The sequence below is a fragment of the Coregonus clupeaformis genome, chromosome 3 (assembly GCF_020615455.1).
Source record: "Coregonus clupeaformis isolate EN_2021a chromosome 3, ASM2061545v1, whole genome shotgun sequence".
Classification (NCBI taxonomy): domain Eukaryota; kingdom Metazoa; phylum Chordata; class Actinopteri; order Salmoniformes; family Salmonidae; genus Coregonus; species Coregonus clupeaformis.
The window spans coordinates 2,049,898-2,338,255 of record NC_059194.1 but is presented as its reverse complement, the minus strand read 5'-3'; the positions used below and the strand labels follow the sequence as shown (position 1 = coordinate 2,338,255).

Below are 288,358 nucleotides of genomic sequence, written 5' to 3'. Positions count from 1 at the left end.
GCACCTCAGGTGTTTGTGGTATATGGCCAAAATACCAAGGCTAAGGGCTGCATCCAGGAACTCCACGTTGCGTTGTGCATAAGAACATCCCTTAGCCGTGGTATATTGGCCATATACCACACCCCCTCTGGCCTTATTGATTAAGTGTATAACTGTATAGTCTCTATAGAACTGGATCTTGCAGCAACAGATGGCTGGTCCTATGGTCTACCTGGTCTGTGTCATCACTGCTGTGGTCGCCCTGTACATAGTAATGTACATTAAACTGTACATTACTATATAATTACTTTAGCATCTATAGCTGTATTTAGATAGAAACCCTGAAAGGAGCTAGACTGTAGAAGGAAGTCGTACCAATCTGCACCATCAGTTCCGTGTGTTCCTGCTACCTGCCTAGCAGACAGTTATGTTGGGATTCTAGCTATGGGTTTATTTATTTACAAATTCATTTTGTCACAGGATCCTCCCTGGCCTCCCTAAACTAGTGATGGCTGAGAGAGAGACAGAATTGGCCTGAGATTAAATTAAATGATCATCAGATTAACTGAGTTGATCATAAAGAGAGATACAGTGCATTCTGAAAGTATTCAGACGACTTGACTTTTTCCACATTTTGTTACGTTACAGCCTTATTCTAAAATAGATTTTTTTTAAATAATCTCATCAATCTACACACAATAACCCATAATGACAAAAAGCAAAAACAGGTTTTTAGAAATGTTAGCAAATGTATTAAATATAAAAAACAGAAATACCTTATTTACATAAGTATTCAGACCCTTTGCTATGAGACTTGAAATTGAGCTCAGGTGCATCCTGTTTCCATTGATCTTCCTTGATATGTTTCTACAACTTGATTGGAGTCCCCCTGTGGTAAATTCAATTGATTGGACATGATTTGGAAAGACACACACCTGTCTATATAAGGTCCCACAGTGGACAGTGCATGTCAGAGCAAAAACCAAGCCATGAGGTCGAAGGAATTGTCCATATAGCTCCAAGACAGGTTTGTGTCGAGGCACATATCTGGGGAAGGGTACCAAAAAATGTCTGCAGCATTGAAGGTCCCCAAGAACACAGTGGTCTCCATAATTCTTAAATGGAAGAAGTTTGGAACCACCAAGACTCTTCCTAGAGCTGGCCGCCCGGCCAAACTGAGAAATCGGGGAAGAAGGGCCTTGGTCAGGGAGGTGACCAAGAACCCGATGGTCACTCTGACAGAGCTCCAGAGTTCCTCTGTGGAGATGGGAGAACCTTCCAGAAGGACAACCATCTCTGCAGCACTCCACCAATCAGGCCTTTATGGTAGAGTGGCCAGACGGAAGCCACACCTCAGTAAAAGGCACATGACAGCCCGCTTGGAGTTTGCCAAAAGGCACCTAAAGGACTCTCAGACCATGAGAAACAAGATGCTCTGGTCTGATGTAACCAAGATTGAACTCTTTGGCCTGAATGCCAAGCGTCACGTCTGAAGGAAACCTGGCACCATCCCTACGGTGACGCATGATGGTGGCAGCATCATGCTGTGGGATGTTTATCAGCGGCAGGGACTGAGAGACTAGTCAGGATCGAGGGAAAGATGAACGGCGCAAAGTACAGAGAGATCCTTGATGAAAACCTGCTCCAGAGCCCTCAGGACTTCAGACTGGGGCGAAGGTTCACCTTCCAACAGGACAACGACCCTAAGCACACAGCCAAGACAACGCAGGAGTGGCTTCGGGACAAGTCTCTGAATGTCCTTGAGTGGCCCAGACAGAGCCCGGACTTGAACCCAATCGAACATCTCTGGAGAGACCTAAAATAGCTGTGCAGTGACGCTCCCCATCCAACCTGACAGAGCTTGAGAGTATCTGCAGAGAAGAATGGGGGAAACTCCCCAAATACAGGTGTGCCAAGCTTGTAGCATCATACCCAAGAAGACTCGAGGCTATAATCACTGCCAAAGGTGCTTCAACAAAGTACTGAGTAAAGGGTCTGAATACTTATGTAAGTGTGATATTTCAGTTTTTCTTTAAAAAAATCTATAAACCTGTTTTTGCTTTGTCATTATGGGGTATTGTGTGTAGATTGATGAGGGGAAAAAACAATTTAATCAATTTTAGAATAAGGCTGTAACGTAACAAAATGTGGAAAAAGTCAAGGGGTCTGAATACTTTCCCAATGCACTGTATACAGGGCACTGAGCCCTTAATAACAGTAATTCAGGGCCTAATTTCATTAGTTACATTAGAATATGGATATGTCTACATTTCTCTGTGCAGATGCTGAAAAGATCAGGGGTGTGTTGGGGCTCAGTCAGCCTCTCTTCTCTCTCTGAGTCGAGTCCATGCCCCTGAACGAGCTTCATATTCACAGTCTTGACACACACACACACTAGCGCGCATGCACACGCAAGTGCACGTACTCAGGCACGCACACACAGAGCTCAGAACACACAAAGCTCAGAACACACAGAGCTCAGAACACACAGAGCTCAGAACACACAGAGCTCAGAACACACAGAGCTCAGAACACACAGAGCTCAGAACACACAGAGCTCAGAACACACAGAGCTCAGAACACACAGAGCTCAGAACACACAGAGCTCAGAACACACAAAGCTCAGAACACACAGAGTTCAGAACACACAGAGCTCAGAACACACAGAGCTCAGAACACACAGAGCTCAGAACACACAGAGCTCAGAACACACAGAGCTCAGAACACACAGAGCTCAGAACACACAGAGCTCAGAACACACAGAGCTCAGAACACACAGAGCTCAGAACACACAGAGCTCAGACACACAGAGCTCAGAACACACAGAGTTCAGAACACACAGAGCTCAGAACACACAGAGCTCAGAACACACAGAGCTCAGAACACACAGAGCTCAGAACACACAGAGCTCAGAACACACAGAGCTCAGAACACACAGAGCTCAGAACACACAGAGCTCAGAACGAGCGTCATATTCACAGTGCTCACAACGCTCTGATTTACATCAAAGGAGTGCATATTTTATACTGGCCTACTTTCCCTCGCCACCATCCCCACCATAACCATACACTCTCTCTCTCTCTCTCCCAGGTACACATACCGTCTGCTGAGCAACACAGTAGCCCCCTCCCCCCTCATACGGGCCAGGCATCTGGGGTGGGGGTGGTGTGCCCAGGAACAGACCCAGGAACAGGAACCTTCTCTGGGCAATCAGAGTCACCCCTGCCCTCACCACTGCCCACCTTGGAACCCTTTTCCTCAGAGCACGTTCCGGCTTCAACTCCAACAACGACGAATTGTGACATCACAGAAAGTGACATTACGATGAACGTCATCACCAAGAGATCTCTGAACCCCTTTCTATCTTGAGAACCTGGGGTATCCTGGGGGATCCTGGGGGATCCTGGGGGATCCATCAGTACAAAACACGCACAGGAGCAATGAAGAATGAATTATATTTATTACAATGCCACTGTACTGTCTTTATTACAACTGGCTCATATCTGGATATGTGTTCCAGTGTGCAGTAACGATGATGAATGAAGTAATGTCCAAAAAGCTATATTTTTCTAACGACGCAAAGTATCACTGCTTGCCTCTGTCTTCTGGTGTCACATGTTGTGTAAAGTTTCCTTTGTAATGGAATACTAAAGTATGGCGCAGGCAGAGAGGTGCCACTCTCCTCTCTCCACTTCCTCTCGGAACAAGCCTCCGTAGGAAACACACTAGCCTGTTACTCTACTGATGGTTTTCAGAGCACACTGGTAACCCAATCAGTTTCAGCCTTCCTTCCCCACCCTGCACCGCCCACCCCATCCTTCCGCCCCTCTCCAATAAAACAGCCTCTGCTTTTCCAGAACAAAGCACTTAGTATGTTTTATTTAAAATTCCCCCTGCCTCACCTAGGCTGTGTCATTAATGGCACCCTATTCCCTATATAGTGCTATGGTCACCGGTCAAAAGTAGTGCACTTTATAGGGAATAGGGTGCCATTTGGAACGCAAGCCAGACCTAGACACCTGAGAGTAATTTGCTCAATGGTTGGATGCTCCAAATCCCATCACCTCTCGCTCTGTGGCCTCTGAAGCACACAGACACACCGTACCATAACTCATGTGTCCCCGTCCAACTCCCAAACTACCCATCGTGACGTAGTTTGGTACACTGCAGATGGTGCATCATGTAGTGGCGTTTTCAGTTCATGGACTTTGTTCCAAATGGCGCCCTACTCCTTACATACTGCACTACTTTTGACCAAGGCCTACTCTGGTCAGAAGTGGTGCACTATGTAGGGAATAGGGTGCCATTTGGGACTCAGTTCATGTGTCTAGATTCAGAACATTGAGAGCAGTTATGTATGAAGGTGTCAGGATGAGGACACAAAATGGAGATCGTAATAAGACTGGCCTGTCTGAGATTCCTGTATATTTTCCTCAATAAACGTGTCTCTTTTTGAATTGTTCAATGTCAATAAATTAATATATTTTTATTAATTTAATAGCAGTGGTAGATTCTCTTATAATATTACAATAATAGACCCACATATATACACAGATAGAATAAATAGACAGGTTTACATTTGAGATTTGTAAATGGGATGTGATCACCTGTATATGTATAAATCAAACAGAGAGAAACGTCATGGGAAGGAACAGATAAATGATCCAGTTCATGTTCAGCATTTGTGTAATTCAAGTGTGTTCTCAATAGGCTTCTGGTGCGACGGTCTAGCTGTGATTCCATTGGTCAAATGCATTTTATAGTGCCTGTTTATATAACGTCCTAGCGTACTCTACCGCTTCCTTCTTAGAACATCTCTGCTCTCTAGTGGCCGATGTAGGAACTGCAATAAGGTCATTTGAGAATTAGGACAATGTCATGGGGGATAAAACATCCCATGTTTTACTGATGAGGTTGATACAGCAGGTAGCCCACAAACAACACACACCATGATTCATTCATTAACAGGGTTGTGCATGGAGACAGTTGGCACGGTAAAACTGACAAACATGAAATCTCTGATCAGAGTGTATTTGGTGCCATGGGTCTAGTACAGTAGTCTTTGTGAAGAATAGGTCAAATGCTTACAATGTCTTAGAATTGCAATTAAACAGTAAACATAACAGTTCCCACTGCAAGAATTACAGGTCCCATAGTAAATGGGAAATATTTCATGCATTTTTCATACAATCTTGAAAAGGTGAAATCGCCAGAAAGTGCAATGTGAGTTAAACTAAGCCACATATAGTAAGTAGTATTGTATGGTTAAGCCAGACCATCCCATACCTTTATAATCGTACATAAAACGCAGCTGCCCATGAGGGCTACTTGCTGCTGTTGTTTTACATTTTCACAAAGAATCAACAGATGTCAGGCCTAGGATCCCTTTCTATTCAATGTGTGGCACACCTTAACATTGGATACAGTTGGTAATACAGCCATAATATAATACAATACACCTAAATAGTTGATAAAGCCTCATCCCCTCCTCCAGATCATTACCAGGCTGGCTGGCCTCACCCCCTCCTCCCAGATCATTACCAGGCTGGCTGGCCTCACCCCCTCCTCCAGATCATTACCAGGCTGGCTGGCCTCACCCCCTCCTCCCAGATCATTGCCAGGCTGGCCTCACCCCCTCCTCCCAGATCATTACCAGGCTGGCTGGCCTCACCCCCTCCTCCCAGATCATTACCAGGCTGACTGGCCTCACCCCCTCCTCCAGATCATTACCAGGCTGACTGGCCTCACCCCCTCCTCCCAGATCATTACAAGACTGGCTGGCCTCACCCCCTCCTCCCAGATCATTGCCAGGCTGACTGGCCTCACCCCCTCCCTCCCAGATCATTACAAGACTGGCTGGCCTCACCCCCTCCTCCAGATCATTACCAGGCTGGCTGGCCTCACCCCCTCCTCCAGATCATTACCAGGCTGGCTGGCCTCACCCCCTCCTCCAGATCATTACCAGGCTGGCTGGCCTCACCCCCTCCTCCCAGATCATTACCAGGCTGGCTGGCCTCACCCCCTCCTCCCAGATCATTACCAGGCTGGCTGGCCTCACCCCCTCCTCCAGATCATTACCAGGCTGACTGGCCTCACCCCCTCCTCCAGATCATTACCAGGCTGGCTGGCCTCACCCCCTCCTCCCAGATCATTACCAGGCTGGCTGGCCTCACCCCCTCCTCCCAGATCACCCCCTCCTACCAGATCATTACCAGGCTGGCTGGCCTCACCCCCTCCTCCCAGATCATTACCAGGCTGACTGGCCTCACCCCCTCCTCCCAGATCATTACCAGGCTGGCTGGCCTCACCCCCTCCTCCCAGATCATTACCAGGCTGACTGGCCTCACCCCCTCCTCCCAGATCATTACAAGACTGGCTGGCCTCACCCCCTCCTCCCAGATCATTACAAGACTGGCTGGCCTCACCCCTTCCTCCAGATCATTACCAGGCTGGCCTCACCCCCTCCTCCAGATCATTACCAGGCTGGCCTCACCCCCTCCTCCAGATCATTACCAGGCTGGCCTCACCCCCTCCTCCCAGATCATTACCAGGCTGACTGGCCTCACCCCCTCCTCCCAGATCATTACCAGGCTGGCTGGCCTCACCCCCTCCTCCCAGATCATTACCAGGCTGGCTGGCCTCACCCCCTTCTCCAGATCATTACCAGGCTGGCTGGCCTCACCCCCTCCTCCCAGATCATTACCAGAGTGGCTGGCCTCACCCCCTCCTCCCAGATCATTACCAGGCTGGCTGGCCTCACCCCCTTCTCCAGATCATTACCAGGCTGGCTGGCCTCACCCCCTTCTCCAGATCATTACCAGGCTGGCTGGCCTCACCCCCTCCTCCCAGATCATTACCAGGGTGGCTGGCCTCACCCCCTCCTCCCAGATCATTACCAGGCTGACTGGCCTCACCCCCTCCTCCCAGATCATTACCAGGCACTAGAGAGGTCATAAAGCAGAGACTGGAGAACATGTGTTGTGCTGTGACACTGACCTACATACTGCAGTATTCCTGAAACCCAGACTGCAGGACACATAACAGGGAGAAGTTGTTCTACACCAACCTCTCTTTGAGGCTGTATTAATGTGAATTGGGGTGATATTGAAGGGGACTTTTCAAGACATTTTCCAGTCATAAACAGGAACAACACAATCATTGGAAAGTAAACAACCTGTTTTTGTTTAATAACATTTAGGATAAACTACTTTCATTCCTTTTCCCGTTCCTGTCATTTCTCCTGGAATGATGACACAAAGTTCATCACAGAATCCACAGAGGGAAAAACTAATAACATTGTGTGTTTACAGTTAGAGACAAGGGGCTCTATTCAATCTGTAACGCTGAAGCGTTACAGATTCCGCGCAATAGAAATGTAAAGGTACTTTCCGATTGAGCCGACATATGCAGTGTTTACCGTGAATGCAGTCTCCGCTAAAGAAGGAACATTGCCTTTGAATTTCAATCACGTTGTAAAGCTGAACTTGCGCGATGCGGATTGAATCGAGTCCAAGTTTGCACTGGGTATAGAAAGTCACCACCCACTATCAAAATGTTCACCTTTTGTTGCCTTACAGACTGAGATGAAAACACATAAAATAAGACTTTAACCAGCTTTATTTACACACAGTAACCCACAATATCCAAGTGGAAAAAATTTGCAAAAAAAACAGTAAAATACCCTATTTGGATAAATAAACACCCCCTTCTTAGAATTGTAATTGCAAACTTGCTGAGGTATAACCAATCACCTTCCAGATCAAAATTATAGTTAATTGGCTTCCATCTGTGATCAATTGTAGTGAATTTGATTCGTTCAGAATAAAAGCAGTTGTTCATAGAGGACTCCACTGCTTAGCAGTGCAATTCAAAGCAAAGAATCCACTATGGGCGGGAAGGTACTTTCAAAAGATCTAGGAGATAAAGTTGTGGAAAGGCACAAGTCAGTGGGTGGATATAAACTATCTCAAAGGCTCTGTCTATCCCTCGAAGCACAGTTAAGACCATTATTAAGAAGTGGAAGTACTATGGCACCACCCAGAGCCTGCATAGATCAGGCCGTCCCTCCAAACTGGATTTTTCTTTATATTTAACCTTTATTTAATTAGGCAAGTCAGTTATGAACAAATTCTTCTTTAAAATGACGGCCTACCCCGGCCAAACCCGACCTATGCTGGGCCAATTGTGCGCCGCCCTATGGGACTCCCAATCACAGCCGGATTGTGATACAGCCTGGAATCAAACCAGGGTCTGTAGTGACACCTCTAGCACTGAGATGCAGTGCCTTAGACCGCTGCGCCACTCGGGAGCAGGGCAAGGAGGAGACTGATCAGAGAGGCTACCAAGAAGCCAATGGCGACTTTGAAGGAGCTTCAGGCCTTTATGGCAAAGACTGGTCAATGTGTGCATGTGACCACAATATCACAAGCACTCCACAAATCTGGCCTCTATGGGAGGGTGGCAAGAAAAAAAACCACTCTTCAAAAAAGGCATCATCAAGTCTCGTTTGAGCTTTGCCAAAAAGCACATTGTAGATTCCGAGGCCAAGTGGCAAAAGGTACTATGGTCAGATGAGACCAAAATTGAACTTTTTGGCCTGAACGCAAAACGATATGTCTGGCGAAAACCCAATACATCTTTCCACCCAAAGAACACCATGCCTACAGTAAAGCACGGCGGTGGCAGCATCCTGTTGTGGGGGTGTTGTCAGGATAGAAGGGAAAATGGACAGTGCAAAATACCCACAGCTTCTTGAGGAGAACCTGCAGCCCTCTGCCAGGAAGTTGAAAATAGGAAGATGGTTCACGTTTCAACATGACAATGACCCAAAGCACATCGCCAAAGCAAACATACAGTGGCTGAAGGACAAGAAGGTGAATGTCCTTGAGTGGCCTAGTCAGAGCCCCGACCTAAATCCCATCGAGAATCTGTGGAATGACTTGAAGAGTGCAGTCCATGAGCGGTCACCATGCAATTTGACTGAGCTTGAACAATTCTGCAAGGAAGAATGGGCAAATATTGCACAGTCTAGGTGTGCAAAGTTAGTAGAGACATATTCAAAGAGACTCATGGCTGTAATTTAAGCAAAAGGTGGTTCCACCAAGTATTAACTCAGAGGGGTGTTCACTTATCCAAATAGGGTATTTTACTGTTTTAAGTTTAATTAATTTTCAGTTTTTTTTCCAGTTTTTTTCTCACTTGGATATTGTGAGTTACTGTGTGTAAATAAAGCCGGAAAAAGTCTGATTTGATGTGTTTTCATTTCAGGCTGTAAGGCAACAAAAGGTGAACATTTTGGAAAGGGGGTGGTGACTTTCTATACCCACTGTATATCCTGGAACAGACAGACCCGGCACAGTTCAGTTAAAGGACTCCCTCTTCTGATAGCCTTGAACATCTCTCTCTCTCTCTCTGTCGTCTCTATGACAGCATTATATCAGGACCCATACAATAACTGTGATGTCACGAGAGGCTGTGTCCTGGAGGGACGTTACATCCCCCTGAGATGGCTGCAAACCCAGACAGCTATGGCTCCATCTGCTGGTATGGTCGGGAACTCCACCCCTCTATGGCCAATCTTCCCACGCAGCTGAAACAAATCAGGAGCTGATGAGCTGAAGGTTTGGGAAGGGAAGAGACACACTGAGGGAGTGTGTGGGGGGTGAAGAGACACAGTCTCCAACCTGGGCTCTCTGGAGGACAAGAGTGCTGCACGTCCACTTCCATGAGGAATATAAGGATTTGGAGATACTTACCTTTGGGAAATACTCACCTTTGGATATATGCACCTGTGGAAATACGTGAGAGACATTTGGAAGGACTTTTTGCTGGGTTGGCCACTAGCTGCAACGTGGACTACAGTAAGGCTGGGGAAAAGTTATCTGAGCGAGTGAGAATTATGACTTTGGATGTGGAAGAGACATCCCTGAACTGTTAACCCTTAAAGAGCCACAAGAGAACAGAATTTTGTTATATTTTCGTTAATTTCCCAAGACCTATAATAAAATCCTTGTTTTGTTTGAACCTTGTCTCCTTGCACTACTTGAGCAATCCCGCTGAAAGCTGTGTAGCCTCTCGTGACGTCACAGATGGTGGAGAATACGGGCACGCTCAAGCGTTAATAGTGCATGTCAGAGGAGGATACCGAAGGTTTGATCACCCAGTTTTCCAAGTTGGCCGTAGGCTCCCGCCGACTGAAATGGAGGACATATTGAAAGCCCCTTGTTGCTGGCCAGCAAGCCCAGATGCAAGCAAACGTGGCTCTCTTGGAGGAGCAAAAGAAAGCCAACCTTCTGAAGGCAGAGGAATTGCAGTTGCAGAGACAGAGGTGGTCCAAAATACCCGCCCAATAAAGGCAAGTGACTTTATATCTAAGATGGGAGCTACCGATGACATTGAGGCATACCTGCATGCATTTGAGGCCACGGCCACTAGGGAAGCCTGGCCCAAGCAACAGTGGGTTGGTCTGTTAGCCCCCTTTCTAACCGGGGAATCGCTGAATGCTGCCCGGGACCTGGGCCCTGACCAGGTTACTGACTATGATGCCCTGAAGTCTGAGATCCTCAGCAGATATGGACTCACAAAGTTTGGTATGGCCCAGCGCTTTCACGGCTGGACCTTCCAACCAGACCAACCTCCTCGGGCGCAGATGCATGAACTTGTCCGAATCGCATGGAAATGGCTGGATCCGCAGAGGAATACAGCAGCGGCGGTGGTGGAGGCCGTTGTGGTGGATCGTTACCTACGCGCCCTGCCTTATGAGGCAAAACGGTTCATCAGTCAACAGGCCTTGACCACGGCTGATCTGACCGTGGAAGCTGTGGAAAAGTACCAGGCCACAGCGGAGATGCTGAATGCTTCCCGAAAAAGACCCCAGGAGTGCGGCCCCACCACAAATGGGAAGAACCCGTCCCAAAGGACCCCAAGGTCTCGAACCCAGCCACGCCAGGACTTATCCCGGCTCCAGGGGGAGCCAGAAACCAGGCGGGTCCAAGAAGAGTACACCAGGAGGGGGAAACTCGACAGTGTTACCGGTGTGGGGAGATGGGACATATCTCCTGGCAGTGTGGGAAACCAGCCGATGAACCTATGCCCATTGCGGAGTCCTCCAGCTCAGCACCCACACACCGTTTTGCCTCGCTCTTGGGAGTCGTAGATGGCGGCCCAGATCGACCCCCCACCTGCCCGGTAACTGTGAATCACCATGATGTGGAGGCCTTACTGGATTCTGGTAGCCGGGCCACCCTGGTGCGTATGGATTTGGTGGGCCCAACGTGTCTGACCCCCGGGGAAAGTCCTCCCAGTTTCCTGTGTCCATGGGGACACCAGAGAATACCCCATTACTGAACTTACAATGACCAGCACACGGGGAACCATACACACGACGGCGGGGGGTGGTTGATTCCCTCCCCGTCCCTGTCCTAATTGGACGAGACTGCCCAGCCTTTTACCCACTCTGGAGAGAGTCTCAGGAGAGGATAACCCCGAGTACCTCGGAAACGGAGAGGCAAGACTCATCCTGGGAAGGCTCCGGTGCAATCCTCCGAGTTACTCACTCCCGCCCGGGCTCTGATAGGGATGGCAGGTGCCCAGACCGACACCGAGACTGGTCCGGATACGGGAGAAGAGAACGCAGCCCAGGAAAGTGCTCCGTTCTCCAGTGAAGAAGACGTCCCAGGCACCCAAGAGCTTCCCCTCTCACAGGCCAGTATGGGAGGCCCAGCAGAGCAGTCACAGGAATCGTGCTAGCAGCTCCATGCTGGCGTCCCTTCGCGAGACAGAGGAGAGTGAGAGCCGAGAGACCCCCGGAGACCGGCACTGTACAACACAGCACCAACTCACTGGATGGAGTGGAAACAGCCGAGGGCTGGCAAGCACCACGGCAATGCGGACGCCCTCTCCCGGCGTGATGCCTTCTTCGCAGCCTTTACCCCCGACGAGGACGTCGGTCCCGAGGAGGGGGATGTGTGATGTCACGAGAGGCTGTGTCCTGGAGGGACGTTACATCCCCCTGAGATGGCTGCAAACCCAGACAGCTATGGCTCCATCTGCTGGTATGGTCGGGAACTCCACCCCTCTATGGCCAATCTTCCCACGCAGCTGAAACAAATCAGGAGCTGATGAGCTGAAGGTTTGGGAAGGGAAGAGACACACTGAGGGGAGTGTGTGGGGGGTGAAGAGACACAGTCTCCAACCTGGGCTCTCTGGAGGACAAGAGTGCTGCACGTCCACTTCCATGAGGAATATAAGGATTTGGAGATACTTACCTTTGGGAAATACTCACCTTTGGATATATGCACCTGTGGAAATACGTGAGAGACATTTGGAAGGACTTTTTGCTGGGTTGGCCACTAGCTGCAACGTGGACTACAGTAAGGCTGGGGAAAAGTTATCTGAGCGAGTGAGAATTATGACTTTGGATGTGGAAGAGACATCCCTGAACTGTTAACCCTTAAAGAGCCACAAGAGAACAGAATTTTGTTATATTTTCGTTAATTTCCCAAGACCTATAATAAAATCCTTGTTTTGTTTGAACCTTGTCTCCTTGCACTACTTGAGCAATCCCGCTGAAAGCTGTGTAGCCTCTCGTGACGTCACATAACATATAGAGGTTCTGTGGGTCTCTGCATCCTATCAGGGTACCACATGCGTCCCAGGTGCTTGGACACCTCTGTGTGTATCTGTTCCATGTTACTATAACCATCACAAGGCACCAGAACCTCCTCCATGATGGACAGCTGAGCACCAGAACCTCCTCCATGATGGACAGCTGAGCACCAGAACCTCCTCCATGATGGACAGCTGAGCACCAGAACCTCCTCCATGATGGACAGCTGAGCACCAGAACCTCCTCCACGATGGACAGCTGAGCACCAGAACCTCCTCCATGATGGACAGCTGAGCACCAGAACCTCCTCCATGATGGACAGCTGAGCACCAGAACCTCCTCCACGATGGACAGCTGAGCACCAGAACCTCCTCCATGATGGACAGCTGAGCACCAGAACCTCCTCCATGATGGACAGCTGAGCCAGTCTCTTCCCACACATATTTTTATTTTCTTATTTATCATTTAATTATTTTTGTGTAATTTTTATTTATTTTGCGGGTTTTTTTTACCCACTTTCTCGTGATATCCAATTGGTAGTTAAAGCCTTGTCCCATCGCTGCAACTCCCGTACAGACTCGGGAGAGGCGACTGTCGAGAGCCATGCGTCCTCCGAAACACAACCCTGCCAAGCCGCACTGCTTCTTGACACACTGCTCGCTTACCTCCGGAAGACAGCCGCTTCCGTACAACTGGCGACCGTGTCAAGTCGCTAGAGCACAATGGGTCAAGGACCCATCCCCGGACGACGCTGGGTCAATTGTGCGCTGCCTCATGGGCCTCCGTGACCGGCTGTGACACAGCTGCGCCACTCGGGAGGCCCTTCCCACACATCTTCACAAACTCCACAAAGCCTCTACATGTGACCTCACACTCCCTGAGGCCAATGGCTGACAGGCTCTTACAGGGCTCCCTGAGGCCAATGACTGCAGCCCGTTGGCATAGACCACCAGCTCCTCTGGATGGGGGCAGTGAAGCCCGATGCGACCCAAGCATCGCTGTGAATTGAATGAATAAATTATATGAGCTAAAATGCCAGAGGATATAACTTGAAACCGGCAGGGATTCAATCCGATCGCAAAGATCGCATTCACCGTAAACGTTGCATACGTCAGCTTAAATATACAACTTTTCCCAAAGTCGGAAAAACAAATAACATTTAATTGTTAAAAGTCCAATGCAGCCGTTTTTAATCTCAATGTCAAATCGTTTATGGGTAAGTACCTTACTGGGGTTGTTTTCAGATAAAATTGTCAAAAAGAACAGCCTGGTCTCAGAGCAAAATGTCTTAACTCCTATTAGTATGATATGTTACTTTATGTTAGGCAACATTACATTGGCCTACGTAAACCGGGACTCTCAAATTACTATGCTATGTTAAATTTTCATAAATACTTCATAAACGAAAGGAGGGTGGGCGTATAACACAAACATTTAGCAACCCAAAGGAACGCCTGTTCAAATCTCATCACAGACAACTTTAGTATTTTAGCTAATTAGCAACTTTGAAACTACTTAGCATGTTAACTAACCCTTCCCCTAACCCGAATCTTAACCTTTTAACTTAACTCCTAAACCTAACCTTAACCCTAACCTTAACCATAACCATAACCTTAACCCCTAACCTAACAAAACCTATCATACTAAAGCAGTTGAACATATTATATCATACTAAAGCAGTCGAACATAATATATAATTCACGGGGGCCAGTATGAAAAAATGTATGCACTCACTAACTGTAAGTCGCTCTGGATAAGAGCGTCTGCTAAATGACTAAAATGTAAATGTAATTCGCATACCGCCCCAACAGATCCACATAAGACGCAATCTCTATTGCACTCCACACTGCACTTTCCCGCTTGGACAAAAGGAACACCTACGTGAGAATGCTGTTCATTGACTACAGCTCAACTTTCAACACCATAGTGCCCACTAAGCTCATCACTAAGCTAAGGACCCTGGGGCTAAACACCTCCTTCTGTAACTGGATCCTGGACTTCCTGACGGGCCGCCCCCAGGTGGTAAGGGGAAGGCAACAACACATCCTGACATTCTGATCTTCAACACGGGGGCCCCTCAGGGGGTGCGTGCTCAGTCCTCCTGTACTCCCTGTTCACCCATGACTGCATGGCCAGGCACGACTCCAACACCATCATTAAGACGGTGGTAGGCCTGATCACCGACAAAGATGAGACAGCCTATAGGGTGGAGGTCAGAGACCTGGCAGTGTGGTGCCAGGACAACAACCTCTCCCTCAATGTGAGCAAGACAAAGGAACTGATCGTGGACTACAGGAAAAGGAGGGCCGAGCACGCCTCCATTCACATCGACAGGGCTGTAGTGGAGCAGGTCGAGAGCTTCAAGTTCCTTGGTGTCCACATCACCAACAAACTATCATGGTCCAAACACACCAAGACAGTTGTGAAGAGGGCACGACAAAGCCTATTCCCCCTCAGGAGAATGAAAAGATTTGGCATGGGTCCTCAGATCCTCAAAAAGTTATACAGCTGCACCATCGAAAGCATCCTGACCAGTTGCATCGCCGCCTGGTATGGTTACTGCTCGGCGTCCGACCCCAAGGTGCTACAGAGGGTATTGTGTAAGGCCCAGTACATCACTGGGGCCAAGCTTCCTGCCATCCAGGACCTCTATACCAGGGGGTGTCAGAGGAAGGCCCTACACATTTTCAAAGATTCCAGCCACCCTAGTCATAGACTGTTCTCTCTGCTACCGCACAGCAAGCGGTACCGGAGCACCAAGTCTAGGTCCAAAAGGCTCCTTAACAGCTTCCACCCCCAAGCCATAAGACTGCTGAACAGTTAATCAAATGGCTACCCAAACTATTTGCGTTTACCCCCACGTTTTTTTACGCTGCTGCTACGCTGTCACTTTACTCCTACCTACATCTACAAATTACCTCGACTAACCAGCACATTGACTCGGTACCTGTACCCCCTGTATATAGCCTCGTTATTGTTATTTTATTGTGTTACTTTCTTTTTACTTTAGGTTATTTAGTAAATATTTTCTTAACTCTTATTTTTCAGAAAAACTGCATTGTTGGTGAAGGGCTTGTAAGTAAGCATTTCACGGTAAGGTGACGGTCTACACCTGATGACACATAGGCTCCCGGGTGGCGCAGTGGTCTAAGGCACTACATCTCAGTGCTAGAGGCGTCACTACAGACCCTGGTTCAATTCCAGGCTGTGTCACAAACCGGGGCTGTGATTGGAGTCCCATAGGGTGGTGTACAATTGGCCTGGTGTCGTCCGGTTTAGCTGGGGTAGGCGGCCATTGAATTTGTTTTTAACTGACGTGCCTAGTTCAATAAATAAAAATGTGACAAATAAATGTCATTTGATTTGTAGGGAATGGGTCGTTTCCGGAACAGATTAAGCTTAGTCTAGTACTAATGTACTGTTCTTAGTCCAAGACTATAGGCTTAATCTGTGTCCGGGAAACTGGCCAATAAAGTTTGATTGATTGATTGAATGACCTTGGGTGAGTGTCTGACCAGGGCATCCCAGCTGCTCTTCTTGATGGACTGGAAGAGTGTCTGACCAGGGTTCTCACTGACTGCGACGATGCACAGGTGTTCCAGGTTGATATGATTCTTTCTTTTTTTATTTTAACCAGGTAAAGCCCATTGAGACCCAGAGTCTCTTTTTCAAGGGAGACCTGTCCAAGAAGGCAGCAACAATCAATACATTACAGAATTAACAACATACAACAACACAATACAATACAACAACATGATCCAGCCTAAAAAAAAAGCATTTACACTCCTCTGTAACAGAGTCTCCCATCAACATTTTAAATTAATTCAGTGGCACTAACATATCTAGATGAAGCCTGGATTGTCGACTATTCCAGGCCTCTGGTGCACAAGACGAGACGGCAGTCTTCCCTAATACTGTAAATGCCCTGGGGACTTTAAGTAGCAACCACCTAGCAGACCAGGTCTGGTACCTGCTGGTGGTGAAGGACACCAGACTACAGTAGCAACCACCTAGCAGACCGGGTCTGGTACCTGCTGGTGGTGAAGGAGACCAGACTACAGTAGCAACCACCTAGCAGACCGGGTCTGGTACCTGGTGGCGAAGGAGACCAGACTACAGTAGCAACCACCTAGCAGACCAGGTCTGGTACCTGCTGGTGGTGAAGGAGACCAGACTACAGTAGCAACCACCTAGCAGACCGGGTCTGGTACCTGCTGGTGGTGAAGGAGACCAGACTACAGTAGCAACCACCTAGCAGACCAGGTCTGGTACCTGGTGGTGAAGGAGACCAGACTACAGTAGCAACCACCCTAGCAGACCGGGTCTGGTACCTGCTGGTGGTGAAGGAGACCAGACTACAGTAGCAACCACCTAGCAGACCGGGATGGTACCTGCTGGTGGTGAAGGAGACCAGACTACAGTAGCAACCACCCAGCAGACCGGACATGGTACCTGCTGGTGGTGAAGGAGACCAGACTACAGTAGCAACCACCTAGCAGACCAGGTCTGGTACCTGGTGGTGAAGGAGACCAGACTACAGTAGCAACCACCTAGCAGACCGGGTATGGTACCTGGTGGTGAAGGAGACCAGACTACAGTAGCAACCACCTAGCAGACCAGGTATGGTACCTGCTGGTGGTGAAGGAGACCAGACTACAGTAGCAACCACCTAGCAGACCAGGTCTGGTAACCGCTGGTGGTGAAGGAGACCAGACTACAGTAGCAACCACCTAGCAGACCAGGTCTGGTAATGAAGGAGACCAGACTACAGTAGCAACCACCTAGCAGACCGGGTCTGGTACCTGCTGGTGGTGAAGGAGACCAGACTACAGTAGCAACCACCTAGCAGACCGGGTATGGTACCTGCTGGGTGGTGAAGGAGACCAGACTACAGTAGCAACCACCCTAGCAGACCAGGTATGGTACCTGCTGGTGGTGAAGGAGACCAGACTAAGTAGCAACCACCTAGCAGACCGGCTATGGTACCTGCTGGGTGGTGAAGGAGACCAGACTACAGTAGCAACCACCTAGCAGACCGGGTATGGTACCTGCTGGTGGTGAAGGAGACCAGACTACAGTAGCAACCACCTAGCAGACCGGGTCTGGTACCTGCTGGTGTGAAGGAGACCAGACTACAGTAGCAACCACCTAGCAGACCGGGTCTGGTACTGCTGGTGGTGAAGGAGACCAGACTACAGTAGCAACCACCCTAGCAGACCGGGTCTGGTACCTGCTGGTGGTCGAAGGAGACCAGACTACAGTAGCAACCACCTAGCAGACCAGGTCTGGCACCTGCTGGTGGTGAAGGAGACCAGACTACAGTAGCAACCACCTAGCAGACTCCAGGTCTGGTACCTGCTGGTGGTGAAGGAGACCAGACTACAGTAGCAACCACCTAGCAGACCAGGTCTGGTACCTGCTGGTGGTGAAGGAGACCAGACTACAGTAGCAACCACCTAGCAGACCAGGTCGGTACCTGCTGGTGGTGAAGGAGACCAGACTACAGTAGCAACCACCTAGCAGACCGGGTATGGTAACCGCTGGTGGTGAAGGAGACCAGACTACAGTAGCAACCACCTAGCAGACCAGGTCTGGTACCTGCTGGTGGTGAAGGAGACCAGACTACAGTAGCAACCACCTAGCAGACCAGGTCTGGTACCTGCTGGTGGTGAAGGAGACCAGACTACAGTAGCAACCACCTAGCAGACCGGTCTGGTACCTGCTGGTGGTGAAGGAGACCAGACTACAGTAGCAACCACCTAGCAGACCAGGTCTGGTACCCCTGCTGGTGGTGAAGGAGACCAGACTACAGTAGCAACCACCTAGCAGACCAGGTCTGGTAACCGCTGGTGGTGAAGGAGACCAGACTACAGTAGCAACCACCTAGCAGACCAGGTCTGGTACCTGCTGTAGTGAAGGAGACCAGACTACAGTAGCAACCACCTAGCAGACCAGGTCTGGTACCTGCTGGTGAAGGAGACCAGACTACAGTAGCAACCACCTAGCAGACCAGGTCTGGTAACTGCTGGTGGTGAAGGAGACCAGACTACAGTAGCAACCACCTAGCAGACCAGGTCTGGTACCTGCTGGTGGTGAAGGAGACCAGACTACAGTAGCAAACCACCTAGCAGACCGGGTCTGGCAACTGCTGGTGGTGAAGGAGACCAGACTACAGTAGCAACCACCTAGCAGACCAGGTCTGTACCTGCTGGTGGTGAAGGAGACCAGACTACAGTAGCAACCACCTAGCAGACCAGGTCTGGTACCCTGTTGAAGGAGACCAGACTACAGTAGCAACCACCTAGCAGACCGGGTATGGTACCTGCTGGTGGTGAAGGAGACCAGACTACAGTAGAACAACCACCTAGCAGACCAGGTCTGGTACCTGCTGGTGGTGAAGGAGACCAGACTACAGTAGCAACCGCCTAGCAGACCAGGTCTGGTACCTGCTGTTGGTGAAGGAGACCAGACTACAGTAGCAACCACCTAGCAGACCAGGTCTGGTACCCGCTGGTGGTGAAGGAGACCAGACTACAGTAGCAACCACCTAGCAGACCAGGTCTGGTACCTGCTGGTGGTGAAGGAGACCAGACTACAGAGGTGAAGAGGGAGTTTACCCAAAAGGTCTTTGTAGATAAACACATACAAATGTCTCTTTCTGCGCATATAAAGTGAGGTCCATTTGGTACAAGGTGCAATGATGGGTGAGTGACTTGGCATTTGTAATAAAGCACAAGGATGCATGATAAACAGAGTGCAGTCTCTGTAGGACAGAGGAGGCTGCATGCGAATACAACAAGTCAACATAATCAACTACAGAGAGAAAAGTGGCCTGAACAAGCTTCTTTCTAGCCATAAGTGGGAAGCAGGCATTATTACAAAAATAAAAACCCAATTTCAATTTAAGCTTCCTTACAAGATTATCCTTATGAACTTTAAAGGACAACTTTGTCATCCAACCATGTACCTGGGTATTTGTAGGATGACACTTTTTCAATGGATAAGTCACCAGATGTGACAATGCTAACCTCTCTGGGCTGAGTGCGGAGCTCTGGTAAAGGTCATGAATTTAGTTTTGTACATTCAAGACCAGTTTGAGACCATAAAGGAAGGCCTGCAGTGACTGAAAAGCAGTCTGGAGCTCTTCAACACCTGAACCAGAGAAGGAGCACATTAATATCTGACTGTATCATCTGTATATAGATGCAACTTTTCTGGTTGCATCCCATTTCCAAATCATTCATAAAAATTGAGAACAACACAGGAGCTAAAATGGAACCCTGGGGACACCTCTATTAATCTCAAGAAAGCTAGACTTGTGATTGTCAGCATATACACAGTGTTCTGTCAGAGAGATAGTTCCTAAACCAATCTACGCCCTTCACTGAGGCCTATCAGTGAAGCCCCCTGCTGGGGCGACAGGTAGCTTAGTGGTTAAGGCGTTGTGCCAGTAACCGAAAGTCGATGGTTCTAATCCCTGAGCCCACTAGGTGAAAAATCTGTCGTATGTGCCCTTGAGCAAGGCACTTCACCTAATTGCTCCTGTAAGTCGCTCTGGATAAGATCGTCTTACAAATGACGTAAATGTAAAATACCTACAGTGGGGGAAAAAAGTAATTTTAGTCAGCCACCAATGTGCAAAGTTCTCCCACTTAAAAAAGATGAGAGAGGCCTGTAATTTTCATCATAGGTACATGTCAACTATGACAGACAAAATGAGGAAAGAAAATCCAGAAAATCACATTGTAGGATTTTAATGAATTTATTTGCAAATTATGGTGGAAAATAAGTATTTGGTCAATAACAAAAGTTTCTCAATACTTTGTTATATACCCTTTGTTGGCAATGACACAGGTCAAACGTTTTCTGTAAGTCTTCACAAGGTTTTCAAGCACACTGTTGCTGGTATTTTGGCCCATTCCTCCATGCAGATCTCCTCTAGAGCAGTGATGTTTTGGGGGCTGTCGCTGAGCATACAGACTTTCAACTCCCTCCAAAGATTTTCTATGGGGTTGAGATCTGGAGACTGGCTAGGCCACTCCAGGACCTTGAAATGCTTCTTCGAAAGCCACTCTGTGCCCGGGCGGTGTGTTTGGGATCATTGTGCATGCTGAAAGACCCAGCCACGTTTCATCTTCAATGCCCTTGCTGATGGAAGGAGGTTTTCACTCAAAATCTCCGATACATGGCCCCATTCATTCTTTCCTTTACACGGATCAGCGTCCTGGTCCCTTTGCAGAAAAACAGCCCCAACGCAGATGTTTCCACCCCCATGCTTCACAGTAGGTATGGTGTTCTTTGGATGCAACTCAGCATTCTTTGTCCTCCAAAACACGACGAGTTGAGTTTTTACCAAAAAGTTATATTTTGGTTCATCTGACCAATATGACATTCTCCCAATCCTCTTCTGGATCATCCAAATGCACTCTAGCAAACTTCAGACGGGCCTGGACATGACTGGCTTAAGCAGGGGGACACGTCTAGCACTGCAGGATTTGAGTCCTTGGCGGCATAGTGTGTTACTGATGGTAGGCTTTGTTACTTTGGTCCCAGCTCTGCAGGTCATTCACTAGGTCCCCCCCCGTGTGGTTCTGGGATTTTTGCTCACCGTTCTTGTGATCATTTTGACCCCACGGGTGAGATCCAGATCGAGGAGATTATCAGTGGTCTTGTATGTCTTCCATTTCCTAATAATTGCTCCCCACAGTTGATTTCTTCAAACCAAGCTGCTTACTATTGCAGAATTCAGTCTTCCCAGCCTGGTGCAGGTCTACAATTTTGTTTCTGGTGTCCTTTGACAGCTCTTTGGTCTTGGCCATAGTGGAGTTTGGAGTGTGACTGTTTGAGGTTGTGGACAGGTGTCTTTTATACTGATAACAAGTTCAAACAGGTGCCATAGGTTCATTAATAATACCAGCTGTTATCTTTGAGAGGGATCCAGGTGATCCACAGGTTCAGTAATAATACCAGCTGCTATCTTTAAGAGGTAGGGATCCAGGTGATTCACAGGTTCAGTAATAATACCAGCTGCTATCTTTAAGAGGGATCCAGGTGAGCCACAGGTTCAGTAATAATACCAGCTGTTATCTTTAAGAGGGATCCAGGTGATTCGGTTCAGTAATATACCAGCTGCTATCTTTAAGAGGTAGGGATCCAGGTGATCCACAGGTTCAGTAATAATACCAGCTGCTATCTTTAAGAAGGAGGGATCCAGGTGATCCACAGGTTCAGTAATAATACCAGCTGTTATCTTTAAGAGGTAGGGATCCAGGTGATCCACAGGTTCAGTAATAATACCAGCTGCTATCTTTAAGAGGTAGGGATCCAGGTGATTCACAGGTTCAGTAATAATACCAGCTGCTATCTTTAAGAGGTATGGATCCAGGTGAGCCACAAGTTCAGTAATAATACCAGCTGCTATCTTTAAGAGGGATCCAGGTGATCCACAGGTTCAGTAATAATACCAGCTGCTATCTTTAAGAGGTAGGGATCCAGGTGATCCACAGGTTCAGTAATAATACCAGCTGCTATCTTTAAGAGGTAGGGATCCAGGTGAGCCACAGGTTCAGTAATAATACCAGCTGCTATCTTTAAGAGGTAGGGATCCAGGTTGTCTGGACCTGCAGACTTTTTAGTGTCTATTGCCTTCAGTGCTTTATAGACCTCAGCATAAGAAACAGGCTCAAAGTTAAAATGGTTCACATGAGGGCCTATATGATAGTTTACTGTAACAGAGCTTACATTAGAGGCCAGGGCCCCACCATTATCAAAAACTGAACCAGCAGATATGAAGTGCTTGTAAAAACAAAACTACAGTATCAGCTTTATCCTTCACTTCTTTAGAATCCATCATGAAATGGTCAGGAAGACCAGAGGATACTTTAGAACCTGACACTGATTTGATTAGCTTCCAGAACATGGTAGGGTTTAGGTTCTCTGCATTTAGATAGAAATCTGATTTGGACTTCCTGATCAATCCTGTACATTTGTTTCTTAGAGCTCTGAAGGAGGCCCAGTCAACAGGAGCATTTGTATGTCTCGTTCCTTTCTAATTAATTCTGCCAAGTTATCTGATACCCAGGGATTGTCCCTACCACTGTTTCTAAATTTCTTCACAGGGGCATGCTTATCACAAATTGACACACATTTCGTATAAAAATAGTCCAAGGTGTTACAGGAGAGGGGTCGCAGTTCCGGAGCGACCCACTAGGTGTCATCCTCCGAAAACCATAGTCACCTCCTCACTCACAGTCGGGACTAATCATCTTCCTATTGGTGTCACCTGTGTCTATCTGATTCACCTGTGTATTTATGCCCTTACTTCCCTGTGTTCCCTTGCTCAGTTTTCTCTGCTAGTTCCTTTATGTCAAGCAGTACGTATCAGTGTCGGAGCACGTGACGGAGTTACAGGTACTCGAGAAGTGTTCTCCCTGTGTCATTGTGGTTTTCTAGTCAGAGTTAGTATTTCGTATTGTTTGTTGTCAGCCTGTTTTTTGGAGACCTGTGTGCTCCTCATTTGTTTTCGTGTATTGTTTTGTATCCTGGCTTCGGGACCACCAGTAAAGATCCTTGTTTCACCATCTCTGCCTACTGCCTACTGTCTATCCTGCACCGCACCTGGGTCACACCTCACACCAACCCTTACACCAAGGCAGTGTCAACATCGGGAATCAGACTTTCCCTGTCAATATTATGGTACAGATCATGTAAGAACGCTTGGCTCATCAAACTGTCTAAAATGTATTTTTAAAAATATAACGGGGTTTGGCTTTGGTCATTTTTTAATTTCTACCACAAGCAGTTGCACAGTGATCACTGACAGAGAAGAGGGCCAATAGCAGCTCATCGCTCAGCAGGTGGTAGTTCAAGGCTAGTACCCTGAGGCCGCGGCACTGGTCCGCCATGCTCAGGATACCCAAACAGAGGAAAACAAGGAAGGTCAGAATGTGATTAGGATGCTTGGCTAAATGGATTTAATGGGACACAACTTTCCAAGAAAGAAGCACATCCTTCATTTTGACTTGAGACCCGTGCTCTTTTCCAATATACACACTAGCATACCATGTACGCTTAGAATGAAGTATTGTATGCTAGAATGGATATTGGAACTTGATACCCTTGAGGCTCTATCACCCACCTGCTGGGGAGACGTGAGGGCAGCTGCTCATCTTTAGCAGTTTCAGGGTATCATTGTTGTTGGCTACCAGGACTTTGAGTGACGGGTCATCCACTGGTGTGTCATCTATCTTAATGGAGGACAGGGACTTGGAGTTGACAAACACCACTGTCAACGCTGACGCAAAGTGGGACTGAGGAGAGACACACAAAACATGCAATTAAGTTAAATGCACATCAAGGTAACACTTTGCATGTAACTGTCTCTATGTTAGGACACTAGACAGCTGTGAAAAATAACTGTCTCTATGTTAGGACACTAGACAGCTGTGAAAAATAACTGTCTCTATGTTAGGACACTAGACAGCTGTGAAAAATAACTGTCTAACTGTCTCTATGTTAGGACACTAGACAGCTGTGAAAAATAACTGTCTAACTGTCTCTATGTTAGGACACTAGACAGCTGTGAAAGATAACTGTCTCTATGTTAGGACACTAGACAGCTGTGAAAGATAACTGTCTCTATGTTAGGACACTAGACAGCTGTGAAAGATAACTGTCTCTATGTTAGGACACTAGACAGCTGTGAAAGATAACTGTCTCTATGTTAGGACACTAGACAGCTGTGAAAAATAACTGTCTCTATGTTGTTGTTTTTTTTTTTTTTTTTTTGGGGGGGGGGATGGATCAGCTTAATATTGCAGATAGATTGTATCTTCTATCAATGTAATTGTCTGCATCACTTCCAATCCCCCATGTTTATTTTTATTTTTTATATATATATTCCCCTTTATTACTTTTCAACCCCACCATCCTTTCCCTACTTGGAGTAAATTAGTGAACAACAACGGCCAGGCCTCTACTTCCGGTCTATACTTACTATCTACACCTTATGGACAGAGTTAATTTTACAATAATTCTATATCTATATCTATATATATATATACATTTATTTATTTTTTTGCTACTGAACTTCTTCTACTCTCAACCTCTCCGATCATTTTCATGATCCATCCGGTTTGCTTCTAAATGCCATATCTTTCTAACTGTGCTCTTTCCCAAAAGCTCCCAACATACAACCTATATACTTATTATGGACACAGTATGCTTACATTATTAGCTATCTTTGTGATTATTTGTTGTTATTTGTTATTAGTCCCATCCTTCAACTCTATTCAAAACCTCCCATCTATCTCTGCTAACACCATCCATATGGATTTCTATTTGCCATATATATTTCAACCGTACTGTGATGTTTTTACAAAAAGTTCTGAACCTTTCTATTCTCATTGCTTCTACAGATTGTGAATTAAAAATAAACATTTTTGCTAAAAGTATTATTATATTATTGATTGATTGACTATGACTTTTCAGATCACCCAGTAATGCTATCTGCAAGGTTAGTTCCAGGTAAATATTGCAATCCTTTAGCCATTCCTGGACCTGTGTCCAAAAACAAGCTACAAATGGACAGAACCAAAACAAATGATCTAATGATTCTATCTCTTCACAGCAAAAATCTGCAGAGCTGGGAAGATTGTATCCCCCATATAAATAACATTCTATTGGTAGCAAGAATTTTATATAATAATTTAAATTGAAAGATTCTAATTTTGAATCCGGTGTCGTTTTGCGTGTCAGTTCATAAACACTATGCCATGGGATCGGTCGTCCAAAGATCTCTTCCCAACTATTTTGCAATCTATATGGGACGGCTGTCAATCCTTTGGTCCTTAAGTGAAACTGATATACTTTTTTATTTATCACAGTTTTCCTTAACCAATTATGTTCTTAATGCAAGGCCGACAGACAAGTTCCTTACTTTCTCCCCCTTCAACTTTCCTCTTCCACTTTTCGCGTGTAAGGCTGCAATTATTTGGTTGTAATTTTGGGTAGAGCAGACATTTCCATATGTTTTTGTTAGCTGCATGTGCGACATAACTCCTACCAGTCCTACAGATGATATCATTTACGAAGATTATACCTTTTTTAAACATTCTGTCAAAAATTAAGGTTTTTTTGTCAATTAGTATATTTGAATTTAACCACAATATTTGTTGCATTATTTGTTCTGTCGTTTCTGGAGGATTAAATTGAAATTGCAACCAACTTTCTATGGCTTGTTTTAGAAATAGTGACATTTGGGAGATTATTTTTCAAATAACTGAAAGTGAGAGGTTGTAATCTGAATAAAGGGAAAAAGGCCTTTCTTGAACAGTGGGTGAGACAATCTTACTAATTTGCTTGAGAACCAGTTCGGATTTAAGTATAACTTTTGGATGACTGAAGATTTTAGTGATAGGTCTAATGCTTTAATATTTAATAATTTCTGTCCTCCGAATTCATATTCATTATATAAATATGCTCTTTTAATTTTGTCTGGCTTTTGCCCAAATAAAATTGAATATTTTTTTCTCATATAATTTAAAAAACTGTTTGCTAGGCGTAGGCAAGACCATAAGCAAATAGGTAAACTGGGGATAATACTAAAGAGTTAATCAGGGTGATTTTTCCACAAATTGACAGGTATTTTCCTTTCCATGGTAGTAAGATCTTATCTATTTTTGCTAACTTTCTATTAAAATTTATTGAAGTGAGATCATTTATTTCCTTTGGGATAGGTATTCAGTATATCTACATCACCATCAGACCATCTTATTGGTAAACTACATGGTAATGTAAAAATTGTATTTTTTAGTGATCCAATACGTACATATAGTACATTTGTCATAATTTGGTTTTAATCCAGAGAGGTTAGAAAATGTATCTAGATCCTCTATGAGGCTGTGGAGGGATTCTAGTTGTGGATCTAAAAGAAAACATGAATCATCTGCGTACAATGACACCTTTGTTTTTAAGCCCTGTATTTCTAATCCTCTGATATTATTATTGGATCTGATTTTAATAGCTAACATCTCGATGGCCACAATAAATAGATATGCCGATAGTGGACAACCTTGCTTCACTCCTCTTGACAGTTTAAAACTTTCTGAGAAATAGCCATTATTTACTATACATGATTTTGACCCATTTTATAAGAGATTCTCCAAAATTGAAATGCTCCAGGCATTTATATATAAATTCCAGTCGAACTTTATCAAATGCCTTTTCGAAGTCTGCTATGAATAGCAGGCCTGGTTTCCCATATTTTCCATAGTGTTCTATTGTTTCCAATACTTGCCTTATATTATCTCCAATGTATCTTCCATGTAAAAAACCTGTCTGATTAGAATGAATAATATCCGACAATACCTTTTTAATTCTATGCGCTATACATTTTGCTAGGATTTTTGCATCACAACACTGAAGTGTAAGTGGCCTCCAATTTTGTAAATGGACTGGATCTTTATATTTTCCACTCTCTATGTTAGGACACTAGACAGCTGTGAAAAATAACTGTCTCTATGTTAGGACACTAGACAGCTGTGAAAAATAACTGTCTCTATGTTAGGACACTAGACAGCTGTGAAAAATAACTGTCTAACTGTCTCTATGTTTGGACACTAGACAGTTGTGAAAAATAACTGTCTCTATGTTAGGACACTAGACAGCTGTGAAAATAACTGTCTAACTGTCTCTACATTAGTGTCTGAATCCTGCTTCCTGAGTCTGTTTCTGCCTGTGTTGCCGGTTTTCTGTCCTGGAGTCTGTTTCCTGAGGTTCCTGAACGCACCTCGTCTGGTTGCCGGGCGAGAAGCTAGGCGGGAGATCTCTCTATTACCCGCACCTGCATCTCATCAGCTATCTGCACACCTGGTCCTGATCATCACCTCTCCACTTCATAAGCTCCGACCTGACATCCATTCCCTGCCGGATCGTTAGCCATGAACAGTATGTTGTGTCAGCGTATCAGCCTCAAGTTTGCTAGAGTTAGTTTTGTTGTTTTGTACTTTTTGCTTGCCGTGTACTCACCTCCGTTTACTCTGTCTACAGTTATTCTCCCGGAACATTCACCCCACCCTTGCCTGGTCGTCGGTGGGTTCGGTAACATCATTGGATCTGCCTATTCACTTCCACCAACTCACCTCCGCTGCCCGCTCCGTCTCCTGAATTATCCTACTTCCACATTTGAGTCGTTAAATAAATACTCCCCTTCTGTCTCCTCACCTTGTCCTGGTCTGCTTCTGGGTTCTGCTTTAGAGAATCGTGACAATTAGGACACTAGACAGCTGTGAAAGCTAACTGTCACTTTGTTCGGACACTAGATAGCTGTGAAAGCTAACTGTCTAACTGTCTCTATGTTAGGACACTAGACAGCTGTGAAAGCTAACTGTCTCTATGTTAGGACACTACACAGCTGTGAAAGCTAACTGTCTCTATGTTAGGACACTAGACAGCTGTGAAAAAAAGTTGTCCAGATTCAGATGTGCGTATGACACCAAACACACCACCACCTGTCCTGGTGTGTGTGCGCGCCCGAACATGCCTGCCTGCCTGTGTTTATGTGTGTGTGTGTGACCCAGTGGGGTGTAAATCCCTGGCTGTGATGTAGGGTGTAATTCCCTGGCTGTGATGTAGTGTGTAATTCCCTGGCTGTGATGTAGGGTGTAATTCCCTGGCTGTGACGTAGGGTGTAATTCCCTGGCTGTGACGTGGGGTGTAATTCCCTGGCTGTGACGTAGGGTGTAATTCCCTGGCTGTGATGTGGGGTGTAATTATCTGGCTGTGACGTGGGTGTAATTTTCTAGCTGTGATGTTGAGTGTAATTCCCTGGCTGTGACGTAGGGTGTAATTCCCCTGGCTGTGACGTGGGGGTGTAATTCTCCTAGCTGTGATGTTGAGTGTAATTCTCTGGCTGTGATGTGGGGTGTAATTCCCTGGCTGTGACGTGGGGTGTAATTCTCTAGCTGTGATGTTGAGTGTAATTCCCTGGCTGTGATGTGGGGTGTTATTCCCTGGCTGTGACGTGGGGTGTAATTCCCTGGCTGTGACGTGGGTGTAATTCCCTGGCTGTGACGTGGGGTGTAATTCCCTGGCTGTGACGTAGGGTGTAATTCCTGGCTGTGACATAGGGTGTCATTCCCTGGCTGTGATGTTCAGTGTTATTCCTAGATATGATGTTGAGTGTAATTCCCTGGCTGTGACGTGGGGGTGTAATTCCCCTGGCTGTGACGTGGGGTGTAATTCCCCTGGCTGTGACGTAGGGTGTAATTCCCTGGCTGTGACGTAGGGTGTAATTCCCTGGCTGTGACGTGGGGTGTAATTCCCTGGCTGTGACGTAGGGTGTAATTCCCTGGCTGTGACGTGGGAGTGTAAATTCCCTGGCTGTGACGTGGGGTGTAATTCCCTGGCTGTGACGTGGGGTGTAATTCCCTGGCTGTGATGTGGGGGTGTAATTCCCTGGCTGTGATGTTCAGTGTAATTCCCTGGCTGTGACGTGGGGTGTAATTCCCTGGCTGTGACGTGGGGTGTAATTCCCTGGCTGTGACGTGGGGTGTAATTCCCGGCTGTGAAGTGGGGTGTAATTCCCTGGCTGTGACGTAGGTGTAATTCCTGGCTGTGATGTAGGGTGTAATTCCCTGGCTGTGACGTGGGGTGTAATTCCCTGGCTGTGATGTGGGGTGTAATTCCCTGGCTGTGACGTGGGGTGTAATTCCCTGGCTGTGACGTGGGGTGTAATTCCCTGGCTGTGACGTGGGTACCTGGGAGACGTCCATGAAGCTGGGTCTGGCTGTGACGTGGGTACCTGGGACACGTCCATGAAGCTGGGTCTGGCTGTGACGTGGGTACCTGGGAGACGTCCATGAAGCTGGGTCTGGCTGTGGAGATGAGCCCCAGGGTCTTAATGGGACAGTTGACCAGCTGGGACAGGATTTCACAGGCTGCCTCCGCCGACTATGTACAGCTGTCCACCTGCAGGAGAGGAGGAGGAGGAGGAGGGAGGAGGATGAGAGGAAGTAGAGGAGGAGGAGTAAGAAGGAGGAGGAGGAGGAGGAGGAGGAGGAGGGATGAGGAGGAGAGGAAGGAGGGTTAAGGAGAGCAGGAGGAGGAGGAGGAGATTAGGGTGGAATAGGGGGAGGAGGAGGAGGAGGAGGATGAGGGATGAGGAGGAGGAGGAAGGAGAGGAGGAGGAGGAGGAGAAGGAGGAGGAGTAGGAGAGCAGGAGTAGGAGGAGGAGTAGGAGGGAGGAGTAGGAGGGAAGGAGTAGGAGGAGGGAGGGAGTAGGAGGGAGGAGAGGAGAAGGAGAAGGAGTAAGGAGGAGGGAGGAGTAGGAGGAGGGAGGAGTAGAGGAGGAGAGGAGGGTAGGAGAAGGAGTAGAGGAGGGAGGAGTAGGAGGAGAGGAGTAGGAGGAGAGAGGAGTAGGAGGAAGGAGTAGGAGGGAGGAGTAGGAGGAAGGAGTAGGAGGAGGGAGGAGTGGAGAGGGAGAAGGAGTAGGAGGAGGAGGGAGGAGGGAGGAGTAGGAGAAGGAGGAGAGAGGAGTAGGAGGAAGGAGTAGGGAGGAGGAGTAGGAGGGAGGAGTAGGAGAAGGAGTAGGAGGAGGGAGGAGTAGGAGGGAGGAGTAGGAGAAGGAGGAGGAGGAGGGAGGAGTAGGAGAAGGAGTAGGAGGGAGGAGTAGGAGAAGGAGGGAGGAGTAGGAGGAGGAGTAGGAGGAGGAGAGGCAGGGATTATTATTTTTGGAACATGAACAATACTCCCAACAGTCAACAGACAAACACTGGTTGTATCCGAAATCGCACCCTATTCACTATAGTGCACTACATTCTTAGAACAAAAGGTGTTATCTAGAACCTTAAAGGCTTCTTCGGTTGTCCCCATAGGAGAACCCTTTGAATAACAGTTTTTGGTTCCAGGTAGAACCCTTTGTACAGAGGGTTCTACATGGAACCCAAAAGGGTTCTACCTAGAACCAAAAAGGGTTTTTACCTATAACCAAAAAGGGTTATCCTATGGGGACAGCCAAAGAACCCTTTGGGAACAATTTTTTCTAAAAGTGTATGGGTAATTATGGGCCCTGGTCAAAAGTAGTGCACTACATTGGGAATAGGGTGCCATTTTAGACGTAGGCACTGTTTGCATAAATTAACTAAGCCAATTTATTCCATCCAATTCAGTTCAAATAGAATTTGAAATAATTGTAAATACTTTAGCTGGATTTGATTGAGCTTCCATGGTACAATGGAACCAAAGAAATAGTCCTAAAAGTGCAAATCCCACCTTATACACTAAAGGCTGGCTCAAGCAAACGCACAAAGTATTTAAAATACTATTTGAACCCAGGTCTGACACACACACAGTCTCCTAGCCTCAGTCAGTGTGTTAAGTAGGCTACATTAGCTCCAAGGAGCGATGAGTCATGATGGTTGCTGTAGACAGATGGCCAGAATTAAGGAGGTCACACATTGTTTACGGCAGACAGCCATCTCTCTCTCTCGCCCTCTCTCTCTCTCTCTGTCTCTCTCTCTGTCTCTCTCTGTCTCTCTCTCTCTCTCTCTCTCTGTCTCTCTCTCTCTCTCTCTCTCTCTCTCTCTCTCTCTCTCTCTCTCTCTCTCTCTCTCTCTCTCTCTCTCTCTCTCTCTCTCTCTCTCTCTCTCTCTGTCTCTCTCTCTCGCCTCTCTCTCTCTCTGCTCTCTCTGTCTCTCTCTGTCTCTCTCTCTCCTCTCTCTCTCTCTCTCTCTCTCTCTCTCTCTCTCTCTCTCTCTCTCTCTCTCTGTCTGTCTGTCTGTCTGTCGTGGGCGTTCTGCTGCACACCTCTGCCTCCAGGGCTTGGCTGGGGCCGAGTGTCGGTTAATGAAGGGGAGAGGGAAGGGTGGATAGAAAGGGGTGGATAGAAAGGGGTGGATAGAAAGGGGTGGGGCAGTTGGGGAAGAAGGTCAGTGCTGGTGTCCCAGTAGGAAAATCCACATAGACACTTATCTAAGAACAGTTTTACGCTTTTCACCCTAATGTTTACAGTTACAATTTAGGGTTAGGTAAGCTGATCCTAGATATGTAGCTCAAGGAGCAACTTCTACTACGATCTGCATCCCAAATGGCACCTTATTCCCTATATAGTGCACTATTTTTATTTACAGATCTTTACCTTAAAGCTGACATACTTCAGATGGTTGGAGTGCCTCTTGATGAGCAGCTGTATGAGGTCTGGGTGTGTGGACCGCAGGTCGGACGTGGCAGGCTGGTTCAGTTCAAACTCAAAGTGTCTCCAGAGGTCAGGGATGTGGAAGACTTCGTTCCAGTGCCGGCACATGGACGAGGCCCGGGCCCGGTCCACCAGGGAGAGGTGCTAGAAGACCTGAAGCACCATGTGGTGGGGGAGGTTGCCCCAGTCCTGGTTACCCCAGCCCTCCTCTGACTGGTTTGGAGGTGACACTTTACCCCAGTCCTCCTCTGACTGGTGTGGAGGTGACACTTTACCCCAGTCCTCCTCTGACTGGTTTGGAGGTGACACTTTACCCCAGTCCTCCTCTGACTGGTGTGGAGGTGACACTTACCCCAGTCCTCCTCTGACTGGTGTGGAGGTGACACTTTACCCCAGTCCTCCTCTGACTGGTTTGGAGGTGACACTTTACCCCAGTCCTCCTCTGACTGGTGTGGGGGTGACACATTATCAAAGTCCTCCCCTGACTGGTGTGGAGGTGACACTTTACCCCAGTCCTCCTCTGACTGGTGTGGGGGTGACACATTACCCCAGTCCTCCTCTGACTGGTGTGGGAGGTGATACATTACCCCAGTCCTCCTCTGACTGGTGTGAAGGTGACACTTTACCCCAGTCCTCCTCTGACTGGTGTGAAGGTGTCACATCACCAAAGTCCTCCCCTGACTGGTGTGGAGGTGACACATTACCCCAGTCCTCCTCTGACTGGTGTGGAGGTGACGTTTTACCCCAGTCCTCCTCTGACTGGTGTGGGGGTGACACTTTACCCCAGTCCTCCTCTGACTGGTGTGGAGGTGACACATTACCCCAGTCCTCCTCTGACTGGTGTGGAGGTGACGTTTTACCCCAGTCCTCCTCTGACTGGTGTGAGGTGACACTTTACCCCAGTCCTCCTCTGACTGGTGTGGAGGTGACACTTTACCCCAGTCCTCCTCTGACTGGTGTGGAGGTGACGTTTTACCCCAGTCCTCCTCTGACTGGTGTGGGGGTGACACATTACCAAAGTCCTCCCCTGACTGGTGTTTGGGATGACAGTTTGACCCAGTCCTCCACAGATCTGTGTGGGTGTGCTGGGTAAGGGGCACCTTGAGGCACATCATCCCAGCCTTCAACAGACCCCAGGTCTCTATAGTCCTCCTCAGACCTGTGTGGGTGTGGGTGTGCAGGGTGAGGGGAAATCTGGGTTGAACTGGTCACCATATCCCTCTTGGCTCGAGGTTGTGCAGGGTTTGGCTTTCTGACGTGATGTCTTCGCTTCATCCTGAAAAGTGGGAAAGATGGATACGTCAGCTGTGTCTCACACCTCACTTACAGAATATTATATAATTGATTAGAAATACAAGCAATGAAATAAACAACTGCCTGCCTCTTCACTATATTCAATGCACATAAATGTGTGTGTACGCATGTTATAATGTGTCTGTGTAATCATGGAGATTGTAGTTTATATGCATTATAATAACTATATTATTACTATATAACAACATTGTAATAACAACAACTGCATGGCCAATTGCAAAGTGGTATTACAATCACACACTTTAGTGCACATCATAATGTTACTTGTTCACTCGGGATTTACATTAGCAACATAAAACGGTGGAGCAGATTGCAGCTTAGAAGAACCCGGCTCTAGCCAATTTATTACAGTGAGTCAGTGGGCTGTGGGCTCCAGACATAATAAAACATGCATTTCTAATAATACGCCTGTTGCTACTATATCTGCTGCTGGCTGCGACGCTGAAATAACGGATGAACAGTAAACCAATGATAAAGTTGAACCAATAAGTTTGGTTATAATAATACAATAATACAGTAAGAAGAAAGAACAGCAAACGTACGTTTTTCTTTAGCTGCAAAAACGAGAATATTCCTTCAATTTGTCTGAGAAACGCCTTCATGAAGACAAGCCATAGGGACTGAGTGTAGAACATTGGAGAATTGCCGCTCTGTCGTTGATAATATATGCCAGGGACTTCCGTAATAAGCCTTTTGATACGCACGCATATGCACCTTGCAGGAAGCAGCTAGTGCAATTGCAGACAGGGAAAACACGTTTGCCCCTCAGCTAAAAGTCTGAGAAACAGAACATAATAGCAGCCCAATTCATAAGCCTACACTACAAATTAAAAACAACTTTTAACACATCTGGTTAGTAGGCTATATAATCAGTTCAATGTCAATAACATAGGCTAATATTTCCAATCTGATTACATTGATAAAATCACCAATGTCTCTATTATATTAGTTTGTATATTTATTTGTGTGTTGATTGAGGAAAAACAGCTTGCAATCAAAAGAAAATGTTGCGCTGAAAAAGATAATGAAAATAGAAGTTTCAGGGATGAATAGACAGAGAAATAGGCATTCATACCATATTTCTCCAATGTCAAACCAGAGTGTCTTGTTTGCAATGATGTCTGCAAATAATTAAATCTTAGACATCCTTATGAATCTAAGCACTTGTCAGAGAAGGGCGTAGGTGTGGTGTGGAATCAAATGCAGGATGCAGATGCAAGTCCAAAATACTTTAATAAAGTCCACAGAAATGAACGGCTATAAACAGAGCCGGAAGAACAAGGACAATAACGCACTCAGCGTAAAAATACAACAAACGCACAACAGTGCGGACTCTCTATAAACATAGAGCACAAACTGACTGGCAACACCTGCTGACATAGAACAACTACACACAACCACAAGACAGAAACAACGAGAACTTAAAGGACACATAATCAAGAAACAATGAGAAACAGCTGTACCAAAACAGACCAAACCAAACACACACAGAAACAACGAACGGTGGCAGCTAGTACTCCGGGGACGACGACCGCCGAAGCCTGCCCGAACAAGGAGAAGGAGCAGCCTCGGCAGAAACCGTGACAGCACTGCACTTTCAAAAGTTACCTTTCCACCCAGACAGAAAAATATAAGCTTCAACTGCTGGCTACTCCTCCGTTGCATAACCCAACAACAGAAGTGCTTCCTGCGGTTGTGAGGCCGGTTGGACATACTGCCAAATTCTCTAAAATGACGTTGGAGGCGGCTTTTGGTAGAGAAATTAAGATTGAATTATCTGGCAACAGCTCTGGTGGACATTCCTGCAGTCAGCATGCCAATTGCATGCTCCCTCAAAACTTAAGACATCTGTGGCATTGTGTTGTGTGACAAAACTGCACATTTTAGAGTGGCCTTTTATTGTCCCCAGCACAAGGTGCACCTATGTAATGATCATGCTGTTTAATCAGCTTTTTGATATGCCACACCTGTCAGGTGGATGGATTATCTTGGCAAAGGAGAAATGCTCACTTACAGGGATGTAAACAAATTTGTGCACAAAACATGATAGAAAAGCTTTTTGTGCATATGGAACATTTCAGGGATATTTTATTTCAGCTCATGAAACATGGGACCCAACACTTTACATGTTGCAAGTCAAGCACTGCACATGATCCAGGCAAATTGCTGACAATCTTTGAATTAGTAGAGAGTTATGTTATTACTTTCTTAAATCACATCTATGTGGGGGCAGTAAATATCAGAAAACTCTTAGTTTTAAGAGGGTAAAAAATGTACGTGCACACATTTAGAATGACAAACTGTCTGTGATATTATTATCAGTTTACATTGAGGGATAAAGGCATACACAGCAAGCTGAGGAGAGGCATGCACTTCACATTTGAGTGGAAAATTAGGCAAAACACGTTCATCTTTTATTTTCCAGCATCATGGGTCCAGGTTTAAATGCTTGTTTGAGTATCGATGCCATTGTTAGTCCTATGTATGAACCTGCATTACTGGTCCAATTGCTAGGCCTGGTATAATAGCCTTGGCCCTACTCACATTGCATTACAGGTTGGGTAGGTAGGACCATAAATCAACACTACTGAGTGTCGGAATAGAAAATAATAGAATGGAATAGAAAATCGACATTTCTAAGCCTAATCGATACAATGTAATTTCCCTTTGTACAGCTTTGAACAACGTAGGCTACAAAATATGAACTGTGCAAAAGGTATTCACAGATCAGCGCAAATGAAGGGAAGGAGCCGAGGATAGGGAACCAATGGAGGAAACCAGTTTAGAATATTTAGATGCACCCCCAGGTTCCGCACACGTCACCTCCCCCAGCTCCTCCTCATTTCTCCTGCGCAGATCCGACGCAATTTGAACCGTGTGAAGTCAGCATGAAAAACCACACATCGACATCCTAAACAAAGAATGTCAGTATTCTTGTATTTTAGCTACAGGCTGTAGAACAGCACTTGTTGCAGCGATAAGGAGATCGCTAGCTAGCAAGGCAAGTTTCTCCCCCCCTAAACAACTCCGAATATCGTTTTTTCAACGTCAACACCCTCCTCAACGTTCCAGCTTAGCTAGCTACATGGTTATCTTCTTGTTAAACAGGTAAATATCTCAAAATGGTTTGTCTTGGAAATAGCGTTTGCTTTAGCTAACGTTAGCTAGCTAGGTTCAGTAGTTAGTTTGTTGGTGCTTGATTGGAAAGCAGTCAAATTCGTTTGTATAAAAGCTAGCTAGCCGTTGATCATGACTATCAGTTCCATTACACTACACGAGTCATTGGACGAAGTCGTCTTCTGTATGAGGGAGTTTATCTCCGACGAAAAATACTGTCGGCTGAAACTGTTAAAACTGTGTATTTTGCATTTGTGAAAATATTTTGATGTGATATGAAAGTAGAGGGATTTAGCTATGTTTCAATACATTTTGAATCGATTCACGTTTAGATGGAGTCTTTGGCGGTTTTGGCTTCCAAAGCCAATGCACCCTTAAAATGAACATGTAACGTTAGCTAGCTAAGGTCCTTGCACATAAGGAGTAACTTAAGGCTCCGTTAGTCCATTATTGGGCTAGCTAGCTATGCTAATATAATATAGTTATGATTAAAATACAGATTGTACCTTATACGAAAATAAGTTACTGAACATTTGCTGTGGTGTCATAGTTACAGTATTTATTAAGGGAATTTATTCATCGCGTTAATGTTATTAGTGCGCATCCAATACATACGTTTAGCTATGTGACGCGAGGCTAACCAAAGGACTGTCATGCCATGGCTAGCTAACCTAGAGGAGAACTATGATGTAAGTAACTTGTTTTCTGAGGTCGATTTAGCTAGTCCTGACAGCCCTAGTGTCCAAATTGTGCTTACAGTGACCCTCCTTTCCTATCAGTGTCACTCATGATCATCTATTATGGCTTTGGGGTACCCATGAAAGGATTCCATTCACTATACAAACATCCTTTATGTCGTTACAAGAAATGTAAGAAGAACTAGGTTTGATCCTAGTAGCTGCTTTTAGCAACGCTAGGATTTACAGTGCCTTTAGAAAGTATTCATACCCCTTGACTTATTCCACATTTTGTTGTGTTACAGCCTGAATTCAAAATTGATTAAATATTTTTCTCACCCATAATGACAAAGTGAAAACATGTTTTTAGAATATTTTGCAAATCTATTGCAAATTGAAATACAGAAATATCTAATTTAAGCACCTTTAGCAGCAACTACAGTTGTAAGTCTTTCTGGGTAAGTCCATAAGAGCTTTCCACACCTGGATTGTGCAACATTTGCCCATTATTATTTTCAAAATTCTTCAAGCTCTGTCAAATTGGTTGTTGATCATTGCTAGACAACCATTTTCAGGTCTTCCCATAGATTTTCAAGTAGATTTAAGTCAAAACTGTAACTCGGCCACCCAGGAACATTAACTGTCTTCTTGGTAAGCAACTCCAGTGTAGGTTTGGCCTTGTGTTTTAGGTTATTGTCCTGCTGAAAGGTGACTTCATCTCCCAGTGTCTTGTGGAAAGCAGACTGAACCAGGTTTTCCTCTAGGATTTTACCTGTGCTTAGGTCCATTTTGTTAATTTTTTATCCTGAAAAACGATTAACGATTACAACCATACCCACAACATGATGCAGCCACCACTATGCTTGAAAATATGTAGAGTGGTACTCGTGTTGTATTGGATTTGTCCCAAACATAACACTTTGTATTCAGGACAAAAAGTTAATTGCTTTGCCAAATGTTTTGCAATATGACTTTAGTGCCTTGTTGCAAACAGGATGCATGTTTTGGAATGTTTTATATTCTGTAAAGGCTTCCTTCTTTTCACTCAGTCAATTTGGTTAGTATTGTTGAGTAACTACAACGTTGTTGATCCATCCTCAGTTTTCTCCTATCACAGCCATGAAACTTTAACTGTTTTAAAGTCACCATTGGCCTAAAGTCACCAATCCTGTGCGGTTTCCTTCCTCTCCGGCAACTGAGTTAGGAAGGACGCCTGTATCTTTGTAGTGACTGGATCTATTGATACACCATCCATCCAAATATATATTTACATTTTAGTCATTTAGCAGACGCTCTTATCCAGAGCGACATACAGTTAGTGAGTGCATACATTTTTCATACTAGTGTGTGTATATGTATATATATATATACATACACATACATACATACATACATACATACATACATACATACATACAGTTGACAGCTCAGCATTCAACACCATAGTGCCCTCTAAGCTCATCACTAAGCTAAGGATCCTGGGACTAAACACCTCCCTCTGCAACTGGATCCTGGACTTCCTGACGGGCCGCCCCCAGGTGGTAAGGGTAGGTAACAACACATCTGCCACACTGATCCTCAACACGGGGGCCCCTCAGGGGTGCGTGCTCAGTCCCCTCCTGTACTCTCTGTTCACCCATGACTGCATGGCCAGGCACGACTCCAACACCATCATTAAGTTTGCCGACGACACAACAGTGGTAGGCCTGATCACCGACAACGATGAGACAGCCTATAGGGGAGGAGGTCAGAGATCTGGCCGTGTGGTGCCAGGACAACAACCTCTCCCCTCAACGTGACCAAGACAAAGGAGATGATTGTGGACTACAGGAAAAAAAAGAGGACTGAGCACGCCCCATTCTCATCGACGGGGCTGTAGTGGAACAGGTTGAGAGCTTCAAGTTCCTTGGTGTCCACATCACCAACGAACTATCATGGTCCAAACACACCAAGACAGTCGTGAAGAGGGCACGACAAAGCCTATTCCCCCTCAGGAGACTAAAAAGATTTGTCATGGGTCCTCAGATCCTCAAAAAATTCTACAGCTGCACCATCGAGAGCATCCTGACTGGTTGCATCACCGCCTGGTATGGCAACTGCTTGGCCTCTGACCGCAAGGCACTACAGAGGGTAGTGCGTACGGCCCAGTACATCACTGGGGCAAAGCTCCCTGCCATCCAGGACCTCTATACCAGGCGGTGTCAGAGGAAGGCCCTCAAAATTGTCAAAGACTCCAGCCACCCTAGTCATAGACTGTTCTCTCTGCTACCGCACGGCAAGCGGTACCGGAGTGCCAAGTCTAGGTCCAAAAGACTTCTCAACAGCTTCTACCCCCAAGCCATAAGACTCCTGAACAGCTAATCATGGCTACCCGGACTATTTGCACTGCCCCCCCACCCCATCCTCTTTACGCTGCTGCTACTCTGTTAAGTATTTATGCATAGTCACTTTAACTCTACCCACATGTACATATTACCTCAACTACCTCAACTAGCCGGTGCCCCCGCACATTGACTCTGCAACGGTACCCCCCTGTATATATAGCCTCCCTACTGTCACTTTATTTTACTGTATATATAGCCTCCCTACTGTCACTTTATTTTACTTCTGCTCTTTTTTTCTCAACACTTTTTTGTTGTTGTTTTATTCTTACTTTTTTTTGTTTAAAATAAATGCACTGTTGGTTAAGGGCTGTAAGTAAGCATTTCACTGCAATGTCTGCACCTGTTGTATTCGGCGCATGTGACCAATAAAATTTTATTTGATTTGAAGTCGGAAGTTTACATACACCTTAGCCAAATACATTTAAACTCAGTTTTTCACAATTCCTGTCATTTAATCCTAGTAAAAATTCCCTGTCTTAGGTCTGTTAGGACCACCACTTTATTTTAAGAATGTGAAATGTCAGAATAATAGTAGAGAGAATGATTTATTTCAGCTTTTATTTATTTCATCACATTCCCAGTGGGTCAGAAGTTTACATACACTCAACTAGTATTTGGTAGCATTGCCTTTAAATTGTTTAACTTGGGTCAAACGTTTCGGGTAGCCTTCCACAAGCTTCCCACAATAAGTTGGGTGAATTTTGGCCCATTCCTCCTGACAGAGCTGGTGTAACTGAGTCAGGTTTGTAGGCCTCCTTGCTCGCACACGCTTTTTCAGTTCTGCCCACACATTTTCTATAGGATTGAGGTCAGGGCTTTGTGATGGCCACTCCAATACCTTGATTTTGTTGTCCTTAAGCCATTTTGCCACAACTGTGGAAGTATGCTTGGGGTCATTGTCCATTTGGAAGACCCATTTGCGACCAAGCTTTAACTACCTGACTGATGTCTTGAGATGTTGCTTCAATATATCCACATAATTTTCCTTCCTCAGGATGCCATCAATTTTTTAAAGTGCACCAGTCCCTCCTGCAGCAAAGCACCCCCACAGCATGATGTTGCCACCCCCGTGCTTCACGGTTGGGATGGTGTTTTCCTCAGCTTGCAAGCGACCCCCTTTTTCCTCCAAACATAACAATGGTCATTATGGCCAAACAGTTATATTTTTGTTTCATCAGACCAGAGGACATTTCTCCAAAAAGTATGATCGTTGTCCCCATGTGCAGTTGCAAACCGTAGTCTGGCTTTTTTATGGTGGTTTTGGAGCAGTGGCTTCTTCCTTGCTGGGCGGCCTTTCAGGTTATGTCGATATAGGACTGATGGTACCACAGATGAACGTGGTACCATCAGGCATTTGGAAATTGCTCCCAAGGATGAACCAGACTTGTGGAGGTCTACAATTTTTTTTCTGAGGTCTTGGCTGATTTCTTTTGATTTTCCCATGATGTCAAGCAAAGAGGCACTGAGTTTGAAGGTAGGCCTTGAAATACATCCACAGGTACACCTCCAATTGACTCAAATGATGTCAATTAGCCTATCAGAAGCTTTTAAAGCAGTGACATCATTTTCTGGAATTTTCCAAGATGTTTAAAGGCACAGTTAACTTAGTGTATGTAAACTTCTGACCCACTGGAATTGTGATACAGTGAATTATAAGTGAAATAATCTGTCTGTAAACAATTGTTGGAAAAATTACTTGTGTCATGCACAAAGTAGATGTCCTAACCGACTTGCCAAAACTATAGTTTGTTAACAAGACATTTGTGGAGTGGTTGAAAAACGAGTTTTAATGACTCCAACCTAAGTGTATGTAAATTTCCGACTTCAACAATCTATATATATATATATATATATATATATATATATATATATATATACACACACACACTACCGGTCAAAAGTTATAGAACACCTACTCATTCAAGGGTTTTTCTTTATTTTTACTATTTTCTACATTGTAGAATAATAGTGAAGACATCAAGACTATGAAATAACACATATGGAATCATGTAGTAATCAAAAAAGTGTTAAACAAATCAAAATATATTTTATATTTGAGATTCTTCAAATAGCCACCCTTTACCTTGATGACACGGGGGGCCAGTATGAAAATGTATGCACTCACAAACTGTAAGTCGCTCTGGATAAGAGCGTCTGCTAAATGACTAAAATGTAAATGTAAATTACATCTTTGCACACTCTTGGCATTTGTGGGGGATATGTGGGTGGCCTTTAAACGTTTTAGTGGATTCCTCGTCTTACTCATTGTTAGGAAGAATTATGGTCCAAATCGGATGTTAGGTCATATATTTATTGAAGATTATATGAATCCTATAAATGTATAATGCCAATTTGGGTGCAATCAGTTAGCTTCATTTCTCAGAGATCAAATTATATTTCAGCAAAATAATGTTTCAGGAATGATTTATCTTTCTAACTACAGAAATTATTTCAGAACAATCTGAGATGGTGGGTGTCACGGCTTGCTGAAATTACATGGAATGACCCTCCCCTGCAGAAGGACCAACCCTACGAACAATCGGCAGAGTAAGATGAAATTGAATTTGATTTAACTTCTGGCTTCCGGCGGACTATTCTCCTTTTTTGGTTCCTTGAAGTCATTCATGGCAAGTGGAGGGGCAGGGGCATCATCAAATCAGATCCCCTGCCACACTGATGCAGCCAGGAGCCCTTTCCTGTCTACTGTCAAAGCAAGGAAAGGTTCCTACCCTTCTACTGTCACTGTCAGTTGCTCTTGAGCAGGGATAAGCAAGATTTTTTTGAGATCCTTGTGTTTGGTCTGGTATTCGGTAGCTACAATATGGATTGATCCTCAAAACAGCAGTAGTGCAGATTTATTTTCATATATATATATATATATACGAAGCTGATAGGTAAGTAGCCGTGACAAACGTATGTATCAGATAGATTTTTGTTCATAAAATAATGTGTTTTCCGAACAGCTTTTCAGAGTATGATGGAGATATGTGTGATGTTAGGTAGGAAGGAGGGGAACGGGTCTCTGAGTGACATGTAGGACATAGAGCTAACGTTTTAGCTTTGGACCTAATGATGTATTAAGATAGGGGCTACTGCACATCAGCCCCTTGACCAATCCTTATCTTGGATTGTACGACAGCAATGTCATATTTACTGGCCTGTTTTCTTTCTGTTTACTCTCATGCCGTGGGAAACGAGATCCTTGTCATGCGCTCAAATAGTCTAGCTTCTGACCTTCTTGTTTGCTTTCTGGAAGGGAACTATTTTCTTTGTTTAACCACGCTATCTCCTTGTTGGTTCCCAGACTAAGGACTCACCATGACGCTGAAGGTCAAGCTGAGCTTTGTTTAACCACGCTATCTCCTTGTTGGTTCCCAGACTAAGGACTCACCATGACGCTGAAGGTCAAGCTGAGCTTTGTTTAACCACGCTATCTCCTTGTTGGTTCCCAGACTAAGGACTCCCCATGACGCTGAAGGTCAAGCTGAGCTTTGTTTAACCACGCTATCGCCTTGTTGGTTCCCAGACTAAGGACTCCCCATGACGCTGAAGGTCAAGCTGAGCTTTGTTTAACCACGCTATCGCCTTGTTGGTTCCCAGACTAAGGACTCACCATGACGCTGAAGGTCAAGCTGAGCTTTGTTTAACCACGCTATCTCCTTGTTGGTTCCCAGACTAAGGACTCACCATGACGCCGAAGGTCAAGCTGAGCTTTGTTTAACCACGCTATCTCCTTGTTGGTTCCCAGACTAAGGACTCACCATGACGCCGAAGGTCAAGCTGAGCTTTGTTTAACCATGCTATCGCCTTGTTGGTTCCCAGACTAAGGACTCCCCATGACGCTGAAGGCCAAGCTGAGCTCAGTATGTCTGGGTGTGGAGGGGATGACCTGTGGTTCCTGTGTTCAGTCTATAGAGCAGCGCATTGGGGGTCTGCCTGGAGTCGTACACATCAAGGTGGGTCCGGGACACATATAGAGGTGGTTTTTCCCAGATTAAGCCGAGTCCTGGACTCCAGTCAGCGTGATTTGTAGTCCAGGACTAGGCGTGGTCTGGGAAACTGGCCCAATATGTTTAACAGGTGTAGAACAACTTTATAGGATAGGCCTATACATCCAACTGATTTTTAAAGGATCTGAATGATGTTTTCACCCTTAAACCTTTGTGTCCATCAATGTCATCTTTGAACTTTCCAACAGAATGTCTTCAAACTGCCAAGGATGCATTTCCACCGTAGACTTGACACCATTGCACAATTTCCAGAGATTTAAAATAGCTGAGTTTGCTTAAAATGTGAAACTAACTAGCTAGAATTGAGAAAGCAGCAATCACGCTTCCCGTTTATCTGTTACCAACTCATTTTTATTTCATTTTCACAAATGTCACCCAACTCAATATCCCATAGCATCAGATTTCCAGGCTGCGTCTCAAATCGCAACCTATTGTCTACATAGTGCACTACTTTTGACCAAGGAACCAGGGAATAGGGTGCCATTTTGGATGCAACCCCAGCCTCCTCCTCCTCTCCCCAGCCTCCTCCTCTCCCCAGCCTCCTCCTCTCCCCAGCCTCCTCCTCTCCCCAGCCTCCTCCTCTCCCCAGCCTCCTCCTCCTCTCCCCTCAGGGGGTGGCTGGTTTATATAGCTTCATTGAAGATAAACAGCGATCCGTAATTCCGTGTAGCAGCTTTAGGAAGGTCCTAGATGACAGTAAATGTGGCCTTCTCTCTGTGTGTTTACCCCTCTGGCGCAGGTTAAATGAGGATGTAATGTAATGGTGGTGTTCCTGACAGAGAGCTGGTCTTTACAGGACTGTCATTGGTCATTGTGGGTCGATAACTGGCTGAACGCTGGAGGGTAGCAGACGGCGGATGGGAAATGTCATTAATTCCTTTAAAGGGTCTGGGGACGTTAATGTGTGTTATTGTAAAGAACAGTACAATGGCCTTTAAGTGAGGAGTGAATTGATTTTTGTTGCACTTGGATGGTAGGCCTATGGGATCGTTTTTTTTTTTTTTTTTTTTTACTACTGTCAAAGTTAAAAACAGTAGGAGACTATATGAGGAAAGGACAGTCTCTCTCTCTTTCGCTCTCGCTCTCCCTGACACAGACACTCACACACACACACACACTTAGGAAAACATAGATAATCTCTGGCACGTGCACACACACTTCCCTCGTGTGTTTTTATCTTGCATTTCAGTCGGGGCTGAGTGGTCAGGTGATGGCGTCAGTTAATCACAAGTGTTCCTGTGTGTATGTGTTAGAGAGACAGGGTGACAGAGAGAGCAATGAGTTCATTGAGTTGCTGCCAGAACATGCTGGAAGCTTCCGAGGTCAATGCACTCCTCTCCTGTTTTATATACATTGTACAACGTCATTGATCGGATAATAAGCCCGTTGTGTAAGCTGAGGTGTATGTCCGTGTGTCTCTGTCAGGCCGCTCTTTCCTGGAACGCTATGCCTGGAGTTCTTCCTGATCATGTGACCTGACCATGAAAAAAACGGCCCCTGGTTGTGGGCTATAGCCTGAGGTCTGGAGTTTGGCCCTGTTCATTGTGTGCAGAAGGATTATCTTCAGACTACTTGTTTATGTGGAATAGATTTCATGTCCTATTGATCGTTGCTTAGTAACTGTTTAGTAACCCTCTCAGTGTATGTGATTACTGCCCATGTCATGAATCTCAGAATCATGCTGATTTACATAGTAACCATGACATGACAATTTTATGGCTATGAATGACTGCACGTCTCCATGGCATAGTTTTATAACAGCCGCATAATTCTGTTTAGTTTCAAGGCCTAGTTTTAGAAACTGCATTACTGTACATTGGAATTACACTGTCACTTCTTCTGTTGATACAGTATAAAGTGTTTTAATTATTCAGTTTGTTTGATATAACATTTTTTATGGTAGGTGTCTCTGGAGCTGAAGAATGCCAACATCATCTTCGACCACAGCCATCACACCCCAGAGTCCCTGGCGGAGGCCATCGGGGACATGGGGTTTGACTCCATCCTCTCAGACTCTACCACAGCGTCCGCGGTCCCCACGGACACCCAGCTGGTCCCCACCCCAGCCCTTCTCACCCCCGAGGCCCAACAGGAGGCTCTGGCCAGGCTAGCTCAGCTCCAGGGGGTCCTGGGGGTCCAGGAGAACAAGGACCAGAGGGGGTTGTCCGTCACCTTCATCCCTTCCCTAATCGGTGCAGTGCAGCTGGGGGAGGTGGTTAGTAGCTTGGCCCCCCTCCTGGAGGTCCCTACATCCAGTAGCCCTACAGAGGAAGCCTCAGTCCCAGCCCCAGCCACAGTCACAGTCACAGTGTCAGCCCCGGCCACATCCTCACAGCCTCAGCTGGTGAAGATGCGCATCGAGGGCATGGTCTGTCTGTCCTGCACCACCACCATCGAAGGGAAGATTGGCAAACTCAAAGGAGTTGAGAAAATCAAAGGTGACTTAGTTGCCTTGTATTGCGTAGTAGTCACAGGTTTTACACTGAAGGTCATCATCATTTGATCGTGACTTAATGAGTTCTGACCAAGTGTAGTGCCGACCTTTCTGAAGGTCCAATACAGCTGTTTTTATCTCCATATCAAATCATTTCTTGGTAACAATTAAGTACCTTAGTGTGATTGTTTTAAATTAAAATGGTCAAAAATAAACGAAAATAGCTTCTTAGCAAAGAGCAATTTCTTATGCAAGATTTTTGCTAGGACTGTCTGGGAGTGGTCTGAGTGGGGAGTGGAAAACTAGCTGTTATTGGCAGAGAGGTTTGGAACTCTCTTTCTTATTGGTCTATTAACTATACTGAACAAAAATATAAACGCAACATGTAAAGTGTTGGTCCCATGTTTCATGAGCTGAAATAAAAGATAAGCTGAGGACAATAAAAGGCCACTCTAAAATGGGGGAGGGGGGGGTGTTGAGGAGGATTTCTGTCTGTAATAAAGCCCTTTTGTAGGGCTGTGCCCCTGCCCAGTCGTGAAATCCAGAGATTAGGGCCTAATGAATTTATTTGAACAGACTGATTTCCTGATATGAACTGTAACTCAGTAAAATCTTTGAAACTGTTGCATGTTGTGTTTCTGTTTTTATTCAGTATAATTTACCGCCTGGTGATCTCACCAGTCAGGCCAAAACAGGCTGAAACTTTAGGTGGTCTTTTCAAACATCTGTTTTTACAATTTCACAGTATTATTCCAACCTCATAGTGTGGAAATATATATAAAACACAGGAAAATCACATTTTTGACTGTACTGGATTCTTGGAGATTACAATTTGTAAATGTTTCCCCTGAGCGTCTGCTAAATGACTTAAATGTAAATGTGTGTTCTCCCCCCCAGTGGTTCTAGACTCCCAGGAGGCCACAGTTCTCTACCTGCCGTACCTCATCACCATCGATGACATCATCACCCAGATCGCCAAGGCCGGCTTCAAGGCCACACCCAAGTCCAAGCCCCGCCCCCTGCAGCTGTCCGTCAGCGAGATGGAGCGTTTGCTAAGCGCTGCCCTATCACCCCCAGCGCCGGTGGAATCTTCCACCGAGGATTCTGAGGTGTCTACAGACTCGTCCCAGACTACCCTCAGGGTGACGGGCATGCACTGCCGCTCCTGTGTGGTAAACATCCAGGATAACATCTCCAAGCTGGCTGGGGTGACCTCCATAGAGGTATTGTTGGAGAGGGAAATCGCCTCCATCCACTACGACCCAGGGAGGGTGACTGTGTCAGGACTACAGCAAGCCATCGAGGCCCTGCCACCGGGGACGTTTAAAACCCAACCCTGGGACTCTACCTCTGGAGGTCTTAACCCTACATCCACCACACCTATACCTTCACCATCCCCACCACCACCATCGTCCCAGTCCCAGGCCGGCCTCTCCTCCCCCCAGCCCTGCTACAGCCAGCCCCTGTCGGCCACGGCCCTAATCCATATAGAGGGGATGACCTGTGGGTCCTGTGTTCAGTCCATCGAGGGGATGCTGTCTCAGAGGAAGGGGGTGCGGTCAGCCAAGGTGTCGTTGGCCAATCACAGAGGGACGTTTGAGTACGACCCTCTCCTCACCCAACCAGAGGAGCTCAGGGAGGCCATAGAGGACATGGGATTTGATGCCTTCCTGCCTGGTGAGTTGATGGGCGGATTGTGTTATTTTATCCTCCTAGCTAGGGTTTTAAAATTCCCAGGTTTTTCAGAGATCCTAGTTGGAGGATTCCCTCCCTCCTGATTCTAGGAATCATACAGTGAGGGGGAAAAAAGTATTTGATTTTGCCCACTGACAAAGAAATGATCAGTCTATAATTTTAATGGTAGGTTTATTTGAACAGTGAGAGACAGAATAACAACAACAAAAAACAGAAAAACACATGTCAGAAATGTTATAAATTGATTTGCATTTTAATGAGGGAAATAAGTATTTGACCCCCTCTCAATCAGAAAGATTTCTTGTTCCCAGGTGTCTTTTATACAGGTAACGAGCTGAGATTAGGAGCACACTCTTAAAGGGAGTGCTCCTAATCTCAGCTTGTTACCTGTATAAAAGACACCTGTCCACAGAAGCAATCAATCAATCAGATTCCAAACTCTCCACCATGGCCAAGACCAAAGAGCTCTCCAAGGATGTCAGGGACAAGATTGTAGACTTACACAAGGCTGGAATGGGCTACAAGACCATCGCCACGCAGCTTGGTGAGAAGGTGACAACAGTTGGTGCGATTATTCGCAAATGGAAGAAACACAAAATAACTGTCAATCTCCCTCGGCCTGGGGCTCCATGCAATATCTCACCTTGTGGAGTTGCAATGATCATGAGAACGGTGAGGAATCAGCCCAGAACTACACGGGAGGATCTTGTCAATGATCTCAAGGCAGCTGGGACCATAGTCACCAAGAAAACAATTGGTAACACACTACGCCGTGAAGGACTGAAATCCTGCAGCGCCCGCAAGGTCCCCCTGCTCAAGAAAGCACATATACATGCCCGTCTGAAGTTTGCCAATGAACATCTGAATGATTCAGAGGAGAACTGGGTGAAAGTGTTGTGGTCAGATGAGACCAAAATCGAGCTCTTTGGCATCAACTCAACTCGCCGTGTTTGGAGGAGGAGGAATCCTTCCTATGACCCCAAGAACACCATCCCCACCGTCAAACATGGAGGTGGAAACATTATGCTTTGGGGGTGTTTTTCTGCTAAGGGGACAGGACAACTTCACCGCATCAAAGGGACGATGGACGGGGCCATGTACCGTCAAATCTTGGGTGAGAACCTCCTTCCCTCAGCCAGGGCATTGAAAATGGGTCGTGGATGGGTATTCCAGCATGACAATGACCCAAAACACATGGCCAAGGCAACAAAGGAGTGGCTCAAGAAGAAGCACATTAAGGTCCTGGAGTGGCCTAGCCAGTCTCCAGATCTTAATCCCATAGAAAATCTGTGGAGGGAGCTGGAGGTTCGAGTTGCCAAACGTCAGCCTCGAAACCTTAATGACTTGGAGAAGATCTGCAAAGAGGAGTGGGACAAAATCCCTCCTGAGATGTGTGCAAACCTGGTGGCCAACTACAAGAAACGTCTGACCTCTGTGATTGCCACCAAGTATGTAAGTCATGTTTTGCAGAGGGGTCAAATACTTATTTCCCTCATTAAAATGCAAATCAATTTCTAACATTTTTGACATGCGTTTTTCTGGATTTTTTTGTTGTTATTCTGTCTCTCACTGCTCAAATAACCACCATTTTAAAATTATAGACTGATCATTTCTTTGTCAGTGGGCAAACGTACAAAATCAGCAGGGGATCAAATACTTTTTTCCCTCACTGTACAACAGGAATTTCTGTCTTTGGGGAAGTTTCTGGAAATGTGCAACCCCACCCATAATAATATTTCTAGCATAAAAGCTGTGCTGTGAAGCAAAACAAATGAATTTCTCTCTATTTGTAACTCATGTAAACTTCCCAGAACAATAGCTGGAGAGCAGCCATAGAAGCAGAATGAGAAACCGACATGAAATGGATATGAAACTCATTGTTGCTATGTTGTCCTTTTAGAAACCAACTCCCTGGTGACCGTCCCAGTTATCAGTCCCCCCTCGTCCCCCTCCATGTCCCCTTCCCCCGCCCCTGTCAAGGAGAAGGAGCTGGACAGTGACCCAGAGAGGGGCACAGGTCAAGGGGTTAAGGGGGCCCCAAACACCCTCGCTAAATGCTTCATCCAGATTGGTGGAATGACCTGTGCGTCCTGTGTGGCCAACATTGAGAGGAACCTGAAGAATGAACACGGTGAGGGGAGATGTGAGAATCAGGGTTATGTTCATTAGGGCATGCGATTTTACGATTTACTCCCTGTTTCAGTCCATTTTCTTTCGTAATGAACACAACCCGGTAGTAACTGCTGATGGGAACTATGGTGTAGTTTTAGTAGGAACACTATGACATGGAGCCCGTTCTTTAAATCAAATCAAAATAAAATTTTAATGGTCCACATTAGATGGAATACTGTTCTATTTATTGAATTTCAAATGTGTGCCATTCAACGGACTTCACCTCGAAATGAAATACAAGGTGGAAACATTACTTTCCTTTTTCTATCTATAAATAATGAAGGAATAATAATTGTGAAAATTCCCCATTTCGGCTCACAGGAAACTGACCACTCAGAGAATACTGCAGTTCCACCAGAGGTTCAAATCAAATCAAATTGGTCACATACACATATTCAGCAGATGTTATTGCGGGTGTAGCGAAATGCTTGTGTTCCTAGCTCCAACAGTGCAGTAGTATCTAACAATTCACAACAATACACACAAATCTAAAAGTAAAAGAATGCAATTAAGAAATATATAAATATTAGGACGAGCAATGTCGGCGTGGCATTGACTAAAATACAGTAGAATAGAATACAGTATATACATATGAGATGAGTAAAGCAGTGTGTAAACATTATTAAAGTGACTAGTGTTCCATTATTAAAGTGGCCAGTGATTCCATGTCTATGTACATAGGGCAGCAGCCTCTAAGGTGCAGGGTTGAGTAGCCGGGTGGTAGCCGGCTAGTGATGGCTATTTAACAGTCTGATGGCCTTGAGATAGAAGCTGTTTTTCAGTCTCTCGGTCCCAGCTTTGATGGACCTGTACTGACCTCGCCTTCTGGATGATAGCGGGGTGAACAGGCCGTGGCTCAAGTGGTTGATGTCCCTGATGATCTTTTTGGCCTTTACAGTAGCTAGCTGTCGTATCTGTGACGGAAAAGTGTCATAAACAGTTGTAAACCGTGTCAGTTTAAGATTTACGATGGCGGTTTTTAAGTAACCTGGGAGCAACGTGGAGGATGTTATAAAGGCTGTGGACTTTTACCTGGTCAGGAAACTCCTGGCTTTTAGTGAAGGCATTCATCACTTGAGCATCAAACTCCTCTATCAGTTTGATAGGAAGGTGATTCAAATGGATATGCTGCATTAGTCTAACATTATCCTGCGTTGTTCTGTGCAGGTATCTACTCTGTGCTGGTGGCCCTGATGGCTAGCAAGGCTGAGGTGCGTTATAACCCTGAGGTGATGGACCCTCTGAAGATAGCAGAGTATGTCAGAGAGTTGGGCTTCACTGCTTCTGTCATGGAGAACTATGAGGGTTCTGATGGAAGCCTGGAACTGGTGGTGAGTGTTCTGATTCCCATCACCACACTATAATGGTGTGATCTGCTGTTTTGGTGTTCTGATTCCCATCACCACACTATAATGGTGTGATCTGCTGTTTGGTGTTCTGATTCCCATCACCACACTATAATGGTGTGATCTGCTGTTTTGGTGTTCTGATTCCCATCACCACACTATAATGGTGTGATCTGCTGTTTTGGTGTTCTGATTCCCATCACCACACTATAATGGTGTGATCTGCTGTTTTGGTGTTCTGATTCCCATCACCACACCATAATGGTGTGATCTGCTGTTTTGGTGTTCTGATTCCCATCACCACACTATAATGGTGTGATCTGCTGTTTTGGTGTTCTGATTCCCATCACCACACTATAATGGTGTGATCTGCTGTTTTGGTGTTCTGATTCCCATCACCACACTATAATGGTGTGATCTGCTGTTTTGGTGTTCTGATTCCCATCACCACACTATAATGGTGTGATCTGCTGTTTGGTGTTCTGATTCCCATCACCACACTATAATGGTGTGATCTGCTGTTTTGGTGTTCTGATTCCCATCACCACACTATAATGGTGTGATCTGCTGTTTTGGTGTTCTGATTCCCATCACCACACTATAATGGTGTGATCTGCTGTTTGGTGTTCTGATTCCCATCACCACACCATAATGGTGTGATCTGCTGTTTTGGTGTTATGGATGAATCTCACAATCATGATGTTTATAGGGCCAGTGTCATAACCACTTCCTCTGCTACCTCTTCAATAATCACAGATCTCTCTGTGTGTCTACACCTCCCTAACTGGACCTATTTAATAGCACATTCTCCCCTCCACCTCTTTCCAGGTCAGGGGAATGACGTGTGCCTCCTGCGTTCACAAAATTGAGTCCAGCCTGATGAAAGAGAAGGGTATCGTCTACGCCTCTGTTGCCCTGGCAACCAACAAAGCCCACATCAAGTACGACCCAGAGGTGACGGGACCGAGAGACGTCATCAAACTCATAAAGGTACTTCATTTTTTTTTTTTTTCAATCATTCATTCATTCATTTGTTCATCCCAACTGGGTCATCCAACCCCTCTCCTCTGCCCTTCAACTCTTTCCCAGGTTGTTGCTTTAAATGACAATGTGATATCAGTTAGTTTACCTAGTAAAAGAAGGGGTTCGATTTATTCATTGATTTTTGTCTGTTTATCAGAACCTGGGCTTCGAGGCATCTCTGGTGAAGAGGGATCGCACAGGCAGTCACCTGGACCACAGCAGAGAGATCACACAGTAATGGGAGGGGATGGGAGGTGTGGGATAACGGGCTGTTTGGGTTATGGAAGGGGATGGGAGGTGTGGGATAACGGGCTGTGTGGGTTATGGAAGGGGATGGGAGGTGTGGGATAACGGGCTGTTTGGGTTATGGAAGGGGATGGGAGGTGTGGGATAACGGACTGTTTGGGTTATGGAAGGGGATGGGAGGTGTGGGATAACGGGCTGTTTGGGTTATGGAAGGGGATGGGAGGTGTGGGATAACGGGCTGTGTGGCTAATATAGACATTTCTTCATCTCTTCTCTAAACACATATGGACCCAGAACTTAATCAAGCAGCTGACCAGTTACGTAACACTGTAGTTCTGGGTTAACCGAGATTACTCTGTCTGTCTCTGTCTTCGTACCTCATTCTCTCTCCCCTCTCTTCTCCCAGATGGAGGAAGTCGTTCCTGGTCAGCCTGTTCTTCTGCGTCCCAGTCATGGGGATGATGACCTACATGATCATAGTAGACCACCAGATCAGCACGTCTCACCAGCACAACGCCACCGCACAGGACCGTGAACACTACCACTCCACCATGTTCCTGGAGAGACAGCTGCTCCCAGGCCTCTCCATCATGAACCTGATCTCATTCCTCTTCTGTGTCCCTGTACAGGTAGGAGAAAGAGAGAGAGAGGGAGGGAGGGAGGGAGGGAGGGATAGATGGAGATGGAGAGAGAGGTGCTCCCAGGCCCCACCTTCATGAACCTCCTCTCCTTCCTCTTCTGTGCCCCTGTCGAGGGAGGGAGGGAGGGAGGGAGGGAGGGAGGGAGGGAGCAAGCTAGCAGACACTTGGGGCATATTCAAAAGAGTGCAAGGTTATAGAACATTCAGATATAAATATATTATGTAGAACAAACAAGACTATTGAATATAATAGATCATATCAGACTGAATAAGCCCCTGATTTAAAACAAGACTTAAACTATATATACAAAAGTATGTGGACACCCCTTCAAATAAGTGGATTCGGCTATTTCAACCACACCCGTTGCTGACAGGTGTCTAAAATCGAGCACACAGCCATGCAATCTCCATAGACAAACATTGGCAGTAGAATGGCCTTACTGAAGAGCTCAGTGACTTTCAACGTGGCACCGTCATAGGATACCACCTCTCCAACAAGTCAGTCAGTTCGTTACATTTCTGCCCTGCTAGAGCTGCCCCGGTCCACTGTAAGTGCTGTTATTGCGAAGTGGAAACGTCTAGGAGCAACAACGACTCAGCCGCGAAGTGGTAGGCCACACAAGCTCACAGAACGGGACCGCCGAGTGCTGAAGCACGTGGCGCGTAAAAATCGTCAGTTGCAACACTCACTAGCAAGTTCCAAACTGCCTCTGGAAGCAACGTCAGCAGAATAACTGTTCGTCGGGAGCTTCGTGAAATGAGTTTCTATGGCCTAAGATCACCATTCACAATGCCAAGCGTCGGCTGGAGTGGTGTAAAGCTCGCTGCCATTGGACTCTGGAGTAGTGGAAACGCATACTCTAGGAAATCTTAACGTTACAGCATACAATGACATTCCAGACGATTCTGTGCTTCCAACTTTGTGGCAACAGTTTGGAGAAGGCCCTTTCCTGTTTCAGCATGACAATGCCCCCGTGCACAAAATGAGGTCCATACAGAAATAGTTTGTCAAGATCGGTGTGGAAGAACTTGACTGGCCTGCACAGAGCCCTGACCTCAACCCCATCAAACACCTTTAGGATGAATTGGAATGCCGACTGCGAGCCAGGCCTAATCACCCAACATCAGTGCCTGACCTCACTAATGCTCTTGTGGCTAAATGGAAGCAAATCCCCGCAGCAATGTTCCAACATCTAGTGGAAAGCCTTCCCAGAAGAGTGGAGGCTGTTATAACAGCAAAGGGGGGACGAACTCCATATTAATGCCCATGATTTTGGAATGAGATGTTCGATGAGCAGGTGTCCACATACTTTTGGTCATGTAGTGTATCTTTCTAAGTAACACAATACTTAACTTAGATAATAATCACCATTTGTGACCCAAGTGTGAAAGCCGTTTTCAAATCAAACCTGAAATGAATATTTTTCCTGATCTAACATTTACTCTTGTCCCATTCCTCTCTTTAGTTTATTGGCGGGCGTTACTTCTACACCCAGGCCTACAAGGCCCTGAAACACAGAACAGCCAACATGGACGTGCTCATCGTGCTGGCCACCTCCATAGCCTTCACCTACTCCGTGGTCATCCTCATGGTCGCCATGATAGAGAGGGCAAAGGTCAACCCCATCACCTTCTTTGACACGCCCCCCATGCTGTTTGTCTTCATCTCCCTGGGACGCTGGCTGGAGCAGATTGCCAAGGTATTGGACCTATGTGTCTTCTACAACGGGGCTGCCCAACCCTCTTCCTGCAGATCTACCATCCTGTGGGTTTTCAGTCCAACCCTAATTTTAAAACACCTGATTCTACTTATTAGCTGCTCAACAAGACCTTAACTAGCTGAATCAGATACGCTAAATTAGGGTTGGACTGAAAATCTACAGGACAGACAGTAGCTCTCCAGGAAGAGAGTTGGGCAGCCCTGATCTAGAAGATATGCTTCTACATCTTTATATCAACATACAGTAGTAACTCCGAAGCATGGTGCTATTTCTGTAGCCAGAGTACGTCTCTTTTTAATGATAAGTTATCCGTTTGTGTCATAGCTAAAGTACAGTGGGGGGGAAAAAGTATTTAGTCAGCCACCAATTGTGCAAGTTCTCCCACTTAAAAAGATGAGAGAGGCCTGTAATTTTCATCATAGGTACACGTCAACTATGACAGACAAAATTAGAAAAAAAAATCCAGAAAATCACATTGTAGGATTTTTAATGAATTTATTTGCAAATTATGGTGGAAAATAATTATTTGGTCAATAACAAAAGTTTCTCAATACTTTGTTATATACGCTTTGTTGGCAATGACACAGGTCAAACTCTTTCTGTAAGTCTTCACAAGGTTTTCACACACTGTTGCTGGTATTTTGGCCCATTCCTCCATGCAGATCTCCTCTAGAGCAGTGATGTTTTGGGGCTGTCGCTGGGCAACACGGACTTTCAACTCCCTCCAAAGATTTTCTATGGGGTTGAGATCTGGAGACTGGCTAGGCCACTCCAGGACCTTGAAATGCTTCTTACGAAGCCACTCCTTCGTTACCCGGGCGGTGTGTTTGGGATCATTGTCATGCTGAAAGACCCAGCCACATTTCATCTTCAATGCCCTTGCTGATGGAAGGAGGTTTTCACTCAAAATCTCACGATACATGGCCCCATTCATTTTTTCCTTTACACGGATCAGTCGTCCTGGTCCCTTTGCAGAAAAACAGCCCCAAAGCATGATGTTTCCAACCCCATGCTTCACAGTAGGTATGGTGTTCTTTGGATGCAACTCAGCATTCTTTGTCCTCCAAACACGACGAGTTGAGTTTTTACCAAAAAGTTCTATTTTGGTTTCATCTGACCATATGACATTCTCCCAATCCTCTTCTGGATCATCCAAATGCACTCTAGCAAACTTCAGACGGGCCTGGACATGTACTGGCTTAAGCAGGGGGACACGTCTAGCACTGCAGGATTTGAGTCCCTGGCGGCGTAGTGTGTTACTGATGGTAGGCTTTGTTACTTTGGTCCCAGCTCTCTGCAGGTCATTCACTAGGTCCCCCTGTGTGGTTCTGGGATTTTTGCTCACCGTTCTTGTGATCATTTTGACCCCACGGGGTGAGATCTTGCGTGGAGCCCCAGATCGAGGGAGATTATCAGTGGTCTTGTATGTCTTCCATTTCCTAATAATTGCTCCCACAGTTGATTTCTTCAAACCAAGCTGCTCACCTATTGCAGATTCAGTCTTCCCAGCCTGGTGCAGGTCTACAATTTTGTTTCTGGTGTCCTTTGACAGCTCTTTGGTCTTGGCCATAGTGGAGTTTGGAGTGTGACTGTTTGAGGTTGTGGACAGGTGTCTTTTATACTGATAACAAGTTCAAACAGGTGCCATTAATACAGGTAACGAGTGGAGGACAGAGGAGCCTCTTAAAGAAGAATTACAGGTCTGTGAGAGCCAGAAATCTTGCTTGTTTGTAGGTGACCAAATACTTATTTTCCACCATAATTTGCAAATAAATTCATAAAAAATCCTACAATGTGATTTTCTGGAATTTTTTTTCTCAATTTGTCTGTCATAGTTGATGTGTACCTATGATGAAAATTACAGGCCTCTCATCTTTTTAAGTGGGAGAACTTGCACAATTGGTGGCTGACTAAATACTTTTTTTCCCCACTGTATGTAACCGTACACTCCTGACCTGCTCCGTCTCCCCTCCAGAGTAAGACGTCAGAAGCTCTGTCCAAGCTGATGTCCCTTCAGGCCAGCGAGGCTACGGTGGTCACTCTCAACACGGACATGTCTGTACTCAGGTACTTCACTGAAGATCTCCTGTTTCTAGACCTGGAATTGGATAGCCTAAGGTGTTTCTGCTTTTAACCGAAACAGTTTCTGGCACTGAGATTAGGAATTGGATAAGGCAGGCTGTAGATATTTTGACACTATTTCAAGTGTTTTAAGTTTCATTTCAATGTTTAATCAGAACTGACTGCAGGCTGACATTGAACAGCAAACCCTTTTGGGACTTGGATATGGCATAGAACCAGTGTATTATAAATCCGACTACATGCGTATCTCTCTGTCCATGTCAGTGAGGAGCAGGTAGATGTGGAGCTGGTCCAGAGAGGAGACGTGGTCAGGGTGGTTCCTGGAGGGAAGTTCCCCGTAGATGGGAGGGTCATCGAGGGACACAGCATGGCTGACGAGTCTCTCATCACAGGTGGGTTACAGTGGAGGATCAACTCTGAGGATGCTGGAGAAGATGCATCTCAAGTCTGAAGCTTCTGAAGCTTCCTTTCCTTGTTTCCTTGTTTCCTTAACACTACTTTGAAATGACTGTTTCTCCAAGCACGGTTACTATTTCTCTGAGGAACGGCATTATTTATGTTGTGTTCCTGGCTAGTGCCTCATCTCGGATGTGTTTTGTGTCCCAGGTGAGGCCATGCCAGTGACCAAGAAGCCAGGCAGCTCAGTGATAGCTGGCTCTATCAACCAGAACGGCTCTCTGCTCATCACTGCTACACACGTAGGCCTGGACACGACCCTGTCTCAGATAGTCAAACTAGTGGAGGAGGCTCAGACATCTAAGGTGAGGGTGGTGGTGGTAATATGATAGCTTTTGTGTAAATGATATCCTGTTTCCTGGCGTCTGAGTTGGATAAGATATGTAGATATTTGTCAATATTTGCTTTTGACAGAACTGACCTTGGGCAACACATGGAGGATTCGTCTCAGAATTAATTTTTAAGTAGTTCTGAGCTGGAAGAGCTTTACCTCTGTGACTTATGCTTTAACCTTTTACCTCTGTCACCTCTGACCTCTCATCTGCAGGCTCCCATCCAGCAGTTTGCAGATAAGATCAGTGGTTACTTTGTCCCGTTCATTGTTGGGGTCTCTCTTCTCACTCTGTTCGCCTGGATCCTCATTGGCTTTGTCAACTTTCCACTGGTGGAAAAATACTTCCCTGTGAGTAGCCTTGATTATACTGATATCTATGTAAAACCTTTACTATGCTGATATCTATATAAAACCTTTACTATGCTGATATCTATATAAAACCTTTACTATGCTGATATCTACAGTGCATTCGGAAAGTATTCAGACGCCTTGACCTTTTCCACATTTTGTTACATTACAGCCTTATTCTAAAATGGATTAAATAAATAAAAATACTCATCAATCTACACACAATACCCCATAATGACAAAGCGAAAACTGGTAAGTATTCAGACCTTTGAGACTTGAAATTGAGCTCAGGTGCATCCTGTTTCCATTGATCATCCTTGAGATGTTTTTACAACTTGATTGGACGCCAACTGTGGTAAATTCAATTGATTGGACATGATTTGGAAAGGCACACACCTGTCTATATAAGGTCCCACAGTTGACAGACCAAACTGAGCAATCGGGGGAGACGGGTCTTGGTCAGAGAGGTGTCCAAGAACCCGGTGGTCACTGACAGAGCTCTAGCGTTCCTCTATGGAGATGGGAGAACCTTCCAGAAGGACAACCATCTCTGCAGCACTCCACCAATCAGGCCTTTATGGTAGAATGACCAGACGGAAGCCACTCCTCAGTAAAAGGCACATGACAGCCCGCTTGGAGTTTGCCAAAAGGCACCCAAAGACTCTTAACACCATGAGAAACAAAATTCTCTGGTCTGATGAAACCAAGATTGAACTCTTTGGCCTTTATGCCAAGCATCACGTCTGGAGGAAACCTGGCACCATCCCTACGGTGAAGCATGGTGGTGGCAGCATCATGCTGTGGGGATGTTTTTCAGTGGCAGGGACTGGGAGACTAGTCAGGATCGAGGCAAAGATGAACAGAGCAAAGTACAGAGAGATCCTTGATGAAAACCTGCTCCAGAGCGCTCAGGACCTCAGACTGGGGCGAAGGTTCACCTTCCAACAGGACAACGACCCTAAGCACACAGTCAAGACAACGCAGGAGTGGCTTCGGGACAAGTCTCTGAATGTCCTTGAGTGGCCCAGCCAGAGCCCGGACTTGAACCTGATCGAACATCTCTGGAGAGACCTGAAAATAGCTGTGCAGCAACGCTCCCCATCCAACCTGACAGAGCTTGAGAGGATCTGCAGAGAAGAATGGGGGAAACTCCCCAAATACAGGTGTGCCAAGCTTGTAGCGTCATACCCAAGAAGACTCAAGGCTGTAATCGCTGCCAAAGGTGCTTCAACAAAGTACTGAGTAAAGGGTCTGAATACTAATTTAAATGTGATATTTCTGCTTTCTTTATTGATAAATTAGCAAAAATGTCTAAACCTGTTTTTGTTTTGTCATTATGGGGTATTGTGTGTAGATTGAAAAATATTAAGTCAATTTTAGAATAAGGCTGTAACCTAACAAAATGTGGAAAATGTGCAGGGGTCTGAGTACTTTCCGAAGGCACTGTATGTAAAACCTTTACTATGCTGATAGCTATGTAAAATCTTTACTAAGGGTGTATTTAGCTAAATCATTCCACTTAAATCTGGTATTTAAATCATTTAAATGTAAATCCCGTCTCCTCTTTGTGAGCGCAGTATGGGAAAGCCCTAGTGGGGAATCATGTGTAACCTGTCCACTTCCTGTTTAAACAGTGGAGACTGATCAAGTGGGGAATCTGCTGTCACCTGTCCACTTCCTGTTTAAACAGTGCAGACTGATCAAGTGGGGAATCTGCTGTCACCTGTCCACTTCCTGTTTAAACAGTGGAGACTGATCAAGGGAAAGAGAGGTCAACATTAGAAAAAAAAATGTAACTCAGACTGTTCCCCTGTTTCACTCTCTCTCACTCTCTACAGGGCTATGATAAGACCATCTCCAAGGTGTAGACTACCCTGTCTAAAGTCTCTCTGTCTCCTTCTACAGGGAGGGCAATGATCAGAGCATCTCCAAGGTGTAGACTATCCTGTCTAAAGTCTCTCTGTCTCCCTCTACAGGGCTATGATCAGAGCATCTCCAAGGCAGAAGCCGTGATCAGGTTTGCCTTCCAGGCCTCCATCACGGTGCTGTGTATCGCCTGCCCCTGCTCTCTGGGCCTGGCGACCCCGACAGCTGTGATGGTGGGCACGGGGGTGGGCGCACAGAACGGCATCCTCATCAAGGGAGGGGAACCACTAGAGATGGCACACAAGGTGAGTGTGAAGAAGATGCTATCAACCAATCAATAGTCGGTCACTAATTACATCATATTGATAGTAAAAATAATTTGTTAGGTTTGATATGTTATGCCTCATGTTTGTAGTCAGAATCTAATTATATGCAACTGTTGCAGTAACTGGGGTATGTTATTAAATTGTCTGAGAATCGCTATACAATTGCTTCCCTTATTCCTAACTTGTTACAAAAACGGTCTATTTTGCAGATCCAGACAGTGGTGTTTGATAAGACTGGGACCATCACCTACGGAGCTCCTGAAGTAATACAGCTGAAGATTTTAGTGGAGGGGAACAGGATGCCTCGCTCCCGCCTGCTGGCCATTGTAGGGACTGCAGAGAACAACAGTGAACACCCACTGGGAGCTGCCATCACCAAATACTGTAAACAGGTGAGTCTGATTCCATCACCAAGTACTGTAAACAGGTGAGTCCACCTGAACCTCAGTCCTACAGCTGATGGGTAGGAGACTGGTTGTGAGTTGATACAAGTGTCTGGATGACCTCATATTTGGGCCCTATCTGTCATTGTGGGTCCAGATGAAGTGTACTAATCTGTTTCTCTGTCTCAGGAGCTGGGTACAAAGTCCCTGGGTGGGTGGACAGACTTCCAGGCCATATGATAAACTAAACCTCTGTGTGTTTCTGTCTCTCTGTCTCAGGAGCTGGGTACAGAGTCCCTGGGTGCGTGTACTGACTTCCAGGCTGTACCAGGCTGTGGTATACGATGCCAGGTCAGTAACACCGAGACCCTGCTCAGACATCATCATGAGGACAGTGACGGCTGTATAATTAACTAAACCTGTGTCTGTTTGTTAGGTCAGTAATACAGAAACCCTGCTGAGACAACATCAGGAAGACGGTGACAGTGAAGACAACCAGAGAAACAGTATTCTGGTCCAGATCAGTGACTCCAGGACCAGGCCAGGCTCACACCCGCTCATCATGGACCCACAGCCTCTCAGTACGTACTGGGATATGTAGTCCAAAATAGGACCAATATTTTAAAAAGCGGAATGGAAATACATTCCTAAATTACCCCTTATTGTCAATGATTATTCAGCATCAGGCCTAAAGATTCCCCTGTTCTGTTTCTGCTGCATCGATCAAATGCATGCTATACATTCTGCGTACATTCTAGGCTACGTTCTAGTCTAACCCATATTCCCCCTCTCTGTTCCTCTATAACCCTGGTGCAGTAGTCTAACCCATATTCCTCTCTGTTCCTCTATAACCCTGGTGCAGTAGTCTAACCCATATTCCTCTCTGTTCCTCTATAACCCTGGTGCAGTAGTCTAACCCATATTCCTCTCTGTTCCTCTATAACCCTGGTGCAGTAGTCTAACCCATATTCCTCTCTGTTCCTCTATAACCCTGGTGCAGTAGTCTAACCCATATTCCTCTCTGTTCCTCTATAACCCTGGTGCAGTAGTCTAACCCATATTCCTCTCTGTTCCTCTATAACCCTGGTGCAGTAGGCTAACCCATATTCCTCTCTGTTCCTCTATAACCCTGGTGCAGTAGTCTAACCCATATTCCTCTCTGTTCCTCTATAACCCTGGTGCAGTAGGCTAACCCATATTCCTCTGTTCCTCTATAACCCTGGTGCAGTAGTCTAACCCATATTCCTCTCTGTTCCTCTATAACCCTGGTGCAGTAGGCTAACCCATATTCCTCTCTGTTCCTCTATAACCCTGGTGCAGTAGGCTAACCCATATTCCCTCTCTGTTCCTCTATAACCCTGGTGCAGTAGTCTAACCCATATTCCTCTCTGTTCCTCTATAACCCTGGTGCAGTAGTCTAACCCATATTCCTCTCTGTTCCTCTATAACCCTGGTGCAGTAGTCTAACCCATATTCCTCTGTTCCTCTATAACCCTGGTGCAGTAGTCTAACCCATATTCCTCTCTGTTCCTCTATAACCCTGGTGCAGTAGGCTAACCCATATTCCTCTCTGTTCCTCTATAACCCTGGTGCAGTAGGCTAACCCATATTCCCTCTCTGTTCCTCTATAACCCTGGTGCAGTAGTCTAACCCATATTCCTCTCTGTTCCTCTATAACCCTGGTGCAGTAGTCTAACCCATATTCCTCTGTTCCTCTATAACCCTGGTGCAGTAGGCTAACCCATATTCCTCTCTGTTCCTCTATAACCCTGGTGCAGTAGTCTAACCCATATTCCTCTCTGTTCCTCTATAACCCTGGTGCAGTAGTCTAACCCATATTCCTCTGTTCCTCTATAACCCTGGTGCAGTAGTCTAACCCATATTCCCCCTCTCTGTTCCTCTATAACCCTGGTGCAGTAGTCTAACCCATATTCCCCCTCTCTGTTCCTCTATAACCCTGGTGCAGTAGTCTAACCCATATTCCTCTCTGTTCCTCTATAACCCTGGTGCAGTAGTCTAACCCATATTCCTCTGTTCCTCTATAACCCTGGTGCAGTAGTCTAACCCATATTCCTCTCTGTTCCTCTATAACCCTGGTGCAGTAGTCTAACCCATATTCCTCTCTGTTCCTCTATAACCCTGGTGCAGTAGTCTAACCCATATTCCTCTCTGTTCCTCTATAACCCTGGTGCAGTAGTCTAACCCATATTCCTCTCTGTTCCTCTATAACCCTGGTGCAGTAGTCTAACCCATATTCCTCTCTGTTCCTCTATAACCCTGGTGCAGTAGTCTAACCCATATTCCTCTCTGTTCCTCTATAACCCTGGTGCAGTAGTCTAACCCATATTCCTCTCTGTTCCTCTATAACCCTGGTGCAGTAGGCTAACCCATATTCCTCTCTGTTCCTCTATAACCCTGGTGCAGTAGTCTAACCCATATTCCTCTCTGTTCCTCTATAACCCTGGTGCAGTAGGCTAACCCATATTCCTCTCTGTTCCTCTATAACCCTGGTGCAGTAGGCTAACCCATATTCCTCTCTGTTCCTCTATAACCCTGGTGCAGTAGGCTAACCCATATTCCTCTCTGTTCCTCTATAACCCTGGTGCAGTAGGCTAACCCATATTCCCTCTCTGTTCCTCTATAACCCTGGTGCAGTAGTCTAACCCATATTCCTCTCTGTTCCTCTATAACCCTGGTGCAGTAGTCTAACCCATATTCCTCTCTGTTCCTCTATAACCCTGGTGCAGTAGGCTAACCCATATTCCCCTCTCTGTTCCTCTATAACCCTGGTGCAGTAGGCTAACCCATATTCCTCTCTGTGCCTCTATAACCCTGGTGCAGTAGGCTAACCCATATTCCTCTCTGTTCCTCTATAACCCTGGTGCAGTAGGCTAACCCATATTCCTCTCTGTTCCTCTATAGCCCTGGTGCAGACAGGATCCTACGTGGTGTTGATAGGGAACAGGGAGTGGATGAGGAGGAACGGACTCCAGATCAGACCTGATGTCGACGAGACCATGACTGAACATGAAAGCAGGGGACGCACTGCTGTACTGGTGGCTGTCGACAGTGAGTTCTGAATAGCCTTCGGAGTTTCCAACCATTTCATCCATTGTGTTGCTGAGTCTATAACCACTCTCTCTCTGTCTCTCTGTCTCTCTGTCTCTCTCTCTGTCTCTCTCTCTGTCTCTGTCTCTCTCTCTCTCTCTCTCTCTCTGTCTCTCTCTCTCTGTCTCTCTCTCTCTCTCTCTCTCTCTCTCTCTCTCTCTCTCTCTCTCTGTCTCTGTCTCTGTCTCTCTCTCTCTGTCTCTCTCTCTGTCTCTGTCTCTCTCTCTCTCTCTCTCTCTCTCGTCTCTCTCTCTCTGTCTCTCTCTCTCTCTCTCTCTCTCTCTCTCTCTCTCTCTCTGTCTCTCTCTCTCTGTCTCTCTCTCTGTCTCTGTCTCTCTGTGTGTGTGTGTGTAGGTCTGCTTTGTGCCATGATAGCCATAGCAGACACAGTGAAGCCAGAGGCAGAGTTGGCGGTTCACACCCTGCAGGCCATGGGTCTGGAGGTTATTCTGATGACTGGAGACAACAGCAAGACGGCACGGGCCATCGCTGCTCAGGTAGGGGACAGGACTGGACTGGCTGGGTGGTGTTGACGTAGGTCACGGGATCCATGTACCCATTTCATCTTCCCAACTCATAGGTTAGTCAAGCCACCAACAAGCTGTGTTTAGGAGACTACGTAGTCTACTACATGCAAATATAATGGCTTGGGATTTTGATGAATGTATGCACTAAAAACCAGAACATTCTTTGCAGATGAAAAGGAATGTCGTTTTGTAAGTCACTCTGGATAAGAGCGTCTGCTAAAGAACCCACATGTAGTTTTCTAGTGGCTTGTGAACTGTAATTTAGCTGTCTCTGTCTCTCCTCCAGGTGGGTATCAGGAAGGTGTTTGCGGAGGTGCTGCCATCCCACAAGGTGGCCAAGGTAGAGCAGCTGCAGCAGGCAGGGAAGAGGGTGGCCATGGTGGGTGACGGGGTCAACGACTCGCCCGCTCTGGCCATGGCAGATGTTGGCATCGCCATAGGAACTGGCACTGACGTGGCCATAGAGGCAGCTGACGTGGTGCTGATCAGGGTGAGGAGAAGAGGGCAAGACTGTGAGTGTATGGATGGATGGATGTTTACCTGTCTGGCTGATAATCTCTACATGTTAATATGTCTGGCTGATAATCTCTACATGTTAATATGTCTGGCTGATAATCTCTACATGTTAATATGTCTGGCTGATAATCTCTACATGTTAATATGTCTGGCTGATAATCTCTACATGTTAATATGTCTGTCTGTCTGATAATCTCTACATGTTAATATGTCTGTCTGTCTGATAATCTCTACATGTTAATATGTCTGGCTGATAATCTCTACATGTTAATATGTCTGGCTGATAATCTCTACATGTTAATATGTCTGGCTGATAATCTCTACATGTTAATATGTCTGGCTGATAATCTCTACATGTTAATATGTCTGGCTGATAATCTCTACATGTTAATATGTCTGGCTGATAATCTCTACATGTTAATATGTCTGGCTGATAATCTCTACATGTTAATATGTCTGTCTGGCTGATAATCTCTACATGTTAATATGTCTGTCTGGCTGATAATCTCTACATGTTAATATGTCTGTCTGGCTGATAATCTCTACATGTTAATATGTCTGTCTGGCTGATAATCTCTACATGTTAATATGTCTGTCTGATAATCTCCATGTTAATATGTCTGTCTGATAATCTCTACATGTTAATATGTCTGTCTGATAATCTCTACATGTTAATATGTCTGGCTGATAATCTCTACATGTTAATATGTCTGTCTGTCTGATAATCTCTACATGTTAATATGTCTGGCTGATAATCTCTACATGTTAATATGTCTGGTTGATAATCTCTACATGTTAATATGTCTGTCTGTCTGATAATCTCTACATGTTACAGTTTTTCTCAGTCGCTTTGGTGCATTTTTCACATCATCCCTAACATGTGCAAAATAATAAGTGCATTTCTCAGAACAATTTGTACAAACTGCAATATACAATAGATATGTTTCTAAAGCTAGTCAGTCACTAAAAATCCTTAGTACATCTCTCAAAAGTAAATATTCATGCCAATGATCATGTCAGTGTCATTAGAATGATAAGTCATTGAGTCATTGTTCACGAACAAGGTTGTCAAAATGTTTAGGCATGTTGTCAATGGAACTGTGTACTTTGACAGTATTACCTGATGTAAACTTAGGCTACAGTTTGGATGACAGTTACTGTATTGAAAATGCACAAGGCTGCACTTCTATGGCATATATCAATTTCAACAGTACTATTTACATATTACTGTATGTGGGTTATTGATTGAAAGAGACTGGACAACCCAAGGGGCACAAAGGAAAAAAAACTAAATTAGAAAGAAACACAGGAAACCACCCCTAAGGCACAACTTTGCCCACAGCACTGTTCTAGTGCTGTCTCTACACATCCAGACGTTCCTGTCTGTCAGCCCACATATTCTCATCCACATCACACCGGATATTTTCCCTTCCAATGCAACGTGGAAAGAATCTTTTGGAATGCCTTATCCATCCTCTGCAGGCGTCTACTGTGGTGTCCTCACATGCTGCATCCATTGCAGCCAGCAGGGTCATCTGTGTGTGTGGCTGACGATCGTACACCTTCCACCTCCATGCTGAAAAGAACTCCTCAATTGGGTTAAGGAATGGTGAATAAGGTGGGAGGAATTCTATGAGCATCCTCGGGTGGGTCACAAACCATTGCCTTATGATGTTTGATCGATGGAAACTCACATTATCACAAATGACCACATACTTTGGCAAATCCTCTCTAAACAGACCCCTCTCATCATCAGGGATGAGAGCCCTGTAGAGAGTCTCTAAAAAGTTGAGTAGATGCTGGGTGTTGTATGGCCCTAAAAGGGGGATATGGGTTAGGACACCATGCTCCGAAATAGCAGCACACATGGTGATATTTCCTCCCCGTTGGCCTGGCAAATCCACAGTAGCTCTGTGACCGATGATATTCCGACCCCGCCTTCTGCATTTGGTCAGGTTGAAGCCAGCCTCATCCACGTATACAAAGTTGTGAGAGGGTTCACTTGATTCCAACTCCATTATACGCTATATCCCAGAACACACAGTTGAATTTGTTTTGGTAAGGAAGAGTGACATAAAATGTACATATATTGCATGTTCCTTCCACAGCAATGGAAATGTGTGCAGTTTATGCTTACTGTACTATGTAACACTATAAAATGTTGCTGTAAAGTAGTTACATAGATATATGTTTTACCTGTACATACTGGTACCGTAGCTCCTTAACTCTGTCCTCATCTCAACCTACAGCTGTTTCATACTCATCTGGTTTCTATGCAGCACCCTGTCGATGGTTGAGATGCTAACCGTATGGATGTTTTCAAAGACATCGTTGTCTTCTATAATGGTCCTTTGTATTTCCCTGAGTCTCATGGCATTGTTTGCTCGGACCATGGTGCAAATAGCCTCCTCCTGTTGAGGTGTGAAAAGGCGTCCTCTGCCACCGGTTTGAGGTAATCTTGCAGTCCTATGTGTGGAAAAATGCAGTGATGCATCGCACACTTTCACATAGACAAAAACTATGCGAACACACATTTTACTGTAAAACATACAGGTGGGTGCATGTAAGGTGCAGTATGTATCTGTATAGAGTATATTTCTGTATGCTGTGAAATACAAGTGGACTACTGTAATATGAAGCATTGTAGGAAGTATACAGTATACTGCTTATATACAGTAACAGTGCACTGTACATTGGTGGACATACCTGTTCTCTCTTAGAAACGTTTGTACTATTGAGGACACGGTTGATCTCCCAATATTCGGCTGCACCCTTCGACCCGCCTCAGCCATTGTAAGGCCATGATTGACAACATGGTCTACAATAGTGGCCCTTATGTCATCAGATATGCGCCTATGTCCTCTTCTGCCTCTTCCTCTGTTTTGCCTTCCACCACGCATCCTTGCTCCTCTTCTTCCTCCTCTTGGCTGTTGACCCTGTTCGTTTCCTGGTCCATCCATTATTGGAAAATTGCAACTCTGTGTTGTGGTCTGTCTATATATGCTTGCCAATTGATTCTTCATGAGATGCACCTTTGAGCAATTTAGACAACTGGTTGATTGTTGGTTGAACTAACACTTTACATTCCTTCATGAGTGAGGGTTAATTTCACCTGCACGATTCAGCAATTTACGTTTTTGTACAAAAGGTCTAATAGAAATGTGTAAAACTATGCTTGACAGTTTATGACAAATAGTTCAACAATTTTGCATGTAATGGCTTATGCAAGGAACTAATGCCTAGATGTTTTGAGGGGTAAGACTATTCAACAGAGAACCATCTACTATATTTTGATCAACATGACATGAGCAATTGAAAATGTGGAAAAAAGCTGACACTTGTACATTATCAATTGCAATATGTACAAAAGCAATTGCAATTTGTTCAAAGGAATAAGAAATTGCTTTAATGATGTGCACAAGTGACTAGATGATTTGGAATTTGTACAAGTAGTATCAAGAATTGCACTTTTGATCTAAGAAATGCACCAAAGCGACTGAGAAAAACTGTAATATGTCTGTCTGTCTGATAATCTCTACATGTTAATATGTCTGGCTGATAATCTCTACATGTTAATATGTCTGTCTGTCTGATCATCTCTACATGTTAATATGTCTGTCTGATAATCTCTACATGTTAATATGTCTGTCTGATAATCTCTTGTCCATTTTGTTGTCTGATAATTCTACATGTTAATATGTCTGTCTGATAATCTCTACATGTTAATATGTCTGTCTGTCTGATAATCTCTACATGTTAATATGTCTGTCTGTCTGATAATCTCTACATGTTTGTCTGTCTGTCTGTCTGATAATCTCTACATGTTAATATGTCTGTCTGATAATCTCTACATGTTAATATGTCTGTCTGTCTGATAATCTCTACATGTTAATATGTCTGTCTGTCTGTCTGATAATCTCTACATGTTTGTCTGTCTGTCTGTCTGATAATCTCTACATGTTAATATGTCTGTCTGTCTGTCTGATAATCTCTACATGTTAATATGTCTGTCTGATAATCTCTACATGTTAATATGTCTGTCTGATAATCTCTACATGTTAATATGTCTGTCTGTCTGATAATCTCTACATGTTTGTTTGTCTGTCTGTCTGTCTGTCTGATAATCTCTACATGTTAATATGTCTGTCTGATAATCTCTACATGTTAATATGTCTGTCTGTCTGATAATCTCTACATGTTGTCTGTCTGTCTGTCTGATAATCTCTACATGTTAGTATGTCTGTCTGTCTGGATAATCTCTACATGTTAATCTGTCTGTCTGTCTGATAATCTCTACATGTTAATATGTCTGTCTGTCTGTCTGTCTGATAATCTCTACATGTTAATATGTCTGTCTGATAATCTCTACATGTTAATATGTCTGTCTGATAATCTCTACATGTTAATATGTCTGTCTGATAATCTCTACATGTTAATATGTCTGTCTGGATAATCTCTACATGTTAATATGTCTGTCTGTCTGATAATCTCTACATGTTAATATGTCTGTCTGTCTGATAATCTCTACATGTTAATATGTCTGTCTCTCCCCATCTCGCTCTCTGTCTCTCCCCATCTCTCTCTCTCCCCCCATCTCTCTCTGTCTCTCCCCATCTCTCTCTCTGTCTCTCCCCCATCTCTCTATCTTCCCTATCTCTCTCTCTCCCCATCTCTCTCTTCCCCATCTCTCTCTCTTCCCATCTCTCGCTCTCTCTCTCCCCCATCTCTCGCTCTCTCTCTCCCCCCTCTCTCGCTCTCTCTCTCCCCCCTCTCTTGCTCTCTCACCCATCTCTCTCTCTCTCACCCATCTCTTGCTCTCTCCCTCCCATTTCTCTCTCTCCTTGTCCAGAATGACCTGCTGGATGTGGTCGGGAGTATTGACCTGTCCAAGAAGACCGTGAAGAGAATCAGGATCAACTTTGTGTTTGCTCTCATCTATAACCTGGTGGGGATCCCTATCGCTGCTGGTGTGTTCATGCCTGTTGGTCTGGTTCTCCAGCCATGGATGGGTTCTGCTGCCATGGCCCTCTCCTCTGTCTCTGTGGTGCTGTCCTCTCTACTACTCAAATGGTGAGTTAGCAGACTGGCCCGTTTCCCATCAAGCTGTGGTATTTGAGTGTGTGTGTGTGTGTGTTAGCTCTCCTCGGCACCTTAGTTACTCTAAATCCAGCACTGAACTACAACTTGTAGTGCCTTATTGTTTCTGTATCTAACTCTCCTCTCTGATTGTAGCTACACTAACTCTCCTCTCTCTGATTGTAGCTACACTAACTCTCCTCTCTGTTTTAGCTACACTAACTCTCCTCTCTGTTGTAGCTACACTAACTCTCCTCTCTGTTGTAGCTACACTAACTCTCCTCTCTCTGTTTTAGCTACACTAACTCTCCTCTCTGTTTGTAGCTACACTAACTCTCCTCTCTCTGTTTTAGCTACACTAACTCTCCTCTCTGTTGTAGCTACACTAACTCTCCTCTCTCTGTTTGTAGCTACACTAACTCTCCTCTCTCTGTTTGTAGCTACACTAACTCTCCTCTCTCTGTTTGTAGCTACACTAACTCTCCTCTCTCTGATTGTAGCTACACTAACTCTCCTCTCTCTGTTTGTAGCTACACTAACTCTCCTCTCTGTTTGTAGCTACACTAACTCTCCTCTCTGTTGTAGCTACACTAACTCTCCTCTCTCTGTTTTAGCTACACTAACTCTCCTCTCTGTTGTAGCTACACTAACTCTCCTCTCTGTTTGTAGCTACACTAACTCTCCTCTCTGTTGTAGCTACACTAACTCTCCTCTCTGTTGTAGCTACACTAACTCTCCTCTCTCTGTTTTAGCTACACTAACTCTCCTCTCTGTTGTAGCTACACTAACTCTCCTCTCTCTGTTTTAGCTACACTAACTCTCCTCTCTGTAGCTACACTAACTCTCCTCTCTCTGTTTGTAGCTACACTAACTCTCCTCTCTGTTGTAGCTACACTAACTCTCCTCTCTGTTTGTAGCTACACTAACTCTCCTCTCTCTGTTTGTAGCTACACTAACTCTCCTCTCTGTTTGTAGCTACACTAACTCTCCTCTCTCTGTTTGTAGCTACACTAACTCTCCTCTCTCTGTTTGTAGCTACACTAACTCTCCTCTCTGTTTGTAGCTACACTAACTCTCCTCTCTGTTTGTAGCTACACTAACTCTCCTCTCTGTTTGTAGCTACACTAACTCTCCTCTCTGTTTGTAGCTACACTAACTCTCCTCTCTCTGTTTGTAGCTACACTAACTCTCCTCTCTCTGTTTGTAGCTACACTAACTCTCCTCTCTGTTTGTAGCTACACTAACTCTCCTCTCTCTGTTTGTAGCTACACTAACTCTCCTCTCTCTGTTTGTAGCTACACTAACTCTCCTCTTTCTGATTGTAGCTACACTAACTCTCCTCTCTGTTTGTAGCTACACTAACTCTCCTCTCTGTTTGTAGCTACACTAACTCTCCTCTCTGTTGTAGCTACACTAACTCTCCTCTCTCTGTTTGTAGCTACACTAACTCTCCTCTCTCTGTTTTAGCTACACTAACTCTCCTCTCTCTGTTTGTAGCTACACTAACTCTCCTCTCTGTTTGTAGCTACACTAACTCTCCTCTCTGTTTGTAGCTACACTAACTCTCCTCTCTCTGTTGTAGCTACACTAACTCTCCTCTCTCTGTTTTAGCTACACTAACTCTCCTCTCTCTGTTTGTAGCTACACTAACTCTCCTCTCTGTTTGTAGCTACACTAACTCTCCTCTCTCTGTTTGTAGCTACACTAACTCTCCTCTCTGTTTTAGCTACACTAACTCTCCTCTCTCTGTTTGTAGCTACACTAACTCTCCTCTCTCTGTTTGTAGCTACACTAACTCTCCTCTCTCTGTTTGTAGCTACACTAACTCTCCTCTCTCTCTGTTTGTAGCTACACTAACTCTCCTCTCTCTGTTTGTAGCTACACTAACTCTCCTCTCTCTGTTTGTAGCTACACTAACTCTCCTCTCTCTGTTTGTAGCTACACTAACTCTCCTCTCTCTGTTTGTAGCTACACTAACTCTCCTCTCTCTGTTTGTAGCTACACTAACTCTCCTCTCTCTGTTTGTAGCTACACTAACTCTCCTCTCTCTGTTTGTAGCTACACTAACTCTCCTCTCTCTGTTTGTAGCTACACTAACTCTCCTCTCTCTGTTTGTAGCTACACTAACTCTCCTCTCTCTGTTTGTAGCTACACTAACTCTCCTCTCTGTTTGTAGCTACACTAACTCTCCTCTCTCTGTTTGTAGCTACACTAACTCTCCTCTCTCTGTTTGTAGCTACACTAACTCTCCTCTCTCTGTTTGTAGCTACACTAACTCTCCTCTCTCTGTTTGTAGCTACACTAACTCTCCTCTCTCTGTTTGTAGCTACACTAACTCTCCTCTCTCTTGTTTGTAGCTACACTAACTCTCCTCTCTGTTTGTAGCTACACTAACTCTCCTCTCTCTGTTTGTAGCTACACTAACTCTCCTCTCTCTGTTTGTAGCTACACTAACTCTCCTCTCTCGTTTGTAGCTACACTAACTCTCCTCTCTCTGTTTGTAGCTACACTAACTCTCCTCTCTCTGTTTGTAGCTACACTAACTCTCCTCTCTCTGTTTGTAGCTACACTAACTCTCCTCTCTCTGTTTGTAGCTACACTAACTCTCCTCTCTCTGTTTGTAGCTACACTAACTCTCCTCTCTCTGTTTGTAGCTACACTAACTCTCCTCTCTCTGTTTGTAGCTACACTAACTCTCCTCTCTCTGTTTGTAGCTACACTAACTCTCCTCTCTCTGTTTGTAGCTACACTAACTCTCCTCTCTCTGTTTGTAGCTACACTAACTCTCCTCTCTCTGTTTGTAGCTACACTAACTCTCCTCTCTCTGTTTGTAGCTACACTAACTCTCCTCTCTCTGTTTGTAGCTACACTAACTCTCCTCCTCTCTGTTTGTAGCTACACTAACTCTCCTCTCTCTGTTTTAGCTACACTAACTCTCCTCTCTGTTTGTAGCTACACTAACTCTCCTCTCTCTGTTTGTAGCTACACTAACTCTCCTCTCTCTGTTTGTAGCTACACTAACTCTCCTCTCTCTGTTTTAGCTACACTAACTCTCCTCTCTCTGTTTGTAGCTACACTAACTCTCCTCTCTCTGTTTGTAGCTACACTAACTCTCCTCTCTCTGTTTTAGCTACACTAACTCTCCTCTCTCTGTTTGTAGCTACACTAACTCTCCTCTCTGTTTGTAGCTACACTAACTCTCCTCTCTCTGTTTGTAGCTACACTAACTCTCCTCTCTGTTTTAGCTACACTAACTCTCCTCTCTCTGTTTGTAGCTACACTAACTCTCCTCTCTCTGTTTGTAGCTACACTAACTCTCCTCTCTGTTTGTAGCTACACTAACTCTCCTCTCTCTGTTTTAGCTACACTAACTCTCCTCTCTCTGTTTGTAGCTACACTAACTCTCCTCTCTCTGTTTGTAGCTACACTAACTCTCCTCTCTCTGTTTGTAGCTACACTAACTCTCCTCTCTGTTTGTAGCTACACTAACTCTCCTCTCTCTGTTTGTAGCTACACTAACTCTCCTCTCTCTGTTTGTAGCTACACTAACTCTCCTCTCTGTTGTAGCTACACTAACTCTCCTCTCTGTTGTAGCTACACTAACTCTCCTCTCTGTTGTAGCTACACTAACTCTCCTCTCTCTGTTGTAGCTACACTAACTCTCCTCTCTCTGTTTGTAGCTACACTAACTCTCCTCTCTCTGATTGTAGCTACACTAACTCTCCTCTCTCTGATTTGTAGCTACACTAACTCTCCTCTCTCTGTTGTAGCTACACTAACTCTCCTCTCTGTTTGTAGCTACACTAACTCTCCTCTCTGTTTGTAGCTACACTAACTCTCCTCTCTCTGTTTGTAGCTACACTAACTCTCCTCTCTGTAGCTACACTAACTCTCCTCTCTCTGTTTGTAGCTACACTAACTCTCCTCTCTGTTTGTAGCTACACTAACTCTCCTCTCTGTTTGTAGCTACACTAACTCTCCTCTCTGTTGTAGCTACACTAACTCTCCTCTCTGTTTGTAGCTACACTAACTCTCCTCTCTCTGTTTGTAGCTACACTAACTCTCCTCTCTCTGTTTTAGCTACACTAACTCTCCTCTCTGTTTGTAGCTACACTAACTCTCCTCTCTCTGTTTGTAGCTACACTAACTCTCCTCTCTCTGTTTGTAGCTACACTAACTCTCCTCTCTCTGTTTGTAGCTACACTAACTCTCCCTCTCTGTTTGTAGCTACACTAACTCTCCTCTCTGTTTGTAGCTACACTAACTCTCCTCTCTCTGTTTGTAGCTACACTAACTCTCCTCTCTCTGTTGTAGCTACACTAACTCTCCTCTCTGTTTTAGCTACACTAACTCTCCTTCTCTGTTTGTAGCTACACTAAGCCCAGCGCTGAGCTGCTGGAGTCTCGTCTGGGCAGTCAGAAGAGACACGCTGCAAGCCTATCAGACGTCAGCGTCCACATCGGCATGGGCGAGCTGCGCCGCCCCTCCCCCAAGCTGAGCCTATTGGACCGCGTCGTCAACTTCAGCCGCGCCTCCATCAACTCCCTCCAATCAAAGCACTCCCTCAACAGCATGGCCCTCAGCGACCCCGACAAACACTCATTGCTTGTGGGGGAGGCCCGCTGCGAGGAGGAGTTTGTCTGAGGCTAGGTTATGCTAAGCTATGCTAGTCTATGCTAATTTAAGCTTGGTTTAGCCATTATATGCTAGGCTAGGCTAAGCTAAGCTAGGCTACGCTACGCTAAGCTAACTTAAGGTAGCGAAGGCTAACCCATGCTAAGCTAAGTGGGTTACATAGGTTAATTGCCCCATCCATCTACACAGGTGCCCCCAGGGCAGCATCTTTTGACTTGAAAAAGCCTTTCTGTAGCCCTTCACCCTCTGACTGACTGACTGACAGTGTTCACTCCAATGGATGCCTGGGAGGGCTTCATGTTCACTCTACCGCTGCCAGTGTCTTTTGTCAATGGCCACTTGTACCCTCAGGGGACGGGGTCTTACACTAGGGTTTAGAGGAGCTCTGACTCTTTGTCCAGGGGGTTAAGAGCTTCTGCTGAAAGATGACGCGGGGTTCATTAGGAAGACTGCAGTGCTATCTTTTTCTATGTGCTTATAATATGAAGGTTTGCAGAGACAATCTTTGACATCTATCCAAAGACACTCTAAAATGGTGCCCCATGTAAAAGTGTACTTAATATGAGTGAAGAAATAAAATAAAAAATCCTTCTGAGAGAGCAGAAGTGTATTAATTATGCTGTTGTATAATATGATTGTATAATTAAGCAATAAGGCCCAGGGGGTGTGGTATATGGCCAATATACCACGGCTAAGGGCTGTTCTTATGCGCAACGCGGAGTGCCTGGATACAGCCCTTAGCCGTGGTATATTGGCCATATATCACAAACCCCCTAGGAGCCTTATTGCTATTATAAACTGGTTACCAACGTAATTAGAACAGTAAAATGAAATGTTTTGTCATACCCATGGTATACAGTCTGATATACCATGGCTTTCAGCCAATCAGCATTCAGGGCTCAAACCACCCAGTTTATAAGAGTATTTATATTAGCCTTATTTAAAAACTAAAACAATGTCACAGTACTTATTTGTACTTTGTCATATATTTTCCTTGGAAAACAAAGGAATGTTGTTGAGTATATACCAATGTAATTTGTCATCCATGTTTCCAACATAAACATTATTTTCTCGAATCAGGAAATATATACTGTATGTGAGCAATCATTTTAAGAATGTACAGGATGAAGTATAAACTCTAAGGATCCCTTACTACAGAACGCTCATGGAACCATTTGTACCAGTAAACGTTACTATACCCTCTGTAGCTCAGCTGGTAGAGCACGGCGCTTGTAACGCCAAGGTAGTGGGTTCGATCCCCGGGACCACCCATACACAAAAATGTATGCACGCATGACTGTAAGTCGCTTTGGATAAAAGCGTCTGCTAAATGGCTATTATTATTATTATTATTATTATTACCCTCTCAAAGTTCAACACATTCCAAAGATAACACCATGCTGAGCAGGAGTCTTCAGGGGGACCATGGTTCTTTGAACTGAATGTGTACGGTGATAAGGACACTGATTGGGATACTACTATGCTGAAGTGGTCCAAATGCTGCCTATACAATCACCTGACAGTCTGCTATACCAGTGCTGATCTAGGGTCAGGTCCCCCCCCCCTGTCCATATCTGATTCATTATCATCTAAAAGGGTAAACTGATCCTAGATCACCACTCCGACTCAGACTTGTGTAGCTGATTGACAAGTCTGCTTTACCACAGTACATTTTATTGACCGAGTTTCTCATGGAACAGCAATGAAGAAGAATCGGAATTAGAATTGCAGTTTAATTACGAAATTGACTGGCTTATTAGTAACACAGGCTGAGTAAAACAGCCAGTGGTCAGTTATTGAATGTCAGAATGATTCACTGTGAATGAAACAACCGATGTTACATGGTGGAAGTAATGTGTGATTGGGACATTTTTGAAAACTTGTGCATTGTCAAATAAGATGTAAGGGTGGAGAAAAGATTCTGCAGAGCCGTTCTCCTTGTCTGGAGCATATTTCCTGCAATCCTTCCTTCCTCTCTCTGTTATTTCCATGCGATGGATGTCATTGGTACTTGATTTAACCCTGGGTCTCAGAGAGCACCAGGAAGACTTGGGTCAGTAACAACTGGGTCTCAGAGGGCACCAGGAAGACTTGGGTCCGTAACAACTGAGTTTTTGGTAGATGCACCACACAAGGATGACTGAAATAAAGTTTTAAGTTGCTTTCCAAATGTCATTCAAGACTTGTATATTGCGTGAGAGACTATGAAACACCCAATGTGAAGTTAGCAGGACTAAAAGGTAGAAGGATAGTAGATTGTGAGTCCTCTTCATTCATATTGAAGGCATCTGCTTGTTAGTTGAACTGTCAAGTAGTGGCTTGTCATTTGGATTACATGCATCTGCATTGCTGTGCTGTCACCGTGACTATTATGAATGATGCAATCATGCAACACAACGTAGTCACCTACCGGTTCCTCCACATTAAATGCCAGATTCATTGTGCTCTTATAGGCATACCATAGTGTCAGTCAGGAACATGCATCTAGCCATTCAGGAGGGGGTTGTGTGTGTGGAAGGCAGTAGTATTTGTATTTATATAGGTTGTCTGTATAATTCTTCTTGGAATAAACTGCTTCGACATTGTTCTTCTGTTTTATTTTAAGTTGAAACACACAGGATTATTCTGGCACATCAAATCCACTTGATTAGCTTTTTAAATGGTTAAAACATTCCTTATGCAGTAGAATGCACTGTTGGAAAAGGCCTCTGCTATGTCCAACCTTTACCAGTAGACGGCAGTAGGCAACCAGTGGTTCTGCCTGTCTGGGTTTGAACGTAAGCAATGATGAAAACGTTATATTTATAGACTTTTTCATATTTTGTTACATGGAGACTGAATAAACCATGTGACCTGACCAGGGGAAACTCTAGTAAGGCTCCAGTCCTGCCCTCCAGGACATCTACAGGCCCCGGTGTCACAGGAAGGCCGAGATCAAGGGCCACAGCCTGTTCACCCCACCACCATCTAGATGGTGGAGACAGTACAGGTGCACCGTAGCTGGGCTCGAGAGACTGATGAACAGCTTCTATCTCAAGGCCATCAGACTGTCAAACAGTCACCACTAGCCGGCCTCCGCCCAGTACCCTGCCCTGAACCTTAGTCACTGTAACTAGCCGGCTACCACCCGGTACTCTACCCTGCACCTTACAGACTGCTGCCCTGTGTACAGAGTCATGGAACACTGGTCACTTTAATGTTTACATACTGGTTACCCACTTTATATATACACTGAGTGTACAAAACATTATGAACACCTGCTCTTTCCATGACAGATTGACCAGGTGAAAACTATGATCCCTTATTGATGTTACTTAAATCCACTTCAATCAGTGCAGATGAAGGGGAGGAGACAGGTTAAAGAAGGATTTTTAAGCCTTGAGACAATTGACACATGGATTGTGTATGTGTGCCATTCAGAGGGTGAATGGGCAAGACAAAATATTTAAGTGCCTTTGAACGGGGTATGGTAGTAGGTGCCAGGTGCACCGGTTTGTGTCAAGAACTGCAACACTGCTGGGTTTTTCACGCTTAACAGTTTCCCGTGTGTATCAAGAATGGTCCACCACCCAAAGGACATTCAGCTAACTTGACACAACTGTGGGAAGCATTAGAGTCAACATGGGCCAGCATCCCTGTGGAACTCTTTCGACACCTTGTAAAGTCCATGCCCCGAAGAATTGAGGCTGTTCTGAGGGATTTTATCGCACCTGCGATAAAATCTGCAAATCTGTGTACGCGACCAATCTTTGATTTGATTTATTAGTAAAAACAAAAACAGTACAACCCTTTGAGACTTCATTATTTTTTTATTTCATCCAGTTAGTCTAGACATTACAACATCCCAAATTTACTGCAAAAAAAAAACATTATTCCAGAATACCCTTTCTTAAAAATACCCATTTCATTTAGATTACTGTAAACTGTAATGACTTATTCCTCTTGAGTGGATTTGTATCACTTTGGCTAGATTGACATTGCGGCGGATTGATTTGGCAGATAGACTGAAGGCCTGTGAAACATTTATTGTTATTTACCTAATACTTTTCTTTTGTAAAGACTTTTAATTTGTAGTAATTAAGGTTTGTTCGGGCAGGTTTGTGTGGCATTTCTTGGGGTTTACTACATCAAGTTAAAGACTAAGGTAAAGAGACACTCATACATTGTCTGCTGGTTGACAAATATTCAGTTATTTGAATCCGTTGTGCTTATCTCTCACTAATTGTTGCTTTTCAAAGTTACATTAATTAATTAAGTTACAAATATAGCATTCACAGTTTGCCATATGAAAAACATCAAACAATGAACAGATGCTCAGACCGTGATTCAATCGGTTTATAGAGCAGCACACTTTAAGGTCATTTCCACTTGAGCCAACATCTGCAGCGTTTACCGTCAGCGTTTACCATTTGAACGTCAGAGAAATGTCCTTTAAAAGGTGCATTGTCTGTCCCAATGCACTGCTCTATAACACGCCTTGGATTGAATCCCTGCCTCAGTTTGAATTAGACCTGCCGATGCTACATTCAACTACTGAAATACACTGAAACATTATCCATTGCTCAAAGCCTCTTCATACCATCTTTAAGAACAACTTCTATAGCAGGATTATCTGAAAGTACTTATATAGAACCATATAAGTCAATACTGTAGATATATTTTTCATACTTAAACATTTAAACACCTTACAAAAATCACATAATGCGATGAAAAAGGAGGATACTATTATCAACCAAACGGAATGTTCACAATAATTATTTAAAACGTTTTATTTTCAGACATAAACTCTGGAATAAACAAGAATTGAAACTATCCACTTCTCTATTGTTTCTCTGTATGCGTGGCTTTTTAAGGTACTGGTAATGCTATTATCTAGAGTTATTTTTGTCTGACAGTACTGCACCAGTAGCCTACCTGTAGCTTTAACTGATGTTTCTGTAGTCCCTTGTTTAACACCATGACAATGCATTTGAGTGAATCTTTCAGCAGGAAATCATTCACTATTCCTCAAATTCATTGTCATATAGATTTTAAATTAGGGGATTGACAAACATGTACAAGACATGCTGCGCTTTTGTCTAGCCTGAGAGATGTTCTAGCTTGCCTGACAGCAGCAGACCAGCACAATAAACTAACATACTATCAGCTCTTTGGCACATGGGTCAGCAAGGTCTGTGGGCGTCTCATGACTGGGTTGCATTCAGGACCGCAAGGTTTTGCTCTTAACAAGGAACACCACTCTGAACACTTCTTAACACCTTGAAATAGATCACTACTTTCATTTCAAGGCAAGACGGCATGGCGGATTCTGCTTTAAGGGGAGATTTGGCACCCCAGATCCTGTACCAAACCATGCGTTTGATGTATTTGATCCCACTCCACTGATTCCGCTCCAGTCATTAACACGAGCCCGTCCTCCCCAATTAAGGTGACACCAACCTCCTGTGCCTGAATGTAGCCCTGAAGTGACTACACAGACAGACTACCTGACTCTGTCTGAAACACACCTGTAACCAATCATATGCCATACTATCAGACTTATGAGGAGTGGTTTGTTCATGCATGGTTTGGGAAGCAGAATAAATAGTCAGTAATAAACATCAATGATATGAAGATATTGCATCAAAAGCACCAGTAACATACGGAACAATGGTTATTGTAGACCATTATAAGATCTCACATTGTTAGGGGGAGTAAGCCCTGGTCATGGATCCATTGTAGACACCATCCCAAATGGCCATCCCTATTCTCTATATAGTGCACTACTTTTGACCAGAGCCCTATGGGAATAGGGTGCCATTTGGGACGTAACCCTGGCGAAGTTCACTCATTTGGCAAATATGAATTCATTCAAATGCACTGGATGTCATATTGTTATTCTCTGAAATGGCACTGATATATTACTATTAAGAGGTTGTGTATTGTTGAGAGGTCTCACAAACCGTTGTTGAGATTTGGCAAATAATTTAACTTAATATTGGAGTAGGCATCGTTGTTAGATTAATACTGATTACTGCTATTGTTACAAATACAGACACAGAGACCCTGTTATTTTGCCTGGTTCTCCACTGAACACAAACAACTGTTTTGAATATGAAAATGTTTTGGCAGAAAAATACAATTGACAGAAAAGTAACTGATAAAAAAACTGCATGGGAATACAAATAAACAAATGTCTTAGAAGCAGCTTCTCTTACTTGAGACCCAAACCACCATCATCACAGCGCCACAATAACAATGAGACAATTTCTTTCTGCAATTAAAAATAAATCAAACATAACAGCAACAAAGCAAACATCTCATTACAAAAAAAGACTGAAGGAGACGGAGAGAGGGTGATGGGAGGAGGGAGACGGAGAGAGGGTGAGGGGAGGAGGGAGACAGAGAGAGGGTGAGGGGAGGAGGGAGACAGAGAGAGGGTGAGGGGAGGGAGAGAGTGGAGAGAGGGTGAGGGGAGGGAGAGAGGGTGAGGGGAGGGAGAGAGATGGAGAGAGGGTGAGGGGAGGAGGGAGACAGAGAGAGGGTGAGGGGAGGAGTGAGACGGAGAGAGGGTGAGGGGAGGGGAGGAGGGAGACAGAGAGAGGGTGAGGGGAGGTGGGAGACAGAGAGAGGGTGAGGGGAGGAGTGAGACGGAGAGAGGGTGAGGGGAGGGGAGGAGGGAGACAGAGAGAGGGTGAGGGGAGGGAGAGAGATGGAGAGGGGTGAGGGAGGAGGGAGACAGAGAGAGGGTGAGGGGAGGGAGAGAGATGGAGAGAGGGTGAGGGGAGGAGGGAGACAGAGAGAGGGTGAGGGGAGGAGGGAGACGGAGAGAGGGTGAGGGGAGGGAGAGAGATGGAGAGAGGGTGAGGGGAGGAGGGAGACAGAGAGAGGGTGAGGGGAAGAGGGAGACAGAGAGAGGGTGAGGGGAGGAGGGAGATGGAGAGAGGGTGAGGGGAGGAGGGAGACAGAGAGAGGGTGAGGGGAGGAGGGAGACAGAGAGAGGGTGAGGGGAGGAGGGAGACGGAGAGAGGGTGAGGGGAGGAGGGAGACGGAGAGAGGGTGAGGGGAGGAGGGAGACGGAGAGAGGGTGAGGGGAGGAGGGAAACAAAGTAGAGAAAAGAGGAGAGTTGAGGATGAGAAGCGAAACTTAACTTTGGCACACAGAATGAGGATACTTGGGGTGGTGTCTGCTGTGAGGGCAGTATGGCAGTGCAAGGAGGCTCCTGTTGGGCTGGACACTCATAGTCCTTTATTGAAGTAGACCCTCTCCACCCCGGGGTGGCTCACACGGATCTTCTCCTGAAGCTCTGGCTCCAATCGGCTTACTGACATAGAGCTAAAAGAGAGAGAGAGAGAGAGAGACGGGGAACAAGGGACAGGGAGATGGAGATGGAAAAACAATCCAACGTTATACACCATTCCATCTCTTCACTCTGAGAAATACAAATCATATATTACTGTTGTGAAAAAACTGGATACGTGTCGTATTCTGTATCCAGACTGATCAACACAGCTAGCAATGATGAGTCACTTACCTCTTCTGGGGGAACAGTGCACAGCACAGTGGAGTGGCGAACACCAGGCTAAAAGACAAGGAAACACATAAAAAGGTCAGCAGCACATCTACTAAATAGATCTAGACAGTAGATTAGATACTATAGCTATAATGTGTATCCCTTTAAGATGAAATGTTACTTTAAAACAGTTGTTGTGATATCTAAACGACACTGTGCTCATGTTTACTTGTCACGGGTTCTTCACAGCGTTGACAGTATGCTGTACGTCACGGGTTCTTCACAGCGTTGACAGTATGCTGTACGTCACGGGTTCTTCACAGCGTTGACAGTATACTGTACGTCACGGGTTCTTCACAGCGTTGACAGTATACTGTACGTCACGGGGTCTTCACAGCGTTGACAGTATACTGTACGTCACGGGTTCTTCACAGCGTTGACAGTATACTGTACGTCACGGGGTCTTCACAGCGTTGACAGTATACTGTACGTCACGGGTTCTTCATAGCGTTGACAGTATACTGTACGTTCACGGGTTCTTCACAGCGTTGACAGTATACTGTACGTCACGGGTTCTTCCGCGGCGTGACAGTATGCTGTACGTCACGGGTTCTTCAGCGTTGACAGTATGCTGTACGTCACGGGTTCTTCACAGCGTTGACAGTATACTGTACGTCACGGGTTCTTCACAGCGTTGACAGTATACTGTACGTCACGGGTTCTTCACAGCGTTGACAGTATACTGCACGTCACGGGTTCTTCACAGCGTTGACAGTATACTGCACGTCACGGGTTCTTCACAGCGTTGACAGTATACTGTACGTCACGGGTTCTTCACAGCGTTGACAGTATACTGTATGTCACGGGTTCTTCACAGCGTTGACAGTATACTGCACGTCACGGGTTCTTCACAGCGTTGACAGTATGCTGTACGTCACGGGTTCTTCACAGCGTTGACAGTATGCTGTACGTCACGGGTTCTTCACAGCGTTGACAGTATGCTGTACGTCACGGGTTCTTCACAGCGTTGACAGTATACTGTACGTCACGGGTTCTTCACAGCGTTGACAGTATACTGTACGTCACGGGTTCTTCACAGCGTTGACAGTATGCTGTATCGTCCACGGGTTCTTCACAGCGTTGACAGTATACTGTACGTCACGGGTTCTTCACAGCGTTGACAGTATACTGTACGTCACGGGTTCTTCACAGCGTTGACAGTATACTGTACGTCACGGGTTCTTCACAGCGTTGACAGTATACTGCACGTCACGGGTTCTTCACAGCGTTGACAGTATACTGTACGTCACGGGTTCTTCACAGCGTTGACAGTATACTGTACGTCACGGGTTCTTCACAGCGTTGACAGTATACTGTACGTCACGGGTTCTTCACAGCGTTGACAGTATACTGTACGTCACGGGTTCTTCACAGCGTTGACAGTATACTGTACGTCACGGGTTCTTCACAGCGTTGACAGTATACTGTACGCCACGGGTTCTTCACAGCGTTGACAGTATACTGTACGTCACGGGTTCTTCACAGCGTTGACAGTATACCATGCGTCACGGGTTCTTCATAGCGTTGACAGTATACTGTACGTCACGGGTTCTTCACAGCGTTGACAGTATACTGTACGTCACGGGTTCTTCACAGCGTTGACAGTATACTGTACGTCACGGGTTCTTCACAGCGTTGACAGTATACTGTACGTCACGGGTTCTTCACAGCGTTGACAGTATACTGTACGTCACGGGTTCTTCGCAGCGTTGACAGTATACTGTACGTCACGGGTTCTTCACAGCGTTGACAGTATACTGTACGTCACGGGTTCTTCACAGCGTTGACAGTATACTGTACGTCACGGGTTCTTCACAGCGTTGACAGTATACTGTACGTCACGGGTTCTTCAGGCGTTGACAGTATACTGTACGTCACGGGTTCTTCACAGCGTTGACAGTATACTGTACGTCACGGGTTCTTCACAGCGTTGACAGTATACTGCACGTCACGGGTTCTTCACAGCGTTGACAGTATACTGCACGTCACGGGTTCTTCACAGCGTTGACAGTATACTGTACGTCACGGGTTCTTCACAGCGTTGACAGTATGCTGTACGCCACGGGTTCTTCACAGACGTTGACAGTATACTGTACGTCACGGGTTCTTCACAGCGTTGACAGTATGCTGTACGTCACGGGTTCTTCACAGCGTTGACAGTATACTGTACGTCACGGGTTCTTCACAGCGTTGACAGTATACTGCACGTCACGGGTTCTTCACAGCGTTGACAGTATACTGTACGTCACGGGTTCTTCACAGCGTTGACAGTATACTGTACGTCACGGGTTCTTCACAGCGTTGACAGTATACTGTACGTCACGGGTTCTTCACAGCGTTGACAGTATACTGTACGTCACGGGTTCTTCACAGCGTTGACAGTATACTGTACGTCACGGGTTCTTCACAGCGTTGACAGTATACTGCACGTCACGGGTTCTTCACAGCGTTGACAGTATACTGTACGTCACGGGTTCTTCACAGCGTTGACAGTATACTGACGTCACGGGTTCTTCACAGCGTTGACAGTATACTGTACGTCACGGGTTCTTCACAGCGTTGACAGTATACTGTACGTCACGGGTTCTTCACAGCGTTGACAGTATACTGTACGTCACGGGTTCTTCACAGCGTTGACAGTATACTGTACGTCACGGGTTCTTCACAGCGTTGACAGTATACTGTATCGTCACGGGTTCTTCACAGCGTTGACAGTATACTGTACGTCACGGGTTCTTCACAGCGTTGACAGTATACTGTACGTCACGGGTTCTTCTCAGCGTTGACAGTATACTGTACGTCACGGGTTCTTCACAGCGTTGACAGTATACTGTACGTCACGGGTTCTTCACAGCGTTGACAGTATACTGTACGTCACGGGTTCTTCACAGCGTTGACAGTATACTGTACGTCACGGGTTCTTCACAGCGTTGACAGTATGCTGTACGTCCGCGGGTTCTTCACAGCGTTGACAGTATACTGTACGTCACGGGTTCTTCACAGCGTTGACAGTATACTGTACGTCACGGGTCTTTCACAGCGTTGACAGTATACTGTATGTCACAGGTTCTTCACAGCGTTGACAGTATATGTCATGTGTTCTTCACAGTGTTGACAGTATATGTCATGTGTGTTTCACAGCATTGACAGTATATGTCACGTGTCCTTCACAGCGTTTATGTCCTAACTGATATACTGTAATAGGGTTGCAAATGGTGGTTTATCAGCAGTCCATTGCTGGCCACTTACCAGAATCCCACCAAGACCACTTGAATAGGTGCACTCATCCATGGGAACTTCTGAAAAGACCAGAAAACAATAAGACAAACAAAGGAAGGGATACATTCCACTACTCTGAAATGGCTTCCTCGGTTTTGTCCTATTTCCTCACACTCACTGATCACTGAAAGGGCTGGAGTGGTATAGGCAATATGGGTGAGGGCTATTGCTTAGTAAGCACCATTTTGTTTCTACCTATTTAGTAGGGTTTGAATCAGGATGAGGAAATAGGACACATAGGACAGGAAATGACTTCAGAGCATTTGGATTTAGCCGCTGACTGTGTCTACAAGACTGCTACGGAGGACCATGTGAATGCTGGAGTCCCTCGATGGCGTGCTCACACCACACAGTGACAAGCCATTATATATACTGTCTCTACTATAACCACTTATCAAAAGGCTTAGTGCTATCATAGATATGAGAAAGTAATAGATATCGTCATAGATATGAGAAAGTAATAGATATCGTCATAGATATGAGAAAGTAATAGATATCGTCATAGATATTAGAAAGTAATAGATATCGTCATAGATATGAGAAAGTAAGTGAATTTGCAATATTTTTTTTTGTCATTTCAGCAGACGCTCTTATCCAGAGCGACTTACAGTTAGTGAGTGCATACATTTTTCATATATATGTGATCATACATGAACAAATAAAGTGATAAATCGTGTGAATACTACCTTCAGGAAGGCTTTCTTTTCCAAGGTGTTCATTAAAAATGGAGGGATAGCTGAAAAACAGAATGGTGAAATAAAATTGTAATGCTTTATAAATGTCTATTCATACATCATAATCAACCTATACAAACATTATATTTCACCTGATAACATGGTTGATTTCAAGCTTTTATAATTTCCAGTGTATCATATCGAGTTAGCAGGTTGGAGTCGCAGATTACATAGGTTGCCAGGTTGGAGCCATCCCATTGGGTTGCCAGATTGGGTCTCCTAAAGCCTATTACATAACACATACCCATTCCAGGAGAGGCCATGAGGATCCTAGACACCACCACCTGGGAGATAGCCTGCTTAGCGGCGGTGGTTGACTCTCCTAACCGGTTATCGTTCTCGTCTGTTATCGGAATGCCGTGTTTCAGTTCCCTGGAAAATAGAGGAAGAAGGAAGTAAACATCTATTATAGGAACTGGCTTTGATGATAAAGACGAGTTCTGTTGAAAGACCTTGTCCAAGTTGTGGAAATAATAATGTAAATGTCAATAAGTGATGTGTGACCTACAGTGAGGGAAAAAAGTATTTGATCCCCTGCTGATTTTGTACGTTTGCCCACTGACAAAGACATGATCAGTCTATAATTTTAATGGTAGGTTTATTTGAACAGTGAGAGACAGAATAACAACAAAAAAAAACAGAAAAACGCATGTCAGAAATGTTATAAATTGATTTGCATTTTAATGAGGGAAATAAGTATTTGACCCCTCTGCAAAACATGACTTAGTACTTGGTGGCAAAACCCTTGTTGGCAATCACAGAGGTCAGATGTTTCTTGTAGTTGGCCACCAGGTTTGCACACATCTCAGGAGGGATTTTGTCCCATCTTCTCCAAGTCATTAAGGTTTCGAGGCTGACGTTTGGCAACTCGAACCTTCAGCTCCCTCCACAGATTTTCTATGGGATTAAGGTCTGGAGACTGGCTAGGCCACTCCAGGACCTTCATGTGCTTCTTCTTGAGCCACTCCTTTGTTGCCTTGGCCGTGTGTTTTGGGTCATTGTCATGCTGGAATACCCATCCACAACCCATTTTCAATGCCCTGGCTGAGGGAAGGAGGTTCTCACCCAAGATTTGACGGTACATGGCCCCGTCCATCGTCCCTTTGATGCGGTGAAGTTGTCCTCTCCCCTTAGCAGAAAAACACCCCCAAAGCACAATGTTTCCACCTCCATGTTTGACGGTGGGGATGGTGTTCTTGGGGTCATAGGCAGCATTCCTCCTCCTCCAAACACGGCGAGTTGAATTGATGCCAAAGACCTCGATTTTGGTCTCTGACCACAACACTTTCACCCAGTTCTCCTCTGAATCATTCAGATGTTCATTGGCAAACTTCAGACGGGCCTGTATATGTGCTTTCTTGAGCAGGGGGACCTTGCGGGCGCTGCAGGATTTCAGTCCTTCACGGCGTAGCGTGTTACCAATTGTTTGCTTGGTGACTATGGTCCCAGCTGCCTTGAGATCATTGACAAGATCCTCCCGTGTAGTTCTGGGCTGATTCCTCACCGTTCTCATGATCATTGCAACTCCACGAGGTGAGATCTTGCATGGAGCCCCAGGCAGAGGGAGATTGACAGTTCTTTTGTGTTTCTTCCATTTGCGAATAATCGCACCAACTGTTGTCACCTTCTCACCAAGCTGCTTGGCGATGGTCTTGTAGCCCATTCCAGCCTTGTGTAGGTCTACAATCTTGTCCCTGACATCCTTGGAGAGCTCTTTGGTCTTGGCCATGGTGGAGAGTTTGGAATCTGATTGATTGATTGATCTGTGGACAGGTGTCTTTTATACAGGTAACAAACTGAGATTAGGAGCACTCCCTTTAAGAGTGTGCTCCTAATCTCAGCTTGTTACCTGTATAAAAGACACCTGGGAGCCAGAAATCTTTCTGATTGAGAGGGGGTCAAATACTTATTTCCCTCATTAAAATGCAAATCAATTTATAACATTTTTGACATGCGTTTTTCTGGATTTTTTTGTTGTTATTCTGTCTCTCACTGTTCAAATAAACCTACCATTAAAATTATAGACTGATTATTTCTTTGTCAGAGGGCAAACGTACAAAATCAGCAGGTGATCAAATACTTTTTTCCCTCACTGTACACACCGCTTTTACCAGTTTTTTATCTGGACTGTTTTGTCTTTCACTTCTTTTCTTTGGTGCGAATAAATAAAACCTAAATAAAACCTAACATTTAACACTACATTTTAGTAAAGAACTTAGAATGAAAAACTCAAAATACTGCATATTTGCAAAGCCATATCTTCAAACAGGAGGAGCTACAGACTAGTTGGTCTTACCGTTGCCTCATGAGAGGGATGTTGATACAGTTAGCAGCAGCAACAGCAGCGAAGGGAACTAACCTCCCTACGAGGGGAGATATGTGCTGGACAACAACACAGGTTGGAGTAAACAGATAGACAGGGGTGAAATGTATCTATACAGTCTAACATCATTATTTGGCATCGCTTATTTTTCCAAAGCTCTTTGTGCATGTCATGATGGTTATTATGAGTGACATTTGGTTCCACAATGGGAATACTTTATGAAATGCACAACACATTGACTAACCAGCAAAGCAGGCAGCAGGGAAAATATGTAGACTTCTTCTAGTCATGGTTACTATTCACTTCTAGTCATGGTTACTCTTCACTTCTATTCATGGTTACTCTTCACTTCTATTCATGGTTACTATTCACTTCTAGTCATGGTTACTATTCACTTCTATTCATGGTTACTATTCACTTCTATTCATGGTTACTATTCACTTCTATTCATGGTTACTATTCACTTCTATTCATGGTTACTATTCACTTCTATTCATGGTTACTATTCACTTCTATTCATGGTTACTATTCACTTCTATTCATGGTTACTATTCACTTCTATTCATGGTTACTATTCACTTCTATTCATGGTTACTATTCACTTCTAGTCATGGTTACTATTCACTTCTAGTCATGGTTACTATTCACTTCTATTCATGGTTACTATTCACTTCTATTCATGGTTACTATTCACTTCTATTCATGGTTACTATTCACTTCTATTCATGGTTACTATTCACTTCTAGTCATGGTTACTATTCACTTCTATTCATGGTTACTATTCACTTCTAGTCATGGTTACTATTCACTTCTATTCATGGTTACTACTCACTTCTAGTCATGGTTACTATTCACTTCTATTCATGGTTACTATTCACTTCTATTCATGGTTACTATTCACTTCTAGTCATGGTTACTATTCACTTCTATTCATGGTTACTATTCACTTCTATTCATGGTTACTATTCACTTCTATTCATGGTTACTATTCACTTCTATTCATGGTTACTATTCACTTCTATTCATGGTTACTATTCACTTCTATTCATGGTTACTATTCACTTCTATTCATGGTTACTATTCACTTCTATTCATGGTTACTATTCACTTCTATTCATGGTTACTATTCACTTCTAGTCATGGTTACTATTCACTTCTATTCATGGTTACTATTCACTTCTATTCATGGTTACTATTCACTTCTATTCATGGTTACTATTCACTTCTATTCATGGTTACTATTCACTTCTATTCATGGTTACTATTCACTTCTAGTCATGGTTACTATTCACTTCTATTCATGGTTACTATTCACTTCTAGTCATGGTTACTATTCACTTCTATTCATGGTTACTATTCACTTCTATTCATGGTTACTATTCACTTCTATTCATGGTTACTATTCACTTCTATTCATGGTTACTATTCACTTCTATTCATGGTTACTATTCACTTCTATTCATGGTTACTATTCACTTCTATTCATGGTTACTATTCACTTCTATTCATGGTTACTATTCACTTCTATTCATGGTTACTATTCACTTCTATTCATGGTTACTATTCACTTCTATTCATGGTTACTATTCACTTCTATTCATGGTTACTATTCACTTCTATTCATGGTTACTATTCACTTCTATTCATGGTTACTATTCACTTCTATTCATGGTTACTATTCACTTCTATTCATGGTTACTATTCACTTCTATTCATGGTTACTATTCACTTCTATTCATGGTTACTATTCACTTCTATTCATGGTTACTATTCACTTATAGTCATGGTTACTATTCACTTCTAGTCATGGTTACTATTCACTTCTAGTCATGGTTACTATTCACTTCTATTCATGGTTACTATTCACTTCTATTCATGGTTACTATTCACTTCTAGTCATGGTTACTATTCACTTCTATTCATGGTTACTATTCACTTCTATTCATGGTTACTATTCACTTCTAGTCATGGTTACTATTCACTTCTAGTCATGGTTACTATTCACTTCTATTCATGGTTACTATTCACTTCTAGTCATGGTTACTATTCACTTCTATTCATGGTTACTATTCACTTCTATTCATGGTTACTATTCACTTATAGTCATGGTTACTATTCACTTCTATTCATGGTTACTATTCACTTCTATTCATGGTTACTATTCACTTCTAGTCATGGTTACTATTCACTTCTATTCATGGTTACTATTCACTTCTATTCATGGTTACTATTCACTTCTAGTCATGGTTACTATTCACTTCTAGTCATGGTTACTATTCACTTCTATTCATGATAACTATTCTGGACATGATAACTATTCTGGACATGATAACTATTTTGGACATGATAACTATTCTGGACATGATAACTATTCTGGACATGATAACTATTCTAAACATGATAACTATTCTGGACATGATAACTATTCTGGACATGATAACCACTCATGATAACTATTCTGGACATGTTAACCACTCATGATAACTATTCTGGACATGATAACTATTCTAAACATGATAACTATTCTGGACATGATAACTATTCTGGACATGATAACCACTCATGATAACTATTCTGGACATGATAACCACTCATGATAACTATTCTGGACATGATAACTATTCTGGACATGATAACTACTCATGATAACTATTCTGGACATGTTAACCACTCATGATAACTATTCTGGACATGATAACCACTCATGATAACTATTCTGGACATGATAACTATTCTGGACATGATAACTACTCATGATAACTATTCTGGACATGATAACTATTCTGGACATGATAACTACTCATGATAACTATTCTGGACATGATAACTATTCTGGACATGATAACTACTCATGATAACTATTCTGGACATGATAACTATTCTGGACATGTTAACTACTCATGATAACTATTCTGGACATGATAACTATTCTGGACATGATAACTATTCTGGACATGATAACTATTCTGGACATGATAACTACTCATGATAACTATTCTGGACATGTTAACCACTCATGATAACTATTCTGGACATGATAACCACTCATGATAACTATTCTGGACATGATAACTATTCTGGACATGATAACTACTCATGATAACTATTCTGGACATGATAACTATTCTGGACATGATAACCACTCATGATAACTATTCTGGACATGTTAACCACTCATGATAACTATTCTGGACATGATAACTACTCATGATAACTATTCTGGACATGATAACTATTCTGGACATGATAACTACTCATGATAACTATTCTGGACATGATAACTATTCTGGACATGATAACCACTCATGATAACTATTCTGGACATGATAACCACTCATGATAACTATTCTGGACATGATAACTAGTCTGGACATGTTAACCACTCATGATAACTATTCTGGACATGATAACTATTCTGGACATGATAACCACTCATGATAACTATTCTGGACATGTTAACTACTCATGATAACTATTCTGGACATGATAACTATTCTGGACATGATAACTACTCATGATAACTATTCTGGACATGATAACTATTCTGGACATGTTAACCACTCATGATAACTATTCTGGACATGATAACTACTCATGATAACTATTATGGACATGATAACTATTCTGAACATGATAACTACTCATGATAACTATTCTGGACATGATAACTATTCTGGACATGATAACTACTCATGATAACTATTCTGGACATGATAACTATTCTGGACATGATAACTACTCATGATAACTATTCTGGACATGATAACTATTCTGGACATGATAACTACTCATGATAACTATTCTGGACATGATAACTATTCTGGACATGATAACTATTCTGGACATGATAACTATTCTGGACATGATAACTATTCTGGACATGATAACCACTCATGATAACTATTCTGGAAATGATAACTACTCATGATAACTATTCTGGACATGATAACTATTCTGGACATGATAACCACTCATGATATGACTTGTGAGTAGCTAGGTTTGATAACACTGCCATGTGATGTGGTTGATGGTAAATGAATGAATGGGAACAGGGTTTATATGGGTTAATACCTTTGTTAGTGCATTTAGTCCAAGAGCAGTGGCTACTGCCCCTGTGGTAGCTGAAACATAGGCTGTACCAAGCTGACTGCGAATGAGAGATACATTCATCAATTCACATATTCATACTCATTCACATATTATCCAAACCACAAAACATTAAAGGGTTAATAGGTAACAGAAACACACCAGACAAAAAATGACAAGCCAACATCAACTGAAACTACAAGCCAACATCAACTGAAACTACAAGCCAACATCAACAAAAACTACAGGCCAACATCAACAAACAAAAAATTTCAAGACAAAACAACAAAGAGACATGTCCAGAGTCACTAAACAGCTGGATTCAAGGGATAATATGTAACCAAAAACAAAGGTAGAAGATACAGGACAGGGCTATTCAACTGGCGGCCCGTGGGCCAGTTCCGGACAGTTTATTAATTTAGACTGGCCCTTTGATCAGTTCTGAACTTTAATAAAAGATCTGCAACGAAATCCCCGCCAAAATCCGACGTTCAGTGACAAAACGTTTCTAGCGCCTATGTGGCATGTTGATTATGTTTTCTTCATATGGATTTGGCTCTAGTGTTTGAACGGTTTAAGATACAAACTATTCTGACCCCATTCCTGAAAGGAACATGTACCTGCCTTCTGTTTTCCTGTCTGATGCTCACAATGTCTGGTTAGAAGGGAGTTTAACAAAACTAAAACTAAAATGACTGTGGGAATTTAATTCAAAGCATACTTCCTTCAGACTGGAATTTGGCATTACCTGATTTGACATATCTTTGTATTATTTATTGAGTTACTTAGTTTTCAGATTATTTTAAAATTACCTAATTACTTTTAAGAAGCTTTTAATAGTTGTTTAATAAAAAAATTAAAATGGCGAGCAGGCGTTGTGCCTTTTCCTTTTCAATGCTTTTTATACAGTTCTTCCGAAGAATAATCACACATAGAAAATGTCCGGCCCCCCTGCAATCAACCATTTTTACATCTGGCCCCTGTAAGAATATAGTTGAATAGCCCTGATATAGAAACTATAACACCAACTTACTTAACGGAGAGAGGAGCATCTCCACTCCTATTGGTGTAGTTGACTATTGCATTGAAGGACTGATTGATCCACTGCCATAAGACTACAGCTGGTGTTGTCCTGAGGAGAGAGAGAGAGGAGAGAGAGAGGGGGAGAGAGAGAGAGAGGGAGAGAGAGAGAGAGAGAGAGAGAGAGAGAGAGAGAGAGAGAGAGAGAGAGAGAGAGAGAGAGAGAGAGAGAGAGAGAGAGAGAGGAGAGAGAGAGAGAGAGAGGGAGAGAGAGGGAGAGGGAGAGAGAGAGAGAGAGAGAGAGAGAGAGAGAGAGAGAGAGAGAGAGAGAGAGAGAGAGAGAGAGAGAGAGAGAGAGAGAGAGAGAGAGAGAGAGAGAGACAGAGAGACAGAGAGAGAGAGAGAGAGAGAGAGAGAGAGAGAGAGAGAGAGAGAGAGAGAGAGAGAGAGAGAGAGAGAGAGAGACAGAGAGAGAGAGAGAGAGACAGAGAGAGAGAGAGAGAGAGAGAGAGAGAGAGAGAGAGAGAGAGAGAGAGAGAGAGAGAGAGAGAGAGAGAGAGAGAGAGAGAGAGAGAGAGAGAGAGAGAGAGAGAGAGAGAGAGAGAGAGAGAGAGAGAGAGAGAGAGAGAGAGAATGACACTTCAATTAGACTGAGACGGGATGATAAGGAGAAAATATATTGACTTGAGAGATAAAGCACCTAACCCTGACAAATGGGGATTTCTTTGTGTACAAAACAAGGGAGTATAGAGAGATATCAGAGAGAGATGGGAAGCCAACAGGTAATAGCAGGCATAGCAGTGACACCACACCACACAACCACTGATCTAACCATCTTCTCAATTACACTCATCTCAAAAACACTGCAACCCTGTGTTGATTTATGAGAATTAATGATGAGAACATTACATCAATTTGGTGTCAAAATCTTACTGGTACTCTGCCTGCATTACCCACCAGCTACAGAATGAACTATCAGTGACACATGGGATGACCCGATTTCCCTTTCTATCACATCCTGTAGTAGAACTACAATGAGATTATTATAACACTATCATCCTAATAGAACAGTCTCATAACACTATCATTCTAATAGAACAGTCTCATAACACTATCATTCTAATAGAACAGTCTTATAACACTATCATTCTAATAGAACAGTCTCATAACACTATCATCCTAATAGAACAGTCTCATAACACTATCATTCTAATAGAACAGTATTATAACACTATCATTCTAATAGAACAGTCTTATAACACTATCATTATAATAGAACAGTCTTATAACACTATCATTCTAATAGAACAGTCTCATAACACTATCATTCTAATAGAACAGTCTTATAACACTATCATTATAATAGAACAGTCTTATAACACTATCATTCTAATAGAACAGTCTCATAACACTATCATTCTAATAGAACAGTCTTATAACACTATCATTCTAATAGAACAGTCTCATAACACTATCATCCTAATAGAACAGTCTTATAACACTATCATTCTAATAGAACAGTCTTATAACACTATCATTATAATAGAACAGTCTTTTAACACTATCATTCTAATAGAACAGTATTATAACACTATCATTCTAATAGAACAGTCTCATAACACTATCATTCTAATAGAACAGTCTCATAACACTATCATCCTAATAGAACAGTCTTATAACACTATCATTCTAATAGAACAGTCTTATAACACTATCATTCTAATAGAACAGTCTTATAACACTATCATCCTAATAGAACAGTCTCATAACACTATCATTCTAATAGAACAGTCTCATAACACTATCATTCTAATAGAACAGTCTTTTAACACTATCATTCTAATAGAACAGTCTCATAACACTATCATTCTAATAGAACAGTCTTATAACACTATCATTCTAATAGAACAGTCTCATAACACTATCATTCTAATAGAACAGTCTTATAACACTATCATTCTAATAGAACAGTCTCAGAACACTATCATTATAATAGAACAGTCTTATAACACTATCATTCTAATACAACAGTCATATAACACTATCATTCTAATAGAACAGTCTCAGAACACTATCATTCTAATAGAACAGTCTTATAACACTATCATTCTAATACAACAGTCATATAACACTATCATTCTAATAGAACAGTCTCAGAACACTATCATTCTAATAGAACAGTCTTATAACACTATCATTCTAATAGAACAGTCTTATAACACTATAATTCTAATAGAACAGTCTTATAACACTATCATTCTAATAGAACAGTCTTATAACACTATCATTCTAATATAACAGTCTCATAACACTATCATTATAATAGAACAGTCTTATAACACTATCATTCTAATAGAACAGTCTCATAACACTATCATTATAATAGAACAGTCTCATAACACTATCATTATAATAGAACAGTCTTATAACACTATCATTCTAATAGAACAGTCTAATAACACTATCATCCTATTAGAACAGTCGTATAACACTATCATTCTAATAGAACAGTCATATAACACTATCATTCTAATAGAACAGTATTATAACACTATCATTCTAATAGAACAGTATTATAACACTATCATTCTAATAGAACAGTCTCATAACACTATCATTCTAATAGAACAGTATTATAACACTATCATTCTAATAGAACAGTATTATAACACTATCATTCTAATAGAACAGTCTCATAACACTATCATTCTAATAGAACAGTCTTATAACACTATCATTCTAATAGAACAGTCTCATAACACTATCATTCTAATAGAACAGTCTTATAACACTATCATTCTAATAGAACAGTCTCATAACACTATCATTCTAATAGAACAGTCTCATAACACTATCATTCTAATAGAAAAGTCTCATTACACTATCATTCTAATAGAACAGTCTTATAACACTATCATTCTAATAGAACAGTCTCATAACACTATCATTCTAATAGAACACTGCTGCTCACTTGTAGAAGGTCATCATACAGCCAGTGATGGTCATGTTCATGGGGACCTGAGCCGACATGCGGCCAATCAGGATCATCTTCTCTCCGGTGTCTGGGTGGAAAGCGGAGTCGAATATGTACTTGGCTTTCCATAGCTCGTCCTCTGTCAGCCCGGGGGACATCACACCTTGCCTGGGGGAGAGGGGGGGTAGAGGGGGTTCAAAGACAAGAACAAGTGATTAGCTGAACCTGTTTACTTTGTAGCAACACAAGTTTAAACAAAATTCTGTTAGTTTCACACAACCTGTATTTGATCAACACTGCTCATTGTATTCAATGTTGCATCATAGAATGCAACCATTTGTTTCCTTTCTGGTTATTCAAGAGTTAATTAAGGGTAAACTGATCCTAGATCTATGCCAATAAGCCTGAGGCCAATTCTATCAGGAGTTCTCAGCTCAGTTATGGGTTGTTTCCATACAGCAGAACCAGGAGGAATCAGAACCAAGGAGAACTTGGGAGAACCAGAATGAATCAGAACCAAGGTGAACTAAGGAGAACCAGGAGGAACCAGAACCAAGGTGAACTAAGGAGAACCATGAGGAACCAGAATCAAGGAGAACTAGGGAGAACCAGGAGCAATCAGAACCAAGGAGGACTAGGGAGAACCAAAAGGAATCAGAACCAAGGTGAACTATGGAGAACCAGGAGGAACCAGAACCAAGGCGAACTAAGGAGAACCAGGAGGAACCAGAACCAAGGTGAACTAAGGAGAATCAGGAGGAACCAGAACCAAGGAGAACTAAGGAGAAGCAGGAGGAACCAGAACCAAGGAGAACTAAGGAGAACCAGGAGGAACCAGAACCAAGGAGAACTAAGGAGGACCAGGCTAAGAATACACTACCGGTAGTCACTGATGACCTTGTGTGCATTCTCTAGTTGTTCGTTGGTGAGCAGGATGTTGCGGGGGTCTGTAACGGTGAAGAAGTGTTTGGCCCGGCCCATAAACGTCCCTTGGTCCCATCGAGGCTCCTTGATGTTTATGGAGGTGGAGATTTCTGTCGTCATGGTTATCTGAAAGGACACAACATTCATAAAACAAAGATTCATTATTTTGTCCTTCTATATCTACCCTGTAAAACATTCATAACTTTTATAATACACATTACTAATATTGTCCCAGGTGATTTATCTACTGGCGCTCGACCAAAATTCATAAATGAGCCTAGCTAGAGTTCGAGACAAGGGGGATAATATAACACAAATCACGAAAAGCAAAACTAGAGGCCTTGACTATTGTATTTCCTGGGACAAAACAAACCCTGAAACAGCATTCCAGTAATTCTATTTAATTCTGAGACTAGAGTAGTCATAGTCCCTCAACCCCACCCCACCCCACCCCAGACACACACACATTGTTGAGTTGATTACACGTTCTATAGGCCTATATTACTCACACGTCAGCCAGAAATCATTCCTTTCTAGGTAACTTCTCTTATATTAGCACAAACTCATGTCACAACTGCTGTCCCTTGAGAAGAATGAGTAATTTAGAACACACTGTGAGAAATCCTTCTCAGTATTAGTTTAGCAGGATAGCTGATTCAGTATAATGTTGCTATGGAGATGGCCTGGCTGACCTGACACAGGGGTTTTGAAGGGCTAAATTGTCCTGAACCTCACAACCCCCCAACCACAGACCTGTGGCCGGGTCGAGGTGTCTCTTCAAAAGCCCCAAACCCCCCACCCCGCCCTCCTACCCCTTTCTCTCTCTCTCTCTCTCTCTCTCTCTCTGAAGGCAATGAATGAATGAATTGTGTGGCTGGCTGGCTAGATGAATGGATGAATTGTGTATTAATAGCTTAGTCATTGACACATGTGGATAGGCTATCACTCATCTTCATTCTAATGTAATTATGCCTAATCAATGTAGCCTATATTTTATGTGGGCATGTCAATGAAGACATTTTAAAAAGCAGTTTAGGCTAACTGAAACTAAAATAATCTCTCATAGCCTAGGCAAGGCAAGGTGTAGCCTTGCCCATAGGTCCACGTTTAGTGTGACAGAACAGAGAAAGGTTCTGGAGAAAATCCCTTTAATTTGAGACCTTCTGCACTAAAGCCATACTACTGCATGTTTTATTTTCCTATCAAATGGATTTCATGTTTTATTTTTTATCACAGAGAGGAACAATATGCACGACATTCCCGAGATACAATGTAACCCAGTCTGAACTGGATTCTATCAACCCGTTGTTACAATGTATCCAGTGTTGTATCCATCCAGTTCCAGTTTGCTGCAGATTTAACAGGGGACATTTTGAAGCGCAAGTCTCTGTCTGTAACCCCTTATATGAGAAACTGCAAAGTTATTTGTGTAGCTCGTGCACGGGGTCTACTACTGGATGATGAAATTGCACCAAAGATGGCTGCATGTGTAACAATAAAACACGGGTATTCCGTAGACTCGGGCTGGCGGCTGTATAATGTCTATGAGAGACGCTAGTGTCTCTTTAAATTGAATTAAGGTTCGTGGGGTTCTCCCGAGATAGCTCAATTCAATGGATACAGGCCATAATAACTCATTGCATTAGCACGACTGATGGGTGCCCCCTTATCGCGGTCTCTCTCTCACACACACACACACACACACATCAGTCTGTAGCAAATATGACTTATTGGTTACTCACAAACAACAGTTGTTATAAATCTGTCTTCCAGTGCAACAATAGGCTGAAGCCCTAATACAAAGGCAGCGTTGATTTCATCATCTTTGTTATGCTATTATAAAATCTGAACTTTGACAAGGGACGGTTTCTCATACGCCTGCTACGTTAGGTTAGGTGGCCTCTGATCTAAAGACCTCTCTTCCAGCCCCACGTTTTAACCAATCACTGGCTCAATGGCTACATATTAACCCATATTAGCTACATTGTAACGTTTTTCTTAGGCTACAATGGGAGTTCCCATAGCATAGCCTAGTCACACACTGCATAACATTGTGCAAAAACCGGCCAGCTCTGGTCTGAGAGAGGCTCAGTGAAATATAGCCTTCAATATTTCTCATAATTTCGTCAAATGAACCGACCATGCAAATGGATCCGGGCGCACAATCCTACCATTGGCTGGATCAGATAAATTGATCAACCCGATGCAGACCAGCTTGATCTGGAGCAAATCGCTGCATGTATACCGTTACATCTGGATACCAAGTCAACGTCCAACACGTTGCAAACATGTAAACGCCCAAATAAATGTAATATCTCCGCTAATAGCCTATTATCCCAAGCATCTGTTTCAGCCCAGCTGTGCGCCCCTGTTTGAACTACAGCCCTAGCTCACTGCCTGCCACATCCTCAGATTCAGTCATCTACTTGCCCACTAGGGCGCTTGCCCACTAGGCAGGTAGCCCGCCGCTTATTTGGCGGGCAGCTGCCCCCCCCCCCCATCCCCTGTTGAACAACCATCCAAGCCAGATGCACGACTCTAAAAGAAGTGGTATTAAATCCAACATGTGGAAACGTGTTATAAAGGTATCCAGCCACTTACTGCACTAAGCTCCTATCCTCGTCTGCCACTGTCACAGAAGTCCGCCGCCAGAGACGTCCCTGAATAGCTAGCTAGCTCAACGAAGCTAATTGGACATGTATGCAGCGGTAACTCAGCACCAATAGGCGCACAGCAGCGGGCCCGGAGTTCCTTTCACAATAAAAGCCCAACATGAAATCAATGCAAATAAACAGGTCAAAATAATATCAATATCTCGATTTTTATGGGAGTCCAAATCATAGAAATGTAATATATTCTTACTCTGTATCCAAAAATGTTCATGGCCAGGTTTATCATGAATTAAAAGTCAATGATAGTTCATTGTTTTTTTCTCAGACAAGGACTTTTATTTGCAAAAACATTTTTGGGTAGTCACTAGTGTTTGATTATGTGTGCTAACTTCACCTTACTCTTTTGCAGAACAGATAAATAATTGATGACAATAATACAATATAACTTTGAAAGATATCAGCTTTTTGCCCTTTGTATTGTCTAGGCCTATCTCCATAAGCTTGCATTAAAGAATATCAGAAGCAGATTGGGCGGTAGGTAGTGGTTAAGAGCGTTGTGCCAGTAACCGAAAGTATCATCAGTAGACTCCCTACTTTTGAAGCAATATAAAAGTGCACTGATTATACAAGACTGGCTTGCTCCTTTGTAGAAGAGGTAACATTACATATGTTTTATTTAACATATAAGTCAGTTAAGAACAAATCCTTATCTACAATGACGGGACCCGGACGACGCTGGGCCAATTGTGCGCCGCCTTATAGGACTCCCAATCACGGCCTGGAATCGAACCAGGGTCTGTAGTGACGCCTCTAGCGCTGAGATGCAGTACCTTAGACCGCTGCACCACTCGGGAGCATAGCCAACGAACAGCTCATAAACTGTGTTTACACAAGCAGCCCAAGTCTGATATTCTTCCACTAATTGGTCTTATGACCAAGCGCATCAGATATTTTCACATCAGTTCTTTTTCAGAGCTGATCTGATTGGTCAAAATACCATTAGTGAAAAAAAGATCAGAATTTGGGTTGCCTGTCTAAACGCGGCCTTATATGGCCCATAACGGTCTGACACGGTCTGATAGAGTGCATGGCAGCGTGTATAACTTGGCTTGAAAGTGAAATTGACATGAATGTTGGCTTCACTTTTGCCCCAGATATTGGCGGGGAGGGGTAATGTTCAACTTCAAGGGCAGCGGAAGGAAAACTGGTTTTCCAATAGTCAGCTCTTTTAACACAGACCTAATGGATTGTAAATCAGTTGTAGGCTGCTGTACACTGGGCCTTTGATTTGACAAAATACTAATTCAATGGAACCATAGAGAAACATTAACTAACATATTATCAATCATATGTAAAATGCCCTCTAATAAACCTATCCAAATGTTTACTTTATCCACCCAATCTTTGCAGCCATTCAAATCATCGCCTATCTACGAGAGACTGGACTAGTGAAATTGGTAGGGTACTAGGGGGTAACTAGCCCCCCCCCCCAAGAACGATGTCTAATTACTGACCCAAAAAGCAACGTTTGGGAAAGAAATAGGTATGTGGATGAAGGTCATGCTTAGTCGAATAAACTATGAAGGGAAATACAATTTTTTGTTATTTAATGACATTTTGTTTTTAGAAAAGGGCCGTTTTTTAAAAGTACCAGGGTTTTTTATTTTTTATTTTTTTATTTCACCTTTATTTAACCAGGTAAACCAGTTGAGAACAAGTTCTCATTTACAACTGCGACCTGGCCAAGATAAAGCAAAGCAGTGCGATAAAAACAACAACACAGAGTTACATATGGGGTAAAACAAAACAAAGTCAAAAATACAACAGAAATACATATAATATACAGTGTGCAAATTTAGCAAGTTATGGAGGTAAGGCAATAAAATAGGCTATAGTGCAAAATAATTACAATTTAGTATTAACACTGGAATGATGTGCAAGAGATGATGTGCAAATAGAGATACTGGGGTACAAATGAGCAAAATAAATAACAATATAGGGATGAGGTAGTTGGGCGGGCTAATTTCAGATGGGCTGTGTACAGGTGCAGTGATCGGTAAGGTGCTCTGACAACTGATGCTTAAAGTTATTGAGGGAGATAAGTGTCTCCAGCTTCAGAGATTTTTGCAATTTGTTCCAGTCATTGGCAGCAGAGAACTGGAAGGAATTGCGGCCAAAGGAGGTGTTGGCTTTGGGGATGACCAGTGAGATATACCCGCTGGAGCGCAGACTACGGGTGGGTGTTGCTATGGTGACCAATGAGCTAAAATAAGGGTAATCCCAGCAGTCTTTCAAATTACATTCAGGATCTTGGAATATAATATTGGAATGGAATATAACTAATAACATTAAATAACATTGGAATATAACATTTAATAACAATAACTTAACTAATTAATTCAGTGTAACATTGATGTGGCAACTCTCTTATGCTCTGCTATTGCACAATTCTAATTTGTACATAGGTCACAAATAAAGCTCTTGTTGGGAATACAGATGACTCATTCTCACTCAGAAGTATGACAAAGTATCAGCTGGTTAGTCATTGATAATAGAGGTGACATTGGACTCTAGATCAGGGTTTCAAAAAGCCGGTCCTGGGGCCCCACCTGGGTGCACGTTTTGGTTTTTGCCTAGCACTACACAGCTGATTCAAATAACCAACTCATCAATTCAAATTTTATTGGTCACATACACATATTTATCAGATGTTATTGCGGGTGTAGCGAAATGCTTGTGTTACTAGCTCCAACAGTGCAGTAGTATCTAACAATTCACAACAATACACACAAATCTAAAAGTAAAAGAATGGAATTAAGAAATATACAAATATTAGGACGAGCAATGTTGGAATGGCATTGATTAAATACAGTAGAATAGAATACAGTATATACATATGAGATGAGCAAAGCAGTATGTAAACATTATTAAAGTGACAAGTGTTCCATTATTAAAGTGGCCAGTGATTCCATGTCTATGTACATAGGGCAGCAGCCTCTAAGGTGCATGGTTGAGTAGCCATGTGGTAGCCGGCTAGTGATGGCTATTTAACAATTTGATGGCCTTGAGATGGAAGCTGTTTTTCAGTCTCTCGGTCCCAGCTTTGATGCACCTGTACTGACCTCGCCTTCTGGATGATAGCGGGGTGAACAGGCCGTGGCTCTGGTGGATGTCCTTGATGATATTTTTGGCCTTCCTGTGACATCGGGTGCTGTAGGTGTCCTGGAGGGCAGGCAGTGTGCCCCCGGTGATGCGTTGGGCAGACCGTACCACCCTCTGGAGAGCCCTGCGGTTGCGTGCAGTGCAGTTGCCGTACCAGGCGGTGATACAGCCTGACAGGATGCTCTCAATTGTGCATCTGTAAAGGTTTCTGAGGTTCTTAGGGGCCAAGACAAATTTCTTCAGCCTCCTGAGGTTGAAGAGGCGCTGTTGCGCCTTCTTCGCCACACTGTCTGTGTGGGTGGACCATTTCAGATTGTCAGTGATGTGTACGCCGAGGAACTTGAAGCTTTCCACATTCTCCACTGCAGTCCCGTCAATGTGAATAGGGGCTGTTTCCTGCAGTCCACGATCAGCTCCTTTGTTTTGTTTTCCTGGCCCCACTCTGCCAGGGCCCTCACCTCCTCTCTGTAGGCTGTCTCGTCATCGTTGGTAATCAAGCCTACTACTGTTGTGTCGTCTGCAAACTGGATGATTGAGTTGGAGGCGTGCGTGGCCACGCAGTCATGGGTGAACAGGGAGTACAGGAGGGGGCTGAGCACGCAACCTTGTGGGGCCCCTGTGTTGAGGATCAGTGAAGTGGAGGTGTTGTTTCCTACCTTCACCACCTGTGGGCGGCCCATCAGGAAGTCCATGACCCAGTTGCACAGGGCGGGGTTCAGACCCATGGCCCCGAGCTTAATGATGAGCTTTGAGGGTACTATGGTGTTGAATGCTGAGCTATAGTCAATGAACAGTATTCTGACATAGGTATTCCTCGTCCAGATGGGACAGAGCAGTGGGCAGTGCGATGGTGATTGCATCGTCTGTGGATATATTGGGGCGGTATGCAAATTGAAGTGGGTCTAGGGTGTCAGGTAAGGTAGAGGTGATATGATCCTTAACTAGTCTCTCATCAAGCTTTGATGATTTGAATCAGCTGTGTAGTGCTAGGACAAAAAACAAAACGTGCACCCAGGGGGCCCCCCCCCAAAACGGGGGGGCCCACCCAGGACCGACTTTAGAAAACCCACCCAGGACCGACTTTAGAAAACCCACCCAGGACCGACTTTAGAAAACCCACCCAGGACCGACTTTAGAAAACCCACCCAGGACCGACTTTAGAAAACCCTGCTCTATCAAACTCATTCCACGGAGGGCCGAGTGTCTGCGGGTTTTCACTCCTCCCTTGTACTTGATGAATTAAGGTCACTGATTAGTAAAGGAGTCACCTCACCTGGTTGTCTAGGTCTTAATTGAAAGGAAAAACCAAAATCCCGCAGACATAGGCCCTCCATGGAATGAGTTTGACACCCCTGCTCTAGTGTCTAGGCAAATGTCTGTCCTTGTAATACCTGGGGCATACACTGCGTTCAAAACTGGGAACTCGGAAATCTCAGTCTTCTGACTTCAGTGCTTTCAAGGTAACTGAAACCTCAGACAAAAACGAACTCAAACTGTGAAAAATCATTTTGAACAGTAATCCAACTCGGAATTCCAAGTTGGAAACTCGGGTATCTTTCTATCGCTAACGTCATCATTTAGCCTTCCTCCATGTGCTCGCCAGAGGTAGCCTGACTGCCATTAGGTACTGAGATGAGATCCTCAGACCCCTTGTGAGACCATATGCTGATGCGGTTGGCCCTGGGTTCCTCCTAATGCAAGACAATGCTAGACCTCATGTGGCTGGAGTGTGTCAGCAGTTCCTGCAAGAGGAAGGCATTGATGCTATGGACTGGCCCGCCCGTTCCCCAGACCTGAATCCAATTGAGCACATCTGGGACATCATGTCTCGCTCCATCCACCAACGCCACGTTGCACCACAGACTGTCCAGGAGTTGGCGGATACTTTAGTCCAGGTCTGGGAGAAGATCCCTCAGGAGACCATGCGCCACCTCATCAGGAGCATGCCCAAGCGTTGTAGGGAGGTCATACAGGCACGTGGAGGCCACACACACTACTGAGCCTCATTTTGACTTGTTTTAAGGACATTACATCAAAGTTGGATCAGCCTGTAGTGTGGTTTTCCACTTTAATTTTGAGGGTGACTCCAAATCCAGACCTCCATGGGTTGATACATTTGATTTCCATTGATCATTTTTGTGTGATTTTGTTGTCCGCACATTCAACTATGTAAAGAAAAAAGTTTTTAATACGATTATTTCATTCATTCAGATCTAGGATGTGTTATTTTAGTGTTCCCTTTATTTTTTTGAGCAGTGTATATATAAACATCACAGAATCTGGGCCCTGTTCAAATACACTCTCTTTCCCTTCATTCCTTGAAGGAATCCCTAAACATCAAGGGGCAACTTATGAGAGTCTGAGGTCACATTTTCAGCACACTTGCCTCTGTGCCATGCAGAACTCCTTAGATCAAAAAGACTGCCTGCATGCCTGTACATTGTGAAATAAACCCAACAGCAATGAAGGAGCAACTTCAATCTTTATTATATAGCGGAGGCTACAAAACAGAAAGGTATCTATAACAAGGGGTTATTTTTGTACAGGTGTTCCTCTATTCAACTGAAATAGGTTTTACTCATGTAATGGACAGGTGAGTGACAGAAAAGCTATTATCTGGAGGTGAAATATACAGTGCATTCGGAAAGTATTCAGACCCCTTGACTTCTTCCACATTTTGTTACAGCCTTATTCTAAAATTAATTTCCTCCGGATGTGACGCTTGGCATTCAGGCCAAAGAATTCAATCTTGGTTTCATCAGACCAGGTAAACTTGTTTCTCGTGGTCTGAGAGTCCTTTAGGTGCCTTTTGGCAAACTCCAAGCGGACTGTCATGTGCCTTTTACTGAGGAGTGGCTTCCGTCTGGCCACTCTACCATAAAGGCCTGATTGGTGGAGTGCTGCAGAGATGGTTGTCCTTCTGGAAGGTTCTCCCATCTTTACAGAGGAACTCTGGAGCTCTGTCAGAGTGACCATAGGGTTCATGGTCACCTCCCTGACCAAGGCCCTTCTACCCCAATTGCTCAGTTTGGCTGGGCAGCCAGCTCTAGGAAGAGTCTTGGTGGTTCCAAACTGCTTCCATTTAAGAATGATGGAGGCCACTAAGTTCTCGGGGACCTTCAATGCTGCAGAAATGTTTTGGTACCCTTCCCCAGATCTGCGCCTCGACACAATCCTGTCTTGGAGCTGTAGGACAATTCCTTCGACCTCATGGCTTGGTTTTTGCTCCGAGATGCACTGTCAACTGTGGGACCTTATATAGACAGGTGTGTGCCTTTCCAAATCATGTCCAATCAATTGAATTTACCACAGGTGGAATCCAATCAAGTTGTAGAAACATCTCAAGGATGATCAATGGAAACAGGAAGCACCTGAGCTCAATTTCAAGTCTCATAGCAAAAATCTGAATACATATGTTAATAAGGTATTTCTGTTTTGTTGATTTATTATACATTTGTCTAAAAACCTTTTTTCGCTTTGTCATTATGGGGTATTGTGTGTAGATTGATGAAGACAATTAATTTAATCTATTTTAGAGTAAGACTAACGTAACAAAATGTGTAAAAAGTCAAGGGGTCTGAATACTTTCCGAATGCACTGTAAAACAGAACGCTGTACTTTGTCAGTGTCGTGATAAAAATTAAATACAAAAGTGCAAAAAAAAGAAGAATTCAATTCCATCCAGCGCCCAACCAACCCTGAAAACAATGATTTCAATTCACACACACACAAAACATTTTTTCACAACATATCATAATGTTTACTGCAACCTTCCAGTTTGAGGCCATACCGAGTTTAGTTTTGGTGAACCTTTCTATATTATAATTAATTTCCTTACACAAGGGTTACATTTAAGCATTCATCTCAGCAGATTAATTAATTCAAAGCAGATATTTTTCCTGACAAAACCAGCAGGTAATGTGAGACCGTCTGCTTCCAAAATGGCACCCTATCCCTATATAGTCCACTGTAATCTTTACAATGAAGAATCATTTTCAGAGATAAATACAACATCATGCACAGAGCGAGAGAGTAGGAACTGGTTCCAAGGACTGTGGTGGGTGTAGGTTGTGTAGTCTTCTTTAAAAGATGAATGTGACATTTTTTCCATTTTGCATTGTGAAATGATGGCACACATTTTTGGTCCATGGATAGATGGATGCTTAATTTGTCACAACTCCGATGGTCGGTTGCTCCCTTCTCCCACTTTCACCTTCTTCTTCTTCTTCACGTTGACTAAAAAGAATCTATAGCAATACTTTACAGGCATTGGGATCTTTTACAGGAAGTAGTCAGGAGTGCGGCGGGTCACATGGGGTTCTCCTCTGCGAGGGGCGGGGTCAAACTGAAGGCTGGAATAGAAACAAAGAGTCTGATATGACGCCTCGGAGCGATTTGAGATCTAATACAGGCTTCACTTCATTTCATCAATCAAGACAAATGAGTTAGCAAGCTTCCTTTTCTTATCTACTCGTAACAATTTCCAATGTTTGGAGTTTAACAAAGCTACAGGTAAAGCATTGTCAACTGGAATTTTATTCTGAAGTGAATACTTTTATTCTGAAGTGAATACTTTTATTTTGAAGTAAACACTTATTTTGAAGTGAATACTTACAAGGAGTACTTGAGTGTGTCATCCAGCTCCATGATGGCGGCCTGGTTTCCACAGCGATAGCAGTAATTGGGTGCACTGAAGATGGTCACTACGTTACGGTCATGGCACCAGTTATAACCCTGCCAAAACAAACATTCAGTAAACCAGAGGTACATCCCCGAACAAGACAAAGTGCAAGTTTTGCAAAACTGTCTAAAACATAACCTAATGCAAAGACAAGAGAAAGTCTGCATTGTTTTTTTATCAGTACTTAAATGTGCCAATGTACCTCCATGACCAGCTGGTGAGCTCTGGAGACCAGGGTGAGTCCGTTAGCATGGTTGAAGGTCTCTGAGATGTCCTGTCCAAAGGTGTAGCCGGCACCGCGGGGAGAGATGCCCCAGCCACCACGGTCATCAGGGTCTGACCACAGCAGATCACACATCGGACCCTGGGGGAGGGAGACGGTGGCCATGTTAGTAAGGTCAATAATACTGTGAACACCACATGATTTGAATAAGGTGGCCATATTGGTGAGGTCAGGCTGCAACACTTGGAGCGTCACCACATGATGTGACTTTATTGAAGGCGTTTTGTGTACGCACATTACAACTGTGAGATGAGTAGTGACTAGTTGGCCAGAAGTCCATGGAACAGATTAACTATCTGATATACAATGTCAGGGCTTTCAGCCTTTGGTTCAATAGCCACACCAGCATACTATTTTACATTTTAGTCATTTAGCAGACGCTCTTATCCAGAGCGACTTACAGTTAGTGAGTGCATAAATTTTCACACTGGCCCCCCGTGGGAAACGAACCCACAACCCTGGCGTTGCAAGCGCCATGCTCTATCAACTGAGCTACACAACTGGAGACACTGCACTCTACAAGAACTGAACAAAGCAGGGATCTCTTGGCTAGAGGCAAAAGCCCTCTCACAGAAGTGAGTGAGGTGGAGAGCAAATGGTTGACGTCCTACGCTCCCAAGGGGGCCAAGAGGTTAAGTCAAGTAAGTCAATCCTATGAAACAACACATTGGGCATGCATTCTAACTAGCACGGTAGTATGAAGATTGGACGTGGTTTCTAGGAACGTGGAAGTGAGCTGACCTCATGAGGAACCTCCTGTAAGCGATCCAGCGCTCGGATGTGTTCCAGTGTGTCTATTGAGGGGGACAACCCACCGTGGAGACAGAAGATCTGCAGAGGAACAACAAGTCAATTAGACATTTCCATGTAAAATATGTGTGATTGTTAGAACAAGGCTTTTAAAAATTCCATCTAACATTGTGTTATTGCTGTAAACAAATCAGTAATAGATGCACATGAACATTGTGTTGGGTTGTAAATGTCTTCTAACATCTGTATTGTACAGCACATTGCTGCTGAATTGCATGGTTACGTAATAACAAGGAAGGGATCCCTTCCGCTGCCTCGCTTTCCAACCAAGGTGCATTTCTGCATAATGCACCTTTAAAAACGAATATCTCACCTGGTTATCTACCAGGGCAGTGAGGGGCAGATAGTCAAATAAGTCTGTGAAGTACTTCCAGACGTTGGCGTTTCCGTATTTCCTCAAACACTCGTCGTAGAAGCCGTACACCTGGGTGATCTGTCTGCTCTCGTGGTTCCCTCGAAGGATTGTGATTCGCTCACGGTACCTAACCTGAAAAACAAAAAATTATTAACACATCTCTGGATGGGACAAAAAGCGCATAAAAACACACATATTACATTCACAGTGACCTTCTGTTCTCACGTCAAACCAGACATGGTTTAAGGTTGACGATGACATTTACAGTAGCAGCAGTAAATGTTATCCTGTGTTATATCAATAGGCTGTCCTGTTCTCCCTGTAGACTTACGGTCCTCCTCTACCCGTTTGAGTTTTAACCTTGTTGCTGTTTGTCCCTGTGCAAAATAAACTAACTAAGCAATATCTTTTAGCAATAATTTTACTGCTGCTCTTTAAAAATGGTTAGTTATTTTTATTTATCTATTTTTTACTTAACACTTATTTTTCTTAAAACGGCATTGTTGGTTAAGGGCTTGTAAGTAAGCGTTTCACTGTAAGGTCTACACCGGTTGTATTCGGCCCCTGTGACAAATAACATTTGACTTGAATATATGAGAGGAATCGGACGAAGCTATTTTAGAGTACACTAAAACGGGGATGGGCAACTGGCAGCCCACAGTCATTTTGTAGGCCCACGGATCGATCCCCCCTCATAAAATGTATATACAAATTTTTTTTAGGAACTCACTCTCACTTACTGTCGATAATTAAAATAGCTGAATACACAAGGTGCAATAAAAAAAACATGTGGTCGTGCTTCAGCAGTTGTTGTCTTATGTCAGTCACTCAATTAGCCTATGTCAGCTAAAAATGTTTAAATGGGTAAGTTAGCGGGCTAGACTAACTATAAAATGCTAGGCTAACTTGTAGTAATCACGGTCGAATTGCCGAATGGGGGCCCTAATAGATTTTCTTAGTCACGCTCACTCAGATAACATATCAAAAACTGCTAACATTTCTGTCCACCCCATGGCAAAATGTGTAGAATTGCAGCAAACTTACTTTAAAAACTGCAACATTTTCTCTACACAAAATGTGTAGAACTGCAGGAAATTTCTCTCCGCTGTCAAGAGGGGGCAGCGAAAAGGTTTTGCTCGCAACAAAATGTTACTTAGGGCCTCCAAAAGGCTAGGGCCGGCTCGGACTACATGTGTGGGTATGGATGTGGGTATGCAGAGCCGCAAGCTACTGCTTGCCTGGCTACCCAAACTCCTTGCTCCGGGCAAACGCCACGCCCACAAACATTAGTTTTCCTCTGCAATGAGTCTGGATCTGAGTACCTCCACAACAATTTCTAGAATGGAAAAACATTCTAACTGTTCTGACTGGTCCCAGAAATCGATGGGTTGGGCCAGAACACAAGTGGGTAAGGCGGAGGTTTGAAAATGTGTCATTGGCTTTGCTACTCTGATTGGTTAGAGATTATCCAATCGCTGATTACTTTGTTTTGTACAACACCTCTCATGTTGACATCACCACAAACGACTTCAATGATGGCAGTCTCAGACTGAAGTATGTAGCGAATGATAGAGCAGCGGAAGAATTCAGTTTGAGTCCTCAGGCAAAGCCACTCATGATTAATTCAACAAAAAAAAGGGCAACTTTAACCCCCCAGCCCCATTAAAGTTGCCCTTCCCTGCTCTAAAACATGTGGCTATGTTTACCTTGAGAGATACCAGGAGGCTGACTGTCTCTACAGAGTAGTAGCCCCTGTCCACATAGTCTCCCATGAAGAGGTAGTTGGTGTCCGGAGACTTCCCTCCGATTTTAAACAACTCCACCAAGTCATGGAACTGGCCGTGGACATCTCCGCACACGGTGACCGGACATCTCACCTCCTGCACGTTAGACTCCTTCGTCAGGATCTCTTTGGCCTGGAGAGGAGACAGAAGAGTTTGGGGTTAGGGATTTAGACAGAGGATGGGGGAAATCAGGGATACAGAGGGGAACTGCGGGAGTTTGGGTGTGTGTATGTTATTTCTTGTTTGAGTATTTATAAAATGTATGCATATGATGCATATTTTTAAGCTCCAACTATATACAGTAGTTGATACCGAAGGGGCACACTTGGAAATTCAAATGCAACAAGCCAGAACGGCGCGTAAGAACAGCAAGGATATCAAGCTGAAACTTCCAAACACATTCATATAAAAATTCAACATCAATGCTACTCAGTCAATGCATGTCTGCCAACCCCACAGTGAATGCAATGGCAATAGGCAGCTCCGCCGCCATTTTCTGAATAATGTAGCTAGCTAGTTACTGCTAGTTAGTAACTAACTAGTAGGGAAGTAACTAACTAGCTAACTAACTAGCAGTAACATACAAAAGCCGGTGGAGAAATGAACCGTGCTCGGACCAATGAGCAATTTAAGATAGTTGCTTAACATAGCCGGCAAACTAGCTTAGCTAATATTTGCTAAGGGCTTGCAAGATCATACGAATTAAATGGGTTAAAATTACCTTCTCGCAAAGGGCTTTGACTTGGTTTTCCGAGAGCTGCTTGCATTCGCCGAGTTGCTCAATCCACCCATCCAATTCCTTAGTGAATGACTTGTCGTCCATGTCTGGTTATATTTCAGGTTACCTATTGAAAACTAGTTTAGCTAATACTGGCTAATGCGTTCTCGTCATTCGCACTCTATCTGCCTTCGTCAAAAATGAATGCACGAGCTAGCTAGTTTACCGACCCTGCTTTAAATTGGTTCAACCCCCCCCACTAGCTAGCTACTCGTTAAAAAAAATAAGCGCTGCATGTGCCTCGATCTCCTGTTTATATGAAATAGCTAAAGAAATGCGTGGAACAGCCGCAGTTGCAGAAAACTGGCTCTGTATGAAATTCCGTGGACCCAACCCTGCTTCTTCCCCCAACAACAATCAATGAGGGAGTTATATTACGCTGGCCCGGGTTGAACCGGGCAATGGTCCTTCACATCATCGGGCGAAAGCGGGGAGGGAGGAGCGCTTTCTCAAATCAAACAGTACTCTGCGCCTCTCTGTCAGATTGCCAACAAGGCAGCATGGTGCATCGTCCAGAAACATACATCTTTTCATAAAATACATGTTTGACTTTTCAAACTAGGATTGGGATGGCAGATCAAGCGTTTTTATCCAAAGCAATCACTTTTGCGTGTGAAAACACCGAATCCTAATCATCACTCCACGTGCTTGATTACGTCACTTTTGTTTTGAGCCGACTTCGCCGACGGCCAGAGCTGGGCACCTGGCTCACGCTCGGGAGGCAGCCCGGTTCCAAAACGAATGCAATCACTTTTCACCCGATTCAAATTTCTACCACCGGGGTAACCCGAATCAGATAAACGAAACCTCCCGGTCTTGTTGCGTTTACGTCATTGGCCGACGTACTTCACCGGCCCCCTTCATCTGGGCTTTGCTGCCACCGTGTGATTGCGAATGGGAACTACAATGTGCTCTCGGTATCAAAATAATAAACCTATCACAATAAATTCCATGAGCATTGTGGATAATAGTGTGAATAGATCTACTGTGCATTCACAGTGAATAAATACAACGGACTGGCAGGATGCAAGAGCAACTATCCAGAATTTAAGGCGGCTCCTCATGTTTAAGACACACGCATGCGCATTGAGTTTCACCCTAGTCAGCAGTAGGAGGAAATGGTCCATGAAAATCCTGATTCCTTGGGACGTCACAACTCTGAGGTTACTCCATTGAAGTTGAAATGTAAAATGGTTAAGGTAAGGGTTGAGGTTTGGGTTAAGTTTAGGGAACTGTAGTAGGGGTTAAGGTTAGGGTTTAGGGTAGGGACGTCTCTAGAATCCCGGGTAGCACTAACCAGGAGAAAATGGCAGCACCTTTGAGGTAACGTTAGGAGGACAGCAGGTAAGACATTCAATATTTGTTTATTTCCTGTTATAAAATAACATATAGTTAGCTGATCCTCTTCACCCTAAACCCTAGCTACATTGTCACTTTGAAATGGGTGCAGCTCGCGTCCACGAGGACTTATGTTTTGACCGGTCATTGGTTTTGACAGACGTGTCTGATACAATATAGCAGTAGCAAAACTAATTGAATGAATGAGGCTTGATATAATGTAACAACCAGTGTTAGGGAAGCTACTCTGAAAATGTACTTTACTAAGAGACCAATTACTCCAAACTGGAATAAGTTACACTAAAGTTACCCTTAAGAAAAATATAGTTTACTACTTTAAGTTACTTTTTGGAAAAGTAGTAGACTACATCCAAACTACTTAGTGAAAAATTATCATATCTAAATCTGAAATGTCATAGACTACAAATTGCAAGAACATATCGCTCAGAAGTTAACAGAATCTGTAATTCAGCCTATTAAACACAAAAACTATGTTTCAAGTGAGACTTGTCCTCCTGAGTGGGGCAGTGGTCTAAGGCACTGCATCGCAGTGCTAACTGTGCCACTAGAGATCCTGGTTTGAATCCAGGCTCTGTCGCAGCCGGCCGCGACCGGGAGACTCATGGGCGGCGCACAATTGGCCCAGCGTCGTCCAGGGTAGGGGAGGGAATGGCCGGCAGGGATGTAGCTCAGTTGATAGAGCATGACGTTTGCAACGCCAGGGTTGTGGGTTCGATTCCCACGGGGGGCCAGTATATAAAAAAAATAAAATAATGTGTAGTTTACCCTACATGGCAAAAAATAGTTATGAACTACTGAAAACAGTACCAATATTTGAATTTAGTTAAACTACCACCAAGCTACTGCAAAATGTCATGAAATTACTAGTTGAACTATTTGTAGTTCAGTACTCCCCAACTCTGGTAACAACCAACACTTCTACAGTTAATGGGTTTCTACACCTAGTTTCTCACTCACTGTCACCGGTAGCTACACTGAACTAAAATATAAACGCAACGATTTTACTGAATTACAGTTCATATAAGGAAATCAGTCAATTTAAATATATTCATTTGGCCCTAATCTATGGATTTCACATGACTGGGAATAGAGATATGCATCTATTAGTCACAGATACCTTAAAAAAGGTAGAGGGTGTGGTATTTGAAAACCAGTCAGTATCTGGTGTGACCACCATTTGCCTCATTCAGCGTGACACATCTCCTTTGCATAGAGTTGATCTGGCTGTTGATTGTGGCCTGTGGAATGTTGTCCCACTCCTCTTCAATGGTTGTGTGAAGTTGCTGGATATTGGCAGGAACTGGAACACACTGTTGTACACATCGATCCAGAGCATCCCAAACATGCTCAATGGGTGACATGTCTAGTGAGTATGCAGGCCATAGACGAACTGGGACATTTTCAGCTTCCAGGAATGGTGTACAGATCCTTGCAACATGGGGCCTTGCATTATCATGCTGAAACATGAGGTGATGGCGGCGGATGAATGGCACGACAATGGGCCTCAGGATCTCATCACGGTATCTCTATGCATTCAAATTGCCATCGATAAAATGCAATTGTGTTCGTTGTCCATAGCTTATGCCTGCCCATACCATAACCCCACCGCCCCCTGGGGCACTCTGTTCACAACGTTGACATCAGCAAACCGCTCGCCCACACGACGCCATACTTCTGCCATCTGCCCGGTACAGTTGAAACCGGGATTCATCCGTGAAGAGCACACTTCTCCAGCATGCCAGTGGTCAGTGAAGGTGAGCATTTGCCCACTGAAGTCGGTTACGACGCCGAACTGCAGTCAGGTCAAGACCCTGGTGAGGACGACGAGCACGCAGATGAGCTTCCCTGAGACGGTTTCTGACAGTTTGTGCAGAAATTCTTGGTTGTTCAAAGCCACAGTTTCATCAGCTGTCCGGGTGGCAGGTCTCAGACGATCCCGCAGATCAAGAAGACGGATGTGGTGGTCCTGGGCTGGCATGGTTACATGTGGTCTGCGGTTGTGAGGCTGTTTGGACGTACTGCCAAATTCCTGCAGTCAGCATGCCAATTGCACAATCCCTCAAAACTTGAGACATGTGGCATTGTGTTGTGTGACAAAACGGCACATTTTAGAGTGGCTTTTTATTGTCCCCAGCACAAGGTGTACCTGTGTAATGATCATGCTTTTTAATCAGCTTCTTGATATGCCACACCTGTCAGGTGGATGGATTATCTTGACAAAGGAGAAATGCTCACTAACAGGGATGTAAACAAAATTGTACACAACATTTGAGAGAAATAAGCTTTTTGTACGAATGGAACATTTCTGGGATCTTTTATTACAGCTCATGAAACATATTTTGTTCAGTATAAATCAATGCCAGTTTTATCCAAGCAATTCTCTTTCTCTCTCTCTCTGTCTCTCTCTCTCTCTCTCTCTCTTCTTGCAGTTCCGTCAGTTCAGCACTTGGCTGACCAGGCAAGTGCTGGTCAAGGTAAGCAAAGCAGGACATACAAGCTACTGGCAAGGGCTCACCAATTATGCAGTGATGACTGACGACCTGAGAACGATATGATCACAGGTGTCTAGTCTAAAGATGTAGCCGTCACAGATAGTAAAAATATCTCAAGATAATCCTAAAACTTCTAATGGGTGCAATGACTTACCCTCTCTGCCTATTCTCTCTTCTCAGCAGCCAGCAAGCAGGGTAGACTGGAACAGGTAGAGAAGGAGCTGGTCACAGTGTCTGTAAGTCAGTCCCAACACACACACACACACACACATGGGAACCCCTGACTGTCGACTGTCCCATGAACCTGGATGCCTTTCTCTTTCAGACCACCAGTTTCAGACTGGCACCCAGCTACTGCCCCATAGCTATACTAAACAGACATATTTCTGTTCCTCCAGGCCCTAGTCAAGGACCCCAAGCTGTCTACCCCATGTTAAACATAGCATCAAACAGCACACCTTCACTGATGACCAAGACAGGGATGACTCCCATCATCATCATTACATTTACATTTTAGTCATTTAGCAGACGCTCTAATCCAGAGTGCATAAAGTTTTTTTTTTATATATATTTTTTTCATACTGGCCCCCCCGTGGGAATCGAACCCACGACCCTGGCGTTGCAAACGCCATGCTCTACCAACTCAGCTACATCCCTGCCGGCCATTCCCTCCCCTACCCTGGACGACGCTGGGCAAATTGTGCGCCGCCCCATGGGTCTCCCGGTCGCGGCCAGCTACGACAGAGCCTGGATTCGAACCAGGATCTCTAGTGGCACAGAGATCCTGGTTCCACTCAGGAGATCAGTGGGTAGCCAGCCTTATGTCAGACTTGTGTATCTGTCTGGACAGACAGGTGAAAGAAAGATAGTGTGTAATAACAGTGTAATAACAGTGTAATATGTAATAGTTGTCTTGTGTGTATTGTTTATGTATCTGTGTCTGAGGCCCTGATGCAACCCTAACAGTAATTGCCCTAAGGAGATAACTACATTCAGGAGATAACTACATTTGTATTGAATTGAATAATAGTGTATCTTTACTTCCATTCCTCAGATGTTATGGCTAATAACAGCCGTCTGACCTCTGACGTCATCTCAACCTTCAGCAAGATGATGAGTGCCCACCGTGGAGATGTCATCTGTACTGTCACCACCGCACAGGTAGGATCTGACACACACACACTCCATCATTACACAGATTTAATCTAATCACAGATCAGCCAACTCAATATTTACATTAATCCACACTAAAATGTAATTGACATGTTGTTTACATTTACAGGACTTGATCATTTGCAAATGAATTATTTGCATTTTTTATTTGACATCTTCCCTAATCCTGTATACCTTTCACAGTCTCTGGATGCTGCCAACCTCAAAGACCTGAACGTTGCTCTGATTGGCTTCCTGGCCAAAGGAGAGACGCTCAAGCTGGAGACTAAGGTAGGAACTAGGAACTCACAGAGAAGGCTACTGAATAGCTAATACTGAATAGACATAACACAAAGCCACAGTGGATGCAAGTATAATGGAATCACTGTCCACCTACAGAATCATAAACATTTTAGGGCTTACATTTCCGTTACTTCTGACTAAAATCCTCACCATAAAGTTCTGCGAAATATAGTGATTCATATAGGGACTATGAGCTGGTTTGTACATGCTGCTACAAGTCTGAACGTCTTCTCTGTTCTCTCTCTGCCCAGTCTGACCCCTCCATCCTGGGTGGAATGATAGTCAGCATCAGGGACAAGTATGTGGACATGTCTACCAAGACCAAGATCCAGAAACTGACCAAGATCATTAGGAAGACCTAAGAATTGGCATAGAATGTGCCCCAAATGGCACCATATTCCCTATCTAGTGCACTACTTTTAGCCAGGGCCAATAGGGTTCTGGTCAAAAGTAGTGCACTATATAGGGCTACGAGGCCAGGCTGAGGGAATAGGGTGCCATTTGGGATTTATTTTTATGCATAATCAACTGGACCTGTGAACTCAATAGGAAATGAATGGGGACAATGTTAAGGGGAAATGCTTATGGATATTATTGCTTCCCAGCTTTTGAGTATTACAGTAAATCCAGTCTTTCTGTTGTCATGTTTTATTTGATTTATTAGGATCCCCATTAGTCGATGCCAGTGGCGACAGCTAGTCTTACTGGGGTCTGACACATAATGAAAAAGACATTACAGACAAAATACTTTACAATTGACATACATTTAAAAACATGAACATGTAGTGTGTGTGTGTGTGTGAGCATCTATCAGTTACACATACATGCCAGTACATACACACAACAAGTAGTTCATATTAAATATTATGTATTATAAAAACCACTGGATTTGTCTGTTTGTTGGGAGTTGATTTGTAGCCAGAGCGAGGCTAGTTGATTTGCGGATGCAGCCAAAGAAATGTGTGGAGAAAATATTGCACAAAAATATTTGTTTACAGTTTCACAGAGGCAAACTACTGTTTGACAATCAGACTGAAGAACCAGGGATGTGACTGAAATGTGAATATGTATGATACTGTACAGAAAAACTGGCATGAGTTCTGTAAATTAGATTGCTTTCCCACTAACGTCAGGTCAAATGTAGCTAGATTACACGGTTTAGTAGATCAAGTAAATGTTTTATCCTGTACTTAATCTTTATCATTGTTATACTACCACCTAGTGAAAGTACAGTATTGATACCTCTGTTTCTAAAGGTTTCCACTAGTTACCACAGCCGCAAAGTCAAAATGGCCTATATCGTAAAAATTCATGAAAACACAAATTAGATTTTTGGTCTTAATATAAGGTTACGGTTAGGCATAAGGTTAGCAGTGTGGTTAATGTTAGGTTTAATGTTAAGGGGAGGTTTTAAATGACATTTTAAGAAGATAAATTGTAGAGATAGGCGGGGTTTATGACTGTGGCTGTTGTAACTAGTGACGACCGTTTGTAAAACAGCTGCGTTCATTTGCTGGACACAATGCCCACGATTTCAAAACTAGGGTTACGAACAAAATGCATAAAATCCTATATCCTTGACCGCATTATGGTTGGATTACATGGCATGTTTTTATTATAGTGAATGCCTTCATAGGGCTGCTAGGTTCCCTTCAAGTGTCGCGCGCATGCGCTTTGAGCCCCTCCTTTTTATAAAAAGGGGAAAAAAGAACGAAAATGGCTGCCTTTCTCATTTAAACCTCTGTCCTAGAAGAATAAATAAACATGAAATACCCGGCGCATAATGTAATCCAGCATCAAGTCAATATCCATGGAATATAGGGCGTAGAATGCATGCGTTTCTATGATGTGGCGGTCAAGAATGGATAAACTGTTTCATATTTAACCCTTTGCATTCCATGATCCGCCTACAAATGAGGTTTGTGTGTTTTTTTTTGTGTTCTCAAAATGTACTTGCAAATGCAGCAGTTTACTTCGTGTATTGCATTGTAGTAGCGCCCATTGCCCCATTTATACACCTGTTGTATTATTGGGTTGTAAACGCGTAATAGCGAGACTACTACTGTATGTTGCATATTGCATTAGCTCTGCCTATATGGTTTTGCAAGAATAGCCTGTTCTAATTAATGTTGGACAAGATGTTTGCAAATAGAATAGATAATTTATAACCTATTTATTACATAGTGTTGTGATGTGCATCACCATATTAGGTTCTTATTGTGTGTGTTTGTGTGTGTTTATGTGCATGCGCATACATCTGTGTCACACTTAACAATTCAATGATTCTGAACCTGTTTCCCTTTCATTTGTACCCCTCAACAGAAAATGATGCACCACGTCACTAGCAGCAGCAATGACTATTGCATGAGTGGCCTTGCAGAGGAATGTCAACACCCAACCAGCCACTTCGACTTATGTAGCTCGCAATCCAACAAATTCTACCCTTCGCCCCCACCCCCTACTCTACAGCTGCCCCATCCTAACCTACCCCCTCTGCCACAGGGCATGCACAAGCCCATGCCCTGTCAAATGCAGCAAGAGACCCAGAATGAGTTCAACCCTCAGACAGTGAGGATCCGAGGGGCCAGTGAGGCTCCAACTGGGCCAGAGAGCTCCAAGAAGAAGAAAGGAGGCGTCGTCAAATCCGGCCGTAGAGGGAGACCCTCGGGGACCACTAAGTCAGCCGGTTACCGGACAAGCACCGGACGTCCGTTGGGGACCACGAAAGCTGCAGGGTTCAAGACCAGTCCCGGCAGGCCCTTGGGTACGACCAAAGCGGCAGGCTACAAGGTTAGCCCTGGCAGGCCTCCTGGTAGCATCAAGACTCTGGCTCGGCTCAAGAAACTGGAGTACGGAAGCTGTGATGGTACCAAGAAACTAGACTTCAGTAACTGCGGTGGCGGAGCCAAGAAACTGGACTATGCCAGCTGCGAAATGGCACCTTTCCCTTACACCCTGATGCAGAAACAAGGCTTGTGTGAGCCAACTGGCAAAGTGGAGGAAAGTAACAAGTAGTTCTGCCTGCATCTCTATCTACTGCCTGGAACTCAGATTTGAGTGCTTGTCCTAAAGGATGTTGATGACCAGCAGGGACTTGTGTAGCCAAAATGTGGGTTGACTTTTGGATACGTCTGGCACTGGCTACCTACAAATGGCTCCTCCTCTCTTCAATGTACTGTGCTAATATCATCACCATTTATTCTGTCCCTATCCAAAGACTGAAATCTCTCTCTTTTTTTCAATAAGTATGTTATCTTATTTTACAGAGATTGCATGATGAGGCATATAATAAATACAATCAATATACTTTAGCTAAACAGGAATGAGAGAAATAGCCTATTATTCGTTATAATCTGTTCAAATGCTCGCTGTCTGGAGAAGGGTTGATGTTTTGTTTAAATGTTTAAATATCTGACTTTCATTCATCTGTTTATTTTATTCTCTGATATAATGTGCTGTATTAGTAGTAGTCGTCATGGTTTTCTTGTCCTCATGATGTTTTGAAAATGTATCTGAGTAGAAAACAACACCAAACGCAGTAAAACATGAATCTGAAGCTTCTCCCAGAGTGCATGTTGCTGCGCTTGTGTCTTTTTGTGTTGTCTGGTATTTTTTTTTAATTTTTAATTTTACCTTTATTTAACTAGGCAAGTCAGTTAAGAACAAATTCTTATTTACAATGACGGCCTACACCGGCCAAACCCTCCCCTAACCCGGCCGACGCTGGGCCAATTGTGCGCCGTATGACATGTATTTCATTTGTATGCATATTTATACACAGGATTTATACACAGGATTTATACACAGGATTCAATGTGATAAACATTGTTACAACACGTTTTTTTGTTGTCATTTTGCTTGAACTGACACAAACACAAACACATCTGAAAATCTCACATAATACTTATTTGACGACATAGGAATTGTTATTTCTAACACTTTGTGAATATGAATGGTTTTGTGTTCTCAATGTGCTGTATTATCCTTTATTTTTTTGTTCTCACAATGTAACTGTCACTTGATAAAAACAAACCCAGAATGGTGTTGAGTAGGAACTATCATTTTAACCAATGGGGAAAATGTGTAACGATAAGATAGTGTATTGTATGACCAAAAATTTAAAAAAAAGTGAAATGGTCATTTCAAAATGATATTGTCTTGACTGTCACTGATCTTTTAAAAGTGTAGTGTATAGACAATTCCATTTGTTAAGTGCAGACAAAAAGCTACATGTATCTTATCCTATCACTTTAGCGAGCAGGCCTTCCTAATTGACCTGGCCCAGGTATCCTGGATGGATATAGATCTCATTCAATCAGTAGAGGATGCCTGGTTATTCTTCAAAAGTAATTTCCTCTCAATCTTAAATAAACATGCCCCATTCAAAAAATACAGAACTAAGAACAGATATAGCCCCTGGTTCTCCTCAGACTTGACTGCCCTTGACCAGCACAAAAACATCCTGTGGCGTACTGCATTAGCATCAAATAGCCCCCGCGATATGCAACTTTTCAGGGAAGTTAGGAACCAATATACAGTTAGGAAAGCAAAGGCTAACTTTTTCAAACAGAAATTTGCATCCTGTAGCACTAACTCCAAAAAGTTTTGGGACACTGTAAAGTCCATGGAGAATAAGAGCACTTCCTCCCAGCTGCCCACTGCACTGAGGCTAGGAAACACTATCACCGCCGATAAATCTACAATAATAGAGAATTTCAACAAGCATTTTGCTACGGCTGGCCATGCTTTCTACCTGGCTACCACTACCCCGGCCACCAGCTCTGCACCCTCCGCTGCAACTTGCCCATGCCCCCCCCGCTTCTCCTTCACACAAATTCAGACAGCTGATATTCTGAAAGAGCTGCAAAATCTGGACCCCTACAAATCATCTGGGCTAGACAATCTGGACCCTTTCTTTCTAAAACTAGCCGCCGAAATTGTCGCAACCCCTATTACTAGCCTGTTCAACCTCTCTTTTGTAACGTCTGAGATCCCCAGAGATTGGAAAGCTGCCGCGGTCATCCCCCTCTTCAAAGGGGGTGACACTCTAGATCCAAACTGTTACAGACCTATATCCATCCTGCCCTGCCTTTCGAAAGTTTTTGAAAGCCAAGTTAACAAACAGATCACCGACCATTTCGAATTCCACCGTACCTTCTCCGCTATGCAATCCGGTTTCTGAGCTGGTCATGGGTGCACCTCAGCCACGCTCAAGGTCCTAAACGATATTATAACTGCGATCGATAATAGACAGTACTGTGCAGCCGTCTTCATCGACCTGGCCAAGGCTTTCGACTCTGTCAACCACTGCATTCTTATTGGCAGACTAAATAGCCTTAGTTAACACTAACACTCCTTCAGTAGCCTCCAATTGCTCTTAAACACTAGTAAAACTAAATGCATGCTCTTCAATCGAACGCTGCTGGCACCCGCCCACCCGACTAGAATCACTACTCTCGACGGGTCTGACCTAGAGTATGTGGACAACTACAAATACCTAGGTGTCTGGTTAGACTGTAAGCTCTCCTTCCAGACTCACATTAAGAATCTCCAATCCAAAGTTAAATCTAGAATCAGCTTCCTATTTCGCAACAAAGCCTCCTTCACTCATGCTGCCAAACATGCCCTCGTAAAACTGACTATCCTACGGATCCTTGACTTCAGCAATGTAATTTACAAAATAGCCTCCAACACTCTACTCAGCAAATTGGATGTAGTCTATCACAGTGCCATCCGTTTTGTCACCAAAGCCCCATATACTACCCACCACTGTGACCTGTACGCTCTTGTTAGCTGGTCCTCACTACATATTCGTCGCCAAACCCACTGGCTCCAGGCCATCTATAAATCACTGCTAGGCAAATCCCTGCCTTATCTTAGCTCATTGGTCACCATAGCAACACCCACCCGTAGTATGCGCTCCAGCAGGTATATCTCACTGGTCATCCACAAAGCCAACACCTCCTTTGGCCGCCATTCCTTCCAGTTCTCTGCTGCCAATGACTGGAACGAATTGCAAAAATCTCTGAAGCTGGAAACTCTTATCTCCCTCACTAACTTTAAGCATCAGTTGTCAGAGCACCTTACCGATCACTGCACCTGTACACAGCCCATTTGAAATTAGCCCACCCAACTACCTTATCCCCATATTGTTATTTATTTTGCTCATTTGCACCCCAGTATCTCTATTTGCACATCATCTCTTGCACATCTATCATTCCAGTGTTAATACTAATTGTAATTATTTTGCACTATAGCCAATTTATTGCCTTACCTCCATAACTTGCTACATTTGCACACACTGTATATAGATTTTATGTTGTATTTGTAACTTTATGTTTTGTTTAATCCATATGTAACTCTGTGTTGTTGTTTTTATCGCACTGCTTTGCTTTATCTTGGCCAGGTCGCAGTTGTAAATGAGAACTTGTTCTCAACTGGCTTACCTGGTTAAATAAAGGTGAAATCAAAAATCAAAAAAAAATCATGGGGTCCATGTCCCCTATTGGCCAGTGGACCCCACCTTTATAAAACACTCATTGCATGTCCAACCATTCTTCAAGATAAATATAAGGAATTCTGTTTTAATCCTGACATTCGCATCCTATAATAATTTTTCTAAGAAGATATATGTACATAAACCTGGGTATTGTGCATTACCTGGGCCTAGAATTACATATGGCCTGTATTGTGAATCTCGATCTCATAGAACGGAGAAACCAATATTGAATGAGGAAAAAAGAATAACACATTTCATATAATTTCAACACAAAAACGTTGGGGCACTTTGAAAAAAATCTAATCAAATATTCTTATTGTCTGGGCCCCTGACTTTGCATATGCATTCTCCTCTCCCTACCTTCTGAGTGACTGCCTCATAAGGTTACACATCTGCAGATTGGTCATCAATGAAGAGCAGCCGAGGCAAATACATATGTGCCTATCAGGTAATATGATTAATTAGAATTGGCTATAACATAATGTCTGTGGCTTATTTGACAACTGTCATTTCGATGTAGGAATGATGGGTATTGTGCGATGCGAGTTGATTACACTAGCAGGAGGGCACCACTGCAAGTATGGCGAGACTTTTGTGTGGCCACTATGCAAGGCGCATTCTTTTCCTTATAGGCTGCTGTCATTGTTATTTTTTAATGCAAACTTATTGTAGGATACGCGGAAAAAAACGGATAGCCATTTAGCCGATTTAACAATCTTCTATTACATTGCACCCCATTGACAGCATGGTGTCCAGGGGTCCGACTTTAGTTGGGGCTTTGCCCCCACCATTGACATGTTTATTGCCTCGGACATGGCCTATTTTCTCTGCTGTCAGGCAATATGGGGAATAGTCTATTTTAAAACTTTGACCAGGCCGCAACCGCTTGCGCTGTTTTCCCGTCGAGCACATTCGAACTATTGAACCGCATTTGTTGTGGCCACAGATTCGTCTCTCTCTCTCCAACCTCTCTCTGCTATCCAAAATGGAGGAGGCAAGTTACGCCTTTGTTGGGATAAGGAAAGCAATGGCGCATTGGTTTATCATTGTGACATACCTTACCCTCACATAACCCCATAATAAATAGTCAAATTAACTAGCCAAGGGTTTCATGTATGTTGACTAAAACACATTAGTGGATATAGTAGCCTACATCATAGACCCTCTTTTATTTGAGATGGTGCATCTGGATTTGTCAGTGTGACTGTAGAGCAGTGTGCTCTAGTGATTGAGGGTGAGAGAGTGGCCCGGCCCGATGTGCTGTGTGCTGTGATCCGCGGGGGGGTTGGGTGGCTGTGCGGATTGGTTGCTCAGCTCTGCTCGCCAACACAGCCAGTCGGTTTAGCAGGGCTTGTTTTAACATAACCAGAGGGGCATTTCGACAGCCCGCGAAACAACCATGTAGTAAATATGATATCGTAATTGTTAGGGACTAAGGTGGTGTAGGCTACACTGACTTTTGATGCACTAAAATGGAAGGTTTTAATTTAATTTTGTCCATTGGTGACTGTTTTGGAAAGGCCGCCGCTGATGAGATAGGACAGGAGGTGAAGGGAGAGAATGAGAGCTGTGGGTCTTTCTTGGCCTAGTGCTGCTGCTGCTGGGATTGTGCAGATCCGCTTTCACAAATCGAAAAAAACACACGCTTCATGCCCCAATCTGAAAGACCCGCAGTTGGTTTTATTTTGACCGACCTCCAAATGGTAAGATTATTGCGTTTTTAAATACAGACGATGTTTTTAAACGTTTTGAACCGTCCTTTTGTGAGTTAGAATGGGAGCTTCCTATGTCGGTTTATAGGCTCAGTGTAGGCTACTTGTGTGAGCCATTCTGTTTGATGGCACTGACTGTATTGACTCCCCTACAGTCAGTCAGGCTGGCAGCGTGAGCAATGTGGCACAGATCTATCATTTCAGTGTTTGCGATCGTTCTATTTTGATATCAAAAACTGAACGAGTAGATATGATTCGATTGTGAACGGGGCAGAACACACCGGTCGCTCGCGGTGTTTTCCTGAGCTTTTTGTCTTCTCTGCTGCCACTACGGACGGCCTTCAGAGGGGAAGCCATGCAATGTCGTCTTATTACGTCTAGGCTATGCGGTGGTCTGTCTTTCTGTTATTCTCGCGTGGAATGCGAGTTGTTATTTACAGACAGACAGTATGGTTTATGTACATTCTTGTGTTTTTTTAACAGTTGTTTTGTAACATTGTAGCTATTTCAAACAGTGCATGAGTCTGAACCATGTGAATTGACCACACTGTAGCTGGATAGGAAAAAGCAGGTTGTTTGCTAGAAGGTTTACCTCAACCACCCTAACCTGCATTTTCTTTTACAATGACAGGAAGGAGCCATGACAACATGAATCCGTCATACAGAAGGGCTGTTCGGAGCGGCTCAGCATCAGCCACAGCTTACAGCTCAGGCCAGCCAGAGCTGAGGCCCCCCAATGGCCTCTCAGTTTCCACCACTTCCTATAGAAACCAGTGCAACAGCAGCGCCAAGCGTGTCTCAACAGACCAACCTTCGATGGCCATGCAACTGTCAACCTCTTCCCTCAAACAGGCACCTAGCTACGGGTATAACCAGGCAGAGAGGGCGAGGCCCCACTGCTACAGTCCTCTGCTGAGGCTCCAGGACCTCTCCACTATGGTACACAGACCTGGGTGTGATCTGGGACCCGGGCCCCAGCCCAAGGACCTTCATGCCAGGAACCATTTGCACTCTCACAGCCCAGTGGTAGGCTCTAGTTTTGAGGCTCCCCAGGTCCGACTGCCCCCCTCTCCCGGTAACGAGGAGACAGAACCGTACGAGGATTCCATCCGGGATCAGAACGGTTTCTCTCCTGTTAGTTCTGATAGTTTGGAGCGCTGCTCCCCCATCCCCAATGGATACCTGCATTTCGAGTCCACCTTGTTTGACAGTGGGGACAGGGAGGATGAGGAGGAGGAGGAGGAGGAGGATGAGTTGGTTCCTTTTCAACAACACTCTTCTAAGTCCACCAGAGACAGAACTGTCACAGACTCTAACAGCACCTCTGGTTCAGGGCTAGGCCATAACAGCACATACAAACCCTCTGTTCTCAACCTGATGTCCAAGCGTCTATCTGAGCTGGACCCTACTCTGAGCCCCAGTGCCCTGCCTGACATGTCTATGGGGGATGGCTGGAGTATGGACCAGGACTCCGACAGTGACAGTGAGATGACAGGAGATACACTTGACCATGGTCTCATCTCACCTGTTGGAACCAACTCTAATGTGAGTTATCTCTCTTACTGATGATGATTACGATAACAACCCATGGGGCAGATGCATCCTGGGTAGCTCTCAAAGATATCTGATCGTATCTGACGTTATGTCCAGTTCGGTAAATACTGTGTAATCTCCTGGAACAGTATTTGTCAAGCAGCTATTCTTAATTGATTGTTTAGATTTTGCATACACTATATGCCGATCGACCATATAGGCTAGTTTTATATTCAGCAAAATAATATTGATTTGATAAGAGTATTTGTTTTAATATTTGAATTTGAGATGCTAAAAATAAATGTTAAACAACGTATATAAAAAGATACAAGAAATCCCTTTTACCATCAGAGTTTTGAACTGTCCAAGTGATGATCCTATACGTGTAATAAGGTCTTTGTTTTGTTTCTGTTCAGCCCAACAGCCCAAAGAAGAAGCCCCTCCCAGCAGTGCAGTACGTGGAGGGAGATCTGGTCTGGGCCAAGTTCAACCGCCGCCCCTGGTGGCCCTGCAGAGTCACCATAGATCCACTGGAGGGGACACACACACACATGAAAGGTGGGCAGTAGTATAATTGGTGTTGGGTGTAAACTGATCACCAGGTGGTCACAGGTTGGGTGTATTATTATGATGTCAGGGCATAAAGCGGTGATGAAAAGGAGGAAGGAAGGGAAGCTCCCATCTGGGTTCTGTGGGGGCTATGACACTTAGAAAGAAGAATGAACCATCTGGATCTAAAATGTGTTGTCCACAATCACTCCAGAGTTGTCATAGGTTGTGGTATATTTAAGCAATTATGCACGAGGGGGTGTGGTATATGGCCAATATACCATGGCTAAGGGCTTTTCTTAGGCACGACGCAACGCGGAGTGCCTGGATACAGCCCTTAGCTGTGGTAAATTGGCCATATACCACAAACCCCTGAGGTGCATTATTGCTATTATAAACTGGTTACCAACGTAATTAGAGCAGTAAAAATAAATGTTTTGTCATACCATGGCTGTCAGCCAATCAGCATTCAGGGCTCGAACCACCCAGTTTATAAAAGGGCGTGGTCTAAGGCACTGCATCGCAGTGCTAGCTGTGCCACTAGAGATCCTGGTTCGAATCCAGGCTCTGTCGTAGCCGGCTGCGACCGGAAGACCCATGGGGCGGTGCACAATTGGCCCAGCGTCGTCCAGGGTAGGGGAGGGAATGGCCGGCAGGGATGTAGCTCAGTTGATAGAGCATGGCGTTTGCAACGCCAGGGTTGTGGGTTCGATTCCCACTGGGGGCCAGTATGAAAAATAAAAAAATAATGTATGCACTCACTAACTGTAAGTCGCTCTGGATAAGAGCGTATGCTAAATGACTAAACATTTAAAATGTAAATATGGTATGGGGGCATCCTCAGACAGTTGTCTATAAACGACTTCAACTCAATGTATCAGCTCTCGGCCTGACAGCCTAATTCGTCTTTGTGTAATGACGAGCATTTAGAAGCTTTTGACCCCTGGTTCTCTTATAACATTTTGTATCAATGTTGAAACTAGTTGTCTTTTGTGTTTTCTGTTGTTCCAGTCCCCAGTCGTCGTCCTTGTCGTATGTATTACGTGGAGACTGTGGGGGAGATAGCTGACCATGCCTGGGTACCTGGGAAAGTTACCTACCCCTTCACAGGAGGAGAGCAGTTTACAGACCTGCCTGTGCTGAGACGGAGAGGGAAACAGAGGGAAAAAGACTACAAATACACAGTAACTGACCACAGACAACTGTCAACTCCTGTTGCTTTTAATACACAGTAACTGACCACAGACAACTGTCAACTCCTGTTGCTTTTAATACACAGTAACTGACCACAGACAACTGTCAACTCCTGTTGCTTTTAATACACAGTAACTGACCACAGACAACTGTCAACTCCTGTTGCTTTTAATACACAGTAACTGACCACAGACAACTGTCAACTCCTGTTGCTTTTAATACACAGTAACTGACCACAGACAACTGTCAACTCCTGTTGCTTTTAATACACAGTAACTGACCACAGACAACTGTCAACTCCTGTTGCTTTTAATACACAGTAACTGACCACAGACAACCGTCAACTCCTGTTGCTTTTAATTTAGCTCACATTGTGTGTTGCTGTTAGTAGTGATATGTTTCAAGTCCCAAATTGCTTTTGTCGTTGCAAAGGTGCAGAATAGTTTCATTGCATGTCTCACAAAACATATCTGGAAGATTATACTCAAATACTGTCTATTCCACAAAGACAACAACTCCATATCGTTTAGAAATAAGGCCGTCTTTGTCCTGATGGCTGTCGTCTCTCCCCTGTAGATACCCAAGCGTCTGTTGGAGTCGTGGAAAGTCAGTGTGCTGGAAGCTGAGTTTCTCCTACCTGACCTGCTGAAGAATACTGCTGTCTCTTCTTCCATGGCCTCTAACGGTGAAGAGCGGGTGTCCACCCCACTGCCTGATGAAAAACCATCCGAGGCCCTCTCTTGTTCCTCCTCTAACCTCACTGCACCCCCGTCCTTCAGCCCTCACCCCAGTAGAAACAAACATCTGACCGTAGTGAACGAAAGTAGCAGCAAAAAGAAGAGGAAGAGGAAGGGTTTGGCGGAGATCTTTGGTCATATAGCTGGAAGTCCCACAGAGTCACTAAGCATCCTAGACCTGGCCAACCAGACGCCTGCTGCCTCAGCTGATCCACTGAAAGGAGATCCCAAGGACTCTCCATACGCAGACCTGGATTCTGTACCGACCATTGTACGTCCCAAACGGTCTGAGAAACCTGCTGAAGAAGACACAGAGAAACCGTCTGAACCCTCAAAAGAGGAGGCAGAGAAAGTGGGCAAGAAGGAGCGGGCTACTCCTCCTGAAAAGGAGCGGGCTACGCCTTCTGAAAAGGAGCGGGCTACTCCTCCTGAAAAGGAGCGGGCTACTCCTCCTGAAAAGGAGCGGGCTACGCCTTCTGAAAAGGAGCCGGCTACTCCTCCTGAAAAGGAGCGGGCTACGCCTTCTGAAAAGGAGCGGGCTACGCCTTCTGAAAAGGAGCGGGCTACGCCTTCTGAAAAGGAGCGGGCTACGCCTTCTGAAAAGGAGCGGGCTACGCCTTCTGAAAAGGAGCGGGCTACGCCTTCTGAAAAGGACGGGCGTGTGGTCGTGGTGGTCCCTAGGCATGTAGTTCCCATCTCCCCATCCCCAATCATTTTAGCAAACAAATCCCTTTTAAATTACAGAACTACAAAAACCACAAATGTTTTACAGTCAAAACAGAAGTTGGGCAGCTCTTCTGAACTGACAAATAAAAATGCTCTTGAGAAGCTCAGCTCTCTGCAGCTCCCTGCCAGCAGGCGTCTGATGACCAGGGCCCTGAAAGCAGAGGAACAGACAGAACTCAAAGAGGCCCTGCTGGCCTCAAGCCAAAACTTGACAAACGATAGGCTTAATGCGCATTCTTCTGATGATGATGATGATGATGTGAGCGATAATGTTCAGATCAGAACAGAGTCGTCTACTAGCAGGGATTCTTCACCAGACAAAACCAGATCCTCTGTTAGTCACCGCTCTCGTAAAAAACACCCCAAGTCTGATTGGAAGCACCTCCACAACGGCTCGTGGAAACATTCTGAAGATGTGACTCCAGGGTCCAGTAAGCCTGCCATACCCCCTATTAAGGTCAAGGAAGAGAACATTGTCTCAGACATATCCTCCTGTACTTCCCCCACCTCCTCTCTCTCTCCCATGGACGCTTTCCAGGATATCAAGGAGCTGTCATTCAAATCCTTAGTGAAGGAGGAGAGCGACTCTGGGGACTCTAACGCTAACTTTAAACCTGAGCCTAGTTACAAGTTCAGTACTTTTCTGATGCTCCTGAAGGACATGCATGATACCAGGGAGAAAGAGGGCCAGCCCCTGACCATGCCTCCCTCGCCAGCCCTCATCCAGGAGGAGCCCATGGTCATACCCACTGCCAGAGCACCAGACGACCCCCTGAACACTGCTGCTGGTGGGGAGTGGACACCAGTGGGGACCAAAATCCAAAACGGCCAGCATGCGAGTTCGCTAACACCCAAGAGCACACAGGGCAAACCCAAGTCCAGAACTAAACCCATCATGAAAAACGACACGTACAAACTTGAAGGGAAAACGGTCCTGGCTCAGATGGTGGCGAACGCGGTGGAGAAGCAGAAGCAGCAGCGGAGGAAGCAGAGGCCTCCAGCCAAGCTCCGGGCCACCATCGCTGGTCTCTCTCCCGAGATGGCCGACCTAGCCTGGGGGAGGGAGTTTGTCTCTGGGCACGCTGACCTGGCTGAGCCTGGTCCTCTTCCTCCTGTGCCCTCCGCTGTTGACTCCTCATCCTACCTCGACAAGAGCCCGGGTACCAAAGTGGCCCCTAAGAAGCGCTGGCAGACGTTTGCGCAGCAAGAGCCAGGGAAGGATGCAGGGGCCCTGGGTGGGGTGGCCTCACCGCAGGGGCCTGCAGAGGTGAATGGGGTCTACAGAGACGGCCAGGGAGGGACACCAGACCCCATCAGGTCCCCTGATCTGAACCTGGGGATGGAGAAGCAAGATGACACATCAGGTAAATGGGTTTCAGTACCAGCAGTGTTTTATGTCAACAGTTAGCTTTTTATTTTATTTTTAGAGATTGATTTGATTGATGGATTATTTGTTCCCACAGCACATTATGAAAACAAACGGCTGAGGAAACCCAGCAAAAGACTCCTGGAATCCACAGAGGAGGAACAATTCTTCTCCCCGAAGAAAAAACTAAAGAAATCTCTGGAATCTTCCAAAACCCCTCTGAGCCCTTCTACAGCTCCAGGCCCAGCCCTGCTAACATCCACCTCTACCCCCAGCCCCAACCCTGGCCCTACCTCTGGGGAGCCAGCCAGCCCCACCACTGGCCCTACCTCTGGGGAGCCAGCCAGCCCCACCACTGGCGCTACCTCTAGAGAGCCAGCCATCACCACCCCTGGCGCTACCTCTGTAGAGCCAGCCAGCCCCACCACTGGCCCTACCTCTGGAGAGCCAGCCATCACCAAGGCCCTGGCAGGGCTGAAACAGAGTCTGTCTCAAGATGTCCTCCACCGTGTTATAAAATCATTATCCATACAACCCCCAGCAGTGACCTCTTTCTCTACTGAATCATCATCAGATGGGGCAAACCCTCCTCTGCCCTCTGGTAAGGAGACAGTCAACATTTTTTTTATCCAATACCATCTCTCATACTGCAATGCTGTCTTATGTAGTAATACAAGAGGCAGATATATTCTATTGGGAAAGTAGTTCCATTGGGAAAGTAGTTCCATTGGGAAAGTACTGTAGTTCTATTGGGAAAGTAGATCCGTTGGGGAAGCAGTTCCGTTGGGGAAGCATTTCCGTTGGGGAAGCAGTTCCGTTGGGGAAGCAGTTCCATTGGGAAAGTAGTTCCATTGGGGAAGTACTGTAGTTCCGTTGGGGAAGCAGTTCCGTTGGGGAAGCAGTTCCGTTGGGGAAGCAGTTCCGTTGGGGAAGCAGTTCCGTTGGGAAAGTAGTTCCATTGGGAAAGTACTGTAGTTCCATTGGGAAAGTAGTTCCATTGGGGAAGCAGTTCCATTGGGGAAGCAGTTCCGTTGGGGAAGCAGTTCCGTTGGGAAAGTAGTTCCATTGGGAAAGTACTGTAGCTCTATTGGGGAAGTAGTTCCATTGGGAAAGTAGTTATGATTATGAAAACAAATCCTTCTCATATTTTCAGATACAGTAGATTTTAGGTATTTAAATGTGACTGGTCATTCCCCAGCCCCAGTATCCCTGGAGAGGAAGAGGCCAAGGAAGCCGTCTCACAAGGTCCTGGAATGCACCATAGAAGAAGTGTCACTCAGTCCTCCAAAGAAGAAGGAGTTGAAGAAGCAGAGTGCACAGACAGAGGAGAGGACTGAAGTCAGGGACACTCAGGTAAGGCTGAATGAACTAACCAACAGCCATATTAACACAACTATACTGCTACAGTACCACTCTGAAACGGGTCTAATTATGTCATTTCTATGACAGGTTAAGTCTGTGAAGAAAGAAGTGCCTGTATCCAGCTTGACAACTCCAGAGAGCATGGTTTCTCTGCAGGCCTCCTCCCCTGCCCGGACCCCTAGCCCTACAGTGCTCCTCACCCCCAAGGCAGAAACAGAGAACATCAGTCCTGGGGTGGGAGGAGAGAGCCACACCAACGGAGAGAGAACACCCAAACCCGAGGTCAGCATAAACACCACGTTGTCTTTTTCAACCTGTGTGAAAAGATGACTCATTTCATGCTATTGATGTCAGCATTCACCTGAGGTATAATTGTACCAGTGCTGTAAAACAGGGTGCTACGCCCCCCACACCTTAACCAATATGTTGTGTAATAACACCTCTCCTCTCCTCCAGGTGTTCTCTCCTGGTCTGAATGACAGTTTCTCCCTACCTGGTGACGGGTCCCTGCTCTCCGGCACTAAGAAGAACACAGGAGAGAAAGGAGGAGCTGCATCCATGAAGGAGAATGTCTGTCAGGTAGGTCAACCAACAACATGCCACAACCTTAGTATTTTGCAGTGGCAGAAACAGTCAAAATAGCGTAGTATCGTAACGCAAGACTAAAATGTGTGTGTGTGTGTGTGTGTGTGTGTGTGTGTGTCTTGCAGGTGTGTGAGAGGACAGGCGAGCTGCTGCTGTGTGAGGGCCAGTGCTGTGGGGCGTTCCATCTGCAGTGTATCGGCCTATCAGAAGCCCCCAGAGGGAAGTTCATCTGTTGTGAATGCACTAAAGGTGAGTCTCTACCTGTACACCTATCTGTCAATTTACATTTGAGTCATTTAGCAGACGCTCTTATCCAAAATGACTTACAGGAGCAATTAGGGTTAAGTGCCTTGCTCAAGGGCACATCGGCGGATTATTCACCTAGTCAGCTCGGGGATTCGAACCAGCAACCTTTCGGTTGCTAGGCTACCTGGCACCATTCTAATCTTACAGGAGCCATTTACACCTGCTGCAGCCTCACCTATATACATATTCACCTTGACTTAACACTGTGTTACTGAGGTCTTAAACCTGTACAGTGATACTGTCATGCTCATAGACCTTATCTCTGCATCTGACAGAGGTACTTTGTATCTATACCCACAATGTATGTAAGCTGCTTTGGTGTATCACAGAGCTAAGAGTGTATCCTTTCCGTTGCAGGGGTCCACACGTGCTTTGTGTGTAAGAAGTCTGGTGACGGTGTGAAGAGGTGCATGGTGCCTGTCTGTGGGAAGTTCTACCACAACGAGTGTATCCTGAAACACACACCCACCCAGCACCAGAATAAAGGGGTTCGCTGCTCCCTCCACGTCTGTCTGTCCTGCCACATCACCAACCCCCTCAACGCCTGCAGTTCCAAAAGTAGGTTCCACTTCCACTCTGCTTTGATAGAACCAGGGGTAAAGTAGAATACATTTCTTCCTATATGTGCAGCAACATTTGTGCGCTATTAATACAATAGGGTCTCTGTGGGCCTAGTCGTAAAGATTTGTCATTTAACTTTTTAAATGTATTACCTTTTTATTGTGGCATAAACACAACCAGTCATTATGTTTTCATCTGATTGTCAAACAATCACTTCAAAGGGGTCCTTTAATAGGCTGCCTGTTCATCCACTCAGAACATAGTGTCTTCAGCCTCCAAACATGAATGTTACACAAAACACCAAAAAGTCTAATGACATTTGGTGATTGTCATTAGACCGTATCCACTATTTATTTTGCCCGGACGCCGTACCGGACCGGACCGGACCTCCTTACTTTCACCCCTGGCAGAATAGAAATAGACCTAGGCTATAGGTCCAGGTTGGAATTGGAAGTGACATGATTAGAGTAGATTTGAATCCTATGGGATTGCTACAGTAGAATTGAAACGTATCAAGTAGGCTGAACACCTGTAATGTGATTGGAGGACTAAGATTAGCTACAAACATTACTGCAGATCAGTTTGTCTGGGATGGGATCCTAGTTTCTAACATGGCCGTGGAGATGCTTTGTGTGTGTGTGTGTGTGTGTGTGTTGTTTTTGACCTGTGTTCCCTCCTCTAGGTCGTCTGACCCGCTGCGTGCGCTGCCCTGTGGCGTACCACGCTAACGACTACTGCATGGCGGCGGGCAGCGTAGTCCTGGCCAACAACAGCTTCCTGTGTCCCAACCACTTCATCCCCCGCAAGAACTACAAGAACCACGAACACATCAACGTCAGCTGGTGCTTCGTCTGCTCAGAAGGTTGGTGACTGATTGGGTTGCTGTTGGTTATTGATTGTTTGGTTGGTTGAGTGTTATCAGTGTTGCAGAGGCTATTATGCAAGGTGGAAGGAACCCTTATACAAATGTGGTGGCGTTGTTGTTAGAGGTAGAGTAATTTTTTGAGTTGGAGTGTGGTGGAAATCATATGTGGATGACCTACGCTCCTCACAGAGTAAAAAGGTTAAAGTGAAATGAAGCATTCAGCCTCCCATCCTGAGGTCATTGGGTCAGATCTGGTTTACTTGGTGTCTGTGCTGCACCTCCTCCTGTCTCCCTGCAGGGGGCAGTCTGCTATTTGTCTTCTGTGGTTTAATGCGTCTCATGTCTGATCTACACTTCCTCCTGTCTCCCTGCAGGGGGCAGTCTGCTGTGCTGCGAGTCCTGTCCTGCTGCCTTCCACCAAGAGTGTCTGAACATCGAGATGCCCGAGGGGAGCTGGTTCTGCAACGACTGCAAGGCCGGGAAGAAACCACATTTCAAGGACATCCTCTGGGTTAAAGTGGGAAGATACAAGTAAGAAACACTGGTCTCTAGAAATAATATCCATGCTTTTGGTCAGAACCAACTGAGTGACACTTTTCGCCCGTGTCAACAGATAAAAAAATAGCTCAAGAGCAGTAGCTGAAACCTGGTTATATTGTTATTGATCAGACTCTCCATCAGTGTGTATAATCTGCATCTACACTGAGTATACCAAACATTAGGAACACGTTCCTAATATTGAGTTGCCGCCACACCGGCAGTCACTCTACATGACCATTGAGTCACGGTAATCTCCTTTTATGCACTCTGGACATGTGTTGGTAGTACTCAACTTGCTAACTACCATCAGGTCCTAATGGCCTGGTACTCAGGGCTCTAGTGTCCCTCTAACCATCAGGTCCTAATGGCCTGGTACTCAGGGCTCTAGTGTCCCTCTAACCATCAGGTCCTAATGACCTGGTACTCAGGGCTCTATTGTCCCTCTAACCATCAGGTCCTAATGGCCTGGTACTCAGGGCTCTAGTGTCCCTCTAACCATCAGGTCCTAATGGCCTGGTACTCAGGGCTCTAGTGTCCCTCTAACCATCAGGTCCTAATGGCCTGGTACTCAGGGCTCTAGTGTCCCTCTAACCATCAGGTCCTAATGGCCTGGTACTCAGGGCTCTAGTGTCCCACTGACCACTCTGACGTCAATGCAAATAAAATCAATAATCACATCAAACACTTATCATCAAAACAGTATCTTGCTTTTAAAACTCACGTCACTGTGATTGATCAATTTGAAGTTCAACAACAGGTTGAAACTGAGTGGAAAACGTGGTCATTGTTGTTTAGAAGCCAAACACAGCTAATGGACAGCACTTTCTAAGGGAATGATTCATTCAAAACAACCATATGCATAGTTGTGTTTATGCATATGCATAGGCCTATGAGTCCAAGATGAAAAAACCCAGAATTAAAATAATGATTGTGCCATTATACAATACATAGCCTAGCGCATATTATGCATGGCAGAAAAACATTAAAAAAAAACTCATTTAAGATGTCTTTGGTACATAATTGGTCAAGCCTATACCCCAAAATTAAACCCATTCTAGTAATACCTTTGAGTGTGGACTGTATTATCCATACTGGATGGACTGGGTACCTTATGCTACATTTCAAACGTTCTATTCATTTAAAAATGTTTTTATTAACCTTTATTTAACTAGGCAAGTCAGTTAAGAACAAATTCGTATTTACAATGACGGCCTACACCGGCCAAACGCGGACGACGCTGGGCCAATTGTGCGCCGCCCTATGGGACTCCCAATCACGGCCGGATTGTGATACAGCCTGGAATCGAACCGGGGGTCTGTAGTGACGCCTCTAGCACTGAGATGCAGTGCCTTAGATTACATATAGTAGGCCAACTCCTATTCTGTTCTTCTGAAATAAAAGGTATTCAATTCATAATGTTTCTTTAGACCTGCATACATTAAATATTGGATTTATTGTTATGGTGTATATTAAATAGATTTATTCTACTTTTTTAAATGTAGATGTTCCAAAGGTCTGCATCAGTGGCTTGTATGAGTGGAGGCTTGGAGATGCTAAACGTGTTTATGTTAGTTAACGGTAAATTACCGTGTGTTATGACGAGTTTCTCCGGTATCAAGGAATTCAGGATGCAAGAAGATATTTAACACTTAGATGGAGAGTTGATACATGTATTTAATGTACGGTACCGGATTCGGCATAACGAACAGCATGTGGAGTTGCCCCCTTGTTATCTGAATGATAGGCATACAAAATCTCTGTTTATGTACTGTTTTCCAAGCTAATTCTATCCAACAGTTGCCAACCATTATTGGGTGTTGCTCCCAACCACAATAGTATCACCCTAGATGGTATCATCTTGTACCCTAGTCAGGACATTACATCACATACTCATTCTAAAAGTGACATCAGTGGCCCCCCAGCCTTCCTTGGCATGCAGACCTTCTGTTCTAGAAGTGACATCAGTGGCCCCCCAGCCTTCCTTGGCACGCAGACCTTCTGTTCTAGAAGTGACATCAGTGGCCCCCCAGCCTTCCTTGGCACGCAGACCTTCTGTTCTAGAAGTGACATCAGTGGCCCCCAGCCTTCCTTGGCACGCAGACCTTCTGTTCTAGAAGTGACATCAGTGGCCCCCCAGCCTTCCTTGGCACGCAGACCTTCTGTTCTAGAAGTGACATCAGTGGCCCCCCAGCCTTCCTTGGCACGCAGACCTTCTGTTCTAGAAGTGACATCAGTGGCCCCCCAGCCTTCCTTGGCACGCAGACCTTCTGTTCTAGAAGTGACATCAGTGGCCCCCCAGTCTTCCTTGGCACGCAGACCTTCTGACACCCACCAGTGACTGGAATAAATGGAATGTCCTCATCCTCAAAATCCTATGTAACCCGCAATATCAAACACATTAACAAATCCTGTATAAAAACACGTCATATCACCGTGAAACCGCCCCCGGTGCACCTGCCACCTCTTACCGTTTCCCTGTTCAAAGGCACTTAAATATTTTTTGTCTGGCCCATTCACCCTCAATGGCATGTCTCAATTGTCTCAAGCCTTCAAAATCCTTCTTTTAACCTGTCTCCTCCCCTTTATCTAAAGTTAATTTAAATGTATTTAACAAGTGACATCAATAAGGGATCATAGCTTTCACCTCGATTCACCTGGTCAGTCTATGTCATGGAAGGAGCAGGTGTTCTTAATGTTTTGTATACTCAATGTAAAATCTGTATCTCCTCCTCCTTTGTTCAGGTGGTGGCCTGCGGAGGTGTATCTTCCTAAGAACGTCCCAGAGAACATCCTCCGTATGAAACACGAGGTGGGGGAGTTCCCCGTTCAGTTCTTTGGTTCTAAGGACTACGCCTGGACCTACCAGGCCCGAGTCTTCCCTTACACGGAGGGAGATGCCAGTAACAAGGACAAGATGGGGAAGGGTAGTGACGCCATCTACAAGAAAGGTTAGAAAGAAACCTCCTTTACTTGGTGATAATGGAATATATAACAAACAATATACTTTATTTTAGAAAAAAAATACCAAAGAGCCTTTCCTATTAGTGCATTAAAAGGCATTTTTTTTCTATTTTGGCACCTTCTAAATGTTTTCTTCAAGTCTTAAACGATAGAGATGTTTCCAGGTACCACATGGTAGGGCAGAAAGCTTGCCATTTGAGATATATTAGCTAGCTGATAATGCTAACTTCCGTTTCCTCTCAGCTCTGAATGAAGCAGCTGAGCGGTTCATAGCGCTTCAGGCTGAGAAGGAGATGAGACAGCTTCAGGAGGACAGGAGGAACGACAAGAAACCGCCTCCCTACAGACACATCAAGGTACTGCCCCTTTAAACCTCCTCCCTACAGACACATCAAGGTACTGCCCCTTTAAACCCCCATACAGACACATCAAGGTACTGCCCCTTTAAACCTCCTCCCTACAGACACATCAAGGTACTGCCCCTTTAAACCTCCATACAGACACATCAAGGTACTGCCCCTTTAAACCTCCTCCCTGCAGACACATCAAGGTACTGTCCCCTTTAAACCTCCCTACAGACACATCAAGGTACTGTCCCTTTAAACCTCCTCCCTACAGACACATCAAGGTACTGCCCCTTTAAACCTCCTCCCTGCAGACACATCAAGGTACTGCCCCTTTAAACCTCCTCCCTGCAGACACATCAAGGTACTGCCCCTTTAAACCTCCTCCCTACAGACACATCAAGTTACTGCCCCTTTAAACGTCCCTACAGACACATCAAGGTACTGCCCCTTTAAACCTCCATACAGACACATCAAGGTACTGCCCCTTTAAACCTCCTCCCTGCAGACACATCAAGGTACTGTCCCTTTAAACCTCCCTACAGACACATCAAGGTACTGCCCCTTTAAACCTCCTCCCTACAGACACATCAAGGTACTGCCCCTTTAAACCTCCTCCCTACAGACACATCAAGGTACTGCCCCTTTAAACCTCCTCCCTACAGACACATCAAGGTACTGTCCCCTTTAAACCTCCTCCCCTGCAGACACATCAAGGTACTGCCCCTTTAAACCTCCCTACAGACACATCAAGGTACTGCCCCTTTAAACCTCCTCCCTACAGACACATCAAGGTACTGCCCCTTTAAACCTCCTCCCTACAGACACATCAAGGTACTGCCCCTTTAAACCTCCTCCCTACAGACACATCAAGGTACTGCCCCTTTAAACCTCCTCCCTGCAGACACATCAAGGTACTGCCCCTTTAAACCTCCCTACAGACACATCAAGGTACTGCCCCTTTAAACCTCCTCCCTGCAGACACATCAAGGTACTGCCCCTTTAAACCTCCTCCCTGCAGACACATCAAGGTACTGCCCCTTTAAACCTCCCTACAGACACATCAAGGTACTGCCCCTTTAAACCTCCTCCATACAGACACATCAAGGTACTGCCCCTTTAAACCTCCTCCCTACAGACACATCAAGGTACTGCCCCTTTAAACCTCCTCCCTACAGACACATCAAGGTACTGCCCCTTTAAACCTCCTCCCTGCAGACACATCAAGGTACTGCCCCTTTAAACCTCCCTACAGACACATCAAGGTACTGCCCCTTTAAACCTCCTCCATACAGACACATCAAGGTACTGCCCCTTTAAACGTCCCTACAGACACATCAAGGTACTTCCCCTTTAAACCTCCATACAGACACATCAAGGTACTGCCCCTTTAAACCTCCTCCCTGCAGACACATCAAGGTACTGCCCCTTTAAACCTCCTCCATACAGACACATCAAGGTACTGCCCCTTTAAACCTCCTCCATACAGACACATCAAGGTACTGCCCCTTTAAACCTCCTCCCTGCAGACACATCAAGGTACTGCCCCTTTAAACCTCCATACAGACACATCAAGGTACTTCCCCTTTAAACCTCCTCCCTACAGACACATCAAGGTACTGCCCCTTTAAACCTCCATACAGACACATCAAGGTACTGCCCCTTTAAACCTCCTCCCTACAGACACATCAAGGTACTGCCCCTTTAAACCTCCTCCCTGCAGAAACATCAAGGTACTGCCCCTTTAAACCTCCTCCCTACAGACACATCAAGGTACTGCCCCTTTAAACCTCCATACAGACACATCAAGGTACTGCCCCTTTAAACCTCCTCCCTACAGACACATCAAGGTACTTCCCCTTTAAACCTCCCTACAGACACATCAAGGTACTGCCCCTTTAAACCTCCTCCCTACAGACACATCAAGGTACTGCCCCTTTAAACCTCCATACAGACACATCAAGGTACTGCCCCTTTAAACCTCCTCCCTACAGACACATCAAGGTACTGCCCCTTTAAACCTCCTCCCTACAGACACATCAAGGTACTGCCCCTTTAAACCTCCTCCCTACAGACTATGCCTTGCATCCCCTGTCTGTCCCTCTCTTTGGTCCCTGCTTGATTTTTCCTGCTACAGCTTCTCTCATGTTTGACAATTGAATAGTACCTGAGCATTTTCACTCAAATCTCCCTTTGAGATCTATGCATAATTCACGCAGAAGTCTGAATTGCATCCGCTTATCTCAAGTGCTTATTCTTCCCCTCAGGTGAACCGACCAATCGGCAAGGTCCAGATCATCACGGCGGACCTATCGGAGGTGCCACGCTGTAACTGCAAGGCGTCTGATGAGAACCCGTGTGGCATCGACTCAGAGTGTATCAACCGCATGCTGATGTACGAGTGCCACCCCCAGGTGTGTCTGGCAGGGGAGAGGTGCCAGAACCAGAGTTACACCAAGAGACAGTACACCCAGGTGGAGATCTTCAGGACCTTGTCACGAGGCTGGGGGCTACGTGGCGTCTCCGACATCAAGAAGGTAAAGCCTAGGGCATCAAACGACAACACAAACACTTCCCTTTCTGTTTCTGTTTAGAGAACCATTCCGCCTTGTCCCGCTGTGGATCTGCACTGCTGCCTACATAATTGCCCCTTGTGGGATAAATAAAGTATTTTCAATTGAATTGAATTCCACGGCCCTTTTCACCCGATTATTCTTTGTTTGTTTCTGTTTTTAGATGTGGACATACAGTAGTATATTTAGCCTCCATACCACTGTGTCTGTGGTGTAAAAGGGGTTGTGTTTCTGCTGGACTATAACCTGAGTCTGTGCTCTCCCCCCTCTCTCAGGGTGCGTTTGTGAATGAGTACGTGGGGGAGGTGATAGACGAGGAGGAGTGCAGAGCCAGGATCAGACATACTCAAGAGAACGACATCTGTAACTTCTACATGCTCACGCTGGACAAGGACCGGATCATAGACGCTGGACCCAAGGGGAACCAGGCGAGGTTCATGAATCACTGCTGCCAGCCCAACTGTGAGACCCAGAAGTGGACGGTAAATGGAGACACCAGGGTGGGGCTCTTCGCCCTGGAGGACATCCCCAAAGGTCAGAGGAAGTATCAACAAACCTACTGGAGCCTGGTGCCATTTATGTAACTAACTCCTGGAGCCTGGTTCCATTTATGTAACTAACTCCTGGAGCCTGGTTCCATTTCTGTAACTAACTCCTGGAGCCTGGTGCCATTTCTGTATCTAACTCCTGGAGCCTGGTTCCATTTCTGTAACTAACCCCTGGAGTCTGGTACCATTTCTGTAACTAACTCCTGGAGCCTGGTACCATTTCTGTAACTAACTCCTGGAGCCTGGTTCCATTTATGTAACTAACTCCTGGAGCCTGGTTCCATTTCTCTAACTAACTCCTGGAGCCTGGTTCCATTTCTGTAACTAACTGCTGGAGCCTGGTTCCATTTCTGTAACTAACTCCTGGAGTCTGGTACCATTTCTGTAACTAACTCCTGGAGCCTGGTTCCATTTCTCTAACTAACTCCTGGAGCCTGGTTCCATTTCTCTAACTAACTCCTGGAGCCTGGTTCCATTTCTCTAACTAACTCCTGGAGCCTGGTTCCATTTCTGTAACTAACTGCTGGAGCCTGGTTCCATTTATGTAACTAACTCCTGGAGCCTGGTTCCATTTCTGTAACTAACTCCTGGAGCCTGGTTCCATTTATGTAACTAACTCCTGGAGCCTGGTTCCATTTCTGTAACTAACTCCTGGAGCCTGGTGCCATTTCTGTAACTAACTCCTGGAGCCTGGTTCCATTTCTGTAACTAACCCCTGGAGTCTGGTACCATTTCTGTAACTAACTCCTGGAGCCTGGTACCATTTCTGTAACTAACTCCTGGAGCCTGGTTCCATTTATGTAACTAACTCCTGGAGCCTGGTTCCATTTCTCTAACTAACTCCTGGAGCCTGGTTCCATTTCTGTAACTAACTGCTGGAGCCTGGTTCCATTTCTGTAACTAACTCCTGGAGTCTGGTACCATTTCTGTAACTAACTCCTGGAGCCTGGTTCCATTTCTCTAACTAACTCCTGGAGCCTGGTTCCATTTCTCTAACTAACTCCTGGAGCCTGGTTCCATTTCTCTAACTAACTCCTGGAGCCTGGTTCCATTTCTGTAACTAACTGCTGGAGCCTGGTTCCATTTATGTAACTAACTCCTGGAGCCTGGTTCCATTTATGTAACTAACTCCTGGAGCCTGGTTCCATTTCTGTAACTAACTCCTGGAGCCTGGTTCCATTTCTGTAACTAACTCCACTTCAGGCACTAGGGCTAGTGACCAAAAGTGTCTTTGTAGATTCAGAAGGTACAGTGAGGGAAAAAAGTATTTGATCCCCTGCTGATTTTGTACGTTTGCCCATTGACAAAGACATGATCAGTCTATAATTTTAATGGTAGGTTTATTTGAACATTGAGAGACAGAATAACAACAACAAAAATCCAGAAAAACACATGTCAAAAATGTTATAAATTGATTTGCATTTTAATGAGGGAAATAAGTATTTGACCCCTCTGCAAAACATGACTTACATACTTGGTGGCAAAACCCTTGTTGGCAATCACAGAGGTCAGACGTTTCTTGTAGTTGGCCACCAGGTTTGCACACATCTCAGGAGGGATTTTGTCCCACTCCTCTTTGCAGATCTTCTCCAAGTCATTAAGGTTTTGAGGCTGACGTTTGGCAACTCGAACCTTCAGCTCCCTCCACAGATTTTCTATGGGATTAAGGTCTGGAGACTGGCTAGGCCACTCCAGGACCTTAATGTGCTTCTTCTTGAGCCACTCCTTTGTTGCCTTGGCCGTGTGTTTTGGGTCATTGTCATGTTGGAATACCCATCCACGACCCATTTTCAATGCCCTGGCTGAGGGAAGGAGGTTCTCACCCAAGATTTGACGGTACATGGCCCCGTCCATCAACCCTTTGATGCGGTGAAGTTGTCCTGTCCTCTTAGCAGAAAAACACCCCCAAAGCATAATGTTTCCACCTCCATGTTTGACGGTGGGGATGGTGTTCTTGAGTTGATGCCAAAGAGCTCGATTTTGGTCTCATCTGACAACAACACTTTCACCCAGTTCTCCTCTGAATCATTCAGATGTTCATTGGCAAACTTCAGACGGGCATGTATATGTGCTTTCTTGAGCAGGGGGACCTTGCGAGCGCTGCAGGATTTAAGTCCTTCACGGCGTAGCTTGTTACCAATTGTTTTCTTGGTGACTATGGTCCCAGCTGCCTTGAGATCATTGACAAGATCCTCCTGTGTAGTTCTGGGCTGATTCCTCACCATTCTCATGATTGTTGCAACTCCACGAGGTGAGATCTTGCATGGAGCCCCAGGCTGAGGGAGATTGACAGTTATTTTGTGTTTCTTCCATTTGCGAATAATCACACCAACTGTTGTCACCTTCTCACCAAGCTGCTTGGCGATGGTCTTGTAGCCCATTCCAGCCTTGTGTAAGTCTACAATCTTGGCCCTGACATCCTTGGAGAGCTCTTTGGTCTTGGCCATGGTGGAGAGTTTGGAATCTGATTGATTGCTTCTTTGGACAGGTGTCTTTTATACAGGTAACAAACTGAGATTAGGAGCACTCCCTTTAAGAGTGTGCTCCTAATCTCCGCTCGTTACCTGTATGAAAGACACCTGGGAGCCAGAAATCTTTCTGATTGAGAGGGGGTCAAATACTTATTTCCCTCATTTAAAATGCAAATCAATGTATAACATTTTTGACATGCGTTTTTCTGGATTTTTTTGTGGTTATTCTGTCTCTCACTGTTCAAATAAACCTACCATTCAAATTATAGACTGATCATTTCTTTGTCAGTGGGCAAACGTACAAAATCAGCAGGTGATCAAATACTTTTTTCCCCTCACTGTAACTGTGAAGAAACACGACATAAGAAACAGAACCTTATTGTTCCTTAATTATGGACTATGATATTAAATCTGTTGGCCTTGTTAGAATAGGAATAGAGCTCCCGGTAAAGTACCTGACGGTGTATTTTTATTTGTGTGCAGGTGTGGAGCTGACCTTCAACTACAACCTGGAGTGTCTCGGTAACGGGAAGACGGTGTGTAAATGTGGAGCGCCCAACTGCTCCGGGTTCCTGGGGGTCCGACCAAAGGTAACGCTCTGAGACTGACGAATGTCAACATACAAAAACATTTGAATTTAGATTGTACTTGTCTACTAGACACTCTTATCTAGAGAAATGTACAGGAAGTGCTTTTAGTTGTTCACTGTGTGATGAGGATGAGTTCTACTATAAAAAAGTAAAGGTAGACTGGTCAATGTAGCAGTCTGAAGTAATGACCTGTGTGTGTCTGTCTCCCAGAACCAGCCATCTAAAGCACGGGAAGGAAAGGAACTGAAGGAGGGCAAGAAGAAGGTTCTGGTGAAGAGGAAGCCTCAACTGGAGGTGACGAAGGAGCGGGAGGACGAGTGTTTCAGCTGTGGGGACGGAGGACAGATCGTGTCCTGTAAGAAGCCAGGCTGTCCCAAGGTCTACCACGCAGACTGTCTCAACCTGGCCAAGAGACCTGCAGGTGGGTGAAGGGGCGAGAAACCACCTCCCACATGGAGGCTCTTTGACCCAAAATGGCTGTTATATTATCTGTGATTATGTATGTGACTTGTCTGTAGATTTTTTTTGGCCTTAGAATTCATCAGCAAGGGATTTGGACATGGGGGGGGGTGTAACTTCCCACTGGGCACACCACGTCATTTCAACGTGGATAATTGGGTAATATTTGGTTGAGACGTTGATCAATGATATTACAACCTACTGTATATTCACCCACTCAAAAATACAGCCAAAAGTTAGTTGAATTTCCAATGTGTTATCACTATGCTTTCAACCATCTAAAAATACAATCAAATTCCAATGGAAAAACAATGTCAGATTTTTGGTTTAATTGTCACCCAAATGTCTATCATTATAGCTTTCAACCATTTAAAAGCCCAGAGAAGTTCAAACGCCAGAAATGTTTATTTATACAACAGATTGTGTTATCACTGTGCTTCATCTAATAGCAGAACCAAATGACCTGGATTGCAGTTGAGATTCAATTAAAAGGACATGGTGCAGTGACCAATGCTGTTTGAGATTCTGGTGAGATTATTACAGGTATTGAGAAAATCTCCACAGATCTGCGATGACCTATGCATGCTATCTTAAACATGCACGCTTTATATGATTAAATAAGAAGACAGTATAGTTACAGTAACCTCAAAATGTGGCCATGAATGTGTTACTCATTTTAAGGTAGAATTTTACATTGTTTTACATTAGCCTTAAAGAGATTCTCCGGTACTTTTGTATACTTTTTTAGCCAGTAGTTTTGAAAGTAGCGCCCACGATCCGAAAGTGGTCCCCAGAAATTGCGTACAATGTCCCAAATGTGCAGATATGTGCACCATGTCCTTGCTCTCTCGCCATACTGTGTGTGCGTCTTGCTATCTGTCACTCCAATGGCGAGGGGCTGGAGATAATTGGCTAAAATTCGAATTGCTACGGGGCTGGCCCAAGTGAGGGTAAATGTAGGGAAAAGGGCGCCGCACAGCTTCCAGAAGACAGTCGCTTTCAAACCAGGGATTTCGTGGCTAATTGAGGTAAGACTGTAATTTGGCTAATAGATTCTGCATGTATGAACTACACATTGACACATCCAGCCCAAAGTGTGAGGTTTAAAAAATACTTACCGGAGCATGTCTTTAACTTTAGCCTATACTGTATTACAAAAGTTAGGCCTAATATTGAATTGTTTGGTTGTCAACGCAACCAAATATCAACATTTTGAAGGAGATTTATCTTCTACTTGGATAGTTCCATCTGTGCCACTGACTTAGTCTGGCTTAATTCTTTAACTTTGATTGTTAATTTGTAGACAAACTGGAATTAAAGCCAGACTAAGTCAGTGGTACAGATGGAACTATCTAAGCAGAAGATACAGTGCATTCAGAAATTATTCAGACCCCTTGACTTTTTCCACGTTATGTTACAGCCTTATTCTGACTGGAACGAATTGCAAAAATCTCTGAAGCTGGAGACTCTTATCTCCCTCACTAACTTTAAGCATCAGTTGTCAGAGCACCTTACCGATCACTGCACCTGTACACAGCCCATCTGTAATTAGCCCACCCAACTACCTCATCCCCATATTGTTATTTATTTTGCTCATTTGCACCCCAGTATCTCTATTTGCACATCATCTCTTGCACATCTATCATTCCAGTGTTAATACTAATTGTAATTATTTTGCACTATGGCCTATTTATTGCCTTACCTCCATAACTTGCTACATTTGCACACACTGTATATATATTTTCTGTTGTATTTTTGACTGTATGTTTTGTTTTTGTTTATTCCATATGTAACTCTGTGTTGTTGTTTTTATTGCACTTCTTTGCTTTATCTTGGCCAGGTCGCAGTTGTAAATGAGAACTTGTTCTCAACTGGCTTACCTGGTTAAATAAAGGTGAAATAAATAACAAAATAAAATTATCAAATGGATTAAATAAATAAAAAGTCCTCATCAATCTACACACAATACCCCAGAATGACAAAGCAAAAACAGGTTTTTAGAACTTTTTGCAAATTTATTAAAAACAAAAAACGGAAATATCATATTTACATAAGTATTCAGACCCTTTACTCAGTACTTTGTTGAAGCACCTTTGGCAGCAATTACAGCCTTGAGTCTTCTTGGGTATGACGCTACAAGCTTGGCACACCTGTATTTGGGGAGTTTCTCCCATTCTTCTCTGATCCTCTCAGAGGCTGTCAGGTTGAATGGGGAGCGTCGCTGCACAGCTATTTTCAGGTCTCTCCAGAGATTCTCGATCAGGTTCAAGTCCGGGCTCTGGCTGGGCCACTCAAGGACATTCAGAGACTTGTCCAGAAGCCACTCCTGTGTTGTCTTGGCTGTGTGCTTAGGTGGCTGTGTGCTTAGGGTCGTTGTCCTGTTGGAAGGTGAACCTTCACCACAGTCTGAGGTCCTGAGCACTCTGGAGCAGGTTTTCATCGAGGATCTCTCTGTACTTTGCTCTGTTCATCTTTCCCTCGATCCTGACTAGTCTCCCAGTCCCTGCCGCTGAAAGACATCCCCGCAGCATGATGCTGCCACCACCATGCTTCACAGTAGGGATGGTGCCAGGTTTCCTCCAGACGTGACGCTTGGCATGCAGGCCAAAGAGTTCAGTCTTGGTTTCATCAGACCAGAGAATCTTGTTTCTCATAGTCTGAGAGTCCTTTAGGTGCCTTTTGGTAAACTCCAAGCGGACTGTCATGTGCCCTTTACTAAGGAGTGGCTTCCGTCTGGCCACTCTACCATAAAGGCCTGATTGGTGGAGTGCTGCAGAGATGGTTGTCCTTCTGAAAAGTTCTCCCATCTCCACCGTGGAACTCTGGAGCTCTGTCAGAGTGACCATCAGGTTCTTGGTCACTTCCCTGACCAAGGCCCTTCTCCCCCGATTGCTCAGTTTGGCCGTGCGGCCAGCTCTAGGAAGAGTCTTGGTGGTTCCAAACTTCTTCCATTTAAGAATGATGGAGGCCACTGTGTTCTTGGGGACCTTCAATACTGCAGACATTTTTTGGTACCCTTCCCCAGATCTGTGCATCGACACAATCCTGTCTCGGAGCTCTACGGACAATTCCTTTGACCTCATGGCTTTGTTTTTGCTCTGACATGCACTGTCAACTATGGGACCTTATATAGACAGGTGTGTGCCTTTCCAAATCATGTCCAATCAATTGAATTTACCACAGGTGAACTCCAATCAAGTTGTAGAAACATCTCAAGGATGATCAATGGAAACGGGATGCACCTGAGCTCAATTTCGAGTCTCATAGCGAAGGGTCTGAATACTTATGTAAATAAGGTATTTCATTTATTTTATTATACATGTGCAAAATGTTCTTAACCTGTTTTCGCTTTGTCATTATGGGGTATTGTGTGTAGATTGATGAAGAAAATGTTTTATTTTATCAATTTTAGAATAAGGCTATAACGTAACAAAGTGGAAAAAGTCAAGGGGTCTGAATACTTTCCGAATGCACTGTACATCTCCTTCAAATGTTGAAATTTAGTTGCGTTGACAACCAAACACAATTCAATATCATTAAATATGAAATCAACCAGAGCTTGAAACCCTTGGCCAGGACTGCCCAACCCTGTCTCTGGAGACCTACAGTCCTGTAGGTTTTTGCTCCAACCCTAATCTAGCACACCTTTTTCTAATAATTAGTAGGTGGATAAGATGAATCAGGTTAGTAACACCTGGGGTTGGAGCGAAAGCCTACAGCAGGGTAACTCCTCAGGAACAGGGTTGGGCCCTAGACCCATTGTATTGTCTATTGTTAGTTTAATCCTGGGTTGAATTGAAACAACATCTGTTGACGACTTTGCAAATGCTGTATAGGCCGAAATATCATCGTTGATGATATATGAGTGATAAAATAAGGTCACATTTAATTTGCTCTGTTAAACCTACCCTTTGGAATGACTTCGATAGCAACAGTGAATCTATTTCGTTTTTAAGTGGAGATCTTTCAAAAATAATTCTCACGATAGCAAATTGGTAATAGTCAGTGACAATTATCATAGCTAAGCTGGGCTTGGTTAAATCCCTGGATGGGAGACCAAAGGGTACATTTACATTTACATTTTAGTCATTTAGCAGACGCTCTTATCCAGAGCGACTTACATGAGCAATTAGGGCAAAGTGCCTTGCTCAAGGGCACATCGACAGATGTTTCACCTAGTCGGCTCGGGGATTAGAACCAGCGACCTTTCGGTTACTGGCACAATGCTCTTAACCACTAAGCTAGCTGTAGATAAATCAATTCTCCAGTAGGAGGTGCTGCCCAGCCTATAGTATTTTTCTTCTGATAGTTGATATAACATTGAAGAGCTGACGTTGTTTTAAAGGTACAAATTCAACATAATTTATACAAGGTTTGTCTATGTTGACATAATCCTGTGGTTGAAATTTAGGTGATAACTTTTTTTTCAAATCCAATGTATTTTCTACGTAGATTCCACGTCACAATACGCGAATAAATTACGCTGAAACAATGTTGATTCAACCAGATTGTGCCCAGTGGGTTAGATTGATTTAGTACATCGGAGAAGGAAAGAAATCATAGTAGTGGTTTTTGCTTTTGTTCAAACCTCAAAGCTGGAGTTTCCTGAAGGACTGTAAGGATCTGTACTACAGGAATGTGTCTGGTGCTCTCTGTTGTAGCAGTGATTCTGTGTCTGTATTCTAAGGCCGTTGGGAGTGCCCCTGGCACCAGTGTGACATCTGCGGTCACGAGGCAGCCTCCTTCTGTGAGATGTGTCCCAGCTCCTTCTGCAAGCAGCACCGTGAGGGCTTGCTCTTCATCTCTAAGATAGACGGGCGGCTCGCCTGCAACGATCACGACCCCTGTGGACCCGAGCCCCTGGAACCAGGGGAGATCAGGGAGTACGTACCTCCTGGGGGCATGCCTCTCCCCCACCTCCTCACACACCCTCTGGGTCTGGTCCCACCTAGGCCTAGTTCCACCACTGCTGGTTCTATCCCCTCCACGGTTGCCCCAGGCCTGGCCCAGGACTCGCTATTGCCCCCTACAGGGAGCCTGTTCCTCAATACCTCCCAGACCTCCAACACCTCCTCGTATGGACCACCTAGCAGTCCCTACATGTCTGATAGTGAAATACTGCACTTCTCCCCTCCTTCTCCCCCCTCCTCTTACAAGGAGGAGAAAGAGGAGGAGGATGGAGAGCTGGAAGACGGACAGGTGTGTGGGTTAGAAGAGGAAGAGGAAGGAGAGGCGATGGAGGTATTTGAGGAGGAGGAAGAGGAGGAAGAGGAGCAGTATGAGGGCAGAGAGGAGGAGAAAGGGGGAGATGTGTATGACACCTGGGGGGACTACATGGATGAGGAGCCAGACGATGAGGGAGAGGAGTGGTGGGGGAGGGTGGAGGACGAAGAGAAATGAACTCTGTTTACACCCCCCCTTGTGTCTTCCATTCCTTCTTCCATCTATCCATCTCTACCAAAATACTTGTTCTCTAGCTCTCATCTCTCTAGAGTGACATTCAGATGGACAGACAATGAAAGAGAGAGAGAGAGAGAAGAAAAGAGATTGTCCTGGTGGTACCAAGCGAAATACGAAGCTGCCTTTGTGTTCGTACTGCATTGCCTTCCTATCCCCAGCGCAGCACAGCGCAGCGTGTGGACTGCACTGGACTAACGTTGCATAAGGGATAGGAACTGGTGCTGGGGCTGGGAGACCTGCTCTGATCAGGCTCTGGTCCTTCTGTTCATATGTTATTAGTGTCTGGTGCTGTTTTTTTTCTTCTCAAAAGTTGTTTACATTTTTGTTCTTGCATTGTTTACGATCGGAAAACTAAAAAGGATGGGCACCCTCACTCAGCCACACCCTGCCTACACCGGCCATGTTGCGTGTGTGAGCGTTGCTAAATAAATGTACAAATACAGGTTATTCAATCAATTCATCCACACTGCTTGCACACGTCAACTAACCTCTTTGATGCCAAACTCTAAAATAGAACTTGGTTATGTTTGAGACCCTCGATGTGCTGTAAGTCCCAAGTCTCTCATATCCATATTGGTTTTCATGAAGATACAACCCCACCTGGTTGCTTGACAGGAGAAACCTGGAGATATTAAGCAAAGATAACTAACTAGGTTTCCCTTTTTTATCTGTGGATTATTCGTTGGAATGGAGATACGCACCAATTTCTGTATGATCTGGGTCAAAATTCTCCAAAGGACCAGCTAAGAATGGGACCACATGCATGATCAGGTAAAATAACAACCCCAATGTTCATCTCCCAGGACAAACCACTAACAACAGCTATCTAGCTTATTGTCCATGAATGTTTCATGTGTGTTTTGACCTGGCCCCAAGTTAATATAGTTGGATCACAGTTGGTTTTGTTATTTTAACCTGCGTATTCAAATAGACAAAATCGACCCGCGCTCGATGGTGCACACACACACGCGCGCGGGTACGGTGTAGCCATGGTGTTCGATTTAAGAGCTCGACCAGTTATCAAGAATAATCAACGATATGCTTTCAATGATCACTGATTATAAAAAGGCAGAACCAACTACTGGTTTGGACTTTATAACATTGTTACAAATCAACCCAATGTTGAAATCTAAAGTGCATCTCTTGTAAACAGTAAAAAACACTTTTTGTCTACAGCAAAAGATTGTTGATAAAACAAATCCCTAATTTTTAAGATCCCAGATTGTTTGTTCATTACATTAAGATGTTTATGGCTGGACAAGCAGAAACATTCCAAGAGTTCAGAACATCACTCCTGTTAGTTGTGCGCACATCAATGTTTTGACCTCAATTTATGGCTTGCGTTACTGTTCCATCCACAGAATTAGAATGAAATGAAACACATTCTAGTTCAATGATTCCATCACCATGCTCCATCATCATAGGTCATTAAACAATCGCATCTGTCAGGAGAATGTCTATTGTCTGTTTGGGAGATGACACAAAAAATGTATATTGTGAGTGAAAGTGATGTACGTTTGAGTGCACGCATGCACGTGTCTGCTGTTTATAGAATCAAGCAATACTAGTCATGTATTAACTCATGGCTTTTAGACTTTTTTTAAAGTAGAGTTTTATACCTCTGAATTGAGTGTTGTGGTGCTGTAAACATTTTACCACAAACCCCTTAGTATAGACTCTTCATCTTCTGGCTGGTTGCTTGCATCACTAAAAGACAGTTCACTGTTGGTTACCTGAAGAGCCAAGCAGAATGTCTCGTTCTCTGTCATAACTAATGTTGATTCATCGGGCAGCTTTTCCATCAGGGTGGTTTATCGTCACTCTGAAGCTGTGAAGTGTTCTGAAACGTCTGTACATTCTAGAAAGGTTGTTCTGAGACCTTCAGTTCAGAACTTTTGTGTAATGTTCTGCTGTAAATGTTGTGCATTCAAACATGTAGCAGCACACTTCCAACGCACAAAACACACTGGTCCGTTCTGTTTGGTTGCTGGTTATGGTTAAATTCCATGATATAACAATCCTTCCCATGAGTCTCATCCAATGTTTTTGAAATGAGAACACTTTGCTACATTTTCATGAATTTTAGAATTGGTTAAATTGATGTTTAGAATTAGAATGTCAACTATGAGAATCACTGGACAATTGGCCTTACAATCGCTAATTTTCAGCCTTTTAAAACAATCAATTATGTACTGAATTCCCAAACAGAAGCACTACCATTTTTACATGGCTTGCCCATCAATGTGTCAACAAAATATCTTTCTGCCTCACTTTTGACATCCAGGCAGATAAATAGATGTATGTTTTTTGTTGCCTAGTTTTGTATTTATCAAACCCATATGATCTTTTTTTCTAATGTTTTTATTTTATTTCTTCCGTTGTGTGTTTTGTGATGATGTTTATGCCAACAGGTCTACTTCGAAGAGTTCTCTGGCCCCTCGTTTTTTTAGAGAGCTGAAACACAACAATAGATTTTCTGAAGAAATGGGGGATATGTTTATTGCTGCCATGTGGAGAAGACTCATGAACTGAACTGTACTGTACTCCTTTGTGTATAATAAATATTATAAGTAAAGTTTTACAATAGAAAATGTGGTTCTTGTCATTTTTTTCAGGCACTCACTTGTCCACTTTTGAAAGAAAAGCAGATAAGCTGAAAATATTTACTGATTAACCTATTTTTCTTACAATGATTATGAAATGAATCAAAGGACACATGCGTCATAAATGTTCGACTCCGTGGCGAACAACTCATGGTCATACAACTGGCTCAGCGCAACGGTTTGGAGAAGTCATATGCAAAGATTATAGATATACTGACAAGATACGTGTATCTCCGCCCTAGCAATGGGAGTTGTTGTCCACGAAGCTGCAGGGCGTGCTGTCTAGCTCTCGCCTATCCTTTCTTTGGATTGGTGGAAACATCTCATTGTAATCAATTTTTGAGTATTCGATTAGGGGTTGTTGACGTCAACCGCCTGTATTCAATGGGGAGAAATGCTACGCTACTATAGCCTCATTCCATGAATATGCATAGCCATCTGGAGACAACGCCGATATAAAGTGTTTCGTGTTCTACTTATATCTGTAGCCCATCCCAGCCTTGTGTATTTGCTCTCTGTCTTGCTTTGAGATTATCTGTTTGATTGTTTTTTACGATTTCTGGTTTACAAATACTTTGTCATGCAATAAATGCATTCATACAATTATTTTCTATTTTTTTTTCTCTCCGTGAATTACCTCACCCTTTAATCTCATCGCAGTGTATCAAATACTTGTTCTCCCCACTGTATATCAGTACACTCATAACAACTTCAACATTACGAAACTTCTATTCGATCAAATAAACCTCACGTAGTAAATAAGGCAATAATTGTTTTGTTGACCAAATTCGACCTCCATACAAAAACTCCTCGCTTGGTCGGTGACATAACGCCAGCTGCTGGAGGGGCGTCTTTCTTTTTCCCAACGCAGTTCAGCCAAAACCACGCCCCGTTATTTAGAGGGGCGTTCTACAACGCTTTGAGCGCTCTCCAAGTCCGGAAGTGAATATCATGTAGCGCGAAATTTCAGTCACTGTTTAACATTTGCCTTGTATTTCAAGATAGAAAAATATTTCAGTCACTGATTAATAACATTTGCCTAAATCCTTAATACATACAAATTTGTTCTATGCCAGTGGCTAACCACTCCCCTTGAGCATTTTGTCTTTGATTGAGACAGTAGGAACTTCAAGGGGAACATCAGTTTACTTCACATGTGCTTTATTCACTTTGGGTGAGAACTATTTTCGTACACTGAGTCAGACAACTTGTGATGTCTAATTTCTGATGGCCTTTTCCTTTTAGCATGTGAACAGTATGGGTGCTCAAAGACACTGTTCTGGCTTTTTGGTCGTCCAGTCGTGAGACGCCGTTTTGTACCAGCCTTGGTGGAACGACGGGCAACAGCTGTAGGCTGACAGGGAATCATAGGGCCTGGTCGTCTGGCAGCTCTTCGGAGTGCTGTTGGCCGCTGGGCTGATGTGAGACTTCCCAAAGCAATGGCAAAAAGATCTGTTTGGTGTGTAAACACACTGGTGGTTTGTTGTAACCGAGTATTGGTGCTAAACAGTGTTATTGGAGGCTGGCATGCTAGTTGGCTATGGCGTCATAGGATTCGGTGCCCTGGACGGTTTTCACGGAAGAATACTGTACCAAGTTAGCTAGCTGAAAAATCTAAGAAAACGTTGAACCACTGTAGTTTACAACAATTATAATTTCTAAAGTGGAAGTTGGGAGAGTTATATTTGAGTGTTTCAGTGAAACGTAAGTGAGGGAGGCCCCGCTCTCTCGCTTTCCCAGATGTTTAGTTCATTTAATTCCGATCTCCTTTGCATTATTTTAGCCTTTTTCTGTAGCCTGTCAACTATGTGTCTGTCTATCCCTGTTCTCTCCTCTCTGCACAGGCCATACAAACGCTTCACGCCGCGTGGCTGCTGCCACTCTAATCTGGTGGTCCCTGCGCGCACGACCCACGTGGTGTTCCAGGTCTCCTGCAGTCTCTGGAACTGCCGTTCTGCGGCCAACAAGGCAGAGTTCATCTCAGCCTATGCTACCCTCCAGTCCCTCGACTTCTTGGCGCTGACGGAAACATGGATTACCACAGAAAACACTGCTACTCCTACTGCTCTTTCCTCGCTCTGACCATGTGTTCTCGCATACCCCGAGAGCATCTGGTCAGCGCGGCGGTGGCACAGGAATCCTCATCTCTCCCAAGTGGACATTATCTCTTTTTCCCCTGATCCATCTGTCTATCTCCTCGTTTGAATTCCATGCTGTCACAGTCACTAGCCCATTCAAGCTTAATATCCTTGTCATTTATCGCCCTCCAGGTTCCCTTGGAGAGTTCATCAATGAGCTTGACGCCATGATAAGTTCCTTTCCTGAGGATGGCTCACCCCTCACAGTTCTGGGTGACTTTAACCTCCCTACGTCTGCCTTTGGCTCATTTCTTTCTGCCTCCTTCTTTCCACTTCTTTCCTCTTTTGACCGCACCCTCTCACCGTCCCCCCCTACTCACAAGGCAGGCAATACGCTTGACCTCATCTTTACTAGATGTTGTTCTTCTACTAATCTCACTGCTACTCCCCTCCAAGTCTCCGACCACTACTTTGTATCCTTTTCTCTCTCACTCTCCTCCAACACTACTCACTCTGCCCCTACTCAGATGGTAATGTGCCGTCGCAACCTTCGCTCTCTCTCTCCCGTACCCTCTCCTCTTCCATCCTATCATCTCTTCCCTCTGCTAAATCCTTCTCCCTCTGATCTCCTGATTCTGCCTCCTCAACCCTCCTCTCCTCCCTTTCTGCATCCTTTGACTCTCTATGTCCCCTATCCTCCCGGCCGGCTCGGTCCTCCCCTCCTGCTCCGTGGCTTGACGACTCATTGCAAGCTCACAGAAGAGGGCTCCGGGCAGCCGAGCGGAAATGGAGGTAAACTAGACTCCCTGCGGACCTGTCATCTTTTCACTCCCACCTCTCTACATTCTCTTCCTCTGTTTCCGGCTGCTAAAGCCACTTTCTACCACTCTAAATTTCAAGCCTCTGCCTCTAACCCTAGGAAGCTCTTTGCCACCTTCTCCTCCCTGCTGAATCCTCCTCCTCCTCCCCCTCCCTCCTCCCTCTCTGTGGATGACTTCGTCAACCATTTTGAAAAGAAGGTTGACGACATCCGATCCTCATTTATTAAGTCAAATGACACCGCTGGTCCTGCTCACACTGCCCTACCCTATGCTTTGACTTCTTTCTCCCCTCTCTCTCCAGATGAAATCTTGCGACTTGTGACGGCCGGCCGCCCAACAACCTGCCCACTTGACCCTATCCCCTCCTCTCTTCTCCAGACCATTGCCGGAGACCTTCTCCCTTACCTCACCTCGCTCATCAACTCATCCTTGACCGCTGACCATGTCCCTTTTTGAGGAGAGTTGCACCCCTCCTCAAAAAACCTACACTCGATCCCTCCGATGTCAACAACTACAGACCAGTATCCCTTCTTTCTTTTCTCTCCAAAACTCTTGAGCGTGCTGTCTCTAGCCAACTCTCCTGCTATCTCTCTCAGAATGACCTTCTTGATCCAAACCAGTCAAGTTTCAAGACTGGTCATTCAACTGAGACTGCTCTTCTCTGTGTCACGGAGGCTCTCCGCACTGCTAAAGCTAACTCTCTCTCCTCTGCTCTTATCCTTCTAGACCTATCCGCTGCCTTTGATGCTGAACCATCAGATCCTCCTCTCCACCCTCTCCGAGTTGGGCATCTCTGGCGCTGCTCACTCTTGGATTGCGTCCTACCTGACAGATCGCTCCTACCAGGTGGCGTGGCGAGAATCTGTCTCCGCCCCACGTGTTCTCACCACTGGTGTCCCCCAGGGCTCAGTTCTAGGCCCTCTCCTATTCTCTCTATACACCAAGTCACTTGGCTCTGTCATATCCTCACATGGTCTCTCCTATCATTGCTACGCAGACGACACACAATTCATTTTCTCCTTTCCCCCTTCTGATAACCAGGTGGCGAATCGCATCTCTGCATGTCTGGCAGACGTATCAGTGTGGATGTCGGATCACCACCTCAAGCTGAACCTCGGCAAGACGGACCTGCTCTTCCTCCCGGGGAAGGACTGCCCGCTCCATGATCTCGCCATCACGGTTGACAACTCCATTGTGTCCTCCTCCCAGAGTGCAAAGAACCTTGGCGTGACCCTGGACAACACCCTGTCGTTCTCCGCTAACATCAATGTGGTGACCCGATCCTGCAGGTTCATGCTCTACAACATTCGCAGAGTACGACCCTACCTTACACAGAAAGCGGCACAGGTCTTAATCCAGGCACTTGTCATCTCCCGTCTGGATTACTGCAACTCGCTGTTGGCTGGGCTCCGCCGTGCAAAACAAATCGTCTGGTGTTCAACCTTCCCAAGTTCTCTCATGTCACCCCGCTCCTCCGCACACTCCACTGGCTTCCAGTTGAGGCTCGCATCTACTACAAGACCATGGTGCTTGCCTACGGAGCTGTGAGGGGAACGGCACCTCCTTACCTTCAGGCTCTGATCAGACCCTACACCCAAACGAGGGCACTACGATCATCCACCTCTGGCCTGCTAGCTCCCCTACCTCTGCGGAAGCACAGTTCCCGCTCAGCCCAGTCAAAACTCTTCGCTGCTCTGGCACCCCAATGGTGGAACAAGCTCCCCCACGACGCCAGGACAGCGGAGTCACTGACCACCTTCCGGAGACACTTGAAACCCTACCTCTTTAAGGAATACCTGGAATAGTATAAAGTAATCATTCTTACCCCACCCCCCCACCATGGCCCAGACACAGCGTGAGTCACACACTCTCTTTCCTGCCCACAACCCAACTGGTTTTTCTTCCTGATTTACATTCATTTCACAGAGTTTCTAAACACAGAGACCCAACATCGCAAGACTTCCGGGAACGCTTGCGAAGCATACTCTGCAGACCAGACCGGTCAAAAAGGAGGATTTCAAGGACAAACAGAAGGAGACTATCCTGGATAAGGTACAGAATAAATACACTGCACTGCGTCCTCACCAGCCTCTTTTTTGTCATTAGAGACCTAGGATTTCAATAAACTGCATGCAGAAAGTTGTGTAGCCCATAAGTGTCATCAATGTAATAAACATGAATTGAAGTTCCTCATACAGCAGGGTTTGGATTAATTCCACTCATTCAATTCTAATTCAATTCCCATTCCTTGTAAATTCTATTTAATTCAATTATAATTTCAGGTCAGTCTTTGAATTGAAATAATTAAATTCCTCTCAATACCAATGTTAGGTAAATTCCAGGAATTCAATTCCCAATTCAATATTACCCCAACAATTCCTCAAATTCAATCCCCTCACTGTTCAGTCACTGTTTAGACTGCCTAATATACTTGAAATAAAGAAATACACGTTTAAATAATTAAAAACAAACCCTGTTGTCCATTTTTGATACTAAGTGCATTAATTCCTTTAACTGGGAAATGTACAAATATTGAATTTCAATTCCAAAGATTAAATGTTTTTACTATTCCAACCCAAACAGTCCAAACAAGTCTAATTCCAATTCCATAACTTAAAGATAGTTGAAATTCGAATTGAATTCAATGTAAATTATTCACTTCATGAGTGAATTCAAGAATTGAATTGGAATTTCAAATTAAATTGGAATTGACCCCAACCCTGTCATACAGTAGTTAATGGTATAATTGAATAACTGTTTCATTCGTTTTTGTTCATTGATGGTCCTATTGAATAACTGTTATTCCTGTGTGTTAGAACTGTTATTCCTGTGTGTTCTAACTGTGTGTGTCTCAGTACGGGGGTGAGGAGCACCTGATGCCCCCCCCCCCCAGAGAGCTGCTTCTGGCCCAGACTGAGGACTACGTGGGGGAGACAACTGTCAATCATCTCACGGTGCCGTGCTGAAGGGACAGGAGAAGGCTGTGGCACGCTCCAAATACGAAGAGGACATACTCATCCAGGCTTCTAGAACTGACTAACCCCGTAGAGATGAGCACAGTCAGAATAGTCTCCAGTCAGACAATAACAATTTGGAGTGTTCAAGAACTGTGCCAACTGGCCTCTCGAGTGGCGCAGTGGTCGAAGGCTGTGCCACTATAGATCCTGGTTCGAATCCAGGCTCTGTCGCAGCCGGCCGCGACCGGGAGACCCATGGGGCGGCGCACAATTGGCCCAGCGTCGTCCAAGTTAGGTTTGGCCGACAGGGATATTATTGTCCCATAGCACACTAGCGACTCCTGTGGCGGGCGCAGTGCACGCTGACACGGTCGCCAGGTGTACGGCGTTGGTGCGGCTGGCTTCCGTGTTAAGCGGGCATTGTGTCAAGAAGCAGTGCAGCTTGGCGGGGTTGTGTTTCGGAGGACGCACGGCTCTCGACCTTTGCCTCTCCCGAGTCCGTACGGGAGTTGCAGCGATGGAACTGTAAGACTGTAACTACAAATCGGATACCACAAAATAGGTGAGCACAAAGGGGTAAAATAAAATAAATTACAATAATAAAGAACTGTGCCAAATAAAAAAGAGTAAAGGACAGTATTAAAGGCTGTACAGTAGCATCTGTTCAAATAAGCATACTTACAGGGGTTTCTGTGTTTTTGCCTTGCAGTGTATCTGTGGGTTCTACTGGAGAGAAGGCTGCTGGGGCTTCAAGTGCTGCCACTCCATGGTCAAACAGAGCTACTGCACCGGAGAGGCTGGCATCAAAACTACGGTCCGTATTCTACTAATCATCAATCGTGTTTGAGCCTTTGGGTAATGTGATTTCCGTAGTCAATTATAAACACTGAAGTTTTTTGGGGGGATGAAATGATTGACAGGTGTCTCCCCCTATAGATCTCCTTGGCCTGTGTTCCGTTTGAGGAGGGACTTGAGGAGAAGCCGAAGACTACTGGAGATGCCCAGGGAGAAGCTGAAAAGAGGAGAAGAAGAGAAGAAGAAGCACGGCTCAGACAGCAGCGACTCTGAGGAGGAGAAGAAACAGAAACTGAACAAGGTGAACTTTGACTTCTTTGCTTTGATATGTGCATGTCTGTGTGTTTATGTACATGTCAGTCCCCTTTGCCTGTGTGTGTGCTCCAACCTGACTATATCTCACCCCCAAAACCTTCCTCTTACCTCCCTCTCTCTCATCCTCCTACCTCCCCCTCTCTCACTCCAATCCCTCCCTCCCTCACCACCTCTCTCTCTCTCTCTCTCTCTCTCACCCCTCCCTCGCTCTCCCCAGGCCCTGGCTGCAGAGGAAGTGCGTCTGAAGCAGGTCGAGGAGATGATGAAGGTGGATGAGAGGAAGAGGAAGTACAACTGCCTGCAGGAGATCAAGGAGCCCACGGAGGAGGAGATGGAGGCCTTCAGGATGAAACGCTCCAGGGAAGACGACCCCATGGCCAACTTCCTGGAGCTGGGACAGTGATAGTCAGTGACGACCCCATGGCCAACTTCCTGGAGCTGGGACAGTGATCGAGTGATAGTGACAACCCCATACTCTACGCTCACCCCTACCTACAGTCTACCCTCTACCTACAGCATACCCCACCCCTATACCCCTACCCTACCCTCCCACCCCTATACCCCTACCCTACCCTCCCACCCCTATACCTCTACCCTACCCTCCCACCCCTATACCTCTACCCTACCCTCCCACCCCTATACCTCTACCCTACCCTCCCACCCCTATACCTCTACCCTACCCTCCCACCCCCTATACCCCCTACCCTCCCACCCCTATACCCCTACCCTCCCACCCCTATACCTCTACCCTACCCTCCCACCCCTATACCCCTACCCTACCCTCCCACCCCTATACCTCTACCCTACCCTCCCACCCCTATACCTCTACCCTACCCTCCCACCCCCTATACCCCTACCCTACCCTCCCACCCCTATACCTCTACCCCTACCCTCCCACCCCTATACCTCTACCCTACCCTCCCACCCCTATACCCCTACCCTACCCTCCCACCCCTATACCCCTACCCTACCCTCCCACCCCTATACCCCCTACCCTACCCTCCCACCCCTATACCTCTACCCTACCCTCCCACCCCTATACCTCTACCCTACCCTCCCACCCCCTATACCTCTACCCTACCCTCCCACCCCTATACCCCTACCCTACCCTCCCACCCCTATACCCCTACCCTACCCTCCCACCCCTATACCTCTACCCTACCCTCCCACCCCTATACCTCTACCCTACCCTCCCACCCCTATACCCCTACCCTACCCTCCCACCCCTATACCCCTACCCTACCCTCCCACCCCTAGACCCCTACCCTCCCACCCCTATACCCCTACCCTACCCTCCCACCCCTATACCCCTACCCTACCCTCCCACCCCTATACCCCTACCCTACCCTCCCACCCCTATACCTCTACCCTACCCTCCCACCCCTATACCTCTACCCTACCCTCCCACCCCTATACCTCTACCCTACCCTCCCACCCCTATCCTACCCTCCACCCTATACCCCTACCCTCCCACCCCTATACCCCTACCCTCCCACCCCTATACCCTCTACCCTACCCTCCCACCCCTATACCTCTACCCTACCCTCCCACCCCTATACCCCCTACCCTCCCACCCCTATACCCCTACCCTACCCTCCCACCCCTATACCTCTACCCTACCCTCCCACCCCTATACCTCTACCCTACCCTCCCACCCCTATACCCCTACCCTACCCTCCCACCCCTATACCCCTACCCTACCCTCCCACCCCTAGACCCCTACCCTCCCACCCCCTATACCCCTACCCTACCCTCCCACCCCTATACCCCTACCCTACCCTCCCACCCCTATACCCCTACCCTACCCTCCCACCCCCTATACCTCTACCCTACCCTCCCACCCCCTATACCTCTACCCTACCCTCCCACCCCTATACCTCTACCCTACCCTCCCACCCCCTATCCTACCCTCCCACCCCTATACCTCTACCCTACCCTCTCCTACTTTTCCCCATAACATCATTGTAGTCCTTTTATTATTAAGTCTATCAATGTGGTAGAATGTGATTTTCTTTCATATTTGTAAATATAGAATGCATTTTGAACTTTCAAACGACCATTTATCCAATAAAAATAATGACTTCCCTTGGTTATCTCATAGACATTTGGTGGAATAAAGACATTTTTATAGAAAACCAAAATTATAATCCCATTCTGTTTGTGAATTATTTTATCTTAATATGCACTGAAAATTAAGACGACGCATCATATCACTGAAAGGATGGGTGATGTAGGTGCTGCGTAAAGAAAATAAGTTGGCTAACACTTTTGGTGCCTAAGACGTGCCAAGCACTGCAGACAAATGGTTGCTGCTAAAATATTTAGCTTGGCCCATGTCTGGTATGGGTTTGTGCTTGTCTCATCAGTGGAACCTAAAACAGGACAGGGGGGAGAGAGACACACCTCTACATGCATCATCTTCCATCTTAAAAAATTAAATAAAAAATCTTCCATCTTCTGATTCACAAACCATAAATGTCGTTGTTCAATGGTCCCCATCTCTCTGGGATAGTTCTACATTAACCGTTTCTTAATCACAACTTCATCATGTATTTTATTTAGTTAATGTCGTGGTTTTATTCTGTGAAACATTGCAAACAGTGCTTCACTCTCTTCTTCCATGTGTGAGATTTTGATGGGTTTTCTCCGGTTCTTGTCACTTTGTCTGGACACATCTGGTAATCCTCACAGTGCACTTCTACTCAGTTCAACTAAGTTTCTGCATGGGGCTGCCTTGTATGATGTTTGTTTTTTTCTGATTTCTCATGTTATGATGAGAACCTGATAAGTTGATTGTATAACGCCTATCAAAACATCCCTTAATGCAATTTGGCCCCTTGGCACAACTGTCCAAAGCTGTCAATCAATCACGAGCCTAGGGAATCTCCAAGTGTCTGATAAAATTTCCCACAATAACTGGTTGGTTGAAACTAATTACCTCATGGTGAAAGTATTTGTTGACAGAGAGAGAACTATTGCTGAAACAGGGTGGATGTTCATGTTTTGCGTTTGGGGTTAAAATACACAGGATTTCTTTACAATGCTGCACGTCAGAGAGTATTTCGACCTGACATTGGAGTATTATTTAGGGGTTAAGGTTGTGCTTCCGTTCTGTGGAACTGAAGGGTTGGATAACCCATATAAATGCTGCTGTTTATCAAGTTGACCTCTTTAGTTGGTGAGTAGCCGATATGTTTTCTCTTTCTCTATTCTTTCAGCATTTTCCCTAACGATGGCATAATGTGTGCGAGATCTAGAGAAACTCTCCATTACGCACAACACTTTGTTTTCCCGAGTGGCGCAGTGGTCTAAGGCACCGCAGTGCTAGCTGTGCCACTAGAGATCCTGGTTCGAATCCAGGCTCTGCTGTAGCCGGCCGCAACCGGGAGACCAATGGGGCGGCGCACAATTGGCCCAGCGTCGTCCAGGGTAGGGTAGAGAATGGCCGGCAGGGAGGTAGCTCAGTTGGTAGAGCATGGCGTTTGCAACGCCAGGGTTGTGGGTTCGCTTCCCACGGGGGGCCAGTATGAAAATAAAAAAGAATAATGTATGCACTAACTGTAAGTCGCTCTGGATAAGAGCGTCTGCTAAATGACGTAAATGTAATGTAAATGTTTTATAGTTGAACGACAATGATATGCAATTTCGATGAAGACATACAGTGGGGAAAAAAAGTATTTAGTCAGCCACCAATTGTGCAAGTTCTCCCACTTAAAAAGATGAGAGAGGCCTGTAATTTTCATCATAGGTACACGTCAACTATGACAGACAAAATGAAAAAAAAAATCCAGAAAACCACATTGTAGGATTTTTTATGAATTTATTTGCAAATTATGGTGGAAAATAAGTATTTGGTCAATAACAAAAGTTTCTCAATACTTTGTTATATACCCTTTGTTGACACAGGTCAAACGTTTTCTGTAAGTCTTCACAAGGTTTTCACACACTGTTGCTGGTATTTTGGCCCATTCCTCCATGCAGATCTCCTCTAGAGCAGTGATGTTTTGGGGCTGTCGCTGGGCAACACGGACTTTCAACTCCCTCCAAAGATTTTCTATGGGGTTGAGATCTGGAGACTGGCTAGGCCACTCCAGGACCTTGAAATGCTTCTTACGAAGCCACTCCTTTGTTGCCCGGGCGGTGTGTTTGGGATCATTGTCATGCTGAAAGACCCAGCCACGTTTCATCTTCAATGCCCTTGCTGATGGAAGGAGGTTTTCACTCATGGCCCCATTCATTCTTTCCTTTACACGGATCAGTCGTCCTGGTCCCTTTGCAGAAAAACAGCCCCAAAGCATGATGTTTCCACCCCCATGCTTCACAGTAGGTATGGTGTTCTTTGGATGCAACTCAGCATTATTTGTCCTCCAAACACGACGAGTTGAGTTTTTACCAAAAAGTTCTATTTTGGTTTCATCTGACCATATGACATTCTCCCAATCCTCTTCTGGATCATCCAAATGCACTCTAGCAATCTTCAGACGGGCCTGGACAGGTACTGGCTTAAGCAGGGGGACACGTCTGGCACTGCAGGATTTGAGTCCCTGGCGGCGTAGTGTGTTACTGATGGTAGGCTTTGTTACTTTGGTCCCAGCTCTGTGCAGGTCATTCACTAGGTCCCCCCGTGTGGTTCTGGGATTTTTGCTCACCGTTCTTGTGATCATTTTGACCCCACGGGGTGAGATCTTCCGTGGAGCCCCAGATCGAGGGAGATTATCAGTGGTCTTGTATGTCTTCCATTTCCTAATAATTGCTCCCACAGTTGATTTCTTCAAACCAAACTGCTTACCTATTGCAGATTCAGTCTTCCCAGCCTGGTGCAGGTCTACAATTTTGTTTCTGGTGTCCTTTGACAGCTCTTTGGTCTTGGCCATAGTGGAGTTTGGAGTGTGACTGTTTGAGGTTGTGGACAGGTGTCTTTTATACTGATAACAAGTTCAAACAGGTGCCATTAATACAGGTAACGAGTGGAGGACAGAGCAGCCTCTTAAAGAAGAAGTTACAGGTCTGTGAGAGCCAGAAATCTTGCTTGTTTGTAGGTGACCAAATACTTATTTTCCACCATAATTTGCAAATAAATTCATTAAAAATCCTATAATGTGATTTTCTGGAGAAAAAAATTCTCAATTTGTCTGTCATAGTTGACGTGTACCTATGATGAAAATTACAGGCCTCTCTCATCTTTTTAAGTGGGAGAACTTGCACAATTGGTGGCTGACTAAATACTTTTTTTCCCCACTGTAGCTAACATTCTTTGTTGTTCAACTGTATTTTTCAGCAAAGTTTACTCTGTGTTTTGGTTTGTAAACAACACATTATGCATTTGAATGCATGTCAATTAACCAAGGGGGAGACAGGGGACACGGGTGAGACAGGGGCTCCTGGGGGCTGTAACTGCGGCACCAACTCAGCCTGCTCCGCCTTCTCTGCCATGACCAAGAGTTACCCCAAAGAGCGTCTCCCGATCCGGTTCAAATGGATTCTACTGAACGAGGGGAACCAGTACAACGCCACGACCGGGAAGTTTGTCTGCTCTGTCCCAGGAGTCTACTACTTCACTTATGACATCACACTGGCCAACAAGCACTTGGCGATCGGGCTGGTGCACAACGGGCAGTACAAGATCAAAAGACGTTTGACGCCAACACTGGGAACCACGATGTGGCGTCCGGTTCCACGGTTCTCCAGTTAGAGCGTCAGGACCATGTTTGGCTGCAGATCTTCTACTCGGAATAGAATGGGCTATTCTATGACCCGTTCTGGACAGATAGTCTGTTTTACTGGGTTCCTGATCTACGCAAACCAGGAGTACCAATGAGGATTCATCACCTTCATCCTGATGGGTTGAACTACAACGGCACCTGCTTTTGCTTCCTTGTCCATTTGGGAAGAAACTTCTACCTGTCATCATTGCAATCATAGTTCAGCCTATTTATACTCAGTTTGGTCAATGATAAAATGTTCTCTAAAAGTGAATTGTAATAGGCCTACTGTATTATCTTTGCATATTATTGAAAAAGCTATGCCCTATATTGACACCAGGTGGCACTGAGTCATCTGTTGCCCAGCTAATACTCATTGCTTAGTATTTATACTGAATGAAAATATAAACGCAACATGTAAAGTGTTGGTTTCATGAGCTGAATAAAAGATCCCAGAAATGTTCCATACGCACAAAAAGCTTATTTCTCTCAAATTTTGTGCACAAATTTGTTAGTGAGCGTTTATACTTTGCCAAGATAATCCATCCACCTGACAGGTGTGGCATGTCAAGAAGCTGATTAAACAGCATGATCATTACAAAGGTTCACCTTGTGCTGGGGACAATAAAAGGCCACTCTAAAATGTGCAGTTTTGTCACACAACACAATGCCACAGATGTCTTAAGTTTTGATTGAGCGTGCAATTGGCATGCTGACTGCAGGAATGTCCACCAGAGCTGTTGCCAGAGATTTAATGTTCATTTCTCTACCATCAGCCTCCTCCAACGTCGTTTTATAGAATTTGGCAGTATGTCCAACCATCTTCACTACCGCAGACCACGTGTAACCACTCCAGCCCAGGACCTCCACATATGGGTTCTTCACCTGCGGGAACGTCTGAGACCAGCCACCCGGACAGCTGATGAAAGTGTGGGTTTGCACAACCGATGAATTTCTGCACAAACTGTCAGAAACTGTCTCAGGAAAGCTCATCTGCGTGCTCGTCGTCCTCACCAGGGTCTTGACCTGACTGCGGCTCATCTTCAATGGCCACTGGCACGCTGGAGAAGTGTGTTCTTCACGGATGAATCCCGGTTTCAACTGTACCGGGCAGATGGCAGACAGCGTACATGGCGTCGTGTGGGTGAGCAGTTTGCTGATGTCAGCGTTGTGAACAGAGTGCCCCATGGTGGTGGTGGGGTTATGGTATGGGCAGGCATAAGCTACGGACAACGAACACAATTGCATTTTATCGATGGCAATTTGAATGCACAGAGATACCGTGATGAGATCCTGAGGCCCATTGTCATGCCATTCATCCGCCGCCATCACCTCATGTTTTAGCATGATAATGCATGGCCCCATGTTGCAAGGATCTGTACACAATTCCTGGAAGCTGAAAATGTCCCAGTTCTTCCATGGCCTGCATACTCACCAAACATGTCACCCATTGAGCATGTTTGGGATGCTCTGGATCGACGTGTACGACAGCGTGTTCCAGTTCCTGCCAATATCCAGCAACTTCGCACAGCCATTGAAGAGGAGTTGGACAACATTCTACAGGGCACAATCAACAGCCTGATAAACTCTATGCGAAAGAAGATGTGTCGCGCTGCATGACGCAAATGCTGGTAACACCAGATACTGACTGGTTTTCTGATCAACACCCCTACCTTTTTTTTTTAAAGGTATCTGTGACCAACAGATGCATATGTGCCTTCCCAGTCATGTGAAATCCATAGATTAGGACCTAATTAATTGATTTCAATTCACTGATTTCATTATATGAACTGTAACTCCGTAAAATCTTTTGAAATTGTTTCATGTTGTGTTTATATTTTTGTTCAGTGTATAAACAGAATTGCATTGCATGTTATGGATTGGATTGGTAATGGTGGAGGGAAATGAGTGAAAGGATTTTATTTTCACATTACAATTTTTTGGGTGCTGTTTATATTCAGCAATATGGAAATGTTCCTACATGCAACTATCCCACTCTGTCTAAATTAAATGAGAATGCACTAACCGTGTTACATGTAATTAAAATGGTTTATTTTGTGCTATAAATCATATTATAGTACATTTTACAATGTGCTAAAGGAAAACGTTTTTACACACATGCCACTTGAGAAAGTTGATAGTGATTTGCAATAAAAACGTGATTTAATCATCTCTACAGCACTATCCGTTTTTAAAATGCCAGTGTTTGTGAAGTTTTTCATATCTAAGAGAGACATGTTTAGTTTAATTGAAATCAATTAGAAAATGAGTTATTGCCATAATTAGCCCATTTTAGTCATGGGTTCTTGGACTACATTTCCCGTCTCACACCGGTCTTTCGCGTACGCAAGTTCACGAGCTCTTCGCCGACGGCTACAGCAGCTGGGGAAGCGAACCACTTTGTTGAACGAGGAGCTGTGGAAAAATCTTTGTAAAAGTGTAAACAGACGAGAAAACAGTTGAATTAAACTGTTCTGAAGCGTTGTTACTTTGTCAACTGAATAACGGAAACAGTCGTCGCTTTTCGCCGGTACGGAGGATATTACAAAACTTCCCAAAGAGGAATTCTACATTCAGGATGTCGGAGTGAAACAAAGAGGTCTGTGGGCATTCCTGTCGGAGAGGGTGAGCGGCACATGCGATCATGGACATTTTGCGAATCTAAAAGTTTACTAAATGTGTGTATCAAGGATTTAATGCTGTCAATAGTCAGGTGTGATCTTTGTCTAAGTTTGAGGTATAGGCCGATAAATAAAATAGTATTAGAACCATAAGGGTGGTCTACTTTTCTGTTAAAAAAACACTGTTGTAGAAACTGTCTCGTGGTGTTGACACTGCTAAGTGAGCGAGACGTATTGTTTTTTCTCTTAGCAGATTTGTGACAAAGTATAAATGTGTTGTTCGGCCTACAAAAAAGTTACTTTGTTACCCCAGCGCTATAATTCCCACGTATTTTTTTTTTCCACTGCAGGACATTTAAATCACACCCACTTGCATGGGGAATGTATTACAGTGCATTGCCATAGCCTAATATTGGACTAAAGGAGCCTAACGTTATTCCTTAGTCCAAAGGACCTTGCATGCTCTGTTTAAAGGGCGAATTGGCTCTGAAATCGATCCTCAATTGCGGTACGGTTCTAGAAAAACAGAGCCTTATACTTTAATCACATCAAAATAATTTAACAAATGCAAAATACACTGTTTTTAACCGGTTTTAACACAGTTGTTACAGTCAACAGTATTTTACAGTGACATGTTTGGCGTCTGTCTTCCGTTTAAACACAGGTTTGGAGACTCAGATAGCTATTTAGCACAGGTAGTCTTCTGTCTGTATACTGTAAACAAGCGCTGTAACACGGAAATATGGCGGTGTGGGAACCCTAGCCCTATAAAGGTGTGTATCAATGGAACTTTTGTAAAAATTATTATTATTTCTCGCAGATATGAAGATAAGGTCCTTATGCTTCCAAAACCGTACCGCAAGCGATGCATGTTAATGTTCAGACCGAGCGTCAGGGCTCTTAACAAACAACCCCTCATCAATGACTCTTATGTGTAATGTAATGAGAGTCATGAATGATCAAGGGCTATGCGGTGCCGGTGACCAATGCTTACTGTACAGATGGTCATGGGGGAAACTCAATTCCATTTTTTAGTTTTCAAAAGAGCAGCCGACTATTTTGAATAGTTTTCCAGAATTTTGAATTTTAAACATTTCGAAAGGCTATTGGATGTTTTATTTAGCCTATGTGGTTTATTTAAAAAAAATCAAATGTTGATCTTTAACTGCAGATTTTTTTTATACATTCAAATTGCAAATTAATAGAAAGGATACAATGTTTTTTCCCTAGAAATCAACACTTATTTTTTTTATTTGCAAATTGATTTTTAATCACCAGTATGAATAAAGGATATTACAATTTTGTTCAAACAATTTATTCCAGAAGTCCTTATCCTTTTGATGTCAAATACCTAAAGTTGTGATCAGACACCAACAACCATAACATGTGGCATACAGCCAGGATGTCTCTTGACTGAGCCCACATTGCTGTGTGTCTGCAGGTTTGAACTTCATCCTTGTGGCCTTTTCTGAATGGGAAAGATGGAAAGGGAGTTACAATGGTGGAAAGGACAGCTAGCAGGGGATATCCATCAGTCCCTCCGCATCAAGGTAAGACCAGCCAGTCATAGAATCAGAATTCATAGAATTTAGAATGAATTGAATTCTGAATTCCGATTCTAATTCTATGAATCCAGTTCTCTGGATCTCCTTGGTTCATTCCCTGAGTTCCACTTTCCTCTTATCACCTCATGTGATAAGAATATCAACTGCATGGTGAAATTTGTATTTTTGGGGATGTTCTCAATGCCAGGGAGAAAGCTTTGAGTCTGGTGGCCTGCAGTTCACCTGTGCTTAAATGCATCATAACCTGAAAAAGACGACAACTAATCTAGGTAGTCTAGCGGTTAAGAGCGTTGGGCCAGTAACCAAAAGGTCGCTGGTTTGAATTCCCAAGCCGACTAGGTGAAAAATCTCATGTGCCCTTGAGCAAGGCACTTAACCCTAAATGCTCCTGTAGGTCCCGTGTAGCTCAGTTGGTAGAGCATGGCATTTGCAACACCAGGGTTGTGGGTTCGATTCCCACGGGGGGCCAGTATGATTTTATTGTTATTTTTTTTATAAATAAATTGTATGCACTCACTAACTGTAAGTTGCTCTGGATAAGAGTTTCTGCTTAGTGGCTTAAATGTAAAATGTATGTTTTCTTGTTAACATAATGTAGTGCATCGGTGAAAATAAAGATCCAAGCCAGTAGAGTGACTTGATAGCCACTCCTCAACTTCTATATTTAGCTTCTATATTCTATATACTGTAGTTAATGCTGGCAGATGGATATAATTACATGACTGTCATCTATTTGAACATGATCTAATTTAGATTACACAAGGGTTGAGGCTCATTAATTGGCTGATGCCGTAATTAGGCTAAACTCCAGCTTGATGATATATTTTTTTTTTACTGTGTGGACCTTTTTTTAATGGCAGCATCTGTCACTGGACTGCCATCCTCATATAGGGAGCAAGAAATATCATAGCTAATTTGATTCTACATAGGAAGAACAATATGGAGTGTGTCCACGCACACGTCACGTGTAGGGGGAGTATTTGGATAGTAGATGGCACTGTCGCAGGCAGCTGCCCACGCTCTGTTACAGTAGGGCAGTCTCATTACAAGTCGTTGCTTAGCCTAACACACAGTCCATTTGATTTGCTCGTGTCTGACTCACTATGAGTTGGAAGTCTGTAACCAGGGGGTATGAAGTCTGTAACCAGGGGGTATGAAGTCTGTAACCAGGGGGTATGAAGTCTGTAACCAGGGGGATATGAAGTCTGTAACCAGGGGGTATGAAGTCTGTAACCAGGGGGTATGAAGTCTGTAACCAGGGGGTATGAAGTCTGTAACCAGGGGGTATGAAGTCTGTAACCAGGGGGTATGAAGTCTGTAACCAGGGGGGTATGAAGTCTGTAACCAGGGGGTATGAAGTCTGTAACCAGGGGGTATGAAGTCTGTAACCAGGGGGTATGAAGTCTGTAACCAGGGGGTATGAAGTCTGTAACCAGGGGGTATGAAGTCTGTAACCAGGGGCTATGTAGATTAGGGCCTCCCTTCTGATTTCCCCCAACCCCTTTAACCAATCTGCAGACCAAACACAAAAAAAGTCGCTGTAAAAACAGTGATGCTGATGTAATAATATATAATAATATGCCATTTAGCAGACGCTTTTATCCAAAGCGACTTACAGTCATGCGTGCATACATTTTTGTGTATGGGTGGTCCCGGGGATCGAACCCACTACCTTGGCGTTACAAGCGCCGTGCTCTACCAGCTGAGCTACAGAGGACCACCATGTAAGTTCTCCAGTGTCTTTGAAAGCCATAACAACATACCAGACGTAAACCCTATCTCTAAATACCAGACGTAAACCCTATCTCTAAATACCAGACATAAACCCTATCTCTAAATACCAGACGTAAACCCTATCTCTAAATACCAGACGTAAACCCTATCTCTAAAGACCAGACGTAAACCCTATCTCTAAAGACCAGACGTAAACCCTATCTCTAAAGACCAGACGTAAACCCTATCTCTAAAGACCAGACGTAAACCCTATCTCTACATACCAGACGTAAACCCTATCTCTAAAGACCAGACGTAAACCCTAAAGTCCATCAGCAGGCTAGTCTGCTCCCCCCCACCTCTCTGCATCCAGAGTCCCCTGCCTTCCACTGCATTAATTATGCTGCGGTTCCCCACAATGCCCCCCACCCCTGCACTGCTGAACCCCCAGACAGACAGATGGACCAGAGGCAAGACACGCAGGGAGGGGGGCAGGAGAACTCAAGGCGGAGGTAGTGTTTATGGGGGTTTCTGTGTGTGCACATTGTAACACTGTTCTATATTGTCCTTGAGATTCCTTTAGCTGCCTATCACCTTAGTGATCACCATTTGTTTCTGTTTCGCCGACATACAACAAACTCAACAGACAATAGATGAAACTCGCAGATTAAATGCGTGAGGCACACGTGTGACGTAGATTGTGGTCCTCACTACGTTGGTCATGCTGACAGGCACCACAGCGTCACTCTTCATCAATCTACAGCAAGTCAGTATCCGGTAAAGTTTAGGTTTACGGGTGGGACAGTGTTTGTTGTTTGGACAACCCTTAGGGAAGGGAAGTAGGCTTTCTCTGTCTCTGCTGTTGTCAACAATAGTAACCTGTGTTTTCAGTATGGGTGGATGTTTCTGGTGTGTCCCTAGCAGCAAACCACAAACGGGTACAGCACTACTTAAAGAGATTAATCCACCCCTACTCAGTCTGATATTAAATAAATCCACATTATTAAGCCCTTGTTTTTTTGTTTTTTAGATCAAATCTCCATCTATGTGGGGTATAAAGAAGAAACAAAGCATTTATTGAAAAACCAAAACAACTCCTCATTTTATAAGCCTGTATTAGGATAGAGACAGACTCATGAAGCATTAAAGGCAATGCATGCGGGAGAAAAAGGTTTTTTTATCTCTTCCCTTGTCAAATGCATCTTTACGCTGAAGGCTCAGGTGATGCTCCTCTATCCTCCTATTCTATGTGGTTGACTAGGAGGAGAAAATGGCACCAGTGCATTCCTTTTAACCAGAGCCCTTAGTCCTTTGACACACCAGGGGCTAATTGAACATGAGTGGGCGATGTGCTAGGGGTGAAACGTAATCCTATCTACTGCTGAACCACCATGTCCCCCCGTCCCCCGTCCACTTCCTCTTACCCACAATGGGGGAACCCTGTCCGCCTCCTCTTACCAGTAACAAGTGGTGTAACGGGGGAAACGTACAGGAACTTGCGGGCTTCTATTCTTCTGACTTTTCATACTTGGTCATCAAATGTCACCCTTTTTACCTTCCAAGAGTTTTTAGGGATTATCCCCATGGCTGTGTACATCACGCCCCAAACTGACACCAAAAATGCTCTCAAAAATCTTCATTGTGACCCTGAACAAACTGGAGACCATGTACCCGGAGGCAGCGTTCATTGTCACTGGGGACTTTAACAAAAGTAAATTGAGAACCGTGCTCCCGAATTACTATCAACACGTTGACTGTCCAACTCGCAGAGATTCTCAATGGACCAACGCTACACGCTTTTCCGACACAGGTAGTATAAAGCAATCTCCCGTCCTCCTTTCGGCAAATCTGACCAAGACTCCATTTTGCTCCTCCCCGCCTACAAAGACATGAGAGAAGTTCCGGTGTTCACGTCTGTACAACGTTGGTCTGACCAATCAGAATCCATGCTCCAAGACTGTTTTGATCACGTGGACTGGTATATGTTACAGGTTGCCTCTGGGGATAACATCAATTAATACGCCGACTCGGTCACCGGATTCATCAAAAGATGCATAGCTATTGTGATACCGACGATGTCTTTCAAAACTTACCCAAATCAAAAAAAACGTGGATTGATGGCAGCTTTTTGTCGGGAAACTGAAGGAGAGAGATGCTGCTTATAAACAGGGCAAGGTGACCGGGGACAATTGTATGGTTAAACAGTATAAATCCGACCTACGCAGGTCGAGCAAGAGGGCGAGACATTAGCATAGGGACAAAGTGGAGGAACAATTCAGTGGGTCGGACACGTATGTGGCAGGGGCTCCTAACCATCACGGATTACAAAAAGAAAGCCAGTCACGTGGCGGACACTAACGCCGCCCTGCCGGACGAGCTAAACACCTTTTTTTTCTCACGCTTTGAGCACAACGACTCTTAGCTGCCGAGGAGAGCCCCTGAGGACAACTAGGGCTACGTACTTACGGTCTCCACGGAGGATGTATGTATTGTCATTCAAACGTGTTAACCCTCGCAAGGCTGCCGGCCCAGGGGGCATCCCTAGCCGTGCCCACAGAGCATGTGCAGATCAGCTAGCTGTTGTGTTTTTGGACATTTTCAATCTCGCTCTAGCTCGGGCCTTTATCTCCACTTGCTTCAAGATGTCAACTATCATCTCTGTGCCCAAGAAATGGAAAGTAACTGAACTGAATGACTACCGGCTTGTAGCACTCACTTCCCTCATCACGAAGTGCTTCGAGAGGCTTATCAAAGACCACATCACCTCCTCTCTCCCCGACACACTCGACCCTCTCCAATTCGCCTACCACCCCGACAGATCCATTGACAACGCAATTGCCATGGCACTGCACACTGCTCTCACCCACCTGGACATGAGGAATGCATATCTGAGGATGCTGTTAATCGACTACAGCTTGGCGTCTAAGCTCACCGCAAAGCTCACGGCCCTGGGACTGAACTCCTCCCTATGTAACTGGGTCCTAGACTTCCTGACGGGCCGCCCCCAGGTGGTGAAGGTAGACAACATTACCTCCTCAACACGGGGGCCACACAAGGATGCGTCCTCAGTCCTCTCCTGAACTACCTGTATATCCACGACTGCGTGGCCTCAGTTTCAACTCCATCATCAAGTTCGCTGACGACACGCAACAGTAGTAGGCCTGATCACCAACAACGACGAGATGGCTTACAGGGAGGAGCTAGTCTCTCTGACGGTGTGTTGCCAGGTAAACAACCTCTTCCTCAACGTCAGTCTGACGGTGTGTTGCCAGGTAACAACCTCTTCCTCAACGTCAGTCTGACGGCGTGTTGCCAGGTAAACAACCTCTTCCTCAACGTCAGTCTGACGGCGTGTTGCCAGGTAAACAACCTCTTCCTCAACGTCAGTCTGACGGCGTGTTGCCAGGTAAACAACCTCTTCCTCAACGTCAGTCTGACGGCGTGTTGCCAGGTAAACAACCTCTTCCTCAACGTCAGCAAAACAAAGCAGCTGATTGTGGACTTTAGGAGGGGCTGCCGTGGAGACGGTCAAAAATGTAAAGTTCCTCGGCTCCCACATCTCAGAGGAGCTGAAATGGTCAAACCACACGGACACCGCGGTGAAGGCGGCACGACAGTGACTCTTTAACCTCCAGGAGGCTGAAGAAAATCGGCCTGTCCCCGAGGGCCCTCAGTGGTCTACAGGAGCACCATCGAGAGCATACTGTCCGGCTGCATCACAGCCTGGTACGGCACCGCCACTGACCGCAAGGCACTACAGAGGGAGGTACGCTCAGCCGAACGCACCTTTGGGTGCACACTGCCTGCCCTCCAGGACACCTACAACACCAGGGCTGGGGTCCCTGATGATAGAAGATTGTCAGGGACCCCAGCCACCCGAGCCACGTCCTGTTCTTCCCGCTTCCATCACTCAGACATGTGCAGTACAGGAGCATCATGACTAAAACTGACTGGACAATAGTTTCTACCCCGAGACAGTCGGGCTGCTGAATAGCTGCTCCCCCCGCTGCTCCCCCTTTCCCCAACAGACCTCTACTCTGCCCCCACCCCAATGGACATTTTATCATGCTGAATAGCCACCACAACTTCCTACAGGCACCACTACTTCCTGTCCCCCTCCCCTTAGCCACCATGGGAAACGCTGTCCCCATCCTCTCACCCCCCGACCTAAATTGAAATGTGTCTGAAATGTAGAATTGGGTTCTCTGTGGAAATGTACTGTGTAGGCCTGTCTGGTAGTTTGAATGTACTGTGTAGGCCTGTCTGGTAGTTTGAATGTACTGTGTAGGCCTGTCTGGTAGTTTGAATGTACTGTGTAGGCCTGTCTGGTAGTTTGAATGTACTGTGTAGGCCTGTCTGGTAGTTTGAATGTACTGTGTAGGCCTGTCTGGTAGTTTGAATGTACTGTGTAGGCCTGTCTGGTAGTTTGAATGTACTGTGTAGGCCTGTCTGGTAGTTTTATTGTCAGACGTGGCCATCTATGTTTGTTATAACCTATGTTATATGAATTCTCTCACTCTCCACCTTGTTTCTATTCCCTCTGATGCTACCTTGTTCTCTCCATCCTTTTTCTTCCTCTACCTCTCCATTCCTTCTTCATTTTCTCCCATCTTCCTCTCCCTCTAGGAGTTGAAGCTGCCCGTGTACCGGGCCCACTCCCCTCAGATAGGGATGCGTCGGTACTTTGCAGACCTGCTGGCCATACTGTCTAACCGCTACCAGCTGTGCCCTACAGCCAGACACCTGGCCGTCTACCTACTGGACCTGTTCATGGACCACTACGACGTAGCCGTCAAACAGCTCTACGTCATCGCTCTGTCCTGCCTGCTCCTCGCCAGTAAGTACCATGAGTCTTTACAGAATTAAAGCTCTGTCAGTTTCCTTCAGCTGACACGGTGGAATTACACAGCATGTTAATGACGTTCCAAAAAAACTGTCATGAATGGTTATAAGATATGTTATAACTGTGTTATTACACACAGCCTAACCCTCTCAGTTCCCATCCAGAACCTTTTTAATTATAATTTACTCCAGTTTCCAGACGATGGCTGGCTGGAAAACCGTATATCATTTCTGGTGCTGTGGCTTTTCACATTGTTTAGGTAGAAACCCAGTCTCCGTGACTTTGTGAAGATGTCTGTATGTCTTCACTCGCACAGCTTTGATCCTGCCTTTGATAACGCGTCTGGGGGTTTTGCCTCTGTGCTTTAGGCATGCCTGGTGGCACCTGTCAAGGTCAAAATGAATGTCCCACACAGCAACGCGTATGAAACCCATTAGAGCAGGAATAAAGACATAAAAGGAAACTTGGACCTGGGTTTTGTCAGATAGCTGATTGTGATCTTGGAGTCAGATTATACCATGATCTAGGCTTCTACTGCTGTTACTATGTGTAGCCTAGTTTGTGTAGGAGTAGTTGCTATAACTGGGTCTGTGTGTGTGGTGATTAACTGCTGGTCTGTGAGTCTGTACATTAACACAGCACACAGAGCATCATGGGTAATTACACTAATGATGCCATCAAACTGGGAGTCTGGGACGGGGCCCGCTCACTGGGGAGACGTGCGTGAGGATTTTTTAGGGGGAGCTCGTAGAGTTCACTGGAAGACTAAATGGAAAGATGAAAATGTATTGACCAAAAACCCTGTTAGAGGATTCTCTGACTAGATGAATTAAGGAGTCTTTTGATTGTGTCTTTCAGTGAGAGAACAGTCAGACTCTTCTCTTCGCTGCTTCCCTCCCCCACCCGCTAGGTTCCTCTAGGGATCAGCTCGGTGTGATTGATGAAAGCTTGAAAGGCCTGTTTGATTCAAGGTTGTCCTGGTTGGGTTTGCTGTTTTAATATCCTGAGGGGCTGGAATCTGGCCTAGTTATTGAACTGGACTTCTCTGGCTGGTTGGTTGGTTGTTCAGTACTCAGTTCCTCCTGGCTTTCAGTTCTGATGCGCACTCTGCGCTGGGTTCGTTCTGTGTGTCCCAAATGCTACCCTATTCCCTATATACACTGTGCACAATTTATTAGGCAAGTTGTACGTTTGAGGATTCATTTTATTATTGAACAACTACATTCCTCTCGGTCAATCCAAAATGTTTAATAAACCTCAAACCTGAATATTTAAGAAAGTAAAAGTGAGGTTTTGGCTTTCTTTGGAGAATATCTATGTGCGCACTGGCACTGCATCGCAGTGCTAGCTGTGCCACTAGAGATCCTGGTTCGAATCCAGGCTCTGTCATAGCCGGCCGCGACCGGGAGACCAATGGGGCGGCGCGCAATTGGCCCAGCGTCGTCCAGGGTAGGGGAGGGAATGGCCTGCAGGGATGTAGCTCAGTTGATAGAGCATGGCGTTTGCAACGCCAGGGTTGTGGGTTTGATTCCCACAGGGGGTATGAAAAAAAATATATATATATGCATTAACTGTAAGTCGCTCTGGATAAGAGCGTCTGCTAAATGACTAAAATGTAAATGTATTAGTGTGCAGAATTATTCTGCAACAAAATGAAAAGTTCCCCATCTCACCTGTTTATTTTCATCTGTTAAAGTGAGAATAATAAACAAACAACTCAACATTTACAAATAAACATTTCTGACATTTCAAAAAAACAAAAATCAGTGACCAATATAGCCACCCTTCTTTTCAATAACAGTCATAAGCCTTCCATCCATGGAGTCTGTCAGTTTCTTGATCTGTTGACGATCAACTTTTTGTGCAGCAGCAACCACAGCCTCCCAGACACTGGTCAGAGAGGCGTACTGTTTTCCTTCACCGTAAATCCACAGTTTTTAAGAAGGGATCACACGTTCTCAATAGGGTTTTAGGTCAGGTGAGGAAGGGGGCCATGTCATTATTCTTTCATCTTTAAGGCCTTTACTGGCTAGCCACGCAGTGGAGTACTTCGATGCATGCGATGGAGCATTGTCCTGCATAAAAAATCATGGTCTTCTTGAAAGATGCAGACTTTTTCCTGTACCACTGCTTGAAGAAAGTGTCTTCTAAAAACTGGCAGTAGGTTTGGGAGTTGAGTTTGAGTCCATCTTCAACCCAAAAAGGTCCAACTAGCTCATCTTTAATAATACCAGCCCATACCAGTACCCCACCTCCACCTTGCTGGCGTCTGAGTTGAAGTGGAGCTCCGTTCCCGTTACTGATCCAGCCACGGGCCCATCCATCTGGTCCATCAAGAGTCACTCATCTCATCAGTCCATAAAACCTTATCTAAATCTGTCTTCAGATATTTCTTGGCCCAGTCTTGACGTTTCAACTTATGTGTCTTGTTCAGTGGTGGTCGGGTTTCAGCCTTCCTTACCATGGCCATGTCTCTGAGCACTGAACACCTTGTACTTATGGGCACTCCAGGTAGGTTGCAGTTCTGGAATATGACAGCACTGGAGGATAATGGGTTCCTGGTAGCTTCACGTTTGATTCTTCTGAAATCTTTGGCAGTTAATTTGCGTCTTTTTTTCTCAACACGGTTCTTGCGACCCTGTTGACTATTTGCAACAAAACGTTTGATGGTTCTGTGAACACGCCCCAATATCTTAGCAATTTCAAGAGTGCTGCATCCCTCTGAAAGGCTTTTTAAAATGTTTGACTTTTCAGAGTCAGTTAAATCTCTTTTTTGGCCCATTTTGCCTGAGGAAAAGAAGCTGCCTAATAATTATACGCACCTTGATATAGGGTGTTGATCTCCTTAGGCCACACCCTCCCTCATTACACAAATACACATCATCTGATATGCTTAAATCCAATAAGCATTCCAGTTTATACAGCTTGGAGTTGGGAAATATGCATAATAATGATGATATGGTCAAAATACTGACTTGCCTAATCATTGTGCACACAATGTAGTGCACTACTTTTGACCCAGGCCCTGGCTATAAGTAGTGCACTAAATAGGGTATAGGGTTGCCGTTTGGTACTCAGCCTTTGACAGGCACACATTGTCTTTGTTAAAATTCCACGGGCTTCTGCGCTGGGTTAATTCATCACTGCCTCCATTGTGCCTCTCAACAGTCAGAACTTTAGCCTATAGGTAATATCGCTCTCTGGTCTCTCTCTCTCTCTGGTCTCTCTCTCTCTGGTCTCTCTCTCTCTCTCTCTCTCTCTCTCTCTCTCTCTCTCTCTCTCTCTCTCTCTCTCTCTCTCTCTCTCTCTCTCTCTCTCTCTCTCTCTCTCTGGTCTCTCTCTCTCTCTGGTCTCTCTCTCTCTGGTCTCTCTCTCTCTCTCTCTCTCTTGGTCTCTCTCTCTCTCTCATCTCTCTGGTCTCTCTCTCTCTCTCTCTCGTCTCTCTCTCTCTGGTCTCTCTCTCATCTCTCTGGTCTCTCTCTCATCTCTCTGGTCTCTCTCTCATCTCTCTGGTCTCTCTCTCATCTCTCTGGTCTCTCTCTCTCTCTCACTCTCTCTGGTCTCTCTCTCTCTCTCTCTCTCTCTGGTCTCTCTCTCTCTGGTCTCTCTCTCTCTGGTCTCTCTCTCTCTGGTCTCTCTCTCATCTCTCTGGTCTCTCTCTCTCTCTCTCTCTCTGGTCTCTCTCTCTCTCCCTGGTCTCTCTCTCTCTCTCTGGTCTCTCTCTCTCTCTCTGGTCTCTCTCTCTCTCTCTGGTCTCTCTCTCTCTCTCTCTGGTCTCTCTCTCTCTCTGGTCTCTCTCTCTCATCTCTCTGGTCTCCCTCTCGCATCTCTCTCTCTCTCTCTGATCTCTTTGGACTCTCTCTCATCTCTCTGGTCTCTCTCTCTCGCATCGCTCTGCCATCTCTCTGGTCTCTCTCTCTCTCTCTCTCTCTCTCTCTGGTCTCTCTCTCTCTCGTCTCTCTCTCTCTCTGGTCTCTCTCTCTCTCTGGTATCTCTCTCTCTGGTATCTCTCTCTCTCTGGTCTCTCTCTCTCTCTGGTCTCTCTCTCTCTCTCTGGTCTCTCTCTCTCTGGTCTCTCTCTCTGGTCTCTCTCTCTCTGGTCTCTCTCTCGCTCTGGTCTCTCTCTCTCTCTCTCTGGTCTCTCTCTCTCTCTCTCTCTGGTCTCTCTCTCTCTCTGGTCTCTCTCTCTCTCTCTCTGGTCTCTCTCTCTCTCTCTGGTCTCTCTCTCTCTCTCTGGTCTCTTTCCTCAACCTGTCTCTCTCCCTGTGGTTGGATTATGTGTGTAATCTATTGATTTGTGTGTGTTTTCATAGACATTCACAGAAAGACGGGTAAAGAAAATTGTGGTTCTGTGGTATTTGTGTGTGTTGGTATTCGTCCGTAGTCCATTTGTGAGAGAAAGTTCTTCTTCCCAGTCAGTCACAGGGACATGAGACCTATTGTTCAAAGTCTGTCTATACATTTTAACATCCTTTCAACAAAGCCTTTTTCCTAAAGGAATCCATACCCTTTGAATTGTCGGATCATTTCAATGGTGCTCGTAGATGCCAAAAGTCCAGACACCCCATGAGCTCTGGTCAAAAGTAGTGCACTATATAGGGACTAGGGTGCCATTTGGGATGCAGACATTGTGTGTGTTCCCATGCACAGTGGCCCAGTGACTTCAACATTACTCATCCTGGCATCCCTCTCTTCTGTCCCTGAAGTCTGGACACTCTGCTCTGCATAGCAGCTATTTGTCCTCACTAATGACATCATTAGTGGTCCTCTGTAGCTCAATTGGTAGAGCTTGGCGCTTGTAACGCCAGGGTAGTGGGTTCGATCCCCGGGACCACCCATACGTAAAAAATTTTATGCACACATGACTGTAAGTGGCTTTGGATAAAAGCGTCTGCTAAATGGCATATTATTTTATATTATCATAGACTTGACTCAATTGCTCTCGCTCTGGCATCTCTCTCTCTCAGCAGTCAGTGAGTTTGGCTCAGTTTTTATTTTTTTCTTATTTATTTTTACAGTGTAGTGGTCTCTACATTTTAAACTCTATGTTGCATGATGAGGACAGAAGTGGTGTCTTTCCAGTAGATATACAGCATTATGTTCACGCAATCTCATTGAGCTCAGATCATGTTGTTTCTCCAACATTGTATTGTCTCTATCTGTTCCCTCTCAATGAGCTCAGATGGCTGCTGACATTTTAGTTCTATGCTGTGTGTTATTCTGTACACGTCCCATGCTGCTGTCCTGCTACATGGAGCCTAGTAGCTGGAACTACGTAGGATCTGGTGGTACATTGGTTGAATGCGTTCAGTGGGTGGGTTTGAATGTTTTCTAATGGTTGTGTGTGTGTGTGGTTTGTTGCATTGTGTGTACCGGCTGTGGATGACCTGCAATAGGGTGGCTGACGGTTTGTGTTACAGAGAAGGGTCTTTTTTTATTTTTATTTTTTAAAGACACACCACACACTGCAGCAGGCCTGCCTGGGGAACCCGGGGGTTGAAGGGTGGGGAGGGAGAGGGGCACCTGCCATATGCTCCATGAGGCAGGGCCAAACAAAAGCCTGTCAACAGGAGCAGCCAGCCCTGGCCCAGGGTGGGGGAGGGGGAAGGGTGCAGAGACACGGGGGTGGAGGTTATTGTGTGTTTGTCCGTGCAATTGTGTATTTTTGTGACTGACTGCAAGCGAGGTTGACGTGTCGAGGCTTCAGGCTTCCGCTTAGTATCTTATCTGACTAGAACGCCATTTCCAGGGGTATTTAGTTTATCAGATAAACCAGACGAGATCACAACACATCACTAAATCACTAGCCATTAAAGTGTTACTGCTAGGAGTGTTTCAGATGGCGTTATCCCCCACCATGGCCCCACTGCTAGGAGTGTTTCAGATGGCGTTATCCCCCACCATGGCCCCACTGCTAGGAGTGTTTCAGATGGCGTTATCCCCCACCATGGCCCCACTGCTAGGAGTGTTTCAGATGGCGTTATCCCCCACCATGGCCCCACTGCTAGGAGTGTTTCAGATGGCGTTATCCCCCACCATGGCCCCACTGCTAGGGGTGTTTCAGATGGCGTTATCCCCCACCATGGCCCCACTGCTAGGAGTGTTTCAGATGGCGTTATCCCCACCATGGCCCCACTGCTAGGAGTGTTTCAGATGGCGTTATCCCCCACCATGGCCCCACTGCTAGGAGTGTTTCAGATGGCGTTATCCCCCACCATGGCCCCACTGCTAGGAGTGTTTCAGATGGCGTTATCCCCCACCATGGCCCCACTGCTAGGAGTGTTTCAGATGGCGTTATCCCCCACCATGGCCCCACTGCTAGGGGTGTTTCAGATGGCGTTATCCCCACCATGGCCCCACTGCTAGGAGTGTTTCAGATGGCGTTATCCCCCACCATGGCCCCACTGCTAGGAGTGTTTCAGATGGCGTTATCCCCCACCATGGCCCCACTGCTAGGAGTGTTTCAGATGGCGTTATCCCCCACCATGGCCCCACTGCTAGGAGTGTTTCAGATGGCGTTATCCCCCACCATGGCCCCACTGCTAGGAGTGTTTCAGATGGCGCTATCCCCCACCATGGCCCCACTGCTAGGAGTGTTTCAGATGGCGTTATCCCCCACCATGGCCCCACTGCTAGGAGTGTTTCAGATGGCGTTATCCCCCACCATGGCCCCACTGCTAGGAGTGTTTCCGCTCTGTCTCACTCACCTTGACAGGGCCCAGGCAGGCACAACCAGTCCTGAGACTGGGCTGGGGCCCCTAAAGCACCTCTACCCCCCTTCCACCTCCACCCCTGGGGGGGTTCGGAAACGAGCTGAGCGGTGCTTCAAAGAGATGTCGACCGCTGATGTTAAACGGGAGGGGGGCATGCAAAACAGCACATGTTTGAACTGAACCACTCGATATGTAGATGAACAGGATACCCCTACAGTCCTCCCCTCTCTCCCTCTACCGCTCTGTCGGTCTCTCTGATGCTTGATTGGAATGAAAGGAATTATGAGTCGATGGTAAAATTGCTATGCTCCAGGACAGTGATTTCTTCAAATGCTGCTTTTTTTCCCATCAGAAAAAAAAAGGTGAAAATAAAATAAAAACTGTAGGCTAGTTTATTATTTAATACTGTTGATGTATTATTGAATGATTTTGTGTTCTGGTTCTATAGAGGTCTTTTATTTCTTACACAAATACCAGGCTAGGACTGAAATGTCATAACGCCATTTGAGTTATTGATTAGTGTTTCACTTTGGGGGGGGGGGCTTATGAGTGCCAGAGGCACAGTATGAGGGGGTCACCATTTCCCCCCCTCTCCCTCGCCCCGAAAGTGTTCCACACCCCTTGGCAGGACACAAGATGAGACCCCCCCCCCCTCCCCGGCAGAGGGCCAAGGATTCTTCCTGGTCACCCAAGCGTTAGGCACTAGAGGTCAGAGGTCAGAATGGGTCTACATTGTGTGAACCGGCGGAGCCTATCGGACAGACTCACTCACTCATTGGGGTGGCGTTGTGAGGGGGGTTGTGGCGGAGCTGTGACCAATTTCATCTGAAAGAAAGACGGCACATTTTAAAGGAGTTTAAAGATATGAGAGGAAATTCCTCCAGAGACCGACACAGACAGAGAGGGAGAGAATTATACAGTGCCTTCAGAAGGTATTCACGCCCCTTGACTTTTTCCACATTTTGTTGTTACAGCCTGAATTTAAAATGGATTAAATTGCCATTTATTGTCACTGGCCTAAACATAATACCCCATAATGTCAAAGTGGAAAGATTTTTTTCCACCTGAAAATTTTACAAATTAATGAATAGCTGAAATGTCTTGAGTCAATAAGTATTCAACACCTTTTTTTTATGTCAAACCTAAATAAGTTCAGGAGTAAACATTTGCATAAAAAGTCACAAGTTGCATGGACTCACACTGTGTGTAATAATAGTGTTTCTCTGTACCCCACACATACAATTATTTGTAATGTCCCTCAGTCGAGCAGCGAATATCAAACACAGATTCAACCACAAAGACCAGGGAGGTTTTCCAATGCCTTGGTGGCTGCATCATGTTATTGGTATGCTTGTAATAATTTACTGGGGAGTTTTTCAGGATACAAAAATAAACTGAATGGAGCTAAGCACAGGCAAAATCCTAGAGGAAACCTGGTTCAGTCTGCTTTTCACCAGACACTGGGAGATGAATTCACCTTTCAGCAGGACAATAACCTAAAGGCCAAATCTACACTGGAGTTGCTTACAAAGAAGACACTGAATGTTCCAGAGAGGCCGAGTTACAGTTTTGACTTAAATCTATGGCAAGACCTGAAAAGGGTTGTCTAGCAACGATCAACAACCAATTTGACAGAGTTTGAAGAATTTTGAAAATAATAATGGGCAAATGTTGCGCAATTCAGTTGTGGAAAGCTCTTATAGACTTACCCAGAAAGACACACAGCTGTAATCGCTGCCAAAGGTGGTTCTACAAAGTATTGACTCAGGGGTGTGAATACTTATTTCTGTATTTAATTTTTAGATTATTTAGATTTAAAAAACTAAACGTTTTCACTTTTGTCATTATGGGATATTGTGTGTGGATTGGTGACCAAAAAGCAATTTTAATACATTTTTAACGCAACAAAATGTGGAATAAGTCAAGAGGTGTAAATAGTTTTTGAAGGCGGTTTATCTATTAGGCTTGCGAAAGGGGGTTGGTGGATGTTGTAGGTTTTTATAGTTTGATTTATTGATACTGTCTGTGACTGTAGAGGTGTGTTCTTTTTAGATTTGAATCATCTACGTCTAGTTTTATAGGCTAGCAGTGCTAAAATTGTATTTCCCCTTCACATGAACTCCTTCAGAAGACTGAGGAGAGGTGATTATTTTAATGAAGAGTGCAGTGACAGGATGTAGCAGTGTGGTCATTCATAGAAATCAATACATTCTGTCTCTGTGGGTGAGGGAACGAGAAACACCATAACGGTAGTCTCCTTTCCTCTCTGTGACTTTAGTGAAGACCGTAACGGTAGTCTCCTTTCCTCTGTGACTTTAGTGAAGACCGTAACAGTAGTCTCCTTTCCTCTCTGTGACTTTAGTGAAGTCCATAACGGTAGTCTCCTTTCCTCTGTGACTTTAGCGAAGACCGTACTCTGTGACTTTAGTGAAGACCATAACGGTAGTCTCCTTTCCTCTGTGACTTTAGTGAAGTCCATAACGGTAGTCTCCTTTCCTCTGTGACTTTAGCGAAGACCGTACTCTGTGACTTTAGTGAAGACCATAACGGTAGTCTCCTTTCCTCTGTGACTTTAGTGAAGACCGTAACAGTAGTCTCCTTTCCTCTCTGTGACTTTATTGAAGACCGTAACAGTAGTCTCCTTTCCTCTGTGACTTTATTGAAGACCGTAACAGTAGTCTCCTTTCCTCTGTGACTTTAGTGAAGACCGTAACAGTAGTCTCCTTTCCTCTGTGACTTTAGTGAAGACCGTAACAGTAGTCTCCTTTCCTCTGTGACTTTAGTGAAGACCGTAACAGTAGTCTCCTTTCCTCTGTGACTTTAGTGAAGACCGTAACAGTAGTCTCCTTTCCTCTGTGACTTTAGTGAAGACCGTAACAGTAGTCTCCTTTCCTCTCTGTGACTTTAGTGAAGACCATAACAGTAGTCTCCTTTCCTCTCTGTGACTTTAGTGAAGACCGTAACAGTAGTCTCCTTTCCTCTGTGACTTTAGTGAAGACCGTAACAGTAGTCTCCTTTTCTCTGTGACTTTAGTGAAGACCGTAACAGTAGTCTCCTTTCCTCTGTGACTTTAGTGAAGACCGTAACAGTAGTCTCCTTTCCTCTGTGACTTTAGTGAAGACCGTAACAGTAGTCTCCTTTCCTCTGTGACTTTAGTGAAGACCGTAACAGTAGTCTCCTTTCCTCTGTGACTTTAGTGAAGACTGTAACAGTAGTCTCCTTTCCTCTGTGACTTTAGTGAAGACCGTAACAGTAGTCTCCTCTCTGTGGAACATAAGTGATGGCTGCAACAGTGTTAGTTTTTTCTTCCTCTCTCTGTAACTCTAGTAAAGAACATTCTCAGGTTTCTAAAATCCTTGAGCAGTAGTCTAACCCCCCCAGAAGGTTCTCAGGTTTCTAAACTCATTGAGCAGTAGTCTACCCCCCAGAAGGTTCTCAGGTTTCTAAACTCCTTGAGCAGTAGTCTACCCCCCCCAGAAGGTTCTCAGGTTTCTAAACTCCTTGAGCAGTAGTCTAACCCCCCAGAAGGTTCTCAGGTTTCTAAACTCCTTGAGCAGTAGTCTAACCCCCCAGAAGGTTCTCAGGTTTCTAAACTCCTTGAGCAGTAGTCTAACCCCCCAGAAGGTTCTCAGGTTTCTAAACTCCTTGAGCAGTAGTCTACCCCCCCAGAAGGTTCTCAGGTTTCTAAACTCCTTGAGCAGTAGTCTAACCCCCCCAGAAGGTTCTCAGGTTTCTAAACTCCTTGAGCAGTAGTCTAACCCCCCAGAAGGTTCTCAGGTTTCTAAACTCCTTGAGCAGTAGTCTACCCCCCAGAAGGTTCTCAGGTTTCTAAACTCCTTGAGCAGTAGTCTAACCCCCCCAGAAGGTTCTCAGGTTTCTAAACTCCTTGAGCAGTAGTCTAACCCCCCAGAAGGTTCTCAGGTTTCTAAACTCCTTGAGCAGTAGTCTAACCCCCCCAGAAGGTTCTCAGGTTTCTAAACTCCTTGAGCAGTAGTCTACCCCCAGAAGGTTCTCAGGTTTCTAAACTCCTTGAGCAGTAGTCTACCCCCCAGAAGGTTCTCAGGTTTCTAAACTCCTTGAGCAGTAGTCTAACCCCCCAGAAGGTTCTCAGGTTTCTAAACTCCTTGAGCAGTAGTCTACCCCCCCCAGAAGGTTCTCAGGTTTCTAAACTCCTTGAGCAGTAGTCTAACCCCCCCAGAACATTCTCAGGTTTCTAAACTCCTTGAGCAGTAGTCTACCCCCCCAGAAGGTTCTCAGGTTTCTAAACTCCTTGAGCAGTAGTCTAACCCCCCAGAAGGTTCTCAGGTTTCTAAACACCTTGAGCAGTAGTCTACCCCCCCCCCCAGAAGGTTCTCAGGTTTCTAAACTCCTTGAGCAGTAGTCTAACCCCCCTCAGAAGGTTCTCAGGTTTCTAAACTCCTTGAGCAGTAGTCTAACCCCCCAGAAGGTTCTCAGGTTTCTAAACTCCTTGAGCAGTAGTCTACCCCCCCCCCCCCCAGAAGGTTCTCAGGTTTCTAAATCCTTGAGCAGTAGTCTAACCCCCCAGAAGGTTCTCAGGTTTCTAAACTCCTTGAGCAGTAGTCTAACCCCCCAGAAGGTTCTCAGGTTTCTAAACTCCTTGAGCAGTAGTCTAACCCCCCCAGAAGGTTCTCAGGTTTCTAAACTCCTTGAGCAGTAGTCTAACCCCCCAGAAGGTTCTCAGGTTTCTAAACTCCTTGAGCAGTAGTCTACCCCCCAGAACATTCTCAGGTTTCTAAACTCCTTGAGCAGTAGTCTACCCCCAGAAGGTTCTCAGGTTTCTAAACTCCTTGAGCAGTAGTCTAACCCCCCAGAAGGTTCTCAGGTTTCTAAACTCCTTGAGCAGTAGTCTACCCCCCCCCAGAAGGTTCTCAGGTTTCTAAACTCCTTGAGCAGTAGTCTAACCCCCCACAGAAGGTTCTCAGGTTTCTAAACTCCTTGAGCAGTAGTATAACCCCCCCCAGAAGGTTCTCAGGTTTCTAAACTCCTTGAGCAGTAGTCTAACCCCCCCAGAAGGTTCTCAGGTTTCTAAACTCCTTGAGCAGTAGTCTAACCCCCCAGAAGGTTCTCAGGTTTATAAACTCCTTGAGCAGTAGTCTACCCCCCCACCCCAGAAGGTTCTCAGGTTTCTAAACTCCTTGAGCAGTAGTCTAACCCCCCAGAAGGTTCTCAGGTTTCTAAACTCCTTGAGCAGTAGTCTAACCCCCCCAGAAGGTTCTCAGGTTTCTAATCTCCTTGAGCAGTAGTCTAACCCCCCCAGAAGGTTCTCAGGTTTCTAAACTCCTTGAGCAGTAGTCTACCCCCCAGAAGGTTCTCAGGTTTCTAAACTCCTTGAGCAGTAGTCTACCCCCCCAGAAGGTTCTCAGGTTTCCTAAACTCCTTGAGCAGTAGTCTACCCCCCAGAAGGTTCTCAGGTTTTTAAACTCCTTGAGCAGTAGTCTAACCCCCCAGAAGGTTCTCAGGTTTCTAAACTCCTTGAGCAGTAGTCTAACCCCCCAGAAGGTTCTCAGGTTTCTAAACTCCTTGAGCAGTAGTCTAACCCCCCAGAAGGTTCTCAGGTTTCTAAACTCCTTGAGCAGTAGTCTAACCCCCCCAGAAGGTTATCAGGTTTCTAAACTCCTTGAGCAGTAGTCTAACCCCCCAGAAGGTTCTCAGGTTTCTAAACTCCTTGAGCAGTAGTCTACCCCCCTCCCAGAAGGTTCTCAGGTTTCTAAACTCCTTGAGCAGTAGTCTACCCCCAGAAGGTTCTCAGGTTTCTAAACTCCTTGAGCAGTAGTCTAACCCCCCAGAAGGTTCTCAGGTTTCTAAACTCCTTGAGCAGTAGTCTAACCCCGCCCAGAAGGTTCTCAGGTTTCTAAACTCCTTGAGCAGTAGTCTAACCCCCCAGAAGGTTCTCAGGTTTCTAAACTCCTTGAGCAGTAGTCTAACCCCCAGAAGGTTCTCAGGTTTCTAAACTCCTTGAGCAGTAGTCTAACCCCCCAGAAGGTTCTCAGGTTTCTAAACTCCTTGAGCAGTAGTCTAACCCCCCCAGAAGGTTCTCAGGTTTCTAAACTCCTTGAGCAGTAGTCTAACCCCCCAGAAGGTTCTCAGGTTTCTAAACTCCTTGAGCAGTAGTCTACCCCCCAGAAGGTTCTCAGGTTTCTAACCTCCTTGAGCAGTAGTCTACCCCCCAGAAGGTTCTCAGGTTTCTAAACTCCTTGAGCAGTAGTCTAACCCCCCCCAGAAGGTTCTCAGGTTTCTAAACTCCTTGAGCAGTAGTCTACCCCCCAGAAGGTTCTCAGGTTTCTAAACTCCTTGAGCAGTAGTCTACCCCCCAGAAGGTTCTCAGGTTTCTAAACTCCTTGAGCAGTAGTCTAACCCCCCAGAAGGTTCTCAGGTTTCTAAACTCCTTGAGCAGTAGTCTACCCCCCCAGAAGGTTCTCAGGTTTCTAAACTCCTTGAGCAGTAGTCTAACCCCCCAGAACATTCTCAGGTTTCTAAACTCCTTGAGCAGTAGTCTACCCCCCCAGAAGGTTCTCAGGTTTCTAAACTCCTTGAGCAGTAGTCTAACCCCCCAGAAGGTTCTCAGGTTTCTAAACACCTTGAGCAGTAGTCTACCCCCCAGAAGGTTCTCAGGTTTCTAAACTCCTTGAGCAGTAGTCTAACCCCCTCAGAAGGTTCTCAGGTTTCTAAACTCCTTGAGCAGTAGTCTAACCCCCAGAAGGTTCTCAGGTTTCTAAACTCCTTGAGCAGTAGTCTACCCCCCAGAAGGTTCTCAGGTTTCTAAATCCTTGAGCAGTAGTCTAACCCCCCAGAAGGTTCTCAGGTTTCTAAACTCCTTGAGCAGTAGTCTAACCCCCCAGAAGGTTCTCAGGTTTCTAAACTCCTTGAGCAGTAGTCTAACCCCCCAGAAGGTTCTCAGGTTTCTAAACTCCTTGAGCAGTAGTCTAACCCCCCAGAAGGTTCTCAGGTTTCTAAACTCCTTGAGCAGTAGTCTACCCCCCAGAACATTCTCAGGTTTCTAAACTCCTTGAGCAGTAGTCTACCCCCAGAAGGTTCTCAGGTTTCTAAACTCCTTGAGCAGTAGTCTAACCCCCCAGAAGGTTCTCAGGTTTCTAAACTCCTTGAGCAGTAGTCTACCCCCCAGAAGGTTCTCAGGTTTCTAAACTCCTTGAGCAGTAGTCTAACCCCCCCCACAGAAGGTTCTCAGGTTTCTAAACTCCTTGAGCAGTAGTCTAACCCCCAGAAGGTTCTCATGTTTCTAAACTCCTTGAGCAGTAGTCTAACCCCCCCAGAAGGTTCTCAGGTTTCTAAACTCCTTGAGCAGTAGTCTAACCCCCCAGAAGGTTCTCAGGTTTCTAAACTCCTTGAGCAGTAGTCTACCCCCCCAGAAGGTTCTCAGGTTTCTAAACTCCTTGAGCAGTAGTCTAATCCCCCCCAGAAGGTTCTCAGGTTTCTAAACTCCTTGAGCAGTAGTCTAACCCCTCCAGAAGGTTCTCAGGTTTCTAAACTCCTTGAGCAGTAGTCTAACCCCCCAGAAGGTTCTCAGGTTTCTAATCTCCTTGAGCAGTAGTCTAACCCCCAGAAGGTTCTCAGGTTTCTAATCTCCTTGAGCAGTAGTCTAACCCCCCAGAAGGTTCTCAGGTTTCTAAACTCCTTGAGCAGTAGTCTAACCCCCCAGAAGGTTCTCAGGTTTCTAAACTCCTTGAGCAGTAGTCTAACCCCCCAGAAGGTTCTCAGGTTTCTAAACTCCTTGAGCAGTAGTCTAACCCCCCCCCAGAAGGTTCTCAGGTTTCTAAACTCCTTGAGCAGTAGTCTAACCCCCCAGAAGGTTCTCAGGTTTCTAAACTCCTTGAGCAGTAGTCTAACCCCCCCAGAAGGTTCTCAGGTTTCTAAACTCCTTGAGCAGTAGTCTACCCCCCCAGAAGGTTCTCAGGTTTCTAAACTCCTTGAGCAGTAGTCTACCCCCCAGAAGGTTCTCAGGTTTCTAAACTCCTTGAGCAGTAGTCTAACCCCCCCACAGAAGGTTCTCAGGTTTCTAAACTCCTTGAGCAGTAGTCTAACCCCCCAGAAGGTTCTCAGGTTTCTAAACTCCTTGAGCAGTAGTCTACCCCCCAGAAGGTTCTCAGGTTTCTAATCTCCTTGAGCAGTAGTCTAACCCCCCCAGAAGGTTCTCAGGTTTCTAAACTCCTTGAGCAGTAGTCTAATTCCTCAGCAGCACACCTGGGAAGAGAGAGGACATGCCTACTTCCTGCTGTTCTTACCTTTAACCTCTCTCTGGGCGCTCTACAGCCTCTCATCACACACGTCCAAGGACGACTCGCAGCCCACTGCAAGGCAGTACTCCTGAGGGCTGTATCTATCTTGATGAGATGGTAAAGGAGAGGAGACCTATAGTTTCAGAAGGGGACAGGCATGCACTTGGCTCAGCAGCTGAGGAATGAACCCTTTCTCTCTCTCTCACACGCACATGCCTACAGCTCCTAGGTTAGTCACTGTGTTCATTTTGTTGACATGAAACAGAACAGGTTGTACTTGTAAAGAACAGAAATACTCAAAAGCAGCTGGCAGTACTAAATCACCCTTTTTGTATTTGTCCCTGTGAGTTCTACCTCTTTTCAGAAATGTAGTTTCAGTTGGAATAGGTTTTGTCTGCCCCTTGTTTTAAACACGCCCAATCAACAGCTAATACAGGTAGTAAACCAAAGAGCCATCATTGAAGACAATGAGAAGGCTGACAACACAATGTCCATACCGGTCCCCTGACCCTCCCAGGATGAAAGAGGGTTTTGTAGAGATGGTGGTGGGGGTGTTCATGGTTGTGCCTGTGGACACAGGAGTCCAGCAGACCGACTAGACTACAGGAAATGATTGGTGAATGGGAAAGAAAGCATAGACTGAGACTGGGTCCAGGCTGGAGAGGGCTGGGCCTGCCCTATACTAAAGCAGCTGGAGTGGTGGGTGGGTGTGAGTGAACAGAACAGCAGTTATTGTTTCCTGTTCTGGTTGTGAGACGCCATTACAGCCTGTGTGTTAACTGCCTCCTCTGGCCTGCTATAGCCTGCTGGTTAATGGCAGGCTGCAGCATCAGTAGTAAAACTCGCACTTGGTGACGACCCCATATATACAGCTGCAAAATTATCAGTTTCTCTGGTTTTACTATTTATAGGTATGTGTTTGGGTGAAAATAATATATATAATTTTTGTTTTATTCTATAAACTACTGACAACATTTCTCCCAAATTCCAAATAAAAATATTGTTATTTAGAGCATTTATTTGCAGAAAATGACAACTGGTCAAAAGAACAAAAAAGATGCAGTGTTGTCAGACCTCGAATAATGCAAATAAAATAAGTTCATGTTCATTTTTAAACAACACAATAGTAATGTTTTAACTTAGGAAGATTTCAGAAATCAATATTTGGTGGAATAACCCTGATTTTCAATCACAGCTTTCATGCGTCTTGGCATGCTCTCCACCAGTCTTTCACATTGATGTTGGGTGACTTTATGCCACTCCTGGCGCAGAAATTCAAGCAGCTCGGCTTTGTTTGATGGCTTGTGACCATCCATCTTCCTCTTGATCACATTCCAGAAGTTTTCAATGGGGTTCAGGTCTGGAGATTGGGCTGGCCATGACAGGGTCTTGATCTGGTGGTCCTCCATCCACACCTTGATTGACCTGGCTGTGTGGCATGGCGCATTGTCCTGATGGAAAAACCAATTCTTAGAGTTGGGGAACAATGTCAGAGCAAAAGGAAGCAAGTTTTCTTCCAGGACAACCTTGTACGTGGCTTGATTCATGCGTCCTTCACAAAGACAAATCTGCCCGATTCCAGCCTTGCTGAAGCACCCCCAGATCATCACCGATCCTCCACCAAATTTCACAATGAGTGCGAGACACTGTGGCTTGTAGGCCTCTCCAGGTCTCCGTCTAACCATTAGACGACCAGGTGTTGGGCAAAGCTGAAAATTGGACTCATCAGAGAAGATGACCTTACAGTCCTCTACGGTCCAATCCTTATGGTCTTTTGCAAACCTCAGCCTGGCTCTTCTTTGCTTCTCATTGATGAAGGGCTTTTTTCTAGCTTTGCACGACTTCAGCCCTGCCCCTTCAGCCTGTTTCGAACTCGCTGTGCCATTCTTTTTGTAGGTCACTTGATGTCATCCTACGGTTGTTGAGTGACATTCGAATGAGTTGGCGGTCATCCCGGTCAGTAGAGAGTCGTTTTCGCCCTCTGCCGGTCTGTAACTTTGTTGTCCCCAATGTCTGCTGCTTGACCTTGTTCTTATGAACCGCCGTCTTTGAAATTTTAAGGACGGAAGCAACCTGACGCTCACTGTATCCCTCTGCCAGTAAAGCAAGAATTGAGCCCTTCTTTTCCTCACTCAATTTTCCTTTTCAACTCTTTTGGCATGGTCAATAGTTATTTTTTGATTAATATTACTTTTGAGGTACTATTAGCACTGTTTTTGCCATCCAGCTGGTCCTATTGCAAGAGGATAGTGATGACCACAGCAGTGGTTTTTATACTTTTCCTCGTTAAATAAGATTTGGTTCATGTGATCACCTAATCAGTACCTAATTCAGTAGAATGAGGTGTGCCTGTGTTGGAATTCAACAGACACTGGAATGGAATGGCTGTCATACATGTAGAGATGCTGATTTAAGAAAAATTTGCAGTGGTCTCTTAATTTTTTTCCACAGCTGTGTGTGTGTGTGTGTGTGTGTGTGTGTGTGTGTGTGTGTGTGTGTGTGTGTGTGTGTGTGTGTGTGTGTGTGTGTGTGTGTGTGTGTGTGTATGTATGTATGTATGTATGTATGTATATGTGTGTGTGTATATATATATATATATGAGAGAGATGTTGTTGTTCACAGTTTGATGGTGTAAGGACTAAATACTCCCTAAGGTGGATTACACCAAAACCTCCAACACTCCTCTCCTGTCTCTTTGTTGCCATGACATTAGTGCTGTGGTCAAAGCCAGTGTTGTTTTTGACAGCTGCTGTGATATTTTGATATCCAGAAGGGTGTGTACATTTTGTCCATAGACTGTTAATCCAAGCTATTGGGTTTTAGGACTTCTTCAGTAATACTCTAGTCGTGACTGTGGCACGTTCCTTCCAAACGCTGGGGAGGGTGACTGTGTGTCAGTGTTTGAGCGCCTTCCTGTGTCAATGTGTGTGTTTTAGTAGATGTGTATGTAACCTTGTCCATTCATTGTTTTTGAACAATGTTACATTGTGTGTCTGTACTCAGTACGGTATGCATGGGTATTGTACACATTTCCTGAACATACATTTAGCCATACTTCTGTAGAGGGTAGGCCTAGTTGTTGATGTTATCTCCCTCATATCAGTTCTCTCTGCCATCAGGGTGCCATGTGAGCCCATGTCAGCCCCCACTCCCAGTTTTCCTGCTGAAACGGGTTTATAGGAGAACCGAGAAGTGTATTAGGTGTTTTTAGGGAAATGTGCCAGAGCAACCTGACTCCTCACCCTTCCACACTCCTCCTCCCCCCTTCTCACTGTGAGAGAGAGAGGGAGGGAGGTAGTGGGGGTGAGAAAGGGAAGTGAAGGACTGTTTTTGGATTAGAGGCAAAATCATTGGTGCTCATTGGCCACTCAGACACGTTAGACGGTGGCCTAAGGGCTGTTGCTATGGAGAGTTGAGGAGAATGTCTGGAGTGGTAGTGAACGGGTGCTGGTAAGTAGCTTGCTGGTAACGGGTGGTGGTAGTGAACGGGTGCTGGTAAGTAGGTTGCTGGTAACGGGTGGTGGTAGTGAACGGGTGCTGGTAAGTAGGTTGCTGGTAACGGGTGGTGGTAGTGAACGGGTGCTGGTAAGTAGGTTGCTGGTAACGGGTGGTGGTAGTGAACGGGTGCTGGTAAGTAGGTTGCTGGTAACGGGTGGCGGTAGTGAACGGGTGCTGGTAAGTAGCTTGCTGTTAACGGGTGGTGGTAGTGAACGGGTGCTGGTAAGTAGGTTGCTGGTAACGGGTGGTGGTAGTGAACGGGTGCTGGTAAGTAGGTTGCTGCTGGTAGTGGCGATAGTGAACGGGTGCTGGTAAGTAGGTTGCTGGTGGTAGTGGTCATAAGGATACTGCTATAGAGTTACTGGCTTCTAGAGGGGATGAGAGGACGGGGGATCAGATTTGAAAGACTTTGTTTTCAAATAAATCAGTCTTTGTTATTCTACCACAACGCCAGATCAAGTCCCCCCGCGGCCTAAAAAGACTGAAAAAGCCTCAGAGTCGTCTAGAGATCTTTCTAGAGAGTTCTTTTTATATTGCTCTGTTAGCCTACCGAGTTGACTACGTATTAACAGTGGTCTAACGTTGTTAAATATACAGTTTGATGACAGTTTTTTGACTCATCACATACGCTGCTTCTACTGTTTTAATATCTGTCACTTTATTCCTAGTTATGTACATATCTACCTCAATTACCTCGTACCCCTGCACATAGCCTCAGTACTGGTACCCCTTATATATAGCCAAGTTATCATGGACTCAGTACTGGTACCCTGTGTATATAGCCAAGTTATCATAGCCTCAGTACTGGTACCCTGTGTATATAGCCAAGTTATCGTTACTCATTGTGTATTAAATACATTTTATTATTACTTTTATTATTACGTGTTTTACTTTTCTATTATTTCATTATTTTCTTTCTCTGCGTTGTTGGGAATGTAGGTAAGCGTTTCACTGTTAGTCTACACCGAAGCATGTTACAAATACAATTCGGTGTGATTTGATTTGTAAGTCATGAGGGCAACGATCATTCTTAACTATGGGACATGATGAAGGTTGGTAAGTTATCCCAGAGGGCTGTGTGCAGCCTACAGGGGTAAAGCTATGATATGGAGTCTTTACAGCTGGCTACCCCTCCCTGCAAGATCAACATGAAGCTGGAGACTCTTATCTCCCTCACTAACTTTAAGCATCAGTTGTCAGAGCACCTTACCGATCACTGCACCTGTACACAGCCCATCTGTAATTAGCCCACCCAACTACCTCATCCCATATTGTTATTTATTTTGCTCATTTGCACATCATCTTTTGCACATCTATCATTCCAGTGTTAATACTAAATTGTAATTATTTTGCACTATGGCCTATTTATTGCCTTACCTCCATAACTTGCTACATTTGCACACACTGTATATAGATTTTCTGTTGTATTTTTGACTTTATGTTTTGTTTATCCCATATGTAACTCTGTGTTGTTTTTTTCTGCACTGCTTTGCTTTATCTTGGCCAGGTCGCAGTTGTAAATGAGAACTTGTTCTCAACTGGCTTACCTGGTTAAATAAAGGTTAAATAAATAAATAAATAAAATAAACATGGCCTCCTCCTCAGAGAAGGAATTAGTCTGTAAAGTAAAAACATGAAGGTCCATGTCCCATGTCCTTCTGACAGCCCTCCCTCCCTGGATGGATGGATGGATGGATGGATGGGCGATGGCTCTACTGTGTGTCTTTTACATTTCCATTGACTTTTTTGTGTGTTTTTCACATGGACTGTTCCCCAACATGTATTATAAACAAAATCACAGATTCAGATCAACCCATACAATTCTTTATTTGTATCTTATTACAGTGAGAATTCAATATTCTGGGGCACATTATAGGCCTGCTATGATTAAATAGCCAAGGCAATAGGAAACATTTTCCATGTATGAAACCCATGATTAGATAACCTAATATTTGTTTTGTAAATCATTGTATTGTCTGATGGGTCGTGTCTTCGGTGTATTACGGTAAAATGTCAAATCAATAGACTAGAAACACCCACAAGCCTCAATTTTGCGCCACAGGATGCGCAATCCACTGATCTTCACAGTGTTTCCCCTTCTAGAACGTGGATATTTAGGTCGGTCCAGATTGTTTTAAGATCAGTGTTTTTGGTTTTGAAAAATAACTGCCCATCTGGTCGAGTTGAGCGAGTTGTTGTGAGTGAGAGAGCAGCACAGACCTCTTGAGAGACCCGACCACACCACACCACAGCCCAGCCCAGCGAGGCGCGTTGTTCAGAAGAGTTTGTAACTCTAGACAAGGACTGGTAGGGTTGGCGAGTGGACGCGGGGCAAGCATGGGTTGCAGACACAGCAAGGTGTGTGGCGGAATTTGCAAGAAAAATGTATTTATTCATATTTGTTGTGAAATCATCTAGGAAGTTAATTAGCGAACCGAGTGGAGTTTTGTTATTGTAGCTGCCATTGTCGCACCGATTCCTGGCACAACACAGGCGTGTTGATCACTTTTTAAATCGATCAAACAAAACTGTTTGTTAGTTTATAGCCTAATTTCCCACGTGGATTTTACAACCGAGATTACACGTTCATTAACATCAGTGCTTTGCAACGGGTGATGTAGGCTATCAGTGAATTTGTGCAACGTTTTCTAAGTTTTGATTGGAAACAGATGTGCTGCAAATAACTTCAGAAATGTAGTCTATCCTCAGATACTGACTTTTTCCCACGAGTTTGAAACCTACTTGTCAAATGTAGCGGTGCAGGGAACTAATCTGATGTAAATCTTCCGCATTAATTATAAGAAGTTGCAGGTTGGCCAGACATTGACAGTCACTGCTGATACAATGACACAGAAGGTTGAGATCATTGATGCAATGGATCATAATCACCAGTAAATATACATTGGATTCATTGATTGACACCCTATAGCCTACGTAGTCAGTGAATTACATCTGTCAAAGTTTCTACTTTCTGATCATATGAGTTGTTGGGTTTTTCTACATGGTTCACAAAATCAGTTCATGTTTTCTGTGACAACTACCGATAACTACAAACTGCTGCACTGTTTGTGATAGAACGGAAGTGACTTGAGGATATGAAAATTGTAATATTACATATGCAGCTAAATGTATTTTTTTTAGGCTACAGTTAATTAGATGTACTAGTACTGCCTCTTTGACATTTACAACCAGTGGCACAGGCTTATATTACATCCAGAAATTATACCCCAGATATCTATTATCCAGACATTTTACCCCAGATTGTACCACTTCTAGGAGGCATAGAGGAGAGAGACTACATGGATAAATCGTTAAGTTGAAGGGGATATCATTTCACTTATCTGTCAAACAGACGCATTGAGACCACTTACACAGTTAAAAGCAGGGTGAATTCTTTGATTGATTAGCCAATATTCTCTTAGTGGATTCCTTCATGTATCAATGGGACCAGGTGGTGCTTGATATTAACACTCCCAACTCTCCTTGAGATGGAAAATTAATTTTATTCTACACAAAGTAAGTAAGCACTTAGAGGTACTGCAAACCAAGCCACTGGCAAGCTGCATAGCAGATCACAAAACCATCTGTTTGCCTGGTTGGCACAGGCAACTGGAGAAGTGTGAAGGTCTGCTAGAGAGGGCTCGACAAGAGAAGCCTGGAGACACACACACTATGGCTCCATATGGACCATGATGAAAATACCACATGAAGAGCCTCGGTGTTAATGAAATCTCAAGGAACATTTGTTTCTCCGCTTGAAAGACTTAATCACAGTCTAAAATAAATGTCCCTTAACTAAGTCTGAATGTTCTTTGCTGTGTTGAAGATGTGGTTAAATTTTTCTGAATTTCCTTTTGATTGGCGGGGCTGTTTTTCTAGTTCTATCAACCTAGGGTACATTTCTGTGTCTTCTATGCTTGCACCATTGACAGGCCACTTCTTTATTCTACAAGAAAATGTGACATTTTGGGCCCGTAAGTAAGCATTTCACTGTTGGTCTACACCTGTTGTCTACGAAGCATGTGACATATACAAGTTCCCCGCATAAAACTACAGTGTTAATATTAGGAAAGGCTTTAGGGTTGTCCCCGACATAAGAAATGATATATGTTGTTCGACCAAGAGTCGTCTGTTCTTTCGACCAATGGATCGGTCGATAGACACATCCTATGGGTTTTAATCAAATCAGCTATATGCACTGAGCTTGTCTGCTGCTTTAAGCACACTGTTTGATTAAATAATTAAGACACACGACTAGAGGGAGTCCGATCAGCAATTTATTTGATTGTGCCGGGCCGGGCTCAGACAGCGAGTGACTGTGTGACTAGCACCTGTTGTCTCCCTCTCCTCCCTGCTGCAGAGACCACTCCAGAAAAACGCATGTCAAATGTTAGAAATTGATTTGCATTTTAATGAGGGAAATAAGTATTTGACCCCCTCTCAATCAGAAAGATTTCTGGCTCCCAGGTGTCTTTTATACAGGTAACTAGCTGAGATTAGGAGCACACTCTTAAAGGGAGTGCTCCTAATCTCAGCTTGTTACCTGTATAAAAGACACCTGTCCACAGAAGCAGTCAATCAATCAGATTCCAAACTCTCCACCATGGCCAAGACCAAAGAGCTCTCCAAGGATGTCAGGGACAAGATTGTAGACTTACACAAGGCTGGAATGGGCTACAAGACCATCGCCAAGCAGCTTGGTGAGAAGGTGACAACAGTTGGTGCGATTATTCGCAAATGGAAGAAATACAAAATAACTGTCAATCTCCCTCGGCCTGGGGCTCCATGCAAGATCTCACCTCGTGGAGTTGCAATGATCATGAGAACGGTGAGGAATCAGCCCAGAACTACACGGGAGGATATTGTCAATGATCTCAAGGCAGCTGGGACCATAGTCACCAAGAAAACAATTGGTAACACGCTACGCCGTGAAGGACTGAAATCCTGTCAAAACTAAGTCATGTTTTGCAGAGGGGTCAAATAGTTATTTCCCTCATTAAAATGCAAATCAATTCATAACATTTTTTACATGCGTTTTTCTGGATTTTTGTTGTTGTTATTCTGTCTCTCACTGTTCAAATACACCTACCATTAAAATTATAGACTGATCATTTCTTTGTCAGTGGGCAAACATACAAAATCAGCAGGGGATCAAATACTTTTCCCCCCTCACTGTATACTAAGCCTACTAATGATAATGACATCACTTATTATTATAATGATGATCATAATAATAATCGTAATAATCTTAACAAGGAGATCAAGGAAAAAGGAGGGTTGTTGTTATTATTATAAATACATAAAAATTGGACAATTTGGAACAGTGTAAACAACACTAAATAAATAATACCAGAGTCTTACGGAAAAAAATGTGTGAAGCCTTTATTACAGCATAACAAAGGTTAACAGCCGAATTTGTGAAAGTTTATCCGACATGTGGTTGCGTGAGACTTTGTGCTCACGGAATCAGTAGGCTATTAAACAAACAGGCAACAGAAGCAGGATCTGTCTTATTTCTGTAGATATATTGATGATTTATAAAGCCAGGCCCATTAACAGTTAGGCTATTGATTATAGACCTAATTAAGTTGGGGTTTCCTCTCTCCTCACTTAGACAATAAGGCGAGGGCTGTTTTCTCATCTCCTCATTCTGCTGCTACCTCCGCCGCATTGTTCTCAACACCAATATTCTGGTTAACTTTGCTATTATGCACATAGCAACATGGTCTAGGAAAGGGCGCCAATTCAACAGCGCGCTGATGTGTTTCAGAACCGTGGACAGCGACTACTATCCAACACGGGAGAAAATGCATTTATTATAAAATAATATTATTTGTATTAGTGTTGCACCATTGTTCTTATGTAATATAACCATATACAATTTCAGTAGCACATGTCTTAGACTGATGGACTGTGCCATCCCCCTCCACAATGGATCAGTCCACTCAGACAGGAGCCAAACAGACAGGTGTCTTGTACACCATTTCTTTTGGGGGGGGGCTACTGCTCGACTAAAGATCTCGGTCGACCAACAGCCTATCGACCAAACAATGGACCAGTCGACCTAAATGGGGTCAACCCTAAAAGGCTTTTGTATAGCCTACCTTCTAACCCCTCTCTCCCCCGTAGGTAAGTTTGAGGAGAGGGAGGACCGGGTACCTAAGCTGGAGCAGCTGAACTCCCTGGGCTTCATGTGTTCTCTGAACCTTGTTCTCAACAAGAGAGACCTCATCAAGATGGAGCTGCTGCTGCTGGAGACGTTCAGCTGGAACCTGTGTATGCCCACCCCAGCCCACTTCATAGACCACTACCTCCAGGCCTCGGTGCAGGAGGGAGACCTGTACAACGGCTGGCCTCTCTCCTCCCTCTCCAAGACCAAAGGCTTTATGGACAAGTACACACACTACTTCCTGGAGGTGTCACTGCAAGGTGAGGGGTGATGAGGTGGATGGAGGGATTGAAGGAGAGGTGATGGATGGGGTGAAGGAATGAGAGCGCAGGGGGAGAGGTTCAAGAATGGAGGGGGGGGAAATAGAGGGACTGTGTAGCCTCCTGTGTTCCTCTAGACCATTTCTAACAGCCTGTCTGTGTTCCTCTAGACCATTTCTAACAGTCTGTCTGTGTTCCTCTAGACCATTTCTAACAGTCTGTCTGTGTTCCTCTAGACCATTTCTAACAGTCTGTCTGTGTTCCTCTAGACCATTTCTAACAGCCTGTCTGTGTTCCTCTAGACCATTTCTAACAGCCTGTCTGTGTTCCTCTAGACCATTTCTAACAGTCTGTCTGTGTTCCTCTAGACCATTTCTAACAGTCTGTCTGTGTTCCTCTAGACCATTTCTAACAGTCTGTCTGTGTTCCTCTAGACCATTTCTAACAGTCTGTCTGTGTTCCTCTAGACCATTTCTAACAGTCTGTCTGTGTTCCTCTAGACCATTTCTAACAGTCTGTCTGTGTTCCTCTAGACCATTTCTAACAGTCTGTCTGTGTTCCTCTAGACCATTTCTAACAGTCTGTCTGTGTTCCTCTAGACCATTTCTAACAGTCTGTCTGTGTTCCTCTAGACCATTTCTAACAGTCTGTCTGTGTTCCTCTAGACCATTTCTAACAGTCTGTCTGTGTTCCTCTAGACCATTTCTAACAGTCTGTCTGTGTTCCTCTAGACCATTTCTAACAGCCTGTCTGTGTTCCTCTAGACCATTTCTAACAGCCTGTCTGTGTTCCTCTAGACCATTTCTAACAGTCTGTCTGTGTTCCTCTAGACCATTTCTAACAGCCTGTCTGTGTTCCTCTAGACCATTTCTAACAGCCTGTCTGTGTTCCTCTAGACCATTTCTAACAGTCTGTCTGTGTTCCTCTAGACCATTTCTAACAGCCTGTCTGTGTTCCTCTAGACCATTTCTAACAGTCTGTCTGTGTTCCTCTAGACCATTTCTAACAGCCTGTCTGTGTTCCTCTAGACCATTTCTAACAGTCTGTCTGTGTTCCTCTAGACCATTTCTAACAGTCTGTCTGTGTTCCTCTAGACCATTTCTAACAGTCTGTCTGTGTTCCTCTAGACCATTTCTAACAGTCTGTCTGTGTTCCTCTAGACCATTTCTAACAGTCTGTCTGTGTTCCTCTAGACCATTTCTAACAGTCTGTCTGTGTTCCTCTAGACCATTTCTAACAGTCTGTCTGTGTTCCTCTAGACCATGCATTCCTGAGTTTCCGTCCGTCTCAGGTGGCGGCGGCATGCGTAGCGGCGTCTCGTATCTGTCTCCAGATTTCTCCTAGCTGGACCACGTCTCTACACCTACTGACTGGATACACCTGGGAGCACCTCACACACTGCATCAAACTCATGCTGCTGTAAGTCTCTCTCTGTCACACACACACACACACACACACACACACACACACACACACACACCTGGGAGCACCTCACACACTGCATCAAACTCATGCTGCTGTAAGTCTCTCACTCACTCACACACCTGGGAGCACCTCACACACTGCATCAAACTCATGCTGCTGTAAGTCTCTCTCTGTCACACACACACACACACCACCTGGGAGCACCTCACACACTGCATCAAACTCATGCTGCTGTAAGTCTCTCACTCACTCACACACCTGGGAGCACCTCACACACTGCATCAAACTCATGCTGCTGTAAGTCTCTCTCTGTCACTCACACACACACACACCTGGGAGCACCTCACACACTGCATCAAACTCATGCTGCTGTAAGTCTCTCTCTGTCACTCACACACACACACACCTGGGAGCACCTCACACACTGCATCAAACTCATGCTGCTGTAAGTCTCTCTCTGTCACTCACACACACACACACACACACACACACACACACACACACACACACACACACACACACCTGGGAGCACCTCACACAGTGCATCAAACTCATGCTGCTGTAAGTCTCTCTCTGTCACTCACACACACACACACACACACACACACACACACACACACACACACACACACACCTGGGAGCACCTCACACACTGCATCAAACTCATGCTGCTGTAAGTCTCTCTCTGTCACTCACTCACTCACACACACACACACACACACACACACACACACCTGGGAGCACCTCACACACTGCATCAAACTCATGCTGCTGTAAGTCTCTCTCTGTCACTCACACACACACACACACACACACACACACACACACACACACACACACACACACACACAACCTGGGAGCACCTCACACAGTGCATCAAACTCATGCTGCTGTAAGTCTCTCTCTGTCACTCACTCACTCACACACACACACACACACACACACACACCCTGGGAGCACCTCACACAGTGCATCAAACTCATGCTGCTGTAAGTCTCTCTCTGTCACTCACACACACACACACACACACACACACACACACACACACACACCTGGGAGCACCTCACCCAGTGCATCAAACTCATGCTGCTGTAAGTCTCTCTCTGTCACTCACACACACACACACACACACACACACACACACACACCTGGGAGCACCTCACACACTGCATCAAACTCATGCTGCTGTAAGTCTCTCTCTGTCACTCACACACACACACACACACACACACACACACACTGGGAGCACCTCACACACTGCATCAAACTCATGCTGCTGTAAGTCTCTCTCTGTCACTCACACACACACACACACACACACACACACACACCTGGGAGCACCTCACACACTGCATCAAACTCATGCTGCTGTAAGTCTCTCTCTGTCACTCACACACACACACACACACACACACACACACACACACACACACCTGGGAGCACCTCACACACTGCATCAAACTCATGCTGCTGTAAGTCTCTCTCTGTCACTCACACACACACACACCTGGGAGCACCTCACACACTGCATCAAACTCATGCTGCTGTAAGTCTCTCTCTGTCACTCACACTCACACACACACACACACACACACACACACACACACACACACACCTGGGAGCACCTCACACACTGCATCAAACTCATGCTGCTGTAAGTCTCTCTCTCACTCACACACACACACACCTGGGAGCACCTCACACACTGCATCAAACTCATGCTGCTGTAAGTCTCTCTCTGTCACTCACACTCACACACACACACACACACACACACACACACACACACACACCTGGGAGCACCTCACACAGTGCATCAAACTCATGCTGCTGTAAGTCTCTCTCTGTCACACACACACACACACACACACACACACACACACACACACACACACACACCTGGGAGCACCTCACACAGTGCATCAAACTCATGCTGCTGTAAGTCTCTCTCTGTCACTCACTCACTCACACACACACACACACACACACACACACACCTGGGAGCACCTCACACAGTGCATCAAACTCATGCTGCTGTAAGTCTCTCTCTGTCACACACACACACACACACACACACACACACACACCTGGGAGCACCTCACACAGTGCATCAAACTCATGCTGCTGTAAGTCTCTCTCTGTCACACACACTCACTCACTCACACACACACACACACACACACACACACACACCTGGGAGCACCTCACACAGTGCATCAAACTCATGCTGCTGTAAGTCTCTCTCTGTCACTCACTCACTCACAACACACACACACACACACACACACACACCTGGGAGCACCTCACACAGTGCATCAAACTCATGCTGCTGTAAGTCTCTCTCTGTCACACACACACACACACACACACACACACACACACACACACCTGGGAGCACCTCACACAGTGCATCAAACTCATGCTGCTGTAAGTCTCTCTCTGTCACACACACACACACACACACACACACACACACACACCTGGGAGCACCTCACACAGTGCATCAAACTCATGCTGCTGTAAGTCTCTCTCTGTCACACACACACACACACACACACACACACACACACACACACACACACACACTGGGAGCACCTCACACACTGCATCAAACTCATGCTGCTGTAAGTCTCTCTCTGTCACTCACACACACACACACACACACACACACACACACACACACACACACACACACACACACACACACCTGGGAGCACCTCACACAGTGCATCAAACTCATGCTGCTGTAAGTCTCTCTCTGTCACTCACACACACACACACCTGGGAGCACCTCACACACTGCATCAAACTCATGCTGCTGTAAGTCTCTCTCTGTCACTCACACACACACACACACACACACACACACACACACACACACACACCTGGGAGCACCTCACCCAGTGCATCAAACTCATGCTGCTGTAAGTCTCTCTCTGTCACTCACACACACACACACACACACACCTGGGAGCACCTCACCCAGTGCATCAAACTCATGCTGCTGTAAGTCTCTCTCTGTCACTCACACACACACACACACACACACACACACACACACACACACACACCTGGGAGCACCTCACACAGTGCATCAAACTCATGCTGCTGTAAGTCTCTCTCTGTCACTCACTCACTCACACACACACACACACACACACACACACACACACCTGGGAGCACCTCACACAGTGCATCAAACTCATGCTGCTGTAAGTCTCTCTCTGTCACTCACTCACACACACACACACACACACACACACACACACACACACCTGGGAGCACCTCACACAGTGCATCAAACTCATGCTGCTGTAAGTCTCTCTCTGTCACACACACACACACACACACACACACACACACACACACACACACACACACACACACACACACACCTGGGAGCACCTCACACAGTGCATCAAACTCATGCTGCTGTAAGTCTCTCTCTGTCACTCACACACACACACACACACACACACACACACACACACACACCTGGGAGCGCCTCACACAGTGCATCAAACTCATGCTGCTGTAAGTCTCTCTCTGTCACTCACTCACACACACACACACACACACACACACACACACACACACACACACACACACACACACACTGGGAGCACCTCACCCAGTGCATCAAACTCATGCTGCTGTAAGTCTCTCTCTGTCACTCACACACACACACACACACACACACACACACACACACACACACACACACACACACACACACACACACACACACACACACACACACACCTGGGAGCACCTCACCCAGTGCATCAAACTCATGCTGCTGTAAGTCTCTCTCTGTCACTCACACACACACACACACACACACACACACACACACACACACACCTGGGAGCACCTCACCCAGTGCATCAAACTCATGCTGCTGTAAGTCTCTCTCTGTCACTCACACACACACACACACACACACACACACACACACACCTGGGAGCACCTCACCCAGTGCATCAAACTCATGCTGCTGTAAGTCTCTCTCTGTCATTCACTCACTCACACACACACACACACACACACACACACACACACACACACACACACACACACCTGGGAGCACCTCACCCAGTGCATCAAACTCATGCTGCTGTAAGTCTCTCTCTGTCATTCACTCACTCACACACTCACTCACACACACACACACACACACACACACACACACACACACACACACACACACCTGGGAGCACCTCACACAGTGCATCAAACTCATGCTGCTGTAAGTCTCTCTCTGTCACTCACTCACTCACTCACACACACACACACACACACACACACACACACACACACACACACACACACACACACACACACACACACACACACACACACACACACCTGGGAGCACCTCACACAGTGCATCAAACTCATGCTGCATTGTCTCTCTCACACAGAGCAGACACACACACCTGAGTGCAATTGCATGCTTGTATGCACAGACATACTCGTATGCATTTGACCGAGCCAAACTCCATGCTAATTCTCTCATTGCTCACGTAGGTTAACTGTAAAAACATGACAATCCACTGTCTGCTTTCTCAGATAATAACAAATGTCTTGTTCTACCTCCCGTCTCTCCCCCTCTTCTCCACAGTGCCCATGACAGTGATGTGAAGGAGGCCAACAAACCCAAATCCACCCCTCCGTTGTCTCGTTCCTCCTCTCTCCAGTCCCACCCTCCTCCCTCTCACCTCTCCCCGGTCCCAGCCATCCAGAGACCAGCTACCTCCTCCACCTCCACCTCCCAGCAGCTCCTCTTCCAGCCCGGCCCAGTGGGCTTCCCACACCTCTCCCAGCACTCCCCCTCCCTGTCCCAGCTCCACGCGCTAGCGGACTCCCAGGCTTTGGAGCCTGCTGGGGTCAACATGTCCCAGGACTTCCTCCAGAGCCACAGGATGGGGCTGCTCACTGGGGCCACCACCATGACCTCCACAGCAAGGGCCTTCCCCTCCTATCCTAGCCTGACTTCGGGGCTCCAGCCTGGGGCTCGGGTGGCACCGCTGGCCTTGCAGGGCCCCATCTCCATACAGGTAGCCTTGGCAGCGGAGCCGCGACACTGCCTCAGCATGGCCTACAGCGGGGGGTACCTGGGGGGCGTGGGCTTCACGGCAGCGGGCTGCTTCGACAGGTGACGCCAGGAGACGGAGGAGAGGATGAACAGCAAACCACCCCGAGCCAGGGACAGGGAGCGCTGCACTCCTCTTCCATCACTTCTTCCTCCTCCTCTCCGCTCCCTGGCGGACCTCCTCTCTCTCTCCGTCAGCACCCCGTCCCCCTCCTCGGCCGCCCCCCGCCCCGCTCCCCCCACCCTCAGACAGAGACGGAGAGAAAGACTGCTCAAACGCAAGCAAAGGTCAAAGGGCACCGATGACCCCGTGGAGGTCATCACACTGACATGACACCTGATGTCACTGACTTGATGTTGAACACTGTGTTCCGATCACGTCACAGGAACATGATGCCAAGGCAGTAGCATTAACACTGTAGAATAGTCACCGTATGTCCCTGGTTGAGAGACTGTTGTTATCACTGTGAACCAGAGGCTATGCAGCATGATTCCTCCTCAGTGCATCCTGTGTGTTGGCTGTCTGTGAATTCAGCTGGTTGAAGATTAAGTGCTGCTGGATCGCTCTCACTGTAATCCAAAAAATATTAACTCAACTGAAGAGGAGAAATGGATCAGTAAAGTGACACCTTGAGCTGCTGACTTGGGAACAGTGGTATGAAGTGTTATAAGTAGACATACCAGTGAGTTGAGGCTATGTCACTTGCTATGTCAGTATATAAAGGCTTTATGACTTTTATGCCAGTGAATAAAGGGATTATGTCACTTAAGTGCTACAGGGGTCCTCTGAGAATTCCTACCCATAATCCTCTCTGGATGGGGAGGGGAGGCCACAGAGTTCATTGTTCTGTCACAGCAGGGGAAATCCACAGTTAACATACCTATCATGTTTCTCTCCTTCCATCTTCCCTCCTTGAGAGAGAGATTCTAATTCTATGCTTGGAACTTTGAAGTGTACATAATAAAATGTAGCTGCCTTCTGCGTGAGTTGAAGACTAGTCTTGTTTCCATGAACCACAGTGTATATCAGGGACTTGATGTAACAGATTACTTGAATACGATGCCATTGAAACGTGCCGTAGCTTTTTATTTATATTGACATTTGTTAGTTGTTGCTTTATTTTCTATTCCTTGGTGGTTTATTTTCTATTCCTTGGTTAAGTTAGTTTTTTTTTTATACCAGCGTGAAACACATTGTTTATTTTTTAATTAACATATTTTTTTGCCTTGTATAGCTACTGAATATTCAGGCTCAGGTTGTTAGGCTGAGGTTACCCAATCAGCTGCCGTCTTACTCTGTGCTGTTGAGTGTGCTTTAAGTAGATGCTAGCATGGCACCCAGGAGGGTTTCTCACGTCTCTACGTCTCTCAGAGGAAGAGGACCTGCCTTTTAAATAATATACCAAGATATATAAACACAGTACGTTTTCATCCTGGTGGAATCCGTGACCTTGCGGACGATGAAACACACAGCCCATCTGCAGCTTGTCATCACTAATTGCTTCCCACATTTCCAGCGCTGCGTTTCCCAAACGTCCACTTCCTGTTGGAACGCTGGAACGTAAACACGTCCAGATTCCCCGTCTGGGTCACAGGCGGTCTCGCTGGTTACTGTGGCGATGGCTGAAAATCTAAATCAGGGGCTCACTCAGAAGAATGTTAAGATAGAAATGTGCTGTTTTAGATCAGCTATGGGTATCTTGTGTAGAGCAGGGAATAATGGAAGCTCTATAAATCACATTTCTATCTGCAACAGTGTTAACTTCTGGTCCTTTTCTCTGTCGGTATCCTTTTTGAATGTGTATATTTGACTATGGTTGTACCTCGTCCCCAGCAGTTTTCAGACTTGGAACTATGCTGTTCCTACTAAGGCTGTGTTCTGGTTCTCAGAACATGTATGTTCTGATTCTCAATGTTCTAGGCTTAGATATCAGAGTATTTCATTGAACACTGTATGAAGCCTTCTTAAGCAAGATATCTGGCAAGCATCTGAAATGTGTGTCTAAACTTTTATAGCATAAACATAACTTACTGTAGTCTAGATAGTATTTTACTACAAATGGAATGAAGGGCTTTGTAGACTACTGTATGTTGTTACTAGCAACCAAATGCATCTTCCTGACTGATCTCTTCTGAACTATGTTAATCCCACTCACTGTACGGTCATCACTACTTTTTATAGACACAAGGATTCTGCCTTTTTAACTTTGTACAGTTTGTTGTTTTACATTCCTATTATTTTAAGTGGATTTTATTTACTCCTGTTCTTCCTGTGTTAATAAAGATGGATGCAGTCGGTGTGGAGTACTGGGTCATATTCATTAGGCACCAAACGGAAGAAGACTGACAAACAGGGAGGGACTACATGAGCTTGTCCAATAAGAAAGCTTGTTTTCTGTTGCAAAACATTTTTGCTACGGTGTGACATTTTTGAATACGACTGTTTTAGATAAAGAACTCGCTCTTCCCTCACTAAAAAGCTACTTCTCACTGAGGTCTCGAGGTGCAATATGTTTTTTGTTGGTAGAACCATAGCATTAGAATGTTGTGTTCTGTTTATATGGCTAGAACTCTTCTCTCACAGCCATCACTGTCTAGCTCTCACCACTGGTGCATCTTTTATAACTTATTCCTAGACATTATTGTGTGATTTGACTCAACCTTGATCCTTGCTGCCAGAAAGCAGAGAGCTCTGAACACTATGACGATGTTGCAAATTGCAGCCTTGACTGGCGTACAGTACGTATTGCTATAGCGATACTGTGCATTCTTTCTATGTACACAGAACTGTGCTGATAGCAAACAACCACACTACTTGTCCAATGAAATGACACCAGAAATGTCCCACTATTTTTGTAAGGGTGTTTTTGTAGTCTTTGTTAATGTGACACGGAAAGATAAAGGGGTTTCTTTTATCAGATGAGCCATTGAAATAAACAAAAATGAACTGAGTATCTTCACTGAGTCCGCGTGTTCTTTTGTTTGACGATATTTAGGCTATTGATTATCGTTTACAAGTTATTGTATGGCATGAAATATGGGCACGGCCTTCCTGAAACAATTATGTGTCCCAAATGGCAACCTAGTGCCTATATGGCTCTGGTCAAAAGAAATGCACTATATAGGGTGTCATTTGGGCAACACTCAATATCTTACACCAATCCAGTCATGTCAGGTCATCGACATGTTTCATTGAAGAGGGGAAACATTCAACAATGATACATTTTCACATTATTCAAACAGGACATTTGCCTAGCTCAGGGTTTCCCTAAGGTTGGTCCTGGGGCCCCCGGGGTGCACGTTTTGTTCTTTGCCCTAGCACTACACAGCTGATTTAAACAACCAACTCATTATCAAGCTTTGATTATTTGAATCAGCTGTGTAGGGCAAAAACCTAAACGGGGGGCCCAGGACCGAAACCCTGGTCTAGCTGACTGAAACTGAGGGGGAAGAATATGAAAAGTATTTCTGGTATCAACTCCTATTCAGCCCTCATACTCCACCCCCTCGTCTCATTCACAGTGGTCTATGTTCTAAGACATCCTGCCATAGAGGCCTATTCATCACTCCCTATCAGGCAAGAGTGTGTTGTGAATATGAACTCACATTTAGCACACACTCTTGTCACACAGTGAAACACATTACCATCCAATTCATTCCTTCCAAAATAATTGTGCAATGTAAAAATTCACATCTACTATAGCTTCCAATGGGATCACTGGATTATCACTGGAGGATGATGTAGTGAGGTCAAGTAGCAGGAGACACCAGCCGCACAGACCATCTGTAGAGACTAGTGAAGACACCGGCCACACAGACCATCTGTAGAGACTAGTGAAGACACCAGCCACACAGACCATCTGTAGAGACTAGTGAAGACACCAGCCGCACAGACCATCTGTAGAGACTAGTGAAGACACCAGCCACACAGACCATCTGTAGAGACTAGTGAAGACACCAGCCACACAGACCATCTGTAGAGACTAGTGAAGACACCGGCCACACAGACCATCTGTAGAGACTAGTGAAGACACCAGCCGCACAGACCATCTGTAGAGACTAGTGAAGACACCAGCCACACAGACCATCTGTAGAGACTAGTGAAGACACCAGCCACACAGACCATCTGTAGAGACTAGTGAAGTGGGGATCGGAGAAGCAGGGTGGGATGTGAAAAATTGTGAACATAAAAAAAAGAACTATCAAAATTACCTCCATGCTCTTTCAGTTATCCCAGCCTTCGATAGTTCTGTTGGAGGATATGGTAGTCAGGTCAAATAGTCCCTCTGTAGGGAGTGCAGTGGGGGTTATGGTGGGGTGGGGTGGGCTTGGCGTAAGAGTCAGCAATGGACCATTCTCTCCAGGCTTTGTTTGTGAAGCTAAGATGTAGGGTGGCCGGCTTCCTTTTAATTTGTCTGTTGATGGAAAGGTGTGTGTGTGTGTGCGTGTGTGTGTGTGTGTGTGTGGTATTCATGGTGGGGACTCCTCACCTTGCTATTGTCTTCATGGGGTGGTGTGTGTCTGTGTCCACATGCTAATGAGGAATTTACTGGGGCTTCTTCAAGACAAACTGGGCAGGATCAGATTAATGTATTGTCCCAGGGATTAAATGTATTTTAAAGTTAAACCATAAATGACTATTTAGACTACTAGGCCTGTATTCCTTTAGAATTCATTCTCCATTTTAGGCCTGGATAAATGACAAATGTCATGATTTAAATCCCCTCCAACATTGACTATTAACATTAATGTAAACATTTTTTTGATAATTCTGTGACTGTCCAGTTCATAAAACCAGCAACTCGTGTAGAGTGGCCAAGCCTTTGGTGCGACCAGGGTTGGGTATATTACTTTTTAAATGTAATCCGTTACGGTTACTAGTTAGGCCTACCTGTCCAAAATTGTAATCAGGAGAGTAATTTTTGGATTACCCAAAATTAGTAACGTAATCTCATTACTTTCATACCCAGCCATCACCTGTGTCTCAAGACATCGCAAGACGCCTTGAGACGTTTCTTGAGACATTGCTGTTTTGAAGACGTGTCTTAAGACACATTTCTAAGATGTGTATTGAGACACAATTTGTGTCTCAAGACACCCAATGCCATTTTGTGCCATGTCTTGAAGACATGCAATGCAATGCTATGGGACGTCTCAAGACACTATTGTTATTTAGTCAGCACCTGACAACATTTTATGTACAGTACCAGTCAAAAGTTTGGACACCTACTCATTCCAAGGTTTTTCTTTTTTTTAAACTATTTTCTACATTGTAGAATAATAGTGAAGACATCAAAACTATGAAATAACACATATGGAATCATGTAGTAACCAAAAAAGTGTTAAACAAATCAAAATATATTTTATATTTGAGATTCTTCAAAGTAGCCACCCTTGACTGTGGAGGCCAGGTCATCTGAAGCAGCACTCCATCACTCTCCTTCTTGGTCAAATAGCCCACAGCCTGGAGGTGTGTTGGGTCATTGTCCTGTTGAAAAACAAATGATAGTCCCACTAAGCGCAAACCAGATGGGATGGCGTAATGCTACAGAATGCTGTGGTAGCCATGCTGGTTAAGTGTGCCTTGAATTCTAAATACATCACAGACAGTGTCACCAGCAAAGCACCCCCAAACCATCACACCTCCTCCTCCATGCTTCACGGTGGGAACCACACATGCAGAGATCATCCGTTCACCTACTCTGTGTCTCACAAAGACACGGCGGTTGGAACCAAAAATCTCAAATTTGGACTCATCAGACCAAAGGACAGATTTCCACCAATCCATTGCTCGTGTTTCTTGGCCCAAGCAAGTCTCTTCTTCTTATTGGTGTCCTTTAGTAGTGGTTTCTTTGCAGCAATTCGACCATGAAGGCCTGATTCACACAGTCTCCTCTGAACAGTTGATGTTGAGATGTGTCTGTTACTTGAACTCTGTGAAGCATTTATTTGGGCTGCAATTTCTGAGGCTGGTAACTCTAATTAACTTACCCTCTGCAGCAGAGGTAACTCTGGGTCTTCCACTCCTGTGGCGGTCCTCATGAGAGCCAATTTCATCATAGCGCTTGATGGTTTTTGCGACTGCACTTGAAGAAACTTTCAAAGTTCTTGGAATTTTCCAGATTGACTGACCATGTCTTAAAGGAATGATGGACTGTAGGCTGTGGGCTATTTGACCAAGAAGGAGAGTGATGGAGTGCTGCTTCAGATGACCTGGCCTCCACAGTCAAGGGTGGCTACTTTGAAGAATCTCAAATATAAAATATATTTTGATTTGTTTAACACTTTTTTGGTTACTACATGATTCCATATGTGTTATTTCATGGTTTTGATGTCTTCACTATTATTCTACAATGTAGAAAATAGTAAAAAAATAAAGACAAACCCTTGAATGAGTAGGTGTGTCCAAACTTTTGACTGGTACTATATATTATTGAATAATAATAATAAAACAATATTCAAGTATTTTTATTATATAACATATTTTTCATTTAAATAAAAAATAAAATGATGAAAACCTCTGATTGAGAGAGAGAGAGAGAGAGAGAGAGAGAGAGAGAGAGAGAGAGAGAGAGAGAGAGAGAGAGAGAGAGAGACAGAGAGAGAGAGAGAGAGAGACAGAGAGAGACAGAGAGAGAGAGAGACCTGACTCCAGAGAAGACTGCCTAGAGAGACTATCTCTCTGGTTAGACAGCCTCATGTGCAGCCTTCCCAGTGTCCAGGCCACTCTTTTACATTTTAATTAATGTATACACTCACTACCTGTAAGTCGCTCTGGATAAGAGCGTCTGCTAAATGACAAAAATGTAAAATGTAATTCAAAACATTATCACAAAAGGCAAACAAAACATAATTAAAATACATGTGAGGATCACTCTGGCCTGCACTCATATTCCTGTTCATAAAGTTTGGAACTTTGGAATGTTCAACATATCAAATTCACAGAACATTCTTTAGTCAACTGACAGTTGATGCAAGACTCAAAACAACAGTCTGTCAAACCTGGAGGATTTACAATCAGATGTTCAACTTGACGTAAGCAAGCAAAGCATTTGAATGTATACTGAACAAAAATATAAAACGCAACATGCAACAATTTCAACGATTTTACTGTGTTACAGTTCATATAAAGGAAATCAGTCAATTGAAATAAATTCATTAGGCCCTAATCTATGGATTTCACATGACTGGGCAGGGGCGAAGCCATGGGTGGGCCTGGGAGGTCATACGCCCACCTACTGGGGAGCCAGGCCCAGCCAATCAGAATGGGTTTTTCCCCACAAAAGGGCTTTATTACAGTCAGAAATACTCCTCAGTTTCATCAGCTGTCCGGGTGGCTGGTCTCAGACGATCCCGCAGGTGAAGAAGCCGGATGTGGAGGTCCTTGGCTGGCGTGGTTACACGTGGTCTGTGGTTGTGAGGCCGGTTGGACGTATTGCCAAATTCTCTTAACACGACATTGTTAGAGAAATGAACATTCAGTTCTCTGGCAACAGTTCTTGTGGACATTCCTGTAGTCAGCATGCCAATTGCACGCTCCCTCAAAACTTGAGACATCTGTGGCATTGTGTTGTGAGAAATAAGCTTTTTGTGCATATGGAACATTTCTGGGATCTTTTATTTAAAATCATAAAACATGGGACCAACACTTTTTCATGTTGCGTTTATATTTTTGTTCAGTATATAATGTATGCTAGTCCAGAATAATATTATGTCAATATTAAGAAATATGTTGTTGACATCTTGTTTTAGCACTGCAACAATTTATATTGAAGACTCTGTTTAGCTAGCTAACGACTGTCATTAGCTTAGCTAAATTAGCTAAATCCAGGTTGTTACATTGTTTCAGTTGCCTATGGAGTCCTTCAGACATCAGACAGAGGGGAAGGGATCATGTCAAATTTTTCAACTTCAATGATATCTCAGCCCGATCACCACCTTCGTTTTAAACGAACTGCAAAAATCTCTGAAGCTGGAGACACTTATCTCCCTCACTATCTTTAAGTATCAGTTGTCAGAGCAGCTTACCGATCACTGCACCTGTACACAGCCCATCTGTAATTAGCCCACCCAACTACCTCATCCACATATTGTTATTTACATTGTTATTTATTTTGCTCATTTGCACCCCAGTATCTCTATTTGCACATCATCTTCTGCACATCTATCACTCCAGTGTTAATACTAAATTGTAATTATTTTGCACTATGGCCTATTTATTGCCTTACCTCCATAACTTACTACATTTGCACACACTGTATATAGATTTTCTATTGTGTTATTGACTACGTTTTGTTTATTCCATATGTAACTCTGTGTTGTTGTTGTTTTTATCGCACTGCTTTGCTTTATCTTGGCCAGGTCGCAGTTGTAAATGAGAACTTGTTCTCAACTGGCTTACCTGGTTAAATAAAGGTTAAAAAAAATTGTTTTTCATGAAATTGGATGATATTTGGATGAAACCAGATCAAAGTATTTCATTTCATTTTCATTTTAGTCATTTAGCAGACACTCTTATCCAGAGCGACTTACAGTTAGTGAGTGCATACATTATTTTTTTTATATTTCATACTGGCCCCCCGTGGGAATCGAACCCACAACCCTGGCGTTGCAAACGCCACGCTCTACCAACTGAGCTACATCCCTGCTGGCCATTCCCTCCCCTACCCTGGACGACGCTGGGCCAATTGTACGCCGCCCCATGGGTCTCCAGGTCGCGGCCGGCTACGACAGAGCCTGGATTCGAACCAGGATCTCTAGTGGCACAGCTACTACATTGGGGAGGGGACCAGTAACTTTATGATCAAACTTTATCAATGTAGAAGCAACAGTCATTTTTCATACTTTGGTCATCATACTTGTGGCGCAGTGGTCTAGTATGATGACCAAAGTATGAAAAATGACTGTTGCTTCTACATTGATAAAGTTTGATCATAAAGTTACTGGTCCCCTCCCCAATGTCAAACACTTGGATTCATTATTAAGGGGATAGGGTCACATTACCCGAACTCTCATTTTAATACACCAATGGCAACATGAAATTCTCTTACCTAATATAAATAAGTACAGCCTTGTAACCAACATCGGAGAAGGCTTGTTTGCAGAGGGGCGTGGTTTATATACAGTGGGGAAAAAAAGTATTCAGTCAGCCACCAATTGTGCAAGTTCTCCCACTTAAAAAGATGAGAGAGGCCTGTAATAGGTACACGTCAACTATGACAGACAAAATAAGAAAAAATGTGTAGGATTTTTAATGAATTTATTTGCAAATGATGGTGGAAAATAAGTATTTGGTCAATAACAAAAGTTTCTCAATACTTTGTTATATACCCTTTGTTGGCAATGACACAGGTCAAACGTTTTCACTCCTTCGTTGCCCGGGCGGTGTGTTTGGGATCATTGTCATGCTGAAAGACCCAGCCACGTTTCATCTTCAATGCCCTTGCTGATGGAAGGAGGCTTTCACTCAAAATCTCACGATACATGGCCCCATTCATTCTTTCCTTTACACGGATCAGTCGTCCTGGTCCCTTTGCAGAAAAACAGCCCCAAAGCATGATGTTTCCACCCCCATGCTTCACAGTAGGTATGGTGTTCTTTGGATGCAACTCAGCATTCTTTGTCCTCCAAACACGACGAGTTGAGTTTTTACCAAAAAGTTCTATTTTTGTTTCATCTGACCATATGACATTCTCCCAATCCTCTTCTGGATCATCCAAATGCACTCTAGCAAACTTCAGACGGGCCTGGACATGTACTGGCTTAAGCAGGGGGACACGTCTGGCACTGCAGGATTTGAGTCCCTGGCGGCGTAGTGTGTTACTGATGGTAGGCTTTGTTACTTTGGTCCCAGCTCTCTGCAGGTCATACATTTTGATCACTGTTCTTGTGATCATTTTGACCCCACGGGGTGAGATCTTGCGTGGAGCCCCAGATCGAGGGAGATTATCAGTGGTCTTGTATGTCTTCCATTTCCTAATAATTGCTCCCACAGTTGATTTCTTCAAACCAAGCTGCTTACCTATTGCAGATTCAGTCTTCCCAGCCTGGTGCAGGTCTACAATTTTGTTTCTGGTGTCCTTTGACAGCTCTTTGGTCTTGGCCATAGTGGAGTTTGGAGTGTGACTGTTTGAGGTTGTGGACAGGTGTCTTTTATACTGATAACAAGTTCAAACAGGTGCCATTAATACAGGTAATGAGTGGAGGACAGAGGAGCCTCTTAAATAAGAAGTTACAGGTCTGTGAGAGCCAGAAATCTTGCTTGTTTGTAGGTGACCAAATACTTATTTTCCACCATAATCTGCAAATAAATTCATAAAAAATCCTACAATGTGATTTTCTGGATTTTTTTTTCTCAATTTGTCTGTCATAGTTGACGTGTACCTATGATGAAAATTACAGGCCTCTCTCATCTTTTTAAGTGGGAGAACTTGCACAATTGGTGGCTGACTAAATACTTTTTTCCCCCACTGTAGCTAGATAGCTACTCTACTTGTGCCAAAATTTGACTGTAGAGTGTCAGCAAATATAATTTAAAGTTTACACTATTCATCTATGGCAAAGATACTTATATGTTTCCCCTTTCATCTGTGTCTGGTGTTAGCTAGTTACTGGCTAGCTAGGTCTTCATCTGTGTCTGGTGTTAGCTAGTTACTGGCTAGCAAGGTCTTCATCTGTCTGGTTTTAGCTAGTTACTGGCTAGCTAGGTCTTCATCTGTCTGGTGTTAGCTAGTTACTGGCTAGCTAGGTCTTCATCTGTCTGGTGTTAGCTAGTTACTGGCTAGTGTTGATGTCACAAGTTTACTGGAGAACTGAGACCAAGTAGAGACTTTTGGACAGGGTGGATAATGGTATAATATAAGGCAGTTTATTCAGAGGTAAAGATATCTGGAATAGCGTGCACGGACTCGTTCGTCAAACTCGTAGGGAGCTATCTGAAGAGAGCCCCGAAACATTGTGTGCAGACATTTTATGCAATAAATGAAGTAGGTTGAATCTAGTAGTTCTGATCTTCTGATTGGTCCTGATGAGTTGGGCGAGGTCCCCTCCAGGCTAGTGTCACTGTTGCATTGGCTCTGAGTCGGGTTCTCTGTCTTCAAATGTTCAGCCTAAAAGAGGGGATTTTGTGTGTGTGTGTGTTAACAGTAATGATGTGTGTGTGTGTGTGTGTTTGTGTCAAGGCAGAACTCGTGAGTTGGAAGAACTGAGAGGCCTATGGCGTGGGTGTTGTCCTTGGCCACCTGCTGACAAGGCTGACAAGATAGGACCCTTTTGTCCATTGTTATTGGATAGGAACAGAACTTATAACCAGCTCCTGACCTAAATAGATCTTAGCACAACATTTTACTCAACATATCATATTCCATATTCACTATAACAAATATATTTACTACGACACTAGCTAGGTCTTCATCTGTCTGGTGTTAGCTAGTTACTGGCTAGCTAGGTCTTCATCTGTCTGGTGTTAGCTAGTTACTGGCTAGCTAGGTCTTCATCTGTCTGGTGTTAGCTAGTTACTGGCTAGCTAGGTCTTCATCTGTCTGGTGTTAGCTAGTTACTGGCTAGCTAGGTCTTCATTTGTGTCTGGTGTTAGCTAGTTACTGGCTAGCTAGGTCTTCATCTGTCTGGTGTTAGCTAGTTACTGGCTAGCTAGGTCTCCATCTGTCTGGTGTTAGCTAGTTACTGGCTAGCTAGGTCTTCATTTGTGTCTGGTGTTAGCTAGTTACTGGCTAGCTAGGTCTTCATCTGTGTCTGGTGTTAGCTAGGTACTGGCTAGCTAGGTCTTCATCTGTTTGGTGTTAGCTAGTTACTGGCTAGCTAGGTCTTCATTTGTGTCTGGTGTTAGCTAGTTACTGGCTAGCTAGGTCTTCATTTGTGTCTGGTGTTAGCTAGTTACTGGCTAGCTAGGTCTTCATCTGTCTGGTGTTAGCTAGTTACCGGCTAGCTAGATCTTCATCTGTCTGGTGTTAGCTAGTTACTGGCTAGCTAGGTCTTCATCTGTGTCTGGTGTTAGCTAGTTACTGGCTAGCTAGGTCTTCATCAGTCTGGTGTTAGCTAGTTACTGGCTAGCTAGGTCTTCATTTGTGTCTGGTGTTAGCTAGTTACTGGCTAGCTAGGTCTTCATCTGTGTCTGGTGTTAGCTAGTTACTGGCTAGCTAGGTCTTCATCTGTGTCTGGTGTTAGCTAGTTACTGGCTAGCTAGGTCTTCATCTGTGTCTGGTGTTAGCTAGTTACTGGCTAGCTAGGTCTTCAGCCAGCATGGAACAAAACGGGGGGAAGGGTCGTTCAAAAAACTCATCCGTCAGTGCTGCTCTGAACCGTATCACAAGAGACATGCCAAACGGGAAATGTATAAAGAAAAATGGACATCATTGATGCAATTTCAATGTTGTTTGAGTTGCCTTGTGTAACACCAAATTTGCTTGAGATTATTTTACTGCAACACTGCTCACTGCGTCCAAATTTCTTGACATAGGCATATCAAAGAGCTGTCAGTCAAGGCGAGCTCATGAACATAAACTCCCCACCCACTCAGCCTGCCTTTTCAAACTTCCTGGTAGTTAGTCATGAGAGAAAAAGTACCTGGTAGTTAGTCATGAGAGAAAAAGTACTTTCTCAAATCTTTTGCATTTTAGTCACTCAAAAGGCTGAGTGGGTGGGGAGGCTCAAAGGGCTGAGTGGGTGGGGAGGCTCAAAGGGATCTTACTAAACAGGTGAGACTGCAATTCTGGGATATCTTGTTCCGTTTAATTAAATAGAGAATACATCTACATGTTATGTCAAATATATCTCCAACATAAATGATAGAGAAATGTCTGGTGCATTTATGGATATTTTTTATTTTGTCTTATTGATCAGTGATGCCAACCTTACATGCTGCTGAGTAGATTGGATTTGTTTAGATTAACTGATGAGATAAATTATGACTATACATGAATCTGACATTTTTTTAAACATGTGGTTTGATAGTCATTGTGTAATGAACACGGCCTATTTCTCTTTTGTCAGGATACGAGGATGGAAGACGTCAGCAACTCAACTCAAAGTAAGCTGTCACCTAGCAAATACAAGTAAGAACACTGCATTGCAAAAAAGAACATAACACATGCAATGTTTATTTCTTCCCATGAGAAAAGACAGAGTGCTTAACTGATTCATTCTATTTTCAGACTGGGCCTATGATAAAGCTGGAGTCCTATCTGGTATCAAACATTAAGCCCTCATGGACTGTAGGGCTTTCTGCGTAAGGTGAGCTATTTATAATTGAAGTACAAGAACATAGCAGGATAGTTGTGTTTTTGTTATTGATGTTGATGTTGCTGTATTTATGATATGACAGCTACACTGAACAAAGACATAAACGCAACATGCAACAATTTCAAAGATTTTACTGAGTTACAGTTCATATAAGGAATATCAGTCAATTGAAATAAATTCATTAGGCCCATATCTATGGATTTCACGTGACTGGGAATACAGATATGCGTCTGTTGGTCACAGATACCTTAATAAAAAGGTAGGGCCGTGGATCAGAAAACCAGTCAGTATCTGGTGTGAGCACCATTTGCCTCATGCAGCGTGACACATCTCCTTCGCATAGAGATTATCAGGCTGTTGATTGTGGCCTGTGGAATGTTGTCCCGCTCCTCTTCAATGGCTATGCCAAGTTGCTGGATATTGGCGGGAACTGGAACACACTGTCGTACACGTCGATCCAGACGTCGATCCAGAGCATTCCAAACATGCTCAATGGGTGACGTCTAGTGAGTATGCAGGCCATGGAAGAACTGTGACGTTTTCAGCTTCCAGGAATTGTGTATAGATCCTTGCGACATGGGGCTGTGCATTATCATGCTGAAATATGAGGTGATGGCGGTGGATGAATGGTAAGACAATGGGTCTCAGGATCTCATCACGGTATCTCTGTGCATTCAAATTGCCATCAATTGTCCGTAGCCTATGCATGCCCATACCATAACCCCACCGTCACCATGGGGCACTCTGCTTCTTTGACATCAGCAAACCACTCTCCCACACGACACCATACACGCTCGATGTCTGCCTTCTGCCAGGTACAGTTGAAACCGGGATTAATCCGTGGGGCCCCGTGTAGCTCAGTTGGTAGAGCATGGCGTTTGCAACGCCAGGGTTGTGGGTTCGATTCCCACGGGGGGCCAGTATGAAAAATGTATGCACTCACTAACTGTAAGTCGCTCTGGATAAGAGCGTCTGTTAAATGACTGAAATGTAAAATGCAAATGCACACTTCTCCAGCGTGTTAGTGTCCATCGAAGGTGAGCATTTTCCCACTGAAGTCGGTTACGACGCCGGACTGCAGTCAGGTCAAGACCCTGGTGAGGACGACGAGCACGCAGATTAGCCTCCCTGAGCCTTTTTCCGACAGTTTGTGCAGAAATTCTTCAGTTGTGAAAACCCACAGTTTCATCAGTTGTCCGGGTGGCTGGTCTCAGATGATCCCGGAGATGATGAAGTTAGATGTGGAGGAGGTCCTGGGCTGGCGTGGTTACATGTGAGGCCGGTTGGACGTACTGCCAAATTCTCTAAAAATACGTTGGAGGCGGCTTAAGGTAGAGAAATGAACATTCAATTATCTGGCAACAGCTCTGGTGGATATTCCTGCAGTCAGCATGCCAATTGCACGCTCAATCAAAACTTGAGACATCTGTGGCATTGTGTTGTGTGACAAAACTGCAAATTTTAGAGTGGCCTTTTATTGTCCCCAGCACAAGGTGCACCTGTGTAATGATCATGCTTTTAATTAGCTTCTTGATATGCCACACCTGTCAGGTGGATGGATTATCTTGGCGAAAGGAGAAATGCTCACTAACAGGGATGTAAACAAATTTGTGCACAACATTTTAGAGAAATACGCTTTTTGTGCGTATGGATAATTTCTGGGATCTTTTATTTCAGCTCATGAAACATTGGACCAACACTTTACATGTTGCATTTATATTTTTGTTCAGTATAATTCATTTTTTCTTTCCTGTTATCATCATATCATAATGAAGCTTTGTATGTTTGTTCTCTGACTTACTTTTGTATTTGTCTTCAGATTTGACATCAAAACAATAAAGATGGGGTCCTCCAACATGCACCGGGAGGGCCCCAGGACCGCCAACATGTATTTATTAACAATCTCCATTAGTTCTTGCCAAGGCAGCAGCTACTCTTCCTGGGGTTTATTATGGATCCCCATTAGTTCCTGCCAAGGCAGCAGCTACTCTTCCTGGGGTCCAGCAACATTAAGGCAGTTATATACAATTACAAATATTACATTTCATAACACTTTTCACAACGCATTAAGTGTGTGCCCTCAGGCCACTACTGTGTAGAGTGAGTGTGTTATCATGTGTGTGTATGCATGTGTCTGTGTCTCTTCACAGTCCCCGCTGTTCCATAAGGTGTGTTTTTATCAGTTTTTTAAAATCTGATTCTACTGCTTGCATCAGTTACCTGATGTGGAATAGAGTTCCATGTAGTCATGGCTCTATGTACCCCACAGCAAGCCTGAAAGTGACCAGAATATGGGTATCTGTCTCAGGTGAGCTAAGTTATACTCTGTGGTACAGTGGTGCTAGTTTACATTGGTGGTACTGTATTCCATGTTTTACTGTAATGTTATATATGATATAGAGCAAACTCAATTGTGTTTCTTCTTCCTACAAAGAACCCCCAGATTTACTTGGAGGGAAACCTCTGAGACCACTTAACAGATGGGATCCTCTGTCAGGGTATGTATGAGGAGTTCATCGAAGAAGACTAGATCCTTGGGTTTTACCCCACTGATATCACAGAAACATTGATATTTTTCCACCACAAGTGTTTTTGGGCACCCCCAACTAGATCTACAGGTACACATGGGCCCTTCTGTGAACTTTGTGATGTCATGCGAACAAGCTGTTCTTCAGGAACAGATACCTACATTCTCATGTAGAGTCGTATCGCTGTAGTATCAATCACGACCGTCTATTCTACGAATCTGAATATTTTGTAAAATGTCCATCTATTCTACGAAGCTGTACATTAACATATCACATATATTGAGAAATAATTACATACTTAAAATGTGCTATTTGTATTTAACTGTTCTTATGTCCTTACTTTAGCACATCAGAGGTATGCTGCAGCAAGTGTTGATTAAGTTTTCTGTAAATAAATATGTTAAATTGTTTTAAACTGTTGTTTTGTCAAGTTTGTCCAAATCACTACAAGACAAACATGGAACCAATAAGTAAACAACTAAACCATAGAAATACGATTTATAGAAACTTGAAATGTCTTACTATTGATACATAAGACATATTGAGACCATCTATAGATGCATCTTAAAGATGTCTTGACTTTTTAAGACACGTCTTAAGACGTCTTCACTGACATGTCTTAAGACGTAGTGATGGCTGGGTATGTTCAGTTACTTTTGGATTACTTTCCCTTTAAGAGGCATTACGAAACATTTACATTGACATTTTAGTCATTTAGCAGACGCTCTTATCCAGAGCGACTTACAGTTAGTGCATACATTATTTTTTATACCCCCCGTGGGAATCGAACCCACAACCCTGGCGTTGCAAACGCCATGCTCTACCAACTGAGCTACATCCCTCCCGGCCATTCCCTCCCCTAACCTGGACAACGCTGGGCCAATTGTGCGCCACCCCATGGGTCTCCCGGTCGCGGCCAGTTACGACAGAGCCTGGATTTGAACCAGGATCTCTAGTGGCACAGCTAGCACTGCGATGCAGTGCCTTAGACCACTGCGCCACTCGGGAGACAGGAATCCATCAAACGCATTTGGTGTGTCATCATAGTGGTTTCTGACTTCTGAATTTGCTCAGGTGGAACAAACTTAAAACTTGCAAGTTTTTCAATGTTGAATTGAATGTCATTGAGAAAACAGAAAGTATAATGTATTTTTTCGCAAACATCTTTTCTGAATTTAAAAGTAATCAAATCTTTTTTTTCTTTTTTCTTTATCAGATCACGTTACTGATTACATGTAGTTCCGAAGTTGTTCGGAACATTTCAGACGACTCTTTGCCCTGAACGAGTACCTGAAGGAACTTTGCAACGACAAGAATGTCTCTTTTTGGGACAACTTTGATTTGCTGTGGGAGCAACCAGCACTTTTTAAAAGAGAGGGGATTCACCCTAACTGCAGGGGTTCCAGGATTATTTCCAGCAACATCGAACTGTTTTAGAGACTGACGGACAGGTTCTGGTAGCGCTCCAGTTCTCCCTGTCAGAATAAGCAACAGAGGACTTGGAAACCATATCAACTCCTTTAGAAATGTCACTATGGTTATTGTGAGTAACCTAATTTATGTTCCTTTAACTCCGCCTTCTAGTGAGGTTATACAAACTGTTATCTCCTACCTTTCTAATAGATTGGAGACTGTCAGAAAACATGGTTGTAACTTTAATAATTTGGTTGTTATTCCATTGGTTACCTCAAGACAGATGCCCCAGGGGCAGAGTGGCCCACACTCACTGAATATGGCATTTTTAAATGTTAGAGCAATCACAAGTAAAACCTTTCTCGTGAATGACCTTATTACTGAGCGCAAAATTGATTGCATGTATGGACTTTATCCAACATGTTACTGGCCCCACCCATAACCACAGCCATACTCTGGATCTGGTTATTACCAAGGGGCTTTCTATTGACATATCCTTTATTGTTGATGTTGCTTTATCTGATCACCACTGTGGATTCTTTACTACCTTGTTGCCCAAAGCACAGGGTAATACTGAACGCATTATTAAGAAACACTATCTTACCTCTGAAGTCGCTACAGATTTTATTGAGTGTATGAACAATACTCCACCACCTATTCTGTCTTCCTCTTGTTATGATTTAGTTGATAACTTTAATAGCAAATTAAGGGCAACCATTGATGCCATAGCTCCAGTAAAGTTGGAAAAGCCACATCCAAACGGAGAGCCCCTTGGAGTGAGGAAACTAATCAATGAAAGAGAAATTGCAGAAAGGCAGAGCGGAAGTGGAGAAAGTTGCAGGTCCATAATGATATTCTGAGAGAGCAACTTGGCATATATAACAAGGCAATTAGAAATGCCAGAAGGGCTCATTTTTCTAACTTGGTCAATATTAATCAGAATAATTGGAGAGTGCTCTTCTCGACCTTTGATGGCCTGATAAATCCTACCCACACAAACCTATGTAAACTTTCCTCCACATCTAAATGTGATGAGTTTGCGGCATATTTCAGAGATAAGATAAGCAACATTAGGCTGGGTATGAGTCAAGGCTAACCAGATAAGCAACATTAGGCTGGGTATGAGTCAAGGCTAACCAGATAAGCAACATTAGGCTGGGTATGAGTCAAGGCTAACCAGATAAGCAACATTAGGCTGGGTATGAGTCAAGGCTAACCAGATAAGCAACATTAGGCTGGGTATGAGTCAAGGCTAACCAGATAAGCAACATTAGGCTGGGTATGAGTCAAGGCTAACCAGATAAGCAACATTAGGCTGGGTATGAGTCAAGGCTAACCAGATAAGCAACATTAGGCTGGGTATGAGTCAAGGCTAACCAGATAAGCAACATTAGGCTGGGTATGAGTCAAGGCTAACCAGATAAGCAACATTAGGCTGGGTATGAGTCAAGGCTAACCAGATAAGCAACATTAGGCTGGGTATGAGTCAAGGCTAACCAGATAAGCAACATTAGGCTGGGTATGAGTCAAGGCTAACCAGATAAGCAACATTAGGCTGGGTATGAGTCAAGGCTAACCAGATAAGCAACATTAGGCTGGGTATGAGTCAAGGCTAACCAGATAAGCAACATTAGGCTGGGTATGAGTCAAGGCTAACCAGATAAGCAACATTAGGCTGGGTATGAGTCAAGGCTAACCAGATAAGCAACATTAGGCTGGGTATGAGTCAAGGCTAACCAGATAAGCAACATTAGGCTGGGTATGAGTCAAGGCTAACCAGATAAGCAACATTAGGCTGGGTATGAGTCAAGGCTAACCAGATAAGCAACATTAGGCTGGGTATGAGTCAACGCTAACCAGATAACCAACATTAGGCTGGGTATGAGTCAAGCAAGACCTGATGAGAAGTCTGATGATTTGTGCACTAGCCTACCACACAAAGGCACTATGGATTTCCCCTGGTTGAACAGACATGCTCAGGAAAGTAATATCACAACTTAAGCCTTCTACCTGCCTACTCGATCCTGTCCCCACCACCTTCTTCAAAACAGTTTTTAATTGCATATCTGAAAGCTATTGTTAATCACTCCCTGTTCACAGGCACTTTCCCCACTGCACTAAAAACTGCTCTGGTGAAACCCCTTCTGCAGAAAAGTAATCTAGATTCTTCAGCTCTTAGCAATTTTCGGCCAATCTCCAACCTTCCATTCTTAACCAAAATTCTGGAGAAATTGGTGTTCAAACAGCTAAATTATTTTTTACGTACCAACTGTATATTTTTCAAATTCCAATCTGGTTTTCGTACCCACCACAGCACTGAGACAGCCTTAGTTAAAGTGGTAAATGATCTTAGAGCCAACAGAGATGTCAAACAGCTCTCTGTCCTTGTACTCTTAGATTTAAGTGCTGCATTCGACACTGTTGACCATGATGTCCTTCTGGACCTCTCCGGTCCAGTTCTAAATTGGTTTGGGACCTATTTAACCAGTTGAGAATGTTTTGTCACCCTTGGTGAACATAACTCAGAGAAAATACATATCACATGGCGTTCCACAAGGTTCGATTTTGGGTCCAAGACTGTTCAGTTTATACACTGCTCAAAAAAATAAAGGGAACACTTAAACAACACAATGTAACTCCAAGTCAATCACACTTCTGTGAAATCAAACTGTCCACTTAGGAAGCAACACTGATTGACAATAAATGTCACATGCTGTTGTGCAAATGGAATAGACAACAGGTGGAAATTATAGGCAATTAGCAAGACACCCCCAATAAAGGACTGGTTTTGCAGGTGGTGACCACAGACCACTTTTCAGTTCCTATGCTTCCTGGCTGATGTTTTGGTCACTTTTGAATGCTGGCGGTGCTTTCACTCTAGTGGTAGCATGAGACGGAGTCTACAACCCACTCAAGTGGCTCAGGTAGTGCAGCTCATCCAGGATGGCACATCAGTGCGAGCTGTGGCAAGAAGGTTTGCTGTGTCTGTCAGCGTAGTGGCCAGAGCATGGCGGCGCTACCAGGAGACAGGCCAGTACATCAGGAGACGTGGAGGAGGCCAACAACCCAGCAGCAGGACTGCTACCTCCGCCTTTGTGCAAGGAGGAGCAGGAGGAGCACTGCCAGAGCCCTGCAAAATGACCTCCAGCAGGCCACAAATGTGCATTTGTCTGCTCAAACGGTCAGAAACAGACTCCATGAGGGTGGTATGAGGGCCCGACGTCCACAGGTGGGGGTTGTGCTTACAGCCCAACACCGTGCAGGACGTTTGGCATTTGCCAGAGAACACCAAGATTGGCAAATTCGCCACTGGCGCCCTGTGCTCTTCACAGATGAAAACGGGTTCACACTGAGCACGTGACAGACGTGACAGAGTCTGGAGACGCCGTGGAGAACGTTCTGCTGCCTGCAACATCCTCCAGCATGAGCGGTTTGGCGGTGGGTCAGTCATGGTGTGGGGTGGCATTTATTTGGGGGGCCGCACAGACCTCCATGTGCTCGCCAGAGGTAGCCTGACTGCCATTAGGTACCGAGATGAGATCCTCAGACCCCTTGTGAGACCATATGCTGGTGCGGTTGGCCCTGGGTTCCTCCTAATGCAAGACAATGCTAGTCCTCATGTGGCTGGAGTGTGTCAGCAGTTCCTGCAAGAGGAAGGCATTGATGCTATGGACTGGCCCGCCCGTTCCCCAGACCTGAATCCAATTGAGCACATCTGGGACATCATGTCTCGCTCCATCCACCAACGCCACGTTGCACCACAGACTGTCCAGGAGTTGGCAGATGCTTTAGTCCAGGTCTGGGAGGAGATCCCTCAGGAGACCATCCGCCACCTCATCAGGAGCATGCCCAGGCGTTGTAGGGAGGTCATACAGGCACGTGGAGGCCACACACACTACTGAGCCTCATTTCGACTTGTTTTAAGGACATTACATCAAAATTGGATCAGCCTGTAGTGTGGTTTTCCACTTTAATTTTGAGGGTGACTCCAAATCCAGACCTCCATGGGTTGATAAATTTGATTTCCATTTGATAATTTGTGTGATTTTGTTGTCAGCACATTCAACTATGTAAAGAAAAAAGTATTTAATAAGATTATTTCATTCATTCAGATCAAGGATGTGTTATTTTAGTGTTCCCTTTATTTTTTTGAGCAGTGTATATACACTGAACGAAAATATAAATGCAACATGGAAAGTGTTGGTCCCATGTTTCATGAGCTGAAATAAAAGATCACAGAAATGTTCCATACGCACAAAAAGCTTATTTCTCTCAAATGTTGTGCACAAATTTGTTTACATCCCTGTTAGTGAGCATTTCTCCTTTGCCAAGATAATCCATCCACCTGACAGGTGTGGCATTTCAAGAAGCTGATTAAACAGCATGCTCATTACCCAGGTGCACCTTGTGCTGGGGACAATAAAGGCCACTCTAAAATGTGCAGTTTTGTCACACAACACAATGCCACAGATGTCTCAAGTTGACAGAGTGTGCAATTGGCATGCTGACTGCAGGAATGGCTGGGCCTGGCTCCTCCGTGGGTGGGCCTGGCTGCTAAGTGGGTGGGCCTATGCCCTCCCAGGCCCACCCATGGCTGTGCCCCTGCCCAGTAATGTGAAATCCATAGATTAGAGCCTAATGAATTTATTTCAGTTGACTGATGTCCTTATATGAACTGTAACTCAGTAAAGTCGTTGAAATTGTTGCATTTATATTTTTGCTCAGTATATGTTAGCCTTGGCAGCATTATCAGAAAGCACAGAATTGATTTTCACTGCTATGCAGACCATACATAACTTTACATTTCCGTGTCACCAGAGGATTTTAGCTCCACGGATAAATTATTAGACTGTGTTAGGGATTTAAATACTTGGATGGCTCACAACTTCCTCCAGTTAAATCAAGACAAGACCGAGGTACCAATTGTTGGAGCCAAAGCACAGAGAGAGAATCTAGCTGCACATTTGAATTCACGTGCAATAAAGATAAAACAGTCAGTTCAGTTTGTCTCATTCTTTTTTCTTCTTCTTATGTTTGTTGTGAATTAAGTATTTCAGCTTTTATTTTTCATTGTTTTTATTTGCGACCTTGTGGTGGGCCGTCACAGCAGGAAGTTACGAACTCTTCAAATAAACAAACTGATGCAGTGGCACCATCTAGTGGAGAAAGAGAGAAACGTCAGTACTGCCATTTGCAAAGTTGTGAAAATGTGCATACTTCGAACGTTTCAACTATAACCAAGCCCCTAATTGGTCGTTTTTGTTGACTTTAACTATGTGCTCATCTATGATTGGCTATAGTACTTTTTACCAACTATGAAAACATTCCGTACATGTGAAGTTGAAAGCGATAATCAAACAAAATACTGTTTGAACTTTGAAAGCTAACAATTAAAATATAATTTTCATATAGACGCTTATTTCAACAGCAACAAAAATAAGACACGGTCAAAGTTCCTGAACTGAAAAGTAACATAGGAACTATTTTAGTGGGAGTTGCTTTGTCCTACCCGGATCAGGAAGATGGTTATCCAGGATCCATGGTGTCTTTCCGAGGCAGCAAAATGAGAGGTTTTGGTACATTTATCAGCAGACCACTGCTTTTCCTATTACTTCACTTTACTCTAGTGCAATGCGATATAACAGACGGCAACGTAGAGCACTTGAAGCGGGAGCATTCGCTCATGAAACCGTATCAGGGTAAGTACGTTAACAGCTTGTGATAATGATTCTTCTTCTTCTGTGGGTTTTATGGCAGGCTACAACCCAAAAAGGTATATTGCCGCCACCAACTGAACGGGTTGAAAGCAAAACAAGGTAAAAATAAAATCCATATGTAATAGGGAAACTAACTTAATCCACCCAAATAAAAATAGTACATTGACGAAACAACTCCCACTTCTTAATTCTTCCAAATCTCCCTTCTTGGGCCTGAGAGGGTGGTACGGCTTGTGACAATATCCCATACAACTCCTTCGCTGAGATCTTTCAGCCCCAGGAACCGCTCCGCCGCATCCACAATGATTTCTGTGATAATGATAACTTGTATCTTGTCAGTAACGTTAGCTGCTAGGAGCCAGTCATACTAATTAGCTAGCTAGTATACTAATTAACTAGCTAGTTTGCCAACTAGCCCAATAGTGGGCGACTGCAGCCCGCATTTCGGGGCGTTCCTGGAGCATCCCATTGGTTTCTTCATGAACAGCCTAACTATCAACCTTGCACACGGTGTCGCCCCCGCCTGTTGTGTACCCGAGAAAACCGTGCTAGTTACTCTGGAACACGGGAGGCGATACAGTGTGCACACGGGGTCGCCAAAGATTTTTGTATAACTAACCGAAGATGGACCACAGCCTGTCGTTTCCAACGGGAGCAATTGAATCATAGTGGGCATAACAAGCAAGGAGGTGGGCAGAGCCAAGCGAGAGCCTATTGGCTGTGAGCTGTGAGGGGAATGGCACCTCCTTACCTTCAGGCTCTAAACAGTCCCTACACCCAAACGAGGGCATTGCGTTCTTTCACCTCTGGCCTGCTGTTCCCCCTACCTCTGCGGAAGCACAGTTCCCGCTCAGCCCAGTCAAAACTGTTCGCTGCTCTGGCACCCCAATGGTGGAACAAGCTCCCTCACGACGCCAGTACAGCGGAGTCACTCACCACCTTCCGGAGACACTTGAAACCCTACCTCTTTAAGGAATACCTGGGATAGTATAAAAGTAATTATTCTACCCCCCCATACCCCACCCCCACAAAAAAACAATAATAAAAATAAAGAATAATTAATAATAAAAAAATATATACAAATATATATATATATATATATATATATATATATTATTTATTTTTAAAAAAAATAATAAATATATATATATATATATACATACACACACAGTGGGGAGAACAAGTATTTGATACACTGCCGATTTTGCAGGTTTTCCTACTTACAAAGCATGTAGATTTTTAATTACTTAAAAATCATACAATGTGATTTTCTGGATTTTTGTTTTGGATTCCGTCGCTCACAGTTGAAGTGTACGTATGATAAAAATTACAGACCTCTACATGCTTTGTAAGTAGGAAAACCTGCAAAATTGGCAGTGTATCAAATACTTGTTCTCCCCACTGTATATATATATATATATGTATATATATATATATTTAAAAAATTGTAAAGTTGTTGTCCCACTGGCTATCATAAGGTGAATGCACCAATTTGTAAGTCGCTCTGGATAAGAGCGTCTGCTAAATGACGTAAATGTATTAGGATGAAAGGCATGTAGGGAAACTAACAACGTTGCTCTGTCAAATAGAATATATCCTCTGTACTTGGAATCGAATCGCTTATGCTGGCTAGCTAGCTCATTTTAGATGGGAGTAGCAAAAGTTAGCAACTAGTTATCTAAAAAAGAAAAGACAAGTTACTCTTTAGCCCAAAACTTGTGTTCTTTGTCAATGTTATTAATGTTAGTGACGTTGACAATTCTTGTTCCTGAATGTATTTAGTTATTTGGTCCTCAAACTTGAACTATAGATATGACATTTCGAAAGTGAGGCGTTTACCGCAAACGGAATACACGTCATCTCACTCCCTCATCTGATTGCTCGGGTAGGCAGGCCTTCTGAGCCGGCATACGCGTCATCACACTCCCTCATCTGATTGGTCGGGAAGGTGGGCCTTCTGACTTTGTGGCTGTGGTAAAAAGTGACGACCCCTAGCCCTTGATCATGACTCTGTTCCATTACATTACACACAAGTCAAGGCGTCTTCTCTGTGTGTGTGTGTGTGTGTGTGTGTGTGTGTGTGTGTGTGTGTGTGTGTGTGTGTGTGTGTGTGTGTGTGTGTGTGTGTGTGTGTGTGTGTGTGTGTGGGGTGGGGTTTGTTAAGATCCCCTGAACATTAAACATGCATGCTTGCGGTACGATTTTGGAAGCATAAGGACCTTGTCTTTCATATCAGCAATAAATAATTTTCAAAAAACCAAAGGTTAAATTGATACACACCTTTTTATAGGGCTAGTGTTCCCACACGGGCATATCTCCATGTTACAGCGTGTGTTTGTGGAAGACCGACAGAAGACAGAGGGACCACCTGTGCTAATTAGCTATCTAGCATGCTCCTGTGTGTAATGGAATAAGGCCATCAGAAACGTGTTGTCACTGAAAAAGACTGTTGTCTGCAACTGTGATAAAGCCGGTTAAAACATTGTACAGTAAGTGTATATTTAGCATTTGTGAAATAATTTTGATATGATATGGAAGTAGAGGGATTGATGTTTCTTGAACCATACCGCAATTGAGAATCGATTTAATGTTTAATGGAGTATTTGTCTGTTCTTTGCTTCCAGAGCCAGTCTACCTATGAGATATCATATAAGGTCCTATATATTTTGTATTTGAAAGATTCTATCTCATTTATATGAAAGTTAGCTTAGTGGGTAAGAGCGTTGTGCCAGTAACCGAAAGATCGCTGGTTCTAATCCCCGAGCTGACTAGGTGAAAAATCTGTTGATGTGCCCCTAAGCAAGGCACTTAACCCTAATTGCTCCTGTAAGTCGCTCTGGATAAGAGCGTCTGCTAAATGACTAAAATGTAAATGAAAGTTAAGTTCCAAAGTTTTCCAAAACCATATTGCTAGCGAGGATTAATAATGTTTCTAAACGTTAAAACAGAGCGTTGGGATCGTAGCTCACATGGAGCCAGCTGTCCTCCAAACCATCAGCTGAGAACCCAAGACTGGGACCGGCTGGAAGCAACCTTGGGCCCCCTTGGGTTCTCGAGAGCTGGGCTAGGGGTGGCAATGAGCGATTGATGCACAACGGAATTCTTCACATTCTTCTCCCATGTGTCCCTGAAATCCTGCTTGACTCTTCACCAAAATGTTTAAACAGGTGTTGGAAGCAGCCCATCCAGTCAGTGGGACTTCTGGGGGAGCACGCTAGTCACCAGCTCGTATGTGCGCCTGACGCCTGATGAGAGAAGTAAACAGGGATCTATTTGGAACACGGTGGTGAGTAAGGAACTAGCTTCTATGAAATGTATTCTGTTAGGCATTACAGACAGACAATACAGTCCACTCCCAAATCCGTTATAGCTTGATTGGAGAATATCTACATTTTAAACTGAATATGTCCAATTCATGGTTGAATTGATGATCCAATGTCATTTTGCTTTCTCTGTGCAGCCTGTTTATCTGAAAGACTGGGAGATGCACGTGCAGTACAAGATCCACGGGTCGGGGAATAAACATTTCCATGGAGATGGCATCGCCATCTGGTACACAAAGGAGAGACTTAATCCAGGTAATGCATCATCTTGCCAAAATAACATCTTTGTCATCAATCACTTCCTCATTCCAGTACAACGCTTTGGCAATCCAATTAATAGACTAGTCTATGTGATGTGGTAGCACTGGGTTGTATTTCCCGTAAGCACTTCAGGTCTCAGTCATGTGCTCATCATATCTCGCCTCTTTGCCTTCCATTCAGGCCCAGTCTTTGGAAACCAAGATCATTTTGTTGGCCTGGCTTTATTTGTGGATACCTTCCGCAATGATCTCCATGGGATGGATGTAAGTGCAGCGTCTGGCTGGTTGACTTGACGTGATTCTTCCCTTGCAGGGTCTGTGTTTGGCAGCAATGCTAAGTTCCACGGCCTCGCCCTTTTTATAGACACGTACCATAACGATGAGGCGGCTGACGTGAGTTGATGCAGCTACATTTATCATTATTCTCCTGCGTTTAATTTCAATGTGATGGAAGGATTTTAATGTGATGTATTTTCTTTTGAGTTTCTTTGTTATTTTGTCATATGAAGCTTTTGAGTTGCTTTCTGATAAGGTCATTTTTTGTTACACCATGAACAGCACCTTTAATATGCTGCATTTGGTTTAGTACACATTTTGAATTACATGTACAAGTATTTTTGCATCACAGAGTAAGATGGATTGATTGGTAACTGAGTCAGGACTAGGATCAAATAATTGATTTACAATGTTTTATATAGAATATTTTCCTGTTTTTCTGTCCTTACATCCCTTGTGTTCCCCACTAGCGGTCCTTCCCCTACATCTCTGCCATGGTGAATAATGGTTCTCTGCCCTATGACCATGGGAAGGATGGACGTAACTCTGAACTGGGAGGCTGCTCTTCTGAGATCAGGAACAAAGACCATGACACCTATCTGGCCATTCGCTACTCCAAGAGCAGGCTCACGGTAGGAATCCCTTTTTAAATGATATAAATGACTCCAGTCCAGACATCTTGGACTGGTTTCCTAAACACAGATGATGCTAACCCTAGTCCTGGATTAAAAGGCTTAAAGGAGATGCTGGGAAACTGCAGTCTGGGAAACTGGCCTCTTGTGTTAAGAAATATATGATTTTTTCCCCCTATGTTATAGGGTACATGTTATGTAATTTACATTTTTGTCATTTAGCAGATGCTCTTATCCAGAGCGACTTACAAATTGGTGCATTCAACTTAGATGATACATTTCTATTCAAACAATGGCAATTGCTGAATTGTACCATTCTGATCTCTACAGGTGATGATTGACATTGATGATAAGAATGAATGGAAAGAGTGCATTGACATCTGGGGTGTCCACCTCCCCACAGGGTACTACTTTGGAGCTTCTGCTGCTACAGGGGATCTCTCTGGTAGGTTGGGTCAGGTTGGAGAGACTGATTATTGCTAGAGAGGATCTCTGGTAGGTTGGGTCAGGTTGTAGAGACTGATTATTGCTAGAGAGGATCTCTGGTAGGTTGGGTCAGGTTGGAGAGACTGATTATTGCTAGAGAGGATCTCTGGTAGGTTGGGTCAGGTTGTAGAGACTGATTATTGCTAGAGGGGATCTCTGGTAGGTTGGGTCAGGTTGTAGAGACTGATTCTTGCTACAGGGGATCTCTGGTAGGTTGGGTCAGGTTGTAGAGACTGATTCTTGCTACAGGGGATCTCTGGTAGGTTGGGTCAGGTTGTAGAGACTGATTCTTGCTAGAGGGGATCTCTGGTAGGTTGGGTCAGGTTGTAGAGACTGATTCTTGCTAGAGGGGATCTCTGGTAGGTTGGGTCAGGTTGTAGAGACTGATTCTTGCTACAGGGGATCTCTGGTAGGTTGGGTCAGGGTGGATTAAACGGAGACTGAATCTTTCAAGATGTAGATCAACTTTTTTTTTTTTTTTAGGTCTCGAACACAAATGTAAAAACTGCACACTGAGAAAGATAATGACTGACCTTGATTGAATTATTATTTAAAAAATCTTGCTGTGAACCAATAACTTGTTTGTCGTTTCACAGTCTGGCTTTGTCCATTGTACATCTGAAGTCTATGGTGATTGACGCTAAAACAACTCCCATGTTACAGATAACCATGACATAATCTCTATGAAGATGTACCAGCTGATGGTAGATCACACACCTGATGAGGACAGTCTGGACTGGACCAAGATTGAGCCGAGCGTCAGCCTGCTGAAGTCCCCCAAAGGTTGGTCGATTGATTTTATTTGATAAAGAAAACCCATTTCTGTTCTAACCAAATAGACAATAAAGATTGTATTCTATTTGACTACAGTCCGGTATGTCATCTTACTGTAGATCATGCACAGTAGGTGAGTAGGCTTGTTAGAGTAAGAGTTAACCATGATCATTCTTCTTTCATTTTCTCTTTCACAGACAACATTGATGATCATACTGGTAACTTCCGAAGCACACCTCTTACTGGCTGGAAGGTCTTCCTGCTTCTGCTATGTGCTCTACTGGGAATTGTAGTTTGTGGTGTTGTAGGGGCTGTAGTCTTTCAGAAGCGCCAGGAAAGAAACAGGAGGTTTTACTGAGAGGGAAAAACATATTTCTATATGTGCGAGGTATTCGTAAAATGAACTGTTTGCGAAGAATACAGATTCAGCAACACATCCAAAGTGAATTTTCTAAAGATTGTAAAAATGTTTATCTGCTGAGGCACTGCGATGATGACAGTCACTTATGGTATCGTCCAATGTTTGTGAAATAACATTTTAGTCATTTTATCCAGAGCGACTTAGTTAGTGAGTGCATACATTTTTCATACTGGCCTCCCGTGGGAATTGAACCCACAACCCTGGCATTGCAAGCGCCATGCTCTACCAACTGAGCTACACGGGGGGCCATGACTTGTGGTTACTACCACGTATATGAGTGACCTTTTAATGGAGGCAGTTTGTTTTTATTCAACCTTTCCCCTGTTCTTTTTGCTTTCCTAGTACAGGGGATAATTGTTGTTTTGGATCGATCTGTAAAACACTGATTTGTTAAATAACTTTCAAAGGAAATCATTTTCACAACATTTTCTGTATAAGTTGTATAAAGATGATTTATTTTCACCTCATCTTTTTATACCATTGGGTTCTGAGTGATTGAGCTAATTCACATATGTATAGGATTTGATTTAGTTTTACATTTTTTTAAACTAACTGCTCTTGACTTTGGGTTCAATATGATTGCTGCATTTCTGATGCTGATATGCTACGGGTTCCTTATCTGTCCTTTGCCAGATTTTCTCTCTGTGTGAAGTTTTCTTTGCTGACTTTGACAATATTTTGGGAGAACAACTACCACGACCATGTCAGACAGAATATATGAAGAATTTGCTAACTGTGCCACTAGAGATCCTGGTTCGAATCCAGGCTCTGTCGCAGCCGGCCGCGACCGGGAGACTCATGGGCGGCGCACAATTGGCCCAGCGTCGTCCAGGGTAGGGGAGGGAATGGCCGGCAGGGATGTAGCTCAGTTGATAGAGCATGGGTTGTGGGTTCGATTCCCACGGGGGGCCAGTATAAAAAAAAAAAAAAACTAAGTCGCTCTGGATAAGAGCGTCTGCTAAATGACTAAAAATGTAAGAATAATTTGGCTACTAATAATGCAACGGTCGATTATACCAACTACAGTTACGTTTTGACTTTATTATACCATGTGGACTGACACAGTGGCTGTTGGGAAGGATTTCAGGCACATTTTCATTTGGTAAGGCCTAATGGAGACTTTACAAATCTCTACAGTGAGATTCCACTACCTTTCTCATCTTGCATTAAATCCGTGGGAATTGTGTTTTTAATTTTACGTCATTTAATGATTCTTTAATGATTCTGCATAAAGTGTTTATTTCCTTCGAGGTGGCTGCTTATACATATTATTTGAGTGGAAATATAACCTTTACTGTGATTTTAATGATTCAAACTGAACATGGCCATTGTTGAGTTATCCTGTAAGACTCAATAAAACTGGTCTCTCCAAATGAGTAAACTCCGTGTCTTCTAATGTGTAGTCCTAATGCTTACATATCATTTGGTGTTTGTGTGACAGACAGTACACACGTTTGCCCTGGACTTCTTCCAGCAAAGCTCTACTACTGATTAAATTAATTGTCTAAATTAAAGACCATGATCAGTTAATTACTTTCATTCGTTTTGTTAGTGTTTGGTTGGAGAAAAAAAAACGCGCATGATCATGGAACCGGAAGAACATTACTTAACTACAATAACCACAAGTCTAACTCGAGTGTTGATTGGACGATGGCAAGCAATAGGTTACGTGGCATTGGTGTCTGCGCAGACTCAGATCACAACATCCTTCGTTTATCACCGCCTGGAAGATGGTGGCAGTCAAAATGCGTTCTTGTGTGTTGTCACTTTTACTTTTGAATGTTTATTACACCGTCGTCTCCTCGCTGTACTTTCACATCGGGGAGACTGAGAAGAAATGCTTTATAGAGGAAATTCCGGATGAAACGATGATCATCGGTCAGTATCTTGTATCCATTGGGATTGCTATGCTATTTAGCCTTGGGAAGTCAGCTAACGTTAACAGCTAGCTCGTCAAACTACCTTCCGAGTTCGAGTTAGCTAACAGTTAGCCAGCAATCTAGTTATCTAGCCAGCCAACATTAAATGCGTCTGTACAGGGGGATGTAAACTTACTTTTCAGTTGACTTGTTGACAGACTTGGCTAGGTAGTTACACAAATTCATGAGCAAGCTAACTAACCAGCTAGCTAACGTTAGTTATACAAATCAAATCCAATTGTTTTGGTCGCATACACATATTTTCAGATGGTATCGCAGGTGCGAAATGCTAATGTTTCTATCTCAACAGTGCAGTAATACCTAACAACACAAAACAACAGACACTTGTCATATTGATGTCCTCAGCTAGCTACAACTATCATATTTTCAATATGTCACACTTGCTTTGGATACTTGAATACATATAAACCATATCTAGTGTAACATCATATTTTACTGTCGTACCATCCATGTCCATATCCACTTCCTGTTAACATACTGTAGGCCCTGCCCAGAAACAACCCTTGGCCCTAACAGTTTACCCCCCTAACTAGGCACTTGTAAGAATAGGACCAGTAAAAGCAGTCATTGGCTGGCATGTGTAAACATTTGCATTTTTTTTTTTTAGGAAACTATCGTACACAATTGTACGACAAACAGAAAGAAGAGTACCTTCCTGCCACACAGGGTCTGGGGATGTTTGTTGAGGTTAAAGACCCTGATGAGAAGGTAGGATGTTATACTCTGCAACCAGTATCATTCACTTCATATGATATTCTTTGAGAGAAGCATGTGAGAAGAATTATGACCAAAGCTGTATTGAATTGAATAGTAATTATACTGAAAAAGTGTTGCTTCCTCTGTGTTTCCTGTCTGGACTCTAGGTGATCCTGTCTCGTCAGTACGGCTCGGAGGGAAGATTCACCTTCACCTCTCACACCCCAGGAGAACATCAGATCTGCCTTCACTCCAACTCCTCCAAGTTTGCCCTCTTTGCTGGAGGAATGCTTGTAAGTACATTAGTGGGGAAGAAGGAAAAGGCTATTGCACTCAATGTGGGGCAATAAGAATTGTTTTGAAAATACCGATGTTGATGCTCCTCTCAATTGTTGTGAACCACCCTTTGTTTTCTCAGAGAGTTCACTTGGACATCCAAGTGGGAGAGCACACCAATAACTATGCAGAGATTGCAGCCAAAGACAAGCTGACAGAGCTGCAGCTGAGAGTGAGACAGCTGGTGGAGCAGGTGGACCAGATCCAGAAGGAGCAGAACTATCAGAGGGTGAGTACATCAGCTGTCCTGCTGAGTAAAGCCCTGGACACACCGGTCAGCTGTCCTGCTGAGTAAAGCCCTGGACACACCGGTCAGCTGTCCTGCTGAGTAAAGCCCTGGACACACAGCTGTCCTGCTGAGTAAAGCCCTGGACACACCGGTCAGCTGTCCTGCTGAGTAAAGCCCTGGACACACCGGTCAGCTGTCCTGCTGAGTAAAGCCCTGGACACACCGGTCAGCTGTCCTGCTGAGTAAAGCCCTGGACACACCGGTCAGCTGTCCTGCTGAGTAAAGCCCTGGACACACCGGTCAGCTGTCCTGCTGAGTAAAGCCCTGGACACACCGGTCAGCTGTCCTGCTGAGTAAAGCCCTGGACACACCGGTCAGCTGTCCTGCTGAGTAAAGCCCTGGACACACCGGTCAGCTGTCCTGCTGAGTAAAGCCCTGGACACTTGAAAAAGAAAAGGAGAGCTGCACACTCTAGGAGCTCAGATGCAATAATTTAATAACCTAATAACCAACGTTTCCACAGACAAGCTGTCTTCATCAGGGTATAATGACAAACACTGCGGGTCACTAGTTTATATAGTGTCAAAGGACACACACACAGGTGTCTGTAATCATGGCCGGGTGTGGCCTGATTATCATTGGTTAATTCACAGATAAACAGAACCTATAAAAAACATGAATAGATAGCATACGGTCATAGATACAACTTGGCTACATAGGCCCACAAATATTTACAATGAATAGCAAAATCACTATAATCCCAAGAATGGCTTCAAATCAAAGTCTACGTTGAGACCGAAGGGAGCAAGTGTCTTTTAAATGAAAGATCCAGGCAGCCTCTCGTTTTAACAATAAGTTGTCGAGGTCACCCCCTCTCCTAGGGAGAGTGACATGTTCGATGCCGATATAACGTAGGGATGAAATCGAGCGGTTCGCTTCCAAAAAGTGGGCAGCGACTGGGTATGTCAAGTTTTTGCAACTAATGGTGCTACGATGCTCCAAGATTCGTACTTTTTAATTTGCGCTTTGTTTTACACACACAATTTTTACCACAAGGACAGGTTATAAGATAAATAACTGCCTTAGTGGAGCACGTAATAACACCTTTGATTGGGATCTGTTTCCCTGTTTGGGGGTGTTGGAAGGATCTACATTTGTAAGTGCCATTGCATTGAGCGCCGCCATTACACTTGTAGTTTCCATACGGTAGAGGCGCAAATAGATATTTAGGGGTGGTAAATCCGAGTTTACCAATTGATCTCTGAGATTTCTGCCCGCGAGAATACAACCAAGGGAGGGTCCGAGAAAACGTTACCAATACTGTCATCGGATCTTAGAATGTGCCAATGTTTGAGCTATTCCCCTTAATTTGTTCAGAGCACTTAGAATAGCGTGTCATTAGAACGCAAGAATGCTTATTTTTGTGAGACTGTCCTTGAAAGAGATCAGGTCTCGATTTGTTTTGAATTTTCTCAATGGCAGTATTAATCTGACCATTTCTGTACCCCCTCTCCATGAATTTTCTTTGCGTCTCAGCCATATTTCTGTCAATCTGATTTGTTTTTTGCAAATTCTTTTGATTTGACAGAATTGGATGTAGGGCAAACTGTTTTTCAAGGGAAGTGGGTGACAACTATCAGCCCTCAATAAACTGTTACGATCAGTAGGTTTCCTGTGAAGATCAGTGTATAGAACATTATCCTCACACAAAATCAGAAGATCAAGGAAACTGATTTGATGTGTGTCAGATTGTATAGTAAATCTCAGGTGCTCAGAACACGAGTTAAGAAAAGCATGGAATGCCTGGAGCTGTTTTGAATCACCCCTCCATAGAACAAAAATATCATCAATGTACCGTTTCCAAATAATAATGTTAGGCAAGAAAACATTTTTGAGAGGATTGAAAATTGACTTTCTCCATGTAACCCAAATACAAATTAGCATAGTTAGCCATAGGGGATCCCATAGCAGTACCCTTCGTCTGAATAAAGAAATAATTTAGAAACATGAAGTAGTTGTGTGTGTGTGTGTGAGTACTATTTCAGCCAATGTTATAATGCATGCACTGGAAGGTAGTTCATTTGGGTCACGTTGCAGAAGAAAATGTTCCACGGCTCCTGAGTAAAGCCCTGGACACACCGGTAGTGTTTGCTGGCCATGAGTACTTGGCACCTCTGAACAGAGTGCCGGCTGTAATTTTCAAACCGATTCTACATGTAGAAAAAGGCTAACATAATGTCAGTCAGACGTCTACTGGCGGGTGGGGTGGTCCCTTAAACACACAGAGCGGAATGAACGCTAGACGAACAACAGACTTCCATTTGGTGCAATGTTTTCTCCTTAAAATATCATAAAGTCTGTTCAAGGCAAAGTTTGATTTAAGACATTTGCTGAATTCCAAATCGACCTCTAGTTCCCACACTCTAGCCACTCCTGTAGATCTGAGGGGATTGGATAGATATAAGCATTCGAGTAACAGCTTAATATAGTCTTCTGAATGGCTGGGTGGAAATATCGTCATATATTTCTTCCACCTATCCAATCCTGTCAGATCTACTAGTGAGTAGGGGTCAAGTTGGAATTCAGAAATGAATGGCCTTGGCTTGTGTGCTACTATTTGTATTTATAAAAGCTTTGCTATGTCTCTTTCAGTACCGTGAGGAGCGCTTCAGGCAGACCAGTGAGAGCACCAACCAGAGGGTTCTGTGGTGGTCCATCGTTCAGACATTGATCCTGGTGGCCATTGGCTTCTGGCAGATGAGACACCTCAAGAGTTTCTTCGAGGCCAAGAAATTAGTGTAGACCTGCACTCTCATTTTGTTGTTTATCTGAGTCCGGGTTGGGGATCATTTCGGTTTCAAGTCAGTCAATTCAGGAAGTGAACTTTAACTCTATTATTGAATAGAAAATTCCCCCATTGTTTTCTATGATGCTTTTTTCATTCATCAATTCAGTTTGAATTCACTTCCTAAATTGATAAGTGAATTGATCCCAACCCTGGTCTGAATGCAGTACTCAAACGTCAGTCCGAATGCGTGTTTGCTCCCAGAAGTATGTGTGCAGACTGGTGAGGTTACCATCCTATCAGTGAAAACCACCCAATTATTTTTATTTTGAGAGGGCACTGCTTTTGGATTTTTAAGACCCTTTTGTGACTTTGATATTCTCCATCCCTGTTTCTGTAAGATATAAGTCTGCAATTAGTTTTATTTATGATCCTCTACAGTATGCTATATGTTTTACTTTTGGCTGGGAATTTTTTTATTTTATACTATTGATGATATCAAACATTGGACTGATGATATCAAACATTGTTCTTCGAAGGTTAAAACCACCTGTGTTTTTTTCACATCATACCCCACCCCCTTTGACAACCCACAATATGTAGCACTGTTGTGACTGTCAGTCATTTTCCAGGTGGCATCTCTTCTCTCAAACTGATTAGAGACGATGTTTTCACTCTACTTGCATTGTGATGGGGGTTTTGTTACTGCCTGAGAGAGATCACCTATTTTGGTTTAGAGCCATACAACAGAAATGGTGACTTGATTTATGAAACTTATTTTTGGTCATGTGTGCGTACTGGTCTTTACGTTTTTTTTATATTTTGCTTCAAATTAATGTAAGTTTCAACCCCTGATGTATTTTGTGTCGTCGTGGTCTGTGTGTTTAGAAACAGAAAGACATCCAGAATATGCAGAATTTTAAATGAAGATCTTGAAAATTGGGTACCTTCTCCTGTCTTGTTAACCAGTATCTGTATTCCCAAAGCACCTCGGAGTAGGCGTGCTGATCTAGTATCTGTTATCACTTGTTATTAATTTTGATTTTAAAAGGCTAAACGGATCCTAGCTCAGCACTTCTACCCTGAGACGCTTTCTGAATACGGGCTCTGTCTGTGTTTTTATTTAATGGCCAATTTATAAAGCTGGAAAGTGAGACAAGAAACATGACATTTTGGTTAAAGGGTGGCGCTAGAGTGTCTGATGTTTAATATGGTCGTTTTATGGAAAACAAAGTTGTGTTTAAATACTAGCTATGCATTTGCTGAAGTAAGAAAGCAGTTCACACAGTTTCTCCCTAACTTGCTGAATACAGTACCAAAGATGTTCCCTTATAACAATCCATTGGCTTGATGGTGGTCAAGTGAATATTGATTTTTAAAGAGATTTGCTTGTTTTTTTCATCTATACTGCATATCTAAGTGAACCTGGAGAGGTGGTGTTTTTGGCTTCTGTTTTATCCATTTCCTTTCTGCAAATACTCAGGTAGAGTTATGAAGACACTGATTTAATTCAATAAATAACTGCTGTCCAGGTTTACAGTTTGCTCCAGTTCTCATCATGTACAAGGAGTTGGTTCGTGGGTAAACATCCATTGTACACTTGAAAAGTACTTAGCCAGAAAGCAGTCCTTGCTTCTTGTCAATCATAAAACAATTTGAACTATACTGTATCATTTTTGCAAAAATATTTTTGTCAGATAATCTGTTTCTCCTTAATGTTCCCAAAACTATTCTTTAATGAGTTAGTTCGTCATTGGTTAGTTTTTTCATTTGTTAATGGTTAGATTGAGTAGGATATTTTAATTAGTTGGTGATGGTTTGTTTTGGGTGGGGGGATTTTAATTTTAGATTCTGTAAATGTGAAAACTTGTCTAAATCGCACTAAAAAATAAAGTTTTATGACCTTTGGCTAGCCAGCTTGAATTACTATTTTCCAACGACACTTTGCCAAACAAAAATAGATCAGACTTGGGTCCATCCATATGGAATGCCTTCTATAGTTCCCCAACTGCATAGGAACGTTTAGTCTTGATAATGTGTTTCTCCCGGAAATGTCGTAGGTGATATTTTCTTGAGTAGAAGATCTTTAGAGAACTAACGAATTATGTCAATGTATAGTTTATGTTGCTAGACTTTTTTTGTTTCACGAAATCCACGGGTCTCGTGTGCGGTAGGACAAGGCGGGTATGAACAACATTTCCCTTGCTCCTATATGTTGCTACGTGTCCACCCGGGCGTCTTCATTACGCCGATTCTGTTTCAAAACGTTTCTTAAACGGAAGGAAACGGGGCGGGACCTACCCGAATGTGTCCAATGGAAATTCTCGTTTTAGTTGCAAAACATTTTGCAACAGTTTGGACTAATGATTACACCCCTGCTAGAGAGCTAGCTAGTTATTAGCCAGCGTCAAGCCAAGGCTTTGCCAATGTAATAAGAACATTGGCACTGCATTTCACGTTCAGTAACCAAAGGCGTAATGTGACATTTCGAGGAAGAATATGACAAGAATATCAGTTGGACATCAAAATCGGACTGCAAAGGAGAGAGCCGGGAAGAATGGAGAAGTTCTATTGTAGAGTCACGACAACGAGATTCTCTGTTTCTTGAGTAACTACTGTCAAAATCTGAGGAATAGCAATACTGTGTTTTTCTGTGCGATCTTGAAGCTGTTGTCATTTGCAACTTTGAAAATGATGTATTCATCAAGAAGAAAACCAGTCCTCTATTTCAAAGAAGACAGACGGTAAAACATAACGGTAGTCGGTAGCCCTGATGTTCACGATGAGAGATTATCCTATCCTAGATTGATTAGTCTAGAGGAGGGAACAGATTTATGCATTTCAAGACATTAGCAAACTAGTAAAATGTTTCATTTTTATCTACTAGCGAGGCCTATGTGAATTATAACAATACACTACTACTGTAGATACACTAAAGCCTCTATCTCTGGCTATGACATTGGGACGCTAGCCTATTTCTCTAAAACGTTTAAGAATGCAGCTGGTGTAAATGGTTTGCAGTCAGGTGTTTAATTATATCTCACATAATTTCTTAGTATTGTACAACCTCAGAAATGAGACACCAAAAGAGTAATCAGTCATTAGTTGACTACAATAGAAGTGTGTTGCTCTCAAATGTTGTTGTGTGAAATAATGTTGGTGCATTGATTTTAGTTCGTTTGCTGGTAAAATTGCATGATAGTATTTTAAATCAGCCATTCTTTATAATCTAGACGTAGCTATTGCATACAGTGTGTATGGGTTTGGTTGTGCAAGCGTTTAGTGTACAATACTAATGCCTAACTGAGTTATTGAAACATGTAAACTATTAGCTAATGTTTTCCAATGGCATTGTGATGTGTCTTACGGCCACTAAACCTCTCACTTTTACATGCATGGCACGTGATCAATTTGTGGGTTAAGGTGTGCAAGACAACATTGATTGACTTCACTGCATTGCTCAATATGAGACTTGCTATTACTTGTACTTTCAGATTCTGGTCTGGGAAATGCACAGTTTACAAACTCTTTGGTCTGTGTATGGTGCTGGTACTGGTCTCCCTCCTATGGCTCCAACTAAGCTGTACAGGAGACATGAGCCGGGTTGTAGTGGATGACGGACGCCTCCTCCATCAGCCCTGTCCGCTGGAGAGACGGGCATCCGCTGCGGACAACCCTTCCTGGGGTCTTCACAAGCTGGCCCTCCTGATACCTTTCCGGGAGAGGTTTGAGGAGCTGCTGGTGTTTGTCCCCTTCATGCACACCTTCTTGAACAACAAGAAAATACTGCATAAGATCTTCGTAATCAACCAGATGGATCACTATCGGTAAGTGATGGAAGACGTTATGTTGCCTTGTTAGTCATTAGGCCTACAACAGAAGCGCTGTCACTGTCTAATCCGAAGGCCACAACATATTCTGTTCTGTTCTGTTCTATTTCAGTCCAGTGGTTGTTGATGAATTCTGATTGGCACAGGGGAACTATAGTCTGGATGTGTGCCTAGTTGATTTGCGCCTCACCAAAGAAATATTGATTCCTACTGGAAGTAAATAATTAGTTCCAGCCATATCTCACCACAGGTTCAACAGAGCCTCTCTCATTAACGTTGGTTACATGGAGAGTGGTAACGACACTGATTACATCGCCATGCACGATGTGGACTTGTTACCTCTGAATGAAGCTCTGGACTATGGATTCCCAGAGGAGGGTCCTTTCCACGTGGCCTCACCAGAACTACACCCCCTCTATCACTACAAGACATACGTGGGAGGAATCCTGCTGCTCACCAAACAGCATTATCACATGGTAGGTTAGCCTATTGTTAAGTTAATCATTCATTATCCATAATAATAGACAGCACTTCAAACCATGCACATATTCAAATCAAATTAATTGTCAAATGCGGCGAATATACAACTGGTGTAGACTTTACCGTGAAATGCTTGCTTAAGAGCCCTTCCCAATGATGCAGAGTTTTAAAAATAGTAACACAAGAGGAATCAAAATAAAATACACAAGAATAAATAGAGCTATATACAGAGAGTACCAGAAACAGATCAATGTGGAGCTATATACAGGGAGCACCAGTACCAGATCAATGTGCAGAGGTACGAGGTATTTGAGGTAGATATGTACTTGAAGGCAGGGTAAAGTGACTAGGCATCAGGATCGAAATTGCACGATTGTTCGTGGTGGTGGTGTGCTGTTAACTGTGTCATGTTCTGTGTTCCGGAAGTGCTGTTTTAACTGTCATGTTCTGTGTTCCGGAAGTGCTGTTTTAACTGTCATGTTCTGTGTTCCGGAAGTGCAACGGCATGTCCAACCGGTTCTGGGGATGGGGGAGAGAGGACGATGAATTCTACAGGAGACTAAGAACTGCTGGATTACAGGTAAACCTGGACTGTCCTTGCGTGTCACAAAGCGACAGAGATAGCTCTAGGAAGTTTGGTTAATCCCTGAAGTTACTCCAAAAGAATGACAAGCCAATTAATGATAACCCTCAGTATCTGACACATCTTCCCTACATTGTAGAAAAACTCATAGTACGTTTGCATGTAGACCAGCAAAAGAGCTGCCTCTTAAGTACTATGAATAATTTCATAAATCTCTCATTTTCTGTTTGCCAGCTCTTCAGACCCAGGGGGATAAAAACAGGGTATGAAACCTTTCGCCACATCCATGACCCTGCCTGGAGGAAGAGAGACCAGAAGAGAATGGCTGCACAGAAACAGGTCGAGATGCATTCACTGGAAACTACTACCATGTTGTATTGTTACAGTGCCTTGCATAAGGTTTTTCCTATTTTGTTGCATTACAACCTGTAATTTAAATTGATTTTTATTTGGATTTCATGTAATGGACATTCACAAAATAGTCCAAATTGGTGAAGTGAAATGAAAAAAAATTACTTGTTTCAAAAAAATTCTAAAAAATAAATAACGGAAAAGTGGTGCGTGCATATGTATTCACCCCCTTTGCTATGAAGCCCCTAAATAAGATCTGGTGCAACCAATTACCTTCAGAAGTCACATAATAAGTTAAATAAAGTCCACCTGTGTGCAATCTAAGTGTCACATGATCTGTCACATGATCTGTCACATGATCTCAGTATATACAGTTGAAATCGGAAGTTTACATATACCTTAGCCAAATACATTTAAACTCAGTTTTTCACAATTCCTGACATTTAATCGTAGTCAAAAGTCCCTGTCTTAGGTCAGTTAGGATCACGACTTTATTTTAAGAATGTTAAATGTCAGAATAATAGTAGAGAGAATGATTTATTTCAGCTTTTATTTCTTTCATCACATTCCCAGTGGGTCAGAAGTTTACAAATACTCAATTAGTATTTGGTAGCATTGCCTTTAAATTGTTTAACTTGGGTCAAACGTTTCGGGTGGCCTTCCACAAGCTTCCCACAATAAGTTGGGTGAATTTTGGCCCATTCCTCCTGACAGAGCTGGTGTAACTGAGTCAGGTTTGTAGGCCTCCTTGCTCGCACACGCTTTTTCAGTTCTGCCCACAAATGTTCTATAGGATTGAAGTCAGGGCTTTGTGATGGCCACTCCAATACCTTGACTTTGTTGTCCTTAAGCCATTTTGCCACAACTTTGTAAATATGCTTGGGGTCATTGTCCATTTGGAAGACCCATTTGCGACCAAGCTTTAACTTCCTGACTGATGTCTTGAGATATTGCCTCTATATCCACATAATTTTCCTTCCTCATGATGCCATCTATTTTGTGAAGTGCACCAGTCCCTCCTGCAGCAAAGCACCCCCACAGCATGATGCTGCCACCCCCGTGCTTCACGGTTGGGATGGTGTTCTTTGGCTTGCAAGCACTCCCCTTTTTCCTCCAAACATAACGATGGTCATTATGGCCAAACAGTTCTATTTTTGTTTCATCAGACCAGAGGACATTTCTCCAAAAAGTAAGATCTTTGTCCCCATGTGCAGTTGAAAACCGTAGTCTGGCTTTTTTATGGCGGTTTTGGAGCAGTGGCATCTTCCTTGCTGAGCGGCCTTTCAGGTTATGTGGATATAGGACTTGTTTTACTGTGGATATAGATACTTTTGTACCTGTTTCCTCCAGCATCTTCACAAGGTCCTTTGCTGTTGTTCTGGGATTAATTTACACTTTTCGCACCAAAGTACGTTCATCTCTAGGAGACAGAACGCGTCTCCTTCCTGAGCGGTATGACGGCTGCGTGGTCCCATGGTGTTTATAATTGCGTACTATTGTTTGTACAGATGAACGTGGTACCTTCAGGCGTTTGGAAATTGCTCCCAAGGATGAACCAGACTTTTTTTTCTGAGGTCTTGGCTGATTTCATTTGATTTTCCCATGATGTCAAGCAAAGAGGCACTGAGTTTGAAGGTAGGCCTTGAAATACATCCATAGGTACACCTCCAATTGACTCAAATGATGTCAATTAGCCTATCAGAAGCTTCTAAAGCCATGACATAATTTTCTGGAATTTTCCAAGCTGTTTAAAGGCACAGTCATCATAGTGTATGTAAACTTCTGACCCACTGGAATTGTGATACAGCGAATTATAAGTGAAATAATCTGTCTGGAAACAATTGTTGGAAAAATTACTTGTGTCATGCACAAAGTAGATGTCCTAACCAACTTGCCAAAACTATAGTTTGTTAACAAGAAATGTGTGGAGTGGTTGAAAAACGAGTTTTAATGACTCCAACCTAAGTGTATGTAAACTTCCGACTTCAACTGTATACACCTGTTCTGAAAGGCCCCAGAGTCTGCAACACCACTAAGCAAGGGGCACCACCAAGCAAGCAGCACCATAAAGACCAAGGAGCTCTCCAAACAGGTCAGGGACAAAGTTGTGGAGAAGTACAGATCCGGGTTGGGTTATTAAAAAATATCTGAACCTTTGAACATCCCACGGAGTACCATTTTAAATCCATTATTTAAAAATTGAAAGAATATGGCACCACAACAAACTCACGGACCAGGCAAGGAGGGAATTAATCAGAGGCAACAAAGAGACCAAAGATAACCCTGAAGGAGCTGCAAAGCTCCACAGCGGAGATTGGAGTATCTGTCCATAGGACCACTTTAAGCCGTACACTACACAGAGCTGGGCTTTACGGAAGAGTGGCCAGAACAAAGCCATTGCTTAAAGAAAAAAATAAGCAAACACATTTGGTGTTCGCCAAAAGGCATGTGAGAGACTCCCCAAACATATGGAAGAAGGTACTCTGGTCAGATGAGACTAAAATTGAGCTTTTTGGCCATCAAGGAAAACACTATGTGTGGCACAAACCCAACATCTCCCATCACCCCGAGAACACCAGCATCATGGTGGCAGCATCATGCTGTGGGGGTGTTTTTCATTGGCAGGGACTGGGAAACTGGTCAGAATTGAAGGAATGATGGATGGCGCTAAATACAGGGAAATTCTTGAGGGAAACCTGTTTAAGTCTTCCAGAGATTTGAGACTGGGACGGAGGTTCACCTTCCAGCAGGACAATGACCCTAAGCATACTGCTAAAGAAACACTTGAGTGGTTTAAGGGGAAACATTTAAATGTATTGGAATGACCTAGTCAAAGCACAGACCTCAATCCAATTGAGAATCTGTGGTATGACTTAAAGTGGTAGGCATGTTGTGTAAATCAAATGAGACAAACCCCCCCCCAAAAAAAAAATCCATTTTAATTCCAGGTTGTAAGGCAACAAAATAGGAAAAATGCCAAGGGGGGGTGAATACTTTCGCAAGCCACTGTATATGTTGCATTCAGAGATAGACTAATACTGGATATATTTATTTTGGTTTTATTTCTAATCACAGTACTGACATTATTCTATTCTCTCCTTGTTTTTGGAAGGAACAATTCAAGGTTGACCCTGAGGGCGGGTTGACTAACTTGCAGTACAAGGTGGAGTCGAGACACGAGCTGACTATTAGTGGAGCCCCTGTCACTGTCCTCAACACCAAACTGGAGTGTGACACGGACAAGACTCCCTGGTGTCTGCTGAACTAAGATGGCCCCCCATGATAGACCCATGCTGCCTCTCATCTGGGTTATGTTCATTATCCACCAAAACAGAAGAAAACAAGACTGAAACAGGAAGGGACTACCTGAACTTCTCCAATGAGAAAAACTTGTTTTTGTGTGCCCTAATTAATATGACCCTGGTACTACAGAGGGGGGTGTTCACCCTGCTTGCTGTGCTAGCTGAGACCGTTTCTGATCCGGAGGACATGGCTGAAACAAACAACCGCACCAGAAGACATGGGTACCATCTTCTGGCCGGCCCAGAGGAGAGGTTTTGGCCTTTTGACGTTTGAACCCAGCAACAGCTTCCCTCATTGGAGAGATGGAATGTATTTATAAACTAGCTATATTATGTTATCCTTTTGAACTGCAGCGTAGCTGTCTGACTTTCATTCAGAACTGTGAGTGACTGGATCTCATGCAGACCTAACTTCAGGGGGCTTTCAACGAGAGACACTTTGCCAATATTGACTATACATGAAAGGAAGGGTGTACTGAAATAATAAGCAATGGCCTTTGTATCTGTTTATCCAGGGACCGACCAGGACCAACCCTGCTTAGCTTCAAAGGCCAGCCAGCAGTGGGATGCAGGGTGGTCTGCTGCTGAGTGTGATCCCAATGGACCATTTGCACTTTTCAGAAATCCGTTCTCTGTCCTTCAGTTGAAGTCTGCTATATTGTCTGGTTTAATGTATTATCATCAGAGTTAGTTTACATATGAAAGGGTTTTCTTTCTGACATTGGATTGGCATGCCACTTCCATGATCCATAGCGCTGTATTCTCATCCGGTATCCATTGTGACCCATCATGTGATCAACTGGTAGTGAGTTGAGTATCAGAGTGCCATTTTGGGTTGTTGATGGTAAATCAGCTTTTAAAGGTTTACAGTTTTGCTTTAGAAGGTTTTCAGAGACCGACTAGACGTTATGAAAGTATGTTTAGGTAATGCTGAAGCGTATGTTACAACAGTGTGGCCATATACCATACTGCTGTAATGTCTTTTTGAATGACGAGACAAGTCAACGGTACCGAAAAATGTATTTGTACAATATTCAGTATTTATATAAAGTTTTGATTCAAAACCCCAGGAAAAACATGCATTCGTATTCTCGTTATAACGGTCTTCATTGTACATAATATGATTAACACATCTGTATTGTATTTTCAGTACTTAACATGATCTATTTGATCCATTTGAGTTCTGTCTGACAGAAGACCATTGTACTTAAGCTTCGTTATGTTGACATCCCTAACTATAATTGAAAATGCTACAGGACTTGTTTCAGTTTAAACCTTCACAGGAAATGCATATAGGGCTAGTTAACTGATGACACTTTGCTTGAGAGTGTAAATGAAGGTGTGTAGCCTCTTGTGAGGTCATCAGGTTTAGATTTCAGGTGCTTAAAGCAACCACTAGCCTGTCATACCAGGTGTGACTTTAATCTTACTGATCCTGTAAACAGACATTAATGAGGGCTTCTACACACAAATGCAGTCAACCCTGCATTGTCTCACTGGTTATAGACAAGCACCATTTTGAATCTACCAAGATGTCTACAATAGCCTGTGTCTGAAATTCTGAAATGTAGCATATGGTATTGTAAGTTTATAAAATCAGTCATAACTCGTTATGCATTTAAAGTCTGCTCAAGACTGCAGCAGTTAGGCTTATTTCTGCTTCATGGCAATGAAAAGTGTCATTGCATTTAAATACCATAGGGAGCAAGCTACCATATGTAATACCCTGTCCATATACGATCATGGTTGTGTGCCTTTTATAGCCTGATAATTATAGAATAGACTATAACACATTTATTTCATAAACACAAACTGAGTCTCACGCAATGGCAACTTTGCCTAATTTTGGGGGCGGGCGTTTGCCGAAACCCAATGGAATTCGTTTTCAATTAGATCGTTAATCATTTGAATATCACAATGAAAACCTTTAGGCCTGTCTACTGAATAATTATTACCTTTGATTGTGGTGATTTGTCACTTCAGCCCCGCATGCAAAGCCCCTGTCTGAAGTCTTTGTTAGGTCATAATTGATCCATCGGCTCTCGACCTGAATACGGCGCCATCAGGACAGGTTTACACTAATCTCCTCAAAGTAGTTTCTGACTCGATGGGACAACACCTCTCAGGCCCTCTGATCTATCTGTTGAGGCGGGGTATAAAGCCCTCGCCTCCCGCCTGGAGAAGGAGCCACATTGAGCCATACTCAACGGCGCACCATGACGAGAGGAAGCCTGAACGCGAGTTCCCTCAACGGGACATCTTCTTTTTATAGTGAGCAACGGACCTCTCCTCATGGTTGCCAAACACGATTATATCAAGGACACGGACAAAAAAGCGTGCTCCTTCAGTAATGAAGTTATCCATTCCGTCGGACAACAAGCCATGCACATCCAGGCGGTGGCGCACAGCAGCATCCGGCGATGCTGACTTGGGCGCATCTGGGAGACACAAATTCACGTCACCCAGTTTACTACCAGCATCTAAGTGGTTATAATCAAGTTCTGTATAACAGTAATATTTCACGGTTAATTTATGTCGTTAATGTTTCCGACTTTTATCGTTATGGCCCAAGGGATGTTAGCCCACATTATAGGTCTCGCGTTGAATTGTCTTGTAAAACTGATGATCTGACTCCTCTATTAATTACAAATAGAATATGGAATAGGTGTCATTGTGATTAATGTATAATTAAGAATATATTGGAAATGAATGTTTGTTTTCTCTCTGCAGGACAACTGGGCAGTCTATCTAGGGGAATCTTCGTGCGGAGATCCGGCAGGAGAATCCGCACCATCTAGACCGACAATCAGCTGACTAAACTAGAAGAGGTGTTCAGTAAGCAGCGGTACATGTCCCGGACGGAGAAGATGCTTCTGGCCTCATCGCGGAGACTGAACGAGACACAGGTCAATGTCTGGTTCCAGAACAGGAGAACGCGGTGGAGGAAGGCCCACGGTGACATGGCCTGTGTACCGGAGAGACACGCGCACAGTGAAACATTGAGCAAGGAGGAGGATGAGTTGATTTCCGTGGACAATGACGAGTCATGGGTGTATTTTTGATTTGTATTATATTAGTAAATGTCTTGAGGCCATCACACACATTCATGATGATTCTTGAATTCTTATTCTTGTCAAACAAGAGAGAGACTTGCCTATATTTTACAACTGTGTGGCTTGGCATGGGATGCTTTAGCTCATCAATCAGCAATCAACTAGGCTATGAGTCAATTCAGATTTAGCCATATCATTTTTGTAATATATTTTATATTCCTCTTTCACAACATTCCTTATGTGATTAACCCCCCCCCTCTCTTCCTTTTCACACTGACTTTTTATTGGGTTTCTTTTCAGTTTATGTGGTGGCATTTATCCACATACCGAACCCAGGATATAGGCCTAGCCTTCTAAACTGAACCCAGGGTATAGGCCTAGCCTTCTAAACTGAACCCAGGGTATAGGCCTAGCCTTCTAAACTGAACCCAGGATATAGGCCTAGCCTTCTAAGCTGAACCCAGGATATAGGCCTAGCCTTCTAAACTGAACCCAGGGTATAGGCCTAGCCTTCTAAGCTGAACCCAGGATATAGGCCTAGCCTTCTAAACTGAACCCAGGATATAGGCCTAGCCTTCTAAGCTGAACCCAGGATATAGGCCTAGCCTTCTAAGCTGAACCCAGGGTATAGGCATAGCCTTCTAAACTGAACCCAGGGTATAGGCATAGCCTTCTAAACTGCTGTTTTTTCTGTTGTTAAGTGGCATTTTTTCAACTGATTACTGTCTCTATATTGTTGTTTTGATTGATATTTTCTAGCTACTTGATGTGCAATTCTCTTGTATTTTTTTTATAATAAAACTTTGGCCTATAGCTGAGAAATGGTGTATAATATATAGAAAGTGTAGTGTCCAAAACAGCAAGTGTGGATGTATTAAAGAACACACTATTTGCTGCAAATAACCATAGGCTACATAAAGATATTGTCCAGACTAATTCTAATGTACTCCGATGACAATAGTGTGATTGACACAAGACTGCAGGTATAGTACCAAACTGAGTGACTAATACATTATGGGCCACTACAGTCTTGTTTATTCGTTTTCAATGAGTAAAGAAGTCCCTCCAGGCAAACTGGCCCTCACTTAACCAGGTATTATGTTCCTAGAAGCCAGGTGTGTGGAGGTAAAAGCTTAAAGTCAGACCCAACACTGACATTCTTCTCCCTAATTGACCTTTATGGACTCGAGCTGACAGAGACAGGAAATGTTTGTGCGCGAGAGTAAATGCATCAGACAGCCCCGCGAAAGAGACAGCAATTATAGGGGCACAAAACGTTCCACAATTTGAGCCTAAATATGCTTCAAGGTTCAATTGCAATTAGGTAGTAGATGGAAGTTGCCATTATGTAGATATTAGAAAATAATACGCCTGAAATTAATGAACATTATATAATTAATAACGAATAAAGTTATAGTAATTCGGGTACATTAGAAAAATACATATCGTTGAATTGAATTTAAAAAAAAACATTTTTGCAAATAGGTAATTATGAAAAATAGAAGCCCTTGTATTTTTTTATTAAAATATATATATCATGAATTCTATCCCAGATCTGATTTGAACATAACATCAATATTATCTTAAAAAGCAAAGGTTTTTGCTCAACCTGCACTGTTTACTGAGACCATCAACATCCACTAGAGGGCATTGACCACATAATTAGAGCTCCCCAAATAACCAATAATTCACTTGACATCATTCATTTACCACCAAATTAAATGTAAATGAAAATAAATTATTAGACCAGCACAAGATTTGACAAAATTATTACATTTACATTTTACATTTACGTCATTTAGCAGACGCTCTTATCCAGAGCGACTTACAAATTGGTGCATTCACCTTATATGCCCCTCAACTTTACCTTTGACAGATGTACCTAACTAGGGATGTACTGTTACTATTTGAATTGATAAAGTTATTATTAAAATACTGAATTGATATCATCAACGACAATGTACATTTTAAGGGAACTGTTTTCTTCCTTCCGTTCCTCATTCAATGTACTGAAACTATATAAAAGGTAATCTGTAATGACCTGATGTGTTGATGAATGTTCCATTCAACAGAGTTCTGTAACACTGCTCATGTTTTTAATGTCCTCTATATTGTAGCTTACTATATAGAATAAAATAAATGGCAGCCATTTACTATAACACATCCTATGTCTGTTCCTTTCTGAATAGAGTAACCTCATTCCATGTAAAAGGGACTTAACTCCAGTTAGCTGATTCAAGGCAGACCATGCAGGGGGACAATAATCACATTTTAACTCAGCTTCACACCCCTGCGTGCATACAAAAACTCCAGCTGCTTAATACCTCCTTTCAGACCAGCAAAATCTGTCATTAATTGCCAGAGGCAAAATTAATAGTTGTTAATGGCCGCCTGAATCAAAGGCTCCAGGGCTAGATCTGTCAGTAAAACCTATTAATTCTATACAGGGGGACTGGGGGTTATAGGATTGGTATAGGGGACAAGAGGGGTGGAGACTAAACTCCTTTGGGACTCAAAGGGCTCTTTGGCCCTTGGTGGTTCACATCATCTTCCTCAGAGCAGATCATGAAAGATGGAAGCAGGGGGGCTTTTGTGGTTCGTCCTGATTATTTCTCCCCTGAAAGGACTGACATCTGTCCTGGGTTCCTGGTACTGGCTGGGTCTCTGATCTACTGGTACCCCCCTCCCCCCCCCCACTCCTCTCCCTCAACAACATCTAAGATGGTAACTACCCAAGAGGGAGGGAAGGTACCCTGGACATAACGCAAAGAGGACATAACTCAGCAAAAAAAGAAACTTCCCTTTTTCAGGACCCTGTCTTTCAAAGATAATTTGTAAAAATCCAAATAACTTCACAGATCTTCATTGTAAAGGGTTTAAACACTGTTTCCCATGCTTGTTCAATGAACCATAAAACAATTAATGAACATGCACCTGTGGAACGGTCGTTAAGACACTAACAGCTTACAGACGGTAGGCAATTAAGGTCACAGTTCTGAAAACTTAGGACACTAAAGAGGCCTTTCTACGGACTCTGAAAAACACCAAAAGAAAGATGCCCAGGGTCCCTGCTCGTCTGTGTGAACGTGCCTTAGGCATGCTGCAAGGAGGCATGAGGACTGCAGATGTGGCCAGGGCAATAAATTGCAATGTCCGTACTGTGAGACGCCTAAGACAGCACTACAGGGAGACAGGACGGACAACTGATCGTCCTCGCAGTGGCAGACCACGTGTAACAACACCTGCACAGGATCGGTACATCCGAACATCACACCTGCGGGACAGGGACAAGATGGCAACAACAACTGCCCGAGTTACACCAGGAACGCACAATCCCTCCAGTGCTCAGACTGTCTGCAATAGGCTGAGAGAGGCTGGACTGAGGGCTTGTAGGCCTGTTGTAAGGCAGGTCCTCACCAGACATCACCGGCAACAACGTCGCCTATGGGCACAAACCCACCGTTGCTGGACCAGACAGGACTGGCAAAAGTGCTCTTCACTGACGAGTCGCGGTTTTGTCTAACCAGGGGGGATAGTCGGATTCACGTTTATCGTTGAAGGAATGAGCGTTACACCAAGGCCAGTACTCTGGAGCGGGATCGATTCGGAGGTGGAGGGTCCGTCATGGTCTGGGGCGGTGTGTCACAGCATCATTGGACTGAGCTTGTTGTCATTGCAGGCAATCGCAATGCTGTGCGTTACAGGGAAGACATCCTCCTCCCTCATGTGGTACCCTTCCTGCAGGCTCATCCTGACATGACCCTCCAGCATGACAATGTCACCAGCCATACTGCTCGTTCTGTGCGTGATTTCCTGCAAGACAGGAATGTCAGTGTTATGCCATGGCCAGCAAAGAGCCCGGATCTCAATCCCATTGAGCACGTCTGGTACCTGTTGGATCGGAGGTTGAGGGCTAGGGCCATTCCCCCCAGAAATGTCTGGGAACTTGCAGGTGCCTTGGTGGAAGAGTGGGGTAACATCTCACAGCAAGAACTGGCAAATGTGGTGCAGTCCATGAGGAGGAGATGCACTGCAGTACTTAATGCAGCTGGTGGGCACACCAGATACTGACTGTTACTTTTGATTTTGACCCCCCCCCCTTTGTTCAGGGACACATTATTACATTTCTGTTAGTCACATGTCTGTGGAACTTGTTCAGTTTATGTCTCAGTTGTTGAATCTTGTTATGTTCATACAAATATTTACACGTGTTAAGTTTGGTGAAAATAAACACAATTGACAGTGAGAGGACGTTTCTTTTTTTGCTGAGTTTATTTCCCAGACATTTGACCTTAGTCAAAAAATACCTCTTTAGCTGACCTATTCTCAAAAGGAGTTTCATTTAGCAGACCTATATGCCTATTCTGTAAAGTACTTTCATTTAGCAGACCTATAGGCCTATTCTGTAAAGTACTTTCATTTAGCAGACCTATAGGCCTATTCTGTAAAGGACTTTCATTTAGCAGACCTATTGGCCTATTCTGTAAAGGACTTTCATTTAGCAGACCTATAGGCCTATTCTGTAAAGGACTTTCATTTAGCAGACCTATAGGCCTATTCTGTAAAGGACTTTCATTTTGTAGACCTATGTGAAGGATTTTCAGTCCACAGTGGTTTTGGATGCCTTGATAAAAAAAAAAAAATATCCTAGTCAACCTCAGAGATATTTTGTAGTTACTCCCTAGAATTAACATGTTCAAATTATTAGAGGTGGCTTTAAAGGTTAGGACTAGTCTGATCTTTGACCTAGAATTCAATTGATCAATCAACCTACAGGTGCCACTGTCAGCTATGGGCTATAAGATAGGAAAGAGCAGAATCATTCATTTGTGTGATAACCTTTTTTATGGTTTTCTATTAGGAGTCCAATTTCCTAGATTTTAGGGACCATTTGGGCACTGGACATAGGGCATAATAAACTTGGTATAAGTAAGTTATAATTAGTAAATCATTAACAAGAAAATCCTTCATATTATGGTGCTTCTGATTTAATATGATATCACTTTGCAACATTGAAATAAACGCATATGGATAGGCTATTATTAGTCACAAGTCAATTCAATAGAGCATAAACCACTCATTTAGACTAACAAAATGGCTGTCATGCGCTAGGCTACACGGTCCTATCTGCGCATGCCCACCACACCTCTGTCACCGAGGGTTGAGAGCAGGTATTGAGTCTGACGAGTGACAGATTCTTTCTCAAAGGCTTAGCCTACTGATCCTCTCTCCTAAAACAGCACAGTCCAAAAGTGGTTTCCAGGTGTGATGAGACTGAGACAAGAGCCAGGCTGTCAATAAACCTAAAGGAATCACAGACTAATAGATCTGACGCTGCAGTGGTAGCTAGAACCGAAACTTGATTTTTGGCATTATTGTTACAGCAGAGAAAACCGGTCGATAACCTATTGAAGACAAGTGTCGGAGACAACTGAACTGGCATCTTCAGGCAAGGGACTGCGAGTTATGGATTTCCCGGGAACTGTTCTACTAGTAGTGTTGTGAGTTTTTCTCTTTTGCATCACCTGTTTTATAACAGTGTTATTGAATATATTACTAGAAATATATAAACTATAGCCTATTTGTGATCATGTACCAACATAGTAAGAAATGTTTTACCATCGAATCCCTGGTTGGGAAAGACTTGAACTCTTCGACTACCGGGGACGAACCGATCAGACCCACAGCGCTGAGGTTCACGGAATCAATTCACCCGGCGCCCTTTTGGGAGTTGTTTCCAGAACTCCGGCAGGACTTTATACAGCAGTCCAGACATGATGTTCCCTGACCCGGGTACACACACAGGGAACTCCGGTATGCCCCTGCATCCTCTCCAGCTTCCATCGCAGCCTTTCTTCAACCCGCATCAGAGAGACACGTTGAATTTCTACCCGTGGGTTCTTCGAAACAGATATCTCGGACACAGGTTCCAAGGTAAGCGAACAAGTACTTTAATTTAATGAATATTCCAAAGTTATTTTCAATAATATCATATATTTGGGCATATCCTTGTTATTGCATGGTTGAAAAAGACACGTATGGGGACATATTACAATGACCGTACGCATTAGAACTCTATAGTTCACTGATGGAAGAAATGTCCTTATGATCCCTGAACATGCTAGGTATGGTATTTTATTCAGGAAACAAATAATGTCTAAAAGGGTAGTAAACAAAGCAACAAAAACAGGATCAATGCAAATTATTAAAACTACTGAAATCTGTTTGCAGAGGAAAACGTTTAAACATCCAACTATAGTTAATTTCTTTCTTAAGTTAGGTCTATGCATTATTGGTAAATTTTCAGAGATTGGACGCATTAAAATAAATAGACTATATTGTTTATTTTTATTCATTTAAAATGCACATCGAAGCCATTGCACTTTCTTATAATGTATGTTCCCAAAAAGTTGATAGGAGATCAAATGTCTAATACGTTGAATAATAATAATAACACTAGGGTAAATTAATTTAAATGTGTAAGCTGTATGCAATTGTTCAAATAAAATAATATAAAATAAGAACAATATTTATCTAACAAATAGGCCTATAATCAAGATTTATTTCCCATTTGCCTACCCATTCGATTTAGGTTTTGCACCATTCAGAAAGTTTAATTGTAAGCAGTGGTGGGAAAAGTACCTAAATTGTCATACTTGAGTAAAAGGAAAGATACCTTAACAGAAAATGACTCAGGTTAAAGTGAAAGTCACCCAGTAAAATACGACTTGAATAAAAGTCTAAAAGTATTTGTTTTTAAATATATCTAAGTATAAAAAGTAAATGTAATTGCTAAAATATACTTAAGTATCAAAAGTACAAGTATAAATCATTTCACATTCCTTATATTAAGCAAACCAGACGGCACGATTTTTTATTTTTTTATTTTTAATTTACGGATAGGCAGGGGCACACTCCAAAACTCAGACATAATTTACAAACGAAGCATTTGTGTTTAGTGAGTCCGCCAGATCAGAGGCAGTAGGGATGATCAGGGATGTTCTCATGATAAGTGCCTGAATTTGACCATTTTCCTGTCCTGCTAAGCATTCAAAATGTGACGAGTACTTTTGGTGTCAGGGAAAATGTATGGAGTAAAAAGTACTTTAAAGTATTTTTACTTAAATACTTTACATCACTGATTATAAGGATTTTTTTCTCTCAAATATTTAGATATAATTAACTAATATTTAATTGGATAATTTAATATGAACGTTATTTGGATTAAAAGTAACAAAAGACAGGAATATTGTAATATTATTAGTTTATAATAATATTATAGTATTATAACAAATAATAACAGCTATAATCAACAATCAACAAATAATAACAATATTATTTAATTCAAATTTGCTTTGGGTTCAACTTTAGATTTAAAGGCTGCACATTTCTGATAAGACAATAACTATTTGAAAATGGGCCCGATATAAAAGTCTTTAGCATCCAAATAAAGCCATGAGAGAAATTGAATATTGGATAATCTCAGTATTCAGTGACCAAAACCTTAAATATTCTCACTCAAGCTATTTGCAGTGGATACTTGCAATAAATGGTGAACATCCTTACTAACTGATGCTGGGCGGTCCTCAAAAACAAAGCAATTTGTTAAACCAGACAGATCAATAACTTTCAACGCTCATCTCGTTGACTCAGTGGACAGCAGTGGTTAGCCACATCAGGTGTGCTGTCAGGTATGTTACTCTCTGATCAGCCAGCCCAGGGCCGTATTCACAGTGTCTCAGAGTATTTTTTATTTATTTTATTTTATTTCACCTTTATTTAACCAGGTAAGCCAGTTGAGAACAAGTTCTCATTTACAACTGCGACCTGGCCAAGATAAAGCAAAGCAGTGCGATAAAAACAACAACACAGAGTTACATATGGGGTAAACAAAACATAAAGTCAAAAATACAACAGAAAAATATATATACAGTGTGTGTAAATGTAGCAAGTTATGGAGGTAAGGCAATAAATAGTGCAAAATAATTACAATTAGTATTAACACTGGAATGATGGATGTGCAAGAGATGATGTGCAAATAGAGATACTGGGGTGCAAATGAGCAAAATAAATAACAATATGGGGATGAGGTAGTTGGGTGGGCTAATTTCAGATGGGCTGTGTACAGGTGCAGTGATCGGTAAGCTGCTCTGACAACTGACGCTTAAAGTTAGTGAGGGAGATAAGAGTCTCCGGCTTCAGAGATTTTTGCAGTTTGTTCCAGTCATTGGCAGCAGAGAACTGGAAGGAATGACGGCCAAAGGAGGTGTTGGCTTTGGGGATGACCAGTGAGCTATACCTGCTGGAGCGCATACTACGGGTGGGTGTTGCTATGGTGACCAATGAGCTAAGTATGAGTCCAGATCTAGGATCCGTTTTGGCCTTTTAGATCATTAATGAATAAGATTAAATGGAGATGTTGGACCTGATCCTAGATCAGCACTCCTCCTCTTTATGGTCCTGTCCAGGTAACCTTCAGGGTGTACTTCAGTCAGGTAATCAGTGGGAGTCAGAGATTGTTGTCACTGTTGCTCAGATCAGGAGCTCAGATAAAGTGTCTTTGTTTACAGACACAGCAGATCCACTCACTGATGGTGTCCAATAACCATGAAAACTAATGTTTAGACAAGGCTAACTACAGACAGGAGGATTGAGAGGAGAGGATTAGCCATCATGACTGTCACTTACTGTTAGGGATGGATGGGAGATGTATTTTCTTTCATACTCCCCCACTTCCTGAGAGGTTGAGAGAGTGAGAGAGAGAGAGAGAGAGAGAAAGAAAGAGAGGAGAGAGAAAGAGAGGAGAGAGAAAGAGAGGAGAGAGAAAGAGAGAGAGAACGAGAGGAGGGAGAAAGAGAGGAGAGAGAAAGAGAAAGAGAGGAGAGAGAGAGAGAGAGAAAGAAAGAGAGGAGGGAGAAAGAGAGGAGAGAGAAAGATAGGAGAGAGAAAGAGAGGAGAGAGAGAGAAGAGAGAGAGAGAGAGAAAGAAAGAGAGGAGAGAGAAAGAGAGGAGAGAGAAAGAGAGGAGAAAGAGAGAGAGAGAGAAAGAAAGAGAGGAGAGAGAAAGAGAGGAGAGAGAAAGAGAGGAGAGAGAAAGAGAGGAGAGAGAGAGAGAGAGAGAGAGAGAAAGAGAGGAGAGAGAAAGAGAGGAGAGAGAAAGAGAGGAGAGAGAAAGAGAGGAGAGAGAGAGAGATGAGAGAGAAAGGGAGGAGAGAGAAAGATAGGAGAGAGAAAGAGGAGAGAGAAAGAGAGGAGAGAGAGAGAGAGAGAAAGAAAGAGAGGAGAGAGAGAGAAAGAGAGAGAGAGAGAGAGAGAGAGAGAAAGAGAGAGAGAGAGAGAGAGAGAGAGAGAGAGAGAGAGAGAGAGAGAGAGAGAGAGAGAGAGAGAGAGAGAGAGAGAGAGAGAGAGAGAGAGAGAGAGAGAGAGGAGCACAATATAAACAGGATTTTACGTCCTACACATGTGAGCAGCTCTTTATATTGGGGTGCATTTCAGTGTGTAACCTTTTGGGTGCATTTCAGTGTGTAGCCTTTGGGGTGCATTTCAGTGTGTAACCTTTGGGGTGCATTTCAGTGTGTAACCTTTTGGGTGCATTTCAGTGTGTAACCTTTGGGGTGCATTTCAGTGTGTAACCTTTGGAGTGCATTTCAGTGTGTATGGGATTGTTATGGGATTGTTATCATCAGGAAGGAGGGCAGATAGTTCATTCACCCATCTCATCTCCCCATGGTCTGATGGTCTGGAGGTTTGCTTTGACACGTTTTTATTCATTAGGAGGTGTTGAATGTCAGGAGATACGTGCCGGAGGTTAACTAATAGGATAACAGGGCATTGTAAACATTCTATTCCAAACATATTGGATAGTTCATAGAATGCTCCTATTCTTTTAGTTGTTTTAGTCTTTGGTTTATAATCAATCAATCAATCACTCAGATAAAGACGGACTGCATGAGGAGGATAAAACATTATCATTACTTGCATGTAAAATCCTAATAGATTATAATTTTGCATGTAAAGAATAGTTTATGCTGGAATTTATAGTTTCCTTTTCATATTCAATAATTATCTCTCTACATGTATACTTTATAGTCCATTTAGTGAGAAATGGAAATAGACCATCCCTTATTTACCGCCATCCGACTCCCTCCATATTCATCCATCCAGGGTTAGAATGAGAGATTGGCCCCCCCCCACCACCACCACCCAGTGTGTAGCTGACTGCTGACAAGACCAGTCTTGTTGGGTGCCAGGGGACTGGTGTTACTGGTGATGAACACAGCTCTCTGGCTGGCGCTGCCATCTGCTCCCTGGTAGTCGTGTTGGAGGCATGTTCCCCCCATGTTCCCGCCACCCGCTGAGTACAGGCCAGAGTGTTGAAGGCTCATCCCCCTGGAGGTTATTCCCTCTGTGGCTGGGGCTGAGCCACCATTACAGTTTAGGGTTAGTATTCACAAAGAGTCTCAGAGTTGCACTGATGATTTTAGGATCAGGTCCCCCCTGTCCATATCAATTATATTTATTATGATCTATAAGGCTGATAAACTGATCCTGGATCAGCACACTTACCGAGCGGAGGACTGAGCAGAACCAGCATTAGGGTCCAGCCTGGTGAGTTCCTCCCCGGTCTCAGTCTTCTCCGGTGGGATGTGAGTGGAGGTGACACCACTAACGCCATACAACAGATGATGCCAGTCTGACTGTCTCTCCGACGGGCTAACCCACCAGCCAGAACTAGCATGGTGCTCACCAGTGTGTGATAGGAGGGCACATTCTCAAGGAAAATCATATTGTTTCTTTCCTTTATCAATAAATCACTATATTAGGTGAAAACGACAATAGTTACTGCTGTTAAAAATTAAGACTTTAACGTGAGATATATATTACATTATTACAATTTATTTCATTCAGCCTGATGCTGAGATTTAGAAAATATACCACAAAATGGAGATACTATTTAGTTATTTTATTTTATTTTAGAGCATGGATCCTAAAACCAGGAAATCCTATGACTTCGGTGACAGTGTGGCTTGTTGGTGTTCAGTGCCCCTTGAGACGCATTAAGACTAAAGCTTTCATCACCTGCAGCTGTAGTGGATCTCTATTGACATTCTTCTGTTCTACCAGAGCTGTGCTCCTCACATTCTCTCTCTTCAGAGGTGTCTCTGTTGTTTGTCCTCTGATTTCTAAAGCGTTTTCAGCGCGCCAGCTGTAGATGGCTGTCAATGACAGTCCCGTGACAGAAAATATGCATTCTTTAGTTAGCTAACACAGCTGAAGTGCTGAAGAGCGTACCGTATTTGGAGCAGACACCAATATACAGTTATCCATTACATTGTTAGTGCTATAGCCTATTTACTGTGGCAGTAAGTGGTGCTACAGTGCTTTCAGAAAGTATTCACACCCTTTGACTTTTTCCACATTCTGTTGTGTTACAGTCTGAATTTTAAATGGATGAAATTGAGATTTTGTGACACAGTAAACATTTGCTTAACAAGTCACATAAGTGGCGTGGACTCACTCTGTGTGCAGTAATAGTGTTTAACATGATTTTTGAATGACTACCTCATTGCTGTACCCAACACATACAATTATCTGTAAGGTCCCTCGGCCGAGCAGTACATTTCAAAAACAGAATCAATCACAAAGACCAGGGAGGTTTTTTCAATGCCTCGCAAAGAAGGGCACCTGTTGGTAGATTAAAACAAATAAAAATAAGGTGACATTGAATATCCCTTTGAGCATGGTGAAGTTATTAATTACACTTTGGATGGTGTATCAGTACACCCAGTCACTACAAAGATACGGGCATCCATGAGGCCAATGTTGACTTTAAAACAGTTACAGAGTTTAATGGCTGTGATAGGAGAAAACTGAGGATGGATCAACAACATTGTAGTTACTCCACAATACTAACCTAAATGACAGAGTGAAAAGAATGAAGCCTGTACATAGTAAAAATATTCCAAAACATGCATCCAGTTTGCAATAAGGCACTAAAGTAAAAATGTGGCTAAGAAATGTCCTGAATACAAAGCGTTATGTATGGGGCAAATCCAACACAACACATCACTGAGTACCACTCTTCATATTTTCAAGCATGGTGGTGGTTGCATCATGTTATGGGTATGCTTGTCATCGGCAAGGACAAGGGAGTTTGGAGCTAATCATGGAGCTAAGCATAGGCAAAATCCTAGAGGAAAACCTGGTTCAGTCTGCTTTCCAACAGACACTGGGAGACAAATGCACCTTTCAGCAGGACAATAACCTTAAAACACAAGGCCAAATATATACTGCAGTTGCTTAACAATGATGACATAGACTGTCCCTGAGTGGCCTAGTTACAGTGTTGACTTAAATCATCTTGAAAAAATCTATGTCAAGACTTGAAAATGGCTGTCTAGCAATGATCAACAACCAACCTGACAGAGCTTGAAGAATTTTTAAAAGAATAAAAAAAAAAAAAAGAATAATATGCAAATAATTATTGTACAATCCAGGTGTGCAAAGCTCTTATAGACTTACCCAGAAAGACTCACAGCTGTAATCGCTGCCAAAGGTGATTCTGACATGTATTGACTCAGGGGTGTGAATACTTACGTAAATGAGATATTTCTGTATTTCATTTTCAATATATTTGCAAAAATGTCTAAGAACATGTTTTGACTTTGTCATTATGGGGTGTTGTATGTAGATGGGTGAGAGAAAAAAAATCTATATATCCATTTTGAATTCAGGGTGTAACACAACAAAATGTGGAATAAGTCAAGGGGTATGAATACTTTCTGAACTGCTCTTTCCATGACATAGAGCAGGGGTCTCCAACCTTTTCTAGCATAAGAGCTACTTCTAAAAAATTAAACATGTCTTGAGCTACACATTTTGTTTTAGCCATTAAATAGGCACATTCCTATTTTCTCCTCTTCCCCGGGTCCTTTAGTGTACAAGAGAAAGTAGTGCACTATGTTTTCTGCCATTTAAATTACAGGTTGTAATGCAACAAAATAGGAAAAACGCCTAAGGGGGATGAATACTTTTGCAAGGCGCTGTAAGTACCTTTGAACAGGGTATGGTCAAATCAAATCAAATCAAATTTTATTGGTCACGTGCCCCGAATACAACAGGTGCAGACATTACAGTGAAATGCTTACTTACAGCCCTTAACCAACAGGTTAAGGGCTGTAATGGTAGTAGGTAGTAGGTGGTAGTAGGTGCCTGGCGCACTGTTTTGTGTAAAGAACTGCAACGCTGATGGGTATTTCACGCTCAACAGTTTCCTGTGTGTATCAAGAATGGTCCACCACCCAAAGGACATCCAGCCAACTTGACACTACTGTGGGAAGCATTGGAGTCAACATGGGCCAGCATCCCTGTGGAACGCTTTCGACACCTTGTAGAGTCCATGCCCTGAGGAATTGATGCTGTTCTGAGGACAAAATGGGAGGGGTACAACTCAATAGGACGGTGATCTTAATGTTTTGTACGCCCAGTGTATATTAATCTGTGCATGGGGAAAAACATTGTTGTAGCATTGTTTTGAGTAGAAGGTGTAGTGACTTGTTTTTTGTCTTGTAAAAAGCCACCAGTACAAGCTGAGGAAACCTACTATTAGCTACAATTAGCAGGTGCTAATAAGAAATAATATTTTTTTATTCGATTTATTAGGATCCCCATTAGTCGATGCCAGTGGCGACAGCTAGTCTTACTGGGGTCTGACACATAATGAAAAAGACATTACAGACAAAATACTTTACAATTGACATACATTTAAAAACATGAACATGTAGTGTGTGTGTGTGAGCATATATCAGTTACACATACATGTCAGTACATACACACAACAAGTAGGTCACATGGGGGAGAGGCGTTGTGCCGTGAGGTGTTGCTTTATTTGGTTTTTGAAACCAGGTTTGCTGTTCACTTGCGCTATATAAGATGGAAGGGAGTTCCATGCACTCATGGCTCTGTATAATACTGTACGTTTCCTTGAATTTGTTCTGGACCTGGGGACTGTGAAAACATCCCTGGTGGCATGTCTGGTGGGGTAAGCGTGTGTGTCAGTGCTGTGTGTAAATTGACTATGCAAACAATTTGGAATTTCCAACCCGTTAATGTTTCTTATAAAAACAAGAAGTGACGCAGTCAGTCTTTCCTCAACTCTTAGCCAAGAGAGACTGGCATGCATAGGATTAATATTAGCCCTCTGATTACAATGAAGAGCAAGACGTGGGGCTCTGTTCTGGATCAGCTGCAGCTTAACTAGGTCTTTCTCTGCAGCTCTGGACCATATGACTGGACAATAATCAAGATAAAACTAGAGCCTGCAGGACTTGCTTTGTGGAGTGCGGTGTCAAAAAAGCAGAGCATCTCTTTATTACGTACAGACCTTTCCCCATCTTTACAACCAATGAATCTATATGTTTTGACCATGACAGTTTACAATATAAGGAAACACCAAGTAATTTAGTCTCCTCAACTTGTTCAACAGCCACACCATTCATTACCAGATTCAGCTGAGGTCCAGAACTTAGGGAATGATTTGTACCAAATACAGTGCTCTTTGTTTTAGAGATGTTCAGGATCAGTTTATCACTGGCCACCCATTCTAAAACTGACTGCAACTCTTTGTTAAAGGTTTCAGTGACTTCATTAGCTGTGGTTGCTGATGCGTATATGGTTGAATCATCAGCATACATGGACACACATAGAAAAGAGCAGAGGGCCTAGAGAGCTGCCCTGCGGTACACCACACTTTACATGTTTGACATTAGAGAAGTTTTAATTTAACCCTCTGAGTTCTATTATATAGATAGCTCTGAATCCACAGTATGACAGAGGTTGAAAAGCCATAACACATGTTTTCTCAACAACAGGTTAAGGTAAAAAAAAATCAAAGGCTGCACTCAAATCTAACAGTACAGATCCCACAATCTTCTTATTATCAATTTCTTTCAACCAATCATCAGTCATTTGTGTCAGTGCAGTACATGTTGAGTGCCCTTCTCTATAAGCATGCTGAAAGTCTGTTGTTAATTTGCTTACAGAGAAATAGCATTGTATTTGGTCAAACACAATTTTTTCCAACAGTTTGCTAAGAGCTAGCAGCAAGCAGATAGGTCTGCTGTTAGAACCAGTAATGGCCTCTTTACCACTCTTGGGTAGCGGAATGACTAGTGCAGCGGGTTATTCCAGGCCTGCCAAAGAAGATATTAAGAGTTGACCATAAGCACATATGATTTGTTATGATAGAGAAGAAATACATAGTTGTTTCCACAGACAGTGCTTTCATTTAACTAATTTAACTGTTGGTCTGTAGCAGAGAGTATCAGGTCAGTTTCTAACTATGTTTATATTAGCATGACATTATCTCTAAAATAGTGTAGACATAATGCTTCATAATAGCAGTATCACAACAAGGTATTTCCATAGTACATTAGTCTTATGTTCAGTACACCTTTACAGCTGGTGTACCATAGCTTCAGTATTTGCTAATCCAAGGTCATGGTCAAGTTTGATGGCTTCTCTGTATCCATCTCCTTTCAGAGATGCTCCATCTTCGGTCCATGTTTTGCATGTGAATGAATATGGCTGGACACTGTAGCCCTACTGTCGCCGATGTAATGTAGTGCCATTCATTTGGTTTGACAGACGCATCATTGCTCACAGCTTCGGTGCATCCCACACACTGTCCCTCAACTGCCGAGCTGTAACCGACTTTTGCGTACACGTGTTTGAGGTTATATTTGTGCTGCAAGGTTCTTTTCAAGCCAGGCACAACCTTTTCATGCGGTGGTCAAATCATTTATTAATGGATTTGCTTATGTAAAATTTTTAGTTTTTTGTATGTGTCATTTTAATAAACGAACCCTAATCCCGGGAGTGCAGATGTTGGGCCTGTGGCGAGAACAAAGTCACGTACACAATGAAACTGAAAAACAAGGACATTTTACTATTGCCCTGTGTTGAATGAAATCAGGCATGTGCATATGATTCAATTTGGTTAATTGCACAACACTTTGTCTTCACATCAATCATTTTTTTGCATTTTTCCAGCCCAAGATATTTACGTATGATTTCATACAAGGCGTTACTAAACGCTTAGGTTTCATGCTCAGCGTTGAATACACTTAAGGCCCTACACAAATGAGCTTAATGTCACAATATAGAGGAGAAGTCACTGAACCTACCATCTACAGTGGTAATATAACCATCTAGTTCTGAATGAACCTACCATCTACAGTGGTAATATACAGTTGAAGTCGGAAGTTTACATACACTTAGGTTGGAGTCAGTAAAACTCGTTTGTCAACCACTCCACACATTTCTTGTTAACAAACTATAGTTTTGGCAAGTCGGTTAGGACATCTACTTTGTGCATGACACAAGTAATTTTTCCAACAATTGTTTACAGACAGATTATTTCACTTATAATTCACTGTATCATGATTCCAGTGGGTCAGAAGTTTACATACACTATGATGACTGTGCCTTTAAACAGCTTGGAAAATTCCAGAAAATGATGTCATGGCTTTAGAAGCTTCTGATAGGCTAATTGACATAATTTGAGTCAATTGGAGGTGTACCTGTGGATGTATTTCAAGGCCTACCTTCAAACTCAGTGCTTCTTTGCTTGACATCATGTGGAAATCAAAAGAAATCAGCCAAGACCTCAGAAAAATAATTGTAGACCTCTACAAGTCTGGTTCATCCTTGGGAGCTATTTCCAAATGCCTGAAGGTACCACGTTCATCTGTACAAACAATAGTACACAATTATAAACACCATGGGACCACGCAGCCGTCATATCGCTCAGGAAGGAGACGCGTTCTGTCTCCTAGAGATGAACGTACTTTGGTGCAAAAAGTGCAAATAAATCCCAGAACAACAGCAAAGGACCTTGTGAAGATGCTGGAGGAAACAGGTACAAAAGTATCTATATCCACAGTAAAACGAGTCCTATATCGACATAACCTGAAAGGCCGCTCAGCAAGGAAGAAGCCACTGCTCCAAAACTGCCATAAAAAAGCCAGACTACGGTTTGCAACTGCACATGGGGACAGAGATCGTACTTTTTGGAGAAATGTCCTCTGGTCTGATGAAACAAAAATATAACTGTTTGGCCATAATGACCATCGTTATGTTTGGAGAAAAAAGTGGGAGGCTTGCAAGCAGAAGAACACCATCCCAACCGTGAAGCACGGGGTGGAAGCATCATGCTGTGGGGGTGCTTTGCTGCAGGAGGGACTGGTGCACTTCACAAAATAGATGGCATCATGAGGAAGGAAAATTATGTGGATATATTGAATTAAGACATCAGTAGTTAAAGCTTGGTCGCAAATGGGTCTTCCAAATGGACAATGACCCCAAGCATACTGCCAAAGTTGTGGCAAAATGGCTTAAGGACAACAAAGTCAAGGTATTGGAGACCTCAATCCTATAGAAAATGTGTGGGCAGAACTGAAAAAGCGTGTGCGAGCAAGGAGGCCTACAAACCTGACTCAGTTACACCAGCTCTGTCAGGAGGAATGGGCCAAAATTCACCCAACTTATTGTGGGAAGCTTGTGGAAGGCTACCCGAAATGTTTTACCCAAGTTAATTTAACAATTTAACAATTTAAATTGTGAAACAATTTAAAGACAATGCTACCAAATACTAATTGAGTATATGTAAACTTCTGACCCACTGGGAATGTGACGAAGGAAATAAAAGCTGAAATAAATCATTTTCTCTACTATTATTCTGACATTTCACATTCTTAAAATAAAGTGGTGATCCTAACTGAAATAAGAAAGGGAATTTTTACTAGGATTAAATGTCAGGAATTGTGAAAAACTGAGTTTAAATGTATTTGGCTAAGGTGTATGTAAACTTCTGACTTCAACTGTAACCCTCAAGTTCTGAATGAACCTGCCATCTACAGTGGTAATATAACCCTATAGTTCTGAATGAACCTGCCATCCATAGTGGTAGGATACCCCATAGCTTCTGAATGAACCTGCCATCCACAGTGGTAGGATATCCCATAGCTTCTGAATGAACCTGCCATCCACAGTGGTAGGATACCCCATAGCTTCTGAATGAACCTGCCATCCACAGTGGTAGGATACCCCATAGCTTCTGAATGAACCTGCCATCCACAGTGGTAGGATACCCCATAGCTTCTGAATGAACCTGCCATCCACAGTGGTAGGATACCCCATAGCTTCTGATTGAAATGGGAATCAGTATTGAAACTAGACGATATACACTGAACAAAAATATAAATGCAACATGCAACAATTTCAAAGATTTTACTGAGTTACAGTTCATATGAGGAAATCAGTCAATTGAAATAAATAAATTAGGCCCTAATCTATGGATTTCACATGACTGGGAATACAGATATGCATCTGTTGGTCACAGATACCTTAAAAAAGTATCTGGTGTGACCACCATTTGCCTCATGCAGCGCAACACATCTCCTTCACATAGAGTTGATCAAGCTGTTGATTGTGGCCTGTGGAATGTTGTCCCACTTCAATGGCTGTGCTAAGTTGTTGAATATTGGCGGGAACTGGAACATGCTGTCATACACGTCGATCCAGAGCATCCCAAACATGCTCAATGGGTGACATGTCTGGTGAGTATGCAGGCCATGGAAGAACTGGGACATTTTCAGCTTCCAGGAATTGTGTGCAGATCCTTGCGACATGGAGGTTGTGCATTATCAAGCTGAAACATGAGGTGATGGAGGCGGATAAATGGCAGGACAATGGGCCTCAGGATCTCGTCATGGTATCTCTGTGCATTCAAATTGCCATCAATAAAATGCAATTGTGTGCGTTGTCCGTAGCTTATGCCTGCCCATACCATAACCCCACCACCACCATGGGGCACTCTGTTCACAACGTTGACATCAGCAAACCGCTCGCCCACATGACACCATACACACTGTCTGCTATCTGCCCGGTACAGTTGAAACCGGGATTCATCTGTACAGAGCACACTTCTCCAGCGTGCCAGCGGCCATCGAAGGTGAGTATTTGCCCACTGAAGTCGGTTACAACACCGAACTGCAGTCAGATCAAGACCCTGGTGAGGACGACAAGCATGAAGATGGTTTCTGACAGTTTGTGCAGAAAGTATTCGGTTGAGCAAACACACAGTTTCATCAGCCCTCCGGGTGGCTGGTCTCAGACGATCCCGCAGGTGAAGAAGCTAGATGTGGAGGTCCTGGGCTGGCGTGGTTACACGTGGTCTGCGGATGTGAAGCCGGTTGGACGTACTTCCAAATTCTCTAAAACGACGATGGAAGCGGCTTATGGCAGAGAAATGAACATTCAGTTATCTGGGTACAGCTCTGATGGCCATTCCTGTAGTCAGCATGCCATTTGCATGCTCCCTCAAAACTTGAGACATCTGTGGAATTGTGTTATGTGGCCTTTTAGTGTCACCAGCACAAGGTGCACCTATGTAATGATCATGCTGTTTAATCAGCTTCTTGATACGCCACACCTGTCAGGTGGATGGATTATCTTGGCAAAGGAGAAATGCTCACTAACAGGGATGTAAACAAATTTGTGCACAACATTTGAGACAAATTAGCTTTTTGTGCGTATGGAAAATTTTTCTGGGATATTTAATTTCATCTCATGAAACATGGGACCAACACTTTACATATTACGTTTATATTTTTGTTCAGTATAGTTCTAGAGGTTTTTATTGAGTCTAGCCTAAGAGAAGTGTACACAAAGATTTATGGAATAACTTGCTTTAACAGTACTGTTAAAAAGTAATACATGTGATTAATGTCTTTGTTACGTTTTGCGCAACTAGTCAATGTCCTAATTAAAGTATCTTATTTTGAAACACTTTGATCTGAATATATGCTTCACAATAAACATATACTTATACGGGCCCTCTGTGTGTTCTCTTTGGGTCACGACCAATGTTCTCTCCAAAAAATGTAGGCACTGAGCAAATTTCAGGTCTGCTGAGCGCAAACTTGAACTTTGTGAAAACTCTTGTGCAACTTCCAGCGCGTGTTTACTGTGAACACTGAGGCTGTACCCGCTTAAAGTTGCAGTTTCAAATAGTAGGCTACTGTGGCTATTTGATCATAATGTAGGCCTACCAGAGTGGCCTACCAGAGTGGCCTACCATCAACAACAATGGATAAAATGTGTGGTCAATATAGATCTACATTCCATGAGTTAAAAAAAAGAAACAACATTAACCTGTTTATCCACTAGTCCTTCAGACAAGGAGGTGACTGAAAATGTTTGTTGTGGTGTTGCTGCAAGAAACCATTTAACAAAATAAAAATCATTATTATTCCCATACCATTATTACAGAGAATCAGACCAATTATATGCTACCCTCTGCCTGTTGGCTACATAGCTTATTCAAGCATGTCTCAAAATAGAACATTGCCCCTTTAAGACAAAAAAATATTGCTCTTTACCTGACTGGCTTTTCACAGATGTCTAGAAATGTACAGGTTTTGTGCTCTTGTAGGAAGCAATCACTCCCCCATTGCTGACTACAAATGATCTATAACTGGGCTATTAACTCACTAAATAGAAAGGATATGAACAAACGTGCACACGTGGTTACATGCAACACTGTCCAGTTCAAAGTGAATGGCACAGATCCATATATGGCAATGGTCTATTGACATATAGGCCTACTGCAGCTCTGATTGGTTGTGCCGCACCGGTCTGGTCTGTGTAGAGTACGGGCCTGACCCGTGCCTGTCAATGCAATATAATCCTACTGCAGTGCGTTCTGCCTACAACTAAATCTCTTGTTGAAAGTCCCAGTCCCTTTATCTGTCACCAGTTCAGATTGTGCTGGAGATGGATGTCATCCATGGTGGCTGAACCAACATGTCACTGTCAATTATGCAACACTACTATTTCCTAACTGTGATGACATGCAACACTACTATTTCCTAACTGTGATGACATTCAACTCTACTATTTCATAACTGTGATGACATTCAACACAACTATTTCCTAACTGTGATGACATTCAACACTACTATTTCCTAATTGTGATTACATTCAACACAACTATTTCCTAACTGTGATGATATTCAACACAACTATTTCATAACTGTGTGATGACATTCAACACAACTATTTCCTAACTGTGATGACATTCAACACAACTATTTCCTAACTGTGATGACATTCAACACTACTATTTCATAACTGTGATGACATTCAACACTACTATTTCTTAACTGTGTGATGACATTCAACACTACTATTTCCTAACTGTGTGATGACATTCAACACAACTATTTCCTAACTGTGATGACATTCAACACTACTATTTCCTAACTGTGATGACATTCAACACTACTATTTCCTAACTGTGATGACATTCAACACTACTATTTCCTAACTGTGATGACATTCAACACTACTATTTCCTAACTGTGATGACATTCAACACTACTATTTCCTAACTGTGATGACATTCAACACTACTATTTCCTAACTGTGATGACATTCAACACTACTATTTCCTAACTGTGATGACATTCAACTCTACTATTTCATAACTGTGATGACATTCAACACAACTATTTCATAACTGTGTGATGACATTCAACACAACTATTTCCTAACTGTGATGACATTCAACACAACTATTTCCTAACTGTGATGACATTCAACACTACTATTTCCTAACTGTGATGACATTCAACACTACTATTTCCTAACTGTGATGACATTCAACACTACTATTTCCTAACTGTGATGACATTCAACACTACTATTTCCTAACTGTGATGACATTCAACACTACTATTTCCTAACTGTGATGACATTCATCACAACTATTTCCTAACTGTGATGACATTCAACACAACTATTTCCTAACTGTGATGACATTCAACACTACTATTTCCTAACTGTGATGACATTCAACACTACTATTTCCTAACTGTGATGACATTCAACACAACTATTTCCTAACTGTGATGATATTCAACACTACTATTTCCTAACTGTGATGACATTCAACACAACTATTTCCTAACTGTGATGACATTCAACACTACTATTTCCTAACTGCGATGACATTCAACACTATTATCTCCTAACTGTGATGACATTCAACACAACTATTTCCTAACTGTGATGACATTCAACACAACTATTTCCTAACTGTGATGACATTCAACACTATTATTTCCTAACTGTGATGACATTCAACACTACTATTTCCTAACTGTGATGACATTCAACACTACTATTTCCTAACTGTGTGATGACATTCAACACTACTATTTCCTAACTGTGATGACATTCAACACTACTATTTCCTAACTGTGATGACATTCAAACGTGATGTGTAATGCATACAGTATATCATCTCCATAACGATAAATGAGTCTACATTCTAGAACAAGCATGTGGAATGAGGTGTGGTGTGGTAGCATTGTGAAACGGAGGGATAACATCACCACAACCTAACATTACTAGCTTTTACCTGTACATTAATCAATTACACACGTTATGGGAAAGTGTCACGAATGATGAGTCAAGCGAAGAAGCCCATCGGGCACATTGATATGGCTAATACTGACCTAGAGAGCAGCATGCCATACGTTTCAACACTGATGTTCTCCTTATTCAGTTCTTTGTCCTCTTTTTGAGGTGTAATTGGACCAGCTATTAATCACAAACAACAACATAGCCGACAAACAAAAAGACTCAGTAAAAACCATTGGTATCAGTTTGCTTAGTTGTGCAGCAGTTAGTATACTATAGTTTCTCTCTTTACGCCGACTCTTTACACATACAACAGGAGCTGCTATGGTGTCGTTCCTGTCAGTCTAACCCTCTACTTCCTCTCCGTCCTCTCCTCGCTCTAGGTGAGGACAGCAGCCCAGAGAACCTGCTCCTTCATGGGCCTTTCTCTCGCAAGCCGAAGCGCATCCGGACAGCCTTCTCCCCCTCACAGCTCCTCAGGCTGGAGAGGGCCTTTGAGAAGAACCACTATGTGGTGGGAGCAGAGCGGAAGCAGCTCGCCAGCGGCCTCTGCCTCACAGAGACACAGGTGAGTGTGAGGGGGACTCAGCGATCTTGAACGCACCCTAAACCCCTAGGGCCTAAAAGCCAATTTGTGCTTGATCCGTAAATGTGGAGCCTCTGGAGGCCAAATCGAGCTCCGTACCACATCGTCGTGCTCCTCGGAGGGCTCCGTATAGCTCTGCATTAACATGATTGGTTGACGGTCGGTGGGCGCGGGAGGTCCAGTATGAACACAAACTCACTTCCTTGACAACTTCCTTCACAACAGCTGTGCTCAGCGAAGCGCAGGACGTATACATGCCCTGACTTTAGAGGTCGTATCACAGGAAATGCTGTAGGGCCACTGCAGAAGTCGGATTTACCATGCAGAGCCTTTAAGGCATGGCCGCATTCCAGAGCACTGAAACAGGGGATATGAGTAGACTCGTAAGTCAGAACTCCACAACACCCCCCTCAACCAACATATAGCAAAATCAGGTTTCTCAACCACAAGTTTTGTCCTACAGTAGCTATCGGGATGGGCAAGGTGATGCCAATAAATGATGTAGTTAATTTCACTATTATTATTTATGACTTCATTTCCCTAATAAACATCAGAAACACGCTGCTGATCAACAGCAATTTAGGCTTTTTACAATCATCTCATGCAACATATCATACATTGGGAATACAGTATTGCGATGTGCTGAACTTTTAATTTCAAAGGAATTAGACCAATAATTTAATCAAGCTTGTAAATGTGATGTAAAAATGCCAACCAGACAATGCCTGAAAAAATGATATAGAAATATGTTGCTATTTGCAAACAGCTGTAAAGAACGAAAGTATGTGAATTTTTTATTTTTATTTTATTTCACCTTTATTTAACCAGGTAAGCCAGTTGAGAACAAGTTCTCATTTACAACTGCGACCTGGAAGCCTTAGGCAAGGCAATGTTTGGCAGTACTATAGAAGAAATATGGAAGCAATAACAGTTTTACACCATGTGAAATATTGTGTTGGCATTATTGCTATTACACTTTGGAAAAAGCTTTGCTTAAAAATCATACATGCAGACACTTCTATAACTAGTAAAGGTACATTTACTGAAGAAAATGTGTGTGCTTGCTTCAGCTGTCTCAAAGTTTTTTCATGGAAGTGGAAGAACGAGTAGTAGTAGTTTTTACAGCAAGCACATATATATATTTTTTGCCAATGTTTCTTCCAGTACTAAACGACGTCTCTCCTTACTCTCTCCCAGGTAAAGGTTTGGTTCCAGAACAGGAGGACGAAGCACAAGAGACAGAAGCTGGAGGAAGAGTCACCGGAGGCTCAGCAGAAGAGGAAAGGAAGCCAGCACATCAGCCGCTGGAGGGTGGCTACTCAGCAGGGCAGTGGCCCCGAGGACATCGACGTCATCTCAGAGGACTGACGTTACGTCGTTATCACCTTGATTAAAACCATCGTAAATCATTCATCATGAACGCAGCCTGACTGATTGCTGACTGACTTGTGTCTGAATATCGGCAGTCTGTGTGCTCCTCTGAACACATGGTTTGACCTTTGACACAACCTGTTGTTGATTTAAAAAAAAAAAAAACAGATGAACAATTACAATGAAAACGATCACTGCTTTATGTTGGACAGAAGAAGGCCAAGTTTATCATGTTATTACACAGCTCTGACTGCTGTAAACGTGGTGGACATCTGCATTTGGTCCATGTTGCTTTCCGTAGCGACACAAACTACTGAAGAGAGACTGTTTGACTGGGAGGAATCTTTCAATACAGTTTGTAACTCTATTGTCTACCTGAACTTGACATTGTCCTTCCTCACACTCATATTTAACAAAACATCATCACTGTTTTAGCGTTTTCAGTTTGTTGATGTGTAACTGTACAATGCTAAATATGCACAATATGTTTGTGGTAAAAAAAAAATAAGCCATTGGTATGATAGCTATAGAGGAACCTTCTAGAACCTGCTGATTCTGTTTAGGATTTTGTTTGTCTTAATTATAGTCTTTAGACCAGTCCCACTGAAAGGTAGGCCACTACAGACAATAAATCATACAGATTTGTTACTCCTGAAATATGTTTTTGAGTAGCACATTGGAATAATTTGGACAATGTTAATTGTAAGTATTTATGTAAATCTAAAAAAGGTACTCTACACATCTTCTGTCCTTGTTTTGTTTCCTCTGGATTTAAAAAATGCTGTTTTTGTCTAGTTTTTTACTCTTTAAATTCATTGCAAGTTTGTTTTTGCTTTTGACAAATATTTGATAAATTCTATTGAGACCATGTAGAATGTACAGTGCAGGCACATTACAACTTGTCCACAAGAATGACATGAAAAACAAATGTACCTCAATACTACATTTATTTCAGCAACCATTACCATTCCTGTGATATCATGTTATGTAGCACTTCCGTAGTGAAATATATATTTTTATTTGTTTTAAATAGATGTTAGAAATAATGCACTATAAGTAGGCATACACTTTGATTTTATTTTAACCTATGCCCCGAGAGTGAACGTTTTTGTACTTTCTGTGTGTGGTCAGATTACTTTGGAAAATAAAAACATCGACATAACATTATTTGTACAATAATACTGATATATATATATATATATATTATGTGCGAGAATGTCTAAGCGTTAATTTAATAACCTATTTTCAACATCTATAATTGTCGACATGTCATCGCGTCAAACGTCAAACACATATCGGTTAAATGACAACTTGAAAAGTAAATTGTGATACACGACGATTTGGTATTTGTTATTTGGTCTACACATTTGAAGAACAGCAGTTTTTGCGAGCTGCAGTTGAACAGTCCAAGCTACACATCAGCATATGTTTGTGAAATTAATAAAAACTTTTTTTTAAATAAAAAAAAGTACAGAAAGCCTAGGTTATAAACCTTTATCTTGTGTTATTATATTATCCATAAGAAACGCCAGTCTGCAGACAGCCTTTATTATTTGTCCTATCCTAAATTATAGGCTATAATAGGGTTATTAACAATTAGCCTAGATTATAAATACACTTTTTGACGAAAACATAAAACATAATGAGGTTCTTTAGACGGCAATAGGCCTATTAATTTGGGCCAATCATTTTTTTCAATGTATTCTCCGTCTGTAACTCAATGAGACACTGAATTGGTTGCGATGGGTGCATGGCCGAATACGACGACACGTTCAAAGCGACATGAAGCAAGTTTAACAACTCAGAGTCACTACACACTCCGTCTTGCGCTCTTCAAAGGACGTCTTTCACCAGAAACATTATTGTGCCAGAGATGCTTTTCTTTCCGGACACACCGGAAGGACTTATGGAACACTTACAACAGAAAAAATAGAGAATGGCAAATATAATTGATTAGGCTAATCGTTCGGAAAATATTTAAAGCCGTAAACCTTCAGCCGAAAGAGTTTCAGAAAAGGTATGTCAGACTCAGAATCAAACGCATTTTTTTTATTCACATTTTTGCCATGAATGAGATGAGGATATGGCAAACAACTTCACTGTTCTGATATGCCGACACACAGAGATGAGGAACCTTTTCTGGGAATTACGTCAGATCACCGTCAATACGGATGAGAAAGAGACAATCATAGCGAGAGATGTGTTGGGCCAAACGGACATGATCAACCCAACAACAGGTCAAAACCCGTCCCTGCTATTATTACTAACACGACATTTCCTCCTTACTAAAACGGCTTACTTTGAGTAATAGAGACAAGTCTTGCGTGAGCCATATTATTAATAGTCCAAGCTTTTAGTTTATTTCGAGTCATGCTGTAGCCTAATCAAATAGCTTATAGGCCTACAATATGCGTTTTATTTGGACAATAGTCGACCGTTAGCCTATCCTGGAACAGAACAGAATATAATAGAATATGGAATAGTATATAGCTTGCTTATTCCGTAACATGTATGTCAATATAGTATAATCAATGATATATGGAGCATGGTCCCTGAGTGGTCAGCCATTGTTCTTAATACTCAAATTGTCCCTAATTTCATTCTACGTTTAATTTTATTCTATGTCACCATTGTTGTGTTTTATAGTCAGCTTGTACTAATGTAGATTGACGAAACATTGCTTGAAGGGCCTCTGCTGGGCCTGGGTTTTACCAGCTGGAAAATGAATTCATATCACCTTTATGCGTTGTGATTTACACCTGCTAATTCTTCAAGCCCCGAGCAATTGAGAGGTGTTAGTATTGCGTCATTTTCATCACCTTTTTACAATAGACAGCCTCATTATCGGCAGATAAGCACATAAACTGTGAACAAAATGTAGGAGCAATCTATTCATATTCTCGTTAATTGGGACTGAATATTTTTTCAGGGTTCAATTACATACTCAATTACAAACTTTCAGACACATTGATGATACAAGCATTAAAATAGGTACAGTAAAAACAGCCAAGGCCTATAGGCTACATGATTTCCAGGATTTTGTTGTTAAATTGATACAGCTGTTTCTGTTCTGCTTGATGCATGAGTGGAACGCAAAGCAGCTCTCTTTTAATAATCCTAAATAATCTTATTGGTACTGTTGGAGTGGGGATTAATCTCTAGCATATTTAGTATATAGTATAGTAGGCATATAGTATAGTATAGTTGATTATATTATATTATAAACTGGGTGGTTCGAGCCCTGAATGCTGATGGCTGACAGCCGTGGTATATCAGACGGGTATGACAAAACATGTATTTTTACTGCTCTAATTACGTTGGTAACCAGTTTATAATAGCAATAAGGGTCCTCTGGGGTTTGTGGTATATGGCCAATATACCATGGCTAAGGGCTGGATCCAGGCACTCCGCGTTGCGTTGTGCTTAAGAACATCCCTTAGCAGTGGTATATTGGCCATATACCACACCCCCTTGTGCCTTATTGCTTAAGTATAGTGTAGTACAGTATTGTATATCACAGTATAGTACAGTATAGTATAGTACAGTACAGTACAGTACAGTATAGTATAGTACAGTATATTATAGTATAAAGGGGAAAGGGTAAAGGGGATACCTAGCCAGTTGTACAACTGAATGCATTCAACTGAAATGTGTCTTCCGCATTAAACCCAACCCCTCTGAATCAGAAAGGTGCGGAGGGCTGCCTTAATCGACATCCACGTCCGTGGTGCCAGGGGAACAGTGGGTGAACTGCCTTGCTCAGGGGCAGAACGACAGATTTTTACCTTGACAGCTCGGGGATTCGATCCAGCAACCTTTCGGTTAGTACAGTATAGTATATTATAGTATAGTACAGTGCAGTGCAGTACAGTACAGTATGGTATTGTATAGTAAAGTAGTATTGTATAGTAGTATAGTATATTATAGTATAGTAGTATAGTAGGCATAATCTACTATAGATTATAGATTTGAAGATTGTAGATTATTTAGTAGTAGATTTATTATAGTCTGTTCCAGAGCCATATATTTAGAGAGTTGGGACAACTTATTATAATCTGTTCCAGAGCCATATATTTAGAGAGTTGGGACATTGTATTATAATCTGTTCCATAGCCATATATTTAGAGAGTTGGGACAACTTTAAGAACATTTTCTAATTCTAGACATTCCGTTACATATCATTGTTTAAATATTCCCCATGTAATATTAACGGGGAGCTAACATGGCAGCCATACAATGTTGTAGTGTAAATGCATCATAATGCAAAAACCTCAATGTCCCAACTCTCTAAATATATGGCTCTGGAACAGATTATAATACAATGTCCCAACTCTCTAAATATATGGCTCTGGAACAGACTATAATAAGTTGTCCCAACTCTCTAAATATATGGCTCTGGAACAGATTATAATAAGTTGTCCCAACTCTCTAAATATATGGCTCTGGAACAGATTATAATACAATGTCCCAACTCTCTAAATATATGGCTCTGGAACAGACTATAATAAGTTGTCCCAACTCTCTAAATATATGGCTCTGGAACAGATTATAATAAGTTGTCCCAACTCTCTAAATATATGGCTCTGGAACAGATTATAATAAGTTGTCCCAACTCTCTAAATATATGGCTCTGGAACAGATTATAATAAATTGTCCCAACTCTCTAAATATATGGCTCTGGAACAGATTATAATAAGTTGTCCCAACTCTCTAAATATATGGCTCTGGAACAGATTATAATAAGTTGTCCCAACTCTCTAAATATATGGCTCTGGAACAGACTATAATAAGTTGTCCCAACTCTCTAAATATATGGCTCTGGAACAGATTATAATAAGTTGTCCCAACTCTCTAAATATATGGCTCTGGAACAGATTATAATACAATGTCCCAACTCTCTAAATATATGGCTCTGGAACAGACTATAATAAGTTGTCCCAACTCTCTAAATATATGGCTCTGGAACAGATTATAATAAGTTGTCCCAACTCTCTAAATATATGGCTCTGGAACAGATTATAATAAGTTGTCCCAACTCTCTAAATATATGGCTCTGGAACAGATTATAATAAATTGTCCCAACTCTCTAAATATATGGCTCTGGAACAGATTATAATAAGTTGTCCCAACTCTCTAAATATATGGCTCTGGAACAGATTATAATAAGTTGTCCCAACTCTCTAAATATATGGCTCTGGAACAGATTATAATACAATGTCCCAACTCTCTAAATATATGGCTCTGGAACAGATTCTAATACAATGTCCCAACTCTCTAAATATATGGCTCTGGAACAGATTATAATAAGTTGTCCCAACTCTCTAAATATATGGCTCTGGAACAGATTATAATAAGTTGTCCCAACTCTCTAAATATATGGCTCTGGAACAGATTATAATAAGTTGTCCCAACTCTCTAAATATATGGCTCTGGAACAGATTATAATAAGTTGTCCCAACTCTCTAAATATATGGCTCTGGAACAGATTATAATAAGTTGTCCCAACTCTCTAAATATATGGCTCTGGAACAGATTATAATACAATGTCCCAACTCTCTAAATATATGGCTCTGGAACAGATTATAATACAATGTCCCAACTCTCTAAATATATGGCTCTGGTCTGTCCTATACCAAATGCCCTCGGTTCAGTTGTAGCCTTATGAACCCTGTGAGTGGTTCTATTTTATTCAGGGGAAAACATTTAGACATTTCCTGCTACCTGCCTCCTTCGCGTTGCCATGGAAATTGGAAATTTAGAGGCACAAATAAAATACCAGATGGTAGAATGCATGTAGGTTCACAAAATGATCAGCTTTGTTCAGCAGCCACCATATCTCAAGAGAAATCAAGATATATATTTATTGTTATGATTATATTAGGCTGTTGATATTTATAATAATAATTTAGACTACTCAAGTATTTCATATGTCTGGATTTCTTATGTTCATATCCCATTTTACATTTACTTTTATGTAGGTTAATTTATGCAGAGGATTCTACCATCTGGTATTTTATTTGTTGTTGACCCATCCTCAGTTTTCTCCTTTCACAGCCATTAAACTAGTTTAAAGTCACCATTGGCCTCATGGTGAAATCCCTGAGCGGTTTCCTTCCTCTCCGGCAAGTAAGTTAGGAAGGACATCTGTATCTTTGTAGTGACTGGGTGTATTGATACACCATCCAAAGTGTAATTAATAACTTCACCATGCTCAAAGGGATATTTCAATGTCTGCTATTTGTTTTATTTACCCATCTAGCAATAGGTCCCCTTCTTTGCGAGGCATTGGAAAACGTCCCTGGTCTTTGTGGTTCAATCTGTGTTTGAAATTCACTGCTCGACTGAGGGACCTTACAAATAATTGTATAATAAGTGTGGGGTACAGAGATGAGGTAGTCATTCAACGATCATATTAAACACTATTATTGCACACAGAGTGAGTCCATGCAACTTATTATGTGACTTGTTAAGCAAATGTTTACTCCTGAACATATTTAGGCTTTCCATAACAAATGGGTTGAATACTTATTGACTGTCAGCTTTTTATTTTTAATTAATTAGTAAAAACATTCTAAAAACATAATTCCACTTTGACATTATGGGGCATTGTGTGTAGGCCAGTGACCAAAAATCCCAATTTAATCCATTTTAAATTCAGGCTGTAACACAACATAATGTGGAAAAAGTCAAGGGTTGTGAATACTTTCCGAAGGCACGGTATGTCAGTGTTGAATACTTAATGTAATAAAGTGACATCCACACCTACAGTTGAAGTCGGAAGTTTACGTCCACCTTTAGCCAAAAACATTTAAACTCCGGTTTTCACAATTCCTGACATTTAATCCTAGTAAAAATTCCCTGTCTTAGGTCAGTTAGGATCACCACTTTATTATAAGAATGTGAAATGTCAGAATAATAGTAGAGAGAATGATTTATTTAAGCTTTTATTTCTTTCATCACATTCCCAGTGGGTCAGAAGTTTACATACACTCAATTAGTATTTGGTAGCATTGCCTTTAAATTGTTTAACTTGGGTCAAATGTTTCGGGTAGCCTTCCACAAGCTTCCCACAGTAAGTTGGATGAATCAGGTTTGTAGGCCTCCTTGCTCACACACGCTTTTTCAGTTTTGCCCACACATTTTCTATAGGATTGAGATGTTGCTTCAATATATCCACATAATTTTCCTTCCTCATCTATTTTGTGAAGTGCACCAGTCCCTCCTGCAGCAAAGCACCCCCACAGCATGATGCTGCCACCCCCTGTGCTTCACGGTTGGGATGGTGTTCTTCGGCTTGCAAGCAACCCCCTTTTTCCTCCAAACATAACGATGGTCAACAGTTCTATTTTTGTTTCATCAGACCAGAGGACATTTCTCCAAAAAGTACGATCTTTGTCCCCATGTGCAGTTGCAAACCGTAGTCTGGCTTTTTTATGGCGGTTTTGGAGCTTCCTTGCTGAGCGGCCTTTAAGGTTATGTCAATATAGGACTCGTTTTTACTGTGGATATAGTCACTTTTGTACCTGTTTCCTTCAGAATCTTCACAAGGTCCTTTGCTGTTGTTCTGGGATTGATTTGCACATTCGTACCAAAGTACGTTCATCTCTAGGAGACAGAACGCGTCTCCTTCCTGAGCGGTATGACGGCTGCGTGTTCCCATGGTGTTTATACTTGTGTACTATTGTTTGTACAGATGAACGTAGAGGTCTACAATTCTTTTTCTGAGGTCTTGGCTGATTTCTTCTGATTTTCCCATGATGTCAAGCAAAGAGGCACTGTGTTTGAAGGTAGGCCTTGAAATACATCCACAGGTACACCTCCAATTGACTCAAATTATGTCAATTAGCCTATCAGAAGTTTCTAAATCCATGACATCATTTTCTGGAATTTTCCAAGCTGTTTAAAGGCACAGTCATCATAGTGTATGTAAACTTCTGACCCACTGGAATTGTGATACAGTGAATTATAAGTCAAATAATCTGTCTGTAAACAATTGTAGGAAAAATGTATTGTGTCATGCACAAAGTAGATGTCCTAACCGACTTGCCAAAACTATAGTTTGTTAACAAGAAATTGTGGAATGGTTGAAAAACAAGTTTTAATTACTCCAACCTAAGTGTATGTAAACTTCCGACTTCAACTGTACATCGTTATCTTTTTAAGTTCTAAATACTTAACTGTTTTGTGTTTTATGATTTCTTTTACACTAAATTGCATTATGTATTCTGAACTATAATGACTGAAGTTACTTAAACATGAATATTTGTTGTAGTGAACATACACATTTTGAGTCCCTTCTACTTAAATTAACTTTCATTACACATTTTTGTGTAAGTAGCTCTGATTAGTAATTTTCAGTGGTCGTGTCTTAATGTTTAATATTGTTTTATGTATTTGATGATTTGTCATTTGAACCCACCTTAGCAGACACTGTCTCTTCCTCCTCAGGAAGCTGAATAGATTTGGTATGGGCCCTCAGATCCTCAAATATGTAACTCTGTGTTGTTGTTTTATTGCACTACTATGCTTTATCTTGGCCAGGTCGCAGTTGTAAATGAGAACCTGTTCTCAACTGGCTTACCTGGTTAAATAAAGGTGAAATCAAAAAATAAATAAAAATAAAAATAGTTCTACAGCTGCACCATTGAGAGCATCCTGACTGGCTGCATCACCGCCTGGTATGGCAACTGCTTGGCATCCGACTGCAAGGCGCTACAGAGGGTGCCTCACTGGGGTCGAACTCCCTGCCATCCAGGACTTCTTTACCAGGCGTTGTCAGAGGAAGGCCCTAGAAATTGTCAGACTCCAGCCACCCAAGTCATAGACTGTTCTCTCTGCTACCACACAGCAAGCGGTACTGGAGTGCCAAGTCTGTGGCCAAAAGGCTCCTGAACACATTCTACCCCAAAGTCATAAGACTTCTGAACAGTTAATCAAATGGCTACCCAGACTATTTACATCGACTCCCTTTATTATTAATTTTAGTATCTTAATTTTT

General features: G+C 43.8%; 11 protein-coding genes and 3 pseudogenes across 21 annotated transcripts; 11 read left to right on the top strand and 3 right to left on the bottom strand.

Moving 5' to 3' along the window:
- Window positions 1–12,572: 12,572 nt before the first annotated feature.
- Window positions 12,573–32,362, bottom strand: LOC121537983 (annotated as a pseudogene).
- Window positions 32,363–35,938: 3,576 nt separating this feature from the next.
- atp7a (ATPase copper transporting alpha) lies at window positions 35,939–74,828 on the top strand. 4 transcript variants are annotated; one of them, XM_041847113.2, is made up of 24 exons: window positions 35,942–36,200; window positions 41,726–41,817; window positions 43,093–43,226; window positions 45,184–45,718; window positions 46,612–47,391; window positions 49,310–49,540; window positions 50,749–50,912; window positions 51,756–51,917; window positions 52,108–52,184; window positions 52,603–52,825; window positions 54,303–54,536; window positions 56,533–56,624; window positions 56,904–57,031; window positions 57,246–57,400; window positions 57,643–57,777; window positions 59,754–59,948; window positions 60,179–60,361; window positions 60,632–60,703; window positions 60,789–60,933; window positions 63,275–63,421; window positions 63,815–63,957; window positions 64,274–64,477; window positions 69,353–69,573; window positions 73,950–74,828. In XM_041847113.2, the coding sequence occupies exons 3-24, from the start codon at window positions 43,107–43,109 to the stop codon at window positions 74,221–74,223; spliced, it is 4,620 nt and encodes a 1,539-aa protein (XP_041703047.2). In that variant the 5' UTR covers window positions 35,942–36,200; window positions 41,726–41,817; window positions 43,093–43,106; the 3' UTR covers window positions 74,224–74,828. The 4 variants fall into 4 exon arrangements, with proteins under 4 accessions (XP_041703067.2, XP_041703047.2, XP_041703051.2 ...); XM_041847117.2 differs by having other exon boundaries at window positions 41,714–41,817; XM_041847133.2 differs by lacking the exon at window positions 73,950–74,828 and having other exon boundaries at window positions 35,939–36,200; window positions 64,274–64,499; window positions 69,353–69,440.
- Window positions 74,829–81,255: 6,427 nt separating this feature from the next.
- On the bottom strand, window positions 81,256–99,798 carry LOC121538939 (sideroflexin-1). 3 transcript variants are annotated; one of them, XM_041847106.1, is made up of 11 exons: window positions 99,709–99,798; window positions 97,064–97,233; window positions 96,181–96,351; window positions 93,223–93,321; window positions 92,175–92,250; window positions 88,077–88,162; window positions 86,025–86,152; window positions 85,733–85,782; window positions 85,017–85,066; window positions 81,729–81,776; window positions 81,256–81,529 (listed from the first exon to the last, which is right to left on the bottom strand). In XM_041847106.1, exons 2-11 carry the CDS (start codon window positions 97,225–97,227, stop codon window positions 81,433–81,435), a joined length of 969 nt encoding a protein of 322 aa, XP_041703040.1. In that variant the 5' UTR covers window positions 97,228–97,233; window positions 99,709–99,798; the 3' UTR covers window positions 81,256–81,432. The 3 variants fall into 3 exon arrangements, with proteins under 3 accessions (XP_041703040.1, XP_041703035.1, XP_041703043.1); XM_041847101.1 differs by lacking the exon at window positions 99,709–99,798 and adding an exon at window positions 99,279–99,507; XM_041847109.2 differs by lacking the exon at window positions 99,709–99,798 and adding an exon at window positions 98,850–99,158.
- A 7,164-nt stretch (window positions 99,799–106,962) lies between these two features.
- LOC121538904 (serine/threonine-protein phosphatase 2A catalytic subunit alpha isoform-like) lies at window positions 106,963–111,942 on the bottom strand. The gene is made up of 7 exons (XM_041847073.2): window positions 111,516–111,942; window positions 110,717–110,926; window positions 108,969–109,142; window positions 108,587–108,676; window positions 107,765–107,926; window positions 107,497–107,615; window positions 106,963–107,233 (listed from the first exon to the last, which is right to left on the bottom strand). Exons 1-7 carry the CDS (start codon window positions 111,615–111,617, stop codon window positions 107,161–107,163), a joined length of 930 nt encoding a protein of 309 aa, XP_041703007.1. The 5' UTR covers window positions 111,618–111,942; the 3' UTR covers window positions 106,963–107,160.
- A 1,070-nt stretch (window positions 111,943–113,012) lies between these two features.
- LOC121537976 (ATP synthase subunit O, mitochondrial-like) lies at window positions 113,013–117,512 on the top strand. Its single transcript, XM_045206435.1, has 8 exons — window positions 113,013–113,016; window positions 115,361–115,405; window positions 115,604–115,659; window positions 115,822–115,854; window positions 116,130–116,277; window positions 116,478–116,584; window positions 116,780–116,866; window positions 117,130–117,512. The coding sequence occupies exons 1-8, from the start codon at window positions 113,013–113,015 to the stop codon at window positions 117,238–117,240; spliced, it is 591 nt and encodes a 196-aa protein (XP_045062370.1). The 3' UTR covers window positions 117,241–117,512.
- Window positions 117,130–120,922, top strand: LOC121538916 (UPF0461 protein C5orf24 homolog). Of its 2 annotated transcripts, none has more exons than XM_041847085.2 (2): window positions 117,130–117,176; window positions 119,201–120,922. In XM_041847085.2, exon 2 carries the CDS (start codon window positions 119,204–119,206, stop codon window positions 119,891–119,893), a length of 690 nt encoding a protein of 229 aa, XP_041703019.1. In that variant the 5' UTR covers window positions 117,130–117,176; window positions 119,201–119,203; the 3' UTR covers window positions 119,894–120,922. The 2 variants fall into 2 exon arrangements, with proteins under 2 accessions (XP_041703019.1, XP_041703014.1); XM_041847080.2 differs by lacking the exon at window positions 117,130–117,176 and adding an exon at window positions 117,668–118,796.
- A 2,831-nt stretch (window positions 120,923–123,753) lies between these two features.
- Window positions 123,754–153,410, top strand: LOC121538892 (histone-lysine N-methyltransferase, H3 lysine-36 specific). Of its 2 annotated transcripts, none has more exons than XM_041847066.2 (20): window positions 123,754–123,825; window positions 125,721–126,634; window positions 127,039–127,180; window positions 128,183–128,355; window positions 128,942–131,192; window positions 131,292–131,795; window positions 132,393–132,547; window positions 132,644–132,838; window positions 133,013–133,135; window positions 133,267–133,390; window positions 133,805–134,005; window positions 134,691–134,870; window positions 135,248–135,404; window positions 138,156–138,361; window positions 138,618–138,730; window positions 140,986–141,255; window positions 141,567–141,825; window positions 144,794–144,900; window positions 145,111–145,321; window positions 150,047–153,410. In XM_041847066.2, exons 1-20 carry the CDS (start codon window positions 123,813–123,815, stop codon window positions 150,757–150,759), a joined length of 7,011 nt encoding a protein of 2,336 aa, XP_041703000.2. In that variant the 5' UTR covers window positions 123,754–123,812; the 3' UTR covers window positions 150,760–153,410. The 2 variants fall into 2 exon arrangements, with proteins under 2 accessions (XP_041703000.2, XP_041703002.2); XM_041847068.2 differs by lacking the exon at window positions 123,754–123,825 and adding an exon at window positions 124,721–125,080.
- Window positions 153,411–159,732: 6,322 nt separating this feature from the next.
- LOC121537971 (pre-mRNA-splicing factor SLU7-like) lies at window positions 159,733–160,885 on the top strand. The gene is made up of 4 exons (XM_045208997.1): window positions 159,733–159,840; window positions 159,988–160,092; window positions 160,215–160,374; window positions 160,606–160,885. The coding sequence occupies exons 3-4, from the start codon at window positions 160,276–160,278 to the stop codon at window positions 160,789–160,791; spliced, it is 285 nt and encodes a 94-aa protein (XP_045064932.1). The 5' UTR covers window positions 159,733–159,840; window positions 159,988–160,092; window positions 160,215–160,275; the 3' UTR covers window positions 160,792–160,885.
- Window positions 160,886–165,705: 4,820 nt separating this feature from the next.
- LOC121537962 lies at window positions 165,706–166,206 on the top strand (annotated as a pseudogene).
- Window positions 166,207–168,462: 2,256 nt separating this feature from the next.
- Window positions 168,463–210,545, top strand: LOC121538870 (cyclin-J-like). Of its 2 annotated transcripts, none has more exons than XM_045206753.1 (6): window positions 168,463–168,689; window positions 170,153–170,261; window positions 176,616–176,826; window positions 201,428–201,727; window positions 202,987–203,146; window positions 207,777–210,545. In XM_045206753.1, the coding sequence occupies exons 2-6, from the start codon at window positions 170,184–170,186 to the stop codon at window positions 208,312–208,314; spliced, it is 1,287 nt and encodes a 428-aa protein (XP_045062688.1). In that variant the 5' UTR covers window positions 168,463–168,689; window positions 170,153–170,183; the 3' UTR covers window positions 208,315–210,545. The 2 variants fall into 2 exon arrangements, with proteins under 2 accessions (XP_045062688.1, XP_045062685.1); XM_045206750.1 differs by having other exon boundaries at window positions 168,463–168,715.
- Window positions 210,546–230,956: 20,411 nt separating this feature from the next.
- Window positions 230,957–237,868, top strand: LOC121538857 (vesicular integral-membrane protein VIP36-like). Of its 2 annotated transcripts, none has more exons than XM_041847039.1 (8): window positions 230,957–231,144; window positions 234,330–234,448; window positions 234,623–234,740; window positions 235,059–235,138; window positions 235,492–235,653; window positions 235,984–236,098; window positions 236,803–236,922; window positions 237,111–237,868. In XM_041847039.1, the coding sequence occupies exons 1-8, from the start codon at window positions 230,985–230,987 to the stop codon at window positions 237,269–237,271; spliced, it is 1,035 nt and encodes a 344-aa protein (XP_041702973.1). In that variant the 5' UTR covers window positions 230,957–230,984; the 3' UTR covers window positions 237,272–237,868. The 2 variants fall into 2 exon arrangements, with proteins under 2 accessions (XP_041702973.1, XP_041702970.1); XM_041847036.1 differs by lacking the exon at window positions 235,059–235,138 and adding an exon at window positions 234,927–235,009.
- A 1,165-nt stretch (window positions 237,869–239,033) lies between these two features.
- LOC121538850 (transmembrane emp24 domain-containing protein 9) lies at window positions 239,034–245,232 on the top strand. Its single transcript, XM_041847025.2, has 5 exons — window positions 239,034–239,212; window positions 239,882–239,982; window positions 240,138–240,263; window positions 240,389–240,535; window positions 243,188–245,232. The coding sequence occupies exons 1-5, from the start codon at window positions 239,065–239,067 to the stop codon at window positions 243,335–243,337; spliced, it is 672 nt and encodes a 223-aa protein (XP_041702959.1). The 5' UTR covers window positions 239,034–239,064; the 3' UTR covers window positions 243,338–245,232.
- A 306-nt stretch (window positions 245,233–245,538) lies between these two features.
- Window positions 245,539–252,961, top strand: b4galt7 (xylosylprotein beta 1,4-galactosyltransferase, polypeptide 7 (galactosyltransferase I)). 2 transcript variants are annotated; one of them, XM_041847018.2, is made up of 6 exons: window positions 245,539–246,064; window positions 246,815–247,147; window positions 247,401–247,626; window positions 248,127–248,210; window positions 248,448–248,552; window positions 251,689–252,961. In XM_041847018.2, the coding sequence occupies exons 1-6, from the start codon at window positions 246,012–246,014 to the stop codon at window positions 251,830–251,832; spliced, it is 945 nt and encodes a 314-aa protein (XP_041702952.1). In that variant the 5' UTR covers window positions 245,539–246,011; the 3' UTR covers window positions 251,833–252,961. The 2 variants fall into 2 exon arrangements, with proteins under 2 accessions (XP_041702952.1, XP_041702943.1); XM_041847009.2 differs by having other exon boundaries at window positions 245,548–246,064; window positions 251,677–252,961.
- A 7,132-nt stretch (window positions 252,962–260,093) lies between these two features.
- On the top strand, window positions 260,094–279,529 carry LOC121538826 (annotated as a pseudogene).
- The last annotated feature ends 8,829 nt before the right edge of the window (window positions 279,530–288,358 follow it).

Coding starts and splice junctions, on each gene's coding strand:
- atp7a (XM_041847126.2), top strand. CDS start 43,107: ATGACGCTGAAGGCCAAGCTGAGCTCAGTATGTCTGGGTGTGGAGGGG. Junction 50,913..51,755: donor ATGGAAGCCTGGAACTGGTG/GTGAGTGTTCTG, acceptor ACCTCTTTCCAG/GTCAGGGGAATGACGTGTGC. Junction 60,704..60,788: donor GCTGTGGTATACGATGCCAG/GTCAGTAACACC, acceptor TCTGTTTGTTAG/GTCAGTAATACAGAAACCCT.
- LOC121538939 (XM_041847101.1), bottom strand. Junction 93,322..96,180: donor TGTATGATGACCTTCTACAA/GTGAGCAGCAGT, acceptor CTCTCTCCTCAG/GACAACACCAGCTGTAGTCT. Junction 81,777..85,016: donor GTGGTCTTGGTGGGATTCTG/GTAAGTGGCCAG, acceptor CTTGTCTTTTAG/CCTGGTGTTCGCCACTCCAC.
- LOC121538904 (XM_041847073.2), bottom strand. CDS start 111,617: ATGGACGACAAGTCATTCACTAAGGAATTGGATGGGTGGATTGAGCAA. Junction 110,927..111,515: donor TCAAAGCCCTTTGCGAGAAG/GTAATTTTAACC, acceptor TCTCCTCTCCAG/GCCAAAGAGATCCTGACGAA. Junction 107,927..108,586: donor TACAGGAGGTTCCTCATGAG/GTCAGCTCACTT, acceptor TCCCTCCCCCAG/GGTCCGATGTGTGATCTGCT.
- LOC121537976 (XM_045206435.1), top strand. Junction 116,278..116,477: donor GTATCTGTCTGGACAGACAG/GTGAAAGAAAGA, acceptor TCCATTCCTCAG/ATGTTATGGCTAATAACAGC. Junction 116,867..117,129: donor CGCTCAAGCTGGAGACTAAG/GTAGGAACTAGG, acceptor CTCTCTGCCCAG/TCTGACCCCTCCATCCTGGG.
- LOC121538916 (XM_041847085.2), top strand. CDS start 119,204: ATGATGCACCACGTCACTAGCAGCAGCAATGACTATTGCATGAGTGGC.
- LOC121538892 (XM_041847066.2), top strand. Junction 133,391..133,804: donor CTGTTGTGAATGCACTAAAG/GTGAGTCTCTAC, acceptor TTTCCGTTGCAG/GGGTCCACACGTGCTTTGTG. Junction 141,826..144,793: donor CCTGGAGGACATCCCCAAAG/GTCAGAGGAAGT, acceptor ATTTGTGTGCAG/GTGTGGAGCTGACCTTCAAC.
- LOC121537971 (XM_045208997.1), top strand. CDS start 160,276: ATGCCCAGGGAGAAGCTGAAAAGAGGAGAAGAAGAGAAGAAGAAGCAC. Junction 160,375..160,605: donor AGAAACAGAAACTGAACAAG/GTGAACTTTGAC, acceptor CGCTCTCCCCAG/GCCCTGGCTGCAGAGGAAGT.
- LOC121538870 (XM_045206753.1), top strand. CDS start 170,184: ATGGGAAAGATGGAAAGGGAGTTACAATGGTGGAAAGGACAGCTAGCA. Junction 201,728..202,986: donor CCTGGAGGTGTCACTGCAAG/GTGAGGGGTGAT, acceptor GTGTTCCTCTAG/ACCATGCATTCCTGAGTTTC. Junction 203,147..207,776: donor TGCATCAAACTCATGCTGCT/GTAAGTCTCTCT, acceptor TCTTCTCCACAG/TGCCCATGACAGTGATGTGA.
- LOC121538857 (XM_041847036.1), top strand. CDS start 230,985: ATGGTGTCTTTCCGAGGCAGCAAAATGAGAGGTTTTGGTACATTTATC. Junction 234,449..234,622: donor GATCTATTTGGAACACGGTG/GTGAGTAAGGAA, acceptor TTCTCTGTGCAG/CCTGTTTATCTGAAAGACTG. Junction 234,741..234,926: donor AAAGGAGAGACTTAATCCAG/GTAATGCATCAT, acceptor CCTTCCATTCAG/GCCCAGTCTTTGGAAACCAA.
- LOC121538850 (XM_041847025.2), top strand. CDS start 239,065: ATGGTGGCAGTCAAAATGCGTTCTTGTGTGTTGTCACTTTTACTTTTG. Junction 240,264..240,388: donor TCTTTGCTGGAGGAATGCTT/GTAAGTACATTA, acceptor TTGTTTTCTCAG/AGAGTTCACTTGGACATCCA. Junction 240,536..243,187: donor AGGAGCAGAACTATCAGAGG/GTGAGTACATCA, acceptor TGTCTCTTTCAG/TACCGTGAGGAGCGCTTCAG.
- b4galt7 (XM_041847009.2), top strand. CDS start 246,012: ATGATGTATTCATCAAGAAGAAAACCAGTCCTCTATTTCAAAGAAGAC. Junction 248,211..248,447: donor TAAGAACTGCTGGATTACAG/GTAAACCTGGAC, acceptor TCTGTTTGCCAG/CTCTTCAGACCCAGGGGGAT. Junction 248,553..251,676: donor GAATGGCTGCACAGAAACAG/GTCGAGATGCAT, acceptor TGTTTTTGGAAG/GAACAATTCAAGGTTGACCC.